Source organism: Grampus griseus (assembly GCF_964374135.1).
Source record: "Grampus griseus genome assembly, chromosome: 3".
In the NCBI taxonomy this organism is placed as follows: domain Eukaryota; kingdom Metazoa; phylum Chordata; class Mammalia; order Artiodactyla; family Delphinidae; genus Grampus; species Grampus griseus.
In genome coordinates this window covers 54,953,773-55,242,130 of record NC_139019.1, presented here as the reverse complement: position 1 = coordinate 55,242,130, position 288,358 = coordinate 54,953,773, and the positions used below count along the sequence as shown (strand labels likewise).

Here is a 288,358-nt window from a genome sequence, read left to right as displayed (position 1 = left end):
GTGCTATTAATTTATAGATGTATTACAAAATAAGTTAATAAAAACCAATGTACAACAAACTCAGTTATTATACCACATTAAATTCCACATACAATCAATTTTCAATAAAATATTTTTTATATTTCTTTTGTACTACTAATATTACTACAGCTTTAATTATATTTTTCTAAAACCTTTAAGGATATACCTCAGCAACTAAAATGTAAAATAAAAATTACTTACCAACACCATACTAAACATTATAAATGACATTACATATTTCTTTCAATAATGATTTCATTACAGCTGGGTTTATGGAGACGCATATTAACATATTATCATTTCAACTTAACTCATTCAAAAAACTTTGAAATAAATTATAAACAATAAGTGTAAAATACTAACTTTAGAGTCTGCATAGCCATGCTTAAGGAGTTATAAAGAGATGGCTCTCCATGGCAAGTCATATCTACAGCTTTCTTCAAAGATATTATGTGTTTCCTTGAGTTGCCTAAAATAGAAATGGAATAATCTACTTTTAATAAAAATAATCTATATACACATTATATAAATTTACCTTTCTCCCAAATTTACATCTATGATGTTAAACAACAGAATCCCTTTGATTTACATTTTTAGCAAGTTGCAATTTTTTTTGAATTTTTGAATTTTATTTTATTTATTTTTTATATAGCAGGTTCTTATCAGCAAGTTGCACTTTCATCAGAAATGTTTTGTTACATAGTCTCACTCGTACTGAAAAAACAGAATACAAATAATCTGTCTATTAGCACACATTTTAATAATATTAACCTAGAGTGCATATCTTTTTACTCTTAATATTTCCTATTTCATCATTTTTAATACTAATATATGTTCACATTTTAACATCTCTGAAATCACGATGTGTCTTACAATCACTGGCAGCCAGGCAGCATTTGTGACACAGCTGTCACTGCCTGCTCATGTGCGAACCTATGAATGCTGTTGATGTGTTGCTGCTTCAACTGTATCATGTGCATTGTTTGTGTTGTTCACGTTGAGTTTAACTGCGATTTAAAGTGTTTTTAGAAAGGCTAATACAGACGGTTATATTTTTATGTAGAAAGGCATGGAACAGAACAGTGAGGTGTAAATTTGTTATTGGTGAAGCAAAAACTCATTGATAGAAGAATGCCTGCAATTCCATTTTTTTCTTCAGGGGTAAAAAACAAGCACTTTATAAGACCCAAGAAAGAGGATTTCCACAAAGAGACAAAACTGTGTTACGTTGTTATTGAAATAACATCTGAAAAGACTGTCTGTCTCATGATAAGCAATACAAATGAAGGGAAGAAAAACTGCCAAATTCTTTAGAATACTTGACAGGCATGTCAAACCACCAAGAAGCTGGTATGAACAATTCACATATCATTTGACATTGTATCAAAGGTTAATTGCTAGAGTGTTTCCTTCTTGATGGCTCATAAAATAAAGGTATCTTACAAATGACAGAATCTGAGATTCAATAAAATATGGTATTCTTCAGACATTTCCTATTTCAACATTGTCTTCATATTAATTAACAACAATGAAACATCGAGTTTATCATATAGCAAACTACCTTCATACCACTGAACATTTAATTTCCAATTTGTCACTATTACAGTGAGTTGGCCAGAGTTCGTTCAGGTTTTTCTGTAACATCATCGGAAAACCCCAAACGAACTTTCTGGCCAACCCAATACATACCACTGCAGACAGTATATTTGTAGAGTGAGGCTTTTTCTTCTTTCATAACATTTCCTAAGTATACTCCAAGGAATATTTTTTTTAATACCTTTTTTTTTCCCTCTTGGCCGTGCCACACGGCTTGCGGGATCTTAGTTCCCCGACCAGGGATTGAACCCGTGCCCTCAGCAATGAAAGTGCGGAGTCCTAACCACAGGACCACCAGGGAAGTCCTCCAAGGAACATTTTTATGGCTCTTTTCCAGAAAATGTTAAACAAATTAACCAGACTATCAGCATTATAAGTACCAGTTTCTCCATGGTTCAGCAAGCCATATATTGCTTTTGAAACTTCATTTTGGTCATTTAAAATATGTAAAATGTTGTTGAGTGGGCTTTTTTTTTTTTTTAACACTAGTTTGGCTAAACTTTCTTTTTTAATAGTTATTTAATTCCTTTTTTTTTCTGGCATGCACTGTTTATCTTCTTTGCCCATACATCTACTTGGAGCTTCTTGGTGTTCTTATTTATTTGAATAAGCTTTAAAATATTAACCATTTGCCATAGTTAATATACAGTGGACCCTTGAACAGTAAGTGTTTGAATTATGTGGGTCTACTTATATGCAGATTTTTTTCACTAAGTATGTGCTACAGTACTACATGATCTGCAGTTGGTTGAATTCACGGAGGTGGAACCACTGAAACAGAGCACCGACTGTAAAGTTATATGCAGATTTTCAACTGTGCAGAGGGTCAGCATTCCTAATTCTCAAGTTGTTCAAGGGTCAGCTATATACTGCAAGTATTTATTCTTGGAATCATAAAATTTTAGAAATGAAAAGTACCTAAGTCTAATTCCTTCATTTCATAACTGAGAAACAAATCTAATAAGTTAAGTGATTTGCCCAAAGACATATGCCTACCCAGTGGCAGGACCAACACTCAAAATCTTCTGGCTCTCTATCCACTTTTCTTTCTACCATAACATACAAAAAAATTTTTATCTCCTACTGTGTTATGAGTATAGAAAAAAGCATACTTACGTTACTGTCAGTGTGGTTTATAGCAGTGATTCTGTTCAGAGGAAGAGAGGGTACTTTCAAGAGGCCTATAAGAATCACCAGAGGATTTTTCATCTCTGTGCACCCATAGAATATTACTATTAACTTGGGGTAGGGGGCATGCAAGAGGGTCGGCCCTACATCCTTTTCTTAGGGGAACCATCCTTCCTTCACTGTATAAGAATCCAGTTTAGACTACGTGGTTCAAATGGAACTTACCCTGCTTCTAACCTACTCCAGACACAGACATGTAATCCAGGCCTACCAACAAAATACTTCATTCCCTTGGCTACTTTGACGGCTCATGGATGCGCAGATCATAATCAGAGTCAATAAGAGTCCTCTTTGGAACCTGTGCTGAGGCTACGGACTAGGAGGGTCATGTAGACTTGGGCTATTAATAGACATCTTTTCACCTCTCAGAAAACCTATCAGAGAATGAAGCCAGACAGAAACAACTATATGTGAAGTCAGCCCACCATTCAACATGAGCCAGTAATTTCCCCTCTGCCCTTAAGCTAGTTTGTGATTTTCTGGATTACTTCCAACTGAGTTTCCTGGATGACCCCAGGCTAACATACACTTCACTACTTACTGCCATAATGAAAAATTACTAATGATGGAAGTGTGTCAATTTTATGTGTATTGGTGAGGATGAAAGGTTGAGAACCACATTTAAGGGACAGTGTATTTTACAGAAAATAAAATAGAATTAGTGATTTAAGTTTGCAATGGCACATATACCAAAGCAAATAAAATCTGCCATTATTATCTCTTAAGAGAATAAAATTCAGTTAGGCATGTCATGCAAGCAGAAAATCTAATCACTAACGACTACAATTCAATTTTTATACTCTTTGTTCTTTAGAGGTTTACCTTTAAAAAATTAATTTTAAGATTAATTCTGAATGGTTAAAATAATTTTATCTTAATGCTTTCAGGATAAGAATAAACACATTTACATTCATTATAATACTATTCACGACTGTGCAGAACTCAATTTAAAAAAAAACAAATGAAAAAACAGAATTGAATTTAAAACAGGTCATTTTAGGGACTTCCCTGGCAGTCCAGTGGTTAAGACTCTGCGCTTCCATTGCAGGGGACATGGGTTTGATCCCTGGTTGGGGAACTAAGATCCCTCATGCCGCGTGGGCAACAAAACAAAAAAACAGGTCATTTTAGAGACCAAGAGTTTAATAGAGGGTTTTTTAAGTGTTTTACCTAAAGAGCCTGCAGAAAGGTTTCATTTTACTTATTAGGCAACCTTACAAACAGTGTTACAAGGTTGGGTAAATAAAGCCAAGTCCTTGAGTGCTATAAAGGTAATTTTATGCATACCTGAGAGTTCAGTCAGTTTTTCAGCTCTTTTACTCTTTGTTACAATTATTCCAATCTCAAAATAAAAACAAAAATGATTATTAATTTAACAAATTATTTCTTCTTGATAAGAATGTACGTAACTAAAATAAATGACTAATTTACAAAAGGAATAAGTAACATGAGAAACTTCTGATATAAACTGAGCTATGTGTTCACTGTACATTAACTTCTAGAGTTATCTTGCTTTTCATTGCTAAGTGTCCCAGAAACTTATACACGATCTGAATCACTTAATCACCAATAGAATATATGTACAATGTTTTAAAAAATAAATTATATTTGGCAATAATATCAGGATGCTAATTCTGAATTATATCACTTATCTACATACCTGACTAATAGGATTTTGATCAAAATATTCCTCTACGAAGTATTCCAACAACTGTTCAAAGAAAACAAAAAGGAAATACTAGATAAGGGCAAAACAACAACCACAGAAAACAGGTTTTGTGCAATCTTTTTTTTTTTAAATTAATTTATTTGTTTTTGGCTGCGTTGGGTCTTCATTGCTGCACGTGGGGTTTCTCTAGTTGCAGCGAGCAGGGGCTACTCTTTGTTGCGGTGCACAGGCTTCTCATTGTGGTGGCTTCTCTTGTTGTGGAGCACAGGCTCTAGGCACGTGGGCTTCAGTAGTTGTGGCACGCAGGCTTCAGTAGTTGTGGCTCGCAGGCTCTAGAGTGCAGGCTTCAGTAGTTGTGGCGCACAAATTTTGTTGCTCCACAGCATGTGGGATCTTCCTGGACCAGGGACTGAACCTGTGTCCCCTGCATTGGCAGGTGGATTCTTAACCACTGCACCACCAGGGAAGTCCCTGTGAAATCTATTTATGAAGCATTGTTTCTAATGATTTTTAAGTTTATAGATTTTCAAAAAATGTTCAGAAGTAAAAATATTAAATAAATAAAAAATAATAACTTTTGAAATATTAAATAAATAAAAATTAAAATATTAAATAAACCTGAATTTGAAACGGTAAGTGATGAGATAGGTTTGAGCTAGGCCTTAAAAGATGGAACCATTTGGACATATAAGACAGAAACAATCTAAACAAGGAAAAGATCCAATAAAGACAAACAGGAGAATAAGCAAAATTGAGCATGGGTTTTAATAAATTAGGAATAATCTGAATGTGTTTATAAGCTGAGAAGATTGATTCAAGTAAGTCAAAGGAGAATGAAGAGTCAATAAAGAAAGGGATAACTGACAAAGCAAGATCCTAACACGGAGTGGAATTAAGGGCATAAATAATTAGCTATTTTGGTATACCATTTCTGTAAATGATCGGGTAGCACTTCTACTTAGCTATAGTTTGTATTAGCTCAAAAAAAAAAAATTGCTTTCTTTAAAACCATTTCTTTTACAGAATTCAGCATCCTTCCTCACATGTAGTATAAATCAGAATAATTTTAGTATACCTTTAAAGTACATGTCAGTCTATTTGGCTTTAAATCCTGGTCTTCCATTGTTCTTGATCCATCTACTACCACATAAAGATGGCGCATCTACCAAAAAAAATCCCCCAAAACAAAACACACAAATAAGAACAATTTTCAAATACATTTTTAATCAAGAACTAAAAATGTCATTTAGTATTCACATATCCTACACATATATTTTTAATATATTCCCTTAAAAAGTTTGTTTTACTGTTGTTTATTCTATTAAGCCAGAATGTTTCTCTAACTCAAACTAGTCCTGTACCAGAAAAGGAAAAAAGAATAACATACCATTCCAAGTCGAACTTGTCCATGGTGCTCAAATACCCTGTTAAAATTATGCAAACATTTTAATGGAATACCATCTACTACCTGAAAAATCATTACAACTTTTCAACTAACCTGCATTTTTTTAGTGAAATAAATTATTAACTTATGGATGCATATAATTATGGGCATTTTGAACAGTCCCTGAAGATCAATTTCCCTGATGAGACTCTAGGTTGCTGGCTCCTTCCCCCTATTTAGAAGGCTACAAGTCAGTTTCCCTGAAACACAGCTCAAATGAAGTACCAAGGAGTGGCCATAAGTGGACAGAAACACCTAAAGGAATATATTTTACCTTTTGTAACACACACAAAGTTTACCTACCTTTTTCTCTTTGCTTTGAAGAGAATGTCTTCTATTGTAGCTTTAAGTGATCCTGATTCATCTTCTTTAAGAATCTCCCTGTAAGCAATAATTACTTGTTTGAAAAGATAAGCTAAAATTTTATCAACCCAAGAGAAATGAAAACATATGTCCACACGAAGATTTGCACCTGAATGTTCACAGCTGCATTATTCATAACAGCCAAAAATTATAAACAATCTAAATGTCCATCAAATGGTGAAAGGATGAATAAAAACATGGCATAAACATATTAACAGAATACTATTCAGCAATAAAAAGGAATGAATTACTGATTCATGCAACAACATGGATGAACTTGAAAACAGTATGTTCAGTTAAAGAAGTCAGACACAACTGACCACATATTATATGATTACATTTACATGAAATGTCCAGAAAGGGCAAATCTAGAGAAACAGAAAGCACACAGTAGTTGCCTAGGACTGGAGGTGGACATGGAATTAATTGTAAATGGACATGAGGGATATTACTGGGGTGGTAAAAATGTTCTAAAACTGATTTATGTTGATGATTGCACAATCCAGTAAATTTTCTAAAAATCATTGAATTATACATAAGAAACAGGTAAATGTTAACATGTGTAAAATATACTTCAAAAAAGTTGTAAAAACAAAAACAAAACCCAAAACAACATCTAAAAGGGAAGGGAAAGTAATAATGCCCTACTTACCATGTTCTTTCATAGCCTCCTTCCCATCGCTTAGTTCTTTCAGGCTCTTCATCCATTTTTTTCTTACTGTATTGTATTATTCAATATTCTGTAAAAAAAAAATCATTAGATTGTGAATTGATTAAAGATGTTTGTCACCAAATGCAAACAATTAAATCTGAAAAGTAAAGAGCGGGAAGTAAACATACAAAGTAAAAAAAAAACTCAGAATGCAAAATCATCTTATTTTTTGCAATTTATTCAATAATTGTAGCTGAATGAAAAATACTTTGAAATCTTCATGGAACTCTGTTCCCATCTCCAAGAAAGAATACGAATAATTATGCACAAATTTGGCACCACCACAAATAAGCATCTCTTTACAATTAAAAAAAACCCAAAAATGTATTAAAGATGTGTCATAGGACAGAACCATAGAATTATGAGAAGTGGGTACAGGTGTAGATGAAACATGAGCCACAACTGCTGCTTATTACAGCTGAGTGCTGAATACATGGCGATTCACTGTACTATCCTTCTACCTTTGGGTTTGTGTGAATTTTCTCATAATCAAGTTTTTAAATGAAATTTATTATTATTCATAAATGATAAATGCTTATGGCTCATAATTTTTTAAAAAAATACAATATTAAACCTACACTATAACCCCAACTATTAAAAGAAAAAGGAAATATTTAGTAATTCAATAAATAGGACAAATGGTTTTGATGGATGTTACGATTAAGGATGATTGGTTTTTTGCTTCTTTATTCTTTTCTGTATTTTCATATTTTCAATATGAACATGTATTTCTTTAATAATCAGGGATACCCCACCTTGATTTTGATCTCAACTACTTTATTTTAAATTTTATTTAATTATTTAATAATTTCATTATTATTTAAATAATTTTGGTAAGCGTTTGGAAAGGAACTTTATACATTAGCTCAGGCTGTCTCAAGAGGGAGGCTATAATGGAAACTCTGTACTTTTCTGTTTTTGCAACTTTTCTGTAAATCTAAAATTATTTCAAAGTTAAAAATTTAAAACATTTGCATTTTGTTTTGTCTGGATTTCACATGTTATTTTAGAAAAAAAGATCATAGGATTTGAAAAAATAATAATCAGGAATAAAATTGGTGTTGGGAGTACTCTATTAACCATAACCAAGTAATAAACACCCCCGTCACATCCACACCTCCACCCTCCCCAATGGAATCTCCCTCCCCATTCTACATTCTCACTTTCAACTTCCTTCTACCATAGATGAAAGATCAAAGGAATCCTAAGTGCCAAGACATTAAGGACAAAACATATCCCATCATTGGCCGGGGCAAAGATTAATTTTTGTGATGAGGACAATAACCAAGACCTCAACCTCATTTATTTCATTTTTCCTATAGAAAAATATACTTAAAAATCTAAATATATATTGATTTTTATAAATGGACTTCTGGAATTAAAACCTATTGACAAGTTTAAGACTGCTTTTATGGCATCACCGCTTTCTCTGGCACCTGCTACAATCAGATATTATTTGCTAAAGTTCTGTGTGTCTCTCACTGAATTAACAAGCCACTCCCTGGTGCTGGAAGAGATTCATTTGTTTCAGGATATCAGGTGATCCACTTTAGTATCCTGAAATAACAAGAAGTGCATTAATTCTGACATCAGTGCTATTTCAACACACCATGTTGGTGCCTTGTAGGTTTAATGATGAGTGTAGTAACACAGCATACAGTGACTAAATTGAACATTTTGATCTTCCATGGAGGTGTTTTTGTATTTATCATGAATGTCAAAAATCAAAAGCTTAAATTCTTAAAGAGGTGGCTACTGCCATCCATCACATCAATATTTAAACTGTATTTTATTTTTTATTTTATTACTTTTAATTCTCTGAAAGTTCAGAAACAAAGTGAGAACTATATGAGCAGAAGCTGCAAGCAGGACCACCTCTGGCTCACTGCATACAAGGACTTCTGAATTCGAACTGTCTGCAATGGGAAATTACAGGGATAGGACAGAGATATTAAGATCCCCATAACTGCAGATGTTCAAAGGGAAGCTGGATGTTTACAATGCATGCAGTTAATAGAGAATGGATTTATGCAACCTGGAGGAAAATGTACTTGGTAACCTCTTAGGTCAGCATCTCCAACTGCCTATGACTGCCCAATATTCCATCTTCTTACAAATATCGCTGGGAATCCAACCCCAGGAAAGCCACTTCCCCCTGGGGAAGCCTGGTGGTATGATTCCTTCACATGAGCTCAGAAAGCTACACGTAAACAAATGAGATCTGCACCACACATCGCAATTTATGAAGCTTTCCCTCACACCTAACCCTGCCAAGCGCTGTGCGACAGGCAAGGGTGATAACTGTCCTGCTTTTCAGGTGTGGAACTCAAGGGTCAGAGGCTGGTAACTCTATTGAGGCCACACAGCTGGAGGCTGGTGACGAGCTAGAACCCAGGACCACAAGTCCCCAAACTCGCGCCCTTAGGGCAGGAGAGCCACTCTCCACACTGCTGCCCCAGATGCTTCTATGCAGCTCCCTAGACGGAATTTGCCCTCCTCCCCCTCCCACACATCCTCATTCCCTGCGAGGCGGTTCTGGGCCATTCAATCCCCGCTTCCAGCCGCGCAGCCCCTCCCGCTGCCACACTTCCCAGACCTCGGATCCACGCCTCGGCTCCATGCAAACCTTTACCGCGGCCTCACCTGTCCTACTGAGGGCCGCTCTGCCGGAAGCTCTGCACAATTTGCTCTGAGGGCGCCGCCGAAGTCCTTCCGCCGCGCACGGTGGCGACGCGCAAACGTTCCGGCTGCTGGGAGCGGTGGTGGCCGGAGCGCGGCGCTCGCAGGCCGGAGCAACCTTGTTGAGTTCGCGGGGAGGGACGTCCTGCTTCCTTCCAGCTCTTCGCAAGGAGGCGGGAAGAGTGGTGGCCGTTCGCTCTTGAAAAGTTGGAGGCCTGGTAGCCGTCCATCCGGCATCTGAGAATTGATTTTATTATTTACAAAAGGTTAGCATGAAGGACTCTGACCACATCAGTAGCCTCAGCTGAGCCAGCTTGCTGTGCAGCGGTTTTCCCGGACTGCTCTGCTGCTCCTGCTAAATGACACAAATATTTATTGAGCACCTATTTGGGGCCTGGTACATTTCTAAGCACTGAGGAAATAAAAATGAAAAACTGACAAGAATCCTTGCCCTCATGACAGTTATGAAGAAAAACATACTGTATCAAATGGTGATTGTGCCATAGAGAAAAATTAAGCATGGAAGGGGGAAAGTGTGTGGTTCAAAATAGGTGGTCAGGGGACTTCCCTGGTGGTCCGGTGATTAAGACTTTCACTGCAGGGTTCACAGGTTCGACCCCCGGTGGGGGAAATAAGATCCCGCATGCCAAGAAGACAGTCGGACCATGACCAGAATGAGGGAGGGAGTTAACCGTGCTGATACTTAGGGAAAGATTTCTCCAGGGAAAGGGAGCTGCAAGTACAAAGGCCCCTGGGGTGGAAGCACATTGGTGTGTTTGAGCGACGGTATTGTGGGCAAGCAGGGGATGAGTGGTGGCAACTGAAATCAGAAGTGCGGGTCTCGAAGCACTGTCAGAACTTTGAAGGGATGATGATGGCTTGGACTAGCATAGTATGGCAGTGCAGCTAGTGAAAAACGGCTGGATTCTCAATCTTGTCAATAGACTGGATGTTTGTTATGAAAAAAAAATCAGTGACTCCAAAGTTTGTTGCTGAGCAGCTGAGAGGCTGGAGTTGCAATTACTGAGAGGGTGGGGGGTTGGTAAGATCAGTTCAATTTTGAACAAGTTGTTTGAGATATCTGCTAATACACACAGAATTACTAGCATTTCCCATACCTGAGAAATGGAGAGGCAAGGCACCGCAGAGCCTCAGAAAAGGATTATGCCCAGGAAAAGGAGAAAGGAACTGCCGGAACCTCTCTGGTTCCCCATCATCGCACGCTTCCCCTCTGTTGCCTATATTGTTTTGTTGGTACTAAAATCTTTCCATGTATTCTTCCCCCTCAAAAACATAAACAGAAGCCATCCTGCACAGTAGTGGAAAGAACAGACCTGAAGTAAAAATCAGGCTCTGCCACACTAGCTGGGTGACCTGAAGCAAGTCACAACCCAAGTCTGATCTATAAGATGGGATTATTTCCACCTACCCTACAGGGCTTGCACATCACATCTTCGCAACTCCATAACCAGGTCCTTTTATTTCTCCCCAGAAGACAAGGTCTCACTGTTTAGTTCTGATGTTGTCTTTGCAAGGTGAGGAGGGGAAATTAGCATTGCTGATTCCCAGTGCCAGTTGGCTTCCATCTTTGCCTCCCCTACATCTTTGACTCCTTTACAGGACTCACACACAAACTCCACCCTTTTTCCTTTTACTTCCTTCCTAGTATCCCCTCTTCCTCCCTCCCTTCCTTCCAGAAACCCACTTTTCTTTCCTTCTGTTCTGATTAGCCATTCTGTTCCAAGACAGGACTCAAACCTATAGAACAAACAGCTACAACCCCAAGCCCCAAGTTTCTCATTTATGTTTACTATCCACCTGTCTGGGAAGACTTTGTGGAAAAACAGGAAAAGGACAGAGGACTCCCCAATGAATTTAAATTAAAGCATATCTGTGGACTGGAGGCCGAATCATTCAAGCTTTTCCCAACTGTAAAGTTTACTCTCCTCTGAGTATATGTCTCAGATCTTGAGTCAAGTAAGAATGGTACTAAGGCAAAACAAAACAAAAATGCATAAATCCATGGTGACCTTTTGCCATTATTATGACCGACACAATATTTTAATTGCTTACAAAGTGGTAGAATAAAGAAATGATATAACCTAGTCAAACGTTTCAATTTGTAAAACTAAGCAACAACTATAAAGAATGGAACAATCTGCTCTCTGCCCATGGGTGGCTGGACACAATCCAGAGAGTTAGGAAATTCACAAACAGCTCAGCCAGTGGAATCAAGCCGAAATTCAAAGTGTACAACTTCTCAGACTGGGAGAGATGAGCTTGCCTATTGCAATACCTTTAGATGGAACCTCAATCATTCGAGCCTCATTAAAACCCTCCAGAATTGCTTATAAGAGTATCTGATAATCTTTAACTTGATATGTAAACTCTATACTATCTGTTCAAGCATTTGTTCATTATCTATGAGTTATCACAATGCCAAACATAAGGGAATTATCTGCCTAAAACTAAAAAGAATTTACACCATAAAGCTGTACCCAGCACACACCAAACATATGGGATTGGGATGATACATGTACTTTTAAAACCCAGTTTGCTTTTAAAAACTTGTTTTCACCATTTGGCTTTGGAAAGTAGGTATAACTGGCCATATTTATTTTATTTATTTATTAATTTATTTGGCTGCATTGCATCTTCGTTGCTGCATGCAGGCTTTCTCTAGTTGCGGCGAGCAGGGGCTACTCTTCTTTGCAGTACATGGGTTTCTCATTGCAGTGGCTTCTCTTGTCACAGAGCACAGGCTCTAGGTGCATGGGCTTCAGTAGTTGTGGCACTTGGACTCAGTAGTTGTGGCTCATGGACTCTAGAGCGCAGGCTCAGTAGTTGTGGCGCACGGGCTTAGTTGCTCCACGGCATGTGGTATCTTCCTGGACCAGGGATCAAATCCGTGTCCCCTGCATTGGCAGGTGGATTCTTAACCACTGCACCACCACGGAAATCCCGAACCACATGCTTTTGCAACAAAATCTTTGGAACAATGGTTAATAGCAGAAAGCAGAATGCAAACACAACCACAACCACAGGAGGTCAGAGATGGAAGAGACCTCTTAAATCTAATCTAAATCTCTATTTTCCAGACTAGAAAACTGCCTGAGTGGTTTTTCAAAGTTATGTCCCGATGGTTAATGCCAACCCCCAAGGGGAATTCCCTGGCAGTCCAGTGGCTAGGACTCCACGCTTCCACTGCAGGGGGCATGGGTTCGATCCCTGGTCAGGAAACTAAGATCCCACAAGCCGCATGGCACAGACAAAAAAAAAAAAAAGCCACCCCCCACCACCAAAAGAACCACCCTGATCCTGGCTCAGAGATCAAATGTATGTAAGTACATTTGAAAAATGATTTTTTTAACTTTCAAAGTTCAATTTTATGGCACAATTTTACAGCACAAACTCATGCTATTTGACTTTCTGCATTTAGCTGAATGGTTTTGTTCAGTCACAACACTGGCAAACTTGCCTTCATAAACTAAGTGTGCTGACTTCAGTTTAAATTTTAAGACATATAAAAATCAATTAAGTTGCTCAAGAGAGTCCTTACCACTTGGTATGAATCCAAAAGACATGAAAAACATAAACTATTTATTACCTTTTGTAGTATGAACAGCACACAGAAAATTAAGAATTTCTTCAACTTGAAGAACTGTATCAGCGTTATAATGGAAACCTTATTTTTATCTTTGGAAAATGATGCAGACTTATATATTAAAAACAATACACTTAAATGAGAGTTCCAAACTGAGGAGATAATCACAATCAACTTGGTTAGCTACATATCCAGTATTATCAGCTAATTTTACTTTACCAGAAAAAAACTGAATTAAAAAAAAAGCTGAGATTTAAGGGCACCATTTGAAATAATTTGGTGTTTTATGATATTGGATTCCATTTCCAGACAAATCAGCCTTCTGTTAGCCAAAGGATTTAGGAAGCTACCAACCAGCACAGCACCCAAAACAGTTTAAAACAGTAACAGATACAACTTCTGAGTATAGTTTTCCATAGCTTAGTATTAACAGCACTAATGACATCAAAAAGGTACATTATGGAAAGAAAACACCAGTTTTAATAATTATAAAATATGTACAAAACTTGAATATTCCCATAAGATACAATTCAAGTCACAATTGAATTATAATTGTAATTGGATACTTTGATATAATGGAAAAGGCTAGTTGGTTTAAAAAAAGCATGTAAACCATAAAAGATAAAAAGCATTTAAAAATACGCAACAAAATTCTAACCAGTAGGCTTAAACTTTGATTTTTAAAAGGTAAACATATATTTACAATCTTCAAATTTCACACATTTGTTACTTTTACATGATCTTTATTACCAGGATAACATGAAATAAAAAGCTCTTAAGCATTTATACACAGAAAAAAATCAATAGGGAGGCTGGTAGGACTCAGTATCCGTAGTAGTTAAAATAGGAAAAGGCCAGGGACTTTATCAATGGAGTCATAAAACAGACTTAACCAAAACTGCAAGCTAGGCAACAAGCAGTTTCACTTCAGAGACTTTATTGCAGGGCCCCAGTTTCCTTATCTGAAAATAAATGATTATAAGTAACAGTTATCTGAAGGGAGAATTCTGGGAGAATTAAACTATCCCCTATAAGACCCAATGAGCATACTTAGGTATTAACACCTGATTGCCTAGGGTGTGAAAGTTCACAGCACAGTGTACTCCAGGACCTTCCTTAAAGCTTTAAAAACCTCAAACAAAAGTTCTTAATACAAGAACCAATGTTTAAAGCATAAAGTCCTTACTTGGAGTGTTTAGCCCAGTCGATTATCAAAAGCTATTTATAAAATGATGATGATATACTGATGATATCATTCAATACTGATGATATTAAAACTACCAAAACTCTGTAATGATCACAAAGATTTGGCCTCCCAGGTTAGAGTCCAAAGTCATTTTGACTCCTGATAACATTGCAGAGATGTCAGTCAGATACTTCTTAACCTAACAATGTGGCATCTGCTGTCTATGTTTTCCGTCGATCATAATCTCCAACCATCTTCTTAATGTGTGACAATTTGCTCTTCAACTGCTTGCAATAATTCCTCTTACTTTTGTAATCTGCAGACTAAAAAAGGAGGAAAGAAAAAAGAATTGCGTAAATTTAACAAACTAAAAACGAGTTATGTTTTAGCTGCTGGGAAGGCAGAGGTGAACAACAACAAAAAGGGAGCATTAGTCATATAGAATTGCAGGGAGTGTTAAATGAAGTAACATGCATAAGGCATCTGGCAGTTATCTCTAACCACATGAGCAGCTAATTTTCTTTTCTCAGTCATATCTTCTAACCTGAGTTTTACAAAGGATACACTCATTTCTAATGATTTGTAAAGTGACCAAGAAAATTTATCGGCCTTTTTTTGTTAAAACATGATTTAAAAAAAAATAAAAATCAGTAAAACAAGAAACTGGTGATATGGGGTTACTTAGAATAAAGAAACGGGGTAAATAGGGAGTGAGACAGGAAATTGTACTATGTACGTTTTTAAACTCTTGAATTTAAATTCATGACGTTCTGGGAATTCCCTGGTGATCCAGTGGTTAGGACTCAGCACTTTCCTTTGTTATAAAGCAGAAACTAACACACCATTGTAAAGCAATTATACCCCAATAAAGATGTTAAAAAAAAAAAAAAAAAGACTCGGCACTTTCACTGCCATGGGCCCGGGTTTGATCCCTGGTCTGGGAACTAAGATCCCACAAGCTGCGCAGCACAGCCAAAAAAAAAAATTAATGGTTCTGGAATTTTAAAAATTAATATAAAGTCTTTTAAAAACCAAACATGTTTTAAGGCAATAAAGACTGATGATGCTGGGAAAATTCCCTGGCAGTCCAGTGGGTGGTTGGGACTCTGTGCTTTTATTGCTGAGGGCCCAGGTTCGATCCCTTGCTGGGGAACTAAGATCCCACAAGCCACGCTGTGTGGCCAAAGGAGAAAAAAAAAGAAGACTGATGATGCCAAGTGTTGGCAAGGATATGAAGCAACAGGAATCTACACTGCTTGTTAGGAATGTAAAGTGGCACAAACCAGGGATGCTGTTGACAGTCCCTACCCAAGGCAGGATCCCCACTTGCTCAATGACCTTGCAATTTCATGACTATGTATATACCTAGCAAATGTGTGCCTGTGTGTATACACACTTAAAAATGAACCACTGCTTCATGCCACCATCTGAATGATTCTCACAAACAATACTGAGCAAAAGAAATCACACACAAATTACATACTGTATGATTCCATTTATATGAAGTTCAAAATACGCAATACTAATACATGATGTTAGAACGTAGGATGGTGGTTACCTCTGGGGTGAGTGTAAAAATTGGATGAGCATACAAGGAGTACTACGACATGTATTTCTTTATCGGGATGCCAGGTACAAAGGTGTGTGGTTGCTCTGTGAAAATTTACCAAGTTGTATACTTATGATCTGTGTATTTTTCTGTATGTATACTTCAAACTGAAAAAACAAATTTTTTTTTTTTTTGCATCAGTGCTGGTTGTAGTTGAAAACAACTGAAATTAAGGTTCCAACTTCTTAGTTTTCATCTTGCAATTATAGGGCCTTTTGTCTATAATCAGTGCATGTGTGACAAGGTATTCAGAGTCATTCTAAAGGTTAAATGAAAAGCACATAATAGATAAGTTCTTCCTAAAAGAATCTTACAATCTGGGATACTTACTCCCTTAACTTGTTTCAGTCTATTGTATTCATCAGCAGCAGCCTATTAATGAGAAACAAAGGAATATGTTTAAGTGGGGCATTTTCTCTTTCAAAAATAACACTCCTGATGTTATATTTTGAAGCTAAAAATGTCATCTTATGACAAAAATATAGGGAATTAAAATAACGAAGTCTTAAAGTTCTCAAAACTATTATGGTCAGTAGAAGGGCCTGAGGAGTCCAGTGACAGGAAATTTATGACATTAAAATACTTCTCACATTCCATTCACCCAGACAGGTAACTATCTGTCCTGCTGCTTCTCATCTCTCCCCACGCCAGTCCACGTGGCACATAGACCCCAGAGAACTTTTTCATAAAGCACGGCTCTGAGCAGGTTACATCCCATTATAAAACTGGTCTGAGCACTCCATTAAATTCTCTACTAATCTAGTCTCCTACCTTTCCAGTCTCAGTGTCCACCATTTGCAATTCTTTAAAAAATTAAGCACATTAATGCTTCCAGATTTCCGTCATGTTCCCCTTATAGCTGTACTCATGTACCTCCCCTACTGTCTGGAGAATGTGTACTGGTTACCTCTCAGTGAAGCCTCTCCTAAACTCTCCAGGCCTTCAGCAGACTTTATTCCTTCTCAGAGAAGTTAGTTACAGTACTTTCTATACATAATGTAAATATGGCATTAGTCCCATTGTCAAAGTTGTTTAGGTATCAGTTTCTCTCTTTGAATATGAGCTCTTTGGGGGTGGAAACATGATTTGTCTTTGTAACCTCAGCACTTCCACATCAAGGACACAGTAAAAATGAATAAGCATTGACTGCATTAAGAAAGGTTTACGATACCATAGAGAAGCCATAAAAGAAAACAATAAATAAATCAAACTATATACGAAGCAAATACTTCGAAACCGGAAAGTAGATCACCCCAATTAAAAATGGCAAAGGGGGGGCTTCCCTGGTGGCGCAGTGGTTGAGAGTCCACCTGCCAATGCAGGGGACACGGGTTCGTGCCCCGGTCCGGGAGGATCCCACATGCCGCAGAGCGGCTGGGCCCGTGAGCTGTGGCCGCTGAGCCTGTGCGTCCGGAGCCTGTGCTCCGCAGCGGGAGAGGCCACAACAGTGAGAGGCCCGCGTACCGCAAAAAAAAAAAAAAAAAAAAATGGCAAAGAGTATTTCATAAAAGGACTATGAAGTTCCAATAAATACGTAATGTGATAAAAAAGTTTAAATACTGGTATCTAAGACACAAGTCAGTAATTTTTCAGACATAAAATGTTAGTGAGATGTGGGTCAGAGGAGCCTCTAGAGCATTACTAGCAGGAATACAGTTGATATAATCTTTCTGGAGGGCACTTTTGCAACAAAAGTTTAAATGTACTAACCTCTGACTCAGCAATTTCACATTCTGGAATCCGTTCTAGCAGATAAGTGGGTAAGTGTGTAAGGATGGAGAGGTCCACCAGTGTATTACTAATGGGGCAGAGTGTATGTGTGGCAGTGGGGAGACATACCTAAATGTCTATTCATAGAGGGCCACTCAAGTAAATTATGGTACAACCACAAAATGGAAAATTGTGGAGTTATTTTTTTAATACATAAAAATATTTTCTCAGTAAGTAGATCTTTATTATTGACATGAAATGATAACCATAAATTATCATTGAATAAAAAAGCAAGATATAAGCAGTGCCAGTAAGTATTTAAAAAGAAAAACCTTCACAATGATGGGGATATCTCAAAGAAACACAGGAGGCAACCAAGAGCTCCCAATGGTCCTAACTAAAACAATTCAAGCAACAAAACTAAGTAGTGTTGGATTATAACCCAAAGTATAAAACAAATATCCATGAGTCTATACTGACATAAATGATCAAATAAATGGGAGGAAGTGACAAATTTCCCATGCAGACAAATTCCAAATAATTTGTGTAGGTATACTGCTGGAGCATAATTCCCCAGTCCTTAAGTGTGACCTATGCATAGTGACTTCCTTCTAAAGAGCACAATATGGAGATGGGGGTTAAAAAGTAATGAGTAGTCTTCGCAAAAAAACCCACAAAAACAAAACAAAACAAACAAAAAAAAGTAATGAGTAACTTTACATGGACAAATACTACTCCAGCCAGGTGATCAAGAAAAAAAAAAAGAGCCATAAACTATTATTGAGTAAAAAAACAGGAAGGATATAAGTAAAACTTATGATTTTTTATCAAAGATTGTGTCTAGGTGCACTTCTGCAGAGGGGACATTTTAACAACTAATATTTTGGTGACAAAATTTAAGGCAATTTATTTTTCTGTATGTAATTCTGTATTATTTGAAATTTTTACCGAAGGAGCGAACTTTGTTTATAAATAGAAAAACTAATGTAGGTATTTTCTTTTAAGCAGGAAGGGATGTATTATGGACGAACCTGAACGAACTTTTTGGCCAAACCAATATGTACACAGACCATTGCTTTGTAATTCTTAACTACGTTAGTACACTTTTCAATTTGGAAAGACTTTAATCTAAGACTTGATTTCAATGACTCTTCAATGAAATTAGTTTGATAACTACTAGCAAAATCTGTATCATATTAGTATAAAGGATAATGTAGCTCCATAGATTAGAATAAAATTCTATGTAATATATAATTAGCAGATTTCAATTTACCATATACTCTTCACTTTCTTCTCTATAGTCATCCAGTTCTTTATCCAGACGAGAGAGTTCTTTATTGATCTCATCAAGTTCTGCTTGTAAGCTCTTGTATTCCTGCAGGCCAGTGTCAAAATTCCTCTTGTAGAGTTGTCTTTGTTGATCTGAAGTGATAGGTGGATATTCCCTAAAAATTCAGTGAGAAAATGATTACTTATGTATCCTTAGCAGACCTAAGATCCAGTGCTTCTTTCTCAAAGATGATAAGCTGGTGGGAGGTGGAGAATGACATTCTCTTGGTTTTGGGTTTTTTTTGTTTTTTTTGTTTTTTGTGGTACGCGGGCCTCTCACTGTTGTGGCCTCTCCCGAGGCTCCAGACGAGCAGGCTCAGCGGCCATGGCTCACAGACCCAGCCGCTCCATGGCATGTGGGATCTTCCCGGACCGGGGCATAAACCCGTGTCCCCTGCATCGGCAGGCGGACTCTCAACCACTGTGCCACCAGGGAAGCCCTTGGTTTTGTTTTTGTTGTTGTTGCTTACGGGTAGAGAAAGGTGGGATGCAAATGAGTTCTTTTAAGAATGATTATGCTTTTTACGTTGCTGCTCATGTTTTTTTTTTTAAAAAAAACTATGCCTACTGATTTTTAGAAATAAGTTGAAAATCATTTATGAAATTTCAGGGTGGTCTTAGGAACTCATTTATTCTGAATACACACCACCACATGAGAATGGACACTTAACGTTAAAAGTGTTAAAACTGGAATTGTGGAACACAAAGGATATTTTCATCACTTCAGTGGCAGAGCAGCTAACTGGCAGCTGGCTGTTTTCTGCTACCACCTACAGTTTTCAGACTGTTTTCAGCATTGTTTTTGTTGAGGCGGGGGGTGGGTGTCTTGTTTTTCCTTAATGGAAATCACTTTGATTGTAAAAGTAGACATTAAAAGGTACATGTATGAAAATGCATGCTCATTGTAAAAATAATCTGGCAATGTGGTAAACTATGAAAAAAACCCTGAAATTCTGTACCACTTGTAATCTCTCAATATGCCAGCTATTCTTTACATATGACAGTGATGTTATTAACCACCCATAATCCACTGAGGAAATACTATGAATTGTTGCACGGGACTAAGGAACTTCACAGCAATATGGAATTTTAAATGTCATATCTAAGACAGTCTAAATATCTTCATTTTACAGACAGGAGAAATTAAATGATTTGCTCAAAAGGGAAACAAGAATTCAGAATTTCTAAAAGTTTTCACTTAAATCTTGCATGATACAAGACAGGCAAATATTTTATAGACAGATGACTGAACTAGGCCAAAACTCTTGAGGGGTAAGGGGGAGATGAAATATGAGAGCCACCAGTGAGTATGGGACTTCTAGCTATACTTGCCCCTTCCATCCCTCCTAATACCTTGAGAAGCAATGTTTTGATTAACCACAAATCACACAGCAAATGTTTCTGATTTGTGTCCCATTCCTCAGAATACTTGGGCAAAAAAAGGCCATAGATCATACAAGAGTACAGCTGGCAATGATGGACTATAACAAAACCACTGACACACAAAGTAACTTAACCACGACACTAAATTGTTAACTCCACTGTTTACAAAACTGTTTGCCAAAGTCCTCTGGATTAAATTTTTAAAAGACTCTCTGGTCTCATCGTGAAAGCTTAACTTAAAAGTAAACGCCAAAGGAAAGCCATAGCACTGGTCCGGAATTTTATAATTAGTAAAACAAAGTTCCTCTATACTTGTATTTCATTTACTTGAAAAACCTTGCTTGGGTGACTATTGGTAAAAGCATACAGCACTGGCGAAGTTTATCAGTCATTTTGCGGAGGTGCGCTGAAAGTGTTGACATGTTTTTAAGCCAAAGTGCTTTTAAGCCAAACACATTCCCTCCAGGTCAATCTTTATTACAGAAGAGTACTAAGGGGGCTTCCCTGGCGGCGCAGTGGTTGAGAGTCCGCCTGCCGATGCAGGGGATACGGGTTCGCGCCCCGGTCCGGGAAGATGCCGCGGAGCGGCTGGGCCCGTGAGCCATGGCCGCTGAGGCTGCGCGTCCGAGGCCTGTGCTCCGCAACGGCAGAGGCCACAACAGTGAGAGGCCCGCGTACCAGGAAAAAAAAAAAAAGAGTACTAAGGGAAAAAAAAATATCAAGAAACTGTCTCCAGCCCTGGTTGGCAAAGAAGGAAGTTGTACCACCCACCCCAGTTGAGGAGGCAACACCACCAAAACCTGGTTGTACAACCATCAGATGCGCAAGGGGTTCCAGCAAGAGGCGCCCCAGTACCTGATCCAGTCCTCCTCCAGCTCATCACAGGACTCGCCGCCCGTCGTGTAGTCTGTTTCATAGTGGTCTTGCTCTGATCTCCTCGACTTTCCTGCCTTGCCCTTCGAGGGAGCCCTTTTTGAAAGCGTCTCCAAGTTACCACTGTTGCTGTAATGAGGCTGCCGGAAGTCCTCCACAGGTGAAGTCACTGGCAGCTCCTGAGCCACTTCAGGCACCCTAACAAAACAGGAATCATCTGTCCGCGAGCATTACCAGACTTTGTCAGAGCACCGAGACCACAGAGGGCAGCAACACGTGGGCTGCATTCACTCAACCAGCCACCTGCCCAGCACTGGGCAGATCCCCAGCTTCCTGCACTCAACACAGCACCAGCCCAGCTCCCCTAATGCACACGAACAGCTTTAAGGCTCTGATGTAAGGGGAGCTCATTAGTAAGCCTTGTACGAAAAATGGATGTAAGATTTCACTTTAGGAAACACGCTGATCCGGAAGAGAATTATTGACCTGACCCGTGCCAGGGACTTCCTCCACAAAAGGCTGTTAGGAAAATAACAATCACGACTCTCTTCTACAGGTTCTTCTAGTTCCATGGAATGCTGAGTGGGGAGAGGAATGCACATACGTATCTACCTGTAGAGGCTGACTCTCAGAGATAACCTCTTGGTAATATTAATTTTAGACTCCTCTGTATCAATTCTCTTTTCAAGATACAATGTTGAAAAATGAAAAATACTGAAAATTTAAACTAAAAACACAAAAACCCTAAAAAGCTTTATATTGTAATGGATGAAAGAGCTTGTTAAGACTTTTTTAAGTTGCACTGTTAATCCTGAAGCCCTGTAGAATGAATGAAATGGAAGAGTTAACATTACACTTATTTTTGTAACGCCAATTATTTAATATTGCATCAGATTTTTAAATTGCATATAATGTTTCTGCCACAAGCAGAAAAACGAAGCCTAACATGGAATAAAAGACCAAGAGCTGTGGCAACTGTAGACTACTTCTGAGTAACAGAAATGCAAAGCTGCACTTTCCCCCCGTAGCAGAGCTGGAGTAGGGCAAGAGGAGAAACCAGGCACCTGAGACTTTCCAACATCAGCCTTGCTATTCAAGTCAACTATTTAAAAGTCTGAAGGATTTCGTTTTTTATCGCTTTCAACTTACAGAACTGTCATCTTGAGCTTTATCCACGAGGTGGACTGTTTTCTAGGTGATCCAAAACTGCTTGGTTCTAACTGTTGCCAAAGTCTTAGATTTCTAATCACACTTATTAATTTCTTATAGACTCCTAAAGCTTTGGGGGGGGTGGTAGCTGGGGGGGTGGTGGTATTTATTTCTTCTTTCTAAATTTATCCAGGTTAACATGGCTTTGAGTGCTCTGCTAATGCTACTTCTAAAGGAAGGAAAATGTGACTTTCTCTGTGAGTCAATGATTAACGAGTTCCTAGACACCCTGCCAGGTACTATGCTTCTTAGCTTCGAGGTGGCAAACAAAACCTTTAGAATGCAGTGGGTTTGTCTGAAGTGCTGGGGGCCAGAGGGGGAGGATGCTAAAGGGCAAAAGAAATTAGAAAAAAACCCCAAAATATTAAGGCGGGCCTCCTCCCGTAATTTTATATTAGGTATTGATATTATAAATCTTCACCATAGAAGTTTTCCATCTCCCCTCTTCCTACACCCTTTCAAACACTAAACAATAACTTGATACAGCATGAAAGCTAAAAACGAAATTCTTGGCAAGAAAAGTATATATAAATTTAACAGTTAGGGGATATGTGAACTCTTAGTCACCTTCAAACCTACTTTTAGAGACAAGTCTGATTAGTTCGAAAATCTGCACAGGCCAGAGGTAACCACCTGTATACTTTCCTCAGTATCTGACTCAGTCCCCTAGGTGCGGAAAGCTGCCCTTGTGTACTTTTTGACTTCCTTCTTTTTTAAACTTGCTTTATTTTCTCTCTCTCTCTCTCTCACTCTCTCTCTCTCTCTCTCTCTCTCTCACACACACACACACCCTCACACCTTCACATGCCTTTGCTGCTCTCTCTCACCCCAACAGTGTAGTTATTGTGCACTTCCTTCCGCCCCTGTTGTATTGCAACCTCCATGGGAACACGAACTCCGTATTCCCAGGGGCACCTGGCCCAGTACATGGCAGGGGTTCAAGGTAATTACTGAACTGAAAAGACATTCACAAGAATTCTCTTCATTGAGGACACCCAGTATCAGGGAGGAGGGAGAAACAAAATGCATGATCACATCAGTGTCATGACTGTTGGAACGACATCCATGATATACATGGTATTTTAAAACTGCCATCATCACTGAGGGGAATATCCAAGCCTTGCCAATCAGAGAACTCATCTTCCTGGACCCAAAAAGGACCAATTAGAATCTTTCCAATAGATTTGATATGTAAGTTTTAGGAAAGTAAATTCCATTCTCTGAATCTGGCGCTAGAAGATCAGGACAGCCTGAGGAATGTGCATGGCTAGCCTGCTACAAAAGAAGCTGTACTGAGAATAAAACCAGCATAGCAACAAGAACCCTGATATCTTCTGAGTCCCTGGATCATGCTGTGCCCGAAGCTATCACCATCTCTGGGCCTTAGGCGAACCAGTGAATTCCTACAACCCGTGTAAAAGCCCTAACAGATTATCCTACCAGCCTAAATACTACTACCAGACAATGGTCTCACTGGGCACTCTAAGGTGTCAGCCTGCCCTGAAAGCTCTGAATCGCATCAGCACTCCACTTCTTTGATTTACAAAGGTTAATTCACCCTGGGTGTGGAAAAGAGAGTAGGGAGTGTACCTACTATCTCCCAAATTCACTTAAGAGAGGGTGGAGAAGAAACTATCTTCAGCTACATTCTGCTGTCTCCTAATCCGGGATTAATTCTAACTGCCTTAAAATTCTAAGGTTAGGACATTATGGTGAGAGCAAAAGGAGCCAGACACCAGAATAATTTCCATATGATTCCATTTTATAAGAGCTCTGATATGGTGACAGGCGTCAAAACAGTGGTGGTGGGGAAAGGGGGGTACCCGTGGAGAAGACAACGTTTTGGGGCGCTTGAAATGCCTCTCTCTCGGTCTGAGGGTAGTTACTTCAGTGACCACATGCGTGAACTCTCAGCAAGCTGTATATCAAGATTAGTGCTCTCTACTGAACATACGTTATGCCTCGGGGGGAAACATCTTAGTACTGAGGCACCTCATTCTTAACCTGGACCTCAGACAACGTTCCGATTCTAATTCCTTCTTCATCCACTACAATAATAAGGAGGAGAGGCACTGGTGAGTTACTAAACACCTTCAAGAAACACCTGAAGAAAGACAGGCTACGACTTAACGTGCATCCCTTCGTCATCCAGAAGGACGTACACTGAATCCTCCGGAGCGCTCAATGCTCTGCCGCAGACAACAATCAACAATGTCTACTACCCGCCAGAGGCTGCAAGCTCCTCCCGTCATTACTACACACTGTTGCATTACTACACACTGTTGCATTCGTTATCCCTTACCTTGGCACCATCCCCATCCTCCCCTTCTGCTGGGTTCTAAAACTAAGTATCATATTTGCATTTTCCAGGCCTTCAAAAAACTTCTAGGGTGTACTCCTGGAGTACAAACTGGTACAACCCTTATGGAGTACAATTTGACGACATCTATCAAAATAAAATATGCAATTTCCTTTAACCTGGCAATTGTGCTTTTAATATGTTTCCTCCAGATACACTGACATATTTGCAAAGTGATAAATGTGCAATGTGCAAGTTCATTCTCTGCAGAGGTTTGTAATAACAAGACATTGGGGAAAAGTGTGCATCAATGTGGGATTAATAAAACAAATTTTAGTATACCCATTTAATGGAATATTATGTAGCTATAAAACAGATCAGTAAACGCTGTATACTGACATGGACAATCACGAAGATATATTGCTAACAATGCATTTAATATGCTATTGTCTTTTAAAAGGAAAAAATAACCAACATCATATTTGGCATCAACATCATAAAAATAACCCCTGGAAGGACGTAAAAGAAATTGGTAACACTAGCTGCCCCTGGGGAGAGAAACTAGACAGCTGGGGACAAAAGGGATTCCCTTTTGCTCCTTTTAAATTTTACATCATGAATGTACTGGCTTATTGAAGAATAAGTAAGATATTTAAACTGTTCCAAATGAATCTGTGAAAATATCTTAGTTCTCATAACAAGGGACAGCATGTGGGAACGCTGTGAAGCCCTGCAGGCCTTACAATTAATTTGGAGGCACAGCTGGTCACAAGATGCATTGTAGGTATTTATTTTGTATGCATGGAAGTCATGCAAATCATAGCTTGACCCTTTTACAAGGATTGCATCTCTGCTGTGTACCTCTGCCTCTCATAGCCTCACATGATTTGGTTTTTGTCAAAAGCCAAAGAGAAGGAGAAGAGAGAAAATGCTCTTCCTCCAAATCATTTACAACTGAAATCAAAAGTAAGCTTGGAAAAAAAAAAAAAAAAAAGTAAGCTTGATACTGAAGACCAAAATAAAACATACAGAGGGTAAGGCAGAATGCCAGTCGACTTCCAAATTCCATTCCAGGGTAATAATAAGATCTATTCTCTTCAAACTGATTCCATACTTAACTCACCTGCTGGTGTCATCTTAGGGGCTCCAGGCACCCAAACTACTATGCACTCAGAGTGGATCTCTACAAACTCGGCCCCCTAAGTGGCAGTGGAGGTTGGAGATAAAACTTTGAACAAAAATTTCCCAGCAGATAAACCTTTAACTTAGAACGATCAAATTAGCTAAAGGGAAGGTTTATTTTTTTGGTCTACGAAGGAACTTGGAGTTCTAGAATTATATACAGGAACATTAATTTATCATCCTCAGGCAAACTACATCCAAGTCCTTAACAATATCCCCAACATCTCTCTCTTGTCATTAAGGTGAATTAGACTTAGGCTTCAGGGTAACCTAAAACCGCAACGGCGATACTATTTCCATAACCTGAATGGTACCAACTCTAGGCCAGAAACTCACTGGGAGGTTTTTCACACCACAGGTAAAACAAAATCTAGAGGTTTTATCAGTTTCACATCCCCTAGCAAAAGAGATCTAATAATTATAGGAAGGAGGAGAGACTGAGAACCACACTTAGCTCTGCTATCAATCGGTAATACCCTTCCACCCTCATCTAAACTTCAAAACCAGAAATAGGAAAGAACCACATTCCGCCTCCACCTATAAGGCAGAGATCAGTCTCCAGCCTTTGTGAAAACTGTTGGGTTTTTTTTTTTTTTTTTTGGCAAATGGCACAAAACAGCAACTGATTTATAAACACATGCAAATACTCACTTTTTCGGACTCATTCTAGCAAAAGAAGGAAGACGCTACTTACGGTGTTGTTTTATAGGAAGACTCTGGATACAGTCGCTTCTCGTTCACTTTACCATTGGAGGAGTAGGCCACGGGGCTGTCCACTCTCTCCCCGTAGTCAGAAAGGGGAGGAGGCATGTCTTGTGTGCCTGCAGAAACGTTTTTAACCTAAGGAAACAGTCCCAAGAGACTCAGTTAGTATTTAGCCTGTAACATAAAAGGGGGAAGAAATGAAAGAAAAATATCATATATAAAATTATCTAATATTTATCGGGCTCATTAAATATTATTAACCTATCTGACTACCTTGTTATTATCCAGTGTTAACAGTCAAATCAGCACAGAAATGGTACTATTGTTAGTTTAACAAATCCAGAATCAATTACAAACAAGAAAAAAATCCAAATTCCCTGATCCTCATCCTGATGTGATTAGGTTTAATAATTATCCACCCCATCTTAGGAAGACTAATCTCATTTTATCCGGCCTAGGTCCGAGTTAGAACGAGAATTTTCATTTCTAACAAGTTCTAAGGTAATGCTTATGCTGCTGTCTGGGCACCACTCTTGGAAAACCACTAACCTAGCACAAAGAACATTGATTCTTCTCAATCCATTCACCCTATACATGGAATGTTAAAACTACATTAAGAAGCTCAAACTGATTTCTGCTATGGTTCTTTAATAACAGATTGGTTTGTTCTCCCTTTACTTTCTCAATGGCTCTATCACCAATAGCCTACAGTCACAGCATCACTGCCTTCCCTCTCTACCTTTCTTATTCCATTCTGATGTGTGAGTGAACGTGTTCTAAGAAGTAATACACATTGGAGATGATGCCTTGTTAACCTGAAAGGTTTCCCAGAGAACCTTTGGGAGAAGGTTTTGTATCTAATAAGCATAGCCAATTAGAGTCTCTACATTACCTGTTAGACGTAGTAGGTCCAACACTCTTTAAATTTCACCTAAAAATCTTCACATTTGCATATTACTCTGCCAGAAAAACAATAACTGCTAAGCCCAGACAAGTCATTGAGTTGGTTTGAAGTCAAGGAATAAAACTAAGGTGTGGGGGGAAAAGAAAAAAAACACTAAAAATTATGCCTGTGAAAAAGAGCAACTTTTCAAACTTAGGGATGATGGGATTGCTTTAGCTTGGTGGTGAGCACAATGGCATCCAATTACCTGGGCTCACTCCAGATCTGCCAACTACCCAACTACAAGTTCTAGAAAACCTCAATATCTACCTGCTTCATAAAGTTGTTTTGGCAATTAAATGAGATGACAAGGTATCACATTTAGCACAGGGCCTTTATGAACACAGTAAAGACTCAGAAGATGCTGGTTTCTGGAATTAAAGCCACTGGATCTAAACAAAGAATTTTTACAAGTATTTGAAGGGGATGGCAGACTTTTAATTGGATTATTTTGCTGTTATAAATCTTCACAATAAGATTCAACATAGCGTATGTCCCTGCCACACACACACACTTTACATTCTGTTGTCCGTCTAGCATAGCATTAAAACGTGACCTGCTCCTTTCCTGTCACTGCACTACCACATGTCAAAAGATATTTACTTACCCACCCCTTGAAGTACACAAAGGTATTTAATCTTGATTGTTTAATATTCCCATGAGCCAGAAAGGAATGGAATCACTTCCTTCTGAAAGTGGAGTTTGGCAGTAACTGGGAAACCAGGGGGTGGGTTGCCAGGGAGTGTGCTCAGATCCCACCACGGGGGGGCCGGGTGGGAACCATTCTTGGCACCTACTGAATTCCTGAGGACTTGACACCATCACTAAGCTTCACAAATACCGGCCAAGCCAGAGGCGTATTCTCATTCTGGAGACTTCAGATTTAAAAGACCTCCCTTTCTTAAAAACCCATTTAACTCTTCTCTTTGCAAATTTAGCAGAGGGTGCGGAGCTCATGGATTTCCTACTGACCCTGGCAAACCGGAAACCAAAACCTTACAAAAGAGGTGTCTGGGTGTCTTTGCAGAGACTTCCTACTGCCCAGAATGGAATGTTCTTCCCCCTTTCTTTGCCAGCTAATCCTTAAGTGGACTTCAAGTCCTGGCTCACTACCAAGTAGGGATGGTGCCACTACCTCCCGGGGGCCTTCCACAAATGTCCCTGCTGGATGAGGTGCCTCCCTGTCCTCCTGTCTCGCCAGCACCTGGGCATACAAACCTCCCAGCAGAGCGCGTGTGCACAGACTGTTTAGGCACAGGGTGACGCTGCTCCCACACCTCTAACTTCAACGGGCGGTGGGCTGCTCTTAAAGCCACCGCTGTCTGCCTGCTACAGCATGCCACATACTGAACTGAGGGATCGTTTAGTAGGTACAACCTTACAGGGAAATACTATAAGCAGATGAGTTAGGGGGTCCCTGGAGAAACAGAACCAGGAATGGCTTTCTTTTTTGTTGTTGTTGTTTTGTTTTTGTTTTTGTTTTGCGGTACGCGGGCCTCTCACTGTTGTGGCCTCTCCTGTTGCGGAGCACAGGCTCCGGACGCGCAGGCTCAGCGGCCATGGCTCACGGGCCCAGCCGCTCCGCTGCATGTGGGATCTTCCCGGACCGGGGCACGAACCGCGTCCCCTGCATCAGCAGGCGGACTCTCAACCACTGCGCCACCAGGGAAGCCCCAGGAATGGCTTTCTTGACATAAGAGAAGCCATTTTGTGATCTAAGCCTGGCCACAGGGCTCACCCTTGAACAGGTCTCAGTAATTTATGATCTTGAGGGAACAAAGGAATGCAGGAACGGGGAAAAGGCACTCAAACGACAGTGCAGTGATAAGGCAGAGTCCTAGTTCCTCCTCAAGGGATACACATCATAATATATCTTTGAGTTCTGCAGGTACTAAGGACCCCCACCCAGGTGGAGGATGGAATGATGATGGTGCCACTCTTGACTTCAATCAACTAAAGCTTGGACTCTGTGGACCTTTGCCCCAATTCTATGCTGAATTCTCCTCCGCTCAAGCCCCTTCACGAATACGCAAGTACCCTTAGCTTAAAACTTCCCTAATTTCACTGTTCAGACAGACACTGCTTTGGAGAAGATCCCCGGTGTTCTCCTCACTTGCTGCAAGTAATAATAAGTTCTTTCTTCTCCCGATCTTTGGCTTGGTTGTGTCTATCAGCTCAACGGCCACCAAGAGGTGAACCCAGTTTTCAGGGTTTTTTTCAGAAAAAAACCCTTTTCAGAAAAGGGGAAGCAAGGGCTCAGGGTGCTAGACAACTTTCCCAAGGACCCACACCTAATAAGTGGTAAGGTGCGGTTTATAATACTTCAAAGCCTCAGCTCCAATACACTGCCCCTCCCTGGGCAGCCTCCTACCTTCCTTCCTCTATGGGTCTTCAAAGTCCAGCCCAGTACCTGGCACAAAGCAGGAGCCCAGAGTCTGCCGCATAAAGGTTACTTCATTTATTACTGTTCTACTTCTACACTGTATATATCCAACCGCCTTATCAGATGAGCTGCTCTGAGCTGATGCTTATCTCTTAGAGTCAGCAGAACTAGACTAGCCCGAACACTGACTTCACCCTCCAGCACAGGTCTTTCATGACTTCAACCTTCTTCATACACGTGCACAAAAAATTCCAAGGCCATGCTCGCTTGGGTAGAACATACACTAAAATTAGAACAATACGGAGAAGATTAATTATTAGCATGGCCCCTGCGCAAGGATGACATGCAAATCTGTGACGTGATACATAGTTTTGAAAAAAAAAAAAAAACACCCAGCCAGACTCAAAGGTGAGTAAGAAGCAGCCTTTGTCCTCGAAAGGAGCTTCAGTGTCTAGAGGCAGAAACAAAATATATTTGTAAAACAAGGAGTAAGTTCATTTTTTTCCTTTTACGCTTCGTGTTTCCCAAAAGAAAATATTGCTTTTTCTCACAGTACCAATGCAAAGTGAGTACAAACCTGCCGCTTTCAAAGGACAGTGGGAGGAAGCTGGGAAGCCCCAGTGAGGAGGGACCAGTATTAGAAATTTATGAGTCCTCAGCCTGTGCTTCCTATGATGAGAAAAGGGATTTGAGACTCACTGTTATTACTGAGAGGATCCCAAGCCAGTCCATAATACCTGATGATGTAGCCAAAGTTCTTTAAAACAACAACAACGAAACAACCCTACCATTTTAATAACTATAGCAAAATTTTAAAGACTTAGAACCTGAGAAATACTCGGCTTCATTCTGAACAGCAAATGGTGAACAGGTTTCCTCAAGTAACTTGAAACTAGCTCTAAGAAATTAGGGGCAGAAGAAAGCAGAGTGAAAAAACACAAATGCAGGAAGATTTGCCGCCTTCTACTAAGCACTGAGGGGAAAGGAAAGTTTGAGAGTCAAGCGAACGCTGGAACTGCTGCTGCGAAGCCAAGAGAAGCCTCGGGGCCTGGGGGGCTGATCCGGGGCTCCCACCCGCAGGCCCTCCGGCGGGGGAGCTGGGGTTCGGGGGCAGCCGTGGGGCGGAAGGGCACTACACGCACAGAAATCCACACGGCAGCGCCCAGCTGGCCGCTCTTCCCTGGGATCTGCCTGAAGAGTTCCTGGCCCCAGTGGCACCCTTGCCGCACAGACAGACTTTATAAAAGGGAAAGACGAGACAGTAGAAGACAGACGGGCTGAGGCCGAGGAGAGAAAAGACCCTGAACCAATCAAAGAAGGACACAGGCAGACTCTAGAGACTAAATTCAAAAAGGACAAGCACTCTCACAGACCATGTTTAAGGAGTAGGATTTTTTTTTTTTTTTTTTTTTTTTTTTTTGCGGTACGAGGGCCTCTCACTGTTGTGGCCTCTCCCGTTGCGGAGCACAGGCTCCGGACGCGCAGGCTCAGCGGTCACGGCTCACGGGCCCAGCCGCTCCGCAGCATGTGGGATCTTCCCAGACTGGGGCACGAACCCGTGTCCCCTGCATCGGCAGGCGGACTCTCAACCACTGCGCCACCAGGGAAGCCCAGGAATGATTAATTTAAGGGGACAGGAAACGTTTTACCAAGATTCACATTCCAATCAAGAAAGAACTAAAGTGTCTCTGAAATGTCAAAATGAAATAAATTCAAGTGAAATAATTTCAAAAGATCTTCACAAGAGGTAGTTATAATGAGGACAAATTTTTATTCAGAATTTAATTACACTCATTAGAAGTGTTCTATGTCACTTGTGAAAAAAATCTTTGTTAACTAACCGTCTTTGGAGAATTAATGAAAACCGTATATCCCTGTGGGGTGCCAAGGGGAAAACAAAGAGGGCGACTCAGGGCAGCTCTCATCTCAACACCTGTCAGCACGGAGCCGTCCGACCCTGGGACCAGGATGGAGCTGCACGATTACGCTTATCAACACTACTGACTCACAAGCAGCCTCTCCGCCCCGACTCCTTGAAGTCAGGGATGGAATAAAAAAAGGTCAAGAATGTTTTAGGTCAATTCACCCCTGTAAAACAAAGTTTGGGAAAAACCTTTCTCTCCACACAAATCAACTGCATACTTCATCTGGAATGAGTACAAGCAAAAAGGAGGGAGGACAGCCACGCCCCATTTTGCTCTTCGTTCCTAGCTCACACAACACGGGGAGTCAGACTAGACCTGCATCATGAGAGGGAAGTTCATGTGTCAGGCAAAACCTGACCCCATTTGGTCCTCACCATTGCCCGGTGAGATAGGGCTATCTCCATACTCAGATGAGGAAACTGAGCCTCTAAGGTCCAATTAATTTGCTCAAGGTCACACAGAAGGTGACAGGGTACAGGGGGGACGTAAACCCCGTCCACCTGACTCCCAAGCTCAGCTGTTTCTGGCAATAACAAACTGATACCTCAGTAATTTAAATATGGCTTGAGGTACCCATCTCATCTGGGCACTGACTATTCCCAGTAAGAAAAGGAACTATTCTCATTGCCTTCACTCCTCACCACATCCGAGTAAGATACGATGTGAATCCATTTTGAAGAGTTTTATTTGCCTACTGGACTATCATTCTAAAAGCAGCTTTTGACACAAAATTACTGATATGTGCTTAGTCATCGGGTTCCTTTTGTTTATGTCAGAGTGTAGGAACACCACCCTCAAAAGGCAAACAGAAGGGGTTTTCCTGCTTGGTAATTAAAGTGGAGAAATATACCAGACATCAGAAGGAGGAGGACCTTCATCTCAAAGTACCATGTCCAGTTTTACAACCGGAGGTCCACCTTCCCGGCCATGTGCCCTTGCACTACAAGTTTTCAAAACACTAAGTGGTCCAACTCGTTTTTCCCGTTTTGATATTTTACACTCACAGATGCTCCCCCAACAAGAGCCTGAAAACTGCCTCTGGAAAGTTCCCTCAGACTTTTCTCCACCCTTGGTGGCTTGAAGGCAAATGCTCCCAAACAGACTAATCCCACAAAGGAAGAGATCATGGACCAGGCTTGGGCAAGTCTGATCAATTTACGTTGATCAGATGGCTCTGGGGATTTAGCAAACACCATGTTCCCTATCCAAACGCAGGCTGCCCACACGGAAGTACTAACATACACCAGGCAAAGCTGAATTCTGGGGCTTCCCTGGTGGTGCAGTGGTTGAGAGTCCGCCTGCCGATGCAGGGGACGCGGGTTCGTGCCCCGGTCCGGGAAGATCCCATATGCTGCGGAGCGGCTGGGCCCGTGAGCCATGGCCGCTGAGCCTGCGCGTCCGGAGCCTGTGCTCCGCAACGGGAGAGGCCACAACAGTGAGAGGCCCTCGTACTGCAAAAAAAAAAAAAAAAAAAAAAAAAGGTGAGACGTGCAGGCTCAGCAGCCATAGCTCATGGGCCCAGCCGCTCCGCGGCATGTGAGATCTTCCCGGACCGGGGCACGAACCCGTGTCCCCTGCATCGGCAGGCGGACTTTCAACCACTGCGCCACCAGGGAAGCCCCAGCCTGCATTTTAACACTCGTGTATCTCATGCCAGCCTCCCCAGCAGGTGTGCCGCAGGCACAGCACACCTTAGTCCTCAGAGCCCATGCCAGCCACCACCTAGGGTTCCAAATCCCCTTCAGTTTACTGTAGTACTCCACACAACCTCAGCATTTTCTAAGCATGCCATGCCTGGAAGAGACCTTATGCATACCTTAACTCAAATCCCACTGGGCTTGCAGTATTATAGCTGCAGCCTGGCTCTATGGAACAGTGGTTCTCAAAGTGTGTTCCCCAGACCAGTAGCATCAACATCACCTGGGAACTCTGGGAACTCAGAAATGCCAGTTCTCAGGTCCCATTCCAGATCCACTGCACGAGAAACACTGCGGGTGGGCCCAGCAAGCTGTTTTAACCAGCTCTCCCTGTGATTCTGACGCTTGCTAAGGTTTGAGAACCACTGATGGAGGACAGTTTTCCTCGATGTCACAGACAACTGCCCTGTTTAGACCATTATACCCATAGTTAGAATTAACTCTATTTAGTGCTGGAAATCTAGGAATCCCTGCATTCAGAAAGCCACAAAGACACTCACCAGCTCTAACACACATCCTACCTCACCTTCCATTACAACTCTCTACACCAGCCCCCCAGGATGCCCTCGACAGATAGGGCCTTCCGTCCTCCACGCTGCTGGGTTCTGAAGGTCAGTCCATGGATAGGACACTTCCATTCTTGTTCCATTTCATGCCACCTGAGACCACAGATAATAGTGAAATCTTTCCCAGGGTGAGAGCCCGGTATACCAATTGTCGGCAGCCCCCAGGAACTGCTCTTACGTTAAAGAACACTTGGACTTACTGGTTGAAAATAAGAAAGCTATTCGCGTTTCTTCAGCTGTCTAACACTGATTACCACCACCGCCCGGTCCCAGTCACCTGCCCCACCTGGACCTGTTCCCTGTTCCTGTGTGCAAGGAGATGATACGCAGAGTCTGCCTACACCCTTCAAAAAAACATTTGTTCTTATCTCGCAGCAAGCTTACAAGTAAGAGGAAAATTAATAGTTTAACAACTGCAACCAACATTAAATGTATTTATATTTTGGGTACTCTTACACAAGCTCCCTTATTTGATGCCATCATTGCAAATACTAACAATTATTCCTCTGGCTAAAATTTATTGGGCATTAATAAATTATGTGCTGGCCCTGAGCTAAGCCCTTTAATTGTTACAGGATCAGCATAAACATGCTGTAGGTGAAACTTTTATTTTCCCCATTGACACATAAGAAACCTATTAAATGAACAGACAAAGTGATTACCTTCATCAGAGTCCAAGGATACCAAAAGCTACCCAAGGCTGACCACAAAGGACAGGGGTCCAGGACCCTGACCCCTCTCTACACCCAGGCCTGATCATCCTTACTAGCTCCTACCTTGACAGGTAAATGTTGGGAACAATGCTATAACAATGCTGCATCACAATGTCAAAGCTTAGAAACTTCTAGAAATAGGCTACCTAAATAATACACTTTGTATGTATGTATGTATGTATGTATTTATTTATGGCTGCATTGGGTCTTCATTGCTGCACGTGGGCTTTCTCCAGTTGCAGCAAGCAGGGGCTACTCTTCGTGGTGGTGTGCAGGCTTCTCACTGCAGAGCACGGGCTCTAGGCATGAGGGCTTCAGTAGTTGTGGCACGCAGGCTCAGGAGTTGTGGCTCTCAGGCTTTAGAGCACTGGCGCAGTAGTTATGACAACATGGGCTTAGTTGCTCTGTGGCATGTGGGCTCGTCCCCTGCACTGGCAGGCGGATTCTTAACCACCGCACCACCAGGGAAGTCCCTACACTCAGCTTTTAGATCTAAACATTTCGTACTTAAAAACAGGATCTTGTTTAACAACCTTTATTTACTACTTGGTAATAATGAAGAAATAGTTTATGGCATGTTCTCTCCAAACTTAGTTTATTCTTGCTTCTGACATTAATTATGTGGCATAACAAGAAAAGGTGCAACTTAAGAGACAGACAGAAAATACTCCCTGAGAACTGGCATGCTGATTTGTGGTAGAGATAAGCACTTTACACATACATTATCTCATTTTAATGATAGTTTTATTAACTATGAACTATTTCCCCAATTCTACTGGCAAAGAAAACTGAGGCTCAGAGATCTCAGAGGAAAAAAAAAAAACCACACCAAAAAATTACAAGTTATAAAGGCAAATGTAACACTTGTCCTGCTGGTTAGTACATCTGGCTTGAGACAAATTACTGAAGCCCTCTGCAAACCTCAGTGTCCCCTTGTATAAGAATATTCACACTGTAAAGATGTATAGAGTGGCTACGCCTACTTAGGAAATGGTGGTTCCTACCTTTCTTTTACTGTGACTTTTTAAAAAACTTTATTGCCAAAATTAAGACGTGAAGCTCAATCCCAAGTCAGCCTGATGTACTATACTGAAAAGAGCACTGAGAAACCAGAGTCCAAACTTCTAGCCCTGACACATCAAATCACCACCAACAAGCCTCCTTCTTACTACTGTGTCTACCTCGCAGGTCTTCAGCTTCCTTTGTGTAAGTTCACGGAGACAGACTGGATGACCTTACCCTAAGGTCCCAGACTGCTCTCAGATTCTGTTTTCTTTCACTTTACCAAAGCCAAACCAAAACTTATTCACAGGAGCACCTGAAACTGAAGTGCATAACCTTCAGTTACTATTTCACCAGAATACTGCAGGCATCAACAAAGACTAATCTTAAGTACACACATTTTACAATCAACTCTTTAATATTTACCGTAGGTGTGTGCTTTTCCAAAGCCAGACCCCAGCTCTAAGTACTCACTCTAGAGAAAACGAAGATGTATGTCTTGATATTTATACTTATGACCTTCTGGAAATGCAGGTGGGGGAAGAGAGATTTGAACACAGAGATTAACATGAAATACTCATCTTCATGGGCATAAGGGTATCAGCCCCTCCCAACTCAGCTGCAGCACTCCTGGCTGAAGAGTCCCCCTACCAGCATTCTCAGTGTGTTGGCAGGACGCAGCTCCTTAAACCACAGTCCCCTGCTGTTCTGTGAGGCCAAGCTCAAAGGGGCAGAAAGGGATCTGAGTGGCGTGACACCCTCCCGGGAAGAGCCAGCAGACTACTGAGGAGCACTGGGGTGAAGTGGGCTCAGAAAGCTACTCAGAAACACGTCCTAAGCTATTCAAATCGCACTCTGCATTTAAACCTGGTCAGATGACACACACATAAAAAATAAAAGGGCAATTACAATTAACCCATGTAGCTCATATTAAGGTAGTAAGTATTATCCACAGAGTAGTTTCTCTAGAAACCATCTCCCCATCCCACACAGTAACTGTGGGAACTGCCACATGCTGGATTATGTGAGAAGGGCCCTGCCCTTGGGCACAGTGGGTTAGTGTGAGGATGGCCGCCTGACCCAAGGCTACTTATGCATCAGGGCCCCTTCCCCAGGCAAGTCTCAGACGAAGCACTAATATGAACAACAAGAGCTCTAAGTAGCTGCTTTCTGCTCCCCTTCTCCATGCGAAAATGAAGCCTACCAGGCAGGAGGGAGTCAAGATGAGAAAGCAGATCCCAATGGACTTGAAGTCCTGACTTTAGCTGTTCATGAAACACAGCCACATCCCTACCTCTGTGGCTAAGTTGTTTTGACTCTTTCTAGGATTTCATAAATCACCCCCCAAAATCTTGCAGATATATTCCTCTTCTTACCTATGCTAACTTAAGTTCTGTTTTTGTCAACTGTAACTAGGACTCGTGCAACACCAAAATTCTTTTCTGCACAGCCAGCTGTCTTCCTTTCAACATCCCTGTAAGGCAGACAGCCATATATTACTGGTCTTCTTCATTTTCTCACATGCATCTCACATTAGTCTTGAGAGGCAGACCAAATAATATAGCCAATTTTATAGATAAGAAAACTGAGGATCAGAAGGGGTAATCTGTTTACCAAAGAATGCTGGAGTCAGGACTCAAACCCAGAGCTTTAGGGTCCAGTGCTGTTGTCCCTCCACCAGGAATTCTCCCCAAACTAGACTTCCTTGACATACATGTGGGCTAAAAATAACTGAACTGATCTACCTAGAGTCACAGCAAAAGCAATGAAGCTAGAATTCAAACCCTGGTATTCCACCTCCCTGATATACTGCTTCTATTAGACAGAAGTAGAAAAGACAGCATTACACAGCAAGAGTAGAAGAAAGGGGAAGACTACCAGTCCCACAGGGCTGTTCATCTGAGACTAAACGAAGGGTCTCCTCTAAAGCAATGCAAAAACCCTGCAGAGCCTAGTTTTCTGGCCAGTACATAGTAACACTACTTAGGGCAACGGAGAGGAAGTCCACTAAGAGTGAGAACAGCTGAGGGTACCTTCTCTGATTACAATGGAACCATTAGTTCCATTCCCAGAACTGAGAAGCACTTCAGTCATGCAATCAAGGCAACAGAAAAGGGAAGGAACACATCATGGTCTCTTCTAATTAAAGTAGGGAAGTCACTCTGGAGACAGGTCACCTCTGGGAGCAGGCAGAAGCAGGTGGATGGGAGAGTAAAAAACACATGGGGTAATGTAACTTAGACCTCGTATTGTAATTCTTGGGTAGGATGATGGGTGTTCATTATGAAAAAAATCAATAAATACAAAAAAGGCTATGAATGGACCAAAGACAACAAGGTCATGAACTAAGAATTGGGAATAATTTATTTCTGTGTACCTGAAACCAATCTGAAAAAAAAAACAAAGAGACAGAGAAAATGTAATCACTAAGGCTTTCCCTAAGAGCACACTGGCATGGAAATGCTAGACTAGGGCTCTACTCCTGGCTTTGTCACATTACGTGAGCCCAGGCATGTAAATTAATAATGATTTCCATTTACATAACAGCTAAGTTACCTTCAACATCAATTTTCTCCATTTTCAAAAAAAGTACCACATACTTACTGTAAGAAAATTACTTTTTACATAATTATTCTGGTCAAAAATTGGAAAAAAACTAATATGAAACAACAGGGATTGGTCAAATAGATCTCTACAATGGAATGTTATTAGAAAAGGTGTGTGGAACCAGAATTTCACACACCACTGATGGCTGTATAAATTGGTACATCTCCTTTGAAGGGCAATTTCTTACTATCTACCAAAGTTACAGACGTATGCATATACATACCCCTTGACTCAGTAATACTCACGAAATTTAGCCTATAGGAGTATATATATAGACAGACATATATACAAGTTATACAAAGTCTTCTTTTTTAAAATCCTATCATTGTTTATAATATTACATAATAAATATATCCAACAATGAAAGACTGATTACATAAACCACGGTACCACATCCATACCACAAAGAGGCTATGAAGTGGTAAGGAAAGACACTGCAAAGTAAAAAGGGGATGTGCAGACAGAATGGTATGATCAGTACACTAACTTCTGCATAAAAAAGCAGGAAGTGTATTTTTCTTTGGTTTTATTTTCACAAAATAAAACACTGAAAGGAATCATAAGAAACTAAGAAGAGTACGTACAAGTGTGGAGAGAGGGTGAGGAAAGATACCCAGAAATGGGCAAATGGAAACACAAGGATGGCAGGGAGACTGCCTGAAAACCTGTTTTTTTTAAAAATTGTAATTCTGGCCATAGGTTTTTTACTTATTTATTTATTTATTTTTTGTTAAATTTTCTTTATTTATTTTTGGCTGAGTTGGGTCTTTGTTGCTGCACGTGGGCTTTCTCTAGTTGCGGTGAGCGGGGGTTACTCTTCGTTGCAGTGCACAGACTTCTCACTGCAGTGGCTCCTCTTGTTGGAGAGCACAGGCTCTAGGTGCACGAGCTTCAGTAGGTGTGGCACATGGGCTCAGTAGTTGTGGCTCACGGGCTCTAGAGCATAGGCTCAGTAATTGTGGTACACGGGCTTAGCTGCTCCACGACATGTGGGATCTTCCCGGGCCAGGGCTTGAACCCATGTCTCCTGCATTGGCAGGCGGATTCTTAACCACTGCGCCATCAGGGAAGCCCTGGCCACAGGCTTTTTAAAACGGGGTAATTAGAAAGCTTTTATCTTGCCAGAAAATACAAAAATTAAAACAGTACCACACCAACCAATGCAACAATATAAATGAATCTTATAGCATTATGTTGAGTGGACATAAAAGCATACAGGACGTAATTCCATTTATGTGAAGTTTAAGAATAGACAAAACTAATTGATGTGATAGGAATAAGAGGAGTTACCAACCCCTAGGGGATACTGACTAAGAGGCATAAGGAAACCTTAGACACTGGAATGTATGATATCTTGATTTAGAGGCTGGTTACAAATGGGCTTATACGTGTAAAATTTCACCAAGCCATACAATTAAATTAGTGCATTTAATGTACTTTACTGTGTGTGTATAGATATACATTACACTTCAGTAAAAATTTTTAACAATATCAAAACTGTTTTTGAGAAATATTTAATGTGATAAAAAGCCTATATCATGTTAAATCAAAAAAGGTAGAATTTTACACTGATAAGGACTACAATCATACTTCTGAATTAGAATAAGAAGTAGGAAGAGGAGGAAAGGATTAAAGAAAATACACGAAAAAGGTAACTCAGAATGGCAGAATTTTCTTTATACTTCACAGTATTTTCAAAATTATTTAATTAAAATAATCATATTCTTTGAATTCAGAAAAAGTACCAATTAACCTGGGGTTTGAGGACATAATAGAAAAAATAAAGATCTACAACTTTAATTAAAAGAGCCTTTAAACATTTAAAATACAACAACGTTGGTACAAACTTAAGTGAGTGACTGACTACAAAGGACCAGGTTAACATACAAACAGTGTGCAAACATGGTCTGTTTATTTTACAAAGTACAAGATATCCAGAAAGGGGAGGGAAAAAAAACCCCTAAAAATCCCTAAGAAGGCAGAGAAACCATTGTGCCGGAGATTCAGAGACAGGAAATTAGAAAATTACACATTTTCTCACAGATAATACAAAAGGACTGAAATCTGCTTAAAACTCTTAAGGCTCAACTGTTGAGGTGCCTTTGCCCTGGGGGTTCTTATCTTAAAGATTTTAAAATTCAAGAAAGGCAGTACAATTTAATTATGAATGTCAGGATGTACCTACCCCAATGTGTAGGGAAGAAGTAAATTTAGTAGGTAATTGCTCCTTTAGTAAGTTTAGTAAGATACCACCCCCCGCACCCCCAAACAATCCACTATTAGCTGTATGGAGAGTATCTTGTCTTAGTTCTCCACAATTAGAATTCAAATTTTAATTCTCATGTAGCACAAGTAATTAATTCTAGATTCTCTTCCATTATTTCAAGTGGAGATAATTTTTACGATATTACTTTCTAATGACCAAAAGGAAGAAAAAACACTAATCCACTCCACTGCCAGGCACTTTATTTTATCTTGCTTTATTTTCTAATTTTTAAGTTTATTATTACTTTTTTTGCCGTGCCACGCAGCTTGCAGGATCTTAGTTCCCCGACCAGGGATTGAACCCAGGCCCCGGCAGCGAAAGTGCCAAGTTCTAACCACTGGACTGCCAGGGAATTCCCCCACTTTATTTATTTATCTTATTGGAGTATAGTTGATTTACAATGTTGTGTTACTTTCTGCTATACAGCAAAGTGATTCAGTTATACATATACATATAGCCACTCTTTTTTAGATTCTTTTCCCATACTCTACTCAATACCCTGTAATGCCAGGCACTTCGGATGCAGCATCAAACATTTCCACTTGCGCAGCTGTGTTATCGGAGTGAAATCCATTCGAGCAAAATACTGCGTAAGAGCAGAGAAACCTGAGGAACAGTCTGCATCTGGTTGTGGAAGTAAGTTGAGGTAAGAATGAAAATGTGGGATTGAGTTCAGCAAAGCAAACCTGGGCAGGTGAAGGCGGGAATGGAAGGCAAAGCACAATACCTGTGACTAAAACTGCCTCCCAATAGCTTATTTCCAATAGCCTTCCTTAGGCATTGAGTTGGGGGAACAAAGGAAAAGGAAATGAGGAATTTTCAAGTAATTAAGTACCGCATAAAACATCAGTGTGCTCAAAATCCTATGTCTGCTATTCAACAGATGATTATTTAGTTTCATACGACAAAACATTTATTACTACAGAGAAACTATGATGTGTGAAACAACCTACAGGCTGGCTATCAAATTTCCAGGGATTCAGTGAGGAAGCATTATAAAAATAATGCCTCTTTAAAAGTTAAGCCTTTCTGGCTTTGTTGTCATCATCACCTCCATAAGTTATTATGGCTATCTTTTGTCAAATTATCCAAAGTACCCAGAACTTATTAAACCTTCATGACAGTAAAATCAGATGAGAAGCCGAAGTTCACTGGGACTCTAATATTACTGGCACTGGTCTCTCTTGAGTCAGTTTCTTAGGCTCTCAAAACCTTAAGTAAACAAATCCAACAGCCAGTGAAAACTGACACACCCAGAAACTCTCAGTGAAACCTTGACTTCACAGTTCACAATAGACTGTCCTATTCCCTCTACAGGTGGCCTTGCCTGGAGCTAAAGGTCAAAAGAAAACAATCCCCAACACCTTCACATTTTACTGGGTTGGGGGAGGGGGATGAGGAAGAAAAAAACAACAAGCAGGCTTCAAGGAGAGGTCGGGAGCACGGGCACACACATACCATACCTTCTGTTTCTCCTGACTGCTTCGTCTTAGTACCTTAACTAGAAAAATTTCATCTACATTCAAATTTCTTCAAACACCAGATGGAGGATGCTAGAGCTAGGAGCCTTCAAGATGATCAGTATCTTCACCCCCAACCTGACCAGCAGGACCCACCCTCAGCCCACTCCGCTCTGCTCCCACGGGCCAAAACCAACCTACCCCGGAACCAGGGTCCAGGATTCTCAACTAACCTTCATGGCAAGAAACCAATCTGCTCAAAGAAACCTATGAAGGCAGATTCTGAGGCTGCTCTCAACAACATCCTAACAGAGTATTTCTAACAAAGTTTGGAACACCCCTAAAAACAGGTTAGCTATCAGGAACATGCATTTGGGAGGTATTTTTGGTAAGAGGGACTTTCTGCACTTCAGCAAGTCGCATCATTTAGGAAGCCACCTACTGGTAGGATTAACAGTATATGAAAAAAAAAAAATTGCCCTAATCTCTCTCTGCCTTCACTTAAGTATTTCAATATGTCAATATCAGTACAGAATTAGTCCCTGTGATTCTCCAGGCTGTTCCACATGTAAAAAGTTTAAAGACCTGCCACCTGCTACCACCCCAAAAACACCGTTGCCAATCTTTTTTTTTTTTTTTTTTTGCGGTATGCGGGCCTCTCACTGCTGTGGCCTCTCCTGTTGCGGAGCACAGGCTCCAGATGCGCAGGCTCAGCGGCCATGGCTCACGGGCCCAGCCGCTCCGCGGCATGTGGGATCTTCCCGGACCGGGGCACGAACCCGTGTCCCCTGCATCGGCAGGCGGACTCTCAACCACTGCACCACCAGGGAAGCCCCCCTTGCCAATCTTGACCAAAGACCGTAAACATCCTGAGCACTGGTATTTACTTCCAAAACAATCAGCAGGATAATAAAAAGGAAGAGGAGAGGAGATGTTTTTGTTTTCCAAAGCCACGTTATTTCCTTCGTGGTTTCTTTAAAAGCCATTTCTTCTCAGTGCCTAGATCCACTTCTTAGAAATAGAAATCTGGCTTTTACTCGTAGTAAAACCATGTCCACTCATCCCACTTTCTTAACATTCGAAGTAAAATGTGAGGCCACAACTTTTGCAATATACAAAGACAATAATTCTACAAATTAAGTTTCACAAAGCAGAATAGGTTAAATTTAGAGACAAATCTGGGGGTCTAATAAAAAACTGGACATTTACTGACTTTCTTAAAACACTTACCCACTCTTCGACATTGGGGGGCTGCTCATCATAAATACGTTCCTTGTCCCACAAAATATTTGACTTGTCATACCGGTCCATCTTTCTTCGAGTTTTCACAGCAAAGAAAATTATTAAAGCAAAAGCCACAACAACCATAAACGCCAGCACAATGGCAATGGCCTAAAAAGAGATTAAAGATATTGACATATTTAGCTTTTAATTGCTTACTTTATCCCAACCCACACTCTACAAATACCTAAGGCTCTACTAAATATCTGTTGTTTAACTGCTATAAAACTGATAAACGGTTACATTTTAGAAATATAAAACCTAGCCCAAGCTAGTTCAGCTAGGGCTAGCAACACACACACACCAACCTTGATTCACATACACACACACACAACTTTGATTCAATCCTTGGAATGAACATGAATCCCTGTTTTAGAATTATAGAAAACTAGTTCCAAAGCCTGAGCACCAAGGGGCCATATTTCCATAAACAGATGAGAATACCCAATAAATTAACTCATCACTGGTATACTTCTAAAGGGCTGGAAAATGTTATTCTCAGAAGTAGTTTTATTATTTTTTTTAACATCTTTATTCGAGTATAATTGCTCTACAATGGTGTGTTAGCTTCTGCTTTATAACAAAGTGAATCAGTTACACATATACATATATCCCCATATCTATTCCCTCTTGCATCTCCCTCCCTCCCACCCTCCCTATCCCACCCCTCTAGGTGGTCACAAAGCACCGAGCTGTCAAAAGTAGTTTTAAATACCCAATCATGCTTATAGCCTTGTTCGTAACACATGTCTGGCACAACTTTTTACACTGAATGTAAATTTCAGTCTTACCATAAATTATGCAGATACACTCTAACCAAGCTATAAATTAGAGAGAATGGGCTAATGATCCTTTTAGTCTGTTAGGTTCCTGTTTTAGGTGTCTTTTGTGTGCTTACTAGAAGAGCCTGTGACAAGGAAACCCTACCCCTGACAGTTCTCCTAGTGTCTGACAGGTATGTTAAGTGGTACACTGGCATGGAGGCACTTGGGAGTTCAGACAGGTACCAGGGCTCTGGCCTGGATGTCTGCTAACGGGTAAGAGGAAGCTCTCTTTGCAGCTGTCTATGTAACAGTGGTATCCTTTTTCAAAGAATACAGGTTTCGGGTAGTCAGAGGACTAAGAGGGATGTCAGTGTGATAAGAAAGGAATACCAGCCCTCAGCCCTATTTACCACAGACACTCTGAATGTCGACAACAAAACTCTGAAACCTACATTTCAGTCTTCAAAATAAAGGTAGTTATTGGAGAAGGTCTAACCCCCAAAAGGTGACTCATTCTGGTAAAAGAATGAAAATTCCTGGGTCAGTGTAAGGAGAAAAAAAAAAGGAAAAAAGAATAGTAGGTTAGAAACATTTTCTTAATTAGGATGACTCCTGGTTACTGAAAGCAAGGTTCTCCACCCCACCTGCACATTTGAATCACCTGACAGCTTTTTGAAATACTGACTTACACAGTGAAAATTTGAAAACATTTTTATAAGAAATTAAAGAAGATCTAAGTAAATGAAAAGACACCCTATGTTCATGCATCAGAAGACTTATTGTAAAGATGACAATTCTTCTCCCAGCTAGGATTTTGAAGGATTGCATTGATCTACAAATTCAACGCAACCCTTCAAAATTCTAGCTGGCTTTTTTGCAGAAATTGACAAGCTGATCCTAACATTCATATGAAAATGCAAGAGACCTAGAATCTGGCCAAAAGAATCTTGAAAAAGAAGAGCAAAGTTGGAGGACCCCCCACTTCCCAATTTCAAAATTGATGACAAAGCTACAGCAATCAAGAAGTGTGGTACTAAATAGAACTACCATATGACCCAGCAATCCCACTACTGGGCATATACCCTGAGAAAACCATAATTCAAAAAGAGTCATGCACCAAAATGTTCATTGCAGCTCTATTTACAATAGCCCGGAGATGGAAACAACCTAAGTGCCCATCATCGGATGAATGGATAAAGAAGATGTGGCACATATATACAATGGAATATTACTCAGCCATAAAAAGAAACGAAATTGAGCTATTTGTAATGAGGTGGATAGACCTAGAGTCTGTCATACACAGTGAAGTAAGTCAGAAAGAAAAAGACAAATACCGTATGCTAACACATATATATGGAATTTAAGAAAAAAAAAAATGTCATGAAGAACCTAGGGGTAAGGCAGGAATAAAGACGCAGACCTCCTAGAGAACGGACTTGAGGTTATGGGGAGGGAGAAGGGTGAGCTGTGACGGGGCGAGAGAGAGTCATGGACATATACACACTAACAAACGTAGTAGGGTAGATAGCTAGTGGGAAGCAGCCACATGGCACGGGGATATTGGCTCGGTGCTTTGTGACAGCCTGGAGGGGTGGGATAGGGAGGGTGGGAGGGAGGGAGACGCAAGAGGGAAGAGATATGGGAACATATGTATATGTATAACTGATTCACTTTGTTATAAAGCAGAAACTAACACACCATTGTAAAGCAATTATACCCCAATAAAGATGTTAAAAAAAAAAAAAAAAAAGAAAATGCAAGAGACCTAGAATCTAGCCAAAAGAATCTTGAAAAAGAAGAGCAAAGTTGGAGGACCCCCCACTTCCCAATTTCAAAATTGATGACAAAGCTACAGCAATCAAGAAGTGTGGTACTAAATAGAACTACCATATGACCCAGCAATCCCACTACTGGGCATATACCCTGAGAAAACCATAATTCAAAAAGAGTCATGCACCAAAATGTTCATTGCAGCTCTATTTACAATAGCCCGGAGATGGAAACAACCTAAGTGCCCATCATCGGATGAATGGATAAAGAAGATGTGGCACATATATACAATGGAATATTACTCAGCCATAAAAAGAAAAGAAATTGAGCTATTTGTAATGAGGTGGATAGACCTAGAGTCTGTCATACAGAGTGAAGTCAGAAAGAGAAAAACAAATACCATATGCTAACATATATATATGGAATTTAAGAAGAAAAAAATGTCATGAAGAACCTAGGGGTAAGACAGGAATAAAGACACAAACCTACTAGAGAACGGACTTGAGGATATGGGGAGGGGGAAAGGTAAGCTGTGACAAAGCAAGAGAGAGGCATGGACATATATACACTACCAAACGTAAGGTAGATAGCTAGTGGGAAGCAGCCGCATAGCACAGGGAGATCAGCTCGGTGCTTTGTGACCACCTAGAGGGGTGGGATAGGGAGGGTGGGAGGGAGGGAGACGCAAGAGGGAAGAGATATGGGAACATATGTATAACTGATTCACTTTGTTATAAAGCAGAAACTAACACACCATTGTAAAGCAATTATACCCCAATAAAGATGTTTAAAAAAAAAAAAGAAGTGTGGTACTGACCTAAGGACAGAAACACAAGTAATGGAAACAAATTGAGAGTCTAGAAATAAATCGTCACATTTATGGTCAATTCATTTTTGACCAGGTCATGAAAATAACTCAATGGAGAAATAGTCCTTTCAACAAATAATACTAAGACAACTGGATATCCACATGCAAGAAATGTTGGACCCCTTCCTTATAACATGCCCCAAATTAACTCAAAATGGATCATGGACCTAACTGTTAAAAGCTAAAATTATAAAACTCTTAGAAGAAAACATATAGGAGTAAATCTTTGTGACCTCGAATTAGGCAAAGTGTTTTTAGATACAACACCCTTTTAGGGTGCAAAAGCAATGAAGCAAAATTAAATGAGACCTCACCAAAATTAAAAAACTTTTGTGCAAAGAACATCATCCAGAAAGTGAAAAGAGAATGACAAAATGGAGAGAAAATACTTGCAAATCATATTATAAGGGACTTGTATCCAAATATATAAAATTTCTTACAACTTAATAAAAATCCAAATAGCCCAACTAAATAATGGGCAAAGATCCTGAATAACCATTTCTCCAAAGAAGATATACTAATAGCCAATAAGCAGAAGAAAATATCATTAGCTATCAAGGAAATGCAAATCAAAACCAAAATGAGGTACCACTTCACACCCATTAGCATGGTTAGACTCAAACAGACAAAAACAATGCTGGGGGATGTGGAGAAACTGGAATCCTCATACATTTCTGGTAAACGTACAATAATGCAACCTCTTTGTAGAACAATGTGACAGTTCCTCAAAAGGTTAAACGCAGAATCTCCCTAAGACCCATCAATTCTACCCCTAGGTATATACTGAACTCAAGAGACATTAAAACATAAGTTTCACAGAAAAATTCGTAACGGCCAAGGTGGAAATAGCCCAAATGTCTGTTAACTGGCCAATAAATAAAATGTGGTCTAGCCCCACAATGGAACGGTATTCAGCAATAAAAAGGAATGAAGTACTGGTACATGTTCTAACACGGATGAACCTTAAAACATTAATGCTAAGTGAAAGAAGCCAATCATACAAAAACACATATTGTATGAGTCTGCTTATATGAGATATCCAGAATAGGCAAAACCACAGAACAGGATTAGTGGTTTCTCGATCTGGGGACGGTTAGTGAAATGAGGAGTGACCGCTAATGAGGACGGGGGTTTTCCTGGGGTAGTGAAAATGTTCTAAGATCAACTGTGGTGATGGTTGCACAACTCTGTGAATATACTAAAAATACTGAATTGTATTTTAAATGGATGAATTGGATGGTATGTTAATCATATCTTAATAATGACACCCAGCCCTTCTCCCAGTTTCTGGTTTAAATAGAAGTGGGGCGTAGCATCAATATTTTTTTAAACATTCCCAAAGTGAATCTATTAAGCATCCCAAGAGGAGAGCCTCTGACCCAAGGCAAGAGGGGAGAAAAAAGAACAAAACTATCCCTACCTCCTGGGGATCCACCACACAGTAGTGATACAAATATTGATCCACATAGACTCCAGCAGCTGCAGGTGTATAAAACTGGTTGCAGAGGGCATATATTTGTGAACTGTAGAGAGACCCAGATGCCTGGGCAGTTGGGTTGACTCCCAATATATAGACAATTGTGGCAATAAACACCATAACGGCCAGGACAGCACTCACTATTATCACAGTCAAATAATATCTTCTTGTTCTAGATACTTCAGCTCTTATAACGCTGGTAACAAATATCACCAATGCAGCCATGAAACAAAAGGCAGCCATGGCCAGCAGGAATCCCTTTGCCGCTCTTGGATCTGTATAGCCTCCTCCATAGCCATAACCGTAGCCATAACCATAGCCATATCCACTTCCGTAGCTACCAAAGCCACTTCCTCCATAAGGGTAGCCAATGCCACCTCCCACTAAGGTTCCATAGCCTCTGTCCCAGGCAAGAGTGGAGGCAACACAGGCAAAAATGGCAATGCACATCACGATAATAAGCATAGACAGAATCCGAATCACTCCTGGAGGAGAGGTCCATTTGTAGAAGTGGAGAATTTCATCTTCCGGGTAGAAAGAATACGCTGGCTGAGAGAGCATTGGTCGAATGTGCATCTCTCCACCATATACGTCATTGCTTGGTGCATAATGATTGGGTTTGCTGAAAAGCACATGAAAATTTTAAGTTAGCCATTTTTAGTGGTGAGCAGAAAGAACAAATAAAGTACCTGGAATAATTTGAACAAACCACTGGCAAATAAAACTATGATTTGTACTGTTTCACTGTAATGGGGCAATCTGTATCCCCCCACACCCCTACCAAATTCAAATATCAAAATCCTGACCCCCAGACTTACCCGGTGGCACAGTGGTTAAGAATCCACCTGCCAATGCAGGGGACACAGGTTCAAGCCCTGGTTCAGGAAGATCCCACATGCTGTGGAGCAACTAAGCCCGTGCGCCACAACTACTGAGCCTGCGCTCCAGAGCCCGCGTGCCCAGAGCCCACACACCACAACGAAGAGTAGCCCCTGCTTGCCGTGACTAGAGAAAGCCCACAAGCAGCAACGAAGACCCAACGCAGCCAAAAATAAATAAATAAATAGATTTATTTTTTTAAAAAATCCTAACCCCCAATGCGATGGTATTAGGAGGTGGGGTCTCTGGGAAATAATTAGGTCATGAGGGTGGAGCCCTCATGAATGGGATCAGTGCCCTTATGAAAGAGGCCCCAGAGAGCTCTCTCACCCCTTCTACAATGTGAGGATACAAGAAGTCTGCAATCTGGAAGATGGCCTCCACTAGAACCGGGCCGTGTTGGCACCGTATCTTGGGCTTCCAGCCTCCAGATTGTGAGAAAAAAGTTTCTGTTGTTTATAAGCTACCCAGTCTATGGTACTCTATTACAGTAGCCCCAACTGACTCAGACACCCATTGAACAGTAAACATATCTGTGCACGATGCGTCAAAATCACCTGGAGGGTTTGTTGGCCCTCATCCCCAGAGTTGCTGAGTCTGCAGGTCTGGGGTAGAACAAGTTTCTAGATGCTGCTGATGCTGCCGCAGTCTGGAAACCATACATTGAGAATGACTACTTCGTTTCTACGGAACAGAGGTTCTCAAATTTTGCGGCACATTAGAATCACCTGGGGATGTATAACATCCCCAGACGGAGCACTCCAGACCAGTTAAATCATAATCCCTGGGGACGGGACCCAGGGAGTTTAGAACAGTGGTATCAGCCCTTTTGCCTTTGTGACTGAAGACCGATTCCTTCAGACTTGACACTTACAGTGGCCTCCACTGGGTCACGTGTAAATCCTGGCAGCCTCGCTCTCTTACCTAAGAATGCACATTCATTCACTTATCATTTGGTGGCTATTTACTGGAGTTGCCAGGCTGACGCCTGCTGGGCTCTGTGCTAGGCACTGGGGATACAACAGTGAACAGGACAGCCTCAGTCCAGGCCCATCACAGAGTACAGTCTGTCAGGGCAGTAAGACATTAAACGAAGCACTACATGAACTACAGCCAGTTACAGCAAGAGCTACAAAGTAGATCAATTACCAATGAGTGCTCATCAGAATGGTGGCTAATCAATCAGATCAGAATCTCCTTTATAAAAATACCTTGCAAACTCCAGTAATTTAATGATAAACACACAGCTTGTAACAGACACACTGATGCGTGGACACACTGAATCTAAAACCTGTGGGCCCTGGCGAGGCAAAATTCAATTCCTAAACCAACTAAAGCCCTTTTGTTTTTGTCATTATTTCTATAGACCGCCTTCCTCACTCCAAAGGAGACGTCTTACTACTGGGTGCCACTAACCATAGGAATTAGAATTACCTGAGTACCGTAAATGAGAATGAAAAGGAAATGGAGAAACTGGAGAGAACAATGAAAATGTCAAGAAAGAAAACTCGGTAAAACATTCTACTTAGATACTTGGGCTGTTTCCATTTGGGGCTGTCATGAACAGCGTAGCTCTGACACAGTCTCCAACATACATCCTGGTACACACAGGCAGTTTTTTTTAGGGTATATATCCAGGAGTAGAATTTCTGGGTCAAATTTTTTTTAAAATTTTCAGCTCTACTAGACAATGTCAAACTGTTTTCCAAAGTGACGGATTCACTTATACTCCCATGAACAGTGCAACGTTCGCAGAAACATTGCTTATGATAACCCCAAGCTGCAGTGCCTACAGTGCCATGGGTAACTGTGATAGAGCCTCACAATGGAATGCTACGGAGCTGTGCTATTATGACAGCCGCTAGCCACACAGATGGACGGAGCACTTGAAATGCGGCCAGTCCCAACTGAGATGTGCTGTGAAGCGTAAAACACAAAGTGCTCATAGTATGAGGGAAGAATGTAACATCAGCAGGAGAGAACCCTAGTATTGACTACGACTTTGAGTGATAATGATGTGTCAATGTAGGTTCCTCAATTGTAACAAATGCACCACTCTGGTGGGGATGTTGATAATGGGGAAGCTATGCATGTGTGGGCAGGGGACCTACAGGAAATCTCTGTACGTGCCTCTCAATTGTGCTGTGAACCTAGAACTGCTCTAAAAAATAAAGACTGCTAAAAAAAGAATATAAACTATCTTGTAAACCAATGTTTATGTCAATCACATGTTGAAATGATAACATTTTGGATATATTGAGCTAAGTGAAATATATTATTAAAAAATATTATTAAATATTATTAAATTATTATATTATATATTATTAAAATTAATTTCTTTTATTTTTAATATGGTTACAAGAAAACATGAAACTACATATATGGCTCGCACTATATTTCTTTAGCACTGCTCTGAAGCAAAAAAAATGAACTACAAATTCATGTAGATAAATCTTACAAGTTGAAAGAAACAAAGCAGAAAAGAATACATACAGCATATTATGTTCATACAAAGTTTAAGAACAAGTAAAACTAAACCATATTGTTCAGGATGTACAAAGTGGGAAAATAATAGAGAAAAGCAAGTGATGTCCACACGTCAGAACAGTGGCAAGTGATGTCCACATGTCAGAACAGTGGTTTCTACAGGAAGGAGAGGACACAGGCAAAGATTGGGGTGCTCTATTTCTTGACTGAGATGATTATTTTGCTTAGTATTTATTCATCATTTTATATGCATGTTCTGTGCCCTTTTCTATATGTATATTTCACCACTGTTTACAAAAATAAGTATGAGGTTAATGGAGCACTACTCAGTTACTATATTCTCCAGCATATCTCATTGCCATAAACAGCTGCGTCCCTACCACATTCAGGTATCGGTCAGGAGGCTATGTAATAGAAGCATATCCTCTTACTACAGTTATCAGAGTTAACGCTACAAACTACTTAAAGGAGGAAACCCCTATCAATGTTTGACAGAAAATTTAAAACTTAAGAATTCATTGTTAAATCTCCAAATGGCTAAAGACACCAAGAACCCTCAACTTTGTTTCTTGTTTTAATATAATTAAGGAATCACTTAAAATTAACCATGTGGAAAACATTATTGTTAAGTGAAAGAAGTCAGTCACAAAAGACCAAACATTGTATGATTCCATTTCTATGAAATATCCAGAATGGACAAATCTAGAAACAAAGTGGACTGGTGGTTGCCTAGTACTGGGGGGAAATGGGGAATGACCACTAATGGATAGAGGTGTTTTTTTGGGAAGGGGATGATGAAAATATTCTAAAACTGATCGTGGTAATGGTTGCACAACTCTGTGAATACACCCAAATCAATGAACTGCCCATTCTAAATGGGTGAATTGTAAGGTATGTGAATTATATCTCAATAAAGGTGTTATTTGAAAAACTGACAATCTATTGCCAACAGTCACCTAAATAAGGTATTAATATGGAAGCTTCATACCACTGGTAAAAAACAAAAAGGGGGCTTCCCTGGTGGCGCAGTGGTTGAGAGTCCACCTGCCGATGCAGGGGACATGGGTTCGTGCCCCACTCTGGGAAGATCCCACATGCCGCAGAGTGGCCGGGCCCGTGAGCCATGGCCGCTGAGCCTTTGCGTCTGGAGCCTGTGCTCCGCAACGGGAGAGGCCACAGCAGTGAGAGGCCCGCGTACCACACACACACACACACACACACACACACACACACACACACACACACACACACACACACACACACACACACACACACACACACACACACACACACACACACACACACACACACACACACACACACACACACACACACACACACACACACACACACACACCAAGTGATAATAGCTCCCACTGCAGAAAAAAACTGTCATCCTGGAAGTTATAGGTAAGAGGGAAACTCACTCTTCACCACATACCCTTTGGTTCAATTTGATTTTACAAATCAACCAAACACATAACAGTTTTATTTTATTCTATTCTATTCTATTCTACTGTTTTATTTTATAGCAAACACATAACAGATGAAAGTTTCAACTACACCTTTTTTTTTTAAACATGTAATAGACTTTAGAAAAAAAGAAAAGGGGAATTCCCTGGTGGTCCAGTGGTTAGGACTCCATGCTCTCACTGCAGAAGGCCTGGGTTCAATCCCTGGTCAGGGAACTCAAATCCTACAAGCTGCGAGTCTCGGTCAAAGAAAAAGACTTACGTATTTACTTACAATTCATCAGGTCTGTAAGGAGGTGGACTTTCAAAAGGTCTGGATGACATGGCTGATGTCAGTGGTCACCTGATCTTCAGGATGAGCAATGCCCCGCAGCTCCCAAGATAAGCCAATCTAAGCAACATAAGTAGGGCAATGACATTACTGCTGAGCTCACAGTCTCCTTGCATCACTAAGAAAACTAATGATATCGATCTCAAGTAACCTCTCACTCCTTGGTTATTTCTCTTGTCCTTTCCACTGTCATTTTTACACATTGGACCATTAATTCTTTGAGCACAAGAAATCATTGAGCGTAGGACTCATTTGGCCTGGTAGTCCTCAGGGCACCTAGCATCATGCTCTGCACATCACTGCCATATGAATATTGTTGAAACTTGAAATTTAAAGTTGTGATAATGAAAATTTCACAAAGGTTTTTACAGCATAGGCAAAAGTGGTATTTTTTAAAATAGTCACTTCAAAGAACACAATTATAGATGTATAAAAGATAAAATTTCTTAAATACATTTCTTCTGTCTCATATTACTTTTCCAAGTTCATATAAAATGAGAATGCATATGGAAGGGCACACATAGCTGTGTCCAGCATATACCAGCCCTTCAATGTTAACTAAAGCATAATCTGGTTTAAAAGTATGCTTTTATCATTAAAAAGGGTTACAAAAAGCATCTGTAAATAGTACGATTATGGACATTTTCCCCTTATCTCCTTTTCCAAGTCTTCAAAATGGAATGTAATTTTCAAAAAAGGAAAAACATCAAACACACACTGTAGTAAAGAGTCCTCTTCACTAAGAGAAAAGCAGAATAATTTTCTTCTAAGATTCCTCAGAACAAAAATCCCTGAACATCTGAGAGGCAATTTCACTCAATCAACAAGTATTTATTAAATGCCTACGCTGTACCATAGGAGCCTGTGGAAGTTAAGTATGAGACCAAGTTCTCCCGAAGGTCACGCACAAAGAAAACAACATCTACGACAGGCATTATTTAAGGGCTGAACTACACGATTAAGTGCAGTTTGGAGATAACAGGGAAGACTTAGCAAGAAAGAGCCAGAAGCTTGGGGGTGGATGGTGGGAAGGATATGAGAAAGATCTATAACCTGAGTATATTAAAGTGTCTAATATTTTTTCCTTTTCAAATAAGGGTTGTGTAATCATACATTACTAGGTTTGCAACAGTAAATCAATTCAAACCCTTTAAACTTTGTTCTTTCAAATCAACAGCAACTACCCTCCACATCCTTAAGAATAGTCAATTACAAATTTCTCAAAGAAAATTTGTGCCAAAGAGGGGGGATAATCCTGACCTCTGGACTGGGATAAATAGGTAAGATAATGTATTAAAGAAGATAAACAAAAAGTATTTACAGCAAGGTGATTACTCTGAAGGTGAGAAATTTCAGTGTTTATGCACTTAGGTATATTGTATCCATTTTCAAATACTGGTGGCAGGATAAATCATTTTAAATACGTAAAACTCAATTTTTAAAAACGAATAGTATAATTTCTCAGAATAAAATATTGTATCTAGGTGAAATCTCAAAGATGGAAATATATTAAATGTTAGTAATGCCAACACAACTAGAATAATTTTCCAAACACAGTGAGGAAAGACAACTTCTCTTCATTCTTTTATTTCTAAAAACTGCTTTATTGAAGTATAACATACAGAAAAGTGCACAAATCTAAGTGTATACAGCCCTGTAACTAGCACCCAAACACACATACAGACGAGCGATTTAGGCCAAAATATTACAGTGCTATGAAAGAGTAAAGTCCAGATTAAGTGTCTTCTTAACTGATGTTCAGAAAAAGAGCATTAAGGAAAACTGAATCTAAACACTATTCAATATGGAACCCTATTTCTGAAGCTGAATGTCAAATACTGACACACTGACCTCAGAGGAATCTTACCTCTTCTATAACTAGGTCTCACTCATTCAAAACTATGCCAAAAATTCCAGGCTCAACGGTAGTTCCTAAAAATCCTAAATTAATCCAGACTCAGGCTGAGGTTTTGTTTTGTCGAAAATCCAGCCAACAAAATCCCTTTCCAAACGTCTATTTCCTGGAGTTTGTCATGTCTCCCCTAAGAGCAGAGATTTTAAATTGTGAAGCAAATAATTTCAGAAAATTAATTAAGAACAAGCCAGGACTTCCCTGGTAGTCCAGAGGGTAAGACTCCGCACTCCCAAAGCAGGGGGCCTGGGTTCAACCCCTGGTCGGGAAACTAGATCCCACACGCATGCCACAATTAAAAAAAAAAAAAAAAAAAAGATCCCATATGCGGCAACTAAGACCTGGAGCAGCCTAAATAAATAAATAAAAATAAATCTTAAAAAAAAAAAAAGAACAAGTCATGCCAAATCAACTTCATTTTCTTTTTTGAGAAGGTTACCAGACTGGTAGATGAGGGGAATACAGAGAGAATCCTGAGAATTCTGGACACGTCCTTGTGTAACAGAGTGTGGGTAGGCAGATTCCTACGGGGCTGAATAATGGAAGTTAATTAGGATGAATGAATGAACCATTTATGTCCACCTGGAGGGAGGTATCAAGTCGTGACCACAGACAAAATGGACAAGTGTATCCAGATTTGCAGCTGACAAGACACTGGAAAGGACAGGTAACCTACTGGCTACAAGTACTTCGACACTGATCAAGGTCTCTGTAAGGCTAAAATGATGGGCTAAAACAAACCTAGTTAAAAACTCACAATCTGAGGGGACAAATTCTTCTCTTCTGTGAGCATCGCTACCCTCCTGTGCCAAAGAGGGGGATAATCCTGACCTCTGGACTGGGATAAATAGGTAAGATAATGTATTAAAGAAGATGAGCAAAAAGCATTTACAGCAAGGTGATTATTCTGAAGGTGAGAAATTTCAGTGTTTAGGCGCTTAGGTATATTGTATCCATTTTCAAATACTGGTGGCAGGATAAATGATTTTAAATATGTAAAATTCAATTTTTAAAAACTAATAGTATAAGTACTAGATAACGGAAATCTGGCTTAATAACTGTTCATTTTTATAAGTGTATTTCCTTGATCAGAATTTCAACAAAAGTTAACAAGCTATCCCAAACTTATCCAGTATTTACAGAGTTAGTGCTTAGATCTAGGAATGATACAGTTATTAAAAAGAAACAAATCTATAAAAAATAATAAAATAAAAAAAAAAAAAGAAACAAACCCCTGCAGAACCGTGAAATCTGAACATCATGTTCCAACTAGATGCCTCTCCAGGAGGTAGACTTAGATTGTTAAAGATCTAGAAAAACCATGTTCTAGGACAAATGACTGGAAAAACAGGAAATGTTTGGCCTGGATAACTCAACATTAGAAGGACCACTATGGGGCTTCTCTGGTGGCGCAGTGGTTGAGAGTCCGCCTGCCGATGCAGGGGACACGGGTTCGTGTCCCGGTCCAGGAGGATCCCACATGCCACGGAGTGGCTAGGCCCGTGAGCCATGGCCGCTGAGCCTGCGTGCCCGGAGCCTGTGCTCCACAACGGGAGAGGCCACAACAGTGACAGGCCTGCGTACCGAAAAAAAAAAAAAAAAAAAAAAAAAGGACCACTATGGCAGTCTTCAAATAGCTATAGAGCTGTCTTTGTAGTCCTAGAAATGGTTCCTTTAAAAAAATAAAAACACTGCAGAGGGTCAGATCTCATCTCAGTGTTAGGAAGTCTCTCCACACACCCTCCTAAAATAACAAATAACAATCTGACCTCATGCCATTTATGCCAAGCTTGTTTGGTATTTGCAGGGGGTGGGGAGAAGTGGACTGAAGGACTTCTAAGGTATCTTTCAAGGCAGCCTGTGACTGGGTTTTAAGGTAAGGCAATAGGAAAGAGAGGACCAAGAACGCTGCCCAATGCCCAGCACGGCAACATTAACAATATCTGGTCAATAAGTATATGCTGAATGAAGGAAAAAATTAGAAGTGAAAGGCCACAGGATCTGGCTGAAGGGGCTCACTGGTCACCTTCACAGAACCTTCGCAGAAACTGTGTCGTAAGAATGATAGGGACATAAGTCAAACAGCTGACTCAGAGTCAGGGCCAAAAGGGAAGCAGTTGACCCTTACTGAATATGTTAAGTTGATGTTAAAGTATAAAAAGTTCTCTCTTTGAAAATATTTACTGGCCAAAAAAATCTTAGAAAACTAAGTTAAGATAAAAAAGGAAAGCCTGGGACTTCGTGGTGGCACAGTGTATGAGACTTCACACTCCCAATGCAGGGGGCCCGGGTTCGATCCCTGGTCAGGGAACTAGATCCCACATGTGTGCAGCAACTAAGAATTTGCATGCCGCAACTAAGGAGTCCGTGTGACGCAGCTGAGAAGCCTGCTGTCTGCAACTAAGACCCGACGCAACCAAATAAAAATAAATAAATATTTTTTAAAAAGGAAAGTCTGAAAATGCTATGCTTCAAAAGTATTCTTTAAAGCAAACTGTCGGGCTTCCCTGGTGAAGCAGTGGCTGAGAATCTACCTGCCAATGCAGGGGACACGGGTTCGAGCCCTGGTCTGGGAAGATCCCACATGCCGCAGAGCAACTGGGCACGTGAGCCACAATTACTGAGCCTGTGCATCTGGAGCCTGTGCTCCGCAATAAGAGAGGCGGTGATAGTGAGAGGCCCGCGCACCGCGATGAAGAGTGGCCCCCCCTTGCCACAACTACAGAAAGCCCTCACACAGAAACAAAGACCCAACACAGCCATAAATAAATAAATAAAGCAAACTGTCAACAAGTAAAAATAAACACTATTATATTTAAGGGCTGTCTGTTCCTTTTTGATCACATGCCTTTCATTAATTTGCTTTTAAGAAGTTGTTTATGTTTATATTAAATGATTCTATTTAGATTTTGAAATTAGGCAGATTTTGAAATGGACTAGCTCTGAGTCAGAAACCACATTTTAAATTAGCTCTCCAGATGATTTTTAACCACGCCATATATTTTGAGAATCATTGCCTAGAATAAAGGCATCAATCCAAGGAGGGCCTTGATCTTGAGGGTTTCCTGTTTAGAACGCCCAGATCTTTACATGGCAGGAACCTCCCGATCAGGTCGCAGCTCAAATGTCACCTCCTCAGAGATGTCCTCCCGGTTACTCATTCCATCCACCAAACCAATTTATTTTCAGAGCAAATTTCCCTTCTAATTCTTTCTTTCTTTCTTTCTTTTAAACTGCTACCATCTCCACCCCAAAAGGAATACCAGCTTCCCAAGCACTTAAATGTCTGTCTTGATCATCACTCTTATTCCTGATCCCTAGATCCAGTCCCTGATACAAAGGGATGCTCAATCAATATTTGATTTATAAAATCAACAGCCCAAATTAGAGTTGGGATTTCAATCCAGCAGTGAATACCTTGAAGCTCTTCACGTAACTAACACCCAGGAAATACAATCCTTCAAGTTAAGTTCAACAAAAGTAGTTAAGTGCTTACAGTGTGAGGGAAAGGGAGGAAAAAGGGTCAGACTCACAACTGTACAGGCATCACCTGGGAACTTATTAGAAAGGCAGAATTCCAGGCTCCACCTTTGACCTATGAATCAGAATCTGTATTTTAATAAGATCCCCAGATGATTCATACCACATTCAAGACTGGAAAGCCTGAAGGTACAGAACAGCTGCAACCCTGGAGGCAGATTTTGTGGAAAGGTGTAACAATGGTCTTTTTACTCCAATAGTTCCATAAATAGTAATGTGGATGAAAAAAGCCCACTAAAATTCTAATCAAGTAAGCCTTGAAATGCAACTAAAGAAAACTTCCCTCTGGGAGGTTCCTGGGAAGGTGAAAGACATACCAGTTACTTTATGTGGTTGAAAGCAATCTTCTATCATTTTGAAAGGGCAATAACTACAGCATTATCTTTAGAAGAAAACAGGAAGAGTTTTACCTTTACATCAAGCAAGATGGGGAACACTTATATGAGGCCATAAGGACTAGTCAAAGGTAGAGAATTCCAGAAAAACTCCCCAAATCTGGTTCTCACGCTGGACTGTGGCTTTAATGATATACCTTTCCTGATTAGCTGAAGTAGTTTTCAAGCCAGCCCATTTGTAACATGTTTCCCCTACCCGGTGTTTACTCGCTTTTAAAATGGAGTTTTAATAAGATCTAGCTTTTAGAAATGCTGGGGTGATTACATGATATAAAGCACAACAGGCTTTTAGCACAGTGCCTTACACATAGGAGGCAATGCTCATCGTTTCCCTGAATTGCCTGGAAGTTGTGGAAATCTCGCTCTCCTCCCCGCCATACTCTAACAAAGAAGGTGCCTAATAATCAAATAAATGCAGAACTACAAAAAAAAAAAAAAAAGGCTGCTGCTTTGTCCGAGGAGTTATCAATTACTGTGGCGCCACCTTTTAAAATGTCTATTTTAAAACACCAGGAAGAGAAAATAAAGATTCAATACGTACAGTGCAAAAGGAAACACTGCTACACTAGGGAATACACAGTTTGAGAAATCCACCTCTGTCTGGAAAGAACCAGTTTTCAATCACAAAAAACACAAGTGCCTTAATGGGAAGGGATTCTCTTTTCCTGGGATCCCAATAATACACCTGTTGTGGGTGAGGGCCACACACTAACCTGGAATGCTGCCTCCTCCCCGCCCTGAGTCATTTCCCAGGTGGGTAGGTTGCCCGGCCAGCCCCAGGGCCGGCCCGAGGATGCCGTGCCTCTCCTCCGGCTCAGCTGCTTCACCTGGGACACGAGGGGCTTGGGCTTGCTCTCCCAGCCGTAAGGTGCAGAGGCCATTTTGGCCCCTCATCCCACCTGCCCCGCACACTTCCTCCAACGCAGGCAACATGTCGGCTGCGCGCGGGGCCTGCCCTTCCCGGGGTCTCAAGACCCGGCGGCCTGGCCGAGAGCAGGTCCCGGCGGCCGTGCGCCCCCGCAGCGCCCAGAAGCACCCCGGACGGTGCGCGCCCGCGCTGGCCGAGCAGGGACTGCCCCGAGGCAGGTCCGCCTGTCTGGCGGCGGCCTTTAGGTCACGGGTGAGAATCCCATGCGTGAGCGGCTTCCCTCGAAGTACAGCTTCATTCGAAATTAAATCCCCGCCCCCCAGCATAAATCGACGCGGGCTCACACAGCTCCCACCAAGGGGGTTGAAAACAGCCGATCGGCCCACCCCAGGTCTCCAGGAATACTGCATTGATTAAACCCGGCCACCCCCTCTCCTCCAGGGACACCCAAAGCGAGTGGGATGGGGGCGGAGAACAGCAGGCTCCCCTCGGAGTCCGAGCCGCCCCGCCCCGGCCAGCGAGCTGCCCCCTTGCTCCAGCTTTCAAGCTCAGGGCCCTCTCCCCGAGGACCTCCCAGAACCGCAGCCCGGAGAGCTGGGCGCAGGATTCTAGTTGTTCACCAACCTCCCGCCAGCCCCCAGGAAAGCGAGAAGTTGCCCACGCCGCCTAGACACTGGTGGCTTTAAGCGTTTCCGCCGAAGGAGCTGACGGGCGGCTCCAAGCGGCCCCTCGCCCCTGGGAGGCAGCCTCCAAGTTCGCCCGGCGCGGCTCTCTCCGCCGCCCCGTGCCTCTCCGGTTCCTGCGAGTCCCAGCCCAGGAGCGAAACCGCCACCGAAACCAGCGCTGGGCGTCCTCCCCCTGCGCCTTCCCTACAAGACCGGGGGGCCTTGGTCCCCCCCGTGCGACCCAGGCGCCGTGCCCAGCTCTCACCTCCTCACTGCAGCCGGGCCCAACCCACCAAGGACGGCGGGAGCCCAGGAGCGCGCTCACCTGGAGGGCGCACCTGACGACGTGCAGACCGCCAGCTCTCAGCCGGGACTCCGCAGGGGACCCAGCCCTCCTCCTCTCCCTCCCCCTCCTCCCCACCCCCACCCACCCCGCCGTCCTGCCCCCGGGCATGCGCACCAACCCCAGGCCCGGGGGGCGGGAGGTTCGTGGCCACGCGCCGGCGAGCCGCGCCGGCGAGCCCCACCTGCTGCACCCGGCTCGGGCTCCTCGGCGATCTGGCTAGTTCTCCCCGGAGTCCCGCCGCCTCCGCCAGAGGACGGAGAAGCGGAGAGGTGGACGCTAGCGAGAAGGCGTGGTGTGGCGGCCTCCTCCGTCAGTGACCCATTCACCTGAAACTCGGATGGGAGAGGGAAGGGAGCGGTGTAGAAGGAGGAGGGAGGAACCGGCCTTTCCCCGCACACCCTTGCTGCTCCCGGCCTTAAAGGAACAGCGCGGCGTTTCTGCCCGGGTGGGCAGGGACGGAGACCAGAGGGGTGGCGTGGGGTAGAGGCTTGGGCTCCCCGAGGGTGGAGGGTGGTCCTGGACCACTCTAGGGAGCGCTCGGAGATCCGCGGGCTTCGGGTAGAACTGCGGAGTGTTTGGCGTGTGAGGTCTGGAGGGGACCGTTCCTCCTGACGAGTGTTCAAGGGTGCTCAAAACTTTGGCAGGAAAAGCACGACCTGACACAAAACTTTCCTGCTCCAAAAATTTGGTTAAAGTTTTGTTGGAAAGAAGCATCTAGATGTGGGAGATTTTCAAAACTCATGCGTAAATTTAGGAACTGTTTCTGAATCTCTGGATCCAGAAAAAGACCATTACTCGGTGGTTCAGTGAAGGTGACGTATTGCAGATACTGGTGTCGGTAAATTTGCCATCAAAATTCAGTGTATACTAAGATATACGTTATTACCATTTCAGGGTCCTCTGCCCTTCCTCCCCAAATTTAACTATGGCATGACTGAGAGTTTGCCCTTGAGGGGATTTAAACTATTTGAATATTCTCTGAGGCTTAAGGAAAAAGAAAAAAAAAGCCCTAGTTCTGTGTGCTATGCTCTACTTCTTGATCTGGAGGCTGTTTCCAAAGGAGTGTTCAATTTAGGGAAACTCATAGTCTACACTTAACGATGTGTACACTTATCTATATGTTGTATTTCAATATTAAAAAAATTGCACGGCTGAATGGGACAGTTTTAGTTCTTGCTATTTAAGTGTCTGCATACTGAAGGCTAGAATTTAGGTTTCTTAAATCCTGCTTCGCTTTGTGTTCCAATCTGGAATGTCAGCATTGCTACATTCAGTCCAATCCCACCCACTTCTCAACCTCTAATTAAGTGGTTAGAGATGTGACTTTGCCATACATTAGATCTCAAGGCACAATTCAACACTTAAGGAAGTAAAACCATTATATAAATATATTTAAAATGATGACAGCCTTAATGAGTAATTAATCTAATTGGTTTTCTTTGTGGAAGTCATTGCTGCAATTACTTTAATATGACTATGTAGGTTTTGAATGATGCAGTTTAAATTGGTATTGTTAACACTGGGGAAGTCAGGTTAATCCTCTTAAGTTCCCTGTCAGATTACTGAAATCTCCAAACATTCCACTTGGTTTATAATTAAACAAGGGAACATTTCCTAATACTCTTACATTTATAAACACATGTCTATTATTTTATAGTGTACTTTTGACTTGTTCTGAAGAGGAGAACTTAAGTTTTTTTCCCCACTTTTCAGAAATTGAAATACATTTCATATACTGTAAAATTTGCCCTTAATTTTAAAGTGTGTATATAATTCAGTGGGTTTTAGTATATTCACAAGGCTGTACAATTATCACCACTAATTCCAGAACATTTGCATCACTGAAAAAGTCTATTAGGAGTCTCTCTTCATTTCCTCTTGCCTCTAAACCCTGGCATCCACTGATCTACTTTCTGTCTCTCTTGATTTGCCCATTCTGGACATTTTATACTAACTGTTAATATAATATGTGACCTTTTGTGTCTGGATTCTTTCACTTAGCATAATGTTTTCAAGTTTCATTCATGTTATAGTTCCTACCGGTAAATCATTCCTTTTTATGACTCAATAATATTCCATTGCATGGATATACCACATTTTATTTAAACCTTCATCAGTTGATGGACATTTGGGTTATTTCCACTTTTTGGTTATTATGAATAATGCTGCTATAAACCTTCATGTACAAGTTTTTGTGTGAAATTATATTTTCAATTCTCTCAGGTAAATTAAGTATTTAAACTAAACTTTTTATCATTTGAAGAGACTGACATTCATATCATGTTATTTTTCTTATTCCCATTTTAAACCTAAACCCAAAGAGATGTTAGGATGGAAGGTTAGTTACTATGTTTTATTTGCTTTCCTAATTCATTCATTCAACAACCATTTTCTAAGTGCCTACCATGAGCACAATATAGTGCACAAAACCCCAAAATCCCTTTCCTGGCAAAGATTACACTCTAGTTACTGCTGCATTCAGGCGTATGGAATAGTAGGATTTTTTGAACTTGAACTATATGAAATTGGTAATAGTTGATCATTTTAAACTACAAAATGGCAATTTAATATGTTTAACTTAAAACTAAACTAAATTTCTATTGGAATGTTGTATACCATTTTTGTTCCATTCAGATTAATTTTCCAAACAATACTCATAACATTAAAAAATCTAAAAACTGTATTCTTTTAACTATTACCTAACAGTGTGCCTATTAGGTAGTAGTTGAAAATGTTCAGAAAGAAAATTCAGCCTTAAAACCTAAACACATCAGTAGCAAAATGAAATTTGTTAGGTGGTGAATGATGCAATGCTGAATGTAATCACGTTACATAATCATAAATTGTAACAAAATTTTAATTAGTCAAATATTCCTTCTTGGCAACTCATTGTAGTATTAACCACTATTATCCACTAATGAACATTATTTGGTGAAAATCCTCATGACTCAGAAACAAAGTAAATATTATTCTCAGAGGACCCATGATTAGAAATTTGTTGACTGTACTTGCAGTAAAATGAATAAGATTAAAAAAACAATTCTTTTATTCCTTTTCATATGTAAAGGAGAAAGTTAAGAGCTCAGATTATCGTGTCAGAAATTTGGGTTCAAAATCTCAGTGTTAAGAGTTTAAAAAAAACCAACAACTCAGTGTTGCCACTTATTAGCTGGAAGGGAAGCTAAGTGCATAAGCTTCATTTTTCTCCGCTGTAAATTTGGGATGATAATAAGTAATTCACTTTATAAGATTGCTGGGAGGCATGTGGACCATTCACCAAGATAAACCAAATGCTGGGTAAGAAAACAAGTCTTGATACTTTTACCTGAGATTTTTTTTTTTTTGCGGTACGCGGGCCTCTCACTGCTGTGGCCTCTCCCGTTGTGGAGCACAGGCTCCGGACGCGCAGGCTCAGTGGCCATGGCCCACGGGCCCAGCCGCTCGGCGGCATGTGGGATCTTCCCGGACCGGGGCACAAACCCCCGTCCCCTGCATCGGCAGGCGGACTCTCAACCACTGCGCCACCAGGGAAGCCCAAGTCTTGATACTTTTAATAAATCACTGCTGTATCCTAGCTACCTGAAACAGTCCCTGTTATGTCACACAGTTATTCTATAAATATTTGTTGAATGAGTGAATGAATATAACCCTGACTCCTGAATCCGACATGCCTGTGGAATTGTGTGCATCTCTCAGGTAACATGCTGCCACTGTGAAAGCAGTACATTCTTAATAGCATGTCAAGGGTTACATCTCTAGTATGCGGTCTTATTTTTTTTTTTAAACAAAATTTATTTATTTGGCCACACCACTCGGCTTGTGGGATCTCAGTTCCCTGATAAGGGATTGAACCTGGGCCATGACTGTGAAAGTGCTGAATCCTAACCACTAGACCACCAGGGAACTCCCTAGTACTCAGTCTTAGAAGAGAAAAGATGGGGGATTAGAATATTTCTACTCTGCCTCACCTGCTTAGTGGATGAATGCAACAACTGGTGTTTGTTCAAGGGCAACTCAGTTCGGAGTCACTGAGGGCTCTAGGTTCCTCACCCATTCATAAGGTGGGAGGCTGTCAGTCCACACAGCACAGTTTCCTTGGACAGATTTATGGAGGAATTTATGGGGTAGTCACCAGGAAGGCAATTTCTGAGAGGATAATGACACTTGGTGACTAAAGCTCTACCTCCTCAATTCCTGTGTATTAAGCAAGATCTTTCTGGAAGAGACAGTTCTTGAACTGGAAATTCAACAAGTGGAATAATAATAATAGTAACCACCATCATTTACTCAGGATATCTGTGTCCGTGTGCCAGGCACTGTACTATGTGCTTTATGAACTTCTGTTTTTCTTTATAACAATTTTATGATGTGTTATTATTTCCCCCATTTTTGAAAAACTAAAAACTCAGAAAGTTTTGATCATTTACTCAAGATTTCTGCTAAGTTGTGGAGTCAGGACTCAAACACATGTCATCTACCTCCAGAACTAATGTTCTTAACAGTTTTACTATACTTTAGCATCACTTTTTGTCTTTGAAAACACCCAAACTTTCCAAAAAAACTACCCATAAAAAGAGTTCATAGTGCAGCTGTAGAAAAAAATAATCCTAAAAAAAATTATTGAGTACAACTCAGTGTTATGGATATGAATGAACCAATTAGAGCTACTCCCCCAAACAGGGTGAATCTTTCAAACATAAAACTGAACAAAATAAAGGAGTCCCCCCTGCCAATACAGTATGATTCCATTTATATAAAGTTCAAAAACAGGCAAAACTAAACTGCATCATTTGGGGATTCATACGTAAGTGGCAAAGCAACAAAGGAAAGCAAAGGAATTGTTATAAAAGTCAAGAGAGTGGTTATCTGTAGGAGAAAAGAGAGGGTAAAGATGGGAATACAGAAGTGGGGATGCTCTTGAGGTGCTGGCAATAATCTGTTTCTTCACCTGTGTGCAGGTTACACGGCTGTGAGCCTTACAACAAGTTATTAAACTGTACACATATGCTTTATACACTTTCTGGTAGGAATTTTATATTTTATACTAAAAATTTTATTTAAATGAATAGAGTTTAGGGACATTCTTAAAAGGTGGTTGGATACTCATATCTAGGTGTTTTGTTTTGTGAGTAATATTCCTCAATTACTAACAGAAGATCACTTTATAGGATCAGAGTAAGTAGAGATCATCATCTGAAGAGGGAGAGGGAGGGTCTTGATCTGGATCTGGACAGAATATTTCCGTAATTATATGGATGATGCAGAGAAAGAGATTTGGGGCTGATTTTTTGTGCTTTAAACTGCATCAGTCATCTACTGCAGTGGAAAATTGGCCTTACGAGGCCTTTTGAGGAACTGGCCTTCCTGAATATTCAGCTCAAAAAAGGAAAGAGGAAAAAGTAAACATTAACCAAATACTTCAAATGCTGTGTTCTCATACCGAATTTTAACTTCTTGGGGCTCTTTGCCTCCTGGGTCCCCAAAGTTTGAAAAGTACTGATAATAAGCTTGTAACTTATAACAAGGAATCCCAACCCTAGAAAAATCACTTGAACTGGGTCAGTATGAAACGGATATACTCTAAGCAGACAACGAACTTCCCATGACATTCTAGACACTCTACTGGTTCTAAGACACATTCTCTTATCCATTACAGGGGTTTCCACATGGAAGCTTTTCTGATTTTCTTTGGAATTTCTTATTTTATGTTTTTAATTAATTATTTAATTTAACTTAATTTATTTATTTGGCTGAGCCGAGCGGCTTGCGGGGTCTTAGTTCCCAGACCAGGGATTGAACCCAGGCCACAGCAGTGAAGGCACCAAGTCCTAACCACTGGACCGCCAGGGAATTCCCTTTACTTGGAATTTCTTTAGGAGAAAATTTAGGAGCCTGTAAAGGGGAGCTCACTACAGCTCCTGAAATGTTGATGCTACACACAGAGAGTGTGGTCTAAATGGCACATTTGTCAACTGCATACCTAAAGAAATAGTTATTCAGTCAAAAAATATTTTCTCAATATCTTCTATGTACTGGATCCTGTTCAGCCCTGGAGATACAGTGGACTCAAGACAGACAGGATCCCTTGTGGAGGTTTACACTCTAGTTGGGAGAAGCCATGCAATAGTGATGATTAAACTGGAAATGAACAAGATAATGGCAGACAGTGATGAGTGACTTGAGGAAACAGGCTAAGGGGACAGAGAGGGCTGGGAGAGGCAGCGGGGAGGAGCTGCCTTGGGCAGAGTGGTCACAGGCTGCTGCTCTGAAGAGGTGACATTTGAGCTGAGACTTTAATGATGAGAAGGAGCCAGATCTGGGCCAAGAACACCCTAGGTTAAAATCTAGGGCCACTTTGGAGATTCAAAGCACAGGAGGCCAGAAGAAGGGGAGAGAGTGGGAGGTGAAGTCTGAAGAAGGCAGAGGTCAGATCCTGGATGCCGTGCCACTTGAGTGTTTGTTTTCTTCTAACTGCAACCAGAAGGCTATGGAGGGTTTTAGGCATTTTATAGTGATGAATTTATGTTTTGAATTTCGTGCGATTTTGTGTCAACCTCAGCATTTTCCTGTTTTTTTTAAAATAATTTTTGGTAACTCTTGAGTATTTATCTTTAAAGTTTGTAGCTTCTAAGTAGAAAGGATTAAACCTGAGAAAGGGAGCCAGGGTGATCTGAAACCCAATTGATACTATCTTTGAGAAATGTAAACCACTCCTATTCATCTTCCTACATGAATCTTAATTAGAAAGGTTGGCCTCTGTGCCTAAGAGGTACCAGATGCAGAGGGACTAGAAAAGGAAAGGGTAAGAGAAGCTCTACCATAATCATGTAATTATTTATTTTTCTTGCTTTTTCTATATTTTTTTTAAAAATTTCTCTTTGAACAAGCCTGTATTATTTTTTAAAATTAGGAAAAAGATATTTAATTTTCCCCTAATTTACTATGTTGGAAAATTTAAACCTGTAGAATAGTTGAGAAAATAGCACAATGAATTATGTTCTTCACTTAAATTCACAGATTGTTAACATTGTCCACATCTGCTTGCTTGCCCTCTCTCTCTCTCTCTCTCACACACACACCCCATACATACACGAAATGTATACACAGTGTATTTTTTTCGCTCAAACATTTATACCGAGGGGCTTCCCTGGTGGCCCTCGAACCCCTGTCCCTTGTATTGGCAGGCAGACTCTCAACCACTGCGCCACCAGGGAAGCCCCCCAACAACCTTTTATCCAGTGAAAGCTTTTAGTGCCCATTGCTGATTCTTGCCTGACTCAAGTATTGCATCAGTTGGTGCACAATGTTTTTTTTTAATACTATCAAATATTAGTATCGACACTAACTAGGGAATTCCCTGGCGGTCCAGTGGTTAGAACTCCACGCTTCGACTGTTGGGGCATGGGATCGATCCTTGGTTGGGAACTAAGATCCCGCATGCCGGGCAGTGTGGCTAAAAAACAAACAAACAAACACACACTATCTAGTACTCTGAAGGGAAAAAAACCCCAAGAATTTAAAAGTGTGATTAAAAGAAGGTGGAAAATATTTTAATTCATTAAAATATTGACCTTACATGAAAAAAAAATTTTTAGTGATGCAATTTCTTTCTGATTTGCCTTTAAGGAGTCAACCAACCTCCTCACCTGCATAATATATGTATTGTTTATTTACTAAGGAGGGTAGGTGATGGGGGAAGAAATCAAAGTATACTGTTGTATAGCACTCTTCCCTCACGTAGTCTAGGAGATGAAGTGTACACTCATACAAACAAAAAATAATAAAAGGACAGCTAAGTGCAGGGTGAGTGGTAGAGATAACAACACTTTCTCAGTGGAACTGCTCACCTGGCTGCCCATATGCTCCTCCCACCCCTGTCTCTGTGACTTGCCCTTTGCTCACACTAATTTTTCTACCTGGAATGTTCCCTGTCCACCCTGGTGTCTGCAGGTTCATGTACTAAAATATTGCCAAGTGCTTCAAGACTGAGCTACCACCTCTTCTATTAAACAATAACAAAACCTTTAACTTCTCTTCTTCTCTAAGAAATGGCTTCTCGGGCTTCCCTGGTGGCGCAGTGGTTGAGAGTCCGCCTGCCGATGCAGGGGACACGGGTTCGTGCCCCGGTCCGGGAAGATCCCACATGCCGCGGAGCGGCTGGGCCCGTGAGCCATGGCCGCTGAGCCTGTGCGTCCGGAGCCTGTGCTCCGCAACGGGAGAGGCCACAACAGTGAGACGCCCGCACACAGCAAAAAAAAAAAAAAAAAGAAAAAAGAAATGGCTTCTCCACGTATTCCAAAAACAATTTACCTCAATCTTTTGACTGTCCAGTGTTAAATCACTGTCTAACTTGGGTTATGTAAGTATGTGGGCCCTTCTCTTAGACTGTAGGCTCTCTGAGGGTGAGCTCTCCTTGCCTGGGCGCCCTGGAGACCCCTCCTTCTTGTACTTTGCACTTCAGTTACTTTGAGTAAATGAACAATAGTCAATGCCTCAATAAACTATCCCTAAGTATATGGGGGTTGAATTATGCCAGTAATAATCTTGATGAGAAACTCTACTCTTGCCCTCTGTGCTTATATTTTTCAAACATGTCCCTTACAGTAGTAGGTTAACAAGGAAGTTTCCTTTACTCCTTCCTCTAGACAGAGGGGAAAAAATAACAGGAAACCAACCCACCGCAAACAATGAAGATGAATATCAAATATTTGTTCCTTTCCATACAAGAGGAGTTATGCATGATATTAGGTCATCATAGTTGCACTTGAAAGAATCAAAGTTGCTTTGAGCTTTAAGAATTTCCAGTAGAGCGATTTGGCTGTTTTTATCTAAAGGAAGTAGTTAAAATACAGCCTTTTAACAGAAATAAGTAGATATTATTTCAAATATCCATAATCATCATCTGAAAGCTGCATTCATTATCAAACTTGTGATCCAGGAACCTGGTCTGATGCAGCAGGCAGATAACTTGCTTCCCTTCTGTGTTCCCATACACTTTGTACATTGTTAAAAAAAAAAAAGAAATAGAACGTACAATTTGTTGAGTAACTTCTCTGTGTCACTAAAATATCACATGTTAAAGATTATGAACATTTTATAGAGAAGAAAACTGGGTTTCATAGATGATTAAAAAAAAGCTGTCTTCAAATACACAGCTAGAAGAGCATAAAGCTGGGATTTTAAAACACATGTATTTCTGACCCCAAATCCATGCCATCATCATAGGACTGTGCTTATTCAGATACCTGCCCCCTACATCAAACTGTGAGGTCCTATGTCCACATTCCCCACCCCAATCCTTGGTACATGAATTCGGAACACAACTGAATCTGAAAGATTAGCACTTTCTTCCTATCATACCGAATCTCAATTTTATTCTTATATTCACCATCCCCATGCAGTGAGGGGCTGAGAGGCTGACCCTATCCTAGCTCCAGGGGAGGGGCATATTGGCTAAAGATAATTCTAGTCTAAAGAACTCATACAACTCAACAGCAAAAAAACAAAATAATCCAATTTTAAAAATGGGCAAATGACTTGAATAGACATTTCTCTAAAGAAGATATATGAAAGGTCAACAGGTACATGAGAAGGTGCTCGACATTACTAGTCATTAGGAAAATGCAAATTAAAACCGCAGTGAGGTATGACCTCATGCCTGTTAGAATGGCCATCAACAAAAGACAGGAGGTAACAAACAGCCCCACTGTTCGTGGGCTTGTAAACTGGTAAAACCACTACAGACGACAGTATGGAGGATCCTCAGAAAATTAAAAATAGAACTACCATATGATCTAGCAATTCCACTTCTGGGAATATATCCAAAAGAAACAAAACACTAACTTAAATAGATACCTGCACCTCCATGCTTATAGCAGCATTATTTACAATAGCCAAGACATAGAAACAACGTAAGTGTCCATCGATGGATGAATGGATAAAGAAAATGTGGTGTACATACAATAGAATATATGGATGGACCTTGAGGGCATTATGCTAAGTGAAATAAGTCAGACAGAGAAAGAAAAATACTGTAGGATCTCACTTATTTGTAGAATCTAAAGAAAAGAAACAAAAACAGAACACCTCATAGAAAAAGAGATCAGACTTGTGGTTACCAGCGGTGGAGAGGAAGAGGAGGGGGGCACTGGAGGAAGACAGACAAAAGGTACAAACTTCCAGGTATAAGATAAATAAGTACTAGGGATGAAATGAACAACATGTGACTATAGCAAGCACTGCTATATGATATATGGGAAAGGTATTAAGAGAGTCAATTCTAAGAGCTCTCATCACAAGGAGAACAATTTTTTCCTTTCTTCTCCCTTTTCTTTTTATTTTCTCTGTATGAGAAGGTGGATGTCAGCTGAACCCATTGTGGTAACAATTTAACAATACACATAACTCAAACCATTATGCCCCATGCCTCAGACTTATTCAGTGATGTCAATTATTTCTCAATAAAACTGGAAAAAAATATTTTAAAAAATGAAAAGTGAAAACCATTAAAAAAAACCAAGAAAGACACCTAGACCCCTTGCCAGGGATTGGCTCGGGAACTCACACCTAACCCTAATCAGTGCTGTGCGTAGCTGGACACGTTGCTCTAGCACTGTTGGCAGCCATCTTACAACCACAAGGGGAACGAGCCCAGGGATCAAGTCCAAGCCCAGAGGAGGCAGAGCCAAGAGAACTAAGGAAAACCAGAGACTGGCGCCCACTCTGGACTCACAGTTATGTGAGATAATACATTGCCATATTGTGCAAGCTACTTTAAACTTGGGTTTTTTTGCTTCATTGGGCTAAAATAATCCTGATATAGAAAGTATAGTCATTTAGTAAATATCCATTGAATAATAGTGCTTTAGGGCCAGGAAAAAGGCTAGTCTCTTTATAAATAACCCTTCCAAGGTGGGAATGATCATCTCCCCCATTTTATAGAGAAGGAAATTAAGCCCAGCTTGTTAAGTGATTTGCTTAAAGTCACAGAGCTGGTCAATACTGAATTTGGGACTCAAACTAGGATCTTTTGACACCGTGGCTCCATTGCCTTCTACACCAGTGAAGGGATGAAGGTCCTCACTTTCGCTTAAGGAAGAACTCATTCACAAGAAGTTATAAAACCATTACTTGGCAAGATTCATTTCTTCTGCCTATTTTATTAAAGAGACATTGCCACAAACCTTCAGTGACATAAACGAAAACATCCATGTCCAAAATGTCCCAGCCAATCTTGAGGATTCAGCGGAGATGGGCTAGGTTATGCTGACATAACAAAAACCTCAAAAAATTGTGGTGTGTTTAGAACAACAAAGGTTTGTTTTTGCTCGTGCTGCACGTCTAAAGAGAGTTGGCTAGGGGTTTGGTTTCACAGTTTTCGTACTCTAGGACCCAGGTGTTAGAGAAACCACCATTTCTCATATTACCAGACATAGTAAAGGAAAAGAAAGTTCTGGAGGGTCTCACACGGGCAATTGAATGCTCTGACTCGTAAGTGATCAGGTCACTTCCGTTAACAACATATTGCCAGAACTAGACACATGGCTTCACACCCAGCCAGTTTTCCATGTGCCTAGAAGGAGAAGAAAACTGGGTATCTTTTCTGCGACCACAGTTGATTATACAGATAGGAGAGAATGGCTGTTATTAATGTTTGTTCTTAAAATAAGACATGATAATGTAAAATCAATAGCTTATAAATTTCATGGAGCCCTTCAGGACACTTTACTGAGGTATTTTTACAAATATGACCTTATTTCTTCTTCACCACAACCCTGTGGAGTAGGTATAGTAGACAGATGTTAATATCACCCTATTTTGTAGGAAACTAAGGCTCATGGAGGTTACGCAGTTTGCCCAAAGTTACAAGTCGCAGAGCTGAGATTCAAACACAGTTTGCCTCTACATCCTACATTACCTGCAGTACACTACACTACCTTTAGTGTAGTGACTTTTCAAGACTGAGTGTTAGCACGTTAAAGTACTGTCAAACACACGGGCAAATATTAGCCTTAGAAACAACATAAAATTAGCCTGGCAGATTCCATAACTCAATGAATTAATAGTCCAAATAGTGATGACAGCCATCTGTTACATACACCTATAATTAGTCTGAAAGAGGCAACCTACCAGTCACCTACCATCATCATGGCCTTCTAGGGACAAAACTCTATCAAGCCTTCTGAGAAGTAGCAAAAATATGACCAAAATGTCTCTCTCTTCTTTCCTTCCACTTTGACATCAGTCCTGGCAGCAAGGAAGAAGAAAAGAGGAAGACTTCCTAAGGGAACTGGACTGGAAACCGGGAGACGCAGTTATAAACTCAGCTCTATCAGAAATCAGCTGTGTAACTTTAAGCAAGTTACTTAATCTGCTGTTACTGTTGACAACAAAATAATGTCTGTGGAAATGCTTTGAAAGTGTAAAGCGCCATCAATAGTTATTCATTCGATATTTAAAGCTAAGCTTCTTCTGTGAGCTTGGTCTTAAGGAGAGTACCGAATAATTAAGGCACGGTCTATGCTGTGGGCATCTGTTGCTTTTGCATGTCTAGATTCTATTAAGAGCACACAGCTTTTCCTTTGAGGACTTGTCCCTTCCCTGACTTCATGAGGTCTCATGGGGTTGTCAGTCACAATGCCCCACCCCCCCAAAAAAGTGGGGATGAGATCCAGGCTGGCTGGTTAGATGTGGTGACTGGTTCAGTGATGGACACACGACCCAAATCAAGGCCTATCAGAGGCTTCTCAGACATGTGATAGAGGGTTGCTGAAGGAGCACCTCTTCGTGTTCCCTAGAGACAACCATGCTGCATGCTGGAGCTGAGCCATCTTCCTCAGTTACCCAGAGGAAGTGCAAGTATGAGAATATGAGACTAATATGCTGTGAGAAGCAGAGGAGACGGGAGAGATGGGCTGAGAAGAAACCCTGAGGCCAAGTCAACTCCTGGACTTTTCAGTTCTCCAAATCACTAGATTCCCTTTTATGCATAAGCTGGTTTGAGTTCAGTTTCTGTCACTTGCAACCAAAGAAGTTCTGACTGATACAGTCTCAGTCCTCAGATAACTCATATCTTATAAACCATATTATTACTTACTTAATAAAGAATAGAGACCATTTAAAAAAACATACCAGCTATTTCTATAACATACCAGCTGAGTTTAAGTACTTTGTGATGCCCTCAGCACCCTGGAATCTCACAGTTGGAAGGCCAGTTTCTAGTGAACTGTCCTAACTCTCCTCCCAACAGTGGAATTGGTGGTAGCAAGCCTTGTGTTTTACCCAAATGTGATATTGCCACTTGTACTTATATATATATATATGTATATATATATACATATATATGTATATATATACACACACACAAATTAATTAAATATTATATAAAGTAATGAAATACGACAGACGCCCAAAAGAAAGATATTCCTATGAAAAACAAGTTAATTGTTAAAAGACTCAATAAAGATGTTGTTAAAACATTTGTTGTCAAGTTAGACATGGTAGAGACAACTGTAAAAGACTGGAAGGAAAAAATACAAAAACTCAGAAGGTTTCTATACTCAGATTGCTCCCCAAGTACCTTTAATTTCTCACTCAACTTTAAGGAAACTGAAACTAAAAATCATAGATAGTTTATGAAAATGATGAGAAAGTTGAAAATGAGAAAAGGAGGAAAAAGTCCATAGGCAAAGGAAAAGTCTTGATCCTACATCAAACTAATAGCAAATGAATGCACATCGTATAGTTCAAATTAAATGGAACTGTTTAAGGTATCTATGTGTCACTCTTTGATCCTCAGTTTTAATCTACTTTTTGCAGTTGACATTCAAATTTCTGGTCCTGACTATGTCACGTAAGGAAGCAACAATCTGTTGACTTCAAAACTGCCCTACCTGAACAATAGGAGGTACAAACTTACTTATGGGTTGGAATATTCATTTCAATCATTAAAAATCCATGTAAGCTTCTGAAATTTTTAAATTTATTTTCAGACAAAACTTCAAGATGATTCATGTATTAGGTGACAGAGTCCACTTAATATGAAATGTTTAATTACCTTTATGTTTAATACCATTTGGCCTGTAAGTCATATAATTTTGATGTTGTACACATCTTTGTATTTCCATGGTTGAGCAGAATGCCTGACACCTAAGAGGTGAATGCATTATAATATTGAAAGTAACTTAGCTAGGGTATACAAGGGGCTTTCTAGAAACAAGTAAGAACATATGCAAAAGCCCGCCTCCCTGAAGTGGACAGCTTCTCACACCATCCCACTCTTACACCACTGGGATGATGTGCAAAGCAGACCATGGAGTGTGCTGTATATGTTGGAATTTTCGATTTTATGGTGTAGGCAAGGAGAGGGAGCTTTTGAAAGAAGTTACACAAATGAAACTGTGTTAACACAAAGACTGCTTGGGACTGTGGGGAGAATGAATGGGAGGAGACCGAGGTTTGAGATTGATGATTGCTAATGTGTGGTCTTTCCAAAATCTGACACTTTCCTGACCTCCCAAACCCTCCAGGGTTCTGAGTTCTGAGTAACCTAAAGTTGAACTTGCCATACCCTCGTCTACCTGCGTCTGTGCATTCTTTGGGACTCACCTCCAATTCAGTCAATCTCACCTTCTCAGAGCCTCTTAACACATCCTATTTTGGAAAACCCAGCTCAGGGCTCAACTCCAACCTTACTTCTTTATCCAAACACTTTCTGGCCACTTCAGCCTACTGCAGTCTCTCCAGAACTCCCTCTCTCCAGAATTCCTAACACTGTTGGGGGCTGTCAATTCTAAAATAAACTATGTAAAAGGGCTTAAGAATAAAGGTCATATAAATGTAAAAGTAGAGTATCACTTGAATTGCTATTTAAACATAAACATATCCCCTCATCCTCAGCTCTGTGGAAAATTCCTAAAGGGCCAAAATGCTTTTCAGGCTTCTCTGAATTCTAAAGAGCACAGTACTTACTAACACAGAGCACTTCATAATTCTCAACTGCACATAGCCTTCACATTCTTTCCAGCTTAGCTCAAGAGAGCTCTGCTGTGAAATCTAGGCCACTTTTATCTTTCTCCAAGGGTCTCCGGAGTCAACCCTCTTCTTTGGTCCTCCACTCTCTCACCTCACCCCATATCACACACCCTTCTCAGGGTTAGCTTTTTTTCTCCAAGTGCACCTCCTAAGGGGCCGTCCACTAACCCAAAACTTGAAAGTCCTTTCCCTGGTTCCTACACACAAAAAATGCAGGAGTTCTTTTTTTTCTTTTTAAGGGGTAAATTTTTTCTTTTGGCCACACCCTGGGGCATGTGGGATCTTACCTGACCAGGGAACACACCCACGCCCCCTGCAGTGGAAACATGGAGTCTTAACCACTGGACCACCAGGGAAGTCCCTAAAGGGTAAATTTTTATATAACTCTAAAGACTACTAATAACCTACAGAAGTTATTAAAGGTAACGCATCTTTGCTATTCATAAACCAGCATATTGACCCTTAACTCAAGCTTACACAGGAACTGATTCAGCATTGTACTGGGAAGTTGAGTTGTCAACAACTTTGCAAAGATCCCACAATGCAAACACCCAGATAGCTGAAATTCCTCTGTTTTCCAGCTAGAAGGCTTTGTTAAGTGTGTACTGTCAATGTTGACTCAGGTTCGTCTTTAGGTATTAGGTTGGCTTAGTCTTTCCTTTAAATGTCAATTATTGTTAGTTTAGCTTTATTATTGTCAATTTAGTGTTTTACCTTGTTCACTGTATGGTTTTTGTGATTCTCGTTTGCATCAGTAAGATTTTTGGACCATAATTTTCAAGGAACTAGACTTTAAGATGGGAATGGGTTGATATTCTAATAGAAGTCTTTTATACTCCTATTGCTAAATCAGATATTTTTATAATTCCCTAGAAATATCCTTGCACTGGTACTTCATTGGTTATGTGTTTCTCATGAATTTCTGCTATTTATATAGCTTATAACATGGAATCCAGGTTAAGTGTAATGAAACAATGGGTTATTTTTAAATGTATAAGGCATTGTTTCATAAGATACTGTGGGCAAGCTCATATTCTTATGTTATCAAGTAAATACCAAGTGAGTTTATATTATGTATCCAGCAGTAAATCTATATCAATGTGTTTACGAGGAAAAACATATTAATGATATTCGTATTCTATATTGTGCTATCACATTGTGATATGATATCGACAACATATTTCTTGTTTTGTTTAAAATATATTACTATTTTAGACAAAAGTGCCAAGACCATTCAATGAGGAAAGAACAGTCTCTTCAAACAGTGGCGCTGGGAAAACTAGATATCCATAATATGCAAGAAAATGAAGGCAGACCCTTACCTTACACCACATAATAAAACTGACTCAAACAGATCAAAGACACAAAATAAGAGCTAAAACAATAAACCAGTTAGAAGAAACACAGAGAAAAGTTTTTACCATGTTGGATTTGGCAATAATTTCTTAGATATGACACCAAAGACATAGGCAACAAAAGAAAAAATAGATAAGGTTGGACTTCATCAAAATTGAAAACCTGGGCTTCCCTGGTGGTGCAGTGGTTGAAAATCCACCTGCCAATGCAGGGGACACGGGTTTGAGCCCTGGTCTGGGAAGATCCCACATGCTGCGAAGCAGGTAAGCCCATGTGCCACAACTACTGAGCCTGCGCTCTAGAGCCCGTGAACCACAACTACTGAGCCCACTGAAGACCACACGCCTAGAGCCTGTGCTCCACAATAAGAGAAGCCACCGCAATGAGAAGCCTGTGCACCACAACAAAGAGTAGCCCCAGCTCGCCGCAACTAGAGAAAGCCTGCGTGCAGCAACAAAGACTCAACACAGCCAAAGGTAAAATTAATTAATTAACTTTAAAAAATTGAAAACCAGGGCTTCCCTGGTGGCGCAGTGGTTGAGAGTCCGCCTGCCGATGCAGGGGACACGGGTTCGTGCCCTGGTACGGGAAGATCCCACATGCCACGGAGCAGCTGGGCCCGTGAGCCATGGCCACTGAGCCTGCGCATCCGGAGCCTGTGCTCCGCAACGGGAGAGGCCACAACAGTGAGAGGCCCACATATTGCAAAAAAAAAAAATTGAAAACCAGTGTGCATCAAAGGACACTATCAAAAGAGTGAAAAGGCAACCCAAGGAATGGGAGAAAATATTTGGAAATCATACATCTAATAAAAGATTGATACCTAGAATACATAAAGAATTCCTAAAACTCAACAACAAAAATACCAAACAACTGAATTAAAAACGGGCAAAGGACTTGAGTGGACATTTCCCCAAAGAAGATACATAAATGGTCAATAAGCACATAAAAAGATGCTCAATATCACTAATCATTAGGGAAATGCAAATCAAATCTACTGTGAGATACCTCCTCACACCCATTTAGTTTGACTACAATAAAAAAAAAGAAAATAAAGATTGGCAAAGATGTGGAGAAACTGAACTGTTGTGCACTGTTGGTGGGAGTATAAAATGATGCAGCCACGGTGGAAAACTTAAACATAGAATTACCATCTGACCCAGCTAGGGGAAGAAAAACTTTTCTTCTACCCTCCTAGGTTCTGTTATTTGGGCCTGTGAATTACACTGACAAAAGACAGATTAATAGGAGAAAAACATACAGATTTTTTTTTTTTTGTTTTTTGGTACGCGGGCCTCTCACTGTTGGTGGCCTCTCCCGTTGCGGAGCACAGGCTCCAGACGCGCAGGCCCAGCGGCCATGGCTCAGGGGCCCAGCCGCTCCGCGGCATGTGGGATCTTCCAGACCGGGGCACGAACCCGTGTCTCCTGCATCGGCAGGCAGACTCTCAACCACTGCGCCACCAGGGAAGCCCCATACAGATTTTTTTGATGTTAATATTTTTATGTGGCATTTGGAGCTTCATGGAAAAGAAGTGAAAAACCCAAAGAAGTGATTAGACTTGAGGGCTTATATACAATTTTAACAAAGGGCAAAAAAATGTGGAGAAATGACTAGGAAAAAAAGGAAAAGGGGTGGGGGACTTCCCTGGTGGTGCAGTGGTTAAGAATCCCCCTGCCAATGCAGGCGACACAGGTTTGACTGCTGGTCCAGGAATATCCCACATGCCAGGGGGCAACTAAGCCTGTGTGCCACGACTACTGAGTCTGCGCTCTAGAGAGTACAAGCCACAACTACTGAAGCCCGTATGCTTGAAGCCCATGCTCCACAACAAGAGAAGCCACCGCAATGAGAAGCCCGCGCACCTCAATGAAGAGTAGCCCCCGCTTGCTGCAAATAGAGAAAGCCCGCATGCAGCAACGAAGACAAAATGCAGCCAAAAATAAATAAATAAATTTATCACAAAAACAAAACAAAACAAAGGAAAGGGGGGTTGGGTTTTTAAGGGTAGTAAATTTTGGGAAAGTGGCTAGGAAATATACGGGGGGAAATAACAGAAGATAAGGATTACTTCAGTAAGGTTTGTTTGTGCAGACTCATCTTGGCATCAACTCCCCAGCTCCAGTAATAAAAATCTTCTCTCCTTCCTGGTACCAGGAGGACATCTTTCTCCTAGAAGTGAGAGTATTCCAAAGGATGTGTTCATTTAAAATTTTCACAGATATTGCCAAATTGCCCTCTATAGAGGATGCACCAATTTACACACCTACTGGTCATATATGTACATGACCGTTTCCTAAACTCTGGTCAACAGTGGGTTATCAAATCTTTGGCACTTTGATAGATGACCAAAAAATGGTATTTTGGTATAATTTTAATTTGCAATGAATGAGATGAGCAACTTTTCATATGTTTAAGAGCCATTTGTATTCCTTTCAGTGAACTGTCTTAATCCTGTGCCATTTTCTATTGGATTATTCATCTTTATCGATTTACAGGGACTTTTCGTATATTAATGAAATTGGCCCTTTGCACTGTAAAATATTTTTTTTTTGCCAGTTCGTCGTCTTTTTGTTTGTTTTGGGGTGGGGGTGGTGGGGGACATGGGGCATTGCTAAGAAGACATATGATGGAATACTGTACACTAAAATAAATTTCAGATGGATCACAGGATTATTCACCAATAATGAAATGATAAGCATCTATAAGAAACTATGGGAGATATTTTCAGTCTCAGAGTGGGGAAGGCCTTTCTAAGGATGACTTAAACCCTCACAAAAACTGATAAATTTGACCATATGAAAATTTAAAAAGGCTTCATGCAACTTATGAAATACTAACCCCCAGTACCTCAGAATGTGACCTTATTTGGCAATAGGGTCCTTGAAGATATAATTAGTTAAGTTAAAATGAAGTCTTACTGCAAAACTATAATCAGAAACATACATGCACCCTTGTGTTCTCAGCAGCACTATTTACAATAGCCAAGATATGGAAACAACATAAATGTCCATTGACAGAGGAATGGATAAAGAAGATGTGGCACATATATACAATGGAATATTACTCAGTCATAAAAAGAATGAAACAATGCCATTTAAAGCAACAGGGATGGACCTAGAGATTACCATACTAATGAAGTAAGTCAGATAGAGAAAGACAAATATCATATAATATCACTCATATGTGGAATCGAAAATATGACACAAATGAACATCTCTGTGAAGCAGAAACAACTCACAGACATAGAGAACATCCGTGGTTGCCAAGGGGGAGGGGGGTGGGGGAGGGATGGAGTAGGAGGTTGGGATTAGCAGATGCAAACTATTACATAGAGACTGGATAAACAACAAGGTCCTACTGTATAGCACAGGGAACTATATTCAATATCCTGTGATAAACCATAATGAAAAAGAATATATATATGTATAAGTGACTTTGCTGTACAGGAGAAATTAACACAACATTGTAGATCAACTATACTTCAATAAAATTAAAAATATATACATTTTTTAAATGAGGTCATACTGGAGAAGGATGGGCCCTTAATCCAACTTGACTGGTGTCCTTATAAGAAGAGGAAACACAGAGACAGACTCAGGGCAAACGCCATGTAACAACGGAGGCAGAGATTGCAGCTGTAAGCTAAGGGCTGCCAAGGGTCACCGCAAGCCACCAGAAGCTAGGAGCGAGGAAGGAAAGGATTCTCCCCTGAGGTTTCAGAAGGAACATGGCCCTGCTGACAGCTTAATTTCAGACTTCTAGCCTCCAGAACCGTGAGACATACATTTCTGTTGTTTTAAGCCACCCAGTTTTGTGGTACTTTGTTACAGGAGCCCTAGGAAACAAAATATACCCAGCTTCCTCTCTTTGCTGTTCTAAAAACTAGTCTGACCCTCCTAAAGATTTTACTTTTTTACCACTCTGGGAAAATGGACAGAGGTATAAAATATAAAGTATATCTGTAGAGGTTACAGAGACTTAAAAAGTTGCCTTCCCAGGCTTCCCTGGTGGTGCAATGGTTAAGAATCCACCTGCCAACACAGGTGACACGGGTTCGAGCCCTGGTCCGGGAAGATCCCACATGTCACGAGGCAACTCAGCTCATGCGCCACAACGACTGAGCCTGCGCTCTAGAGCCCGCAAGCCACAACTACTGAGCCCATGAACCACCACTACTGAGCCCGCAAGCCACAACTACTGAGACCACGAGCCACAACTACTGAAGCCTGCGTGCCTAGAGCCCGCGCACCGCAACAAAGAGTAGCTCCCACTCACCGCAACTAGAAAAAGCCCGCGCGCAGCAACGAAGACCCAATGCAGCCAAAAAGAAAAAAAAAAGTTGCCTTCCCTGACCATCCAGAGCTAAGTAGCCATCCAGCTACTCTGACATAATTCCTGTTTTCTTATTTACTATTTGTCTCCTTCACTAGAATATAAACTGCATGACATCAGGGACCTATTCTTTTCTGTTCACCACTATATCCTGAGGACATGCCTGATACATGGTGAATGATCAATACTTTTTGGATGATGAAAGAATAAGATTCTTAGAGAATTCTAGCCGATTACCAAGTGTGACCTAGGGCATGTTAAGTAATGGTCCCAGCCCTCAGTGTTTTCATCTGTAAAATGGGGAGAAGTGTATGTGCCAAGAGTTAGGAGGGAAAAGTGACCAGTGCTATGGGGATCTGGTCTGGTTTTTTGGTTTGGTTTGGCTTAGCTGGGGAGCAATCAACCAGACTGTGAGCTCTACTGGGCTCTCCACTAGAGTTGTTTTACTCTTGTATCCCCAGTAGCTAGCAGAGCCTGACACACAGTAGATGGTCAATAAATTTGTTGAATAAATGAATGAAAGAAAAGGGTTTTGAGAGATATTTCTCATGTAAAACTTGGTAATGAATTGGATATTGGGGAGAGTAAGAACGTGCACAGGTTTCAGAGAGGAAAATGAATATTTCACACATGTGGGTGGGGCTCCTTTGACCTGGCCTGCATACTTTAAAAGCTTTTCACTGGGAGGACAATTCTACAGTCTAGAGCAGGGACTTCCCTGGTGGTCCAGTGGGTAAGACTCCTTGCTCCCAATGCAGGGGACCCAGGTTTGATCCCTGGTCAGGGAACTAGATCCCACATGCATGCCGCAACAAAGATCCCGTGTGCTGCAACAAAGATCCCGTGTGCCGCAACAAAGATCCCGTGTGCCGCAACTAAGACCTGGAGCAGCCAAAACAAATAAATAAATATTAAAAACAAAAAAGTCTAGAGCAAGCTTCTAGAAGAAGAGCTTTAATTTAAGGGAGCAATTAGCTTCTCTGAGACCAATGCACTCTCCTCTTTCAGTATTCCTTTGGGATTAAGACGGAGTCATTTCCTGGTAAGGGGCATCTCAAGAGTGGGCAGGGAAGAGAGAAGGTGAAGTCAGTTACTGTAAGGCAGTCGAAAATAAAACAAAGACTTCATGAGGGAAGATAGAGGACGGTGGCGCGGTTGGTAGGTCATGTCCTTAGAAATTGAGAGTCACAAATCAGAGCCACAGATTCTTCACCTTCCTGCTCTCAGATTAAAAATGTTAATGAACTTAATCTAGGACTTCCAATGGATGTGGTCCCACTGCCAAAGCTACCAAGAGGAGTGACGCCACATCCTCTCCCCACCCTTGGGGACTGGTCTTGGGCGTCCACAGCTTTTAAACTTGTGAAGAAAAGGAAGTAACACCCCTCCGGGTCTTTTGAACTGGTGGGCCATACACTCCGATTTGCACCACACCCCCCGTCCCTCAAAGAAAAGGCAGACTTTCAAAGCTGGCAAAATAACAAAGTTTGGTTTTTTTAATGGAAACAAAAACAAACATTTACAACCCATTTTCCACTTCTCAGCCTCCACCAGGCAAGGATTTAATATGAAAATATTTACCCTCTGTCCTCTCCCACTTTTTAACAAGAAAAAAACCCACACCACTTTTTTCTCAATTAAATTGTGTTTAAATTAAATGTATACTTTATACATACACACAAATGTATGATTTTTAAATACATGATATGATTTAGGTCCTTCTTTAAACAGATTAATAAAACCCAGAAATTTTATTTATTCATTCATATTATTTAAAGAGCTTTTTAACTGGTTTTGAGAATTTTAAAATAGTTTTCCTTCCTCTTGTTTGGAATATATGTTGAATAATTATAATGAAATAACAAGATAAAAATAGTTTTCCGTAAATTAGATATAACCAATTTTGTGTTGCTAATTTGAAAAGGTCAATTTTTGTTGGCATGGTGCTTCAATTATTTATAATATTCATGTAATTATCTCAAAATTTAAGTCCTTTTATCCTTTTCTCTTCAGTCTCAAGGCTTAAACTCAACGACAAACAAGGCAAAGGTTATAGCATGAAAGTAAATACTTAAATTGCCTCTTAAAATAACTCTTGTTGGCTGCCTCTTAAAATAACTTTAATTGCCATAAAATAGTGTTTCTGAAACCACTTATGGGGGTGAAAAGCATAATTAGGTGGTTTGTTGTGACCTTAAAATCTTGGTCCCAAACACTTACTTCTGAATAACTACTCTCATATTCTCTCATTCAACATTTCTATCTAAATGCCCATTCTCTCAATGTCTCTGAAACTGCTCCCCCTTAACGCACTCCTCATTCCATTCCTATGTCTCATACTATGTTCACCAAGTGTATACTCCATTTTCTTCAGAATCTTTTTTTTTTGCGGTACGCGGGCCTCTCACTGTTGTGGCCTCTCCCGTTGCGGAGCACAGGCTCTGGATGCGCAGGCTCAGCGGCCATGGCTCACGGGCCCAGCCGCTCCGCGGCATGTGGACCAGGGCACGAACCTGTGTCCCCTGCATCGGCAGGCGGACTCTCAACCACTGCGCCACCAGGGAAGCCCTCTTCAGAATCTTTTGACATAGAAGATCCCGAATGATTCACGGGAGCACTCCTTCCCCCACTACAAGCCAAAAACACCTCAGAAATGTGTCCCCTCCATCTCCCATCAGTTTATGGACACCCAGGCTGGAGTAGAAGGCTACAGCAGGCTTGGGTACCAAGGGACACAGCAAACACAGAACTGAAAGGAGTCTTGGCTTTTGTTGCGTGACATTCACTTTTTGGTGACCTATTGTCCTTAAGTAATCTGGCAAGCCCAGCCAACAGTCCAGAAGTAACGTTTGACCAATTTCTGTGTTGTTAGGTACCTTCCACCACCATTAAGCCCCATCAGATTATATTATTTTGTATATTTTTGCTTCTAAAGATAAGCTAGGCTTCCCTGGTGGCACAGTGGTTAAGAATCCGCCTGCCAATGCAGGGGACACGCGTTTGATCCCTGGTCCAGGAAGATCTCACATGCCGCAGAGCAACTAAGTCCATGAGCCACAACTACTGAGCCTGTGCTCTAGAGCCCACGAGCCACAACTACTGAAGCCCAGGCACCTAGAGCCCGTGCTCCGCAACAAGAGAAGCCACCGCAATGAGAAGCCTGTGCACCACAATGAAAAGTAGCCCCTGCTCACTGCAACTAAAGAAAGCCTGTGCACAGCAATGAAGACCCAACATAGCCAAAAAATAAATTAATTAAAAATTTAAATTAAATTAAATTAAAAATAATAAAAAATAAAGATAATCTAGTTGAGAATATTTTCTGGAGTCTATGTTTATAAGTCTTCTGATGAACTGATGGATTTAGTCCAATTCAAAACTAAATCAAATCCAGAGTATATAAAGAACTCTTACAACTTAAGAACAACAAAAAACACCCAAATAAAACATGGTCAAAGGACTTGAACGGATATTTCTCTACAGAAGATACACACATCAAAAGATGATCAACATCACTAATCATTAGGAAAACAAATGAAAACCATAATGAAATATCACTTCACACCCATTCAGATGGCCATTCTAAAAAAAGAGAGAGAAAATAACAAGAGTTGGTGAGAAAGTGGAGAAATTGGAACCCTCGTGCATTGCTGGTAGGAATGTAAAATGGTGCAGTTGCTGTTGAAACTCGTATACTGGTTCCTCAAGAAGTACAGAATTACCACATGATCCAGCAATTTCCATCCTAGATATATATCCCAAACAACTGAAAGTGGGGATTCAAATAAACATCAATATTCATAGCAGCATTATCCACAATAGCCAGAAGATGGAAACAACCCATGTCCATCAACAGATGAACAGATAAGAACAATGTAATATATACACACAGTAGACCATTATTTAGCTAGAAAAAAGGAATGACGTTCTGACACATGTTACAACATGGGTAAATCTTGAAACATTATGTTAAGTGAAATAAACCAGACACAAGAGGACAAATATTGTATGATTCCACTTATATTAGGTATCTAGAATAGGCAAATTCATATATTGGACACAGAGAGTAGAATAGAGGCTACCAGGGACTGTGGGGAGGCAGGAGTGAAGAGTTATAGTTTAACGGGCGCAGAGTTTCTGTTCTGGATGATGAAAAAATTCTGTAAATGGATAGTTGTGGCAGTTGCACAACATCATGACTGTACTTAATGCCACTGAATTGCACACTTAAGAATTGTGCATTTTAAAATAAGAATCTAGGAGTAAAATCTCTGAGGGGGAAATGAAACAGGAGGGAAGGGGGCAGGGCACAACCTTTAAAAGAATGACATAGCCATAGGACATGACAAAAACTGGTTAGAACCAACTAGGTCCGAGATGGTGGAAGATTCGACTTCCAGTAGACCTTGAGCCTCATTATACGCTCATTGTAATACATCAGCATCTAAATGACACACCCACAGGTGCCATGACAGTTCTGAGGCTGACCATAAAAGGTCAAAAAGTGGGCAGTGGCCCAATTCCTGGAAATCTTCCCCCCCCTTCCCCAAAATAGTTGGAATAATCCTCCCCCTCATTAGCCTATGAAATTACCCAGCCCATAAAAACTAACCACCCTATATTTCGGGGCCTCTTGCCTTCTGAGGTGGCCTATACTCTGTGGAGTGTTTCTCCCAAGGCCATTCCCGCCTGTTGGGGTGGACCGCATTCTATCTGTGGAATGTGTTTCTCTCTAAATAAATCCACTTCTTATCTTAAAAAAAAAAAAAAAAAAAAAAAGGTTAAAATGGTAAATTTTATGTATATTTTACCACAATAAAAAAAGAACCATGGGGGCTTCCCTGGTGGGAAGTGGAAAAAATATATATATATAAGCAAAGTATAACTGTATATAGATCATACTATATCTATAACTATGTTTCCTTTTTTTTCACCCCAAATTACTTCAGGAGCATTTACCATTGACTTTTCTTCAAAAAACTTGATTTTTACTCACTGTATAATATTCTGCCATATAGATACACCATTTTCTATTGTCAGATGCTTTGGGTTGTTTCCAGTTGTGGAAATAAAGGAGGACCACCCAAATGAGAACGAGCAGGCTATTTATTCAGAGCTTGCTACAGCTAGGAAGTCAGCCACCATCGCATGCATTTGGCAGAGACTCAAACGCAGGCAGGCAGAGGAGTTTACAGGCTTTATTGAAAGAAGTTGAGGGACTTCCCTTGTGGTCCAGTGGCTAAGAATCCACCTTCCAATACAGGGGATATGGGTTCGATCCCTGGTTGGGGAACTAAGATCCACATGCCGTGGGGCAACTAAGCCCACGCGCTACGGAGCCCACAGCCCACAACTAGAGTGCCCGTGTGCCGCAACTACTGAGCACGCATGCCCTGGAGCCCCCACACCACAACTAGAGAGAAACCCGAACACCACAATGAAAGATCCCGCCTGGTGCAGCAAAAGATCCCGCCTGCTGCAACTAAGACCCGATGCAGAGAAAAATAAAGAAAGAGAGAGAAGAGAAGAGAGAAAGAGAGAAAGAAAGGGGACTTCCCTGGTAGCACAGTGGTTAAGAATCTGCCTGCCAATGGAGGGGACGTGCGTTCAATCCCTGGTCCGGGAAGATCCCACATGCCATGGAGCAACTAAGCCCATGTGCCACAACTACTGAGCTTGTGCTCTAGAGTCCACGTGCCTAGAGCCCATGCTCTACAACAAGAGAAGCCACTGCAATGAGAAGCCCACGCACGGCAACGAATAGCCCCCGCTCGCTGCAACTAGAGAAAGCCTGCGCAAAGCAATGAAGACCCGATGCAGCCAAAAAGTAAATTAATTAAAAAAAAAAAGTTTAAGAGAAAGAAAGAAAGAAAAAGAAAGTTGAAAGAAAAGAAAGGCTTCAGGCATGCCCTGATTGGACGTTGTTGCCAAGGGAAGCTAGAGGTGGGCTAGTGAGAAACAGGCATCATGTACTCAGTTAGGAGAGCGTATTTGGCTTTTTCCGGTTGATCCCAAATTGGAAGGGGGGAAGGGGGGCAAAAATTAGGGAAGTTGGCAATTATTGATCCAGTCCTTGCTGTTTGGTGCTGATTGATACAGAGGTTGTGGTTTATGTTCCTGGACTCCTTGCTGCCAGGTTGTGGGCCAGAGTTCTCTTTTTATATGTGGTTTGATCATTGCCTGTATCAGTCTCTCACAATCTATGTGTGTTCGTATGTGTAGTTATACTCAACACCGAGATGAACGTATGTGTCCATAAATCTGCATGTATCTATGAATTTATCTTCAGGCTGAACTCCTAGAAGTGAGATTGCCAAGTCAGAAGGTACAGCTGTTTTAAAGGATTGCATTACATTTGACATTTTGGCAATGGACATTTGGATGGTTTAACAATTTCAACTCTCAGCAGCTGTTAATGAGGATGTTTGTTTCTCTCTCACCTTCAGGCTAAAATAGCTCATTTGCTATTTAACTAAAAATATTAGCCAACCAAACCAATTAAAATGAATTTGTTGAGTATCAGCAATGCATTCGTTACACTTTGATAAGAGGGTGGAAGATAGAGATGATATAAAAAACTTGACTTCTGTCCTCCTGCAGCTTACAGTCTAGTCAGGGAATGGAAAATGAATACATGAACTGGATCTTGGGCTGCCAAATTATTGTATAAAATAAGAGAGTTGGGGACTTCCCTGGTGGTCCAGTGGTTAAGACTCCATGTTCCCAATGCAGGGGGCCCAGCTTTGATCCCTGGTCAGGGAACTAGATCCTGAATGCCTCAACTAAGCCCCTGTGCAGCCAGATAAATAAATACATATTAAATAAAGAAATGAGTTGGGGCTTCCCTGGTGGCGCACTGGTTGAGAGTCCACCTGCCGATGCAGGGGACACGGGTTCGTGCCCCGGTCTGGGAAGACCCCACATGCCGCGGAGCGGCTGGGCCCGTGAGCCATGGCCACTGAGCCTGCGTGTCCGGAGCCTGTAGTCCGCAACGGGAAAGTCCGCAACAGTGAGAGGCCCGCGTACCGCAAAAAAAAAAAAAAGAAAGAAAAGAAATGAGTTGGATGACACCTCCTTGAACTCCCTGATTCCAACAGTCTATATGTAAATGGAACCAGGACAGTAATGAATTGTGGCCTCTGCAGCTCTGACCACAAATGGTGCAGTAGAACAAAGGAGGATGAGAAAGGTGAGGCATTCAATAAGCTGGGTATTCAATGAGAGGTATCTAGGCCATATGAGCTTCAATACAAATCCTGTTAAGATTAATGCCTCGTAGGTAGAACCGAGCATTGCTTGCGTGGGCAACTTGAGTGTCTGCCTCTGGGCCCCAGTGACCTCAGTTGTAAAATAGTATAACGAGAGCATGCATATCATGGAGTTGACGATGGTTGGGATTTGGTGAGGTAACACGGATGCTGGATGTCTTCCTCCAGACCCACTTTCCACCCTTCTCCATGCTGACCCCAGGGGCTGACTGGGGTAGACATCATCAGACTCCTTGTCTCTGCCTTCTGGTTGGGTTATTGGGAGGTACCAGCAGGACATGGAAGGAGGAGGAGAAAAAGGTTGGAGTTTTTGTTCCCTGGGTCTCTTCCCTGGGTATCTCTCATAATACATAATAAACACAAATACATAACAAATACAAATCCTGGACCCCACTCCAAACAGGTCAGAAAATCCCAGGGAGGGAACTAGGAACCTAAACTAATAACAGCATCCCAGGTGATTCTGATAATCGGACCAACCACTTCAAGGGCCTAAGCAGAGGCACAAAAATGATGGAGTCATGGTCCCTACTCTCTGAGAGATGAAGTAACTTGCCCAAGGTTACACAGCTAATAAGTGGCATTGCCAGGATTTGGACCCAGGCAGTCTGGTCCCAGAGCCAGTACTCTTAACCACTCTACAGCTTCTAACATAGTTCATGGGCATATGGTACACCAATGACTTCTATGAAAGCAAAAACCATGGTTAAGTCTCATGAGAAGCACTATAAGCAAAGCATCTGCTCTGTATACGGGAGAAGCTCAATTCCTGTTCAACTAACATCACAAAACGGAGATGGGAAGAGCAGGTAGGTGGCTATTCCAGCCTCAATGTGAGCTGCTGAGGATCTGAATGTCACAAAGATAAAGAAGACTTTCTATAGTCCTATTGTTCGGTACCAATTTCTCATCACGAGAATAGGGGAAAATCAAGGAGCAGCCTGTAGGGAAACAGTGAAACTCTGAAAGTGACTCATGAAGTGACTCACTGACACATGGCATGCTGACATCAGACACCTACGATAACATTCTTGCAGTATGTCACCTCTCTCTAGTCTCTGATTTCAAACGCTTAATCCTGAGGGTTTCTAAGAAAATCCTGGATATCACCGCTAATTATATGAAGAGCAACAGACCGTTTCCACCACCCTGTTGCGTCTGGGCAGCTGAATCACATGGCAGGCACCTCCAAATACTTGGATGGTAGTTGAGCATAACTTTGTCCCACGGTTTAACCTGAGTTTGCCCTTTGGCAACAACAATCCCCAGAGTACCCTTGAATATTAACAACGTTGGCAGCCTTCCTGATCACAAACAAGATTTAAATAGGGAAGGGCTGCTGTGTTTCACACGTTACTAACAAACAGTATTTTCCTCACCTGTCATATATCCGTCAGCCCCCTGCCCTATGAACAAAAAGAATCAAGAGCCCCGAATTCAACAGTGTGAGAATAAAAGCATTTAAACAGGTATAAATAATCTTCAGGGTCATTCATGTGTAGATCATCTGTTTTTGAACAGTTCATGGAGGAAAAGAGGAAGAAAATGGTTATAATCTGCCCTCTCTGATATGGGGGTCGGTTCCCAGTCACAAACACGTACAACTTTGGGTTTCAAATATAACTCACTGGATCAGCAGTTGTAAGACTGTTGCGCTGCTGCAGCTATAACTTCGCAGATGTTCTCCAAAGACCACCTGAACACTAGGCAGTCATCAATTTATGAAAGGATTGTGTTCCCAAATTCACACTGATTGTTTTAAATTGGGAATATACTTTTCTTCAAACATACATATGATTGTTAAAAATTGAGGCATTGAACTCTTACCTATCTATATACCCAGGTAACTAACCAGATCAAGGTATAGCACCCCAAAGGCTCCCACATGCCCCATCCCAGCCAATAACCACCTCTCAGAGGTAACCTCTCTTCTGAATTCTATCACCAGAGATTAGTTTATAATACAGTAGCTTTTTTATTGATATAGAACAGACATATGTTAAGTGTATACAATGAACCCAACAGCACAGTGAAATAAATATTTATATAGCCATGTAACTACCATCCAGAGCAATGTATGGAACATTTTCATACCCTAGAAGGCTCCCTCATACCCCTTCCCAGTTAATAACTGGCTTTCCGAAGTTAATCCCTATTCTTAGATCACCACTGTTTAATCTTGCCTGATTTGGGGCTTTGTACAGAATTGTGCAGTATGTGCTCTGGTCTGGCTTTTGTTCAACATTGTGTTGTGTTTTGCATGTAACAGCAATTCACTCTTCTTTAAAATTGCTCTGTAGTATTCTATGACTATACCACAATTTCTCATTTCTACCACTCTACTGTTGACAGACATCTGAGTTATTGCTAGCTTGGGGCTATTATGAGTAAAGCTGCTATGAACATTCTTGTACACACCTTTTGGTAAACACCTGTACTCATTTCAATAAGAGGTACAAGTGTAGAAGAGCATATAGTAGGAGGATTTGACCTAATCTGAAAAGGCCAGGAAATTACTGCACTGCAATGCCTTCTGGGTGATAATGTTTTTCTGAATCTCAAACCTGGAGGCCAGGGACACATTCCTACATCTAGGACCTTAGTGGGGACCCTTCCTGTCTTTCTTCTCAGCTCTGGAAGCATTAAGGTTACAAGTGTTCTGGCACTGGCTGTCATGTGCATATCTGGTCTGTTCGTAAGTAAGATAAATCCCTGACTACACTCACAATTAGGACAACTACTAATCTGTAGGTGATATTTGTTTCCTCTTTGGCTGTCAGCATCCAAATCCCTTCATACTCTGGGGAATTCCCCAAGTGATGAATCTCAGTAGGAAGCCGGGTCTGCCTGCTGAAGCTCAAAAGGCCCTTCCCATCCCAGTCTCCTTCGCAATTAGAGCATGGCAAGGGACCTAGCTTCCACCAATCCATCCCTCAGTCTGAATCATCTGAATCTGAGTCACGCTTCCCAGGATGGCAGGGCTGGTAGTGCATTTGGCACACAGAGGGCAGCAGGAGCAGGAGAGCTGTTTTCACCAGATTGGATTTTAGGTGTGATTTTGGGCATTTTTCCTGCTGCATAGCCTCCAACTCAGTTTTCCAGGTCTCCCAGCAATTCTGTAAGCTAGACAGTAGATAGTAATAAATCCCTCTTCTTAAATCAACCAGCTTTGGGTTTTGTGGCTTATGACTGAGAACACTGACTGCTAAATCCTCCTACTAAAATTCCCCCATAAATAATGATTACAAATATTGATTGTTTTAATTGGTAGCACAAAATGGTGTTTTGTGTAAAAAGAGCAACCTTGTACACTGCTTACAATTCAAATGGTCTTGATAAACGCCTATTATGGGTCTAATATCTTGCAATAACTTTAGTTTCTCCAAAGCAGTTAAGTGGTAGGGTTATTCATTAAACAAATTACGAGGCAAACAGAATTGTCATGAAATACATACCTGGGGCTTCCCTGGTGGCACAGTGGTTGAGAGTCCGCCTGCCGATGCAGGGGACACAGGTTCGCGCCCTGGTCCGGGAAGATCCCACATGCCGCGGAGCGGTCGGGCCCGTGAGCCATGGCCGCTGGGCCTGCGCGTCCGGAGCCTGTGCTCCGCAACGGGAGAGGCCACAACAGTGAGAGGCCCGCGTACCGAAGGAAAAAAAAAAAAAACATACCTGGAAGTGGGGTGCGTGATGAAGTTCTTATATCTGGGGGCCTTTTTTCTACTTTATAAAGAAGAAAGGAAGGGGCCAAATCTGTACTCCATTAATTGGAAAATTCCTCCCGTTCCCCAGTGGCCTGCTCTTTGCTCCTTTCACACTGGCACATGCTGTGGCTTCCAAGTCAATCAGCTGAAATGGAAATATTCTTTGTACGCATCAAGGCCATTCTGGCTGTACCAGAATATACAGACCTCCGAAGAAGCCCTGATTATATAGTAAATATGCTATTTTTATTATATTTTATTTTATAAATATGCTGTTTTATATTATATTTTATTATATTTATTATTATCAAGTTATTAATAATGAACTAAAGAAAATTTCTTATTGATAACATTATCAGAACAAAAATATAAATAAATGTAAGGATTTTTCAGAGATTTATGGTTTATGAAATTTCAGGTAATTTTTGTTTGTTTTGCTGTGCCACACGCCTGTGGGATCTTAGTTCCCCCACCAGGGACTGAAGCACTGGAAGCTCGGAGTCTTAACCACTGGAGGGCCAGGGAAGTTCCCACCTTAGGTACTTTTACCTCATCTAATCCCATTGCTCAAAGGAGTTAAGTGACTTAGGCACCTGAGGCCACACAGCTTGAATCTAGACCTAACTCCCATTCCTTGCTTTTTCCGCCATACAACATGAACATCAGTAACTAAAACAATGATAATATAACTGCATTAAAATGAAATAAATAGAAAACATGAAAACTATAAATTCAGAAAAATTAGTCTAGTTTTATTAATTAAAACACAAAACACAACGTACTATATAATACTCATTTTGTAAATACCAAAACTTTCTGTATATAATATGCTTATACAAATACATACCTGTGTAAGATGAGAATGGAAGGATATGATCTCAAATGTTAACAGCGACTATCTCCAAGGGCAGAATTATGGGCAATTTTATTTGTGTGAGCTAGGAAGAGTTCATTTTCTAAATTTTTCTGCAATAAATGCATTACCTACACACTTTCAAAAACAGCCCTTTATTATTATCAAAGTCATTTTGATATTTTACCTTTAAAACAGCCAATTCATTATCTAACTTAGTGAAAAGTACAGTTTGAATTGAATATCTAGCCACCACTAATCGAGCAAGCATCTTCCTGATACTTTACAAACATTATTCCATTTAATTTTGATAAGTTTCATCAGGTAGTAATATTATCCCGTCACAGATAAGGAGGCTGATACTTAGGTTCAAGATCACACAGGAAATAAAGGAGTCTTTGTTGTGGTGAGCTTGAAGTCCACCTTGCCCTTCTGCTGGGCTCCTCCTACCTTCCTTCTAAGCCTGGCTTGTCTAATGTAGGAGAGCCGCTCTACCACATGCTGGTGCAGCCTCCCAGATACTCTTCTTTGAAAACACTTATGGTATTAAAGTAGACCATTTAAAACTGATTACATGTATTATAAAAAGACTGGAAGGGACTTCCCTGGTGGCGCAGTGGTTAAGAATCTGCCTGCCAATGCAGGGGACACAGGTTCGAGCCCTGTTCCAGGACGATCCTACATGCAGCTGAGCAACTAAGCCCGTGAGCCACAACTACTGAGCCCGTGCGCCTAGAGCCCGTGCTCCGCAACAAGAGAAGCCACCGCAATGAGAAGCCCGCACACCGCAACGAAGAGTAGCTCCTGCTCGCCGCAACTAGAGAAAGCCCGTGTGCTGCAATGAAGACCCAACGCAGTCAAAAATAAACAAATACATAAAATAAAATAAAATAAAAATAAAAAAATAAAAAGACTGGAAGTATATGCTCCGAACAGTATATATCACCAGGGTGGCAGGACTTCCATTTTCTATGCTTTTGTATCTATTCAGTATTTTTCTTCAAAAAATTTTTGTTTTTTTAAAAAAATTGAGTCAGAAAAAATTATAGATTTTTCCTATATTGTCTATCTTTTGAACATTGGTGCATCTCAGTATCAGGGTCTCTACACAAACCATTTATAGAAAAGCACATAAGAAAAATGCATACTTCATCACCAATCCTGTATCTTCTCATTCAGATCCTCCTGTTAGACAGTAACCTCAGGGTCTCTACCTGTTTTACTGACTACCATATCTTCAGTGCTAGAACATCTGGCCAATGAAAGCATTTGGCACATAACTGACAAATGAATGAGTGAAGGATATATACTTTTCTCTTTTCAAGTTTTAGATATGCTGATATCTTCTCATATTAAGTTTCAAAATAGAATACATGTTAAAAGTCAGGTGAGAAAAAAAATGTACAGGGAACTATCTTTTGCTGAATCTCACAACTTGCTAAAGGTGGCTGTTATGGGTTGAACTGTGTCCTCTCCAAAGAAGATGGGTTGAAGTCCTAACCTCTGGGACCTCAGAATGTGACATTATTTGGACATAGGGTCTTTGCAGGTGTAATTAGTTAAGGTGAGGTCATACTAGAGAGGGTGGGTCCCTGATCCAATATGACTGGTGTCCTTATAAGAACATAGCCTTGTTAAGACAGAGGCACAGGGAGAAGGCCACATGAAGACAGAGGATTGGGGCGATATGTATACAAGCTAAGGAATGTCGAAGACTGCCAGCCCGAACCACCAGAAGCTGGGAAGGATTCCCCTACAGGCTTCAAGGGAGGTTGGCCCTGCTGACACCTTGATTTCAGACTTCAAGCCTGCAGAACTGTGAGACAATACATTTCTGTTGTTTTAAGCTTGTGGTACTTGGTTAAGGCAGGCAGCCCGAGGAAACCAACAGTGGCCTTAACTTTGAATTCTTGCAAATAATGGGGGAGGAGGAAATAGTCACCTGAGCATCATGATCTACAAGTTTTCAATGACTTTCCGGTTTATTTTCTGATAATGGAGAATATGCCCAGTCAACTCAGGAACGCCAGAAAAGTAAACAATAAAGGATACACACAAAACAACAGGTGACTGAAATTTTAATATGCCTAGGTATTCACATAAAAACTGTAAAAATCAGCATTACAACATTGGTCTTCAAAGATTAACATTTACAACTGTAGTAAAATAAAGTTTCACAAAGTCAAATTTCCTTAACACTTCATTTCAATATTAATCTCTTTACAGTTCATCAAGTTGGTATTATTTCATCTTTCTTTCTTTCTTTCTTTTTTTTTTTTTTGCGGTATGCGGGCCTCTCACTGTTGTGGCCTCTCCCGTTGTGGAGCACAGGCTCCGGACGCACAGGCTCAGCGGCCATGGCTCACGGGCCCAGCCGCACCGCGGCATGTGGGATCTTCCCGGACCGGGGCAAGAACCCGTGTCCCCTGCATCGGCAGGTGGACTCTCAACCACTGCGCCACCAGGGAAGCCCCTCATCTTTCTTTTTTTATTAAAGCATGGGTGCTCTTCTTATGCAAAATGTTAACATGGGGTCCCAATATGTAAAACAGAATGTGCAGCTGTTCTAGTTTGGGGGGCGGTCCAGAGGGAGCCTAGCCTCACACTTTCCACAGTATCACCTCTTAAGACTCTCAGCACCCTAAGCATAGTCTGAGAACCATGGATTGAAAATAGTAACAATATACACTAAATAAGATATCATTGACAAAGAAGAAGTAGGAAGTTTATTCAGTATCCAATACTTGGTCCGCCTTCGCTTTTCCACATTCTTTTCTTTGGTTTCATCACTTCGAAAATTCCTCCAGTATTAATTGTTTGAATGGCAACTATATGAAGCAGAAATTGTATTTCTACACCTGGGAAATTATCTACAAGATAGACGCTGCTGAATAGGGAACCAATAACAATGATTTTTTAAAACATTTTTAAAGCAGTCTCTTGTTCACATTAATAAAAATAAAACATTTCTCATGAATAAAGCCTCAAAGCCAAGATAATTCTTGGGGCAATGAAGCATTCCAATAAATCAAAGGGAGATTCTAAGCAGATGCAACATCATGGGGCCTTAGGATGGACATCTAAACAGGACAGAAATGGCAACAATATTCACACAATCCTTGTATTCGAGGTTTACAGGAAGGGCTGGGCTGTGGGGACGTTGAGAGATGTGCACGGTGATGCTATTAAAGATAAGGCTGCACTGGACCCCAGTAGGCACAGGGCCACAGGGAAGCATCTGCTTAAGGCGACGTGTGTAAGATTTATTTACAGCACACAAAAAAGAAAGTCATAAGGCCATGGCCTTGGGTTAGCTGGCTGGACTTGCTCTTTAAGGTCCTTTCCTTGAGACTTATTCTATGTAGTTTATTCATTCCACAAACACGTCTATATAGTTCACAAACACTAATGCAGTGCTTACAAATGTGCCAGGCTCTAAGTGCTTTACGAATATTGACTCATTTAATCCTCGTAACAACCCTAGGAGGTAGGTCCTATGATGAGCCCCATTTTACAGATGAGGAAATAGGCACAGGCAGATTAAACAACTCGCCCAAGATCATAAGGCTTCAAATGGTGAATTCAAACCCCTTTCAAGGGCAGAAATGACATCTTTGGCTAGGAAGAGAAATTTGTCCTAAAAGAATCCCAGGAACTGGCCTAAGTAAGAAAGGAAAAAGCAGCACCAGAATTGACACTCCACTTGATCATCAACCACAAGGACACAATGCTTAAATCAATTTTAACAAGATAAATATAAATTGTACACAGATGAATCCAGAATTTCTTCCACTCTTAGTAAAGGCCCTTAGTAAATTTGAATTTGTTTTGAAATGTCTGAAATGCAATCACATACTGTTTTAACTTGACATACCAGCTAAACCAACTACAAGCTGATTCAGGAGGCATCTGCTTCTCTATCACAGAGACGAGCATAAAAAAAGACAGTAAATAAATATGAAGCTTGATATAAAAAAGTGGTTTCAAATAAGTTTTAAGAATAACCCTGTACATCCCAATTCATTACTTTATCATATTCTTGAATCCTTTGCTTTATGTGAGAAAGTTTATTCTTCAGATAATCACAGCGTTCTTTTTTTTCCAGAAATGTAGGATCCTAGAAAAGAAACATAGCTATTATCTCAGCCTCTGGCTTCCTGAGCAAAAAACACAGAAACACACATTATCACCCAGAAAATGACCTTTCATAGCAGATTTTCCTGCGGCAGATTTCAAAATCTGCCTAACAAGAATAACAGGTAAGCTCTCTACATTTTTTTCAGTGGATTTTATTTTTTAGAAGCTTTTGGTTCACGCGAAATTGAGTCGAAGTAGAGAGCTGAGGCGCTCTTGAGTATTAAAATACATTAAAAAGTAATTAATGGATTAATAAAAGCTCCCTCCATCCCCTACTAATTTGTGCAATTAAGTTGAGGATGGAATTAGAAACCTGTAAAAGAACTTAATCTTTGTGAATGAAATGTGGGTGAAGAGCTCTATATGGGTGCTCATTTCCCTGGGTTCCTAAATCAGGACACAGCAGAATGTATTCAGGACAGAGACGAGAAGAAAAGGCACCCAGGGGCTTCCCTGGTGGCTCAGTGTTTAAGAATCTGCCTGTCAGTGCAGAGGACATGGGTTCGGCCCTGGTCCGGGAAGATCCCACATGCCGCAGAGCAACTAAGCCTGTGCGCCACAACTACTTAGCCCACACGCTGTAACTACTGAAACCTGTGTGCTCTAGGGCCCACGTGTCATAACTACTGAGCCCGTGTGCTGCAACTACTGAAGCCTGCACTCTGCAATAAGAAAAGCCACCACAATGAGAAGCCCGTGCACTGCAACGAAGAGTAGACCCCACTCGCTGCAACTAGAGGAAGCCTGCGCGCAGAGCAACGAACACCCAACGCAGCCAAAAGGTAAATTAAAAAAAAAAAAGGCACCCAGCAGCCACCCATGGTCCCTAACAAGTAGCATCTTAAGAAATACAAAAAAAGAACTACTTTAGCTGCAAGAATCTAAAGTCACCACTGTACCTGGATAAGAATACACTTTAAAGAAGAAAATGGTTTTACTCACATTCCTTTTTTTCTTAAACTCTTCATGGACTCTTGAAATTCTCTCATGTTCCTAAAAATAATATACTGTATATGTGAACGAAAATACTTGCAGTTACTCACATCATATCTCAAGAATGTCTCAAGAGTACAGTGGGCATAAGAACAGAAAACAATTTTTACCTAAGACTATAATGAAAATATTCATACACGAACAAATTCAACTCACTGGATAAATATTTGAGGGCTTACTCTTTGCCAGGCCCTGAGATCCAGGGATGAACAGTAGGGCGAGGCCCCTGCTCGTGTAAAACCTGGACCGAGTTCCAGTGCCACTGCTTGCCGGCGGTGTGACTTGGGCAAGCTCTTTACCGTAAGGCTTGGTTTCCTTATCAGTAAAATGGGAATAATAACCATAATTGTCTCATAGTGTTGTGAGAAGGTTCATTTATTTGAAATGATCCTTCTAAAGTGCTTGGCACATAATAACCACATTAGCTATAATTAGGTAGCATTTTCATCCCCTTTGGCAAGTTGACACTATTCAACTTTTGAAAATAGCTAATATGAGGCTCCTTCCAACTTTATTCTAAGTTTAATAATAGATATGAAATTTGTTAAAGGGTTGAATAGTCTATCCAAAGGAAATAGGTTACTAGAGCAATGCCCTCATTTATCCAGGTAAACCTATGCTTTGGAGATTGCGAAGCACTGTACACCTAATAAATACAAAATAAAATGTAATAATTATGTTCTAAAAGCTTCCCCTGAGAACATTGTCCATCACAAATCCACATCCTTTTCCCAATATATTTTAACTCTTCAATGTTTTTCACATACTAAGATCATGAGTATTGTTTGTGTTTTGACTGCTTGCCATCAGTGAGATGAACCTGGTTATTCAGTTGTCATCTACATTAACAGGTCCTGGCCTGGGACTGAACTAGCTGCCTGGGGGCAGGGGTGCTGTGCTGGAGACGCAAGCAGAGATGAGAGCTGTAAAAATCTATCCTAGAGTCAGTCAGAGACTGAATTAGGAGGGTGAGGACCGGAGAGATTATTTTGAGCAAAACTCCTATTGGATGGGCTTAGAAAAGTCATGTGATGGTTTAATTTTTCACGGGTGCATGAGCAGGTGTGTGTGAGAACCCATGCCCCCAGCAGGCCCGCTGGGCACAGAGACACTTCCCTGGGGATGCGCTAGGGGACGAGTGAGCCTTGCCGGCAGACTCTTGCCCACCGCAAAGCTCAGCCTGTGAAGAAGTTCATTTTTGTGATACACTTGATATCTCCACTTTAGATAAGGCCTGGAGGAGACACCGAGACTCACTACATTTGGCTGTCATTTGGCTACTTACTTGCCAAGCCATGCTGAAAACCAAAGGAAATGACTATTGTGAGATTGTGTGGGAGGACTGTGGGAGGACTCAGTTTCTCAGCACCTGCTGTAAGCAGGACCCTCCCACCCCCAATCGCACACCACAGCCTGAGCCCTTGCCCACGCATACACAGCCTACACACCCGACGCCTCTGGGCCTGGGCTCAAAGGCCACACGTCACGCTCAGGTTTCTCAGCGTTATGTCTGTTAACCAGCTTGCTCTTCCCAACCTGCGGTGATCCCGACGCTTGGTGCCTGCTCCTTCTTTCCTGCACTCCTTTGAGGGCATCTAAACTTGGTCACCCTTCTTGGACGTGTGCACCTTGCCTGTTCTCCAAATGGAACTAACTGACCCTGAACCTGCAGTATGTGCTGGATTTCTCCTGCTTCCTGGTACTGGCATCTCTTAGCCAACACCCTTCCATCACTCCAAGACTGGGAAAATGTCACTACTCTAGACATTTGGCTTAGAGGACTTGGAATTACAACTCATTTAAATGTACACTTAAAGGTCTGGTCAAAACAAAGATGCCCAACTAATGCAGGTCTCAGGAGAAGAATCTATCTATCTATCTATATAAAAAATGTGTGTATATATTATATATACATACATTTGACATTTACTAAAAAATGCTGTATGTTTTTAAAATTTCAATTACACAAACAGATTAGATGAATACATTCTCTTTAAAAAGGATAGGATATTACACACAAATGTTCATAGCAGCATTATTTATAATAGCCAAAAAGTGGAAACAAACAAAAAAAAAGTGGAAACAACCCACTGTCCATCATCTGATAAATGGATTAAAAAATGTGGTATATTCATACAATGGAATATTATTATTTCACCACAAAAATTAATGAAATATTGATTCTTGACACATAGATGAACCTTGAAAACATGATGCTAAGCAAAAGAAGCCAGACATGAGGCCACATATTATATCACTGCATTTACCCATACAGAGAGAAAGTACATTAGTAGTTGTCAGTGGTTGGAGAGAGGGGAAATGGGGAAAAAGTGCTAATGGGTATGGGTTATTTCTTGAGGGGTGATGAAAATGTTCTGGAATTACAGTGGTAACGGTTATACCCCTTTGTGAAAATACTAAAACCCACTGAATTGTACACTTAAAAGCAGTGAATTTTATGGTATGCGAATTATTTCTCAATGAAAAAATATATGTCAGGTAAAAAATGCCATTGATTATGAGGGCATCCTGATTTCCCAGATATTAAAATGTGAAGAAAAAAAAAGACAGAACATTAGAGAAAACACTTCAGTCCCCTATGACTGCCATCTCCACCCTCGTTTTCCTCTCTGCCATAATCACGGTTATTGGTCTGAAGCATGAGCCCTGTAGCTCATGTATGCAGCCTCAGATCCACTCTCCGTCCCTACCCACTGTGCTCTCTGGGCTTGGGGTGCTAACTGCTTGGCTGTGACTTACCCTGGAGAATGCATGGCCACTGGCAGCTCCTCTACACCCACGTCCACCATTTGTGAATAAACCTTCCTCAAATTACCTCAAATTACCTTAGAGTGTGCTATCTGTCTCCTTTGGGAGCCTGATTGACCCGGTATGTATGTTAGGCAAATTTATACTTTACTTAAGTAAGAAAATAAAATACTGTTTAATAATTGAAGGCAAAAGACATTAAATTATATATTTTGAACTGTCACCCTGCCAGTGAGCTTCCTAGACAGCAGATGCAGATGGTTATGCCTTCTCTCCACTTCAGACGAAGTCAGAGTTCATCCTTCCGCCATCAGAACTCCTCGCCAGCAGCTGCAGGCACTCACCTGCTGGTTTTCTGAACGATGCGGCAATCTGCTCATCACTGCATCCAGCTCATCAAACTTCTTCAAGACGGCTTGAACTTCTGCAGAGAGCTCTTTGTACTCTGAAAACTGGTCCTGGAACACAGCTTTATAGCGTTCTCGTTCATCATCCGTCTGAATCATAGGGTATTTCCTGAGGAAAAAAAATAAACCAAAGTTGAGGTGTGGCCAAGATGGCAGAGGAGGAAGACCCTGAGCCCACCTCCTCCCACGGGCATGCCCAAGTTACAACTATCTACAGAGCAACTACTGATGAGAAAGACTGGACGACTAGCAGAAGATATCTTCTACAATTAAAGATATAAAGTAGGCACCACCAGATGGATAGGAGGGTAGAGACATGGTATAGTCAAGACCCATACCCTTGGGTGGGTGACCCACAAATGGGAGGATAATTGCAAGTGCAGAGGGTCTCCCCAATGAGGTGTCTAAGCCCCACACTGGGCTCCCCAGCATTGGGAAGACAAGCCCCGAGAATGTTTGGTTTTGAAGGTCATCAGGGCTGACTTTCGGGACTCTGAGGGCTGTGGGAAATAGAGACTCCATCCTTACAGGGCGCACACAAAATCTCACACGCTCCAGGACCCAAAGCAGAAGCAGTGATCTGAAAGGAGCCTGGGTCAGACCCACCTGCTGATCCTGGAGAGCCTCCTGCAGAGGCAGGAGGCCACTGGAGCTCACCCTGGAGACACAGACACTGACAGTAGCTATGTTGGGGAGCTCATTCTACCACGAGGACACTGGTGCTGGCAGGCGCCATTTGGTAATCCTCCCTCTAGCTTGCTGGCAAAGGGACTGGGCCCTGCCCACCAGCCTGTCAGCACCAGTACTGGGATGCCTCAGGCCAAGCAGCTAGCCAGGTGGGGACACAGTGCCACCCACCAAGAGGCCAGCTGTCTTAAGATCCCCTGATCCCCCTGGTGGATGGGGCCAGGATCCCATCCACCAGAGGACCAACACCAGCTCTGGGATGCCTGGGCCCTGCAGCCAGAGACCCCAGGACCCAGCTCTGCCCACCAGTGGGCCAGCACTAGCTCCAGGACCCCAGGACCTGGCCCCATCGACCAGCGGGCTGGTACTAGCCCCAGGATCCCCTGGGTCCCAGCCCTGTCTACCAGCAGGCTGAAGTCACGGGACCCCCAGACGCCAGCACACCCACCAGAAGGCCAACGTCAGCACTGAGACACTCTGGGCCCCTAAGCCAGCTGCCCTGGGATCTGACACCAGCTTTGAGACACCTGGACCCCACACAGCTAGCCATGTCAGGAACCGGTCTCACTCAAGCAGGCTGACACTAGATATGGGATCCCCAGGCCTGCAACCACCAACCCTGGAAACCAGCTCTGCCCATCCATGGACCAGCACTAGCCCTGGGACCCCTCAGGACTCCATAGACAGCAACCTTACGACCCAACTCCACCCACCAGTGGCTGGTAGCCTCCACACAAGGCAGGGCCTGGCAACCAACAGGACTGGGGGCTGGCCATGCCCATCAGACCACCCACAGTAGTCAGCCTGCCACAACAGAAGGACCCACGCAGCCCTAGGGGACACCCTTAGAGCATATAGCCCTGGTGACCAGAAGGGAGTGCGCTGCTGGGACACACAGGACGTCTTCTACAAAAGGCCACTTCTCCAAGGTCGAGAAACAAAACCAACCTACCAAACACACAGAAATAAAACAGCAAATTAGGCAAAATTAGGCTACAGGCAATTATGTTCCAAGTGAAGCAACACGATAAAACTCCAGAAAAACCAAGTAAAGTGGAAATAGGCAAACTACCCAATAATACTTGTAAAGACGTTCAAAGAACTTGGGAGAAGAATGGATGAACAGAGTGAGAAGTTAAAAGTTTTAAACAAAGAGTGAAAAAATAAAAAGACATATTAAGCAGAGCTGAAGAATACAGTAACTAAAATGAAAAATATACTAAAAGGAATCAACAGTAGATTTGATGATACAGAGCAGTGGGTCAGCTAACTGGAAGACAGAGCAGTGGAAATGACTCAAGCGGAACAGAAAAAAGAAAAGAAAAAAAAAATGAGAACAGTTTAAGAGAACTCTGGGACAACATCATGCATACTAACATTCACATTATAGGGGTCCCAGAAGGCGAACAGAGAGAGAAAGGGGCAGAGAACATATTTGGAGACATAATAGCTGAAAACTTCCTTAACCTGGGCAGGAAGGGAAAAGCAACAATTTACTACAAGGGAACTGGCATAAGGCTATCCCATGACTTTTCCGTAGAAACTCTGCATGCCAGAAAGAAGTGACGTAATATATTGAAAGTGATGATAAGGAAACACCTACAACCAAGAATACTCTACCTCAGGGGTCCCCACCCTTTTTGCCTCTAGGCACCAGTTTCATGGAAGACAGTTTTTCCATGGACGGGGTGGGGGTGTGGGATGGGTCAGGTGGTAATGAGAGTGATGGGGAGCGATGCGGAGCCGCAGATGAAGCTTCGTCACTTGCCTACCCCTCACCTCCTGCTGTGCGGCCCGGTTCCTAACAGGGACTGGTACCGGTCCGCGGCCCTGGGGTTGGGGACCCCTGCTCTACCTGACAAGGCTTTTGTTCAGACTTGTTGGAGAGATCAAAAGTCTTACAGACAAGAAAAAGATAAAAGAGTCAGTACCACCAAACCAGCTTTACAAGAAATGTTAAAGGAACTTCTCTAAGTAGAAAAGAAAAGGCCACAGCTAGAAATCTGAAAATTACAAAAGGAAAAATCTTATTGGCAAAGGCAAATATACAGTAAAGGTAGTAAATCAGCCCTGTTATAAAGCTAGTAGGAAGGTTAAAAGACACAAGTCATAAAGTCATCTATATCCCCAATAAGTAGTTAAGGGAGACACAAAACAAAAAGATGTAAAATTTGATGTCAAAAACAGTAAACGCTGGGGATGGAGAGCAAAAATATAGGGTTGTTAAAATGTGTTCAAACTTAAGAGATCAGCAACTTAAAATAATCACAGATAGATACATATATATATACAGTTTGCTATGTATAAACCTCATGGTAACCCAAACCAAAAATCTGTAATAGATGGGACTTCTCTGGTGGTCCAGTGGCTAAGACTCCACACTCCCAATGCAGGAGGCCCAGGTTCAATCTCTGGTCATGGAACTAGATCCCACATGCATACCGCAACTAAGAGTTCATGTGGCAACTAAAGATCCCGCATGCCACAATGAAGATACCACATGCCGCAACTAAGACCCGGTGTGGCCAAATAAATAAATATTAAAAAAAAAATCTATAATAGATACACACACAAAAAAGAGCGAGAAATCCAAACATAACACTAATGATAGTCATCAAATCATAAGGGAAGAGAGCAAAAGAAGAAGAAAGGAACAAAAAAGAACCATAAAAACAACTCCCAAACAATTAACAAAATGGCAATATGTACACACCTATGAATAATTATTTTAAATGTAAATGGACTAAATGCTCCAATCAAAAGACACAGAATGTTTGAAAGGAGTATTACTGAGCCATAAAAGAGAATGAATGTTATGTGGCAGGCTGGATGGGAGGGGAGTTTGGGGGAGAACGGATACATGCATATGTATGGCTGCGTCCCTTTGCTGTGCACCTGAAACTATCACAACATTGTTAATCGGCTATACTCCAATACAAAATAAAAAGTAAAAAAAAAAAAAAGGAATGAAATCTTGCCATTTGCAACAACATGGATGGACCTAGAGGGTATCATGCTTGCTGAAATAAGTCAAACAGAGAAAGACAAATACTGTATGATTTCACTTACATGTGGAATCTAGAAAACAAAATAACTGAACAAACATAACCAAACAGAAACAGACTCATAGGTACAGAGAACAAACAGGTGGTTGCCAGAGGGGTGGGGGGTGGGGGAAGTGAAGCAATAGGTGAGGGAGATTAAGAGGTAAAAACTTTCAGATGCAAAATAAATGAGTCACAGGTACAACGTGTACAGTATGGGGAATACAGTCAATAACTATGTAATATCTTTGTACGGTGACAGATAATAACCAGAGTTATCCTGGGGATGATTTTGAAATGTATAGAAATATACATTTCACTATGTTGTGCACCAGGAACCAACAGTGCTGTAGGTCAATTATACTTCAAAAACAAACAGGCAAACTCATAGAAAAAGAGATTAGATGTGTGGTTACCAGAGGCGGGGGGAGGAAGTAGGGGGAGAGGGAATTGGATGAAGGTAGTCAAAACCTATAAACTTCCAGTTATAAGATAAATAAGTATTAGCGATGTAATGTACAACATGATAAATATAATTTAACACTGCTGTATGTTACATATGAAAGTTAAGAGAGTAAATCCTAAGAGTTCTCATCACAAGGAAAAAAATTTTTTTCTATTTCTTTAATTTTTTATCTATATGAGATGATGGATGGTCACTAAACCTACTGTGATAATCATTTCTGGATGCATGTAAGTCAAATCATTATGCTGTACATTTCAAACTTATACACTGCTATAGGTCAATTATATCTCAATAAAACTGGAAGAAAAAAATAAACCGAAGTGATAACTTTTTCACTAAAACAAGAGGAATAGGAAATCAGCTTATTAGCTTATTCCTCAACGACCATACTGTACCTTCAATTCAATATACTACCTCCCAGGAAACAAACAACTGTTCAAATATAATTGACTTTAAGCAGAGTATTAACTTGTAGACAAACAGAAAAGAGAAAACCCAAATGGAACCTCTCTATTTTTACCTTGAAGAAGGACTTAGGTAGATACTCACGCCACATAGTCTGGCATCACGATTGGTTTCGGGATGTGGCCAGCGGGGATATGTCCACTCAGTAGCTCAGGTTTCATTTTTGTTGCTCTCAGTTCTTTAAAATTAACTTCTTGGTCTCTCTGTCTGTCACAACCGGTGGCCATGTCACACTACAGTTAGAGAGAAAAAGAGGATTTATTTATAAATGAAGGCAGAAGAACAAACAAAAATCCCAACTTTATTCTTAGAAGAAACCTGGGGGGTGGGAGCAGGAGGAAGAAGAGTAGAGAGAGCAATGAACAATTTCCCTTCAGAATTACGTGTTTTATAGTCACAGAGTTGTTCAGAACACTTCTGTAACAGTTAAAGGAAACAGTGAGCTACGAGAGTATATAATAGATTAAACACCCTCTAATCCCAGTTGTGGGATCATCAAAGGTGGATGATGAAATGGTAAATGTGTCTTAAGTACATTTAAGATGTATACCCCAACTAACTGTAAAAGAACAGAAAATGTAGTTCAAAATAAGAAATTCAGCGATAAAAATGGAACAAGTCGGGCTTCCCTGGTGGCGCAATGGTTGAGAGTCCGCCTGCCGATGCAGGGGACACGGGTTCATGCCCCGGTCCGGGAAGATCCCACATGCGGCTGGGCCTGTGAGCCATGGCTGCTGAGCCTGTGCGTCCGGAGCCTGTGCTCCGCAGCGGGAGAGGCCACAACAGTGAGAGGCCCGCATACCGCAAAAAAAAAAAAAAAAAAAAAAGGAACAAGTCAACTTAAATGGAAAGAGAAAAAAATGACACCAGCAACTTGAGATGAATCAATTACAAGTAGCCACTAAGTAGGTCAGAATGGGGGACGAGTCACATTGTTTCATCATCTGAAAAAGACAGCAAGCAAAACCAAGGGAAGGGCGGTGGATGGCTTTACTTTCCCAGGTGTTCTTAACCTGCGGTTCCTTGAAGAGGTCTACGGGAATGCTGGAGACAGTGGTTTAAGTCACCTGGCTTCTACACTGGAGAGCTCCTAGAAGTCTCTGTAGGAAAAGGATCCATTCAAAGAGGGGGAAAGAACATGAGACAGAAATGCCCAAGGAGGAAGCATGGGGACAGACCTTAAGAGCTAAAATAGGGCTTCCCTGGTGGTGCAGTGGTTAATAAGCATCCACCTGTCAATGCAGGGGACACAGGTTTGAGCCCTGGTCTGGGAAGACCCCACATGTGCGGAGCAGCTGGGCCCGTGTGCCACAACAACTGAGCCTGCGCTCTAGAGCCCACGAGCCACAACTACTGATACTGCGTGCCGCAACTACTGAAGCCCACGCTCTAGAGCCCACGTGCCACAACTACTGAGCCCACGTGCCACAACTACTGAGCCCGCATGCCACAACTACTGAAGCCCGCGTGTCTAGAGCCTGTGCTCCGCAGCAAGAGAAGCCACCGCAATGAGAAGCCTGCGCACCACAAAGAAGAACAGCCCCCGCTCGCTGCAACTAGAGAAAGCCGGCGCGCAGCAATGAAGACCCAATGCAGCCAAATAAATGAATATTTTTTTTTTTAAAAAAAGAGCTAAAATAGCCAACAGGAGGGACGCGGAAGTGGAAGACCCAGGGGAGCCCACTCCAGAACGGGCAGGGCGAGGTGGATGTGCAGCTTTGGGGTTGGGAAAATAGTGCTTGGGGGCCCCACTAGGCAGCACCCAGAACACCAACCAAATTGGTGAGGCTGGTGGATGCCAGGAGAGGGGTTTCCGTGTTACACATAAAGGAGCAAGGTTCAGGGAGGTTCAGTAAATTCTCCAAGGTCTCAAGGCTCTGAGTGGAAAAGCCACAATGAAAACCCAGCACTTTTCCGGGAATTCCCTGGCAGTCCAGCGGTTACAGCTCCTCGCTCTTACGGCCGAGGGCCTGGGTCCTATAAGCTGCATGGCACGGCCAAAAAAAACCACCTAAAAACCAAAACCCAACCAACCAACCAAACAAGCCAGCACTTTTTTGGCTCGTTGATTCTTTAAATGAGCAACACGAGGAAACAGTTTACTTAAATGTATACCGCTCAATCCTAAAGCTAGAAATGAGTTTGTGATGGGGAGGGGGCGGGCAAAGCCATCCTGCTAGAGCATGTTGATCCCATGACACAGAAGAAAGCCCCCTCCACTCACCCCTTGGGGCTTCAGTCCATGCTCGCTGAATTAAACTCACTGAGCTAATAACTGAGCTGCTCGGGAGGGACCTGACTCCATTGAAAACAAAATATAAAACAAGATTTTAAAAAACCTTGCTCTTTACCTTGTCAGGCAGCTTTTAAAATCCTTTGTTTCCTGATTTCTCTACCTCTGAGGCTGCCTTTGAGTTCTGGTTTAACATTAGCTCATTCCAGAAACTACCAGCTGTTAACTCACCAAATAGCGCAGCCCACAGATCAGTGGATTAGTCGGATTAGACGTGGAGGCTGCTGACCTGCCATGGGGTAGGGCTACCAAGAGGGGAAGGTTGCACCCGAGGCGCTGGGTGAAAGGGGAACCAGGTCCCCTCGGCCAGAAAGGACGCCCAGCCATCGGCCCCAAACAGCAAGAACATGAGTGGGGAGCAGAAAACCCAGAGGAAAGGAGATCAAACAAGAGTATTTTAGGAAACATATTCTGAGGTCAGTATCTATCCCACTTTGTTCCTCGCTGGTCGGGATGCCATTTCTTCATCCTCATGAATTCTTTTATGTTTAATCTTGAAAATCCATCATGGTATTAAAATTAGGGGAAACTTTTTTGGCTTAAATTAGTGGATTTCCGTTTCATGGCATCCCTTTTTAGCTTCTAAGTATTTAACCATCCATTTCTCCCGCGGCTGCCTGAGGAGTGGCCAGGAAGCACACTGACTCCCTAGTCAGCAGCCCCAGGTGTCAGGCTCGGTTTTCCTGGTCAAAATCATGAATTCTACCCAGGTAGTCACGTTGTGGAGGAGAGTCCATATGAGTTTTCTCCCCCCTCAGGTAAAGTTTTTTGAAGCATAAACTATTCATTTTCCTTACTTGCCCATCTCTAATTCCAAGATTCACCTTTTAATATAAAAGGAGAGTTCTAAGAAGTCAGAATATTTCCACACAGACTATTTCACCTGCTTTACTTTTTTTTTTTTTTTTCTGTTATTATGCTCTTAAAATTTTCTTTCACTCTTTTTGGGTGAACCTCACTGACCACCAGTGCAGAAAACCCTACTGGGGAAAAAATATCTAGAACTAGATATGACTCAAAAAATTAAAATCTCTTCGGTCCTTCATGGGAAGGAGGTAGTTGGGCTCCAGCCCTGGGACACACCACTTTCAAACAGTACTCCTGATTACAAACAAACGGCCCCAGATTTCATGACCTTTCTTTGCACCTAGCAAAAACCAGCCTTGTCAGCACATATAAGAAAAGCTTTACTATGAAGCAAGAGAAAGTAATTAAGCCATGGGGTAAGTACTGCTATGGATATAATTACTAAGTTTTCAAATTAAAAATGGGCTGAATGGGACTTCCCTGGTGGTGCAGTGGTTAAGAATCCCCGTCAATGCAGGGCACACGGGTTCAAGCTCTGGTCCAGGAAGATCCCACATGCCGCACAGCAACTAAGCCCGTGCGCCACAACTACTGAGCCTGCGCCCTAGAGCCTGTGTGCCACAACTATTGAGCTCATGTGCTACAACTACTGAAGCCCATGCACCTAGAGCCCGTGCTCTGCAACAAGAGAAGCCACTGCAATGAGAAGCCCATGCACTGCAAGGAAGAGTAGCCCCTGCTCGCTGCAACTAGAGAAAGCCCATGCGCAGCAACGAAGACCCTACGCAGCCAAAAATAAAATTAATTTTTACAAAATGGGCTGAATGAATACGCTGTCAAGTTAGAAACAGGGAGAGCCAGACATGTGTTTCAGGGTGCTTTTGTCCAATTTCTGATTCTCCTTCCCTTTGAGCGTATAGATGTAATGATGCATAGACCCCAATCCCAAACCCACACTATTACTTTTGATACCTAGATTAGATTTTGACTTTTCTAGTTTAGAAAAGCAATCTACTCAACATGTAGGGACTTATTAGAATTTGTTTCTTTCTCTGTTTGATCTTACTTTATATATATTATTTATTTTTTAAATGACCTTATTTGCTTTTTAAAAATTGTGTTCGTGAAAATACAAAACAAGAAGGGACAGCCTAGCTGATAGTTCCAGACAAGGGACAGGAAACTAAGTTCAGGGAGGGTAAGTAATTTCCCCTGAATCACAGAGTTAGTAGTACTCAAATTCAAATTTGCCTGATTCCAAAGTTTATCTTCTCTTCACCACACTACACTGCCCCTCCTGTGGTCATCTGCAAATTCTTCCCTACCAAGAACTGGGAAGGAAGCAGGGGAAAATCATACCCAATGAGAAGCTGGAGATTCAACCTTTCCTATAAGGTTCCCATTGGTAAGTCCAACAGAGGTTCCTCAATTAAGTCATGAGATTGCCTCTGTCTCTGAATACATTTAAATACGTTGATCCACAGTGACCCATCTCCCAGGAAAAGAGGCCTTTGAAAGGATGCTCTTTGCATTCTGCTCCCATATCTTGAACGAGCAGACGTTAACTGGACTGACACGATTCTCAAAGAGTCTTAGGAATGGGGATTCTAACTCCGCTAAGGTTATTCCCGATTATTCCAGGACCTCTCAGGATCTGAGATGCTGCAACACACCCTGGACATACTAGGCACCAGCCTTCCAGGGCAGCTGAAAAGACCTACCTAGAACTCTCCAGCAGATCTTCCTAATCCCGTACCACCTGCAGAAGCCGCAGCAGACTACCCCATCATTTGGGGCAACTTCCTCCAGCTCAGCCAAGCCCTTCAGGTTGACTCTACCCTGCACTTAATCCCCTTGGTAAGTCCCAGCACCTCAGGGACTGCTCAGAAGGCCCATAAGATCCATCCTGACCAAGAATGACCACCATTGCTGTGTCACTGCCACGCTGCAGCTTAGTGAGACAGTCCCACCCAGCCTGGTGCTGTGCAGTCAACATCCGCAAAAGGCATACCACCTTTAACCCCCACCAAGCAAAGAGATTCTTCTCTTGTGCCCCTGGAGATGTTCCGAAACATACTTCCTGATGTGAACATTCTGACTTCAGATTTTGATATCATCTGTTAACAAGAGTGTCAACTTTTAGAAAGTGAGTCTCCTTATATATTTTTTCTTATATGTTTTTAGGCCTCTTTTCCATTCTGAGCAATACTTCTAATCCAGATCCATTTTCTAAACCAAAGTCTGATTAAGTTTGATCTTTTCCCTGCAGTGAATTTTATTTTAGAACTCTTACTGGGCTGTGATGTAGCAAAGGTTATCGTTCCAGGTCAGGCTAAAATTTGTAAGTTTCCTAGTCAGTCCCTCTGAGGGAGTAGGATTTACCAGTGGGTTATAGCAATATGGCAATCTTGAATGAGAGTATTGGCAATGATCTGCCAAAGCCATTCTTTTTTTTTTTTTTTTTTTTTTACACGGGCCTCTCACTATTGTGGCCTCTCCCGTTGTGGAGCACAGGCTCCGGATGCGCAGGCTCAGCGGCCATGGCTCACAGGCCCAGCTGCTCCGCGGCATGTGGGATCTTCCCGGACCGGGGCACAAACCCGTGTCCCCTGCATCGGCAAGCGGACTCCCAACCACTGCGCCACCAGGGAAGCCCTGCCAAAGCCATTCTTAACGATGACTCCGAGTTTAGAAGACTGCCCTCTCCATTTGGTCAAACTCACTTACGTCTCTGTACTAACACTGGAAGTCAGCCACAGGTTAGGGAATTTGCACTTTGATTTCAAACAAAGGGCAGTGTTATTAGTTATTTAAATATCAGCCTTATATTGCTTATCTCAATATTTGAAATGAGCATTTACTAACTTAACTTTTTTAAAACTTAAAAAAATTTGAATAGGTAATGTATAGACATAACGTATAATTCAAAAGGTCCAAAAGGATACATAATGGAAAGTAAGTCTCCCTCTTTACCTGTCCCCTCACAGTTAGCCAGTTACCCTCCTAAAGGCAACTACTATTTATCAGTTTCAAGTATATCTGATTTGTTTGTTTGTTTATTTATTTATTTATGGCTGCCTTGGGTCTTCGTTGCTGCACACAGGCTTTCTGTAGTTGCGGCGAGTGGGGCTACTCTTCGTTGTGGTGCGCAGGCTTCTCATTGTGCTGGCTTCTCTTGTTGCGGAGCACGGGCTCTAGGTGCGCGGGCTTCAGTAGTTGTGGCACGTGGGCTCTGGAACACGGGCTCAGTAGTTGTGGTGCTCGGGCTTAGTTGCTCTGTAGCATGTGGGATCTTCCCGGACCAGGGCTCGAACCCATGTCCCCTGCATTGGCAGGCAGATTCTTAACCACTGTGCCACCAGGGAAGTCCCCTGATATGTATATTTTAGACAGCTTAAAACTGATGATCTATTTAGCTTACTGATTGTTAGTGTCACTGAGTCTAATTGAATTGTGTATCTTGAAGCAAAAAATGTTGAATAAATAAATGAACATTTAAAACAAATTAAACACAAGGGAATCAGGAAGTTAAAACAAAGTACAATAAAAATATAAACAAGGGCTTCCTTGGCAGTCCAGTGGTTAAGACTCCGTGGTTCCACTGCAGGGGCTCGGATTTGACCCCTGGTCAGGGAAGCTCCATATGACACAAGGTGCAGCCAAAAAACCCCACAAACAACCAAAATGCCCCCCCACACACACACAAAGCAGCATTGCTCTAATGCTATGAACAGTGTGTAAATTGTAGAGGTTTGTAACATTAGGTCCACACTGCACTGTGAGAGAGTAACTCTTCAGTATTCTGTAGACCAGCTAATCCCAGCCTCACTCATCCCACGCCTGGTCAGTCAGAACTGATCAGATATCTCTTGATTTCTAACGATTTATGGATATCCAAGAAAACCACAGTAGAGCTCAACTGTAATTCAGATGACTTTACATACGTGTCAGAAATCATTTAAGGACTTCCCCGGTGGCGCAGTGGTTAAGAATCTGCTTGCCAATGCAGGAGACACGGGTTTGAGCCCTGGTCCAGGAAAATCCCACATGCCATGGAACAACTAAGCCTGTGTGTCACAACTACTGGGTCTGCGCTCTAGAGCCTGTGAGCCACAATTACTGAGCCCGTGTGCCACAACTACTGAAGCCTGTGTGCCTAGAGCCCATGCTCCGCAACAAGAGAAGCCACTGCAATGAGCAGCCCGTGCACCGGTAAACCCCTGCTCGCCGCAAGTGGAGAAAGCCCAAGCACAGCAATGAGGACCCAACACAGCCAAAAAAGAAAAAAAAAAAGGGCTTCCCTGGTGGTGCAGTGGTTGGGAGTCCGCCTGCCGCTGCAGGCGACACGGGTTCGTGCCCCGGTCCGGGAAGATCCCACATGCCGTGGAGCGGCTGGGCCCGTGAGCCATGGCCGCTGAGCCTGCGCGTCCAGAGCCTGTGCTCCGCAACGGGAGAGGCCACAACAGTGAGAGGCCCGCGTACCGCAAAATAAAAAAATAAAAAATAAAAACCACTGTTAAATTCAGCATTTAATAATGCTGAATTTGAGACATTATCATTCATAAATTGATCTCCTGAGATGTCATAGAAACACAAATCTCTAAGCAAGTTAGTTTAATTTTGTACTTCCTGCTGGCTTCCTCTCTCTCATACTCTACTAATCTTTCATCTGTGTTTTTCTTTTTCACCAGATTTGTAAGCCCCTGGAAAATGGAGATAATGCCATTGTTGTATCCATATCACTGGCCCACAGCCTGTGACATGTTTGTTCAATGAATGAATGAATGATGACAGCAATGTATTAATTATGATCGCTTGGATAGGCTGCCGTTCATCCACTTAATAAATTCCATATTTCAGCATGAACAAAACATTTTCAAGTAATATTTGTATGTTACAACATAGAGAATAAAGTTAAAAAGAACCTCATCAAACGTATTTTCAAAACGAATGCACTTAACCAAAAAGAACTTATACAAATCAGCAACCCAATAAAAAAACCTGGACAGGATATGAACAGACAGTTAATAGGAAGAAAATGCAAACATATATATATGAAAAATGCTCAACCTCACTCCTGATAAGAGACATGCAAATTATAACTACATTAGTACCGTTTTTCACCTATCAGGTTGATAGATGCTAACAAATTTCCTGACACTGTGTTGGTCAGGGTGTGAGGAAGCCTGTAGTGCTGCTGGGGGTGGGAATTGGTAGAATTTCTATTGGGCAATCTAGCAGTCAAAACAAAAATGTACACCGCTTTTCATCCAGAAATTCACTTCTCAGAATTTACATTTCAGGTGTACTTGTACTGGGTTGGTGAAACACTTCGTTTGTGTTTTTCTGTATCATCTTACGGAAAAACCCAAACAAACTTTTTGGCCAACCCAATACATATACAGAAGGAAGTATTTATTCATATGTATAAGGTTATTCACTGTGGCACTGTTTTTAATAGTGAGAGATTGGAAACAGGTTAACATACGATAAATTATGGTACATCCATAAAATGCAACACTTACGTAGTTGTAAACCAAAATGCAGAAATTTTCTATGTACTACCTTAGAAATATATTAAGTGAAAAAAATAAGGGACATAACAGCATGTATGGTATGCTACCATTTGTGTAAAAGAGGAAGGAAAGCAAATATATATATGTGTGTGTATATATATATGTACATATCTCTCACACAGGATACTGGTAACACTGGTTGCCTCCACAGGAGAACTGGGAAGCCATGGTACAGGATGAAAGAAGACTCTGTGTGAGAGACCTTTTTGAATTTTGATCCAAGGGAATATACTCCGTTTTCAGAGAAACAAACAAACCCAAAGGCTGGATTCTTAACTTCTTGCTTAGAAATAATGCCCAATATCTTAAAAAAGAACTTTTCAATGAGGTAAAATTATGATTATTAAAATACATTAAATTATTACATATATGTAAATAATTATAACCACAGCATCTTAGTTAATCTTCTCAAGCAATCTTGTGAGGTAGAAATTATTATTATTCCAATTTTACGGATGAAGGAACCAAGGCCTGGGAAGGTTAAGTACCTTGTCTACTGTCACGCAGTTAAGTAAATTGTGGAATAGGGATTTCTTTCCCGACACAACAAAATTTGGCATCTGAAAGCAAGGTGAGAAGAATAGGAAATAATGGGGAAGAACTTTAAAGAGACTGAAGAAAATTTGGGAGAATCACCTTTATTAAAAAATAAATAAATAGGGCTTCCCTGGTGGCGCAGTGGTTGAGAGTCCGCCTGCCGATGCAGGGGACGCAGTTTCGTGCCCCGGTCCGGGAAGATCCCACATGCCGCGGAGCGTCTGGGCCCCGTGAGCCGTGGCCGCTGAGCTTGCGCGTCCGGAGCCTGTGCTCCGCAACAGGAGAGGCCGCAACAGTGAGGCCCACGTACCACAAAAAATTTAAAAAATAAATCAATTAGGGACTTCCCTGGTGGCGCAGTGGTTAAGAATCTGCCTGCCAATTCAGGGGACACGGGTTTGAACCCTGGTCTGGGAAGATCCCACATGCTGCGGAGCAACTAAGCCCATGCACCACAACTACTGAGCCTGTGCTCTAGACCCACGTGCCACAACTACTGAAGCCCGCGTGCCTAGAGTCTGTGCTTTGCAACAAGAGAAGCCACCGCAATGAGAAGCCCCTGCACCACAATGAAGAGTAGACCTGGCTCGCCGCAACTAGAGAAAGCCCGTGTGCAGCAACGAAGACCCAACGCAGCCAAAAATAAATAAATAAATAATAAAATTTTTTTAAAAATTAAATTTAAATATGTAAGGAGAACCAACTAGGTTCACTGTAGAAGCTTCATTTAACACAATTAAAAGATGCTTCAAATAGCCTTGTCTGATTTGGTCCTCTTAGTATTAGAAAAAAGCTGAGGAACTTCCCTGGCGGTGCAGTGATTAAGAATCCACCTACCAATGCAGGGGACATGGGTTCGATACCTGGGCTGGGAGGATCCCACATGCTGCGGAGCAACTAAGCCTGTGCGCCACAACTACTGAGCCTGCGCTCTAGAGCCCACGAGCCAGAACTACTGAGCCCGCGCACCACAACTATTGAAGCCAGAGTGCCTAGAGCTCGTGCTGCACAACAAGAGAAGCCACCGCAATGAGAAGCCTGCATACCGCCATGAAGAGTAGCCCCCACTCGCCGCAACTAGAGAAAGCCCACGCAAGCAACGAAGACCCAACACAGCCAAAATGTAAATAAATAAAATTTTAAAAAGAAAAGAAAGCTGAAAGTCGTATTATGAACTTAATGCAACAGATACACTTTTACAGACAGATGGTCTACTCTATAGATAAACGGGTAAGAGAGAAAATTATTTAACAAATCTAGAGATAAAATATAACGTGAGCTTTACTCTTACCATTTTCCTTTTCGATGGCAATGACTGCTCATTTATCTGGAACAAAAAGAGTTAAAATGACTTTTCAGAGGTGTGTGAAGCTACTTTGCAAATATTTTTGTCCATTTGCATCTACAGCCCAATCTCAACTTTACAGATGTTGATTCTCTACCGTACACATGATCCTCCTACTCTTTTGGCCACGTTTTCATGGGCCAGTGGAGAACCAGAGGAGGAGGGATAACTGTGATTCCCTGTCAATCAGGAGCAGAAAGCAGAGTTGGAAATATGGAGATAGTGGTGACTCTTATGTGAGTTGTTCTGAATTACCTAGATTTTATTTATTCTTGGTTCCTATTACCTTGCACAATTAAAGAGTTTGGGATGGTTAAATTATAAAATTAATAGAAAAAAGCTATATGCCATTGTGTATTTTAACATTTAGGAAGTTACAGCAACACACAAACAGGAATCATAGGTGACTCAAGTTTAATTAACCATTATGTGAAGTCTTATAAAAACAAATTTTTGTTGAGAAAAGGAAAAGAAATAAAAGTACTGTTTATAACAGTCATATTCATGTAGAATTTGAAATGATATTAAGAACTCCATTGTTATTAAACTTACATAAAATTATAAGGAAGTGTGTGCTTCACTATCTGGATTTCACACTGATTAGAATTTAAAGTTCCTTACTTTGTATACACAGATGTAAATTAAAAAAATAGGTGGTGCAATGGTTAAGAATCCGCCTGCCAATGCAGGGGACACAGCTTTGAGCCCTGGTCCGGGAAGATCCCACATGCCGTGGAGCAACTAAGCCCATGCACCACAACTACTGAGCCTGCGCTCTAGAGCCCACGAGCCACAACTACTGAGCCCACACGCCACAACAAGAGAAGCCACCGCAATGAGAAGCCCACGCACGTACCGCAACGAAGGGTAGCCCCCGCTCAACTCAACTAGAGAAAGCCTGCACGCAGCAACGAAGACCCAATGCAGCCAAAAATAAATTAATTAAATAAATAAATTTTAAAAAAATGCTTACAGTGCTGAGACAAATTTTTAGAAACAACTTGAATCTATGTCAAATTCTAGGAAGATAAATATATTTTATGACACTAGAGTATGGGGTTCTGTACAGAACACATAAGGTACCTATTATAAAGTTAGTCAAGTTTTTTGCTGTTATGAATATGATTAAAAAAATACATAGGTCAGTGAGTAAATACGTAGGTTATTGAGTATATAAGGAAGGATTTTATTTTTAGCTATAGTTTTGCCCAATATACACCATCCGCCATTGTACCTAGGAAGTCTTTGGAAAAGTGGGGAAAAAAATGCACGGTATAGTTGACTTAAAATTAAGAAAATATTTAAGGTAATACTGACATTTTCAGAGGCACAGGAAATTCTACTACACACTCCTCCTCCTTAGAAGAAAGCAAAACATCAACTTATTTCAGGGAATAATGATGTTAGCAGAACATACTCTAACATTTTTGCTACCATTCCAAAAAAAATATTTTTAATAGGGCTTTTATATAATCTTATGCAGGTATTATCATCATTTCTTCTTTGTAGAAATTCAGTAGTTGTTTTCCCCTTAAGTATCAGACAGACAATACTGCAACCGACAAACTATATATTGTATTACACATCTGGGGTCTACCTGCAACATTCTACAAATGACACACCAGAGTGGGTTATCCTGGTCAGAGCATGTCAGATGCTGAGTGGGGCCTTTTGAACTTCAGACCCTTAAAAACAACAACAGCTTTGTTTTGAGAACTATACATATTTAAGGAGTAACAGAAAGAAAGAACAAAGATCACGAAATCCCTTACCTCCTGTTGCTCCAAGAATTCCCTACGTCTTCTAGCCGCCTCGTGCCTCCATAACTTTAGGCAAACCAAAGCTCCAATGAGATAAACAATCATGGTGACAAAGAGGAAGATCATTGCTGCTATCTGTCCTCCTTCCACCCGGCACAACGCTGCATTCACTGGCGTGTTAAATAATGGATAGTAGCAGAGTCCACCTCGGTTGGTATCATTCACATAGACTATGGCTGCGGCCATGTACAAGATAAACAAGGAGATGTTAATTCCAAATTCAGTTAGGGGCCACCAATTTGAGTCCAAAAGAATGGTCCGATAATACATGGACATGCCAAGCACCAGAATAATGATGGTGGTGACCCAAGCCAATCCAGCAACCACAAGCACAAAAGCGGTTTTGGGGCCACTATAGTAATAGCCCCCATACATGCTGCCCAGGCCACCAACGCCTCCCATGCCATAGGGCTGTGAATATCCGAACAGGTTATACCACTCGCTGTCCTTGTGAATGTACGCCGTGACACAAGCGAAGACACCGGCCCCCAGAAGCAGCTCCACCACGCCCAGAATCCGCAGCAGGCCTGCCCAGGACTTCATGTAGGAATACCTCAGGTGATACTCCTCCACCTTCTCGCTGTAGGTTCGGGCTGTGTGTGTGCGTCGGCTTAGGGATCCGTAGGGATCATGGGGAAACATTGCCTCGGCCTCTTTCCGGGAACGAAAGCTGCCTTCTGACCCGCCCTGAGGATCTTCGCAGGAGTTGGGGGGTGAACAGTGGTTTGGTCTTGCAGGAGAGGCTGGAGGTGAACACTCCACTCCATCGGAGATGTATCTGATGTCTGACACCCGCTTATCCCACCCTGGGTCCTTTTTCTTCCCTCTGAAGAAGTTCTTCCAGGACTCAGGGACAAAGCGCCTTACAGGCTTGAGATCTGGTGCTACGGCCGGTTCCTCTGTGTCACCTGAGTAGAATTCTGGGCCGAATGGTGGCTGTAATGGGAGAGGGGGTGGTGGCAACGGATCAGCGCTCACAGCCAGCTCACTGTCGTGAAGAGTCTGGAAGGTTCTTACGGTGCCATCTTGATAGTCTGAGTCCCTTGGGACCTCATCGTAGTGCCTGTCCCGATTCCTGGATCTTCCGTCATTTGACAACATTTGTGATGTTCACACCTGGGGCCGAGATTAAAGTTATCACTTATGCTTAGTTATTTATCCTTTCAGTGATGCTGGTTTTATTCACTTAGTAGCAAATGATCACATTCAGGAAACCAACATGATCATATCTAATTATTATGATATATAAAAATGACAACATAAATTATGTACACTTTAAACATGGGTAACAATTATGTTAGCCAGGGATCTACTAATCATTCTATGAGATTTTAAGGGCAATCAAACTTTTAAACCTTCGCTCTTGATTAAAACATAAGTTGAATTTACCTATGAGCCCTATAACAACAAAATGCAAAAAACCAAAAATGAGACTAAATTTTAACAATACAGGACGCTAACACACTCCAAGGAAGAGTCCTGTCCTCAAATATCTAAATCAACATATTTAAGGGTCGACATACCAAAATGTGATGGGTCAGCAAATACTCTTCACTTTCATTAACTCAAGTCTGCTTTGGAATGGCCCAGGAGAAGCAGTCTGATAAACACAGGGAGTGGAGAGTCTCTTTCTTTTCTAACTCGGGAAGTCACGTTACGGGAGTTGCTTCTTCCACTCTAATAGTATAACACTTGATACTAGATATAAAAAAATTGAAATCTCAGAAAAAAAAAATCACCAAAGGCTAAGTAAGATTCCCTGAAAGTACAGCACAGAGCCACAGCAATGGCCATGGACATCACTCTTTCCAGACCAATTATTTAAAGGTGACTTGCTGTTGCCATGGAAAGACTCAAAAAGTATCTTACAGGGTATTCAATCCACCTGAAAAATAAAGCATAGAAAAAGCACTTTTTATCAAACCTGTTGATTTCCTTCATGAAATCAATAACCTGGACATGTATGTAAAAAGGAAACTATTTGCTAATATAACTACTATGTTTAAGGCACAATGATTTTCTCCCTCAAACTGCTCATGAGTATTTACTGAAGACTCGCTGGACACATGGCATTGTACTTGGCACTATAAAGGTCTCAAAATTAAAGCTGGTAATCCCACCTTTACGGTGTTGAACAATTTAGAAATTCCTAAGGCTTTGTTTTGTTTTACTTTGTAAAATGGAGATCTATCACTCAACAAGTATTTACCGAGTGCCTGCCATGCACCAGGCTTGCTGAAGATGTATCAGTGAACAAAGCCAATGGAAATCCTTGCCTTCATGGAGCTTAAATTCCAGTGGGGGAGCGGGGGTGACAAATGATAGATAAAGCAAGTGAAATATATCAGATGCCAAGGAACAAAGTTAAGAAAGAGGATAAGTACAGTATGGACAGGGTGTTATAATTTTAAACAGAGTGACGAGGGAAGTCTTCAGAGAGAACATGACATCTGAATATAGAAATGAAGGAAATGAGGGAGGAAGCCAGGCAGGTATAAGGGGTAAGTGTTCCACACAGATGGAACAGCTTGTGTAAAAGCCTTAAAGTGGGAGTGCCTGGCATGTTCGAGAACTGTTAAGGAATGGAGGCAGCAGCAGGGTGAGTGAGAGGGTGAGTAGTAGAATTGAGGCCATCTGAAACATTAGGGCTTAAAAATCATTAGAGGGACTTACCTGGTGGTGCAGTGGTTAAGAATCCACCTGCCAATGCAGGGGACACGGGTTTGAGCCCTGGTCCGGGAAGATACCACATGCGCGGAGCAACTAAGCCCCTGCGCCACAACTACTGAGCCTGCGCTCTAGAGCCCATGAGCCACAACTCCTGAGCCTACGTGCCACAACTACTGAAGCCCACACACCTAGAGCCCGTGGTCCGCAACAAGGGAAGACACCACAATAAGAAGCCTGCGCACTGCAATGAAGAGTAGCTTCTGCTCGCCACAACTAGAGAAAGCCCGCGTGCAGCAATGAAGACCCAATGCAGCCAAAGATAAACAAATAAATAAAATAAATTTTAAAAATAAATAAAAATCATTAGAAAGATTTAGGCTTCTACTGGGAGTGAGAAGCCACTGGAAAATTTTCAATAAAGGTCTGACATGATATGACGTATTTTAACCAGATCACTCTGGGTGCTCTGTTAAGAGTACCTTCCAGGAGAAAAGGGTGAAAAGAGGGAGACTGGCTAGGAGGCCACTGAAATACAGTTGACGCTTGACCAACACAGGGGTTAGGGGCACCAACTCTCTTCGCAGTCAAAAACCCAAGTGTAACTTTATAGTTGGTAATATGTAGCTGTGGTCCCGAATCCACGGATTCAACCAATTGCAGACCACACAGCACCACAGTACATATTTATTGAAAAAAAACCCCCCAAAACGCATATAAGCGGACCCCTGCAGTTCAAACCTGTGTTGTCCAACTGTAATCCAATGGACCATGGTGGTAGCAACGAAGATAGCAAGAAGAGGTTACACTCTATGTTCAGGGAATTAAACATTTTTATTTTAGAAATTTCCAAACACAGTAAAAAGTGGAAAGAACAGTATTATGGGCCCTTATGTGCCCATCAACCACTTTCAATTATCAATTTATGACCAATCTTGTTTCGTCTATACCCTCTACCGTATTCCTTTTGTCAATAGATTACTTTAAAGCAAATCCCAGACACCAGATCATTTCATCTGCAACATTTCTCCAACCCTCCAGCTTAGTCCTGGGAGAAGCAGCCTGAAGAGAGTCTGAGATACCTGTTAGAAGTCCAGGTAAAGATATCAAGTAGGCAGTCTACCCACAGAAGTGTATATACTACCACAGACTAAATACAATCACCTGGGGGTGGAGATGGAGAAGAGGTCTAAATTCTAGGGTCTTCTAATGGGCCACTCCAATTTTAGAGAATTAACTGTGAGTCTCAGCATGGTGCCCAATGCAAAGCAGGAGAAAAAAATTTAGTACAGAAAAAAATTTCTATAATGATAGCAATTAAAAGTTACTTTTTTGTCTTTCATCGCTTTATCTGTTGTCTAAAAACATTTAAATTCTAGGAATGCATAGTACTACTATAATTCTTGAAATATGTTTTCCTAAAAATAGTAGAGGCAAAAGCACAACAAATAACTTTAGCAAGTTTTACATATCCTTCAATATCTTTGCTATACAGGCATTTAAAGGACACCGGTTGCTTAATTCAACTCACTGGCAAAAGTATGCTTCACTATAATGGATTTAATTCATGCTCACCTGTGAAATGTGGCTTATTTGAATTAGATCACCTTATCAGTGTTTATATAAAAAGCCAAAATTACAAATTTGAAGAATTGTGGAATAGCAAATTATGTGATTTTGGAAGGGAATAATGGTCAGTTGTATTTTACCACAGTTCAATGTCTGGATACCCCTAGCATCTCTCAGGGTGTCACTGAGAGTCCACTTAGAATCAGCACGCTGAGGCAGAGCTGGTCTTTGTTTTGTTCCAGCCCCCGGGGCCGACTCCATTCTGTTGACACACAAATCTCCGAAAGTCAAAGCTGTGGGAGGAGAAATGGTTCTCCCCAGCGAAGTGTTACAGGAATCCAGTTGGTCACCTTTACACCAACAGAATCACCACTAAGCTGGCTTTAAAGTTTTGCTGGCCCCGAGAAAGGGGACGATTTCAGACGTTTCTGGGTTTCCAGGGGGATGGGAAATCCCCTGCGCTCTGAACTGAACCCTCGAGCGAGTGCCCGGGAATACAGAGCATCCTCGTCCGGGGTCCCTCCCCAGGCCGCGGCTCGGCGCTACGTCCCCGACCCACCAACTTCACTCAGTACTCAGCTCTGCCCACCCAGGTGCGCGTCTCCACGTCAGAGGGAAAATACACTCTTCGTCTCCCGAAATTGTCCCCAAAGTGGCCGGAACTAAATCGGGCCGGACGTGCCCAGCTCGGGATAACCCCGCGCCCGGAAGGACCGGGGCTTCGCGGCCGGGGGTGGGCGCGTCTCGCGCGGCACCTGTGTCCGCCGAATGAAACCTGGCCGGCCGAGGGGCCCTCCAGCCTCCCAGGCGCCCCGCTCTCCCCGGGGCCCCGCACCCCTTACCGCGTCGGCCTCCGGCCTCGGGCGCAGGTAGTGGCCGGCAGCGCAGCGAGCGCGCCGTTCCTAGGGGCCGAGGGACGCCGAGGGCTACCCCAGACGCCGCGCGCCTGCCCGGGGTCCGCCGGTCCCTCACTGGGGTCCGCCGGCCCCTCCCCGCCCACGCCCCGGTCACGTGGGCCCCACCCCTGGCGCCCAGCTCACCTGCGCAGCCGCCGGGAAGTGCGCGCCCGCCGCCCGCGGCTCTGAAACTGGGATTGGGCGCCGGGGGCGGGGCCGGGCCGAACTGAACTTCGCCCCGCCTGGCTTTGTCAGGCCCGGACTGTCGCCTGGGGCTCGGGCGGGTCGGTGCCCTCACCCCCACCGCACCTCAAGGCAACAGCTAGGAGAGCTCTGGAAAGGTTGTTAAAGGTGAGAGCAAACCCTCCGGAAAGTTTTCTTCGCAAGGTTGCAATCCCCCTCCTTTCTATTTTTGAAAAAGTTTGGCACTGGATGAAGGAGACTTGCGTACTATGACCAGTGACACATGGCAGACCGTGCGTGTTAAGAATCATTGAAGGACAGGAGAAACAAAACAGAACAAATTCAACATTTTAATTTTGATATAAATTATGTAAATAGTTTCCAGAAAGTATCTAAAATATTCCACTGTACAACATATAAAAATGGTATCGGAAGAAGCTAGAGACCAGAGAGAAATTGTGAATAAGGCACAAAGTTTATTTACACTCTTAATTGCATCCTAAACTGTTTTATAATTCTTATTTACAACCCACAGAGTTTCTGTATTCTGAATTATTCCTTCACATTTTCTGATATTTGGCATAATGTTCAAACACATTTCATACACACTGACCTCTCCCAACACCACTCACAAGGCTAAATAAATACTAGAGAAAAAGATTAAGAGATTATTTGAAGGTTTGATCTTCTATTTACTTCAACATGACAGAAATCAGTTCTCTGTGCTGAAATACTACAAGAGTGAAGAATTAACAAACTAATTCACCTGAAAAGTCTATTATCTCTGTTCAAGTACCACTGAATAAAACGAATATGAATCTGTCAAGTAACAATCTCATGGGCAGGCTGCTTTCTATGTCTCATCACTCTCATAGTCTTCTATTATCATGTCTTCCTCTTCCATGTCTCTCTGGGCTGAAAAGGGCTGAGGCTGGCTGGCAGGCAGTTCACTCCCACTATCCTGACTCAAAGGAAGAGACCAGGTTTCAGGTTCAGCTGTCTGAGTGCATTCACCCAGCGCTTCTTCTGCAGGTTGCCCTCCACCAAGCTGGGCTTCATCTCCACTGTCCAGGTCTGTCATTCCATGCTCCCTGTCAGTCAGGGCTTCCATTTTCAATCTGCCAGATGCATAACACAGGCATTAATAATAATCAAAGGAGGGGATTCCTTTAAATTACACCATGAGTGTGGTGATTATGAAGCCCTCTCCTGTAGTCTCTCATTTACCTTCCTTGTGCTGTTTAGCCAGGTGGACCGGTTTATTTAACAATATAAACAAAACTAAAAAGTAAATGACAAACTGAATAAATCATTACAACTTATAACACAACCAAGTTAATTAATATCTTTAGTAAAGATTTCTTACAAAAAGAAAGAATTAAATGGAATAGGAAAACAGACATAAAACATGTACAGATAGCTTACAGAAGAATGGTTACTAAATAAATTGCTCAACCTAATTTGTAATTTTAAAATGGAAATTAATATTGTCATCTTTCAAACTGGTAAAGACCTTTTAAAATAATAAAACCCAGTGGTGGTACGAGGAGAAAAGAACATGCTGAAACACTGTTAAGTGGGCATAAGATTGGCAAAATATTCTTGGAAGCAATCTGGCAATATAGAACAAAGGTGTATATCCATTGATCCAGCAATTTTATTTCTAGGAATTCATCCTACATAAATAGTATTTGATATGCATGATGATTTAGCTTCAAGGAAGGCTGTGACAACAAAAGCTGGAAACAAGCTAAATGTACAAAACCAAGGTGTAGGAGGACTTCCCTTGTGGTCCAGTGGTTAAGAATCAGCCTTCCAATACAGGGGATGCGGGTTTGAACCCTGGTCGGGGAACTAAGATCCCACATGCCACGGGGCAACTAAGCCTGTGCGCCACAACTAGAGAGAAGCCTATGTGCCACAACTAGAGAGAAGCCCTCGCGCTGTAACGAAAGATCCTATGTGCCACAACTAAGACCCAACGCAGCCAAAAATAATAAATAAAACAAAACAAGGTGTAGGTTCAATTATAGGAAATTATGCAGCTATTAAATAGCAATATTAAATGTTAAGTTTAAGTATTAATATTCAATATTATCAATATAAATCAAAGATAATGTTAAAATGGTCACTAATGTTAAAATGGTCACTATAAATGAAAGACAACAGTACTAGTCATTGTAATAAGTAGCACTGACAAATCCTGCCTCCCAATTCAGATCAAGTAGCTGAACCAGTAATAAAACACTGACTCCCATTCTTTTAATTACATCTTAGGAGGAAAAAGACAATAGAAGACAATGGTCTTCCCTTGATTTTGATGTCATAATCTTGTGGGGAAAGGAGCCAGTGAAAACAGCTGGTCCTTCTTTGATTCAGAGGGAAGTGAGGAGAAAAGGGAAGTTTATAAAAGGTTTGAGCCCTGATCACATCCCAGTGGGATGACACTGTAAGATCCATCCATCACTGTATTTCTGTAAAAGGAAAGATGGGCTCCCAATAGCTAAGTCATTATAAGGAAGAAACCATTAACACTACAAAGGCCTTTACTGAATCTATGAAGGCAGAGGGAAAAAAAGCCCAGATAAGCTAGTTTTCCATTTGGGACCAGGAATAGGAGAACTAGTAGAAGGGGTAATAGATGCCATTTCTATCATTTACTTTTATCCTTGCAACCAGGAAGCAAGCACTTTTTAACCTTTTTTAGAATACCTGAGTGCATAATTTAACCTTACAAATAAGCCAAGTAGAAATGAACTACAAGCACTGTGTTAATCACTGATATTAGGCCAGAAGCCATTTTGCAATGGAATGAACAGTATAGATGTAGATTTATCTCTCTCTCTATTTTTTTACTTGTCTGAATTTTCTGTGATAAAGAAATAAAAAAGACAGTGCTCTTTTGAGGTAGTTCCTGATTATTGCAGTCTCCAAATATAGGCTAAGAACACCTCTTGGCATGAAAGCTGAAAAGGGGTTTTCAGCTATGCAAAATTTGTTGAACTCAAGGATTTTAAAGATTTCTCTGCCTCTGTGATTCAATGATTCTATCTAGCCTAATAGTCCATTCTGAGATGGTGAAAATAGCTGTTACATGTAATATATATAATAGATGGGTCTACAATGCAATCATATGGTCTCTGATCACTAGTACAACATGTATTTCTTGGCCTTTACAGATAACATTTATTGACTGTATAATGAATAAATACATAAGGTATTTGGTGGTTATTTCAGTAACAGCTCTTTGAAAATTAAAATGATCAGCTTACCTTCCAAAGTGTCGCTTCAGAGGAAGTCTTCCAATATCCTGGATAAAAGAAATCTGAGCTAAAAGAGATTTTTAAAAAGCTTTAAATAGACATTTCTCCAAAGAAGAATGGCCAAAAAGCACATGAAAAGATGCTTAAAGTCACAAATTGTTAGGAAAATGCAAACCAAAACCATGAGATACTATTTCACACCCCTTAGGATGGGTATTATCAAAACACCCCATAAAACAACAAGGTTTGACAAGGACGTGGAGAAAGCTGTAGAAATACAAAATGGTGTAGCTGCTGTGGAAAATGGTAAGGTAGTTCCTCAAAAAACTGAAAACAGAATTACTATATAATCAATTCCACTTCTGGGTATACACCCAAAAGAATTGAAAGCAAGATCTCGAAGAAACATCTGTATATCCATACTTATAACAACATTATTCATAACAGTCAAAACGTGGAAGCATATATATATATGTATAGCTGATTCACTTTGTTATACAGCAGAAACTAACACACCATTGTAAAGCAATTATACTCCAATAATGGTGTTAAAAAAAAAAAGTGGAAGAAACTTGTGTCCAAAAACAGATGAATGGATAAACAAAATGTGGTAAATATATACAATGTAATATTATCCAGCCTTAAAAAGGAAGGAAGTTCTGACACATGCTATAACATGGATAAACCCTGATGACATGCTAAATGAAATAAGCCAGTCACAAAAAGACAAATATTGTATGGTTGCACTTAAGTGGGTACCTACGGTGGTCAAATTCATAGATAGAAAGTAGGTAGTGTTGGACTTCCCTGGTGGCACAGTGGTTAAGAATCCATCTGCCAATGCAGAGGACACAGGTTCGAGCCCTGGTCTGGGAAGATCCCACATGCCACGGAGCAACTAAGCCTGTGTGCCACAACTACTGAGCCTGTGCTCTAGAGCCCGTGAGCCACAACTACTGAGCCCATGTGCCACAACTACTGAAGTCCATGTGCCTAGAGCCTGTGCTCCACAACAAGAGAAGCCACCACAATGAGAAGCCCACGCATCACAACAAAGAGTAGCCCCTGCTCGCCGCAACTAGAGAAATCCCGTGTGCAGCAACGAAGACCAAACACAGTCAAAAATAAATAAATGAAATAAATACATTTTAAAAATAAAATAAAATAAAAAGAAGTAAAGGGAGCTATAATGACAATGACTCATCAAATAGGGAATATCAGTAAAGAGAAGGAAATTGCAAAAAAGAACCAAATGGAAATTCTGGACTTGAAAAGTACAATAACCAAAATGAAAAGTCCACTGCAGGGGCTCAATAGTAGATTTGAACTGGGAGAAGAAATAATCAGTAACTTGGAACATAGACTGATAGAGATTATGCAATCAAAGAGAAAACAGAATGAAACGTGAGATACCTGTAAGTATTCTAACAAACACTAATGGAGGACTAGAAAAGAGGACAGAGAGAAATGAGCAGAAGAAACATAAAATGTCTGAAATGACATAGTAAAGTGAAAGAAATGGGATAAAAATTGATGAATAAAAAGAAAAGCCAAGGGCTTTCCTGGTGGCACAGTGGTTGAGAGTCCGCCTGCCAATGCAGGGGACACAGGTTCGAGCCCTGGTCAGGGAAGATCCCACATGCCTCGGAGCAACCAAGCCCATGTGCCACAACTACTGAGCCTGCGCTCTAGAGCCCGTGAGCCACAACTACTGAGCCCGCATGCCACAACTACTGAAGCCCGCGCGCCTAGAGCCCGTGTTCCACAACAAGAGAAGCCACCGCAATGAGAAGCCCGCACACCACAAGGAAGAGTAGCCACTGCTCACCACAACTAGAGAAAGCCTGTGTGCACCAAAGACCCAACACAGCCAAAAATAAACTAAAAAAAAAAAAAAGTCAGACCACAAGACAAAAAAAAAAAGCCAGAACATCCTATTTTTGACTAAATTTTATAAACCTTCAAAAGTCTGCAAATCAAACACTACCTTACCTTTTTAAAAATCCACTACACAATATGACTAGGATTTTTAAAAAACAGCTTTTTGATATGGAAAACTTAAGGGTTGTGATCCTGGAATCTGAACTTTCTAGTGGATATAATGATTCTCTAGGTGATTCCAACGTGAGTAATCCAAACCAATACTTCTCAAACTCCTCAAACATCTCCTGCATAAGAATCACCTGGAGGGCTTCCCTGGTGGCACAGTGGTTGAGAGTCCGCCTGCCAATGCGGGGGACACGGGTTCGTGCCCCAGTCTGGGAAGATCCCACATGCCGCAGAGCGGCTAGGTCCGTGAGCCACGGCTGCTGAGCCTGCGCATCTGGAGCCTGTGCTCCACAACGGGAGAGGCCACAACAGTGAGCAGCCCACGTACCGCCAAAAAAAGAAAAAGAATCACCTGGAGAATCTTGCTAATTGATCTTGCAGATCAATTCAGTAAGTCTTGGTTGAGGCCTGAGATTCTGCATTTTTCTCAAGCTTCCAGGTGATGCTGATGATTCTGGTCCAAGGAGACTCTTACTAATCAAACCGATTCATTGTCGCACAGCTAGGAGTGGGACAAAGAATGTGAATGGCTGTGCCAATGTAAGTTGGTGGCAGTAGTGCTGGGACTGAAGGAGCAGCCTGCATTGTCAGGAGATAGGCTATAGACATAGGAATTAAGTAAACAAGTAAATATATTTAGCAAAGTGGGAGATGGGTCCATATCCACTAAAAGGAACCAGGACTCATTGAGATTTCTAAGTCCATGTAGGGAGAGTATGAAATAATCCGGGAACACTTTGTATCGGAAAGAAAGTACACTAAGAGTAAAGGCACAGAGTTACCTTAAAGCAGCTTGCACTGGCCAAATCTGGACAATTTAAGTCCAAAATAAATAATGATAGAAACAACAGCTGAAAAAGCTCCAGAGTCTATACAAATATAAACAAACAAACAAACAAATGGGGAAGAAGGCGAAGCAATACCTTACAGCAGAATTTATTAACACAAATACAGAAGGAATAATGCCATTAGAAAATCACTTGCCAACCATGACGGATTCAGGAAATAATTATCAAAAGATGCTATAACTAGTGGGTGAAATTTTAATGAGAAATAGGATATTTACATAGTCTCAAAGTGTCTCCCCACAAAACACTTAATAACTTTACATTGAAGAACCTGAGAGATGTTATCTTACCAAATAATAAAAGTTAACTTCACCAGCATGGTTTAAATAGACATCATATTCCCCTGATGTGATGCACTGAGAAGAACACAGCATCACTTCTGTGGTGTTCCTGCACAAAATATATATCCTAAATCCACTCATGAGGAATCCTCAGATAAACCCAAATTGAGGGGCAGTCCATGTTATAACAATCTGCTTCAGAAATGTAATGGACGAAGAAAGACCACAGTACTATTCTAAATCAAAGAAGACTAAAGAGATAGCAAGTAAGTAACTAAATGTATCATGTGATCTTGCATTGGATTTCTAGACAAGAGAGAACAAGTTTTTGTTGTTATTTTACAAAGGGCATTATTAGGACAATTGGCAAAATTTGAATGGAGTCTATAAATTACAAATGGAGTCTAATAATTAAACTATAAATTAGCAGTAATATATCAATGTTAATTTCCTGATTTTGATGTATATACTGCGGTTATGTAGGAGAATGTCCTTGTTTTCAGGAAGTACATGCTGAAGTGTTTAAGAATAATGGGCATAATGTCTGCACTTTACTCACACATGGTTCAGAAAAAAATACATATATTTGTGTACATGTGTGTATAAAGAAAAAGAATAAAAGGCAAATATGGTAAAAAATGAAACACTGAGGAATCTTGGTGAAGGATATACAAGAACTTCTTTGTACCATTCTTCTAATTTCTAAGTTTGAAATTACTTCAAAATAAAGTTTAAAAACGAGTATAACTTGGGATTTCCCTGGTGGTCCAGTGGTTAGGACTCCATACTTTCACTGCTGAGGGCCCGGGTTCAATCCCTGGTCGGGGAACTAAGATCCCACAAGCCATGCAGCACAGCCAAAACGATAAATAAATAAAAACTAGTATAATCTAAAAATAATAGTCAAGGATAGGGAACTCTCTGGATTCTGACTCACAGATTAATCATTCCCATTGCTCAAAAGTCATCTCACTTCTGCCTGTAAATACAGAATATTTTAAATCTTTAGGTATCAATATTCTTAAAAGATGAGACTCTCATTGTATGAAGGCAGACATTTACTCTATAATCCTCTCTTCTGATAATTCATAAGGCAAACCCTATCTTTAAAATTTGAGTTTTGGACTTTCCTGGTGGCGCAGTGGTTAAGAATCCACCTGCCAGTGCAGGGGACATGGGTTTGAGCCCTGGTCTGGGAAGATCCCACATGCCGCACAGCAACTAAGCCCATGAGCCACAACTACTGAGCCAGCATGCCACAACTACTGAAGCCCGCGCACCTAGAGCATGTGCTCCGCAACAAGAGAAGCCACCACAATGAGAAGCCTGCCCACAGCAACGAAGAGTAGCCTCCACTCACCGCAACTAGAGAAAGCCCGCGTGCAGCAACGAAGACCCAACACAGCCAAAAATAATTAAAAAAAAAAAAATTGAAAGTTCAAAAAACACTTGAGAAGTTTGATGAGTTATGTAGTAGATTAGTAATACTTTCAATATTACACAAATTCTCTGTTCTACCTTGAAGATCAGCACCACAGACATGTGACCTAGGACTGTTAATGAAATGTGGCCCTTATGACACACATTAAAAAAGAGAAACAACTGATGGAAAAATTGGTAAAGTTCAAAAAAAGGCAAACCTCAGTAGACATAAACTGGGCAAGTGTGTATTGCCAAAGACATACTAATTTTTTTTAGCATTATTTATAATTTCAAAACTTGGAAAGACAATGTAAATATACTATTAATAGATACTGCTTGTAATATTGAAATCAACCAAAATACCTATCAATAAGGTTGAATAAAATTATAAATTTTGAAAAAATATGAGTTAGATTTGAATATACTTTTGCATTGCTGCTGTTATAGACTAAATGCTTCTGTCACCCCAAATTCATATTTTGAAATCCTAACCCCTGAAGTGATGTTATTAGGAGATGGAGCCTTGGGAGGTGCTTAGGTCATGAGGGTAGAGCCCTCATGAATGGGATTAGTGCCTTTATATAAGAGAACCCAGAGAGAGCTCTCTTTTACTCTGCTCTTTACCATGTGAGAATACAATGAGAAGATGGCCATCTGCAAACTAGGAAGCAGGCCATCACCAGACACTGGATCTGTTGGCACCTTGATTTTGGACCTCCCAGCCTCTAGAGCTCCTTTGCCCTAATTATAAAATATGGAGCACTATGCATGATAAGTGACAAAAAAAATTAAAGTTTACATCTAACATTTGTATACGCACAGGAAAAAGTCTAGAAGAATTTACACCAATCTGTCAAAAGGAATTACGCGTGGTTATAGGGGACTTTCAATTTTTACTTTAGGTACTTCTTTATTATTTAATTTCTTTCTTTTTTAATCAAAAAGCATGTATTAATTCTGATTCAAAAAATAAAAGGGAAAGAAACTTACTGTCACTGGTACATAGGAATAAGTTGATCCACAAAAACATAATGTTATAAAACACTACTTCTTGGGGATAAGGAAAACCCATATTATTACCTTGATTTCTCATTGGAATGGTTAGCAAAGCAAGGTATGGCAACAGCTGAGTTTGGAGGCATAAAGCTGGTAAGCAGAAGTCAGAAAAAAGTGCTTTTGCTGCCAGGCAATTTTCCCGATACTGCAGAGAAGGAAAAACATGGTGAAGTGAAAAATAAAAATTTAAATATGGATATTTGTCCCTAGACTAAGTTTATTATATCACAAAGTATGTGGGTTTATATGCTACAAATATACTCTAAGAGTTTACCTGATCAGTCCCTTTTTTTTTTTGGCCACGCTGGGCAGCTTGATTAGTCCTTTATAACTGTCCTAGCATTATCTAACAAAGCATTTTATCTACACAACTATTTCTCACTTGATATAACAGCAATAAGAACAAGACTTAAGGTAGAAGAAAAACAAACTTAAAAATCAAAGGACTTCTGTTTATGAGCATACACGTATCACAAATTATGTGAGGATATTGTTTCTCAATGAAAGAAGGTATTTTCTTCAGTTAAGAGAAGGCACTATGTTACAGTGATGATAAGAGAAGTATGATCTCTGCCTTTCAGGTGCTCACAGTCTTAGATCATTTATATGTAACAAATGCGAAATTAATATACATGCTATAAAGCGCAAAGCAAGTCAATAAGGGACATAAATTGCTTAAAAGTAATGAAATTCTCCAAGAAATCCACTGAAAATTTTCTTAGGTAATGAATGATAGGTTCATATGTAGCCATATGAATTTAAAACTGGAAGACATCTTAGAGATGACCTAGTCCAGGGGTCACAAATTCAGATGCTATAGGAGTCAGGCAGTTAATAGAAATCAGTGCAGTGGAACAGCTTGGGGAGGTGGTACTGACCACTCCCATCACCAAGGGGCAGATTATACTTGGCTTGAGTAGACTACTGCCATGTAATATATGGACCAGTGTTGCCTTACTTCCAATTTTTTTTTTCAGGAGATTGCAGAAACTCTGAAGCCAGAAATCCTTATCTGAGTTTTAACTATTATACTAGTTTTCAAAGATTGGCAATTCATTTAAAAAAATCTGTGTGTGGGTTGTATTCAACTTGTGAGCCACCTGTTTTTGACCTCTAAATAACTCAATCCTCCATATTTATAGCTGTGGAAAATAATGGCATATTAAGTGAAATAACTTGTGCAGATGGTTAGAGGTAAAGCCAGGATTTATTTTCAACTGAAACGAAAATATAATTACAACTATAGGCATACCTCAGGGATATTGTGGGTTCAAGTTCCAGACCACTGCAATAAAGTGAGTATCACAATAAAGCAAGTCACACAAATTTTGTGGTTTCCCAGTGCATATAAAAGTTATGCTTGGGACTTCCCTGGTGGTCCAGTGGTTAAGACTGCGCTCCCACTGCAGGGGGGCACAGGTTCAATCCCTGGTCAGGGAACTAAGATCCTGCATGCCATTTGGCGTGGCCAAAAAAAAAAAAGTTATGCTCACACTAGACTATAGTCTCCTAAGTGTGCAATAGCATTATGTCTAAAAAACAATGTACATACTTTAATTAAAAAATACTTCATTGCTAAAAAATGCTAACCATCACCTGAGCCGTCATCCAGTCATACTCTTTTGCTGGTAGAGGGTTTGAAATATTGCTAGAATTATCAAAATGTGACACAGAGACACGAGGTGAGCAAATGCTGTTGGAAAAACGGTGCTGATAGACTTGCTTGATGCAGGATTAACACAAACCTTCAATTTGTAAAAAACGCATTATCTGTGAAACGCTTTAATAAAGTAAAGTACTATAAAACGAGGTAGGCCTGTATACTTTGATTCCAATAAAATAGGTATATGCTTTCAATTTTTGAGCGCTTTTTCCTTAAAAAAATGACTAAGCATTTAAGACGACTGTCCTTTTTATGTTTTATCATAGCTCTAAGAAAACTGTGGGCCTTAGCAACTATTTCTCATTAAGAATGAAAGACCATTTTTCTTTTTCAATTAAAAGAAAAAACCAACTTTACTGAGATATAATTCACATACCATAAATAGTTCACTCTTTGAAAATGTACAATTCTTTTTTTTACCTTTTTATTTATTAGAAACCATTGGGGTTTATGCAAGGGTCGAAAACTTGATCCTCCTCCTTGGCAATGAGCAAATCCTCGGGCTTTGTTGGAATGTATCACACCTCTCGTAGCTATAGATGTACTATATTCCCTGAGTAAAGAGCGCGTCTAGAAAAGGAGACAAGATGTGAAATAAAGAAAATAAGAGATTTATAAAACAGTACTTATTGGTACTACTGACCCCAAAAAAAGGCTAATCATATTTAGTTACTGTATGTTCATGTTTTTCAACCTCACCACGCCCTAAAAATAATAGTGCTACAAAATTTTGAAGAAAATTCAACTGCGACATAATAATCAAACGCTATGAGTGAATATTAACCGGATGTTGGATGGAGGTGGTGGAAATAACTTTAAATACATTTTTGAGATAACTGGGGAAACAGGAATAAGGACAGTATATTATGGAATTTATGTTTATTTTCTTAGGTATGATAATGCTATTGTGGTTGTAATAGAGCAATGTCCTTATGCATGCTTAAGTGTTAAATGTTGTGATGCTACAATTACTTTCCAATTATTTAGCCAAAACAAGTGTGTCAATACAGATTAAGCAAATGTGGAAAAATGTGAAAAACTGGTGAACAAAAGCTAAAGGTATTCAGGTATTCATTGTGTATTCTTTCTATTTGTCAACAGGTTGGAAAATTTCAAAATAAAAAAGAAGCAATATAAAAAAATTAAGCAAATGCAACTGCTGAATAATGAAACTCTAAATATATAACAGAAACTGTATCATAACTGTTTAAATGATGGAAATATGGCTAGTGTGACCAGGGAACTGAATTTTTTTTTTTAATTTTTGTTTTGGCTGTGCTGCGTTTTAGCTGTGGCATGTGGGATCTTTAGTTGCAGCATGCAGGCTTCTTAGTTGCGGCATGCATGTGGGCTTCTTAGTTGCGGCATGCCTGTGGGATCTAGTTCCCCGACCAGGGATCAAACCTGGGGCCCCCTGTATTGGGAGCACAGAGTCTTACCCACTGGACCACCAGGGAAATCCCTGAATTTTTAATTTAATTTAAATAGCTCCAAGTGTCTAGTAACTACTATACCAGTCAGAGCAGAGTTAAACTGTTAAGAAAAAATACAAACTTTATAGTGAATAATTTCAAATGTGCAAATAAATAAATTTAAAAACCATCAGAAAGTATAGCAAGAAACACAGGGGACTTCCCTGGAGGTTCAGTAATTAAGATTCCATGCTTCCACTGGAAGGAGCATGGGTTTGATCCCTGGTCAGGGAACTAAGAGCACATGCCACGCAGCGTGGCCAAAAAAAAGAAGAAGGAAAGATAGAGGCACAGTTCCTTTCCTTCTGTCTACTTTTCAATGGTTGTCAAGTTTTCCGACTATGTATTAGTTTTATAATCAGAAAATAACTTTAGAAAAAATTAGTGTATGTTATCATAGAAAAATCAGATTCACTGCTGAAGTTTCACTGGGTTGGATGAATTAATTTTGTCATAGTTATTAAGAAGTTACTTAAAATAATGTCAAATTGGGCTTCCCTGGTGGTGCAGTGGTTGAGAGTCCACCTGCCGATGCAGGGGACACGGGTTCGTGCCCCAGTCCTGGAAGATCCCACATGCCGTGGAGCGGCTGGGCCCGTGAGCCATGGCCGCTGAGCCTGCGCGTCCGGAGCCTGTGCTCCGCAATGGGAGAGGCCACAACAGTGAGAGGCCCGCGTACCGCAAAAAAAAAAAAAAAAAAGTCGTATCAGTATGAATAAAAGTAAACTTTCTTTCTCAATTCTGAGGAAATAGTCATAAACAAAAACATTTAAGTCAAATGGTCTTACATTCCAGTCACCACTGAGGATATCTGCAAAACTCAGAAATTCACTGGCTCTCACAAGATCATCCACTTCTGTGAAGAAATCTATGTAGTTCTGATGAAGATATAAATTAAATAATTCTCCTGGCATGTGTGACATTTCTACTACTTCCTATAAAAAGAAGTATATATAATTTTGGTAAAAATTCAGTGGTCATATTTATATGGACACATATTTAATATTAATAGTATACAGCCTGTAAATAGTACTAAGTGTTACCTCAGGTTGAACAAGCAATGTATCCCGCTCATACTCTGATAAATGAGAAGGCAATCGAGGTGAGCCTAATTCTGTTACAGATGCTCCTATTAAAAAAAATATCTGGAGTTATTAAAAATAACACCACCTTTATATAATTATATAGCACCTCTCATTTGAAGATTTTTCAACAGTTGGTTTTAATGTTTAATCCCACTCATAATCCAAAAATACTCTAAATATATTTTTCTGCTATGTCTTTCTTAGGCCCTGCCAAAGAGTATCTGACCTAGTCCTAGCTCTTTCTTGTAACTGAACCAAATATATGACATTTAAAAAAATGTATTTTATTTCAATTATAAGATAATAACAGATGTTTTTTAAATGTATAAGGTTTTCTTACGTTTACAATATAGTATTTTCCCCAAAGCTCTGAAGAGAAAAAGAGAAACATCTTTGCCACCAATAGCTTGGACCTCTTGATTTTCAAATATCCTATCAGGTTTTTGTCTTCCTTTTGATTTTGACAGCACAGCATCTGATTTTAATGAAGACGTTCGTTTTTTCCTTGGCCATAAATTGTTCTTTCCTAAATAATATACACCCAAGAAACAATATTTAAAATAAAATTAAAATATAAAAATTAAAACTGAGAACATTTCAGATATAGTTACACTAGGTATTTTAATTTAAATGTTTTTCTAATAAATAATTATGAAGTATACAGAGTCAGAGTCCCCTTTCAGTTACTAAACTATTAAAACGAACTAAAATGTCATCTAAAAGTACGTCATGACACAGATTTCAAATTTTCACATACACAATGACATACTCTAACATAGTCACATCACCTTGGTTTCTCATGGTGTTAATGGCAAGGTACTATTCTTGCTGCATGGTATGTACTAACTAATTTAGTCCTCATAACAACCCTATCAGAGGAGAACTATTATTATACAGAGTAAAGAAATGAGACGTAAAGAGGTTAAATAACTGGCTAAAGGTCAGCAGCTAGTAAGTGATTTGAATCCAGACAGTCGGGTTCTGCAATCCATGCTTAATAATGATGCTATATTCCTTCTTTACTGATTTGGACAGTCTCCAATTTATGAATATGCCCGTGTTCAAATTTCACTTGGAAATCTACTTTTTAAAACTCAGGGACTCCCTGGTGGTGCAGTGGTTAAGAATCTGCCTGCCAATGTAGGGGTTCCATCCCTGGTCTGGGAAGACCTCATATGCTGTGGAGGAACTGAGCCCGTGTGCCACAACTACTGAAGCCCGGGTGCCTAGAGCCCATGCTCCGCAACAAGAGAAGCCACCACAATGAGAAGCCTACGCACCGCAACGAAGAGTAGCCCCTGCTCGCAGCAACTAGAGAAAGCCCGTGCACAGCAACAAAGACCCAACGCAACCAGAAATAAATAAATAAATAAATAAATTTATAACAAAACAAAAACAACTCAGAATGCATGACTTCAGAAAACCAGCCTGGAGTATTAGAAAAACACAGGATCTAGGTTTGAATCCTACTATTGTCTATCTCATTAGGCTGGTCTGAGAATTAAATGAAAAAAAATATAATTGCTAATACAGTTCCTGACCCACTATTATTTTCTTCCCTCTGAAATTTCTAAGCTCAGAGCAATAACGTTATAAATGGTAGTTAAGATCCCAAACTGACCCATCCCTAATTCTAGTAGTGAACCTAAGCACAATTTACATTTATGTTTCTACAGCAAGAAGCAGAATTCTGGTTTCAGTTGTGTTAAGATGTCTATTTCTGTAGAGTTATTTTGAAAAACAAAGATGTAACTAAATGAACAGGTTACACTTGTGGGTAGAAACTAGGATTTCACGTGGATTTTGAGAGCTCCAAAGAGATTTTAATTTTTTAAGGTCAATTCCTCAATGTTAAGCATCATGTAGGTCACTTGTTAAATGTTTTCTGATGAAAACTGTATGCAGTAAACTATGATCATTAAGAGCAAAAATTAACTCATTGCTATTAGTGGGGCTCTTTACTATAACATGGCTAGGGACCCCTTTTATATATTAACAAGTGGAAATGCATTTGTTAAACATATCATATATGAACTATTATTAAATTCATTAACAGCTGGCCATTTGAGCACTGAATGTGTGTCAAGCACTGGAATAAACACTCTACAAGGATTACCTCACTCTTCACACATCTCAATCAGACAGGTTCTCATATAAAAGGTGAAAAAATAAAGGCATGGAAAGATTAAGTAACTTGCAAGATTCAGTCACTGAAAAGTGGCAGAGCCAGGATTTTCTCTCAGGAAGTCTCATTCCAAATTAACTTTGAAAGGTAAAGTGGCAAACCACGTAAATAAATCAGCTTTTGTCTCAGATATATAAATATATATGGTGACACATTCATAGTGGTGTGTGTATGCATGTGTACATACATAATTTTATTACACTGTCTCAATAAAAAAATCCTAAGTGGAGATAGGTATATACCAATTTTAAGTTAAAATGTTTAGTTTAATTTCATTTCATGAACAATTAAGAAAAAGTTAGTCACCTATATAATACCATAAGAGTGTATATTTTCCAGTTACCTGTTGAAGAAGAAAACTGGAGGCTGTTTATTGCACTTCTGATATCACCAGAACATCCTTGACAGAGCAACTCTAGAGAAGTTTTATCAGGGACAACAATCTTTCCTCCATCCTAAAATGAAAAAATTAAAATTAAAAAAGCTATTTTCTAAGCAAAAAACAAACAAAACCACCTATTTTCTAAACTTAATGGAAGTATAATAGAATCTTTCCAATTTGAATGCTAAAAAGCCTACATGTTAAACGACAGTCTGCTTATGAAGGTACAAGTGTCAATGACATCACAGTTTAAGGTAAAATTTCAAGGTTATAAAATATCATTTTACTTTTTTACTTGGACTAGGTTATATTTTGAAGTTCTCTCTCTTTTACTATATACATACATATATACAAATATAGATAAACACACACACTCACACACATATGCATAAATACGATATATCACCTATCACACCCTTGGTAGATCAAGTATAAGACAAGAAAAACTCATCCTCTCTTCCCCCTCAGAAACTCCTAATAGTTTACTGACAACATAACTTAAGCTGAATTCATGTGATTGTTCATAGATGATCCCATTTCAGCTCTTGACAGAAAAACAGTACTGTGCTATGACCTTCAATATATTTTTAACTTTATTAACTAAAGCTGTTTCAAAAGTTCTTTATGAAAGTTATCCTTTTGCTCTACAGATCCCAACTTTCTAACATGTGTTAACATTTTAGGAGGAGCCTTTCCAGACCACTTTTTGTGCACACGTATCTGTAAGTAAATATAGTATCTGTAAGTATATTCAGAGTTAGTTTTTTAAATATAAGTGGGATCATATCATATGTATTATTCTATGAATTAATACCATTCTTTGTTATCTTTCTATGTTAGTACCTTTAAGTCTATATAATTTTTTAAAAAATGTTATGGGTAGACAGTAATTTAACTAGTATTTCCCCCAATGAAGGGACATTTACATTGTTTCCACTTTTTTACTATTCCAGACCTATATATATACTATATATACAGCTGACCCTTGAATAATGTGGGGTTAGGGACACCAGCCCTCCCCTCACAGTCAAAAATCCAAGTGTAACTTATAGTTTTCCCTCTGTAGCCGTGGTTCTGCATCCTCGGATTCAACCAATCATGGATCAGGTAGTACTGCAGTATTCACTACTGAAAGAAATGCACATATATGTGGCCCATGCAGCTCAAACCCATGTTGCTCAAGGGTCAACTGTATACCTTTGCCAACATGCATGAACATTTCTGTAGAAGCAGAGGGCCCTTCAAAGTGTCTGTAACATTTACCAGTTTTATTTTTCCTAGCAATGGTAGGTGAGAGTGTTCATTTTTCCATATCTTTGGCAACCCTGTATATAAATCTTAAATTTTTTGTGCTCTGATATGTGAAAAATGTTACCTGGTTTAAATATGAATTTCTCTGATTACTATGTAGGGCTGAACACCTCTCATGTTTACTATCCATTTGTATTTCTTTGTGTACTGGCTTCTGTTCTTAGCCTTTTTTTTCTTGTAGGCATATTTTTATGTATTCAGATATCAGTGGGGCTTCCCTGGTGGCGCATTAGTTAAGAATCCGTCTGCCAGTGCAGGGACACAGGTGCGAGCCCTGGTCTGGGAAGATCCCACATGCCGCGGAACAGCTAAGCCCGTGCGCTGCAGCTACTGAGCCTGAGCTCTAGAGCCTGCAAGCCACAACTACTGAAGCCTGTGCTCTAGAGCCTGTGCTCCGCAACAAGAGAAGCCACTGCAATAAGTCCACGCACCGCAATGAAGAGTAGCTCCCACTTGCCGCAAGTAGAGAAAGTCCGCACACGGCAATGAAGACCCAACACAGCCAAAAGTAAAATGAATAAAAAATAAAAATATATATTCAGGTATTAGTGCTTTTCTGTTAAAAAACTGCAAATATTTTCTTTCATTCTCATGCTCGTCTTTTATCTTTACCATGCCTTCTGTCATTTACTAAGTTTTCCATTTTTTTTGAAGTAAATCCATGGCTTTTAGGTTTTGTTTCTTGCTTAGAAGACTTTCCCCCAACCCAAAGTATTTTTTCCTAATACTCTTCTAATTTTTGTATTTAAATCTTTAATCAAGGTTTAAATTATTTTTGTGCATAGTATGAACTAAAGAGGCAACCTTATGTTTTCCTATATGAATATCCAATTGTTCCAACACCAGTTGTTAACCATAATAATCTACTCTCCTTCCCCAGTGATGTAAAATGCCATTTCCATTATATAAAAAATTCCCATTTACACATACTGATCTATTTCTGTGCTGTCTTCTCATTTTATTCTTCCATTTGTCTATTACTGTGCTAATACCACACTGCTGTACTTCCTAGAGTTTCATCATATTATGTTCCAATACCTAGACAGCAAGTCTCTCTTCATCACTCTTTTACAAAATTTTCTTGCTCATGCCTTCTCTTCCAGATTAACTTTATTTTTATTGGGAATACGTTTACCTTAAAAATTGTTTTGAGAGGAGTACTTGTTTTTGAAAAATTCTAGATATGGATTACTTGCCAGTAAGGAAATATAATTTGAAATTATAATCCTTGGCAGCTGAAGAAAATACTATGGATGTTAATTACTGTGAACATGGCAAATATGGCTAAGATGTATGATCAGCAGTTCCTTCCACACTTTACATACCTAATGATATCAGAAAAGACTAAAGATCTTTCTTCCTATGAATACAGAGAAACATTTAGACTTAAAGAAAAACACTTAAGATATTCAACACTCTTTCTTATTATAACTCATTCACTTAAGACGTCAACACTCTTCCCTAATATAATTAACTAAGCTACAGAATACCAGAGATTAAACTCTCCTTTAAATCTTCTTATACTATCATTATCATCCTTGGAGACTCCAGACAGTATCATAATATTTGATTTTCTTTTTGATTTATATTTACATGTAAATATTGTGCTTGCTGCTGCTCCTTTTATGTAACATATCAATGATGATATCAAAAGTATACTAGTTCTAAAATTCTTGCTGGTCAACTATTTAAGGTAAAGCACATTAACCACATGACAAAGAAGTTATGGTATCTCCTTTTACTAACTTGCTAGAGTAAATGCCATTTGCAATTTAATGACTTAGTCTAAAAAGAAGTTGTAAGTAATGTGATACAGTAGTATGATGCTGACTATTTTTATTTCTTCAATGTTTAATAAATATTTAAATATAGTTTATAATTATCATGCTTATAGTAGAAAACAGAGATTTTTTTTCAAAAGGACAATAAAAAAATCACAAGTCATCCTACCATCCAGAATAACACCCAGCATTTTTATGTATTTCTTTTAGTATGTATAGGTTTATGTATATATGTGCATTGTGTTGTCATTGACAACTGTATGTTTTGTTCTAGCACAGTGAATTGGAGTCAGAACAAAACTTAAACTCATCTGATACTTAATAGTCATGGAATATTATTCGAGTTATTTCCCTCCAAAGTTCAGCTTCCTTACCTATAAAATGGGGATAATTCTATATGGTTGTGGTGAGGGTTTAATAAGATCAGGTATGTAAAATTACTTTGCATAGGGCTTGACAGATATATCAAGGGCTGGAAACATCATTTCTATTGTTAGAATTATCATATAACTTCACATCTTGTTATTTTTAACTTGACATTAAATTGTATTTCCCCATGTCACTGAATATTTTCAAAACGCTAATTAATGACATAATAGTTCACCACAGTAACTGCTCCCTCTATTCCTGGACTCAGGGTGTTTCTAATATTTCACTATTAATACTTGTACTTATTCAGCTAGGTGCTCTACATGCATACATTATTCTGTTTAATCCTCAAAAATAACCTCTCCCTTGGAGACTTCCCTCAGTTCCTGTGATCCAGCATTCCAAATATATTATGATGTAAGATCCAGTTGATTTATAGCAGTAGGGCCCCCTAGAACCATGCTACTTGGAGTAGAAGTTTCATCAATTTATTTTAACATCATCTTGATTTGAAAGATAGAAAAAAATGATGCGTTAAAAGTAACAGCTATGGGACTTCCCTGTGGCGCAGTGGTTAAGAATCTGTCTGCCAATGCAGGGGACACGGGTGCAAGCCCTGGTCTGGGAAGATCCCACATGCCGCGGAAAAACTAAGCCCATGCACCACAACTACTGAGCCCGTGCTCTAGAGCCCGCAAGCCACAACTACTGAGCCCGCGTGCCACAACTATTGAAGCCCGCGTGCCTAGAGCCCGTGCTCTGCAACAGGAGAGGCCACCGCAACGAGAGGTCCATGCACCGCAACGAGAGGTCCATGCACCGCAACGAAGAGTAGCCCCTGCTGGCCGCAATGAGAAAGCCTCCATGCAGCAACGAAGACCCAAAGCAGCCAAATAAATAAATAAATAAATAAATAAAATTTATGGGGGAAAAAGTAACAGCTATTTCAGGGACTTTGCTGATGGCGTAGTGGATAAGACCCTGTGCTCCCAATGCAGGGGGCCTGGGTTCAATCCTTGGTCAGGGAACTAGATTCCACATGCATGCCACAACTAAGAGTTCACATGCCACAACTAAGGAGCCTGCCTGCCGTAACTAAGACCCTGCGCAACCAAATTAAAAAAAAGAAGAAAAAAAAAACTAACAGCTATTTCAGAACAATGTTAGTATACTTAACACTATTGAACTGGATGGTTAAAAATGGTTAAGATATTTCTAATACATAATACAGCTAATAATACTGTATTACATATTTGAAAGTTGCTAAGAGAAAAAAATCTTAAATGTTCTCACCACAAAAAAGAAATGGTAATTACATGACATGATGGAGGTGTTAGATAACCTATGGTGGTAATCATTTTTCATTACATAAGTTTATCAAATCAATGCGTCATAAACCTACTTAAGTTTAAACTTACTTAAACTTACATGATGTTATATGTCAGTTATATCTCAATAAAGCTGGAATAAAATGGTTAAGATGTTAAATTTTATGATTTTTTTTATCAAAATAAAAAATATATTAAATCTTTAAAAAGTGACAAGACAAAAGTAGAGTTGGACTGTTGCTGACTAATGGATGTAGATGCCAGAAAACAGCTTCTTGATAACAGATACAATTTAAAACACTAAGCCAAGCAAAGGGAAATTTACCTCAATGTGAAAAAGAAAACTAAGTTTAAAAGTAGAAAAAGGTTAAGGATTTTTAAAATTAGTATTTCCTACATTTTCTAAAATGACGTGCTTTATGAGTGTAATTAAAATTTTTTAATTTTAAAAACTGAAATAGTTTGTGTCTCTAACTCCTCAAGTTTATATAATACTACTTAAGTTTGGCTTTCTATAATTACAATGTAAGATTCAAATTAATCAGTTCTTAAAAGACTTACCTTATTAGCTTCTTTTGTCACTATTCGATTAAGAAACTTCATCATAATTGTTGGTGCCACAGGGTTGAAACTGTGAAAGTTTTACAAAGAAAGATAGTGGTTATGTGATTAATTTAAAAATACAGTATGTATATGAAATTTTAAGCAGAAATTTCATTCTTACCTAATATTTGATATAGCACACTCTTCCTGAATTTCTTTGGGAAACAGTAACCTTTGATTATTACCTCCACTGAGACTGTCAGAGATTATAAATATTAGAGGACATCGACCAATCTGCACGTACTTCCTAAAATAACAAAAGACAGCAAGCAAGGTTGAAATTTAAACCACCTGCCATTTAATCTGGAGTTTTAAAAAAGTTCACTGAAACTCACCTCAGAACTTCATGTAATGTATGAGAATCTCGATAAAACTGGTTAGGTAAATCCTACCAAAAACAAAGGAGAAACATTAGCTCAGTTTTATTCCCATGTAAATTTATTTTCAGATTTATATTTACCAAAACAGGAGAAATGTTATCTATTCAATGTACTGTAACCAGAACTGTTGTAGAAAGGGAGACATCAAATAGCTGATGTCCTAAATAGTAATACACATCAATGGGATTTTGATAGCAAATTCCTTAGGATCACTACAGATTATAATATTTTTACTAAGACGTCACTTTCTAAATATTTTTTGCCTTTCTATACGTAGGCCATTAAATTTTTAAAGTTCATTAACCTATAGCTACTCTATCCAAGTTTACTGCAAGAAACTTTAGGTTTCTTCTATTGCACAAAGCCTTTATGTTATATTTTACCAGTACTAATACTATGGAGAGAGTAAATGTCATTATCACATAAAATATATCTTATAATTGTTTACTCAATAGTTATAGAAGAATTTCAAAAGCTGTCCTTACTTCAACTAGAATTATCTTCTTATCAGTTCTCAGATCATCTCCAAGCATTTGTAGTTTGTTATATTTTGTCGCTCTTAGTAGAAACTCTTTAAAAACTGCTATCTGAGACTGATAAGGAAATACATGGAAGCTTGATTCTGAAAGGAAACATATTTAACACTTTTATTTTCAACCAATTATATACACATCAATATTATACATATGTACGTAATATAGATATACATTAATGAATACATTTACATATACATGAATGAGCACACAATATTGTAGACTTTTTCAATTAGGCAAAACAGTTCAAATTTAAAATATTCATTTCAAAAGACAAGTCACTATGAACAACAGTAACTTTTCTGTACCAATGAATGTAATATGGAGTTAACTGATTTCAGAACACAGCTGTTAGTATAAAAGTCATACAATTGGTAAAAATATTTATGACTCTGCCTACACACTGAAGATTCTCCCAATTAGTGCATGACTATAAATGAGCTGTTTTCAATAATAGTAAGTTTTGGGCTTCCCTGGTGGCAGTGGTTAAGAATCCGCCTGCCAATGCAGGGGACACGGGTTCGAGCCCTGGTCCGGGAAGAGATCCCACATGCCGCAGAGCAACTAAGCCCGTGAGCCGCACCTACTGAAGTCTGAGCGCCTGGAGCCTGTGCTCTGCAAGAGAAGCCACTGCAACGAGAAGCCCATGCACCACAACGAAGAGTAGCCCCCACTCTCCACAACTAGAGAAAGCCCATGCGCAGCAACAAAGACCCAATGCAGCCAAAAATAAAAAATAAATAAAATAAATAAATCTATTTAAAAAATAATCAGTTTTAATGACAAAAAGAGAATGACTGATTAGTGAATTTGGGAATAAGGGAAGAAATATTTTATACAGAAGACTGTAAATAAAGACTTCCTAACAGGATAGAGAGCCCATAGATAAACCCATGCACATATGGTCACCTTATCTTTGATAAAGGAGGCAGGAATGTACAGTGGAGAAAGGACAGCCTCTTCAATAAGTGGTGCTGGGAAAACTGGACAGCTACACGTAAAAGTATGAGATTAGATCACTCCCTAACACCATACACAAAAATAAGCTCAAAATGGATTAAAGACCTAAATGTAAGGCCAGAAACTATCAAACTCTTAGAGGAAAACATAGGCAGAACACTCTATGACATAAATCACAGCAAGATCCTTTCTGACCCACCTCCTAGAGAAATGGAAATAAAAACAAAAATAAACAAATGGGACCTAATGAAACTTCAAAGCTTTTGCACAGCAAAGGAAACCATAAACAAGACCAAAAGACAACCCTTAGAATGGGAGAAAATATTTGCAAATGAAGCAACTGACAAAGGATTAATCTCCAAAATTTACAAGCAGCTCATGCAGCTCAATAACAAAAAAACAAACCCAATCCAAAAATGGGCAGAAGACCTAAATAGACATTTCTCCAAAGAAGATATACAGACTGCCAACAAACACATGAAAGACTGCTCAACTTCATTAATCATTAGAGAAATGCAAATCAAAACTACAATGAGATATCATCTCACTCACACCAGTCAGAATGGCCATCATCAAAAAATCTAGAAACAATAAATGCTGGAGAGGGTGTGGAGAAAAGGGAACACTCTTGCACTGCTGGTGGGAATGTGAATTGGTACAGCCACTATGGAGAACAGTATGGAGGTTCCTTAAAAAACTACAAATAGAACTACCATATGACCCAGCAATCCCACTACTGGGCATATACCCTGAGAAAACCATAATTCAAAAAGAGTCATGTACCAAAATGTTCATTGCAGCTCTATTTACAATAGCCCAGAGATGGAAACAACCTAAGTGTCCATCATCGGATGAATGGATAAAGAAGATGTGGCACATACATACAATGGAATATTACTCAGCCATAAAAAGAAACGAAATTGAGCTATTTGTAATGAGGTGGATAGACCTAGAGTCTGTCATACAGAGTGAAGTAAGTCAGAAAGAGAAAGACAAATACCATATGCTAACACATATATATGGAATTTAAGGAAAAAAAAACGTCACGAAGAACCTAGGGGTAAGACAGGAATAAAGACACAGACCTACTAGAGAACAATTTGAGGATATGGGGAGGGGGAAGGGTAAAAAAAAAACAAAAACAAAAACAAGACTTCCTAGGGACTTCCCTGGTGGTCCAGTGGTTAAGAATCTGCCTTCCAATGCAGCAGACATGGGTTCAATCCCTGGTCGGGGAACTAAGATCCCACATGCCGTGGGACAACTAAGCCTGCACGCTGCAACTACTGAGCCCACGTGCCACAACTAGAGAAACCTGTGCACTGCAATAAAGACCCAACGCAGCCAAAAAAAAAAAAACCCCAACTTCCAAGATTGTCAAAAGTAATGTTACTGTTAGAAAGCAGTAAAATTTCCAAGAGTATGTGATACTATGAGCATAAGGGTATTGTAAGGCCAGCAGGTCCGGGGAAGGGCCCAGGGAGCCAGACGGAACCCCCGCCAAAGTGGCTGATGCAACCAACACCTGACATTGCCACACCACTCGGCCCGGTCTTCCCGCTCCCCGAGGAGCGGAACCAACGGCTCTGAGGCTGATGCAACCAACACCTGACATTGTCACAGCACCCGAGAGATTACCAAAAAAGAGCTGCTTCACACAGCAAGCACCTCCCCTGCGTCCACTCCTATAAATTTTGTTCGCGCCCACACCCGGGTGCGACTACTCTGGCCCCTTTCTCTCGGACTAGTGAACCTCGCCCGGGAGCATTCCCAAATAAAGCTTGTTTAAGCTCTCCTCCGTTTTTGGTGCCGTTCCTTACAGGTATGCATACTAAAGATAAGTACGCACAGAGAATATTAAAGAAGAGCCTGAAGAAAGAATTTTGAGGAATACTGCACATTAGAATATAATCATCCTTCTACAGAACCCCTTGCACTTCAAAATGGCCTAGAAGATTTGGATACCCCTAGCTTAGTTACCTAAAGCAGCAGTAAGACAGATATGAAAGTTAAAAATGATCGTGCTGGAGTTTATGAGCATATATGTGAAGTTATATCATACTATGTCTTTAAATTGATACTATCATTATTTTTGGATGTTTGTCTTAACGCCCCTTTTCGAATTCCAAAGACCATCTTTGCCTTATACTTTGATTTGATTCTAAGAGGTCTGATCTAAACTCTTGTTTGGAGGCAAGTTACTTTAATATATTTTAAGGCTTGATTTACACTTAAACAAAGAGTTCATTTATACAGCCAGAGCCTGGGAAAAAAGTACATAAATAATGCAAACTGATTAGCTTGTTATCTAACAAAACAGTTAAAACATTTAATCCTTAAAAACATCCCACTCTCCTTTGCTGGAGGGACCCTTCCTTCTCCTAAAATTACTTCTCTCTGAACCTAGGAAGTATGTGAGAAAATGCACACATATAGTTTCATCTGATTGCTACTCTGACTTTGTGAAGCAGTTGGTAGTGGGCAAATGCCAGTCTAGCGTAGAGGTGGCAATATATACCTTCCTCTCAAAAACATATACCCTGGGACTTCCCTGGTGGCACAGTGGTTAACAATCCACCTGCCAATGCAGGGGACATGGGTTTGAGCCCTGGTCCAGGAAGATCCCACATGCCACGGAGCACCTAAGCCCGTGTGCCACAACTACTGAAGCCCGCGTGCCACAACTACTGAAGCCCGCATGCCTAGAGCGCGTGCTCTGCAACAAGATAAGCCACCGCAGTGAGAAGCCCATGCATGGCAACGAAGAGTAGCCCCTGCTTGCTGCAACTAGAGAAAGCCCGCGCACAGCAACGAAGACCCAATGCAGCCAAAAATAAATAAATAAATTTTAAAAACAAACAAACAAACAAAAGAACCCATATACCCAATAGGATCTTAGAAATCTTAAAGATATAGATGGGGGGCTTGTTACAAACCTCCTGTAAACCAGACTTTCCCCAGTATTTCCACTACCTTCAGAGTAAACCTTACCAGGGTTAAATATCTCCTTGAAATCATCTTTTTGGAATTGTGGTAAAACTGGATTAATCCACTCTTGTACTTGAATACCATGCTCCTTTGATAGTATTTTTATAGTTGTTGTTTTTCCACATCCAGGGGGTCCTGTTATTAATAAAATAGATCCACCCTAAAACCAAATATAAACATGAATAAAAAATCAAAATCATTGGAATGCTAGATTATGTATGAATATTCTTTTTAAATATTTATTACCTCTACAGATATTTACTGAATGTCAGGTATAAGCAGACTAAATTTCACGATGCTAGCTGGAATAAACCAGCTTTAGATAAGAGAATCTTATTTCCTGAACTTCTAAGCATAGTTTCTGATAATTCCTCAATTCTTGCATTATGTTCCTCCCAAGGACTACTCAGTAGCCAAATTAAAACAATTTCAGCTAGATTAAAGAGGTAATGTCTAAAACAAGTATTTTTAGGGGTTACCTGAACTCATAAAATTCAATCTTAATACAGACCTCTCTTTGGATTATATACTTCAATATTATATAAGTATAATATTCTTATGGAAAAACCTCAGTTTAGATATCAGATTCTTTAAGAAATGTATATTAAGGGCTTCCCTGGTGGCATAGTGGTTGAGAGTCCGCCTGCCGATGCAGGGGACACGGGTTCATGCCCCGATCCAGGAAGATCCCACATGCCGCGGAGCGGCTAGGCCCATGAGCCATGGCCGCTGGGCCTGCGCGTCCAGAGCCTGTGCTCCGCAACGGGAGAGGCCACAACAGTGAGAGGACCGCGTACCGCAAAAATTAAAAAAAAAAGAAAGAAATGTATATTAAGAAACATATTACCAGGAACAGGACTCTAAAGACAGACTAGAGGATGCAGCTCCCAGTAACATTCCCTCATTCAGTAAATCTGATAAAAAAAGTTAAAACTGAAAAATTATCAGGGGAAGATGCCCTACGTATAATGGTGGGCTGCAATCCTTGCTCATTTGTTTACTTTTATTAACTACAGTAAATAAGGGCCTGTATACTTGGACCTAGAGAAGAGCCAGTTACACTTTAATTTTATTATTTATTTATTTATTTTTTGGTCATGCTGTGCAGCAAAGGTGAAGGCAACTGTTCTAGATTTTAAAAGCCCTAAGAGATAGAACAATCATATGTAATGGGTGGTCCTTGATTAGATACTGGTTGTAACAAACCAGATATAAAAGACAACTGGAAAAATGTGAATATGAACAGAGCATTAGATAACATTAGAGAATTAAATGCCAAACATTTATAATTTACATTAAAATACTCATGGGTGAAAATGATGAGTATTTTTACAGGTACATGAATATTCACTTACTATTCTATTTTTTCTTTATGTTTCAAGAATCTCAAAATTAAAAAAATTTAAAAAGAGAGAGAGAGAATATTCTAGCTTGGGAGCCAAGGGTAATTATGGAATTAGGAAGTGAAAGAAAAAACATAAGCGTAGGATGAATGACTATTTTAGGTTATATTTAATACAAAAACTAATATGTAATTTGCCTGCTTGCTTTAGTGTGAGATAATCTGATATGCTAAATATATTAGCCCCCTAATGGTTTACTATGCTTTATATATAAGAGGGAAAAAGAGGTACAAGTCAAGGGGAAAATGCAAAGTCTCTTGAGTCTTTTAATGACGAAGAAGTAGTAAGGTCAGACAGCTTTCTACTGCAGGTGATCTGGACTTATGAGAAAGTCAACATGAAAGTTTTTAACTTCTTATAACCAACCAGAGAAACATTTGAGGCCAAATATTTTTAAACACATTTCTTATTTAGTTACCTGTTTGCGCTGCCTTTCTAAGACTTCAGCTTTTAACCAGGTTTCAACTTCTTCAATTTTCTTTTTATGCACAGCAAGTTCATGCTAAAATTTTCAAGTTTAAAATAAAACATTTTAACTCAAAATTTTTTGATACATCAGCACAGGTTACTCTACATATTTTTAATGAAAAAAACTAGAAACAAGTAACATGATATAGTAATAAAAAGGTCCTTTTGATTATACTTAATTCAATTCTTTATACTGATATGGAAAAATTCTATTCTTAAACTGACCCCAATATATGAAAATTTGAGGCACATATGCAATTATAAAATATTTTAAAATCCTGTTATACATTTTGGGAAGGGAATAAATAGGGAGGGGTATTACATTTAGCAAAAAATTAAATGGATCAAGTCTATGTTGGGGGTTAAATTAAATCGAAGACAAATAACCAATGGTATACCTTCTGAATAACTGTTGGGAAAATTTGAGACTTGGAATATAAAAAACCTAGAAATTATTATTTTTTTTCTAATTTATTTAGGCAGAAAGATTTTTATGAATATCTGAAAATGCACATCCCTCTCCTTCCTGAAAGTAAATCACGTAGACTTGTTTGTATGCCATTTATTACCTGCGTTTCTGGTTTGTATTTATCCACCCATGGTTCATTTTCTGACAGATATTCTTTTGAATTTTCTAGACCATAAATCTGCTTTGAGGAAGATAGGTTTCCTCTTTTTCTAGCTGGAAATTTGCTACTTTCTACTGTGGAAGGCACCTTTTTTCTTCTAAGGCTTGAGTTATTCACACCTAATGATGTGGCAGTAATAGTAGAGATGCTTGTAGTCTCTGAAAAATCATCAAATGATGAGTCTACCCAGTTTGTTATCTGAAAAAAAGAAACCATGTAAACACTATTACATTTTTTTTGCATCTATTCCCTATATAACTAAATGACTCTATTAAAAAAATTCTTATACTTGTAACATTTAAAATAAAAATCTCACAAATTAGCTCTTTAAATAAAATTGACTCTGTATTAGTCATTTTTCTACTTTACAATAAGCATAGATGTATACTTATCTACTTGATCATGGTAATGATGGATGTCATATAAATGAATATAGAATACAAACTTAATTCTTTTTATTAATTATAATCTTCCCAGAATAAAGATTAGACTGATACTTTAAAAACTCATTTGTAGCTCTGAAACACAAATATTAAAATTACCTACCAAAAAAAGAAGTAAAACAGAATAAAGAAAAACAGGCATTATTTTAACCATGTAGAGCAGTAAGAAAAGTAACACTTCTGCCTTGACCAGGTTAATACATTCACAAACTAAGAACCATTTTATACATTCAAATAATCCCTACTGGCTTTAAGATATGTGAAGATAGGTCTAAGAATACTGACACTATGAATAGTTTGTAATTATGACTTGATTATATTTTTCTTCAGTTCATGAAGCAACTAATATGTTTATGAAAGGGAGGCAGGCTTTCCAGGGAGGGTTAGTTGTCAGATTTGTTTAGGAAAACGAGTACTAGTTTAATAGAGCAGGAAAATCAGTGAGTTCTATTTCATGGTCTTCTAGTCTATAGAAACTATTAACCCCTCTACGTTTCCCTCCAACACTTCCTTTTCTTTAAACTCCTTTGTAAGAATACACACAGAAAAATGTCAAATTAAGCAATTTTAACCTAAAAATATTTGAGCATTAAAAAGCGTTCTTTTTTTAATAATTAGAATTTTAAAAGTGGACTTTTTCTTAACATTCCAACAGTATAAATCTAAAAAAATCTAGCTTAGTACCTGACTTTGTAATTCCCTGCCTGGCTAACAAGATTATATTTTCCTTGAAGAATACTCAGCCATAGTTGTGAACCATTTATTTGACAATGCTCCTTTCTGGGAGACAAACAAAACAAAAAACAGAGGTTGGAGCTGAAAGTAGGCTCAGGAGAAGCAATACTTTCAAGTATTTTATGAATGTGAAATCAAACTTCATTCCTCTTATAAACAGAATCTAGAATTATGATCAGCAGTGGGTAAAGAAATGAAGACTTTTTGGAAAAAAAATTTTAGTCATAGTTACCCAATTTATTTCCTCCTCTTTAAAAAGTCTATTATTAGTACTACAATTTTGGCCCCTTTCCTCTATTTTTAAGAGTACATAAAAATATTAGTAGTAGTAAAACTCTTGATAGCAATTCTGATCTAGCGATTCCAATCTCCATGTTACTTATACATTTTACAGTTTTCTTATGTAAACATGGATTTCCATTTACTTTTTAAAAAAAGAGGAAGAGGAAGAGAAACAGCAAAGTTAAATAATTCACTTAGAGTAAGAGAAAAATCAGATCCACCACTAGGAAAACAGCTAACTTTCAGTATACTGTCTGATACCCATCCTACCCACCCGCTAGCCTTGTTGAAAACTGGCACATTGAACCACCTAATTTCTAAGAAGCAGGGCTTGTTGTTAAGCTATAACACCAACTACAGCTCATGTATTTCCTCTTCTTCTATTGCTCTTTCATTCAAGAGTTTTCAGCCTTTTCTTTGTGACCAGGATTGTAAATAAACATTTTTTCAAAATTAAGGTTGTGTTTTCAGTGCACAGTTGTTTCACAATTTATTTTTGAACTTTTTAGATCACTAATTACAACAAATACTGGGCACCATTACTCTCATAGCAGTAATAAGTCATTGGGAACACATATAAAAATTTATAACTCCTTTTGGGCAGTTATCACATGGCCATTTTAGTGTATCATACCTTTGTGGAAGATGCCTTTGGTCTAAGAAAAGTTTTTGACATTATAAACTTTAATAGTTCCCATCCGTAGTATACAACCTGTAGTACATTAAAGTATAATTCACCTACGGGAAAAAAAGAAAAAAAATCTCAAATTAAGATAAACTGTAAAACAGAAATAATTAATATATATTGATAAAAATCAACGACATGATAAAGTTAAGGCTCAAGAACTAGTGAAAGAGAACACAGCAAACATACATGCAGCAAGAAATCAAAATACTAAAATAAATTTTACTTTTAATGACTATAACTGTCAAATTATCTGTGGTGATGTAACGTTTTTCCTACAAACTCAATAATGTATTAGAGAAAACAGAAAAACTACACATTTGTGAACCTATCTTTTGTCATTAAGAAAAATTAAACAATTTTATTTGTGTAGTTTTCATACTGAAAATTAAAATTCCCCACATTTCAAATTATAAAATTTCAAAAAATTTTCCAAAATTTCAAAAATAATAACAAAAAAAGCACCATACAATGAATTCAGACTTATCACTTACTTTGGACAAAGACTTTATATCTTACAGTAAACGTCTTCTATAACTGTTGTTATCTGAATACGTTATTATGAAATTTTTTGGCAACACTGCCTTCTGACTTTCATAGTTCTTCAATGTTTATACAAACTAGTGAACTCACCAATTTTAAGTTAGCCAGAAGGAAAGTTTTTTAAGGTCTACAAACCTGTAAGCTGAGCTTTATAGTTTGGAGTCACACATAATTTATGTGTAAATACTTCCACACCCTAGAAAACAAATCATACACACACACACACACACACAAATTGTTCACGACTAGAGAAGTTTTTGCTTTGCGGTTTCAAAGAGATACATAGGTGGAAAACACAGAGTTGGCAGCTCGAAATAAAAGACGCAGACTGTTGTTATAGTCAGGACTCTAGTCGCTCTTTGAAAGCAAGACTGACAGTTACCTCCTTGAAAAAGCAGGCAATTGTCCTTGATGGTACCAGGTTTCTGAAATGAGACGTCAGAGACAGAAGAGAACCTGAAGAGTATTTCTAGCAAACCCACCACCATCCTACACACTGCACTGGGGATACTAAGCTCACATATTCGTCCAACGTAATACTGCTAGTCAAGGTAACGCCGAGATGAGCTCGCGTGCCCCGGCTCCAGGCCAGAGCTCTGCACCCCGACCCGTCTCATCCCCAGATGGGATGGGCAGGTCGGGAGGAGGAGCCATCAGAGTCTGGGAAGGCGAGAAGGCAAAGATGGACTCGCGTCTCTACGACATATATACACCGCAGCCCCAGCCGCGGCAGCCTTACCTTCCGGTAGCTGCATCCCCTCGTGGGCCGAGAGGAGCGGTGGAGCCCAGGCTCAGCTCCAGGTGCAAGGGAAGCCACCCAGCCCTAACCGGGCTCAGCGCGGAACCCTCTTGGAGGTCCCGCCTCCCGGGGACCTTCCAGGTCGGTCGGCGCTTCCGCGACACAGCCCGAAAGGCGTGGCCTCCTAAGGAGCTACTGTCTTAGGCATCCAGCGCATTGCCTGACCGGAAGCGCCGACCCGACGTGTGCTCGTACTTCGGCCACTGCGATGGAAGCGTGTCATAGAAAGCCAGGTAACCAATGGTGGGTGACGAGGCGGCGGAGGTGGGTCGCGAGCGACACTCCAGGCCTCGAGTACCCCGGCGCCACTGGCGCTTGCCGTTACCCTCCCCTTCCGGCCCCTCCCTGTAGCGTGTAGGGCGCTTGTGCGGAGGCGTCGGGAGCCAGTGCGGCGAGGACCATGTTGCTTCCGAACATCCTGCTCACCGGTCAGGGGGCGCACTAGGGGTTGTGGTGGGCGGTGGGGCTGGCGCGGGGCGCGGAGTGCCCTGGGGCCTGGAAAGCCGGAAGTGGAGTCGCTTAGCGTTCTATTGCGAGGCTCGGCGAGGGTCGCGTGGAGTTGTAGTTGTCAGGGCCTGTACCCCCCGCCCTCGCGACGGTTTTGCACGAGGCTGGGGGAAGGGGACGACGGACGTTAATTCTTTTGCTCAGAGGTTGGCTACTCGGTGAGGCGGAGAGAGGTAGATAATATACAGTTCCCTCTTTTGGCAAGCTGCCTAATCTTTCGTAATCAGGTTTTTGTCTGTAAAATGGCTGTTGCTTCTTTACTTGGCGGGGTGTCTGCGTGGTTAGCGAGATAAGGTAAGGCAGTATTTGGCCCTTAGTAGATCCGTTAATGGTGGATGTTTTAGTCCTTAGGCCTCTAGGGCCGTCTCTTATTTTCCCTTTGTATCTGAGAGATTTCGATGAAGGGGTTCGGATGTTTGCGGTGTGGGGTGATAAATTTGCTGTATACGCTTGCGGAGTTAGCATCAGGGGCTTTTTCTTTGTGTTTTAAGAAGTAAAGGCATCTACTGAGCATCTCTGGTCGTTTCTCGTAGAGATGCTGTAAAATTCCCGGGCTGATCGTGGGTTTTTTTCTGGGTCTTTGGATCCATACTCAGGTCGCTTGTTACCTGTGAGGGGTAGTAAAATGCCGCATAACGACTTTAAAAAATATTTCTGGTCGTTTAACTCTGAAAATGTTTACTAAATTGTAGTATTTAATAGCACCATAGGGCATTCCTGGAAAAATCTAATGGGTGTAGATGCTGTTGCAGCACAATAAAATTTGAGGCGCTGTTTGTGGATCAAAGCCAAGTTTTATCCTTTAACAAAACGTAAGCATATTGGCAGCGCAGAAGTCCTGTCTGTGTCTGAGAGTAGCAGATTAACCTCAACAGGTTACGATTTAGCCTTTAAGCATCCTTAAGGGGAAGATTTTACAATATCTGATTTGTTTGGGTCAGACAGTGTCTTGGTTTTTTTAATATTAAGCCATATCGTCAAAAGTCTAAATGTGAGCGTTTTATTGAAAACATGGTGAGTTGAGGATTCAGACTTGGTGTATTATAGTGGACTGGAGGTAAAAATGTTATTGCCCTTATAGGTAGACTTGACTTATTCCTTCCTTTTTTTTTTTTTTTTTTTTTTGCGTTACTCACTGTTGTGGCCTCTCCCGTTACGGAGCGCAGGCTCAGCGGCCATGGCTCACGGGCCCAGCCGACTCTCAACCACTGCGCCACCAGGGAAGCCCAATTCCTTTTATCTTTAATTATAATGATCAGGTTTTGTAATTTCAGTGGCGTTAGTTCACGTTGAAAATTAAGTGTTTGATTATTTATCTTGAAACAATAAATATAAAAAAGGGAAGGTGAAGAACAATGTATAGTATGGCCATTTATGTAGAAGGAAATATATGGTGTGTGTATGTATGTATGCATGCAATGTGTGTATATGTACACGTGTAGTATGCTACCATATATTTGTATATATATGGATGTATACACAAACATATGTATATGACTTCTTTGGAGAGATACATAAGAAAGTGGTTTACACTGGTTGTCTCTAGGGAAGAGTATAGTGGATATTCTTTCATACTGCTTAACTTTTTTCCATGAACAATTTAATTTTTTTAAATTAAAGCAAATAAATGATGGCAGTTTATTTGAGGTAGCTAGTTTTATTCTGGGAATTTCCATGGTGGTGGCAGACAGTCTGTAATTGTCATCAGATTCTCCCAAGCCCAATCCTGGTGAAATCAGATACACTGGGTGAAATTCTGATATTCAGCAGGCTTTGGGTAGTTTTGATTAGATTATGGTGTGTGTAATTTTATATAGGATTGCTAATTAGGAAACTTTTCAGTTGTTAAGAAGGCAGATTAGAGGCTAAAGTCTAATAAGTATTCATGAACAGTATTTTTCTGTGGCTTGTCTTGCAGGTACACCAGGGGTTGGAAAAACCACGCTAGGCAAAGAACTTGCATCAAGATCAGGACTGAAATACGTTAATGTGGGTGATTTAGCACGAGAAGGTAAGGGGCACTTTGGTGTTAGATTTGTTTAAAAAAGTGAAAAGAATAATGGAGTATTAGTACTGTACTTGTGAGAAGGTACAAAAAGCAGAGAAAAATTGCCATGAAGGAATTAATGCTCTGTTGGGGACCCATAGAAATAGAACATATTGTCTCATGCTGTGTCCTAGTTATTTTGACCACTACATCCCCTCTGCAGTTGGCTAGCAGTTCTTGTGGACAGTAATAAGTGGGATAGCTTCCAGGAAGATTAGACTTAGGACAGTTTGAATATGAGGAAGAGGGAGAGTATTTTTGAGTTGGGAAAACACGTAAAGGTCAGGGTGGTGCTAAGCATATATATCTATGGAGACAGTGAGTATATGAGCTCACTGGAAGGACATGATTTTGAACTCAGGCAGTAGGACATGGCTGTCCTATGGTCTTTTCCTAGATTAGTTTATAGGTGCATGCCTGTAAGCAACTGCACGTTTTTGTTTGTTTGCTTTTTGCGGTACGCGGGCCTCTCACTGTTGTGGCCTCTCCCATTGCGGAGCACAGTGTGTGCAGGCTCAGCGGCCATGGCTCACGGGCCCAGCCGCTCTGCGGCATGTGGGATCTTCCCGGACCGAGACACAAACTTGTGTCCCCTGCATCAGCAGGCGGACTCTCAACCACTGCGCCACCAGGGAAGCCCCAACTGCACATATTTTAAAATGTTGTATGTTTTTGGTTATTTTACCCTGTTTTTCCCCAATCTTTTATCACTCCCTTATTTGTGTCTTCATCTTTTTATATTCTCTAATGGGTAGAAAATAAATTTAAGTGAAGGGAACTTTAAATGTGCCTCATTAAAATTAAAAAGATTTAGCGTATTTTTTAGTTTATATTTTTAAAAATTTAACATGTATTTTAAAATTTTAAAGTTCCTGACAGTTGCTACTAAAGTAACTATTTCAGGTTTGATCTAATGTACATATTTTTTTCAAATGATCTAAAGTCTGATCACCGGATATCATGGAGTCTGGCAAGATGGCTTCTCCCAAGAGCATGCCGAAAGATGCACAGATGATGGCACAAATCCTGAAGGATATGGGGATTACAGAATATGAACCAAGAGTTATAAATCAGATGTTGGAGTTTGCCTTCCGATATGTGACCACAATTCTAGATGATGCAAAAATTTATTCAAGTCATGCTAAGAAGGCTACTGTTGATGCAGATGATGTGCGATTGGCCATCCAGTGTCGTGCTGACCAGTCTTTTACCTCTCCTCCCCCAAGAGATTTCTTATTAGATATTGCAAGGCAAAGGAATCAAACCCCTTTGCCATTAATCAAGCCATATTCAGGTCCTAGATTGCCACCTGATAGATATTGCTTGACTGCTCCAAATTATAGACTTAAATCCTTACAAAAAAAGGCATCTACTTCTGCGGGAAGAATAACAGTTCCACGGTTAAGTGTTGGTTCAGTTACTAGCAGACCAAGCACTCCCACGCTTGGCACACCAACCCCACAAACCATGTCTGTTTCAACTAAAGTAGGGACTCCAGTGTCCCTCACAGGGCAAAGGTTCACAGTACAGATGCCCACTTCACAATCCCCAGCTGTAAAAGCATCAATTCCTGCAACATCAGCAGTTCAGAATGTTCTAATTAATCCATCACTAATTGGGTCCAAAAATATTCTTATTACCACTAACATGGTGTCATCACAGAATACTGCCAGTGAAGCATCAAATGCATTGAAAAGAAAACGTGAAGATGATGATGATGATGATGACGATGATGATGATGACTATGATAATTTGTAATTTAGCCTTGATGCATGTAACATGTATACTTGGTTTTGAATCCATTGTACTGAGATTAAACATGCATGCTAGATGTTTCCATGTTGTGTTTTAGGAAAATAGTATTGAATGAGTAAATATGGTTACCATACTTTTCAATTGAGATATTGTGTTGGATTTTCTTTAATAGGATTAGTAATGGTTTTTCATCAGCCTTTAAGTGTAAAAAATAAAGTTGTAATTCATCCATTTGATTGTTGGTACTTTGGCGATAATGTTTTTACATTTTTAGATGCAATTTTCTGCCTCATTATCACCAACAGAAATAACAGTTGCAAAAGCTTGAAGTTGTTGCAGTCTGTTCCTTACCAATAGTCACTTCTAGTGTCTTCACGTGTTTAGGTTATAGTATGATCTCTGGTGTGTAAGTCACTCTTACGGGCCATTCTTTCAGATTGCTGAAGTATACCATGTCTGTTTTTTAGAGAGACCACTTGGTCAGGATTTTTATTTATAGCGAATCCTCATCCATTTAGATTTATCTTTCTCAATTGCCAGACTTCTTCCTAGGTCCCATTTTTCTATCCCTTTGGATATATTTAAGGACCCTTGGTGTGGCTCCGAGTATCTTACCACTTAAAAATTTTTGAAGTTTTAGGGCTTCCCTGGTGGCACAGTGGTTGAGAGTCTGCCTGCTAATGCAGGGGACACAGGTTTGAGCCCCGGTCTGGGAAGATCCCACATGCCGCGGAACAACTGGGTCTGTGAGCCACAACTACTGAGCCTGCGCGTCTGGAGCCTGTGCTCCGCAACAAGAGAGGCCGCCCCCACTTGCCACAACTAGAGAAAGCCCTCGCACAGAAACGAAGACCCAACACAGCAAAAATTAATTAATTAATTAATAAACTCCTACCCCAACATCTTTAAAAAAAATTTTTTTTTGAAGTTTTTCCCCGTTATTCCTTTTTGCAGGTCAATTTTTGTGCATCTTTGCTTGTCATATTCTTGATACTATAAGCTAGTATCATGCTTATATTTTTAATCCAGGTTTGGCATTCAAATTATAGTTAATAAAACTTAGGTCTTTATTTACTACTGTGCATAGCTTGACATTTTCCATTTTATACCTATATGAAATCTGGTTTTGTTCCTTTGCCTGTTGAACTTTACTGTTTTTGACAAGTGATTTCAGAGTCACATATGTCAGTCAATTTCAGTCATGTCTTCCAGTTCTCATCTCACCCACTCAATATTTCTAAACTTAATGAAATTACTATATAATCTGTCATGAATAGCACTGAGAGCAACAGTAACACCAGACCAGGGATATTCCACTGTGAGACACTCCTTTTCCTTTTCACTGAGTCTCCTTGTACTCAAAAGATGTGTGTACACTTGATGGTGCATGGTCCTGACCATCCTCTTTTTATTTTATTGAGACTATTTCATGAGAATCTGCCTTAAATGAAAAGCGGAGCTTTTTTTCCCTCCCATTATGCCAGATAAAGGATTTCTGATCTGATTTGACATGTGTTAGATGAGGTGCTTTATAGTGATTTCAAAATGTACCAGATTTTTTCCCTCCGATGCCATCTGAGTATATCTGAAAATCTTACTAGGAAATAGTCTGAGACATTCAGCCTCCTCATTTTTTCCAAATGGTAATATGTTGTAAGGGAAACCATGCAATCTTCTGTAAAGCAGTGTGGTTCTCAACAGGGGGTGATTTTTGCCCTCCAGGGGACATTTGGCACCTTCTGAGATATTTTGGTAGTCATAACTGGAGTGGGGGGGCTGCTACTGACCTCTAATGGGTAGAGTCTAGGGATTCTGCTGAACATCCTACAACTCACAGGACAGCCCTCCACCCCCATAACAGAATTATCAAGCTCAAAAGGTCAGTAGTGTTTCAGGTTTAGAAACCCTGCTATAAGTAAGGAGACAAAAAACAAAACTGGTTTTAAACAAATGTGTCTAAATGGAGTTTATTGCCATCCTAGTAGTCATGTTGAATGGCTGTATTATTTGTAAGAGACCTTCTTTATGACATTTAGAACTAAAGCAGGAAAAATTAGGTGGGGAATTAAGCTTAATAAAACTATGGAGAGTCCTGAATGTGGAGTGACTAAGAATGCTTTTCTTACCCCTGTTCTTCCAGTCTCGCATTCCTCACTTGATGTCCTTTCCCATATGCAATCATTTAATTAAACTTCTACCAGCATCCTTAATTTTCCTGCCACCAGTTTTATCAGTCTTCAGCCTCTATGCCTAACCCCAGGATGCTCATATGTCTAGACATTGGATGCATTTCAAATATCTGGCCCTCAACACTTAAAATCTTGATGTGTTTCTAAGGCAGGGGTTGGCAAGCTGCAGCTGTTTTTGTAGGAGCCACTAGCTAGATTAGGCTGCAAATCCTGAAGTATTTATTGTCTGGCCCTTTACAGAAGAAGTTTGCCATTCCCGCTCTAACCTATGTGTATCGCATTTTTTTCCCTCACCTGAATCAACTACCACTGGAAGCCTTTGAAACTAACTTCTCCGTTGTCCTCTCTCCAACACTGCTCTCCCAATCTTTTTATCTGATTCTCTCCTTCCCACCATATATACCTCTTTCCCCTGTGAACTCATTGCAGCCATCTTGTAATCCTGCCCCTCCCTCTGGTAATTTCATTGACTCAGGACTAGTTAGTCCTTTTTACTTATAACTCTTAAATTTATTATTAAACCTTAGCCCAACATCTAGACATCTACAAGATTTAACCATCTGGATAGTTCCCACATATTTCCAAATTAATGTTTAAAAAGCACATGTTCTGAAGTCATCCCTGACTGCTTGCCCATTCCTGATTCCTGTCACCCACACATTAAAAATGCATTTACACACTACACAGATGCACTTGTCTCCTATGATAGTTTAAAAAATCCCTTTGATACCCCTATCCCATTCCTAAGACCATTAACGCTGTGTCCCTTTGGTACCGCTATACCATTCTCAAGACCATTCGTGCTGAATCTCTTCTTCTGTATCTCTTCCCTCCCTCTTCTGTACACCATCATTATGTCCTTTAAAAAGGGGGCGGGCGGGGAGAGGGGATGAAATTACTTGAACTTTTTAATGATAAAGGCCACTCACCTTAATGAAGTAATGAACTGGCCACAGTTTACCTTCAGCCCTTCCCTGCAGCCACTATGCCCTATGTCCCCTTAAGTCTACCCACAGTGCACTATTGTTCTTCAAACGCATGGGGAGTCTTCCATCTCCATGTCCTTATACATGCTACTCCCTTTACCTGTACATGCCCTTCCTCATCTGTCTTATAAACGGTTCCTTAAAAGGCCCCACTCGAATGCCGCATCTTTTGGTGCTAACTTCTCTTGGCAGAATTCATTGCTCTCTTTGCATAAAAGGCCAGGTATCAAAGCTCCCAATCCTTCTAAACCAATTAACTTCTTATACTAATTGCATTAGTATAGATGCAAAATAGATGACTAGCATCCCTATATGGTTAGCTTTAAAGAACGGCTTTCACGTTGAGTGTATAAATGATAGGATGGCAGTTAAAGGAAAGGTCATGTTTTTATAGCTTGACTAATGACAGCTTGGAAGGTCTTTTTAAGGTAAGAAGGTCATTTTAAGCCTTTTAACCGGCTCCACAATCAATTTTTTTCTGCAAGTAATTTATCTAAGTAAATCATGAAACTTTGTTTAGGAAACTGATTTAAGTTTCGATAATTTGATGAAATCAAGCTTTTTTTTCCTCTTTGCCGTATGAAGATCCACTGTATAGACAATTATAAATGTGACTACCAGTTGAAGTTTCTAAAGTAGCACAAATTTTTCCTCTTTTTGGAAATTTGAAACAAAGTTTAGAATTCATCTCTCTCCATTCCTTGGAGTACAGGTTATAATTACCACCTAAAATTCTGCAGTAGCTTTTATATGGTATCCATGCTTCTTCTGGACTTGCTTCCTTCCAACTCCACACAGAAATCAAAATGATTTTTAAAAATTTGAAATTAATCATGTCATTTCATGCTTAAAATGCTTTAATGATTTTCCTTTGCTTTGGGATAAAGTCTAAACAACTCAGTGCAGCCTTCAAGGTCTTTTTTTTTAATTTAATTAATTTTTTTTTTGGCTGTGTTGGGTCTTCATTGCTGCGTGCCAGCTTTCTTTACCTGCGGTGAGCGGGGGCTACTCTTCATTGTGGTGCGTGGGCTTCTCACTGCTGAGCCTTGTCTTTGTTGTGGAGCACGAGCTGTAGGCTCGCGGGCTTCAGTAGTTCTGGCACTCCGGCTCAGTAGTTGTGGCTCGCGGGCTGAAGAGCGCAGGCTCAGTAATTGTGGCGTACGGGCTTAGTTGCTCCACGGCATGTGGATCTTCCCAGACCAGGGCTCAAACCCGTGTTCCCTGCATTGGCAGGTGGACTCTTATCCACTGCGCCACCAGGGAAGTCCCTCAAGGCCCTTTTTAATCTGGCCTTAATCCCCCTGACCCCTTATCACTTATTTTCTAACTATTCTGAAAGACTTTTCCTCCCTTGAAAGGCTTGCCCTCCTTAGTCTCTCTGCCTTTGAATATCTTGTTTTCTCTGTTAAGAATCGTCTTACCTACCTTTTTTTTCCTGAGCTAACTGCTTCAAGTTTCCACTTAGAAGTTACCTGCTTCAGGAAGCCTTCTCTAATATCCCAAGTTTATGTTCCTAACCTAAAAGGTCCCCATGTTATTGCTCCCAGAGCACCATGATCCACAGCATTAAATATTACAATTTCCAGGTTACTTGTCTGTCATCTCCCATTTTATTGTCAACTCTTCGAGGGAAGGACTGAGTTGGTGTTCTTGTTCAATTTGTTCACTATTATATCTTCCTTATCTCTGTAATTACTGGTACATGGTGTTTGATAAATGTTTTTTGAAATGAATGTTGGAAAGCTTGAATTACACTATTTTATTAATATGTATTCACATGACTTAAGAAATCCTGCATTTCAGCATTGCAGTATATAAAGACTTTAATTCTAAAAGTTAATGCTGCTATAGTTGTCTGTTTTAGGCAGCATATATTTTTAAAGATTTAACTAGTCTGGATTTAAAATATGAAGGAACATTTATCTACTCCAGATTCCCACATAGTACAAAATCAGCTGTAGGTATTCTTAGATTTTGTGGCATTGTAAAAAAAAAAAAACAAAACGTGTGTGTATATATATATATATATATATACACACACATATATAGTATTGTAAAAATAACAGAAATTTAACAACCTGATATTTTACTTACTTAAGTTTAATTACATAATATTTTAGCAAGTTAGTAAACAAGATTTAACTAATTCGCTATTGTTGAACATTTTACAGCATCTTTTTAAATTTTTTTCTGGTTTGAAATTCAATGGTCAAAAGAAATCTCTGAACGGGTATAACGTTTTACTTTTAAAAATTATTCGTTTCCAGAGTCAGTTTACTAAATGCATGTATAACTAATATAACAGGTATAAAAAGCCTCATTTAAATTTTCATCTCTTTAGTAGCTGGGAAAGTACAGTATTTTTTCATGTATTGTTTACTAATTATCTTTTCCATCCTGTGTGAATTTTTTTCTTATTCTTTCTTAAGCTACTTATTGTTACTTTGAATTTAAGGTATTTATATAATCTACATTTCAGTCCTTTGTCCTAGTATTTCTCCCTGCCATTTTTCATTTTTTTTAAATTATATTATTTTTCATCGAACAGAGATTTAACATTTTATATGTTTCAATCAATTATTTTTTTTTTCACAAACTCAAATGTATCATACCTTTGTAGGTTTAATTTTCCATTAGTTATCTTTGGAATTAAGAAATTAGCTCTTGGGGCTTCCTTGGTGGCACAGTGGTTGGGGGTCCGCCTGCCGATGCAGGGGACGCAGGTTCGTGCCCCGGCCCGGAAGGATCCCGCATGCCGTGGAGTGGCTGGGCCCGTGAGCCATGGCCGCTGGGCCTGCGCGTCCGGAGCCTGTGCTCCTCAATGGGAGAGGCCACAACAGTGAGAGGCCTGCGTACCGCAAAAAAAAAAGAAAAAGAAAAAGAAATTTAAAAAAAGAAATTAGCTCTTTAATTCAGCTAGGGTTTGTGGTGTAAAGTAAGGGTTTAGATTAGTTTCTATATTGTTAACCAGTTTTCCCCATACCAAGACAGTTTAACTTTTTAGCTGGTAAGAGTTTCTGGTAACTGAACTGTAACCCAAGAAGTCAGAGGCCACACTAGGATGCTAGAGAAATGGTTCATGTGCCCAGAATCAGCCCACAGACCCTCCAGGAAGACAGTTAAAACTGCCTTTGTGCCTTCCACAAACCCTCAGGACCACCCCTTCGTCACTTCAGAACTCACGCTCCTTTGAAGCTCATTTCAACCTGTGCCAAACTATTAAGGGGAAAGAGGTGGGAAGACTATAGCATGCACTTCGAGATGGCTAGAAGAATGATCTAAGCCTGCCTTAGAGTATATACCTCCTAGGGATTCAGGATGAGGGTGGGATTGGTATGTCTCACCTCCTTAAGACACACTTCCTTTGAAAGGAAGCTTTAATTTGTTGAAAAATTCTTATGTTAGATTTAAATCTGCCTTCTTTATGCCTGCCCCATCATTCTTGTTTTACCTTCTGAAATAAGATATTCAACCCTTGGCTTTTGGGGATGCTGGAATTCTAGAAGTGAAGGAGCATCTGGGTACTGACTCTCCTTCCCCAAACCCCATGAAGATGTGACCTTAGTGACAAAGGGTTCATTTCTGGAATCAAGAACCTGCTGTTCCTTTTAATAAGTTTCATATCCTTCGCCTAATAAATTTGGAACTTAATCTCCTGTTAATGTGTGTACGAGTGTTTGTATCCATGTGTCCCCCCTTCGCACCAATCTGTAGCTCACTGAAACTAGTTCTCTTCTACTAATAGCCCCACAAATTCTGAAGTTGGCTATTATTCATTCTTTTTCAGGTATTTTGTTATCCAAGTTTCCTTCTAGACAAAATTCTAATTTATCAATACTGCTCTTTATATATGCTGTCCATATGACATCTATTGTATTAGTGCCCTCCCTTGTCTCTAAGAGTAATTAAAAATTACTGAAAGTTACTTAGAAAATACTACTTTAATATGCCAATGTAAATCTCTTTTAGGGCAGTTATATGATGGCTATGATGAAGAGTATGATTGTCCCATTTTAGATGAAGACAGAGTAAGTACAATCTTTTTTATACAGTATACATTTAAAATTTATAGGAAAGTTGACCTCAGTTTTTTTAAAGAGTATTCGTCTTTTTTTTTTCCTCCCCTTTCTTACAGGTAGTTGATGAGTTAGAAAACCAAATGAGTGAAGGTGGAGTTATTGTTGATTACCATGGTTGTGATTTCTTCCCTGAACGCTGGTTTCATATAGTATTTGTGCTGAAAACAGATAACAGTGTTTTGTACAACAGACTTGAAACTAGGTAAGGAAGGAAGAACGCTGAATCCTTAAAGTATTATGTAAACTTTTACTCAGATTCCTGAAGTTGGCCAACATGAACATCATAAAAGGTTCTATTTGAAAACGTGACTACTTTATTTTGGTCTTATTATAAGCCAAGTCTGTACGGTACCAACATTCTGAACCTAACGGAAAAAGGTGCATTCGTAAAACGCAAGCAGTAGTTTCTGAGTAAATGAATACCTCAGCTGACAGTCTGATTCAGTAAAATGTACTATATATCAACCCTACTTAGTCATGCTTTTTCCTTAATGTAAAACTTTTATAGGAAAACAGCCAAACCAATAACATACTCTTTGCTATGGAATGAACATTACCCACTCAAATCATCCTCACAACAGAAATGGGAAAGCTTATGAAAAGCTAAAGATAAATGAACATTTTACAACCTTTAACAAGATAAATTAACATTTCACAATATATTTGAGTTCATGCCTTCAGGAGAGCATCAGACTTAATCCAGAATAACCAGAAAAGCAAAATTTTATGGAAGACATTTTCCCACTGTCTTTTGATTCAAACTGTGGAAAAGAGGAGATTTTAGAGGAATTTAGAGAGCAGTCTCCAGAAGGAAAACTCCAGAAGTTTGCCTAACTTCAGGTTCAGAATTTGTGGTTCTCACTGACTATAGTCAGCTCTGACTAAGCACCATTGGATGGGATACTCGCAGATTCTTGCACAAAAAAGTATAGTGGCAAATACATAGGGAAAGTTAGGTTGGGGCTATACCTAAAACTTTCATCATCTTTCTTTAGTCGGGGAAAAGCCATTAAAAATATTTGAACAGAGCAGTAATAGAGACAATACGGTACATATGTGTTTTCTAAAAGACCATTTAACATTTTTATTAAAAATTACTATTTTATGTAAATAACTAAAGACTAAAGTATGAAAAAACTATGAGAAAGTAGTCTTGTTTTAACCATTGAAAAAACAAAGTTAATCACCTTAAAAAAAGCTTTATTGAGATAAATTCACATACCATGTGAATTGTACACCCATTTGAAGTGTACAATTAAGTGGTTTTGAGTATATTCACAGTTATATATCCATTACTATAACCAATTTTTAAAAATGTTCATCACCCCTCCCCCACCAAAAAACCCATACCCATTGGCAGTCACTCTCCATTTTCCCTCAGTCCCCAGTCCTAAGCAACCAGTAATTTACCTTCTATCTCTGTGGATTTGCCTGTTCTGGACTTTTTATATAAATGAAATCATACAAAATGTGATCTTTTGTGTCTGGCTTCTTTTACTTAGCATAACGTTTTCAAGGTTCATCTGTGTTATGGCATGTACCAGTACTTCATTTCTTTTTATTGCCAAATAATATTCCATTATGTGGATATACCATATTTTATTTATCCAGTTATCAGATTATAGACATTTGGATTGTTTGCAATTTTTGGCAATTACGAATAATGCTGCCATGAACATTCATACACGTGTTTTTGTGTGAACATTACATGTTCATTCATTTATCTTGGGTATTGAATTTCTTTAGGAATAGGATTGCTAGGTCATATGTTAACTATGTAACCTTTTGGGGAACTGTCAGACCATTTTCCAGAGTGGCTGCACCACTTTACATTCCCAAGAGTAGTGTATGAAGCCGCCAGTATTTTCACATCCTTGTTATCTTTTTGATTGTAGCCATCCTAGTGGATGTGAAGTAGTATTGCATTGTGGTTTTCATTTGCATTTCCTTGATGGCTAATGATGTTGAGCATCTTTTTATGTGCTTATTGGCCATTTGTATATCTTTTTTGGAGAAATATCTATTTGGATCTTTTGCCCAATTTTTAATTTGGTTATTTGTCCTTTCTTTATTAAGTTACAAGAGTTCTTTACGTATTTTAGATGTAAGTCCCTTATCAGATACAAGATTTGCAGAAATTTTCTCCCATTCTGTGGGTTTTTTCATAAAGTTAATCATCTTTTAAGTACTTCAATTTAATTTTGATTGTTACAAAGTTTAACTAATTTGAGTTTGAATTTTCCTTATCTTTTTTCACTAGCTAATGAGTTGGCTAATTTACATCCGCATAAAGATTATATAATTTTTTCAATGTCTTTGGAATTGGTAAAGTACAGATACATCTGTGTGATCAAGTACCCAATCAGTATATGCTATTCCTTATCATATGCATTTTATTTTATTATATGCCATCTACTTGTTTTATGTGTCTATATCTTAAGTCCTTAACTCTTTTGAAATTTAGGACCATAGCTATAGACTATTTATCTCATAGCTTGGCATCTGGCTTGAGGTAGGTAGATGTTTGCTAATTGAGTGGCTGACAGATTGTAGGGAAAAAAGTCTCAGACAAAGGTAAACTTTGGTCCTTAGTTTAACCCTCTCTCTTGTCAAAGAAGTCTCTCATATTCACAGAAGCCAATCTGTTTTCTCTAGGTAAAGAGCCTACAAGAAGTATTTTTGCGTGATTTTTCATGTGTTCAAAAGTGTCCAGTTTCTAGTCTGTTGCTAAAACTCCAGTTAATGCCATTCAGTTTGTTTATCTTCTCTTTGCCTTCTAGGGGTTATAATCAGAAGAAACTAAAAGACAATATTCAGTGTGAAATTTTTCAAGTTCTTTATGAAGAAGCCTTGGGATCCTACAAGGAAGAAATAGTGCATCAGTTGCCGAGCAATAAACCAGAAGATCTAGAGGATAATATCAATCAGATATTGAAATGGATAGAGCAGTGGGTCAAAGATCATAGCTCTTGACTTAACAAGAATGCCACTTTACAATCACTCTTGATACCTCTCTGCTGACATCATATAAATTGTTCAATGATCAGTATCAGTACAACTTTCTTATTGAAATTGTGCTGTTGGACTCATAGGTGGATAGTATAAAGGTTTGTGTTTAGTTTTTTTTCTCCATGAGAAAGCTAAACAATCTCAAGTATAATGAATAGTATTATTAAGGATTGAGAGTTAAAACTGTAATTGTTTAATGCTTCAGTTGCTAAAGAATAAATCTGATCAAATGGTTGGATATCTTTTATTACAGAAGAAACTGATGATCTCTTAAAATAAAACTTAGACTAAAGATAAAGCATCAGTCTTCCATTTTTATTTCTTTAAATTAAAAAAATGGAAGTGGTAATACTTGCACTTTGTATAAAATTCAAAAGGTACGAAAGCGTATACAGATGGCGCCCAATTTACAGTGGTTCAACTTAGGATTTTTCTACTTTACTATGGTGCAAAAGTGATACGTGTTCACTAGAAACCGTACTTTGAATTTTGACCTTTTCCTGGGCTAGCAAAGTGCAGCACAATACCTGTGACGCTGCGCAGCAGCAGGGAGCTGCAGCTCCCAGTCAGCCAGGTGGTCGTGAGAGTAAACAACTGATACACACAACCATTCTGTTTTTCACTTTCAGTACAGTAGTCAAATTACAAGAGGTAGTTAATCCTTTATTATAAAATAGGCTTTATGTTAAGATGATTTTGCCCAGTTGTAAGTTAATGAAAGTATTCTGAGCATGTTTAAGGTAGGCTAGGCTGGGGACCTCCCTGGTGGTCCAGTCGTTAGGACTCCACGCTTCTACTGCAGGAGGTGCGGGTTCCATCCCTGGTCTCGGAACTAAGATCCCACATGCTGCGCGGTGCAGCCAAAAAAAAAATTTTAAAAGTATGCTGGGCTAAGCTGTGATGTTTGGCAGGTCAGGTGTATTGAACGCATTTTTGACCTAGGATATTTTCAACTTATAATGCGTTTATCGGGAAGTAACCCCGTTGTAAGTCAAGGAAGATGTGTACCGGAAAGGTAGGTTTCCCTTCCAGGCCACCCTGTTCTTCAGTCACCACTAGATTCCCTCCCTTTAGGAAATATTGTTACTCATTTCCTGTGTATCTTTTCAGAGATTTTATGCCTGCAAAGCATGTGTGTGTGTGTACTTTTTTTTTAAGCATATGGTAGCATACCATGCAAACTTCTGTAATTTCTTTTTCATTTAATATATTTTGGATATTATACCATCTTAGAACATACAGACCTTCCAATTCTTCATTCACTTTATTAAGGTAGAACTCACATATCATAAAATTCAGCATTTTAAAGTGTACAATCCATTTTTAAAATCGTATTCACAAGACTGTGCAACTATCCCATGCTGTAACACTTTCATCACCCCACCCAAAAGACATCCCATACCTATTAGCAGTCACTTCCCATTCTTCCCTTCTAGCCCCTTGCTACCACTAATCTACTAATCTTTGTTGCTATAGATTTGCATATTCTGGACATTTTATATAAATGGAATCATACGATATGTCATCTTTTGTGTCTGGCTTCTTTCAATTAGCATAGTGTTTTCAAGATCATCCATGTTGAAGCTTTACGAATACCTCGTTCCTTTATATGGCTGAATAATATTCCACTGTATGGCTATTCCACATATTGTTTATCCATTCCATCAGTGGCAGAGTTGGGTTGCCTCCACTTTGGCTATTATGAATTATGAACATTTGTGTTCAAGTTTTTGTGTGGACGTATGTTTTCAACTCTTGGATATAGCTAAGAAGCAAACTGCTGGGTCATATTGCAACTGAGTTTAACATTTTGAGGAAATGCCAAACTTTTCCAGAGTGGTTCCACTACTTTATATTCTTACCATCCATGTATTAGGGATCTAATTTCTCCATATCCTTGACAACACTTGCTACTGTTCATCTAATAGCCATCCTGTAGATGTACAGTCATATTTCATTTTGGTTTTGATTTACATTTCTCTAATGATTAATGATGTTGAGCATCTTTGCATTGTTTGAGTCCCTTATTGATGGACATTTAGGTTGTTTCCAGCTTTTTACTATTGCAAATGGTGCAAGAATAATAAGAAAGAATAGCATAGGGAACTATATATTCAATATCTTGTGATGAACCATAATGGAAAAGAATACAAAAAACAATCTATATATATGTATAACTGAATCACTTTGCTGTACAGCAAAAATTAACATTGTAAATCAATTATACTTCAATAAAAAAATACAAAAAAGAATAGCACATATATTACTATGTGGCAGGCACTGTTTTAAGCACATTTCAAAAAGTGAACTCTTAATTCACATGACTACTGTCTGAGGTGTAGGTATTATTATTGTCATTACATGATGGAACCAAGGCACAGAAGGATTAAGTGACTTAAGATCACAGCAAAGTTATCAGTTTGGATTCCATCTTAGGCTCTTACCCACTGAGCTGTGCTGCCTAATGCATATGCAACTTTGCACATGAGCAGGTTTATCAAGTAAATTCCTGGAAGATAAATTGTATGCAAGTATAACATTTAAAAGGTTCATTTTAATAAACAGATTACCTATAATGTAGATTCCATGCAAATCACTGTGGTGCAGAAGTCCTCCTAACATAAATTCTTGACCTCCAGATGATCTTTTTTTTTTTTTTTTTTTACCGGTACGCGGGCCTCTCACTGTTGTGGCCTCTCCCATTGCGGAGCACAGGCTCCGAACGCGCAGGCTCAGCGGCCATGGCTCACGGGCCCAGCCGCTCCGCGGCACGTGGGATCTTCCCGGACCAGGGCACGAGCCCGTGTCCCCTGCATCGGCAGGCGGACTCTCAACCACTGCGCCACCAGGGAAGCCCCAGATGATCTTAATCTAGTACACAAAGAAGATAAACACTCAAATGGACACTTTAAACAAATAGTAGATTGTGATACGTGCCCTTCTGGAGGTTCTAGCATAATGAGAGAATAAAAGAAAAAAATTAAGGATACATGACGTAGGATGCAGGTCCTTGAAGGATGGGTATGGAGAAGAAAGCTTACCCAGACTAGTAGGATACTATCACAAAGGTTTTACCAGTACTACGTGGGATCAAATCAAATATAGAATGAGGACAACTACTACTTCAGAGGACTACTATAAGGACGAAACAAACAGTGCTTTACACATACTAAGCACGATATATGTGTTTGTTGTTATTTTTAGTAGTATTAGGCTGCTTTTTTTTTTTTATTTTTTTGGCCACGTGGCTTGTGGGATCTTAGTTTCCTGACAATGGATCAAACCCACGCACCCTGCAGTGGAAGCATGGAGTCCTAACCAATGGACCGCCAGGGAATTCCCACTAATGGCTGTTTTGAAAAGACAATATTCTTTTCACTACAAGGATTCACTAAATTCTCTTGCTTGTCAACTGATTGCTAATAATTATCCATCCTAACACTAACATGGGCTCATAATAATAAAGATTTTCCTTCAACAGAAAGGAAATAATGGAATCTAATACATTATGAGAACCTTAAAAATATTAATATACTTATTAATTTCAGCCCTAGGTTTTCATGTGAAACTAGTGACAATGCTTTAACATCTTATAGTTGCTTGAAAAAGGTCTTAAAAATAATCCTATTTACTGTTTGTCTCTGGTTTTATCCAAACCTACTTGTTAACTTTTTGTTTAAATAGGCTGATTTAAACCAAACTGAAGGAGATAAAAGTGTGGCAAATTTTGAATCATTTTATATTTCTTTAAATGAGACTTCTTAACGTGATTTATTCAGTTTCTCAAGAGTGTCTTAAGATAATAAGCTTTGATATGTGGATAACTAGTCATTTTTTCCCCTTATGCCCTTCTTGTTATATTTTTATTTTTGCGGGCTTTGAAATAAGGTATTGGCCTTACTTGAGCTGTATTTCTTCTGCATTCTAAGCATGTCCTACCACCAATCCCTACCAACATTTAAATTCGTGTTTATCTTTAACACAAAAGTGATAGGGGTCAAAACTGCAGAGAAATATTTATTCTTTCCTATCAACGGGGGAGAGGGCAAAGTAAAAACAAAAACAAAAAACACTGTTCTTAATAACTTTGGTTGCTGCATATGTGAAAAACAAGATCATGAAAATTATACCTGTGCTTTTACTTAAAATTTATTCCTTAATCCTTTTGATGACATAAATCCCTTTGGCAGTCCGATGTAAGCTATGAACCCACTTCCTCCAAGGAAATACAGATATACGTACTAACATAAAATGTTGCTTATATTTTTCAAAGATTCACAGGCCCCTGAAATCCATCTAGAAGTTTATTTTTTAAGGGGTTTATTTTTATGGAAGGGGAGATTAGAAAAATATAATTTGTTAAGCAAGACTAGCAAATAAAAAGCAAATTGGTCGTCCTGGAAGTCCTGTCCAGTGCATTAAGCAAGAAAATAAAAGAGCTGAAAGGAATAAATAAGCTATTCTCAATTAACATGATTATTTATGCAGAAATTCCAAAGAAACCACACAAAAGCTACATGAATAACTGACCTTAGCAAGGTCACAGGATACAAGACCAATACACAAAAATCAACTGCATTTCCATATAGTAGTGACAAACAACTGGAAATTAAAACAACAATACCATTTACAATAGAACCAAAAAGCATTACATACTTAGGTATAAATCTAACAAAATATGTGCAAGATCTGCATGCAGAAAATCAAATGAGAGAAATCAAAGATCCAAATGGACGGATATACCATGTTCATGAATTTCAAGACTCATAAATATTATTAACATGTCAGTTTTCTCCAAATTGATCTATAAATTCAATCCCAAGCAAAATCACAGCATACTTTTTTTTTAAACATCTTTATTGGAGTATAATTGCTCTACAATGGTGCGTTAGTTTCTGCTTTATAACAAAGTGAATCAGCTATACATATACATATATACCCATATCTCCTCCCTCTTGAGTCTCCCTCCCACTCTCCCTATCCCACCCCTCTTGGTCACAAAGCACCAAGCTGATCTCCCTGTGCTATGCGGCTGCTTCCCACTAGCTATTTTCCATTTGGTAGTATTTATAAGTCCATGCCACTCTCTCACTTCGTCCCAGCTTACCCTTCCCCGTCCCGGTGTCCTCAAGTCCATTCTCTACATCTGCGTCTTTATTCCTATCCTGCCCCTAGGTTCTTCAAAACCATTTTTTTTTTTTAGATTCCATATATATATATGTTAGCATACGGTATTTGTTTTTCTCTTTCTGACTTACTTCACTCTGTATGACAGACTCTAGGTCCATCCACCTCGCTACAAATAACTCAATTTCATTTCTTTTTATGGCTGAGTAATATTCCATCGCATATATGTGCCACATCTTCTTTATCCATTCATCTATCGATGGACACTTAGGTTCCAGCATACTCTTTTTTGTTGTTTTGTTTTTTGTTTTTTTTGCGGTACGCGGGCCTCTCACTGCTGTGGCCTCTCCCGTTGCGGAGCACAGGCTCCAGACGCGCAGGCTCAGCGGCCATGGCTCACGGGCCCAGCCGCTCCGCGGCACGTGGGATCTTCCTGGACTGGGGCACGAACCCGTGTCCCCTGCATTGGCAGGCGGATTCTCAACCACTGCGCCACCAGGGAAGCCCTCCGGCATACTCTTTTAAAGTAAAAATTGATAAACTGATTCTAAAATTTATATGGAAATATATAGGAACCAGAATAACCAATGATGAAAAAGAACAAAGTTAAAAGACTTACAGTAACTGATTTAAAGATTTGCTATAAAGAGTAAAGTAAGTCAGTGTGGTATTGGTGGAAGGATGAACACATATCAGTGGAACAGAGTCCAGAAATAAACCCACGCATATAGGGGCAATTTTTGATGGAGGTGCAAAGACAAATCAATGGGGGAAATAATAATCTTTCAACAAATGATGTACCTCCATACACAAAAAAATAAACCACAAACTTAACTGCACACCACATTACTTCAAAATGTTTCATAATAAATTTTATATGCATGCAATCAAAGTTCTGCATTCTGGAGAAGTTCTGACAAAGAAAACAGAGTTATTTAAGTTTTTTTTAGGGGAGAGACTTGAAAAATTTTTAAAGACTGCTATTTTAAATAGTTAAGTCACAGTTTTAAGTGAAGAAAAATTATTGGGGGTTTGTAAAGCTACTGAACATGCTCATCACACTAAACAAGACAGCAGGCAAACTGGCTTTAAAGTTATAAACATATTGATCTTTTATGGTAATCTAAATCCCTGAGCTTCTGGTATGCTCATAATCAGGAGAAATTAAAGCCTCAGTTCTAAGGCTCGTTTTCTTCATATCTAGGTATCTTTACTTTGGGGAAATGGATGGTTATGGATTTGCAGAAGAGGAAGATTAAGAAGCTTGTTACTGCGAGAAAAGGGTTTACTAGTGATGAAATAAAATGTATACTTTAAGGCAGAACAAGAAAAATTAAACATAAAATTCTCTGTGTGTCCCTTTGGGCCTCCTCCCTCCCTAATGTGCACGTGCATCTGCATTAAACATTAACCAGAGCTCCTCAAAGATAGAAGCGCATGCTCCACCGTAGAGATCAATTTTTTCCCTTTCTTCTGATGCTAGCCATGTAACTTCCTAAAAGAAGCGCAGCTCTGTAGGGGGTCATGGTGCCTTGTTGCTCGCTTTCCACGTGCTTACCTGGGCTATGTATCTTTAGTGAACCTTATGTAAAATATCAGTATGTCATTTCCACGTAAGATCCTCCGTCTTGAAAACGGATATAACTGTGTCTTAGACTTCTAACAGGTGGAACAGTTCTCAGGGCTTTCTGAGGGTCTGTCTTCTGGGTTATAATCCTCAGTTTGGCCCTAATAAAATTCCCTTTTTTTCTTCTTAATGTCATTGTTAACTGAATTTTCTATGGCATTAGTTTATTTCTAATCCAGAGTAATCATTAAATTTGGTCAAGTTTTTGACCACTACAAAATTCCTTCAGTTATTTCAAGAATGTTGGGTATTAGGGAATAATACCAAAATCATTGCACCAGGTGAAGCTAATGACCCAGCACGTTTTGGGAGGGGTTAAAGGGAGGTAGGGCCCTTCGCCGTATATTCACACGAATGGGTGGCCCGTATAGCAGCTTTCCAGGCCCACCAGGCCCTGCCCTCTGGCTCCTTCCCACTGCCTGGCCTTTGCCCCAGCAGCTCCTCTGGCCGACAAGGCCCCCTCATTCCTTAGCTCTGAAAGCCTGCTTTTCAAGAGCCGCCGCTCCAGCTCAGCTCCATCTTTCTCTTACTCGATTCCTAGACGCTTAATATTTGAACCAGCTAATTTTACCTTCACTGACGCACGCATTGCCTCGCCCTGTTTTTCTAGGTCTCGAGCTATTATTTAAAACTCGGTTGCGCACAGCTGGTCACGTTACCGGGGTCTAAGTCGGACAGAGCTACCTGCGTCGTCCCCTAACCGTGTGAACTCCGGCTCTGGCGCAGAGCCAGGGGGCGGTGTCGGGCCCCCAGCCGCCACGCCCGCTTTTCCGGTGGGGGCCGCGCAGCGCGGTCACGTGGCTGGAGGGACGGCGGCCAGCGCAGCGTGGAGTCTCGGCCTCAGGTGAGCGCGCTCAGGGGGCGGAGGGACGGGGGCGGCGCGAGGCGGCCGGGGTCCAGCTCACTTAGACCTGCTCTCGGTTCCTCACCCGCCAAGGACAGTGGAGAGGGTCCGGGGCCAGACCCCCGGGCGGGGCTGCGCAAATTCGAGAAGCTCCGCAGGTTATGTACAAGCTGGTAAACTGGCTCCTTCTAACGCTCTTGCTAGTTGAATGTCCTCATCTTACATTGTAGAAATAAGGAATAGATTTTGAAAGACTCTTTCTACCTCTCTCATCTCCTCCTTTATTATTATTTTTTCTATATTTTTCTGCTAATTATGAGCCTTAAAACTACAGCGCAGTAAATGCAATGTGGTATCCTGGATTGGATCCTAGAACAGAAAAAGGACATCAGTAGAGAAACTGGGGAAATCCTGATAAAGTATTTGGTAAGTGCGTGTATCAATGTTAATTTCTTATTTTTGATAAATGTACTCTAATATTGCATTAGAGGAATTTGGGTAGAGAGCATACAGGAGCTCACTGTACTATCTTTGCAACTTACTGTAAATCTAAAATTATTTTAACATTAAAATTTAAACAAAATCCTACAGCGGTATGCTGCAGATCACTGTTTACAGAAAGGGCTGAAGTCAGTTCCTTTTTTGCCAAGCCTGACAGGAATTACGTGTCTGTTTGATCAACTTGTTTGCTAAGGAAGTAGTTGTCTGGCTAGTGGGTGTGGATGCTTCTAGTTCAAGTTTTCCGGGCAGGAATCTGTTTTCTTTTTCAATTCCATCCATTAAGTGTCTCTGGAACACCTGTTATGCGCAAGTAAATGAGAGACACTCATTCCCTACAGTAGTAGGGCCGTGTGTGATAAAAAAGCAAGTCAGGTAGGAAATACGGACTGTTAGAAGGATACAACGCAGAGCTAGGAGGGCTCAGAGGTAGAAGAAAGCACATCTGGCCCAGGGGAGTCAGGAGGGCTACTGGAGGGAGTGGCTGTCATGAACTGAGGAGGGCCTGAGAGGAGAAAGCATTCTGGGTGGAGAATGGCTCCAGCAGAGGCTTTAACGAGACCAGGCTGAGGGGGCCTGGGAGCAGGTACAATCCCTCTTCCACGGAAGCACGGAGCATGCCCAGGGAATACTGGCAGATGGCACAGGAAGTGAAAACTGGTTACGTTGTGGAAAACAAGGTGACACCTACTTTAATCATATATACCATGGGAGCTATGCAATGTTTTTGGGCAGGAGAGGGGCATCATTGGATCTGTGCTCGCAGATGACTGAGTTGGCAGCAATGGCTTGGAGTAGATCAGTTAGGGAAGTATTGGTTTAGCCCAGGAGAAGTAAAAGAAGTTCATCCGGGGCTGTGAAGTTGACATGCAAAGAAGGACATGGTTTGGGGAGATTTTGTGGACCTAGAGGACTTGGCAACTGAAGGCACTGAAAAGAAGAAAAAGGAAAAAATCCCAAAGTTTTGGCCCTGGATGTTTTGGAGCGTGATTGATGGGTTTGCAGAAACAGAGGGCTCAGCAGGAGACCTGGGGTGGCAGTGGGGAGGGTAATGCATTTGTTTTTGAACAAGCTGTGTTTGAAATGCTGGCAGGATATCGAGCTGGGGATGTGTATTTTAAGAGTTTTCAGGAGTGGAAGCCAAACATATACAGAAGGGACAGGAAGAGGCAAAGGAGTCTGAGTGGGCAGGTAGGAGCCAGTCAGGGATCCCTGTGGGGTTGAGGAATGAAGGTGGGCCGGGGGACTTGGACATGGTGAGTCAGTAGCATCACAGCTTCTGCAGAAGCGCAGGAGCCTGAGGAATGAGGCTAGATCTTAGATTTAGCAATTAGGAAGATACACGTCACTTTCAGAGTTGTTTTAATGGAAGAGTAGAAGATTGTGTGCTCACGGTCTGTAGTCTGTTCATTCAGTCACCATTCCCAAGTGGGCCAGGAGCCAGGGATATGGATTCTAGTTCTGGCCCTGCCACTGCCTGTGTAATTTTGGGCAAGTCATATATGCTTGGGCTGGCATAAGAAGACACCCATAATAAGACCAAAAGGACCTTTTTATTTCTAGCAACACCTAATAGTCCATAGAGCCAGGGTTCCATGGGGCACACTTTGGAAAATGCTGCTATAGAGCCAGAATTTTAGAGGTCTAAAGAACAGAAGAATCTTATCCAGTCCCCTGACTTGACAAATGAAGAAACTAATACTCAAATTCATATTAATGAACATTGACTTCAAATATATTGATAGTGTCCAAAATACCCCTATAAAGTAGTTATGCTTAAAGCCATTTTGGAAATCCTAAAATAGGCTCTGAGAGATTAAATGACTTGCCCAGGATCACAGAGCAGCACGTGGTGGTGTGAGATTTGAACCCAGGCCTTCTGGGTCAGGGCCCTTCTCTGTCACACATCCTGCTGCCTCCTTGGTTGTCAGCCTTGAATGCATTTAAAAGCTGGTTGAATGGGGCTTCCGTGGTGGCACAGTGGTTGAGAGTCTGCCTGCCGATGCAGGGGGCACGGGTTCGCGCCCCGGTCCAGGAAGATCCCATATGCTGCGGAGCGGCTGGGCCTGTGAGCCATGGCCGCTGAGCCTGCGGGTCCGGAGCCTGTGCTCCGCAACAGGAGAGGCCACAACAGTGAGGGACCCGTGTACCGCAAAAAAAACAAAAAAAAAACAAAACTGGTTGAATGGAATGTTAGTAACTTCAACTTTTTTCCCCTTTCTTAGAAGAAATGTGTTCCAAAAGTCACGTCTTAACCACTGGACCACCAGGGAAGTCCCGACTGCATTACATATTAATATTACTATATAATTAGTATATAACAGTGGGAGAGTACACAGCCAACAATTCCCAAAGTTACATTTTAAAAAACACTAGAGCATTAGACCATGTGAAAGCTCATTTTGTTCACCTCTGAACAGTAGGAAGGTGTACCTGTGACGCCTGAATGTATGTGGCACATTGAAAAATATTCTTAGCTGATCCTGTGATTGCTTACTCTTTCCTCTTATTGCTTTTTTCCTTTGCGTTGACCAATTCTGTTTTCTTCACTGTTGGCTACCAGACCCTGACCACGCCCTTCTTAACAGAGGCAGGAGGCTGCACTAGAGGTAAAATACAGCCTCTTAGGGATTAGTCTTTGATTCAGTAAGTAATATCCTATCTACCTTGACAAATAAAAATAGACAAACATTTTAAAAAATTTATTTATTTATTTATTTATTTATTTTGGCTGCGCTGGGTCTTAGTTGCAACATGTGGGATCTTCTTGTGGCATGAGGGCTTCTTAGTTGCAGCATGCAGACTTCTTAGTTGCAGCATGCGAACTCTTAGTTGCAGCATATGTGCGGGATCTAGTTCCCCGACCAGGGATCGAACCCAGGCCCCCTGTATTGAGAGCACAGAGTCCTACCCACTGGACCACCAGGGAAGTCCCTAGACAAACTTATTTAGGAAATAAACTTGTAGAGGAACCAAGATGATTTCATAAAAATTTTGGGAAAAAATGAGTCCAATATACTTTGTTGAGTGTTGCCAAACTAGCTATTTTAGACTTTTACTCTCAGTTTTACTTGATATCATAAATAATAGAAACTTGGTTTACTCTGATGTTAATCTCATTGAAGTTCTCTGAAAGATAGAAAGCAGTGGCTAAGAGTCTAACAGTATCTCTGACGTGAGGGGTCTAGATTCAGAATCTCACTCTCTCTCTTTTTAGCTATGTTATTTAACCTCTCTATACTTCAGTGTAATTGTCTAGACTTAAACAACAATAGTATTGTCTTGTAAAGTGTTTGTGAAGATTAAATAGAATAATCTAAGTAGAGCACTTAGAATAGTGCCTCGCACACAGAAAGCAAGCAACAAGTGCTAGCTGTTATTAGATCATGGCTTAAAGGTTGTTGCCAATTTTTTAAATTAATTAATTAATCTATTTATTTTTGGCCATGTTGGGTCTTCCTTGTTGCACTTGGGCTTTCTCTAGTTGTGGTGAGCGGGGCTGCTCTTCGTTGCAGTGCACGGGCTTCTCATTGCGGTGGCTTCTCTTGTTGTGGAGCATGGGCTCTAGGCATGTGGGCTCAGTAGTTGTGGCTCGCGGGCTCTAGAACACAGGCTCAGTAGTTGTGGCATACGGGCTTAGTTGCTCCGCAGCATGTGGGATCTTCCCGGACTAGGACTTGAACCTGTGTCCCCTGCATTGGCAAGCGGATTCCCAACCACTGCGCTGCAAGGGAAGCCCAAGTTGTTGCCAATTTAAGGCATCCAGTTTAATCATTTTCTTTTCTAGGAGGACACAGCTGATTAACACACTTCTCGTCTTTTCCCCTAATCCAGTTAAAAGGTCTCATTTTTTTTCTGTTTTTAAAAATACATTTTAATATATTATTGAGGTATAATTTACATATAATAAAATGTACCATTGTAAGTATATGGTTTAATGAGTTTTGACAGACCATCATTCCAGTCAACATACAAGACTTTTTCATCACCCCAGAAAAGTTCCCTCATGCCCTTTGAAGCCAACCTTCCCACCCCAGGTAACCATTGATCTGTTGTTTTGCCTGGATTTCATACAATACATGGTTCTTCTGTTAGCATAATGTAAGATTCATCCACATTATTGCATATATCAGAAATGTATTATTTATTACTGAATATATTCTGTGTGTGGACTACCACAATTTGTCCATTTTCTTGTTGATGGACATTTGGATTGTTTTCAGTTTTTTGGCTAATTTGAATAATACTCCGAACATTCATGCACACATCTTTGTATGAACACATGTTTTCATTTCTCATGGGTAAAGCTTAAGAATGCAGTTGTTGGGTCACTTGTTTGAAAGAAACTGTCAAACTTTTTCACAGTGGTTGTACCATCTTATACTCCTGCCATCAGTGTATTTGGGTGTCCACATCCTTGGCAACACCTGGAATTGACAGTGGTACGTGGTGGAATCTCATTGTAGTTTTTTGTAATTGTAATCTATAATTCCTTGATGAATGATATCGAGCCTCTTTCCATCTATGTATCTTCTTCTTCCTTTTTTTTTGGCTGCGCTTTATGGCTGGATCTCAGTTCCCCGACCAGGGATTGAACCCGGGCACCGGCAGTGAAAGTCTGGAATCCTAACCACTAGGCCACTGGGGAACTCTCCAAGTATCTTCTTTTATAATGTATCTCTCTAAAATTTTTAAGGGCCTTTGTTTGTTTTGTTTTGTTTTTTGTTTTAATTTTTTTTTTTTTTGGTATATATATATATATTTTTTACTGGTACGCAGGCCTCTCACTGCTGTGGCCTCTCCTGTTGCGGAGCACAGGCTCCGGACGCGCAGGCTCAGTGGCCATGGCTCACGGGCCCAGCCGCTCTGCGGCATGTGGGATCCTCCCGGACCGGGGCACGAACCGGTGTCCCCTGCATCGGCAGGGGGACTCTCAACCACTGCGCCACCAAGGAAGCCCCTGTTTTTTAATTTTTTAAGGGCCTTTGTTTTTAAACATTGAAAGTGTATGGTACCTTGACCCTAAAAATAACAGAAACCCCTTCAAACATGATAGATTTATTTGGCATCTTTGTGTGGTTTTAAAAGTGGGAGACTAAGAGAGAGACTTAAGCAAAAATACAAGACTGAGATTTAATTATTTTTGAATGTCCTGGTAAGCAATTACTTAAACAGCAGGATATTTAGAAAGGATTTCAGATGTGTTTATTTTCCTTTTTTTTTAAAAAAAAAAAAATGAGTCTTGAGAAAAGGATGAAATATTTCTAAATACCTTCAGCAAAGCAGCTGTTTTGAAATGGCTGGTGGTGAAAGTCCCTCTTCACTGCCCTTGTACTGGAGGGACAAGGCTGAGCATTTCCGGTGCTCTCCAGCCAACAGGTGGACACTGTCACCAGGTAGGTGCCCACAGTGGGCTCCACACGGGGTGGGGGGGTTGCTCAGTGATGGGCATTTCTCTGTAGGGCTTTTTTTTTTTTTTTTTTTTTTGCGGTACGTGGGCCTCTCACTGTTGTGGCCTCTCCCGTTGCGGAGCACAGCCTCCAGACGCGCAGGCTCAGCGGCCATGGCTCACGGGTCCAGCCGCTCCGCGGCATGTGGGATCTTCCCGGACTGGGGCACGAACCTGTGTCCCCTGCATCGGCAGGGGGACTCTCAACCACTGCGCCACCAGGGAAGCCCTCTGTAGGGCATTTTTATCCGGAGTTAGCCCCAGGTTATCCGGTGTGGAGCCTTACAGAGGTGGCTGTTTTGTTTTTCACCCCAGGCAAGTATTTCAGTTTATTGGTTTTATTTATTTAATTAATTGATTTATCTACCTAGCTATCTTTTTATTTTGGCTGCACTTCGAGGCATGCAGGATCTTAGTTCCCCTACCAGGAATCAAACCTGCGCCCTTTGCAGTGGAAGCACAGAGTCTTAACCACTGGACCGCCAGGGAAGTCCCTCAGTTTGTTTGTTTATTCCTTTCTCCCTTTCTCCACTTATTTAAAAGTACTGTTGCGCACTGATCACGTCTTAGATAACTGTGTAGGCACTGGGCATGCATTGTGATCCAAACAGACCAAAATCTCTACCCTGTGGAGCTTGCATTCCACTTCGGGCCCTCGGGAGCGGGTTTGGGCTCTGGTAGAGGAAATGTCCAGGTCGCACTACCTTTTGAGAAGCGTAACAGGCAGGCCAGAGCCACCTTCTGCTTCCCTAGGCTCCCAAGTGTACTGCTTTCCCCCTTTGAATGGTGTGCTTTGAAAAATGAGTAAAATATAGAGGGGTATGTTAGAAGGTCATAAATGCCAAGAAGAAAAGTCAAGCAGAGAAGTGGGATAGTGAAGAGGAGTTGGCAGTTTTAGGTGGGGTGTCAGGAAAGGCCACGCTGAGAAGGTGACGCTGCAGGAAAGACCCAAGGAGGTGAGGAACCAGCTGTGCATCTGGCTGGGGGAAGAATGTTCCAGGCAGAGGGAACTCGAAGCTCTGGGGCAGGAATGCCTGGCTTGGTCAGTAATACCAGGGAGGCTGGGGAGGCCAGGGTGAGGGTACGGGGCAGAGGTGAGCTTGGGGCCCCTCGCCATTGGAAGGGCTTTGACTTTTACTCTGTGCTGAGAAACACTGGAGGGTTTTGAACACAGGTGTGGCATGGTTAGAGAAAGAGAGGGACGATGGGGGGGACCTTCTTCCCTCCATCTGTCACTGTCCCGACAAAACCTCTCCTAATCGTATCTGCACAGAAATAGAAAATGAACCAAGTAGAGCCGTAGGAGAGAGCGTAAGGGCCCTGAGCACCTGAAGTAGATAAAGCGTTGTGAGGAACAGAGGCAAGATGGTCTTAGTCATTGGAAGCTGGGTTTTCAGGGACTCTTCTGAATTTTATACAGCTCTTCGGCTTGTGAAAACTGATCCCTTTCCTTTGTAAGCTTGTTTGTCAGGGGCGTTCTTTTTCCTTGGCAAAGCCTGATCTGCTTTATCCTGATCAGTAGATTATTGGATTCAGTAAAAGTCTTTCCTGTTTCCTTGGAAATAAGGAGTCAGATCTTTTCTTACCCGAAAAGTCCTGAAATGTCAACCTGCTTCAGTTGGATTGCAAGGGGCATCTGTGTGCTTGTGCATTGCTGGCTGTGCCTGCAAAATACAGGAAGGAACTTTTCTTCCCTGGCAAACCCAACCTGGATTATACTGACGGCTTTTTAACTACTGCTTTCTCTTAACTGCAGATAACGTGTTTATCCCTACGGTAAAGAAGGCACGTGGCTGATGAGCAGGGGGGCGAGGCCGCCGAGTGAGGCAGAGGGGCAGGCCTGGGAAGCAGAGGACGATGACATGGCAGAAGGCGATTTAGGGTATGGCCTCAGAAGAAGACCCGGCGGCATTTACGAAGTGCAGGTTTCACATTTATTTACATCTAGAAAAAGATCAGATGGAAAGGCCTTCAGTCCTCCCCCGTTTTCAAGAAATGGGGAAGAAAGAAACAGTGCCGTTTTTCAGTATTCCAAGCATAAGAGCTTGCATGACACATACCCGGAAGGACCCCAAATTCCCTATCACGGCCGACAAAGTAGCACTGGTAAGAATGCCCAGCATCCTCTTTCTCCTTCTCTTTTCTGCCCTGTGGATTTTACCAATGCTCTCCGCCTCCCAACACATGAAGATGGGTCACCATCGTGGATTTTAGAAATTTATCTTCATTCACCTCTAGAGGTTGATTGGTGATGGTAAAAGTGATTGATGTTTCTGTCTCCACGTATTATACAAATTGTGAAGTACAGTAATTATTCTGCATCAATACATATATGTTAATTATATCAATAAGTAATTACTTACCTTGCTTTTCTTGTGAAGTAGTGGTATACTTCATTTGTTCTTTTTTTGTCTTATTCAACAAACATTTATTGGGTACCTGTTAGGTGCCCAGCACAGTACCAGACTCTGGGAATAACATCACTAAATAAAATAGTCAAAGGCCCTAATGTCATGGAGTTCACATTCTGGTAGAGCAGACAGAAAATAAACCTGCAAATCAACAGCTATGTAACATCAGGCAGTGGTACGTGAAAAGACAGTGAGTGAGTGGAGGGGCCAGGGCGCTGCTGTTTGAGGCACAGGTCAAGAGAGGTGACATTGGGCGCAGTGGTTGAGAGCTCCCCTGCCAATGCAGGGGATGCGGGTTCGTGCTCCGGTCCGGGAAGATTCCCACATGCCGCGGAGCGGCTGGGCCCGTGAGCCATAGCCGCTGAGCCTGCGCGCCTGGAGCCTGTGCTCCGCAATGGGAGAGGCCACAACAGTGAGAGGCCCGCATACCACAAAAAGAGAGGTCACATTGGAGCACTGCAAGCCTGATGCTCATCTGGGGAAGGAGTGTTACAGGCAGAACACACAGGCTTCAGGTTGTTTTAGGGATGTCATAAAATTCTCAAAACAAAATTAATTTATCATAAGTAAAAATAAATTGTGCTGTACACTAAGGAGAGAATAAAATTCAGAATCATATTGTGATAGAATGTTACAACTGCGAAGTGACCCGGAACTGGTGGATGAGTCCCAGCCTGCACTGAGGTACAGCTCTGGTGTGGCTGAATCTTTTGTAATCCACATTGTAAAACTTCCCCACCAAAGTGGAACAAACACAATTAGAACAACATGAAAATAATTTAAGAAACATTTCAGATTTACGAAAACATGGTGCAGCTGGGGATCGATCTCTGTCCTTCAAAATCCTTCTTGAAATTAGGATGGGATTATTTATATATTCTTCTTCCAAGTCCTTATCATGCATAGAGGATGGGTACTGTTTTGCAAGCAAGATGTTGAAAATTGAACATTATGCTAAGATGCCTTTACAAAAATGTGAGGAAACTACTGGGATATAAACAAGAAGTAATAGTAATGGTATGAGCTCCTATATTTTTTGAGTTATCAACTTTTGTCTTTTTATCAAAGTTGACTTGATCCTAGGTGAGAATATTGTGTTAGTTTCCTCTTGCAAATAGGCAGTTTCCGAATTACCAGAAATTTAATGGTTTAAAACAACATAAATTTTATTCTCTTACAGTTCTGTAGGTCAAAAATCCAAAACAGGGTTCACTGGACTAAAATCACGGTGTTGGCATGGCTGCCTCCCTTCTGGAGGCTCTAGGGGAGAACCCGCCCCCTTGTCTTTTCCACCTTCTAGAGGCTGCCTTCCCTGGCCGTGGTACCCTTCCTCCGTCTTCACAGCCACTTCTCCCGCTGCCTCATGCTGATACTGACTCCCCTGCCTCCTTCTTTCATTTATAAGGACCTGGGTAATCCAGAATAATCTTCTATCTCCAAGTATTTAATCACACCTGCAAAATCCTTTTTGCTAGGTATTCACAGGTTCTGGGATTAAGATGTGGACATCTTTGGGGGCCATTATTCTGCCTACCACAGGTGTTAATAGAATAGAACTTGTCATTGTCAACCCAGTGTTACTTTTTAAAAAATTTAATTTATTTTTTTATTTTTGGCCACACCATGCTGCATGCAGGATCTTAGTTCCCCAACCAGGGATTGAACCCATGCCCCCTGCACTGGACCGCCAGGGAAGTTCCGCAATGTCACTTTTGTCCCTCATTGGAACCCTGAATTATCAGAGTAAAAACATGACTTAGGTTTTCCCTTGGTTACTGTCATGTTGATGAAAGTTCAGAATAGCAAAGAAAAGAATTGTTTTGAGAAATTTTTAATGTCCTTCAAAATATTCTTTCTAAATTTTTTTGCTTCTTTTTACTTCCTGTTCTCTTGCTATAATTTATCACTTCAATGTTTTTCTATTGCCAGTGAAACTGCAATGTAAATGAAGTTCCTGGGAAGCCCAGATTAATGTCTCAGTTGATCGATCCCATTAAGGAGAGAATAATTGAAGTTACTGGAGACTTCTAGTGATTCTCCTTGGAAAGAAATTAAATTCAGGTTATTTCTTAGATATTCATATCACGATATTGATCAGGCTTAAGCCAAACACCAAGATTTATTTACTTTACTCACCAACATTCATTAATACTGTGTTTGGATATAGTAAGTCACCAATTCATTAACAACAGTGTTATTTTAGAGTCCTTTTTTTTAAGAGTCTTTCGATTCAAAAGTATGTGTCTTTTCATTTGTGGAATGTTCTAAGCTGTCTGTTTTTATCGTCATTTGGTTTATTACAGTTATTTTCTCGTTTCAATTTAGGGAAAGGCTGTATTTGATATTTTGTAAACAAATGTCCCGTATTTAACTAGCTAAAGAAAATATTTAATTTTTTTTTCCCTCTAGTAGATTCTGATTCAGAGTTGTCAAATGTGGAATTAAGGCAACGTCTTCAGGAAACTTTAGAGGTAGGTCCTCTGGCTAACATACAAATTCTCATGTGAATAAAGTCCACTGATAGATATTTTGTGTAAGTATTACTAACATGGTATGGAAGTCAACTGTTGGCTTTCCAGAGATTCTCGGGCCACACTGTCAAGCTCATAGCTTCCAACTGGCCTCCGCATCTCAGTGGCTTCGTCGCCTCATCTCTCCGAAAGGCTGTTCATATAAACATGCCCTCCTGTTCTCCTTTCCAACTTATTTCGCTAATCTCCTCCTAGAGAAAATAATCACTCCCTTCCATCTGTCTTCCCAGTATGTGTGACTTGAAATAACCTGACTTAATTGAACTTCTTTGAAGTCAGAGGACTAGAAAGTACCCCAGGGGGTCTGAGGAGACCATCCATCTTGCTGGGAGTTGGAGTTTCTGTGAGGGTGCTTGTCCTTTCAGGAACAGAAAGCCCGTCTTAGTGTGCATTTGGTTTTTTTGTTTGTTTTTTTGGGTTTTGTTTTGGCCGTAGCATGTGGGATGTTAGTTTCCCGACCAGAGGTCGAACCTCAGGCCCCCTGCAGTGGACACATGGGGTCTTAACTGCTGGACCGCCAGGGAACTCCCTTACTGTGCCTTTGTATCTCTTCTGGTGACCGCTACTCTACTGGTTTCCTAGGGCTGCCCTGACAAACTGGTGTCTTAAAAGAGCAGATCATGGCTTCCCTGGTGGCGCAGTGGTTGAGAGTCTGCCTGCCGATGCAGGGGACACGGGTTCGTGCCCCGGTCCGGGAAGATCCCACATGCCGCGGAGCGGCTGGGCCTGTGAGCCATGGCCACTGAGCCTGCGCAACCGGAGCCTCTGCTCTGCAACGGGAGAGGCCACAACAGTGAGAGGCCCGCGTACTGCAAAAAAAAAAAAAAGAGCAGATCGATTCTCTCTCAGCTATGGCGGCTAGAGGTCTGAAATCAAGATGTGGGCCACGTTCCCTCTGAAGGGTCTAGAGGAGAATCCTTTACCACCTCCTAGCTTCTGGCAGTTGCCGCCAACAACCTTTGGCTTGCGTCACACCAGTCATTGGATTGAGGCCTACTGTAATCTAGTATGACATTAATTACATCTGCAAAGACCCTATTTCCAAATAAGGTCGAATTTATGGTACCAGGGGTTAGGACTTGAGCATATCTTTTGGGATGGGGGGCACGGTTCTACCTATAATAGCTACTGTAGCCTGTGTAGCTGATCATGTTCTTATTTTATGTGGTCTAAAACTTTTCCTCCAAATTATTAACTGTGTGTGTGGCCTAGATGGGTAAAAGCAAAAGATTTGGGCTTTTAGTCATAACTGGCACCTGACAGCAAGCATCTCAGTTTCAGCATGTCTGGTCCACTTATAAAGCCTGGAGGAATTTCCAAACTTATTTTGTAAGGTCAGAGCACTTTGAGTCAAAGTGAATGTTGAACTTAAATGTAGACTGTCTAAATTGATCATTTGGGGTTGCATATCTCACAGATAGGAAGACTAATTGTATTTTTCTCCTCAGGAGGTAGAAATTTTGAAAACTGAACTTGAGGCATCTCAAAGACATCTTGAAGGTAAAGAGGAAGCATTGAGAATTCTTCAAAGCAATGTAAGAAGTTACTTTTACACTTTCATCAGGTACACATTCCAATGATAGGTAGTATGGTTTTATCTTTTATTTTTTAATTTAATTTTATTTTTATATTTTTGGCCATGCTGCACAGCTTGCCGGATCTCAGTTCCCCCACCAGGGATTGAACCCGGGCCATGGCAGTAAAAGTGCCGAATCCTGAACACTAGACCACCAGGGAACTCCCTGGTTATAGCTTTTAAAATAAAAGCATCAGTGTTTAATATAGTTCTTTTTTTTGAGCTATAGATTTTTAAAACAGGTTTATTAAGATATAACTTAACGTCATGAATTTCACTTGTTTTAAGCAATTTATTTTTACTAAACTTAGAATTGTGTAACTATCATCACAACTTAATTTAGAACATTTCCATCACCCCAAAAAAGGAACCTCTTACCCATTAGCAGTTATTCCCATTCCCATCCCCAGCCACCACTAATCTACTTTCTGCTTTATAGCTTTGCCTTTTCTATTTCATAAATAGAACCATACAGTATATGTCTAGATTCTTTTGCCTCTTGATTCTTATAGTTAGCGTATTTTGAAGGTTCATGCATGTTGTAGCATGTGTCAGTGCTTTCTTCCTTTTTTATTGCCAGATAATATTCCATTATATAGATATGCCACATTTTGTTTATCCATTTACCAGTTGATAGGTATTTTGGGCTATTATGAATAATGCTGCTATGAATGTTCATGTACATGTCCTTGTGTGCGAAATCCATTCATTCATTCTCACGTTCATTGGGAAAGAACCAAACCAAGATCTTCTGACTTTTGAACTATCAAACTCTATACAAAAGGTCTCTGTGGGAATCTCATCTCAAGGTACTTTTCTACTGTCTTAAAATAAAAATGTGAACTTCACCTTGCATATAAGGGTGATTGGAAATTTAATTTATACTGTTACAATCTTTATTTTTCTTAGGCAATATTTGGCAAAGCCACAAGTCATACCCAGGCAGTGCTTCAAAAAACTGTGGAACAAAAGAGATCCTTGGAGAAGGTATTTGACCACATATAGCGTATAGTGTAGACTTGTTCAATTCAATAAGCTTTCAAATAGAATTCCCTTAAAAATCACCGTACCAGTGGATATGTCATTTGTGCATACCCTCTGCTAGGTGTACTTCAACTTCATACAGTCGCTTCCCTTTTGGAGCTTATAATCCAAAACAGATTGTCACATGGGCTAAGCCTGCCAAATCGACACTTCCTGTTTTTCTTCTTTTCCTATTTTTCTTCTCCTGCTTGCCCTGCAGAGCCTGCCTCTTTCTGATCATCTCATCTTCACTAAAAAGGTAGTTAAGAATCACCCTAGATGGTCATCTTCCTATTCCTGTTTTACTCTCCCTTGGTGCGAGTGTCCTGGGCTCAGACTTCCAGGAGTATATGTTGGGGTCTGCATGGGTTGGGGACAATGAGAAATCTAGGTTCAGGGCAACAAATTTGAAATGTTCCCTATAATAAGTAAGCTTCAGCAAAGCTTTTTGAGTGCTAAAGAGGCATGTCATATGTGTTTATAAACATCATAGACTCTTTTTGAGCAGTAATTAGTTTTTTGTCTTTAACCTATTTCTGTGAAGTGACTAAATGATTTATTTCAGATATTCAAAAGTCATGAAATGATTTATTTGTAGTAATTTCCTTGAAAGTGCTATTTTTTTCTATAGGAAATAAATGCCTTGCAGTGGGAAATAGAATTTGATCGCAATAGATTTAAAAATATAGAGGAATCTTGGATCCAAAGATATGACAGGTTTGTATATTATTATTCCATAATTTTTCTTTGGAAATTTTTAAACTGTGTATAATTCAAATGTAGCTTAGGCTTTCTTCTTTTTTGAGCACACTAAGTATAAAATTCAGGGAATTCCCTGGTTGTCCAGTGGTTAGGACTTGGTGCTTTCATTGCCATGGCCTGGGTTTAATCCCTGGTCGGGGAACTAAGATACTGCAAGCCACGTGGCACAGCCAAAAAAAAATAAAATAAAATAAGATTCATATTGCTTACCCACTTACCAGTTCCATATTTTACTGTTACTGTTAATTTTCTTTCTTTAAAAACTAGTATAAACTGTATATTAAAATACAGTTTAAGAGCCATGTTTCCCAAGTTATTTTAGCCTTGCACTGTTTTTTCAGTCTTTTGAGCAACTCTTGTATTAGTGTGAATTTATTTAATAGCTTTGACCTTATGAATATGCTATAATTTAATCACTGAGAAATTGATTTGGTATCTGGGGTTATAGATGGCTTTAGTACCTAATTTTAAAATTTATTACTTCTTAACTCTTAATTTGAGATAATTGAAGACTTACAGAACAGTTGTAAGAATAGAACAACTCCTATATATCTTTCACCGAGATTCTCCAAATTTTAACTCTTTATCACATTTACTTTATCATTCTTTTTTCCTTTCTTTCGCTCTCTTTGTAGTTAAATACATAAATATAGAGATAATATTTTCTGAACCATTGTGCATATATAGGGTCCCGTTACTCTAAATACTTCAGTTTGTATTTTTTTTTTAAAGGGACGTTCTCGTTTATAACATAATATAGTTATAAAAATCAAGACCTTAACCCAATACTATTATTTAATGTGCCAGCTATATTACCAATTATCTTAATAATGTTATATTATTCTTTATATTACCAACTATCTTAATAATGTTCTTAGAGCAAAAGAGAAAAAACAATTTCCCCTGTTCAGGACCAGTCCAGAACCACATGTTGCATTTGGTTGTCATGTCTAAATTTTAGTCTCCTTTAATCTGAAACAGTTCTTCAGTGTTTATCTTTTATAACCTTTACATTATTTTGAGGCGGACAGGCCCATTATTTTATAGAATATCCTACAATGAGGGTATCTGATGCTTCTGGCTTGAATTGGGTTGTGCATTTTGGGCAGTATTACCACTGAAGCAATGTATTCTTAGTCCATCACATCAGGAGGCATGTGGTGCTGATTTGTCCTATTCCTAGGATGTGAATCTTGATCACTTGGTTAAGGTATGGTGTCTGCCCTCATTCTCCACTATTAAGTCACTGTTTTTCCCCTTGTAATTAATAAGCATCTTGTGGAGAGATACTTGAAAGTTATGTAACTATACTGTGACTCAGCAGACTTTTCACCCACTCGTTTTTGTATCCACTGATATTCTACCTGAAGCAGTTATTACTACAATGTTGCCAAATGGTAATTTTCTAATTCCCTTCTTCCTTCTACATTTGTATGTTGGCATTTTACTGCAAAAAAGAGTTTTTCCTTCTCGTTTGTTTATACCAATACGGATTCAAGGATTCTTGCATTATTCAGTGGGTTAAAAGCTATTACTACCATAATTTCTTTTGATGCTTAAAATTTTCCAACTTCGGTCAGTGGGAGCCCCATCAGGCACAGGTGTTCCTGTGACTTTTTGACGTTTATTTTTCTTTGAGCACTTTCTTGCTTCCTGGTACAAGATATTCTAGGCCAGTATGCCTACAATATTAGGTATCTCTTCAAGGAGCAGCAGTTCCTTTTAATGGGGAATGGTGTTTAGAAATCAAGATCTGAGTGTGCTAGGTGTGCTCATTACTACTGAGGATTCACTGCGTGAAGTTCCTCTCAGAGGACAGAGCTGGAAAATACACAGATGCAGACACACATATATATACATCTATCTATCTGTCTTTCTGTGTCATCGATTTATCATCTATCTACCTGTCTCTTTATCATTTATGTATGTATGTATCTGTCACATATCAATGAGATCATACTCATATCTCCAATTGCAGACCACCACCACAGGGTTCATCTTAGCCTTGCCCCTCTCTGCATTTGTAAGTCCCACAAGGAGACACCTGGCTCCAGTTACCCTGTATGTTTACTTATTTGTTCCATCATAGACTGTACAGAAAGTAACTTTAGAATTGCTAATACATACCATTGTAAAATCAAACCCATTAACTAGAGTTCCATATTTGTTTACAGTTTTGTTTTTAGCCTGAATTAAATTTAGCCTGAATTGTAATTAAAAACGGTCACCAGATCATCTGGTCTAATTTATAACTTTAAATAAAATACCTATCAAGACGTGATATTCCTAGGGAATATTACATGCTGTGCTTGGGACAGGCCTCGTATCATTAAAACGGTGGTCACGAAGTTAAAGTTTCTCAATTAAAAGTGAAATATGGTTCACATCATAAAAAAAAAATTCTGTATCCATGTATGTGACGCATGTTGACTGTATTGTGGTGAACATTTTGTGATATGTACAGGTGTTGAGTCATTGTGTTGTACACCTGAACTAATGTAATATGTCAGTTATATCTAAAAAACAAAAAATGTAAATCTAAGACATTCCCTTTCCATGAATTACCTACAAATTAATAAAACCTGAAATCAGTTTCTCAAGCAATGTCTATAGCCCTTGAGGAATAAAGCACCTTTTTTTTTCCCTTTATAAATTTATTTATTTACTTATTTTTGGCTGTGTTGGGTCTTCATTGCTGCGTGCAGGCCTTCTCTAGTTGCTGAGAGTGGGGACTATTCGTTGTGGTGCATGGGCTTCTCACTGCAGTGGCTTTTCTTGTTGCGGAGCATGGGCTCTAGGTGTGCGGGCTTCAGTAGTTGTGGCACGTGGACTCAGTAGCTGTGGCTTGTGGGCTTAGTTGCTCTGCGGCATGTGAGATCTTCCCGGACCAGGGCTCGAACCGATGTCCCCTGCATTGGCAGGCGGATTCTTAACCACTGCACCACCAGGGAAGTCCCGATGGTGGGCAATTTAGGAACTCTTGTAAGTAATTCCAATTTTCATTCAATAGATAAAGCTCCCTATGTATCTTTTTCTTAAATTGAGGTATGATTGACATATAACAGTGTATTAGTTTCAGATGTACAATATAATGATTTGATATTTGTATATGTTGCAAAATGATCATCACAATAAATCTAGTTAATATTCATTGACGTACATCATTACAGTTTTTTTCTTATGTTCAGAACTTTTAAGGTCTACTCTCTTAGGAGCTTTCAAATACTGTACAATAATTGTTAGCTACAGGCTTCATGCTGTACCTTGCATCCCCAGGACTTATTTATTTTACAACTGGAAGTTTGTACCTCCCTATGTATCTTTTTATGCAAATTTTGGAAGGTGACCTAAGCATGTAGTTGGTGTTCAAATGGTAATTAACTTGATTGAAACTTTAGTAAAGAGAATGAATGTTCAAAATAGATGACTTAGAGGTATTTCTGGTTCTCATACTTTCTCAGCTAAGTATACAGAAGGGTTAAGAGTAAGTTCAAAGTCTAACCACACTCCTTTAAATTTTTATTTTATTACATATATAAATTCTAGACTGTTTTGATGTAAGAAAAATTATATTAGAGTTTTCGTGTTCTAATTATGGGATTAAATATTCTCATTCACCTACAAAGTATTAATGTTTTAGTTACTTGGAGGGTACTTTTTTCCAGGCTAAATTGTGAAAATGCAGTCCTCAAAGAAACTTTGAAACTGAAAACAGAAGAAATTAAAATGCTCAAGTCTGAAAATACAAGTAAGTAGAGTGGTATTTTGATAATTCTTTAAAAATACTATGTTAAAAGATCAGTTTTATATAGAATGTCCTATGTTAAGAACAAAATATCAATAGACAAAGTGCTAATATTTTGAAGTAACATTTTCAGGATAAAAGAGAAGAAATGCATCAGTTAGGTTTTTTTTTTTAACATCTTTATTGGAGTATACTTGCTTTACAATGTTGTGTTCGTTTCTGCTGTATAACAAAGTGAATCAGCTATACGTATACATATATCCCCATATCCTCTCCCTCTTGCATCTCCCTCCCACCCTCCTTACCCCACCTCTCTAGGTGGTTGCAAAGCACCGAGCTGATCTCCCTGTGCCATGCAGCTGCTTCCCACTAGCTATCTGTTTTACATTTGGTAGTGTATATATGTCAGTGTTACTCTCTACTTCGTCCCAGCTTACCATTCCTACTCCCCGTGTCCTCTAGTCCCTTCTTTACGTCTGTGTCCTGTCCTGCCCCTAGGTTCATCAGAACTATTTTTTTTTTTTAGATTCCATATATATGTGTTAGCATACGGTATATGTTTTTCTCTTTCTGACTTACTTCACTCTGTATGACAGACCCTAGGTCCATCCACCTCACTACAAATAACTCAGTTTCATTTCTTTTTATGGCTGAGTAATATTCCATTGTATATATGTGCCATATCTTTATCCATTCATCTGTCGATGGACACTTAGGTTGCTTCCATGTCCTGGCTGTTGTAAATAGTGCTGCAATGAACATTGTGGTACATGACTCTTTTTGAATTATGATTTTCTCAGGGTATATGCCCAGTAGGTGGGATTGCTGGGTCATCTGGTAGTTCTACTTTTAGTTTTTTAAGGAACCTCCATACTGTTCTCCATAGTGGCTGTATCAATTTACATTCTCACCAACAGTGCAAAAGGGTTCCCTTTTCTCTACACCCTCTTCAGCATTTATTGTTTGTAGATTTTTTGATGATTCTGACTGGTGTGAGATGATATCTCATTGTAGTTTTGATTTGCATTTCTCTAATGATTAGTGATGTTGAGCATCCTTTCATGTGTTTGTTGGCAATCTGTATATCTTCTTTGGAGAAATGTCTATCTAGGTCTTCTGCCCATTTTTGGATTCTTTTTTTTTTTAAATTAATTAATTACATTAATTTGGCTGCGTTGCGTCTTCGTTGCAGTGTGCGGGCTTCTCACTTGCAGTGGCTTCTCCTGTTGCGGAGCACGGGCTCTAGGCGCCTGGGCTTCAGTAGTTGTGGCGTGTGGGCTCAGTAGTTGTGGCTCATGGGCTCTAGAGCACAGGCTCAGTAGTTGTGGTGCACGGGCTTAGTTGCTCCATGGCATGTGGGATCTTCCCGGCCCAGGGATCAAACCTGTGTCCTCTGCATTGGCAGGCAGATTCTTAACCACTGTGTTACCAGGGAAGTCCAGGTTGTTTGTTTTTTTGATATTGAGCTGCATGAGCTGCTTGTATATTTTTTGGAGATTAATCCTTTGTCAGTTGCTTTGTTTTTAAATATTTTCTCCCATTCTGAGGGTTGCCTTTTTGTCTTGTTTGTGGTTTCCTTTGCTGTGCAAAAGCTTTTAAGTTTCATTAGGTCCCATTTGTTTATTTTGTTTTTGTTTTTGTTTTTGTGGTACGCGGGCCTCTCACTGTGTGGCCTCTCCCGTTGCAGAGCACAGGCTCCGGACGCGCAGGCTCAGCGGCCATGGCTCACGGGCCCAGCGGCTCTGCGGCATGTGGGATCTTCCCGGACCGGGGCGCGAACCCGTGTCCCCTGCATCAGCAGGCGGACTCTCAACCACTGCGCCACCAGGGAAGCCCCCATTTGTTTATTTTTATTTCCATTTTTCTAGGAGGTGGGTCAAAAAGGATCTTGCTATGATTTATGTCAGAGCGTTCTGCCTGTTTTCCTCTAAGAGTTTTATAGTGTCTGGCCTTACATTTAGGTCTTTAATCCATTTTGAGTTTATTTTTGTGTATGGTTTTAGGAAGTGTTCTAATTTCACCCTTTTACATGTACCTGTCCAGTTTTCCCAGCACCACTTATTGAAGAGGCTGTCTTTTCTCCATTGTATACTCTTGCCTCCTTATCAAAGATAAGGTGACCATAGGTGCATGGGTTTATCTCTGGGCTTTCTCTCTTGTTCCATTGATCTATATTTCTGTTTTTGTGCTAATACCATACTGTCTTGATTACTGTAGCTTTGTAGTGTAGTCTGAAGTCAGGGAGCCTAATTCCCCCAGCTCTGTTTTTGTTTCTCAAGATTGCTTTGGCTATTTGGGGTCTTTTGTGTTTCCATACAAATTCTGCAATTTTTTGTTCTAGTTCTGTGAAAAATGCTATTGTTAGTTTGTTAGGGATTGCATTGAATCTGTAGAGTGCTTTGGGTAGTATAGTCATTTTCACAATGTTGATTCTTCCAATCCAAGAACATGGTATATCTCTGCATCTGTTTGTATCATCTTTAATTTCTTTCATCAGTGTCTTATAGTTTTCTGCATACAGGTCTTTTGTCTCCTTAGGTAGGTTTTTTCCTGGGTATTTTATTCTTTTTGTTGCAGTGGTAAATGGGAGCTATTCCTTAATTTCTCTTTCAGATTTTTCATCATTAGTGTATAGGAATGCAAGAGGTTTCTGTGCATTAATTTTGTATCCTGCTACTCTACCAATTCATTGATTAGCTCTAGTAGTTTTCTGGTAGCACCTTTAGGATTCTCTATGTATAGTATCATGTCATCTGCAAACAGTGACAGCTTTACTTCTTCTTTTCTGATTTGGATTCCTTTTATTTCTTTTTCTTCTCTGATTGCTGTGGCTAAAACTTCCAAAACTATGTTGAATGATAGTGGTGAGAGTGGTCAACCTTGTCTTGTTCCTGATCTTAGAGGAAATGGTTTCAGTTTTTCACCATTGAGAACGATGTTGGCTGTGGGTTTGATCAGTTAGGTTTTCGAATTAAAAAAAAATTTGAGGTGAAATTCACCTAACTTAAACCATTTAAAAGTGAACAATTCATAACGCTTATAAACATCTAGTTCTAAAACGTTTCCATGACTACAAAATAAAACCTTATACCCATTAAGCAATTTCTCCTGATTCTCCCTTTATCCTTTAGTTTTTATACTCAGTGTAAACAAAATGGTAGAGTACCTGATGTTTGAGGAACCTGAGTAGGTGTATGTTTATTGGGAATCTAGTAAGAAAAGTATAAAATTGTATAGTTATTCAACATAATTTTTTCTCATAAAAGTGTCTTCTGTGACTTTGTCACTAATACAAATATTTTTCAAAATATTATTTGACTCATTAAATTATATAGATGTATGTGTATATACACACACACACACAGCATATCTTTTATATAATGAGTCACTATATGACAAAAGTTAATGAAAGAGTATTAATGTGGTACGAACTTTTTAGAAATCTTTTTTTTGGCCACACCATGTGGCATGTGGGATCTTAGTTCCCTGACCAGGGATCAAACCTGGGCCCCTGGCAGTGAGAGCCCGGAGCCCTAACCACTGGACCGCCAGGAAATTCCCAGCAGAAACTCTTTTAAAGTGGTGGCTTGAAAGGCATAAAATGAGTGCTCAGTCAGGTCATGGGCCCGAGAGTGGCACTTTACATAGTGTAGTAAGTGAACTGTGGCAGTCCCCTGGATGAGAACTGCACACACAGATATGCTTCTCCACACCAGTGATTTGAGCAGATAGTGATTTCCCCCATGTTAGGTTGGTACCAGGACAGAAGTTGCTCATAACCACTACTCCTGTCCCTTCCTCCCTATCCTTCCACCCTATAAGAAGAGAGGGAAAGTTACTGTTATTCTGCTTTCCAGTAAGTAACAGGACCCCTCTTGTTCTAAATATTTGCGTTGAGAGCCTCTTGTGAAAACTAACTAAAAGAAAAGTCTGATAGAGTTTGGAGAGCTGGTAGAGTTGACTTTAATACAATATATGCGATTTCATCATCTGATCGTCTCACAGTGTGGATAATTAGCCCTTGTATGTTCTCCTTTTGAAAATCCTACAAAGTTTCTTTGAGCAAATGAAGACCAGACTTCGGTTGCAAAATTATTTCCACATTAAAAATAACATTTTATCTAGTTTTAACTCACTTGATACCCACTATTCTATCAAATTTTCTGGTTGGAGACAGATTTTGTGGGTAGTTGTATATCCCTTGCTTAGAAGAAGTATGCGGTGTTGGTTTAACTGGATTAGGTGAGGCTGGGGTTAGACCTCCTAACACTTTCTTACATGGCCCTTCCTAGTTTTGAATCAACAGTATTTGGAGGCCCTCGCCATGCTTGATATCAAACAGCAGAAGATGGCTCAGGAAAACACATGCCAGGACACAAGTGGCTTTACAGAGGTTTCAGGTCTTGAGGTAGGTAAGCAGGTATGAAAGTTTAGTAGGAGGGAAATTTTCCACTTCCATTTTCTTTCTGCTGTCGCCATCAGCTCCACTTCTAGGATAGAAGCATACTTAGCAATTTGAGACCGAGGGTGAGAGAGGCCCAGGTCCACTCTTCAGCCGTGCTGGTACCATACCTTTCAGGCACAGCATTCTTGGACATTAGGGGATGTGCTAGCCACTTCCTGTCCCTTTTATTTCCTTTTTCTTTTTAGCAGAAAGTATGTTAGTAGTATCTTCCCTGGGTAGAGGCTTACAGCATCAGAGTACTTTGCCACACATTTTTTAATCTGATCTTCGTAATGGTCTTTTGAGGGCTGCAAAGCAGGTATTATCCCCATTTTACAGAGGAGGAAACTCAGGCTCAGATAGTTTTGGTTACTTTCCCAAAGTGATGCAGTCACTCTGGGGTTGAACCAGGTCCAGGACAAAGATCTGCTGATGCATTGCTAATTGCTTGCTGAGGTGTGAAATGTCTTACAAATGTCCTGGGGACTCATGAGAAATAAGCGTACCAGTGGAGTGAGAAGGGGTAGCCATTCACTTATTATAGAATTTCAAATAAAGCAACTAGTACTAATAATAGCAAATATATAGTCCTTAGTAAGTGCCAGACACTGTTCTAAGTGATTCACATAGATTAACACATTTAATTCTCACAACTACCAAATAAGGTGAGTACAGTTAAATCCCTGTTTTACAAATGAGGTAATTTTGGCACAGAAGGTTTAAGTGATTTGCCCAAAGTCAGAAAGCTACTAAGTGGTGGAGCTGGGATTTACACCCAGGTAGAGTTTAGAGTCTGTGCTTTTGATCACCATGCTCTACTGCCTGGGTGGAAAACTAGTGTAATAGCAAAAAAAAAAGAAAAAGAAAAGAAACTGAGCAGAGAGAAAGTTCAGAAAAAGCGTGCTTTATTATAATCTTGAGTAAGCGCTAAGTAACTTTATGGCAGGCAAGAACATGGGCCCTGAGCCAGTTGATGAAGGAGCACTGAGGTAAGGACATAGAATTAGGAGGCAGAGGTCCCTGCAGAAACCTTGCATTTTTATATTGGCCCTACCCAGGTCTTAAGTTGCTTTTGGCAACTTTCGCAGGGACAATTATCAGGAGCGGGAAGTTGAAAAGGGAAGATACCAATCTGCCACATAGCCGCCATTTGTACACTTGAGTCAACTGAAAGCTCACTGTGTACTTCACAGTTACCATTAATGCAAGAAGGAATTTTCTGAAATAGCCTTTACACTAAGAGAGACCGTGGAATCTTCCTCTCTAAACAGTCTCTAAAATAAGATTCTGTTTTAAGCCAGTCCATGGGAAATTTATAGCAGCAGGAAGCTTAGACAATAATTTTGTAGTATGTTCCACATGAAACTTTAAAAGATATGGCACAATATGTTACATAGACCGCCTCCATTAAATTGGAAGCTGTTGGAATATTTTGGGAAAGCAACTTGTGGTTAGTTGCCAAAATGGGTTTTTAAAAAAAAGTACAACAGGGCTTCCCTGGTGGCGCAGTGGTTGAGAGTCCGCCTGCCGATGCAGGGTACGCGGGTTCGTGCCCCGGTCCGGGAAAATCCCACATTGCTGCGGAGCGGCTGGGCCCGTGAGCCATGGCTGCTGAGCCTGCGCGTCCGGAGCCTGTGCTCCACAACGGGAGAGGCCACAACAGTGAGAGGCCCGCGTACCGCAAAAAAAAAAAAAAAGTACAACAGTTCTTACTTTTCTTCTGGCTACAGTGGTCAACCAGGAGTGACCCACATGGATTAGTTTCTTCATTGTGATCCAAAGACAGGTTTTGAAGGATCAGGGCCATATGCAATTCCAGAACAGTGGATGAGCCAAGAAATATATTAAGAATTTATTACATGATCATAGACCATTTTTTTAGGAGTGGCAGGATGATTGTTTTCCTTAGAATTCACTCATCATTTCTGAGCATGCATCTCTCCTGGCAGGACCTGACAGTAATGAATGCTGGGTAGCAAGGCCAAACCCAGTCACAGGAAATCCATATTGTGGATGTTTAGATTTACTTCGTTAGGTCAAGTTCCTGCCAAGAACTCAGAAGTACAGGAAACTGGTACCAAGTGAAAGGTTTTGGAGCGTGAGCAGAAGGAATGCAGAATTCCTGTGTATTTTTGTTCCAAGTAATAACAGTCTCTCCTCATTTGTGAATTTCCCCTTGGGTCCTGAAATCATGGTCTCAGCTTCCTATTTTTGTTTTCCTTTGCAGTTTCTTTGAATTAGGTGCTTGAATAAAATGTGCATGGGTTTGTGTGTGCGCCCCGTGTTTGTGTACGGCTGAGCAACGTGACACTTAGTAACGGATAATTCTTTTGGATTTAAAGCTTGCAGTCCTGGGAGCCTGCCTTTGTCACGGTCCCAGAGGGAGCCCCTGTACCTGTGCCAGACTGGCAGCATCTACTCGGAAAATGCTCCTTCAGGTCAAACAGGAGGTATTGTGTTATCAAAACAGTAAAAGCTTTGGTTTTGCTTCTCCATTAACACAAAGTAGAATAAATGGAAGTATATGTAATAATTAGCTTAATTTGGTAGTCTTTGGCTGTGGAACTTATTCTTAGTTTTAAATGATAACATTAACATATAAACTGAATTTTATTTACATTACTTGGCACTATATTGCAGCCATGAAAAGTTGTTTGCCTGTGTTTCCTAAGTTCATATTTCTTTTGTCTATACATGGCCCTAAAATTACTAGATATTAGAGGAAAAGGCACACATGCTTAAAATCACCAGGATGTGCAACACCGATTAGCCGAGAGATAAACATGAAGCTTATTAGAAAAGCTGCAAGGTACAGTTGAAGGAACCTTTGTGCCAGCCAGACCTAGGTTTGAATCTCAGCTCCATCATTTTCCAGCTTTGTGGCTTTGGACGCATGTTAAATGGAGGCTAATAACTAGTTTGGAGGGTTGTTGTCAAAAATAAACACGGTAGACATATAATGTTTAGCACTGGGCCATGCCCGGCATTTAATCAAATGATAGCTGCCATTATAATTAGGCTTTCACAACAAATACAGTATGGACCGTAATTTTTAAAACGTTTTTATTGAAGGTTTGGAATTTAGTCTTCAGAGTATATATGAAAGCAAACAGCTAAACATTAGCAATTCATCAGGAAAAGCATAAGATTACACAGATCAGAGTCAGCTGTGGGAGGTATCTGAAAGATGGTATTCATAATTGTTTTCAGTGGTATTTTCTGGCATGGCCCAAGGCAGAACTGAAATGCAGCCGTTGGCATCCTCCCTTCTTCCTCGTTGGGCAGGACATACACGAGGCCCGTCTAGGATAATGAGGTCTAAGAGTAGGATTACCAGGGAACTGATAGGCACAAGAGAAACTCCTGGTAATCTAGTTCAGAGTGGGCAGCTACTGCAGAAGAGAATGGCATGTAGTAATTAGATTAAGCGGATGCAATAGATCAAGGGCAGGCAGAAAACTCCTACTAGGCAGGGAGACTGCATTTGCTAATCTGACTCAGCATTCAGGAAAGAATTGTTCTGGTTTTGCCTCTAACACCTCTCAAACTTTCTTTCAAAACCAGTTGGAACTTCTGCAGAAGAGTAAAGAAGAAGCCTACATAATGGCAGATGCATTCAGAATTGCATTTGAGCAACAATTAATGAGGAAAAATGACCAGGCACTAAGATTGACACAAATGGATAAAATGTGTAAGAAAGCAACAAAAGGGACAAATTGGAAGCACCTTAAAGATGATGGTAAATAAGAATTATAATGGTAATAATCAGGTATAAGGTAATTTCAGTTGTTTTTGGTTATAATCATAGTTGATTAAGCAGTTAATATGGTGAATATAATTGAAATTTCACATATAGTTACGATTTATCTAAAAATATAACAACCATGGGAAAAAAGGAGTCACTGGATGTCACTTACGCAGATGAAACCATAAAGTAACAGGAGAATCTCTTTTTTGGTAGAGATTTTAGTGGAAAAAATTTATAATAAGAGCACTAGAACCCAACATTAAATCTATCTATCTAATTAAACTTTATTGAAATGTGTGACTTTGGAAGGAGACATTGAGCAGTAGAGAAATAATCTTAAATTGGACAAATTAATAAAATATTCTTATGAAAAGTGAAACAGAAGTTAAGGTTTAGGTTTAGGTTCACAAGCCTATCAAAAGTTCATGGCCATTTTGGAGTCATTATGGTATTAAACAAAATATACAAAAATGGCACGAGAGCATAAACCGCCATTGAAGTATGTAGACTGTCCAATATAAACAAAGTAGCTGTTATTTTTCGGAAATTTTAGTCTCTCTAAATGGTCAATCTCAATTTTCATTTGTAAGTATTATTCAGCAGGCTTCATATTGCTTCAATTTAAAATTCCAATTTGAAACCATTTATCAGTCAAGAAAGATTAAAGTGAAGTTTATTAAGAAGTGTGAACTTTTAGTATTCAAATTCTGACATGACCCTGTTTCTAAATCTTTTTTGACAAAATCCGTAATCCTAGTTCCAGTATCTCTCATTTTCAGATGAATTTAGGACCAATAAGAATCTTATAGTATTAAAAATGAAACTTTTAATAGTAGATACCTAATTTTGTTTGAAATATCTCTTTTCAAACAGTGCATATTAGCATTAGTATAGGGGTCAAGTGTTGTGAATTTTAGCTTCATTAACTAAACTTTACCCACCTCTGCTGAAGTGTTAAGAAACAGCTTATAGGGATAATAAAAATAGAAGTAGTAAACAAGAACTGTGAAAGGAGGTGAAAGCAGATTATAAAAGCTATGTATTTAGTCAAGTGGAAGTCAGGGCAAAAGGGGAGAAATAATGTTCCTCCACTCTTGTTCGTTCTTAATCAGGCATTCCACATTGTACTGAAATTAACTTCTAAAGGTGTTTTCTGATATGAGACTGACAGAGGCCAGTGTGCAAATATAATGGCTAAGTCCTCAACAGTCACTTACAATAAAAAAATAAGTAGTATTTATATGGCTGTTTTCTATAATAATCCCTTGATAAAAGGTAAAGGTATAACCTTAATGTCAAGGTAAGTGATTTGCCAGGGAAATAAGCTAACACAGTCCAATGTACTTAGCCTTTGAGGAATTGGTGGAGAACATTAAGAATATCTAGTTCTACCGTGAACAACAAATGTGTGGGTGATCTTCCTCAAGTACCTCTTCTTTCAGTGAGGCCCTTGATAGGAGCTGGGTCGCAAAATTTTCAAAGGCATACTCTCAGAGGGCAGCCTAGGTGTTTTTTGTGTTGTTAACTGAAGTCAAATCCCTTTGAAAATCTGATTTTGTTTTGATGGAAGGTAGAGAGAAGAGTAGGGAGAAGCGGTAGATTCATATTCAGTTCAGCACTTGTACTCATTTTATAGTCCAGAATTCCTGCCTTTCTTAGCTTTTTACAGAATTCAGGAACTTCTCCATAGAAAATACGATTTGAGAGGTACAGCTCTCAATCTTTGCTTTCCGTTAAGGTACTGAGAGAGACTGGAAGCAGAATTTAAAATAATTAGTTTATCTCTGAAAAGCCTTTACAAGTCCATAAAAGGTTTAGTAGCTCTGTTTCTTAGTGACAAGACTTTGATTCATTTTAATATACTTCAGTAATCTGGTACAAGATGACTGTTACAGGTCATTTTCTTATTTGTGGTTAACACTGTGTTAACTTTTCTTCTTGATAAGGCTGCTTAGACAAGTTCTGAGAGATAGCTTATAAGCATGTTTCCTTTTTTTTAGATTGAAAATAGAGACAGATTCATCCACTCTCAGAACTGGTGAGCTGGTCAACTTGTCTGGCTTTTCCCCCTTGCCACAGCTGCTATTGAAAAAGGTCAGGTGTGAGGCCCAGTCACTGTGGTTTATCAGGATTGGGTGGAAAGGGAATTGTCCCTTTAGACTATATCTGATCATTAGACCATTTGCACAGCATTCTAAAAACATTCTTGAAACTTTCTTTGTATAAATCTATAAATTTTGTATTTTCTGCTACAAATTGCATCCTTTCTATGGATGAAGAAGAATATCAGTGTACATATTCCAGGATGTGGACTTTTAAGCATTATGTCAGTAGCTGGGCTAGGTACTTTCACAATTTTTTTTTTTAATTGTGATAAAATATGCATAAAACTTACCGTTCTTTTTTAAGTAGGTACATTTTTTTTAACATCTTTATTGGAGTATAATTGCTATACAATGGTGTTAGTTTCTGCTTTATAACAAAGTGAATCAGTTATACATATGTCCCCATATCTCCTCCCTCTTGCATCTCCCTCCCTCCCACCCTCCCTATCCCACCCCTCCAGGTGGTCACAAAGCACCAAGCTGATCTCCCTGTGCTATGCGGCTGCTTCCCACTAGCTATCTATTTTACGTTTGGTAGTGTATGTATGTCCATGCTTCTCTTTCACTTTGTCCCATCTTACCCTTCCCCCTCCCCATATCCTCAAGTCCCTTCCCTACATCTGCGTCTTTATTCCTGTCCTGCTCCTAGGTTCTTTAGAACCATTTTTTTAAAACTTACCATTTTAACCATTTTTAAGTGACAAGAAGTCCATTCTCATTGTTGTATAATCATCACCACCATCCATCTCCAGGACTTTTTTATCTTCCCAAACAAACTCTGTATCCCCATTCAGTACTAACTGCCCACTCCCTTCCCCCAGCCTGTGCTCTATTATTCAATGGCACAGCAACCCAACAATAGAGCATAGGTACTATTATTCTCATTCTGGAAGTGAGGATATGTAGCTCAGAGAACTTGTCCAACATGATACCATTAGAAAGTGGTTAAATGGGGATTCAAGTCCAGGTCTTTCTGGCTCTAAAGCAGAGTTTGCATGGTTCAGAGGCCACCTGTCTGCAGACATGTTTTGTTGGGAGTGAATAGTGTTCTCAAATATTGTGGGCGGGTGGCTAACCTTTACACTGGGAGATTTCACATGCAAATGTGGATTGCTGGCTCCTTTGGAAGACTGAGATTATCAGGTAGCACAGGCTGCATTCTCCCATGGGCAGCTGCTGAGCAATGAGAGTGGGAGGGCGCTGCTCTGGGTTCTCACACTGTGGCCTCTCACCTGCGTTTGCAACCCTGGCTCTAAAGTCTGCTTTTCCCACTGCACTGTGCTGCCTGACTCACTCGTGCTGGAGGTCACCTGAAGAGGACAAGGTCCTGGCTGATTTAGTAATGAATTAGCCTTGGTTCACACTTACCTCTTTGTCTGGAAGTACTTCAGTGAGTGTCTTTTTGTGTCTCAGCTGGATTTTCATGTTCCATTTTAGGGTTACCATCACAAAGGAGTAAGAAGACCTTAGGGCAGAAACTGTTGGGTATGCTCCCTTTGGAAAACAGTTCTAAGAGTACTGGTGACCAGCATGATCCTCAGGAAGTCTTTAAGATGCTAACAGATTTGGTTAGTATCTTTGCTTTTTGTTAGAGGCTGTGGATGAGCTTATCTTTTTCCTTCCTATTAATTCAACTCTTTATCGCTCTATACTTGACTTTTATGCTCTGTTCCCATTTCAGGTACCATTTTCCAGAATTATGATCTTCATCTCCTTAAACACCCCACACATGCTTCCCACTTCTCCCATCCATGTTCTTCCTGTGCAGCTTTAAAGCTCCACCTCTGAAAAGAGGAGGCTCTCTGTAATTAAGTCCAGGCATCTCCATCATCTGTAGTTACATATACAGTTCATGACAAGACTTATATATTCAGGAATTTTTAAAGTGTTCAACGAACTTCCTCATGCATTATATCCTTTAATCATTACCACAACCCTGAAATCGGTCCTTTTATCCTCAATTTCATAGATGACTATACAAAGAAAACTCATGTTATATGAACATACTTATCTGTAGAAGAGTATTAAAGTTTATTTGCGTATAAAAATATAAAAACAATTTTTATATAAATAACCTCAACATTCTTTCAGAGGTAAGTACTTGTTGGTATTATATATACATATATACACATATACACACATACCATGTAAATATATACTTCTTTCTCCTTTCTCTTCAGATGACTTAAAAATTTTTTCGATAGAAAGAACGCTGTTTTCTATTTTTCCTTTTAAAAAAAAATCCTCAATACCATGTAGCATAATGCTTAGGAATCAGTGGCTACCTAATTGATTTATTCATACTGACTGGCTTAGACTGGAGGTTGAACATTTTCATGAAATACTTCTGACTATAGCTCTGTACTCTGTGATATACTAACTGGTATGTTTTTAATTTCTGTGCATGCAGTTAAATGATAAAGAAGAAGCTTTGGCTCATCAAAGAAAAGTTAGTTACATGCTTGCTCGGGCTTTGGAAGACAGAGGCACCACCTCAAAAGAGAATAAAGAAAAAAATCCTATGAAAGATAATTCTCCATTAAAAAACCCCTGGCAGAAAACTTCAGAATTCCCTGTTTTACGTGATCCTGTACATTCAAGTGTTCAAATTTTTAATTCTGTGGGCTGCATTTGTTCAATTCAGCACTTTCAAACAGATGAATACTACACAAGAACTCTTAAAAGATCCTGTTCTTTGCCATCAAATATCATGTACTGAAGACAAACCAGTTGAAATTAGAACTGAGAGCTGTTTATATCGAGACTGTGAAAACGGACCATGTAAATGTTGCTACATCTTCAGAAGTTGTGTTTTCTGGGTATTCTAAATTTGGGGAAGCAGCTTAAATAAATGTTCTCTACAAGACATTTATTAGTATTCTGTGTTGACATATTTATAAATTATATTACTATATTTTTGAAATTTTCAGTATTTGCCAACATCTTAAAAACAAAGAAATAGTGATTTTGAGAAGAAAATTAACTATTTAGATTGATTTATAGGGATCTTTGGCTCAAGCAACAAGAGTGACTGTTACTTTTTGGAATACATTTATCTGGTTTTGTGTTTTTCTGGATTTTTCATTTGCCATATAAAGTTTAAAAATAATTTCCTTCACTTCAATAAAAAAGTTATTATGGTGGGACTTTGGCAGCAGTATATTCAGTCATTGCTAGTTACCTATTTCATAGCTTCCTTTTTGTCAGAGTGGTGACATTCTGTAGCCAGATCTATGCAGAATTCTGGCATTTAGGCCACTCTGAATTAACTTCTTGGTTTTGATGCTGAATTTTAGGCCATTTAAAATTATTTTCTCTTTCTAGAAATATTACATAGTAATAATCTTTAATATCTTTTCGGAACATTACTATATTAATAGCATCACAATGATATCAAAGGAAGTGCATTACCTTGTCAGCAGTTATAAAACTTATCTAATCTCTAGTGAAAAGAAAAGATATTACTACTTAATTAGATAGCTAACAGTAGGATAATAAGGTAACAATATAAACCATTTATAGTTGTGTTATAGGAACAGCACTGGTTGGCATTAATAATAATAAAAGCTGAAAAATTGGCAAATACATTTTGAAAAAAGGAATAATGAGGATCTACTGTTGCCAGATATTAAAATGTATTATCCTATCAACTATATTCCAATATAAAAAATTAAATTTAAAAAAATGTATTGTCCTGATGGTAATACAAAGCTACGTTATTTAAAACAGTGTAACAGCAGGTCAATGAGAATCGGATAAAGACCGTACACAGACCTAGTATATATAATAATTTAACATAAAAGGTAGGGAAAGGAAGGATCTGGGATTATTTAATAATACCAAAGTGAGAAGTGTAAAAAAAAAATCACATTACAAAAACTAGAAAGAAGTATGTGTGTATATAAAACAAACTCAAATAAATTGATAAAATTTATATTCCAATTGATAAATGGACAAAGAATCTGAATCAGTCTCCTCAAGTAAAGGAAACAAAAGCAAAAATAAACAAATGGGACCTAATTAAACTTAAAAGCTTTTGCATAGCAAAGGAAACCAACAAAATGAAAAGACAACCTACTGAACAGGAGAAAATATTTGCAAATGATATGATAAAGGATTAATGTCCAACATACATAAACAGCTCATACAACTCAACATCAAAAGAACAAACAACCCAATTAAAAAATGGGCAGAAGTCTTGAAAAGATATTTTTCCAAAGAGGAAATGCAGATGGCCAACAGGCACATGTAAAGATGCTCAACATTGCTAATCATCAGGGAAATGCCAATCAAAACCACAATGAGACATCACCTCACACCTGTCAGAATGGTTGCATCAAAAACACAAATAAATGTTAGCAAGGATGTGGAGAAAAGGGAAACCTTATACACTGTTGGTGGGAATGTAAACTGGTGCAGCCAATGTGGAAAACAGTATGAAGGTTTCTCAGAAAACTAAAAATAGAACTACCACATGATCCAACAATTCCACTCCTGGGTATATATCCAAAAAAACCCCAAATCATTGATTCATAAAGATACATGCACCTCAATGTTCACAGCAGCGTTATTCACATAATTGCCAAGGTATGGAAGCAACCTAAGTGTCCATAAACAGATGATGGATAAAGAAGATGTTGTATCTATACATACAGTGGAATACTACTCAGTCATAAAAAAGAACGAAATTTTGCCATTTGCAGCAACATGGATGGACTTGGAGGGCATTATGCTAAGTGAAATAAATCACAGAGACAAATACTGCATGATATCACTTATATGTAGAACCTAGAAAAATACAATAAACTAGTGAATTTAACAACAAAGCAGCAGACTCACAAATACAGAGAACAAACTAGTGGTTGCAGGGGGAGGGTTCATATAGGGGTGGGGAATGGGGGTACAAACTACAGGGTGTGAGACAGGCTCAAAGATGTATCCTACAACATGGGGAATACAGCTGATATGCTGTAATAGCTGAATGGAAAATACCTTTAAAAATTGTATTAAAAAAAAAACTGAACCAACAGTTCACAGAGGAGGGATTAGCAACACAGTAGAAATCAAAGAAAAGTAAATTAGAATGAGGTATCAAATTAGCAAAGACCCCAAACAGTATGAATGCTAGAGATGATGAAGTGAAATAGATTCTTACATAAAGGTTAACGAATGCATTCATTTGGGATACCGCATTCAATTTTTTTGTGTATATACTCAGAAGTGAAGCTGCTGGATCATATGGTAATTCCATTTTAAATTTTTTGAGGAAACACCACAGTTTCCCACAGCTGCTGGCACTGTTTTTATACATTCCCACCAATAGTTTACAAGGGTCCCAATTTCTCCACATGCTCACTGACACTTGTTATTTTCTGGGTTTTTTTGGCAGTAATCATCCTAATAGGTACAAGGTGATAATCTCACTGTGGTTTTGACTTGCATTTCCCTAATGATTAGTGATGTTGGGCATCTTTTCATGGGTTTTTTTGGCCATTACTATATCATCTTTGGTGAAGTGTCTATTTCAAGTCCTTTGCCCATTTTTTATTTGGATTTTGTTGTTGAACTATAACAACAACATTTATTCTTCACAGATTCTGGATATGAACCCCTTATCAGTACATGATTTGCAAATATTTTCTCTCATTCCATAGGTTGCCTTTCCATTCTATTGATTACGTTCCTTTGATGCACACAAGCTTTTAATTTTGGTATAGTCCAAATGGTCTATTTTTTACTTTTGCTGCCTGTGTTTTGGGGTCATATCCAGGAAGTCCCTGCCAAATCTGATGTCATGAAGCTTTCCCTCTATGATATTTTCTAAGAATTTTTATAGCTTTAGGCCTGGTGTTCAGGTCTTTGATATATTTTGAGTTAGTTTCTGTATACAGTGTAAGGTAAGGGGCTTCTTCATTTTTAAGAACTACCGAACAGCTACTGGGGATGTAAACTGATACAACTACTTTGGAGAAATGTGGCAATATCAACACTAATTGAAAATACACACTATGACCTCACGATTACAATTCTAAGTATGTACATTAGAGAAACGCTTGCATGTGCATAGAAACAATCCTCTTTAAATAACCTAAATGTCCATGTGACAGAATTCTCAAGATGGCCCTCTCATGATTCCTGTCCTGATTATTCAAGCACTAATCTAGTAACTGCTATGAAGGGATTTTTAAGATGTATAATTAAGCCCTTAGTGAGCTGACATCATTTATCAGGTGAGTCCTTTAAAAAAAAAAGAAAGGCAGAATTTTCTCTCTTGGCAGCGATGAGGAAGCCAGACAGATTTGACACTGTTGCCGGTTTGCAGATGGAGAGTGACATGCAACAAAGCAAGTGGACTGCCTTAAGAAGCTAAGAGAGGCCCCTGGCTGACAACCAGCAAGGATAAGGAGGCATGAGCATTAAAATGGCATGAACTGTATGAACTCGGAAGCAGATTCTTCCCTAGAGCTTCAGAGAAGAGCCCAGAGTCCAACTGACACCTTGATATTGGCCTATGCAAAAAAAACACAGTTGAGCCATGAGAGGTAACTGACCTACACAACTGGGAACTAAGTTTTAAACTTTTGAGTAAGAATAAAAATGCTGTATGAGATGTACTGTCTACCACTCAAATTGTGAGACCCAAAACAGTACTGTATACTACTACATGCATTCTTATAAAATAGCAGTATAAAATCATGGAAGGACACACTCATTTCCTGAGAGTCATTCTCTTTTGGGGAGGGTAAAAAGGAAAAAATAAATGGAATGATGTATTAAAGGGTTAAAGGGAGCTCAATTTTATCTGTAATGTTATTTTTTTTTTCCTATTTAGTATATTAACATATGTTAAGTCAGGGTAGCAGGTATTTGGTATATTACTACTATCTTTCTATTTTAAAATAATACCCCCTTTACTACAAATCTGTAATGCTATATGGGCCAGATCATTAAAATAACTGACAGTTATTTTTATTAAGAATTCCTTAATGCATTTTCAACTCTACATTTCAGAGAATTAAACTTATCTTACTGTTGCACTCTAATCAGAAAAATCAGAATTAAGTTTGTTTTAAAATACATTTAATAAAATAACCCAGTTTTACATATTTTACATGAATAGAATATTTACAGATTTCTTTTAAAGCATTTAATTAATGTTTACTATTTTGCCTTTTTCACTATATCCTTCAGTAGTACAATATTGTCCAGTGTTCTCTGTAACTAAAAAATTAGCTTCTTGGGTAATCCTCCTGGGGGGAAAAATGAGGTTGTTTACATTTAATCTTATAGCAATTTTAACCAGTCATTGCATTCCAACTACCTCTATTTTTACTCGCTTTGATTTTCCAATAGCACTAGTTAAACATTAAGCATACAGTGTACCAGAAGGAATTTATGAAAAGAGCAGGATGCACATGGACAGTACTTGTAACTCTGAGGTATACTCAAAAGTGCCCATGTCCTTTTAAAAAGCATGATGTAAGTATTCTCAATGGAAGTAAACACAGCTAAAACACCACACTCAACTTTATCCAATTTAAATTTATACAAGTAAACAGGTCACAGTCTACATTTCTTAGCTGCCCTTCAGTCACTAGCTCTATATTAGCTATCTGGAGTTTTCTGAATTCATTTCATTTCTTGTGAAAATGAGCGTTTTACCTTGTTCCAAGGCCTCTGTTCTCTTCCGTTTTGTTGCCGCGGCTGGATTGGACTGCTCCTTTAAAGCGTCCACTGGACAGTTTGGTCTTGGCAGCTGACATCCAGGTGTTGGCCCTGGCCGATTACTGAAATACTTAGTTTTCAATGCCTTTCAGAAGAAAAGATACCACAGAAAGTAAGGTTTTAAGTGAATATATGAACTGTGTTTAAGAAAAGCTAACCGCCAAAATTGTAAGGAGCATTAAAAATACTATGTGAATACACCCCCTCCCCAAGCAAACTTAATTTCAAGTATTTCGACATGCAGATTACTATAAACATCTAGCAGCCTAAGACTGATTGATAATTCCATTACTATAAGAAAAAGACACTACCTTCAAATTTTTCCACAATAGCCTATACTAAGTACAAAATATCCGTAGTAAGATATTGTAAAGTTCATCTCACTACACATTATAGGCTCTGTAGTTCAAAACACAGAGAGAGACTTGTTTAAAAAGAACTTCCAAGTTTATTTGTCACATCTATATGTATTCAAATTCCAAATCACATAAATTCTTAAAAATAAAGCTTTTAAAAAGATGTGATAGGTTGGAAACAATGGATTAAAATCCAACAATCCACTACAGATTAATAGAAATTTTACTTGGAAGGACTTACCCAAGGTTACTTCTATTTACTACCAGTCCAATGTTCTATAATATGATATTTTTACTTAGTTCCAAAATTCCAATAAAAACAGTTTTATTCTAGATGACAAAAGTTCATACTTTATGTGCATCATAGTACTGTTCAATAGCCACAAAAATTTAAGGTATTTCCTTTTGGATAATTCTTTTATGAACAAAAAGAAGTCATATAAATTTGTCAAGCATACCTCCCCCTACTTGCCAACGTAATATTATATGCAGTAATAATTTAGAGATTTCTTACTTCAGAAGAGTTGCATTTATAAAATATTACTTGCAAATCATAGCAGTTCCATAAGTAAATTAAACTAATTTTGAGCTACATAGAGATCTAAGAAGAGTAACTCATTCCAACTTTTAGATATCTACAAGCCAAAACCCATTAAAAAAATTCATTCTATCAAAATACAACCCAAGTAAGTCATCACAACTAGTATTTTTCTATATATTTTGAGTTTTACTATTAATGAAAACAACTTTCTAGATAATCTGGCCTGGTCTCAAGTTTCTTATGATGGAGATAATATGCATATATGCATGAGTGAAAAGGTAAAAATGAGTTACTTGTTTGAAATTAGAAGAGTAATTCCAATGGTAAAATATCTAGTATATATATATTAATGTGGCATGTACTGCTACAAAGAAAAGGCTTGTACAAGTAAATGCATTAAACAATGATTTGGTAGTCTGTAATAAACTTAAGTGAAAAAAAATCCACTTTGTATCCCTCATATATTGTACCTTAATATGTTTTGTGAGATATGAAGATTTGTGACATTTCAATTGGTCTCGTCCTTTATGAAGGCAAATCATTGTACCGTGTTGCGTTTTTGCACTGCCTGTCCCTGCCCCAGTTTTCTGTGCTTGTTTTTAAAACAAAGAAAAAAACCTTTTCAAATCTATAGGTCTTATATTTTTGTATTGGATAACATTTCTCTCTTCTTTTATAAGAGCAGGTATTCTTGGTCTTCCACATTTTTCTTGAGTTTCATTCTTATTTCCTTTAAAAAACTCAGTTTCAGTGTTTTTCTGTTTAGAATACCTTTCAATCTCTTGTAAGTATACAGTTGTATCAGACTATACCATTTTCTCCCTATTATCACTTTCTGACTGTGACAATGACCAGAATGCATATTTGAACTGCATTTTATGGGGAAAAAACAAAACACTTTTGGCACTGATTTTAGCACAAAATTTTACTTAATATATAAGAGTTTAATTGAAATATACCAATGCCTTAACAAATACAAAAAGCTTTTTTTTCCTCTCTAGTGAACTATTTGAAAGCAAATTAATTATGAAATAGAAAGTATTTATATGTGTTTAAGCAAGAATAAACTCTCCTGTACTTGTGTGCATCATATACTTTAATACCAGTCTGAATAGTGCTTGTAGCTTAGGGAAAAAATAAAATTTGTTACTCCTTAAAACAAAATAGAAACACATCTTTTCGGTATTTAAAGAATGTTAGAAAATCTTAAGAAATTCTAAAGATATGCTAAAATACCTGTGTGGCTGTAATTCGAGTACACGGATTAAATAAGAATAAGCCTTGTATAAGATCTAGCAAGTCATCTCCTGCTGCAATGAAGATATGCTGTAACGGGATTCCAGGGAAACTCTTAAATGTCACGAAATCTGGAAGACTACACATGTCCTGTAAAAATATTTTTATAATTCAAACGTAAGTAAAGGATTGAAAGGCATGTAGATCTCAAATGAATAAACAGAACTGTCATACGGATGATATGATGATCTATGTAGAAAACCTCAAGAAATCTATTTAAAAACTCCTACAACTAGTGAGCAGACAAGGTTACAGGAAGGTAAACATAAAAAAATCAACAGTAGTTCTCCATACTAGCAAAGAACATGTAGATACTGAAATGAAAAACAATGCCATTTAGAATCACTCAAAAAGAATGATGGAATGCTCTGGTGAAAATCTAACAAAACATGTGTAGGACTCATATACTGAAAGCTATACAACACTGATGAAATAAATCAAAGCTCTAAATAAATGGTGAGACCTATCATGTTCGTGTATTGGAAGATTCAACACCATAAGGATGTCTATTCTCCTCAAATTGGTATACGGGTTTAATGCAATTCTTACCAAAATTCTGGCAAAATTATTATAGATATAGACAGGTTATTCTAAAATTTATATGGAAAGGAAAAAGAACTAAAAGAGCTAAAAACAACTTTGAAAAAGAATAGAAGTGGGAGGAATCAGTCTACCTGATATCAAGACTTAATATATAGCTACTTAATTAAGACTGTGGTATTGACAGAGGGAAAGGTATCATAAACAACACTGTCCCCTCCAAAGACATTTTTAATCTCATACCTCATATAAAAAATAACTCAAAAAGGATCACAGACTTAAATGTTAAATGTAAAACTATGAAACTTACAAGAAAAAGAAAATCATCAGGAATATCTTTTTGTTAGGACAAGAGTTCTTTGACTTGACATCAAAAGCATTATTCATAAAAAGAAAAATGATAAAAACAGACTTGATCAAAATTAAAAACTTTTACTCTGGAAAGACTGTGAAGAGGATGTAAAGACAAACTACAGTGTAAGAGAAAATTTTCAAACCACATATACAATCAAAGGACGAGTATCTCAAATATATAAAGTGCTCAATACTCAGCCAAAGTACAAACAATCCAATTAAAAAACAAGGAAAAGACAAGAAGAGACATTTCATTAAAGCTATACAAATGACAAATAAGTACATGAAAAGATATTCAACACTATTCATTAGTCATTAGGCAAGAGAAAATCCCTCAGAATGCTTAAAGTAAAAAAGTGACAACACCAAATGCTAGAGAGGATGCAGAGGAAATGGATTACTCATATATTGCTGGTGAGAATAAAAAATGGTACAGCCCCTTTGGAAAGCAGTTTGCAGTTTCTTAAGCTAAATATGCAACCCATGACTCAACAACTGCACTCCTGGTCATCTGTCCCATAGAAATAAATGCTTATGCTTACACAAAAGCCTGTATGTGAATTTTTTTGGCCGTGCAGCTTGTGGGATGTTAGTTCCCCGACCAGGGATGGTACCTGGGCCCTTGGCAGTGAGAGTGCAGAGTTCTAACCACTGGACCGCCAGGGAATTCCCTTGTACATGCATGTTTATAATAGTTTTATTTGTAATAGCCCCAAACTGGAAACAATGCAGATGTGCTTCAACAAGTGAACAGTTAAGACAAACTGTGGTACATTCATACCACTCATCAATAAAAAGGAACGAATTATTGATACACACAACAATCTGGATAAATCGCCAGAGAATTATGTTGAATGTGAAAAAAGAATCAAGTGGAGCGGCTGGGCCCGTGAGCCATGGCCGCTGAGCCTGCGCGTCCGAAGTCTGTACTCCACTATCCACTACGGAAGAGGCCCCAGCAGTGAGAGGCCCGCGTACCGCAAAAAAAAAAAAAAAAAAAAAAAATCCCTAAAGCTTACATATTATATGACTCCATTTATAACATTCTTGAAATGACAAAGTTATAAAAATGGAGAACATATTAGTGATTGCCAGAGGTTAAGGAAGGAGTAGGAGTGGAATGAAAGTGGGTATGACTGTAAAAGGGCTCTTTGTGGTGATGTCCTATATATTAACTGTATCAATGTCAGCATGCTGGTTGTGATTTTTATCCTAACTCTGCAAGATGTTACCACTGTGGGAAGCTGGGTAAAGGGTGCAAGGGATATCTCTGTATTTCCTTCTGCATGTAAATCAAAATAAGAATTTTAAAAAATCCACGGAAAACATGAGTAAGCAACTACTATTTAGAAAATCATGTCAAATAGTACAGAATAAATATTATGAACATGGCTCTGGAGTCACTAAGACCCAGACTGCAGCCCTAGCTCTGACACTGGGTAGCTTCAGGCAAGTTACTTAACCTCACTAAACCTCAGTTGTCTCATCTGTAAAATGGGAATAACAGTACCTACCTTAATAGGATTGTTGGGAGAATTAAATATAATTTATGAAACCCTACCATTAATGGCATACAGTAAGTGTTCAATAAACGAAAGCTATAAGAGCGTATTTCACAATTAGAACATACAGCCAACTTTCAATTAGAAAGTTGAGGAAGTAACAGCACAAAAGAAACTCAATTTCAGTTTCAGATAATTTCATTATCGTTTTAACCAGAAGATAAAGAGACTGATCAAAATTTCTCTTTTCTAGTAATTATTTTTTCCCCAGAATATGAGGCTATAATAGAAAGGAAAATAAAAAGGTCTTCAATTATAATTTTTTTTTTTTTTTTTTTGCGGTACACAGGCCTCTCACTGTTGTGGCCTCTCCCGTTGCAGAGCACAGGCTCCGGACGCGCAGGCTCAGCGGCCATGGCTCACGGGCCCAGCCACTCTGCGGCATGTGGCATCTTCCCAGACCGGGGCACGAACCCGTGTCCCCTGCATCGGCAGGCGGACTCTCACCACTGCGCCACCAGGGAAGCCCCTTCAATTATAATTTAAGAATGAACAAATGGGACTTCCCTGGTGGTGCAGTGGTTAAGAATCCGCCTGCCAATGCAGGGGACATGGGTTCAATCCCTGGTCCAGGAAGCTCTCACATACCACAGAGCAACTAAGCCTGCGAGCCACAACTACTGAGCCCGCATGCCTAGAGCCCGTGCTCCACAAGAGAAGCCACCGCAATGAGAAGCCCGCGCACCGCAACGAAGAGTAGCCCCCGCTCGCCACAACTAGAGAAAGCCCGCGCACAGCAATGAAGACCCAACGCAGCCATACATACGTACATACATAAATAAGAAAGAAAGAAAAAAGAATGAACAAGTGAGAATTTCACTGAACTGTAATATATAAAATTTAGCAATTTATATTGTTTTAAATTTTATCACAGATTTAATATTTCTTTTTTATAGACATGTAATGGTTTAAAAATAAATAACAGGGAGTTCCCTGGTGGCCTAGTGGTTAGGATTCTGGGCTTTCACTGCTGTGGCCCAGGTTCAATCCCTGGTTGGGGAATTGAGATCCTGCAAGCCATGCAGCGTGGCCAACAACAACAAAAAAATTATAATACTAAAAAATCTTGATTGTGTTAGTGAAAATTCAATAAATACACCCAAATCCATCAAGATATTGATAAACTAACATGGAACATCCATAAAATTAAATATTATATGGCTTAAAAAGAAACAGGTCAATAATATTAAGTGAAGAGCAAGTTAGTTGCAAAAAAAATTTGTATGGTGTGATCCCTATTTTGCTAAAGAACAAAAGAAAAAGCAACTCTATATGTCTATATGTGCATTTGTGTTTGTGTGTGCATCCTCATAGCAAGGCTTTACAACAAAATAAGAGTGATTAACCCTGGAATGGGAATTACTGGGATGGGGGAGGGCTATAAGTATATAGAAGGCTGGATGGTATAACATAATTTTAACTTTTACTTTGTATAACTTTTGCAATGAATATATATTATTAATAAATTAAGACAATTAGTACATTTCTTTAAGTAATATTCACGTTATACACGATACAGAATTCTAACTAAATTTCAAAGAACATGTATGAAGGCTTACAGGCCACTGTTCTTCAGTTGGTGTGCCCAAAGTTTCAAATATTCTTGTTAGTTGATCAAGGTCTGAATCTCCTGGCAAAAAAGGAACCTGAAAGAAAGTGAGAGGCAGCCACTTCAAGATAGTTTTTGATAGCTGTTACATAAATAATACTACAAATTTAATTTAATAAGAAACACTAAACTATAACAAAAATTTAGTCTGAGGCATACTGGATACGGCATTAGATCCTGCCATTGCTATCCAAGTAAAGAGTACCATACTGTCCATTTTATTCACGCCTCTCATCTTTAATAAACACTTACCATGTAAGAGGCACTGTGCTAAGCCCTAGACATTTAAACAAGGGAACAAGACAGTCCCTGCTCTCCCCTGGGGTGGACATGGTGAACAACGATGATGCCAGTAAAGCAGTATTTACAAGATGATGTGTTCAGTGAGAGCACAGGATAGGATCCTAGCCCATATGGGAACAGCACCTAACCCACTCTGGACAGGTGAGGGAAGGCTTCCTACAGGAAGTGGCCATGAAAGTTGACAGATGAAGATGAGAGTTGCCGAAAGAAAAGTCTAAGATGGAAGAAGAAAACTATCCTAGCAAAAGGGCAGGTGCAAAGGCTGGGAGGCAAGAGAACACATCTCTATTCCAATATTATTTAAACAATCTCTTGGCAAATTCTTTCTTTGAAGAGGTATACTGGCCAACTTTAAGAGGATAAATAATTATAAGTTACATATATACAGTGGAATATTACTCAGCCATAAAAAGAAACGAAATTGAGCTGTTTGTAATGAGGTGGATAGACCTAGAGTCTGTCATACAGAGTGAAGTCAGAAAGAGAAAGACAAATACCGTATGCTAACACATATATATGGAATTTAAGAAAAAAAAATGTCATGAAGAACCTAGGGGTAAGACAGGAATAAAGACACAGACCTACTAGAGAATGGACTTGAGGATATGGGGAGGAGGAAGGGTAAGCTGTGACAAAGCGAGAGAGAGGCATAGACATATATACACTACCAAATGTAAGGTAGATAGCTAGTGGGAAGCAGCCGCATAGCACAGGGTGATCAGCTCGGTGCTTTCAGTGCCTAGAGGGGTGGGATAGGGAGGGTGGGAGGGAGGGAGACGCAAGAGGGAAGAGATATGGGAACATATGTATATGTATAACTGATTCACTTTGTCATAAAGCAGAAACTAACACAGCATTGTAAAGCAATTATACTCTAATAAAGACGTAAAAAAAATAATAATTATAAGTTAAACGTCAGTAAGCTGATAAGAAATGATCAAAATCTTTGCTACACAAAGACATTATTTTCCAATTCATTTCTCAGACATGTAAGTATACAGGAAAAAAAAAAAGGAGTTTTCTTTACTCTGTGAGTTAAGAGGCCTTTGGCACTGTTAAAGGCAATGAAAAAGTTTATAGAATCACTGGGAAGACATGAAATTAAGTACCAAGTCTCCAACATTTTTATTACTGTGGACCTCTACCAGCAACAAAACATAACAAAAACACCTCTGCCAGTTATCAATATACTCCAAATTCACCCTTTTTGACTCTCCATAAAAATGGATCTGGGCCCTTTAAATATTTTTCCTTTGCCAAGTGAAGCTTTGTCAGTAGAGAATGCAGGAGAGACATCACAGGAAGAAAAGTTTTGCTTCCTGGTTCCAGTTGGCTTGCCTGGCAGGCTCCTGCACCACTCTCAGCTTCTAGAATTGGTACCAGGTTCCTGCAGTGTGACCAGTTTCTCCAGTGTTCAGCTCCAACAGTGCATGGAGGCCAGCAGCTTCCCTCTAGAATGCCCTGCAGATGGTTCTGTAGCAGTGCCTCTAGAGAAGTGCTTTCCTCAGCACCTGAAATACCCTGAACAGCTTTCCTCAGCATCTAAGAGGACAGATTTCCAGCAAGTTCAGCACAGCTCTACAGCAGCTTCTCGGCCAACCAGTGAGCCACACTGTGCCCTCTTCAAGAGGTCTAGATCTCAGCCCTGGGTGTCCTCTCATTGGGCGCTCTGTCCTTAGTCCTAGCGTTACTCCTAGGTATAAGGGTGACTGCTCTTTACATCTGCTATTCCTATATTTTTTAGAGTTCTCCTTACTTTTTGTTAGTCAATCCCTCATTACTACAACCTCTTGTCATAGTTAATAATTCTTTATATTAAACTTCCCTTTTCAAATTAATGTGTGGTTTCTATATTCTGATTGGACCCAGACTTAACATAACCCCTATTTAAAATATGTGTTTATAATAGCGTGCTATCATGTATATTAAATGTGAATAAAATAGAAACTAGAAGGGATATTAAATAACATTTCATAAATCTTTTTTTTTAATATTTATTTATTTTTGGCTGTCGGGTCTTAGTTGTGGCCCATGGGCTCTGTAGTTGCGGCATGTGGGCTTAGTTGCCCCGCAGCATGTGGGATCTTAGTTCCTCTGACCAGGGATTGAACCCACGTCCCCTGCATTGGAAAGCAGATTCTTAACCACTGGACCACCAGGGAAGTCCCCATAAATCTTTTTAGACATGCTCACATTTTCTTCTTATACCTTCTTCTTATACCTTCTTATACCTCTGCTACTTTGCAAACCACCAACGTAAATTGTATTACAAGATCTGAAGACAGGGACACTCATCATCATAGCCTTAGTTTTGTGAGCAAGCTTGCAATTTAACCAGATTTTAAGGATGGCTGTTTTTGTCTGATGTAAGAAATTTAAATTAAAATGAGCTGCCTAATGCGTGGACTTTGGATCCCTCACAATGTGTTCTGTTGTCTTCAATGTGGCTTTTGAGAAGTCTGATGCCATCTTTTCCCTAATCCTTTATTTTGGTTTCTGTGTAAGCTTTTCACGTTTTTTCTCTCTGTGGAAATAAAGGCTTTTTCCTAAGAACCCCCGGTATTCTGAAATTTCACCATGTGTCTGGGCATGGGGCTTCTTTCATTCATTGTGCAGAATCTTTATGGCACTTCCAACCTATTCACATCCATCAATGCTGGGCTATTTTCTTATGAATTTCCTACCCTCGATTTTCTTTCTTCTCCTTTGCTATATTCTAAGATCACTCCTGGATCAATCTCCTAATTTTCTTATCTTTTCCCTACTATAGTCCATCTCTTTTATCTTTTGGTTCTATTTAATGAAAGAGTTCTTTAGCTTACTTTTCTACTATTTTTGTTTGCTTTTAGTTATCCTTTTTGAAAAATTTCAAGTATACTTTATTCTTTGATTGTTCCTTCAGTAAAAGAGCATCATGTTCTTGTTTTATGTATGCAGTATATTCTCTCAGTTCTCTGAAGATTTGGTGCAGGTGGGGAGGCGAGGATGAATTTTCTTCTGCTACCTGATAGTTTCTATTTTTTCCAAGTTTCTTTTTTAGTTTGTTTCAGTCTGTCATTCATGTTGGACGCTTTCATCAAATACCTGATGATCCTTGCCAATTATCTGGTTATCCTTACATGTTGGAAGCAGTCATTAAATACCTGAAAATCCTTGATAACTATCTGGTGATCACTGGCTAACCATTCATATTTAAAGGTAAGGTACTAAAAAAGCTGATTCAAAGCATTCTATCTATGAAAAGAGCTTGTTAACTCATGGCCTTTATCTAGAAAGACTGGACAGGTAGCTTAATGCCAGTTACCTACGGGTCTATTCTCTGGGACCGTTCAGTTCTTCCAGTGAAGGATCCTCTAATCTTTTACCTGAGTTAAAATGAGCTGGCTGCCAAGGTTCTGGGAGCTGAACAGGGAAATAAGTTGGAGGTTTTACTGTTTAGTTTGCAGACTTTCATGTAATCTGTGTGTTTTCACCCTGGCATCTCACCCCCATCCTTCACTGGGTCTAAGGATGCCCATGTCTAGAGATTCCTGCTTCAGTTTCTTTGGAGAATAAACCTTTCCCTGGTGGAGGAATAAGTCAGGGGGAAGTATAGCTGGGGGAAGGAAAGTAACCTGGTCGTGTCGGGGACCTTGTTATTAAGTGCTCAATATACAGGTTTTTCAACCAACCCTTCTGTTTTTAGTCCTGCACCTCATCATTGCCATCAATGATCACTCTCATTGCTAAGCAACTCCAGGATTCTGTGTGCCAAACAAAATTTGCGTTCAGTTGGTATCCATTTCTGAAGACTTTTAGCCTTCTTCATTTCTGGCTTCATATCCTCTGGCATAGTGTTACAGGTATCTCCTAATTTCAAACATTTATGTTTGTTTCTTTTTAGAGATAATTTCTGAGGGGGGGGAGATTTTTGCCTTGCCATCTTAAAAATCCTCAAGATATAATTATCACTTTATTTTAAAATGTCTTCATTGTATTAAGCATCAATGCAACGCTGACTAAAAAAATCCACTGTCTGGGACTTCCCTGGTGGCCCAGTGGTAAAGAATCTGCCTTACAATGCAGGGGACGCTGGTTCGATGCCTGGTCAGGGAACTAAGATCCCACATGCTGCAGGGAAACTAAGCCCACGTGCTGCAACTACTGAGCTTGCATGCCTCAAGTAGAGAGCCCGCATGCAGCAAACTACAGAGTCCATGTACTCTGGAACCCATGTGCCACAACGACAGAGCCCACGCCTGAAGCCTGTGTGCTACAACTAGAGAAGAGAAAACCCTCATGCCACAACTAGAGAGAAGCCTGCACGCCACAATGAGAGATCCCACACGCCTCAATGAAGATCCTGCATGCTGCAACTAAGACCCAACACAGCCAAAAATAAATAAAATAAATAAATAATAAATCTTTTTTTTTAATGATTTGGCCTCCCAAGTCCTAGTCAGTATTTTTATATTTATTTGTTTGTTTGTTTATTTATTTTTGACTGCATTGGGTCTTTGCTGCTGCGCACAGGCTTTCTCTAGTTGCGGTGAGCAGGGGCTACTCTTCCTTGCGGTGCGCGGGCCGCTCATTGCAGCAGCTTCTCCTGTTGTGGAGCATGGGCTCTAGGCGCGAGGGCTCAGTAGTTATGGTTCGCAGGCTCTAGAGTGCAGGCTCGGTAGTTGTGGTGCACTGGCTTAGCTGCTCTGCAGTACGTAGGATCTTCCCGGACCAGGGCTCGAACCCGTGTCCCCTGCATTGGCAGGCGGATTCTCAACCACTGCGCCACCAAGGAAGCCCTTTATTGTTCTTTTATCCTGTTCTATAACAGCTTCTTAGAGGACACCAGAATTTAACCAATACAATTGTGACTAAGCATATGAATGAAAACTTTTCAGTTTTAGGAAAAAGAGTCTAATTAATCCTAAAAGGAAGAGAAGTACTGAGTTCAACAGTACAGGAACCCAAGAGGGACTTCCCTCTGGTTCTTTTCAGTATGACTCCACTCATTACTTCTCTTTTAAAATTGTGCTGAGATTCATCTTTTTAAGAACAATGACATTGTAGAAATTTATTTTTTCTTTCTCAGGTCTTTACAGAGAGGCAGGGATCACAAACCAAATATCAGAAAACCATCAAGTTTTTTTATGCAATAGGCATGAACAATAACGTTCTTGAACATCTGATATCTTATAGCCTCTAACACCCATGTGCATCCAGAAGCCTATGCAAAAACTGATGGAAGCTCTGTTCTGAGCTGATACAGCCAAACTGAAGTATTGGAATGTCAGAGGGCTGAAGATCAACCACAAGCCAAGCCATTAGCTCTGGATCCTCACCATCTGGATGAAGTAAGAGTATGGCAGGCAGCTGCTGGTTGATCAAATTTTTGTATCACCACATCATCTCTAGGGAATGCTCTAATGCAGGCCAGTAGGATGCCCAGTGACCTTCCTATAAAGCATAAAATGTCTCCCCCAAACTACTTATTTACAAACTAAAATGGTTATCTTTGAAACTATCTAGACCAGATAGTGGCATTTGCTCAGTAGGTAATATCCAAGTTTAGATTTTTTATTAATCACTATGTCTCATAACATGATTAAGAAAAAAGAACATAAACAGATCATAAATTAAAAAGTAGATTTGTGTTATTTAGTGACATAATACTCCACTAGTATAAATACTTCTCAATTCCTTTTCAGAGGTCAGAATGCAGACCAATTTGCTTCTAAAATGTTTTAAACTATATAGACTACTTTGGTTGGATATAGGCTTACTTATTATTGTTCCTGTTTTCTAGTTATTAAACCTTCTATAAAATTTATATAGGAAAAAAACACTTTAAAGAAGTTAAACGCTTATATTAGCAAATCTTCTGAATTATCCTGGCTTTCAACTATTATCTATTTGGACTTTTGGACTGCAGAATCTCACCACAGATTTAGAACTGTGTGGACAGCATTTCCAAGGATATTTTCAAATGAGTACAGAGACAGTTTAAAATAGGAAACATTTTTCTTTAATTGTGCTGGAAAAATATATGGCAAAATGGTACAGTTCTTCACCAAATAGGGCTGCCTGTCAACTCCTTCATAACCTTAATAATAATTCCAACAACGATGCCAATGGTTAGCAAGACTCCAACTATGACTTCAACCAGGTCCACAATTTCTAACCCATTTATTCTCAACTGCTATCTCTCTCTCCTTACTTTCTAAATGGAATGATCAGTCATAACACTAGGGGCTATGGAATTCTGTTTCTGTCTTGGTCATGAATGAACTGGGCTTTTGAGAGTTAACAGATTCTCAAATGTACCCTTCCAGTAAACTCTGTTTTTGTGAGTAGCATAGTTGTCACACCAGGTGATTCAGAGGACCCATTACTACAGGGATTACTTATGTCATCTTCAAGCCTAAATGTGAGGGTTTCTTCTACAAGCATTCAGAAGGGTGAGCATCTCAAAATGATGCATAGAACTCACACTAAACTAAAAAAGACATTTAAGAAGGTATCTTCTCTCCGGCGTACAGAAGCTATTTTCTGTGTTCAAGGAAATAAATAGCTGTATTTTTGTGTTTTGGGTTCACATTTCTTTAAATACACATGGCTTGAGGAGAGGGGGAGTAGAGGCTGGAATCTGGAATGTAAGAAGGAAAAACACTCAGCCTCAGTGAGATTTCCCAATATTCCTCTGCCTTCATCATTGAGAAGGGCTAAACTAAACTTCATAGCTAAAGAAAACTTACCAAGTTGGCATCTTTCTCTACAGTGAGGGAAGGGAGAGGATGTTTCATTGTAAGATGGTCTCAGTTTGAGAAATGCTATAGGACCACCATGTCTGCTCTGCTTGAACAGAACTAAAATGCTCCTCTCATACAATATTTAAAGTTATGCAGAGTTGCATCTGCAGTGGCTGGTATTACGTATCTCTTAAAGTGTACTTTTAAACAGCCCAAACAAAAAAGTACCAGAAGTACGTAAGTTTATCCTAACACTTTTAGTTACTGTAGAGACAGTACCGTATTACAACCCAATGAGTTTTATTATAGTTACATTTCAGAACACAGAATGATCTGTAATAAAACCTTTATTGTCCTAAGTGGGAGATCTCACCTCGCATTAGCATTAATAAAAAGGTTGTACTTGGCAGAGGTTTTTTTTTTTATTAACCTGTTTGTTGGCTTTTTGTTTCAAGGATTGTACTCCTCTCTGGGAATTACCTCTGGGAAGATAATTATTACACAAATTATAAAAACAAATTCCTATAACAATACTGAAGTGTGTACATCAGTTCCAGACTTACCCTTAGGAGCAACTCTGCTAATATACAGCCAACAGCCCACATGTCCACACCTACACCATACATTCTAGCTCCAAATAGTAGCTCAGGGGCCCGATACCACCTGAAGAACAAAAAGAAATACTGTCATTTTAGGATGGAATTAAAGTATTTCTTAGAGAAAATTCCTCAGCAAAACATCATCTACTGATGAAATGCACTTTTATGGATATATTAACTCAAGAAAAATTGGCTATAAAATCAACAAGTTCCATATTACTGCCAGGAAATTACATACACCCTTAGTCCATTCACTCTCCCACTTTGAGATGAGTAACACTTTCTTTCTCCAGGAACCCTCAACACCATCCTTCCTCTCAGCTGATGACCTTATTTCCTACTTCACTGAAATAATGCAAGTAATGAAAAAAAATTTCTACAGACTCACCTTCAGTCATTTGTATTCTCACAATCCGCCTTCCCATCCATAACTACAGATGAACTAGCCATGATTGTTTTTAAAGTCAATCCCTCAACTTGGGCACTGACACCCCACTCTCCTGCCTATTTTCAAGGATATTGCTCCTGCAATTCTCTCCTCTTTCTCCTACATCAACTTTTTGTTCTTACTAGATTTTTAACATCAATGTCAAACATACCATTATTTTTTCTAGCCTTAAAAAATAAACTAAAATATAAAGAAACAAAAAACAAAAACTTCTTTGGACCCCACTTCCCCTAACAGTTACCCCTCATTCTCTGGTTGTCTGTTCTTACTGTCTCCATTTCCTCTTCTCTCATCCTCTTAAACCCGTTTCAGTCAGGCTTTCATCCCACCACTCCACCAAAATTGCTCTTGTCGAGGTTATCTAAATTGTTAATTCTCAGTCCTCACGTTAATTTGACCTATTAGTAGCATTTGATTTGCAAGAAGAGAAAGTATGAGAAACGAGTAGATGAAAACCAGTGGCACACAATACTCATGTATGTGGGTCCCTGTTTTCCTGAGTCCCCAGTGTTCCTGAACGATGGGCTTAATCTTTCCAGAAATTACATGAACAACTACTTATATATCCCTTACTTTTTACTCAGGGCTCAGGTGACTGACACTCAGTGAGATCTGGAGAAAGGTGACAAAGTAATTTAAAAGGATAGAGAATCTGATGACTTCTCAGATCCTTACAAGAGTCAGAGAAATTAACAAATGTCATCCTGACAAGATAAAATCTACCATCCCTATCTATTTAATGTGATTTTTAGTTTTTATACATAAGAAGTATAAACAGAAAATGGAAGCAACTAATAATATGCAAAACCCAAATATAAATGCACTGCTTTGTTTAGAGAATTTTCATCCACACTGAATGATATAAAATGTGGAACCAAGACTGACCAATAAAATAAACACAGGCCCCCCAAATCACATGCTTATGTACAAGAATAGGCACTTGAGTTCCAACCTACCTAACTAAACTGTATAAGAAGTATAAATTAGTCCCCAAAATAACTTGGTAAATCTCTGAGGACTGAGTTAAATTCAACTCCGTTTGAAAGAAGGGCTGTATATTTTTTTTTCACTGTGGTAAGGTATACACAATATAAAAAAGGGCTATATTTTTAATAAAGTACCAATAGTAATCCCTGAACTCTGCCAAAAGTTCAGAGAAGACAAATGATGCTCATCTGTGTAATCACAATCATTTGTGTATATCCTACACAATATAAGGTTTCAGTTAGTTAAGGAATCCTTACCTGGTTACAACCTGATGTGTATAAGCTCTATTGGGGCTCCCAAATGATTTGGCCAGGCCAAAATCTGCCAGTTTTAGAACTCCATTTTCATCTAGCAACAAGTTGTTTGGTTTTAGGTCCTATATAATAGAGGTTTTAAACAAACAAGTAAGCAGGGTGGAGAAGAATATCACAATGATACATTTAGTTGGCTTAAATTTAAACTTAGCAGAAATGGGGTAACACCCCAAATCTAAACAACCACCAATATTATTTTTATTGACATAAAATCCTACAAAGCAAAATAAGATTGGCCATATTACTTAGTGAGACACTGGGTCAAGGTACTTAATTTCACGAACCTATTTCACAGGTTTGCTGTGAGGATTAAATTTAATATTTCCTGTAAAAGCCCTAGTGTAGTGACTGGCTCATAGTAAGCACTCAATAAATAGCTGCTGCTATTTAATTTAGTAACAATATATATGGGGAATTCCCTGGCGGTTCAGAGGTTAGGGACTCTGCACTCTCACTGCTGAGGGCCCGAGTTCAATCCCTGGTCGGGGAACTAAGATCCCACAAGCCACGAGGCCAAAAACAGAACAAAAACAAACAAACAAAAAAACCCCCACTATGTATGAACTTCAGTAAATAAAAATATTAGGCACTTACAAGGATGAGGAATACAGTCTTCACAATCTATGCTAAAAATATATTAGCAATAACCTAAAAGGGATTCCAAGTGTTAAGTATGAGAATTACTAACTATAACTTACTTATTTTTAGCTATTTCATCTAAATAGCGTGCCTAAGAACATCTACCTATCTAAATTATCAGCCTTGTTCTAGTAGCTGAATGCTCCTAACAATGACTCAGTCATTTCAGAAATTTTATTTCCTTATTTCCTAGAATTTTAGAGCTACTAGAAATATTTTTCCAAAGGTATTTTTGCATTGCATAATTTAATCCAGACTCCCACTGTTTTTGGTTTTGTTTATTTTTTTCCCATTACAACAGTATAGCACAAAGAACACTGGACTTCAAGCCAAAATGTCTAGGTTCTAATACTATTGTCAGTTTTCAGCTGCTGACCTTGAAAAAAAATACGTAACTTTGGTCAGCAACTTAGCTCTTCAACTATGAAAAACATGAAGGACTAGGTCTCTTCCATTTCTAAGTTTCATATAGTAATTCAGAGTCCTCACAGCACCACGTAGTGGAACTGAAGGGAGCACACAGAGGAAGAAGGTTGGATAAAATGGCCCAGCTCTATTTTGTAACAATTTACATACTCAGACCTTTTGTGTAATAAATTGGCTACAACATGAAGTCTGACTACAACATGAAGAATCAATAATACTTGGTTAAAAACCTTACCCTATGTAGAATCCAATGTTGATGTAAATATTCTAATCCTTGAAGAGTCATCAACATGTAGGCTTTGATGTGTGATGGTGTCAGCACAAGACTGTTATCTTTTATTATAACCTGTAAAGCAGGCATACAATATACAGGTAAGCTTTATTATTCCAAATGGACTCTACTATATAAAATCATTTACAGACATAAAATGGATTTATTCATAGAGGAGAATCTCAAGAGAGCTTGCCTAACTCTCCTTAGGAAGTACTGTCAGAACCTCCAATTATATGGTTAGGGAAAGTATCTTTGGTTTGGAAAGAAAGCAGTGCTTTATGTCCTACTGCTTTGTTTTTAGGCATCCATGTAGCAAACATCTGTTGTTTTCACTTGTCCCCAGATACATAGCCCCTTCTGACAACAGCATTCAACATTCCATCTGTTCCCAGCTTAGTCCACGTGGTTAAAACAGGACTGTGCGCTACCTGTAGACTTCAGAGGTAGACACACGACCCAGGAATGGTCAGTCACCACACTGCAGCCTGCTTTCCAGACTAGCTCAGGGATGGATAAGTGAGCCAAGCCAAGGCAAATATTGGTGCTAGAATCAAAGGGAACAAAGCACTTTCTTTCCTCAGGGATTATTAAACTCTAAGGACAGAAGCCTGCAAGTGCCTGAGCCACTATATTAAGAAATTCTACCCATGAACAAGGCAACAGAGAGAAAACACTGAGTTAAAGTGAAAGACTGTGTTACATTAGCATTATTTGTGAACTATGCCTCAAGTCAGTCAGTTTTTTCCTAGACTTTTCGTTATATGAGATAAAAATTCACATTTTCTTTTTTTTAAAATAGGTAAAATATACCCTTTTAATCTCACAGTTCTATGAATTTCAACAAACACATCCAGTTGTGTAACCACTACCATAATCAAGACATAGTTTCATAATCCCCTAAACTCTCCCCAGGCCATTCTCTACTCAATCCTCTCCTCGATTCCCTACCCAGGCAACCACTGATCATTTTTGTTCCTTTAATTTTGCCTTTTCCAAAAAACCATACATGGAATCATATAATATCAATAGCTTTTTTCTTTTTTCGTGGTACGCGGGCCTCTCACTGTTGGGGCCTCTCCCATTGCGGAGCACAGGCTCTGGACACACAGGTTCAGCGGCCATGGCTCACAGGCCCAGCCGCTCCGCGGCATGTGGGATCTTCCCGGACCGGGGCACAAACCTGTGTCCCCTGCATCGGCAGGCGGACTCTCAACCACTGAGCCACCAGGGAAGCCCAATATCAATAGCTTTTTGAGCCTGGCTTCTTTCGTTTAGTATAATGTATTTGAGATTCACCTATACTGTTGCATATGTTAGTAGTTTGTTTCTTTTTATTCTCAAATAGTATTCCACTTTATGATTACACATTCACTTAATGAAAGCTATTTGGGTTGTTTCCAGTTTGGGTAGTGACAAATAAAGCTAAACATCTGTGTAGTCATATGTTTTTGTTTCTCTTGGATAAATAAATACGTAGAGGTAGTATTTACTAGATTGTACCTTAAGTGTATATTTAATTGTATAAGAAACTGCCTAACTGTTTTCCAAAGTGGCTGCATCACTTTGCATTCTCATCAGCAGTGTATGAGAATTCCACTTGTTCCACATCCTTGGAATGTCCATTACTGAGATTCAATTAATATTAATGAGAAGTATAAAATCTTATTTTTCTCAAAAAGAAACCTGGCTTTCAAAAGGATATTCTGTGATAATATCACAAAGAAGTTCCAAATCCTCCGAAGCCAAACACTCATTTTTCGAAAAAGGAATGTTAATAAGGTATTGGGAACTTGGTAGACACAATGCTATTGAAATCCAACTCTTGTATTTAACCCTGGGAATATGGCTAAATGATTCAGAAGATCTTTGACTTGAGAACACATCTAGATTTCAACAAAATTAAGCATTCTTTTGACTGCCAGTATCTTCAAAGGTAGAAAATAAACATTTAGATTCTCTTTGGATAAATAGAGAAAAAAAATTCCTCCAGGAATTTTAATCTTACCTCTAGGTCAGTTTCCATAAAATCAAAGACAAGGCTAATATTAGATTTATGTCCAAAAGCATCAAGGAGCTGCAAAGCAAAATTTAAAAAAAATCAACATGTGATTCTCTATTAAACACTTGACAGTATTAAAGTAATTTTTAAAAAGTTAAACAAATATTTGGATTGTTGATAATTCTCTGTAAAGTTTAAATAATTTTATTAAATTTAATATTTATCCTTTTTTTGGGCTAGGAATTAGTACTTTGAAGCACAGGATACTAAACCTTACTATTAAAAACAAACTCACTAAATACTTAACCTCTCCCTCCAAATTTTGGAGTTATAATAAAGATATGAATTAATGAAAACCTCATTTAAGTCTCCAATTTAGAAAAATTCCCAAACTTGGTACTTAAGAACATCCTACAAATAGCATCAGCAGCTGTCATTCATTGAATGAGCGTGTTCTCTATGCCAGGCACTATCCCAGGTACTTTACGTGTATTCAGTCTCATAACAACGCTATGAGGTAGGGACTATGGCACAGAGTTCAAGGGAACTTGCTAAAGGTCTTACACATGCTAGAGCTCTCTAGGCTTCAAAATGATCTCTGACAAAATCAGCCTGTATGCCAATATTTAATTTATTTCATCAGTTGTATAGTTTTTAAGACACTGCCTACAAGAACAATTAGGATAGAAAATAAATTTCAGCCTTTTTGCAAGGCTCGTCTAGAACAACTTATCTTGCTGAGCCTTCAATCAACATCTACCACATTCAGGAAAGGCAGGGTCCCAAATCCCAGAAACAACTTAGATCATACTCACACCAATTATATTTGGATGACTTAGCTCCTGTAATAATTTTATCTCTCTTAAAGCTGTTCTATTTATACCTACATAAAAAGGCAAAGAAAAAAGTGAAAAATAATTCTGAAATCTCAAACCTTCTTGTAAACGTATTTTTTGGGAAAGGTCAGTCTGATGAAATAGCGATGACTATTCCTCAGGAAAAAAAATAACAATTTTTATGACATATCTGTTTCCATTTTATATTGCTTTATTTTTAAAATAGCTTAGCACAGACTATGATAAATGGTGAAAAAAGTATTCACTTTATCTGTGAGATATCAGATCTGAAGACTGCTGGAACAACATGTACACAAGTGTGTAGCATATAGGTGAGAAGTTAATGGCTCCCTTCTCTTGCCTTATGAATATCAGTGGCAGATTCTTTAAGCTAACAGCAAACTAGTGATTAGATACCATCTTGCCCAATGTGAAGGATGGAACTCAACATTTAAAATAAAATCTGGTACTAGTTATTACAGAGATGATGGATCCTTTATATAGGAACTATTTCTTGATGACTAAATAGGACCTAGCACTCTAGCAAATAAGGCTTTGGAAGAAGGGGTAAAAAAAATCTTTCCCCTCCATACATTTATTCTATAGTAAGCTTTGTATACTTCCATGAATCCGGAATTTTCAAAGTAATCAGAAGCTCAGAAGAAGAAGAAACAATGGCTTGTAACAACACCTAAAGCAGTAATGAAGACAGCAAGACAAGTCACTAATAACCTTTCTGTCTTCCATCTACTTAGGTGACTTGAATATTCTTCTGAACACCGAAATGGTGAAAATCACAAATATCCTATCTCTATCCTGAGTCTATCTTTACTCTTCTGGGACCCTGCAATAACTCTATCCAGAACCACTGTTAACTTAAATTAATACTTTGTTCTCTTCCTCACTGAGAATAAGAACCTTTCCTGTTCTGTCAGATTACACGAAATAAGTTACTCACCATCTTTAGCTTCTGATCTATGTCCAAGTTTGATCTGGCAGAGGAAAAAACAAACACATTAGAAATATGTTAAATTATTTAGACCAATACATATATATAAACACTTCAAGGACTTCACTGGTGGCACAGTGCTTAAGAATCCACCTGCCAATGCAGGGTACACGGGTTTGAGCCCTGTTTCAGGAAGATCCCACAGGCCGTGCGTGGAGCAACTAAGCCCGTGTGCCACAACTATTGAGCCTGCGCTCTAGAGCCTGCGAGCCACAACTACTGAGCCCGAGTGCCACAACTACTGAAGCTTGCATACCTAGAGCCCGTGCTCCGCGACAAGAGAAGCCACTGCAATGAGAAGCCCACGTACCACAACAAAGAGTAGCCCCCGCTTGCCACAACTAGAGAAAGCCCCCCGCGCAGCAACAAAGACCCAAAGCAGCCAAAAATAAATAAATTAATTAAAATTTTAAAAATTTCTTAAAAAAAAACATAGCAAAAATATGTAGCAACTCATATGTAGCTAGTATTAGTAGGCAAGAAGGGAGTGGGAATCATGAATCAGAAAGGCAAAATTAACAATATAAGAAAGGATCAAGTACCTATCATTCCTTTCCCCTTAAGTTTTGAATTACACATCTTTGTTAGATTAAATGAGGAACAAATAATTAAACGCATAGAGGCTAATAAACAAAAGGAGCACTTCAAGTTAGACTACTTCGGAGGAAATGCGTAACACATAAAATAAGATGCTTAATGTGTCCAACAATATGCTCCCAGGGACCACATTTTCCAAAAAGAAAAATTACAAATTGCGACGGATATAGAAAATGGTTAAACTGTTGTTACTGTGAATAAGCACATCAAACTGCATTAACAGGTTCAGTCTTATACAAAACCAAGTACCAGGTTAAAGAACAAGAGCTAACTACTTTATACAATGACAATGTAACCAAGAATACAAAAAAAAAAAAAATCCTACTCCAGAAAATCAACTATTCTACTTTAAAAAATATCCCCCACCTATATACTACAAATAGAACTTTTAATTTAAAGGTAGGCTATTTATTATAGCACCAAAAAATATAAGGCACTTAGGAATAAAGCCAACAAGAGATGTATGAAGCTTTCCATGAACACTATAAAGCACTCTTAAAATATGCTTAAGAAATGAGATCAAAATAAACATAGATAGCATGTTCATGGATAGGAAGACTCAATATCATAAATACGTCAAATATGTCAATTCTCTTTAATGGAACTAAATGTAAATTACAAGAGCATTTTTCAAGGACATTGACAAATGGATTCTAAACTTTATATGGAAAAGTAAAGAGCTAAGAACAGATAATTTAAAACATTATTACATTTTCTAAACATAATAACAAATAGACTAGTTTCATGAAGCCATCTACTTCATCACCCAGATTCAATAATTACCAATATTTTGCCATACTTACTTCATTCATTCATCCTCCCCTTTTTGCTGGCTACAATATACACTTTTTCAAGTCCCAGACTTCATGTTATTTCATCCCTATATACTTTAAGTAGGCACCTCTAAAATGTGGACATTTTCTTACATAACTATAATGCCATTCTCATACCTAACAAAATTAATAATAATGCCAGAGTAGCATATAATAACTAGTTCATATTCAAATTCTCCTGATCTGTTTCAAATTTCTCAACTGACCCATAGAGTAAGCCAAGATAATTTTGAAGAAAAATAGCTATGTGGGACTTACCAGACTTCAAGACTTTATAAGGCAATAGTAATTATAGGCTTATTGTATTGGAGCAGGGATGGGGGGAAATAAAGTCAACCAGTAAAAAAGAATAGTGTGCCCAGAAACAGATCCAAGTAGAAACTGGAACTTGGCATTACAACTCACCAGGAAAAGGACATACTATCAATAGTGTTGAGAGAGCTGGGGAAAAATACTGGATCCCCATACTACACAACAAAGAAAATTTAATTCCAAATGGAATGAAGACCTAAATGTGAAAAGCAATACTTTAAAATTTTTAGACAAAAATATAGTAGAATTCTTTATAACCTGGAGGTAGGGAAGCACACAAAAAAGGGAACCAATAAAGGAAAAACATGGACAAATTTAACCAGATTAAAATTTTAAATATCTGTGCCTCAAAACATACCATAAATCAACTAAAAGTCCAGCCAAAGACTGGGAGATGATGATGGAAAAAATTTTTACATACTGAAGTATGGAGAAGTCATTCTGGCTTATACATGATTTAACAAACTTTTTGCTAACTAGAACAGCCTGTTTTGTGGTCTATCAAACACACATTGTACATCTGCTTTTAACCATTGAAAAAAAAAGGGTGCATTGTCCCCGAAGTAAAGAATGCCCATTTTGAAGATAGGGATAAATGCCTCCCTTCCAGGGACTTCAGTAGTAGTACTGCTTTGATGATAAGGCTCCCTTCCCGGGAGCCATGGCCATACTGACTCACTGTGTACTCGGTGACCTGTCTTCGGCTGATCTTTTTTTTTTCTTTTTTTGAAACTTTGAAGGAATGTACCCCTGTCATGCTTGATGTTTTCTGTTCTGACAAGATATAAATTATGCTGAAAACCATACTTCTTCAGAACAGTTCCTCAGAGCTATCTGACAGACTGTCTTCTGGACTATAATCCTCAGTTTGGCTTGAATAAATACTCTTCTATTCTTATTACAGATCAGTAATTTATTGTTTACAGCAACGAGGGTATCTCCAGTGCAAATTTCTGATAAAGGATCGGTATCCAGAATATATAAGAAATTCCCCACCAAATCAACAGGAAAGAAAAAAATGTAAGCAACCTAACAGAAAAAGTCTAAAAAGCCAATAGATCTAGGAAAAGATGATCAACCTCACTGGTAATCAGAGAAGTATTAATTGAAAAAACAACCATATACCATTTTCGATCCACCTAATTGACAACTGTTGTAAAGTCTGACAATACAAAGATGGTGAGAACGTGGTGGGAGGTTAAACTGATCCCACCATTTTGGAGAGCAATTTGACAACATATGGTGACATTGCTGCGTAGTCTCTATGCAGCAACAATTCATAATTGGTTTCAACTAAAGATACATTCTCTAGAGAAACTCACATATGTATAAGAATGTCTGTAGAAGGACTGTATAAAAGTAAAACATTTTCAAAAAACCAGCTTAAATGTTTATCAACAAGAGTTTGAATAGACCAATTTTAGTGTAGCCACATAATAGAATCTAATCACTGATGAGCATGAATAAACCAGATCTACATGTATCCATCTGGAAGATTTCAGAAATAATACTGATTCAGAAAAACAAGTTGCAGAAGAATATTGCGTGCGCGCATGCCTGTGTGTGTGTGTGTGTGTGTGTGTGTGTGTGTGTGTGTGTGTGTGTGTGTGTGTGTGTGGAGAGAAAGAGTTTAGAAGTATGCAACACTATATATTGTTGAGATACATAAAACAAATACTGAAAAATGAGAAAGGCTCCAAAAGGCTACCATAGGGGACTGGTTAAATAAATTGGGAAACATAAATTCAATACAATTGTTTAAAAAGGATAAGGTAGATTAATGATGTCTTAAAAGTCCGAAATACAATAGGCAAAAGAATACAGAATACATAGCTTATTATCCCTTTTTTTGTAAAATTAAACATGTCAGTAAATGAGTGGGAGTAGAAATTGAGTGGTGGGAGAGGAAGGTGCACAAGCACCACATCTCCAATGTTTACAGTAGGAAGTATAGAAAATGTCTAAAACTAGGGAAAGCCACTCAAGAAATAATGATAAGCATACTATCTAAAGAAATGGATGTAAATAGCAGAGAAAACAGTTTTAGAGTTGAAAGTGATTGCTCCAAGGAGTGAAAACCAGGGGTAGAGGAGACAGGCATGCTTGGCCTAGTAACTGACTTTTTTTAAAAAAATATTTTGAGAATAACTGGTTTAGTAGAAGGAGAAATATTTCTGCTTTTTTTTTTTGAGGTACAGTTTATGTATACTATTACATAAGTTTCATATGTATATCATAACGATTCACAATTTTTAAAGGTTATATATTCATTTATATAAAGGTTATATTCCATAAAACCACAAAGATGTACTATTTGAAATAAAAATTAAATGTAAAAGAATATTCCATTATGAGTCACTTTCAAGGGGTAGAAGTCTATCACTGAGAAATAGGATGAATTCTAAATCCTAGTTTATTATAAAAGTAAGCAAACAAGAAAACCCACTAGGATTTTCAGAAAACCACAGAATTCAATGAGATTACACCAATTTGAAGAGACTACATCAGTCAAGTCAATACATTTTTAATAAGTGTCTGCAAATGTACCAAACCCAGTCCTAAATATAATTCAAGTGGTAGTAAACAGAAAATAAACTCATAGGTAAAAGACTTTAGATTTTGATAAACGCTATGAAATAATAATAGAGAAATATGCAAAGAACACCAGGTAAGAAGGGAGGCACACCTGTTTTAGCTAGAATGACCAGCAAAGGCGTGTATATACAGGAGATATTTGACTGAGATCTAAATGATAAGGAATCAGTCATGATTCCTGATTACATGATTACTCAAGTTTTAGAGTAAAAATATACTAACCAGAAGGCAGAGCAGCAAATGCAATGATACCGGGACTGGGATGAATTTAATGTATTCAAGGGACAGAAAGGTCAGTATGGCTAGAATAAAGTGAACCAGGGGTAGAATCAGAAAAATAACTTCAGAAAGAATTAACAAAGTTAAGGGTTTCACAAGGGAGTAGCTATGGCATTGGTTTATAGAACATAAACTGGAAAAGGAGATGAGACACGTCAGAAAAAGTAAAAAAGATAACAATGGCAGGAATGATTGTGGAAAGGAAGAGTGGGAAGCAGGTGTTAAGAGTATGAGAGGGATATGCTTCAAAGGAATTAGGGATTTTCAAGGAGAAAGATTCAAAGCAGCAACAGGAATAATAAGGAAGGTGGTCACCTAAGCCACCAACAGGCCTGAGGTGTGAAGAAACCAGCTTCTCTTGAGAAGGTTATTGGTTTCCGTAGTATGGGAAAAGGCAATCAACCTGGGAGCAGGACACCTGGATCTAAAACCTGGCTCTAGCAATTACTATCTGTGACATCTTGATGAGTCACCTAATCTCTCTTAGCTTCAGCCACCTCAAGTGTAAAATAGAAATACTTTACCTACTTCATGGGCTCTTATGAGGATTAAATGAAAAACCGAGGGTGAAAGTGCTTGGTATATAGAGAGTTAACTAAATATGACCGAAGTTTCTTGAATGAATGCGAGTAAAAAAGCTACTGAAACCATTAAAAAAAAACCCCGCACCACAGCAATGTCATTAATGCTGGCGAAAGCCTTTCATGGTAAACCTGTACTCAGGAAATACAGATATACAAAGTGGATTCAGGTGAGGCAGAAATAGGGCCCTGGAAAGATCAGGTGTTCTGAGGACCCAAGAGACGAGCAGTATTTGTCCCCTTTTCCAAGGTCTGCGTTTATAGAACAAACATAACACACAGCTTCCTCTTCATTTCAATTTCAATGAATGCAACAAAACACAAGTTCAACCCGAGTTCCACGTTGGAACACAAGACACTAAGAAATTCTATTTTCTTTGAAAATGACCTAAGTAACTCCTCACTAGCAGAAAACGGTCAAGAGAAGTAAAACGGCCAGACACCGGCTCCCATATACACACATCTTCAAGGAGACTCAAGGAAAAACAAATTGCAACTCACTTTCTTAATGGCGACAATTTGGTTGGTGTTCTTGTCTCTGGCCTTGTAAACCGTGGCAAACTAGAGAGAAGAAGAGGAATAAAGTTAAGTTGGTGAGAGTTTTTTTGGTTTGTGTTTGCCTTTTTACTTTATTAGATTCGGGGAAGCAAGGAACCCAGGGTTCTTGGAAAAAACTCGCGGCGGCTTGAAACGTGGTGGGGCCGCCCACGTCTCGTTCCAGTCTATTCTTCGGAGAAGGCCGCTCAAGGTCTCATGTCCAGGGTGGACAGAGGGGCCGCAGGAGGGGTCTGGGCAGCCTCCCGCAAGCAGAACGAGCAGCGTGGCCCGTCCGCTGGCTTTCACGAGAAAACCCGCGACGGTGTGAGGCGGCCCGGCGTTCCCCGCTCAGGGCCCTCCGAGCCCCACCCGAGAATCTCACCTGTCCCTCGCCGAGGAAGTCCAGTTTTTCATAACGCTTTGCTCGCGACTTCACGTCCACAGCCATCTGTCACGCGGAGCTCGACTCCAACTGAAACGGGGGAGCTCCCAAGACAGCGAGAATTTAAAGCACCGTAAAGCCTCCCACAGCCACTTCCGCCCACTGAGCGCCGATGCTTCATTAGCTCCGCCCCCACTTCCGGGGTGGGCGGGGATGCTGTTAAGTAGGTCCGGCCAGAGCCCGCCCTAAGGGAGCGGCAAGAGGCAGGGCTGGTCTTCTGCGCCGCACCCCGTCCTACCACGTGACCGCAGATTGTACCGGAAGCGGGGTGCTCTCGGTGGTGGCTGTGTCACCCTGTTACCGTTTTAACTTAGATACTTTCTTCACTACCGAAGACGGATCAGCGCTCTGATACGATGCTCTGTGTTCAGGATTTAATAGGTGTGTATGAGTGCGGAAGGCTCGGCCTTGTCTCTGATCTCGCTCTCTAGTTTTTGCTCAAGGGTGTCCTGTCACCATGGTTACTGTGGACGCCTAAGCCGACAATTTCAGGTTACTAAAGCGAGTGCCCAGTTCTTAAGGGCTGATCAAGAGGAATTCTTAGTCCTTTATGAAGAAGCACGTCTAGGCAAAGAAGTTCCAAGTCAACTGAACAATTTTGTGCTGTGGAACAGACTTCTGGCCATCAGTTTTCTACCCTGTAAGGTGGAACTTGTAGACTACATCATAGGTGGTTGCGAGGATTAAATGAAACTTGCACAAAGTTTAGACGTAGCGCTCAATGGTTAACTGTGATCAGTACCCAACTTTGATTCTCATAAGTTTTCATACAAATCAATTAATTCATTTATTCAACGAATATATATTGAATGCTTACAATATGCCAGGCTCTGTTGCAGACTCTGAGAAATCAGCAGGGGAAAAACAAATATCAGTGCCTTCCAATGGGAGGAGATAATTAAAATACGCTATGATACATAGTGATAAGTGCTACAGAGATAATAAAGCTGGGAAAGGGGATAGATAGTAGGGTTTGTGATTTTAAATAGGGTGTTACCAGAAAGACATTACTGAAAAGCCACTGCAGAGTTTTGAGCAGACAAGTGATATCGGACTTAATGTTTTAAAACTCGCCCTTTGACTGTTGTGAGAGATTACACTGTAAACTTAGAGGGGCAAGGAAAACCAAGAAGGCCAGTTAAAGAATTATTGCAGGAATCCAGATGGTTGTATTGAGGGTACCAGTTTGGCTTCTAGCCAATACGACTTGCTGACAGACTGGACATGGGTTGTGGGGGAAGAAAAGGATAATTCTAAGGTTTTGAGCTGGAGCATTTGATGCTTCTAAGAGTGGAGAATCCTGATTTTCAGAGTTAGGTTGAAGAAGGCAGCAGAATACAAAAACTCATAACTTACTCAAGGTAATACAGTGTAAAGGCTGAGTCCTTACTCTGGATCTAGGCTACCTGCATATGAATACTGGCCCCACAACTATTCATTTACTAGGTTTATGATTTGGGCAAATTATTTAACCTTTCTGTTGCTAGTTTCTTCTGTTAATAGGACCTACTCACTGGGTTGCTGTAAGGCTTAAATGACTGCACACGTCAGAAACCCTTAGGATACAGTCTGACAGTGTGCAGTTTATGTTAGCCATCACATAACTATTACTGGTCACGTTCCAGCTCTTTGTCACTACTTGGGTCTTTATTGAGCACTGATATATTCATTAAGCAAAATTCTCCTATGTTGCAGAAAACATACCATCTCTACCACTTATACCTCTTAATTGTGGCAAGTCATACCTAGTGATATATGGTGTCACGTGACTTAGGTAATCGTTCCTTCTAAAAGACATTACTGTCAACAGTAATCTAACCTCACTTGTAGTAGAAATAAGCTAAATAGTGAGCTAAATTTGAGGCTTGAGGTTCCCAAGTGTGCCATGGCATATGAATTGATAATCACATTATACCATGCTGCTGACAAGTAAATTCCTATATTGGGACATTTTAAATAGGGTAACAAAGGCAATGTTTAAGTGATATTCTGGGTTCATTAGGGCACTGTATAAATATAAAATACCATTCAGCATCTGTATAGCATTTTACAGTTAAGAAAGCGCTTTCACACACCAGTAGTAGCCAGCTTCCAAGATGGCCCTAATGATTCTTGCCTTCTGGTATTAATGCACTTGTGTAGTTTACTCACACAATGAAACAGGCTGTTCTGTGTGACTAATAGAGTATTGCAGAAATGAATGTGTATAACTTGAGTCTAGATCATAAAGAGGTATTGCTGCTTCTGCCTGTACACTTGGATCATTTGCTCTGGAGGAATTCAGCCATCATGTCATGAATTCATTCAGGCAGCCCTGTGGAGAAGCCTAGGTGGAGGGGAACTGAGGCCTCCTGCCAACAGCCAGCATCAACCTGCCAGCTATGTGAGTGAGCTATCTTGGAGATGGATGGTCCAGCCCCAGTGAAACCTTCAGATAACTGCAGCCCCAGGTGGCATTGATTGCAACCTCATGAAAAACACTGAGCAGACCTGCCCTGCCAAGCTGCCCCAGAATTCCTGACCCAGAGAAACCATGAGCTATTAAGTGAGTGTCGTTTTCAGCCACTCAATTTGGGGGTGATTTGTTACAACGTAGTAGACAATACACTAATTTGATCCTGCCTATCACATTGTATAGTACTGGAGAAAAAACTGCAAGTTGGACAAACTGAGCGATTTGCTAACGGTTACAGATACTTAACTGTTTAACTCCTAAATGAAAACACAAGCTATTTACTCTAAGTCAAGCCCAAATTCTTTCTATGACACCATCCTCCTTGGGAGCTCATCCTATGACAGCAATTCCCACGAACATCCTTTTGCCATACCTCTAGTCATAAATTCTGTAAAAGTGATATATTTTTTCATTGGAACTTTCATGGCAGCAGCTGTAGTAAAGGTGGTCCTCAGACGGTACCAGTATTGGGGTTTCTAACTGCTGGCCCACGACATTACTCAAGCCACTCTTCATTTCCTGCACCTACCCTGAGAGCAAAAAAATTGCCTTGGGCTTCCTTTTACTGAAATGAGAAAGCTAAGGAGAAAAAAGAGAATAGTGCTAGTTTTTAAGAAATTTTTCCAAGTATATTTTTGAAATAATAAAAAAGAAATCATGAGTCATGTATTTCTCATGAGTTACCAGAATAGCTCATTGCTAGCACCAAACTCCTGTTTCACATTCAAGTTGGGCAACATTTATACTAAGCCACAATACAGAATTTACACGAAAAGCAGATCAACTCTGAAATAGTAAAAAAGAAAAAAAAGTATAAAGATTAATCCATACGCAACTGGGCAAATACAAAAACGTACTCAACAATTCTACTGTGTCTATTACTCATGAGTTACCCTTACTATTAGGGATGACTTCTTTAACGCATATTCTAGAAATCATTAAAGGTATAGAAGAGAATTTATTTCACTTTGTGAGGCTTTACTTTCACAATCATACATACCCTTGGCACAGGAAGAGCCTATTAAAATTCTGTAAATTGCCTTAATAAGGTGAATAGGTTGATTTTATGAGGCTTTTGGACAATGAAGTTTGAGAAGGTTTATGCTTGTCAGGATTTGTACACATGATCACAATCAAAACAGTAAAATAAACCAAAGAACAAGACTTTCTTAACACCCCTAAAAACATAGTAACTTAAAATTTCTGGTCAAATGTTATTCCTATGCTATATTCATTTTGATCTCTTATTCTCCATTTGATACTGACATTTTTTTCTGAACACAGGTTACATAATCTTTTGTGTTAACTCCCTAGTCTTAATACCACAAAGGCATCTGTTTTACCATGGCTGTATTTTTATTATTTAGAGTACGATATGCTTATTGAGCCAGTTATTCTCCAGTAACTTTGTGAATGCAAAAACACTGAGAGAATTAAGAACAAATAATGGAGTCATTATTTCACTGATCCTTATCCAATTCCAGGAAAATTACTTCCAGAAAGCTGCAATTCTGCCGGATATATTCTTTCCATGTTTAAACAGAAACTGAAAGAGAAGTGAAATTATGGTAAACCTATGATTGTTCACTAGACATTGTGTACTTTTAATAGTTCAACACTGTAATGCTTGATAATTTGATTATCTGAGTAAATTAATAGGCTAACATTTAAAAATGTATACTTTAATAAGTATAAAGTATATAAACAATCAGGTAAGCTTGTGGAGAAGCTGACCAAGATACATAAATTAGGAGATACAAGTGTCCTAAATTTTCTATACTTTTTTTTTTTACAGAAATTTTATTAAAGTTGTTTAATGTACAATTTCTCATTTGTCATTCTGGAAGTCCTTCACTGTAAAGACTCTTCTTTGTCTGATTAAACAAACAGCAGCCACACTGTCAGTGATTATTCTGGACCTCCACGCTGAAAAGGAAGTAATAAAGCAATAAGATTAGGTGTTTCATTTACAAAGAAATGTTTTCATGGCCACTATACAAATTTGAAACATTTTAATCAAATGATCTTTAGGTTTTAAAAACAATTTCAGATTTTTCATAGCTTTGGGGCACTCCTATCAATGTTATAAAGAATTTCAGATCTGAAGAGGACTCAAGGTTGACGTAGATCAATGGTCCTCAAATTTCTTGGTCCTTTACACTCTAAAAAATCAATGAGGGGGCTTCCCTGGAGGCGCAGTGGTTAAGAATCTGCCTGCCGATGCAGGGGACACAGGTTCGAGCCCTGGTCCGGGAAGATCACACATGCCGCAAAGCAACTAAGCCCATGCACCACGACTGCCCAGCCTGTGCTCTAGAGCCTGCAAGCCACAACTACAGAGTCCATGTGCCACAACTACTGAAGCCTGCACGACTAGAGCCCGTGCTCTGCAACAAGAGAAGCCACCGCAATGAGAAGCCCATGCACCGCAACAAAGAGTAGCCCCCACTTGCCGCAACTAGAGAAAGCCCACGCACAGCAACGAAGACCCAACGCAGAGAAAAGTAAATTAATTTAAAAAAAATTAATGAGGACCCTAAAGAGCTTTTTTCCATGGGGTATATATATTTTGCTATTTACCATACTATACTTCTACACATATATTCCTTCATGCACATTTACTGAGGGCTCGAACATCGTTTATTTCTCATAGTCCAGGCCTACATGACCATCCCTGTCTTAGCTATGGACACACCTTGACAAGACAATGGGAAGAACATGGAAATCAGCAATATGAAACTCCAAAGCCAATAACGTTGAGGTGTTTTCCACAGTATTGGGATAAAGAGCAACAACGTACTTGGATAAATTCAATTTCTTCTTGAGATACAAGTTTCCTTCTGTACTTCTGAGGTAAAGTTTTTATTAACTCTGCAGTGTCTGGTGGACCCGGATGCATCAGCCAGTCTGGCGATTTACTTCCCTTAGAATGCTGTGAAATTGAAGAAGAGTGAGACGGTAGTCCTGCTGATCTCAGAACTTCTGACACTGAAATTAAAAAAAAAAAAAAATAGAGGAATTGTGCAGTGTCTTAAAATACTATTTTGAATTATCTATCATTAAATAATCAAGTTATTCTTTTTTTTTTGCGGTACGCGGGCCTCTCACTGTTGTGGTCTCTCCTGTTGCGGAGCACAGGCTCCGGATGCACAGGCTCGGCGGCCATGGCTCACGGGCCCAGCCACTCCGCGGCATGTGGGATCTTCCCAGACCGGGGCAGGAACCCGCGTCCCCCCAATCCGCAGGCAGACCCCCAACCACTGCGCCACCAGGGAAGCCCTCAAGTTATTCTTAAAATGATAAGTATTACAATCCAAGAGATAAGTATTATAGAGTAACTTCGTTGGGTAGCTATATATAGTTTCATAAAGTTCTTTTTAAAGCAAATGAGGTAGTTTTAAGTGAATGAATTACTAAATTGAAGAGTAAGTTCATAAAATAATGAAATTTCTAGGTAGTGGAGTTCAACCCGTATGGATAACTTACATTACTTAAATTTTGTCATATGGTAGAGATTACAGGTAATACCATACAATGGAGAATAAGAAAGTTGAGATTTGTTTTCTCCATACTTGTTTGTCACCTATATCTTAATTTTTCAAGAGTTACAATAAGTTAAAAATATCCATACAAAATTTGTTAAAATTCTCCCTGAATTAAAGGTCAAGTATCTTATAATTAAAGACAGCTGACAGAGCAGTAAGAGAAAAACAGAACTTGTTCAGAATCTTCAGTTACTGTAATAGGCAATGATTGTTAAGTTCTAAGGCAATCCAAGAAATATTTACTGCCTCAATGAACAGATAAATCAGTGAATGAAAGAAAAGGTTAGCTGGGAGAGAAATATAGGAATGGTGGTTATTCATCATAATCTCTGCAAATATAAGCATGGGACATTCTTCTGAAGGACAGAAGGTAGAACAAAAATTCCCATATATAAACACAGTATCATTAAAAATTCAGAAATACCTACTGTCAAGTTACTACTTTTTTACAAGGAGGTAATAGAAAGTTAGTTAATGCAACCTAACATACCATTGTGATCTAAGCTACCATTGTCTACTGGATTCTAAAATGAGAAATATTGTGTATAATAGAATATTCATGTATAAATCTGCATGTACATATCTTTTTAGTATAAATAAACTACAGCTTACCATTGGGTTTAGGATTGTCTCTTCTGTCAGGGAACCTTATTAATGGAGTATGTGGCTTGACTACCTAAAGGAAAAATAAAATGCATGAAAAAGAAATGAAGCACTAAAATAACCTCATTTACTACATAAGAAATAATCTAATGAACCTCACAAGCAGATGCTTTTGTTAAAATAAAATAACTTAGTACCTGACAGCAACTTTAAATTTTACTATTTTAAATTTTACTCTTTCCCAACAAGGACAGCTAGTCTATAAACTATTATCTGATATTCATAAGAACTTTGTACTTTATACATCACAAGATATTTTACTGTACTGCCTACTGACCTCAAAACAACCCTATAAGGTGACAAGGATTTTATGTTGCATGACTTCTAAATCACCCTGCTGATTGGTAAGAATTGCAAGTTTCCTGACTTGTATTGAGTGTTGTTTCTCTACTATGTTAATACCTAGTGGTTTAGATAGAATAGGATAAAAAGCATATTGAAAATTAGGTAATCAAAAGAATACTTTTTCTGACTACAAAAGTAACCCATGTTCTGTGTAAAAAATTTGGAAAAAACACAGAAAAGCACAAAGAAGAAAACACCATCTATAAGCCAAAACCCACATAAAATAGATTTAAACATTTGATAGCCCTTGACTTCAGCCTTTTTCCTATACCCATAGAAATACATGTATTTAGAACACCATTTTTAATAAGATATTTGAAGAGTATTAATGTTTTATCCCTAAAATTCCAGTTAATGCTACAGAGGAGCTTAAGCAGAACTTTCAGTATGAAATCTTCTGAATATATATAAAATGCTGAGACTCTAATAAACAGAGTACTATTTTTTACTAACGTAATCTATAAGTTGCTGTGTAACTAGTGAGACAGGTGTGTGTTTATCTGCAATATATTTGTATATATGTACTACACATTACACATTTTATATGAGTACAGAAGCAAATAGGCTTGTAGGGATGGGTCTGAAAACTAACCACCATAATTCTGCTCCTGTGAGAAAATGCTGGAAGATAGTTGTCTCCCTAAGCATTAAAGCATGTTCACATCTTTCATGTTAAAAAACAAACCTTCTCACTCCACGTAGTACCTGTTTCTTTTCATAGCCAGGCTTCTTGAAAGAGTGTTCTTTCCTTCCTATAGTCCTAAGCTTTTCAGGATAAACTTCAAACTCGCATTTGGCACACACAGGCCCATCATGATCAGGTCTCTCCCTACCTCTCTAGCCTCATTCCCCACCACTGTACCTTTCACTCCAGGTATTCTGAAGTACTTTTCATTTCCCTAACTCCTCATACCATTTCCATCCCCATTCAATCTACAGCTTGTGTGCTCTGCCACGAATCTCTCCCAGGTCCCACCCCGCTTCCATGCCTCCACTTTCATCTGACTGCTTATCTTTGAAAACAGCTCAACTGTCACTCCTCTCTAAGAAGATTCCCGATTCCTAAATCTGATTTAAAAACTCCTCCTGTGTTTCCACAGCAACCTGAACATCCTAAGAATATTGTGTAGAGGACAGTAAATGAGCCAATGATTACAGGAGAGCAAAGCTCCTGGAAAGGCAGAGATGGAAAATTAAGTACTTCTGCAGAAGTAGCCAGTACATAGTAAATGCTCAGCAAACATCTGACAAATGAGTGAATAGACCATTTGTAGGTAAGGGCTAACTGTATAGGTATGTAAGTATGTATACACACACTTAAACAAATGTACATACACCAGAGAGAAAGAATCCATTTCAACATTGCTTTTGTACACTTAAAAATATGGTTGGGCTTCCCTGGTGGCGCAGTGGTTGGGAGTCTGCCTGCCGATGCAGGGGACGCGGGTTCGTGCCCTAGTCCGGGAGGATCCCACATGCCACGGAGCGGCTGGGCCTGTGGGCCATGGCCGCTGGGCCTGCGCGTCCGGAGCCTGTGCTCCGCAGCGGGAGAGGCCACAACAGTGAGAGGCCCTCGTGCCGGAAAAAAAAAAAAAAAAAAAAGGTAATATGCCCATATAGATTAAATTCCCACAGCTTGGTATCCCCCCTTTTTAAGAGAAAATTTTAAAAATACATAAAAGTAGACAGAGTAGTATAATAAACCCTGATAAACACATCACACAATTTCAACAGTAATCAATCTTATTTCATCAACCCTTCCCCCATTAAACAAATCCCAGTCATCTCATCTCATCTGTTAATACCATCTATATGTATCATGTAACAGAAAAGGATTTGGTTAAACCATAGTCCCAATACTTTTCCCACACTTAACAAAAATAATTCTTTAATATCATCTATTATTTAGCTATGCTCAAATTTTCCTGTCTCAAAATTGTCTTTTTTAAACTCTAAATGTAAATACAAAGAGAAACAAATAAGTCTGTCAATTAGTTGACCAGCTTATAACTAAGGAAAAAAAAGGAGCTAATCCAAATAACTTTCATAGTGCTTGGACTATATACCTTCAGTCTAAAGACAAAAAGAAATACAAAGAAATCTTGAACTTTTTACTTAGTAGGTTGGTTGTATAGATATAGCTATACATTTTGTATATATTGTAGGACTAAGCAAATGAGTATATACATATATTGATGTTTGTGGAAGGCAGAGATTTCCCTGTGAGAGAAAGAACATATAAATATGGGATGAGGGAAGGCAAGGAAGAATACTGTAGTGTTAAGACTGGAATCTGAGGGAATCAGTAGGAAGTCAGGATAAATGCCATGAGTTTATTCAACCAGCCCCCTGTTAATTTGGGTTGTTAATTTGAGTCGTTTCCAATCTTCTTCCAGTTCTCATATACCACTGGGCACACCCCCACTCACCCCAGCCCCTAGCCTTCCTCACTGTGGACATCTCCCACCAGAGTATTCTATTTGTTACAAATGATGAAACTATATTAACACGTCATTATCACCCAAAGTTTTACATTAGAGTTCATTCTTGGTGTTGTACGTTCTATGGGTTTTGACAAATGTACAATGACATATTCACTATTATAGCATCTTCTGTGTTCTGCCTACTCATCCCTTCATTCCCCAATCTCTGGCAACCACTGATCTGTTTACTGTCTCCACAGTTTTGCCTTTTCCAGAATGTCATGCAGATGGAATCATACAGCATGTAGCCTTTTCAGATTGGCTTCTTTCATTTAGTAACATGCATGTATGTTTCTTCCATGATTTTTCCTGGCTTGGTAGCTTGTTTCTTTTTGAAATAACATTATAAATTATATTTGTATAATATACAAATATATAATTATATAATAATATAATATTACAATAATATAATTTGGGTTGAGTAATATTACATTGTCTGGATGTACCACAGTTTATTTATCCATTCACCTACTGAAAGACATCTTGGTTGTTTCCAAGTTTTGGCAATTATAAATGAAGCTGCTATAAACATCCATGTGTAGGTTTTTGTTCGGACGTAAGTTTTCAATTCATTTGGGTAAAAGTGCGATTGTTCAACCATATGGTAAAAGTATGTTCAGTTGTGTAAGAAACTGCCAAACTGCCTCCCGAAGTGGCTGTGGCACTTTGCATTCTCAACAGCAGTGAATGAGAGTTCCCATTGCTCCACCTCCTTGTCAGCATTTGGTGGTGTCAGTATTCTGGGTTTCAGCCATTCTAATAGGTATATAGAGGTGTCTTACTGTTGTTTTAATTTGCAATTAATTCCCTAATGACTATGATGTTGAACATCTTTTCATATCATTGTCATCTGTATATCTTCTTTGATGAGGTGTTTGTTCAGCTCTTTTGCCCATTTTTTAGTCAGGCTGTTTTCATTGTTGACTTTCTTTTTTTTTCTTTCTTTTTTTTTTTTTTTCCGGTACACGGGCCTCTCACTATTGAGGCCTCTCCCATTGCGGAGCACAGGCTCTGGACGCACAGGCTCAGCGGCCGTGGCTCACGGGCCCAGCCGCTCCGTGGCATGTGGGATCTTCCCGGACCGGGGCACGAACCCGTGTCCCCTGCATCGGCAGGCGGACTCTCAACCACTGCGCCACCAGGGAAGCCCCATTTTTTTAAATATAAATTTATTTATTATTTTTGGCTGCATTGGGCCTTCGTTGCTGTGCGCGGGCTTCCTCTAGTTGCAGGTGAGCGTGGACTCCTCATTGCGGTGGCTTCTCTTGTTGCGGAGCACGTGCTCTAGGGCGTATGAGCTTCAGTAGTTGTGGATCGTGGGCTCTAGGGCACAGGCTCAGTAGCTGTGGTGCATGGGCTTAGCTCCTCCATGGCATGTGGGATCTTCCCAGACCAGGGCTCGAACCTGTGTCCCCTGCATTGGCAGGCAGATTCTTAACCACTGTGCCACCAAGGAACTTTTAAGAGTTCTTTATATATCTTGAATAACATCCTTTATTAGATATTCTTTTTGCAAATATTTTCTCCCAATCTGTGGCTTGTCTTCTCATTCTCTTCACAGTGTCTTCTGCAGACCAGAAATTTTTAATTTTAATGACATCCAGTTTATCAATTATTTCTTTCATGGATTGTGCATTTGGTGTTGTATTTAAAAAGTCACTGCCAAATCCAAGGTCATCTAAGTTTTCTTCTCTGTTATCTTTTAGAAGTTTTATAGTTTTCCACTTTACATATAGGCCTATGATCCATTCTGAGTTAATTTTTGTGAAGGGTATAACGTCTGTGTCTAGATTCATGTTTTGCAAGTGGATGTCTAGTTGTTCCAGCAACATTTATTGAAAAGACTATCTTTTCTCTATTGTATTGCCTTTGCTTCTTTGTCAAAGATCAGTTGACTATCCTGTTATTTCTACCTTTCTAAGTCTCTTAGTTTTAGCTGTGCCTCATATATAGCATAGCATTGAATATTCATTTGTTGGCCAATATGAGAATACTTTTAAAAGGGCAGTTACACCATTTGAATTTATAGATATAACTCACAAGTTTGGTGTATTTTCTGTCATATCATTATATGATTATTTAAATATAAAGTCCTTTGTCATATGATTTTTTTCTTTGCTTTCATTTGTGGGGTTTGTTGTTTTGTCTTTTGGTATTTGGAAAGATTTGTACTTTTGTATGTTTATGTTATGTTGCTACCTTTAGATAATACTCTTAGTTGCCCGTTTCTGAGATACTATCTATTGGTTCACTATTATGAGAAAGAATGGTAGTTGATGGTAATCTCTTCTCTGCCTTCCCTCCCCATCTTTTACTACCATTTAATAACCAGAGGCAATTAGCAAGTTTATTCTACCTTCTGTATACTCTTCCCCTTATTCCCTCCATTTTAAAGTTTTATTAGATCCATACTGTCAAAAAAAATAATATTATCAACAAGTCTTTCTCCCTTATCTGCATTATTTAGTCTTAGTTCTATAATTAAATACATTCAGTGCCTACATCCAGTTCCTATATTAAAACAGCCACAAGTACAAATAAGTATTTCTTAGTTGTCTGAAGCTCATTCTCTGTGAGAGCTGTAAGAAGAGCTTCAGGGAACAATATTCCCTGAGTTATTAAAGGTTAAGAAGAGTTTGTGGCCTTTACACTTGAAGGTCAATGTAGCTAGATAAAGCTTTGGTTCACATTTTCTTTAACTACCTTAAATATGTTATCCACATGTTTTCCTTAATGAAGTATTATTGTTGAAAACTCTGATAACTTCCATTCTCTTTTAAGTGCTTGGTCTTGTCGCTTGGATCACCAAATAATTTTTTCTTTAAAATTTAATGATTTTACTAGAATATACTCATTAATCAAACATACTGGATCAAATCTACAAGGTATAACTTTAAGTTTTCTTTTGTATCAGGAAAGTTTTATTAAATTATAGGTTTTGAGACTTGGTCAACTCTATCTACTGTCACTTTTTCATAGACTACTTATTACACAAAAGTTGCATCGTCTCGTCTTTATCGTCTCTATGATTTTCTCTGAAACCCTTTCACCTTTTTTCATTATCAGTGATTTCTTTTGGAAACTATTATTCTATTAAGGAATCCACTTCTATGATTCATGAAGCCCAGGCAGAGTTAACAGTGACGAGTTCTGGAGGTAACACTCCACTCTGGACTTTCTGGTTATAACCACCATCTCCTCTCTCTACCTCAACTGAAAACCGAGCCTCATGAGGCCTCAATCCCTGCCCTCCTGTTCGTGGAAGATGCCAAAGCCAACTATATAAGAGGCTTTTTTAGAGGAGAAGACAACTCTTGTTTTCCCAGAAGACAAACCCTCTACTTTGCTTTATAAGGCAGATAGCAACCCCAAACCGCAGACAGGTTGGGACCTGCCTAGGCCTCAATCATTATCTGTGACTTTTTAAAAAAATCATTTTTCTCCTTTCCTCCACTATTTCCTTTAGCAAAACTTCCAAGTTGCCTATTGACCTTTATATTCTTTCCAGTTTAGCATCTATTCCTGAAAGGTTCTTTTCTTTTACTCTTAATTCTTTACTGAGTTCAGAACTGTACCATCCCTAAAATCTTAATCTAAAATCTAAACTCAACTACAACCTTTTAACTTACAACTCTCTTCTCTGTTATTTCCCACCATCAGTTCCAGCAAGCCCTTCATTTCCTTTATCGTTCCCTTTTCTCCCAGTCAATTGGTTCCATCCTGACTTTACTTCCTTTCTCATCTAGCCTAGAACCTACAGTCCATTCAAAAACCTCTTAGCACTCTCAACTGCCTTGCTGGAGGTTTATTTTCACCTCACCTGTAAAGCTCAAACCCTGAATTAATCCAACCACTTATCTTCTTCCCCTGTGTCTCATGCAGCCAAACGATTTCCTGAATGATGAACTATCTCCTTTCTACTATTGCATCATCCCAAACTTATATACATCCCAAACAAATATATACTGCTTGGCATTTATTTTATTATTATTATTTTTAAATAAATTTATTTATGTATTTATTTTTGGCTGCGTTGGGTCTTCGTTGTCGCACGCGGGCTTTCTCTAGTTGTGTTGAGTGGAGCTACTCTTCGTTGTGGTGCGTGGGCTCCTCATTGCGGTGGCTTCTCTTGTTGCGGAGCACGGGCTCTAGGCGCACGGGCTTCAGTAGTTGTGGCACACGGGCTCAGTAGTTGTGGCTCAGGGGCTGTAGAGAGCAGGCTCAGTAGTTGTGGCGCGCAGGCTTAGTTGCTCTGCAGCATGTGGGATCTCCCTGGACCAGGGCTTGAACCTGTGTCCCCTGCACTGGCAGGCGGATTCTTAGCCACTGCACCGCCAGGGAAGCCCCTGCTTGGCATTTAGCAGGCATTTAATGAACACTTATAAATTACTCTTCTGAAATTACTTTTGAATACCCTGTGGTCCAGCCAAATCCCTCTACTTAATGGTGACACTATGCTTTGTGAATTCCTATCAGTTTGTGCCAGCCTGTTGAAATACTACTCTTTCTTAAAGACACCAATCAACAGCCAAGTTCTAAGCTCTGTGGAGGCACCATGTATTGTCTGGTTGGCACTGCAGTCTCAGCACTGAGTATAGGCCTGGCACAGAAGTACTCAATACATTTTGCTAATGTTAACATGTAATTATTACATAATGTCAGCACATACTGCTTTGTATTATGAACCTGAATACAAGTCTTTGCAGCTTTGTTAAAAGGAGACAGACCATTTCTTACTGTATATCTCACAGCATCTTTTTTATTGTTGTTGCATATATCAATAGTAAGTTCTTTATTATTGCTGTGTACTGTTCCATTTTAACAAATCTACCACACCTTATCTTGCTAATGGACATTTGGATAATTTCTGGTTTAGGGGTTATTATTAATAAAGCAACTATGAACATTTTTATATAGTTTTTTAAATAGGTATATGCACTCATTTCTCTGGGATATAAACCTATGAGAAAAACTGCTTGGACATAGGGTAGGTATGTTTAACTAGTATTAGAGGCCCACAAAAGTTTTTCAAAGTGACTGTACCATTTTATATTCCCACTAGCATTGTATGAGTTTCAGGTGCTTCATGTTCTCATCACCACTTGGTATTGTCAGTCTTTTAAATAATTTTGGTGGGTGTGGTAGTACTTCCTGGTTTTAATTTGCATTTTCCTGGCAAATAATGATGTTGAGTATCTTTTCACTGGCTTAGTGCTCATTTGAATATCTTGCTTTGTGCAATATCAAGTTTTTCTTACCCATTTTAAAAACTGGGCTATATATTATGGATATATATAATTATCTATTATGGATACCAGTCCTTTGTCGGATGTTCTCCTGTCCTCACAGCACCTTTAACGCTCAATAACTACCCGCTGAATGAATAAGTGAGGATCATTCGTTGCAATGGGAGCAAAGACTGGGATCTAGGATTCTCTTTCAGAGCGAAATAACTTTAAGAAAAGGTCTTTTAAGAGATGTGCAAAGGGAAATGCACTTCTCGTGTCAAAGTTAAAAGGTAATTGTACAATAATATACTTTAAGAGTTGAAAAAAACTCCTGTAAAGCAACCACAAAAGTGGAGATTGTCGCCCATTATATACCAATTTTACCTCTCCTATTTAAGCTAGAGGTCACAGCTGGAGAAGCAAAAACAAAAGCTGTCAGGAGTTAGTAACTGATGTGTGGATTAAGAATAAAGTTCCTCTAGCGCCAATCTAAATTCAGGGGAAAAAAGCTTAGGAAACCAACACTAAGACATATATTACAGATAAACTTAAATATGTATTTTTTCCATTCTCCCCCATCCAGCCTGTAACCAGACGCTGGTTGGTGGGGGAGAACCCGCCTCCGGCGAAGATGCAGCCCGCGGGGCCAGTTCTCTGGCCATTCCCAAGACCTTGAAGGGACACCAGGTCAGAAGCAGGGTTCGCTTCCTTTCACTCACCGCTACCGCCTTCCTTCCGATTGGCTGATCCGCGACAACACAGACAATACTGGTCGCTGATTGGCCAGGATATTGCCAGGACAGCCAAACTGCAGACTCCTAACAGGCTAACGAGGTCCCGGTGGAGGGCAGTCCAGGGACTTCGGAACAGCTATGTGCCTACCTGCTGAGATGCACTCCCGCGGCCTGGCTCGAACCCTCAGCTGCGGTCCCCGGCTCACTGCCCGACCCAACGAGCTCAAGGTCCAATTCTCACATACACCCCGGGAAGCCGCTGCTGGCCCTATGCAGGGCCGTGGTCACCGCGCAGTCTCCACCACCGCCTTTCCTCCCCAGCGCCGGTGCTACAGTCAGCACCATCCCTACTGCCTACGGCGCGGAAAGGCAACCGAGTCTCCTTACCTGAACGACCCTGCTGGCAGACGCCATCTTGCTGCCCATCATGACCCCCGAGAGGGGCAGCTTCCGGGGCCCTGGCGAGCAGCGGCTATAACAGGAGTCCTGGGCGGCTGGGGGCGGGCTCTACCTGTGACGTCACGGAGGAGGAGCGGGCGCTCGGGAGAGACCCTCCTCCACTGCGGAGCTAGCCCCACCCACTTGTGCCTGACACCGCCCCTCCTCTCTTCCTGCCTGGGAACTGACCCAGGTGTTTCCCATTGCTTCGTTTTGCAGACGAAGGTTTGTGGTATTGTATTTATTTTGTTCACCGGCCTATGAGTGATCTGGGACCATTTCTTCTCCAGATAGGCAGTTTCCAGTTTCAGTGTAGTCCAAAATTTAATCTGAAATCAAATAAGTAATATAAATTCTTGTGGCTTCCTAAAACGAACAATCTCGTTAAAGTTTAGGAGTAAGAAGCAAGCTCAGAAAGAGTGGTCAGTTCCGGGTCTACACAAGGCCACCTCATACTCCGTTGCTTATTTTTTTTTTTTTTTATTGAAGTGTAGTTGTTTTACAATGTTGTATTAATTCCCGTTGCTTATTAACATTTCTCGATTTGGTATTCTGATTCCTTTCTCTACCATTAGTCCTGATATTAAACTACTGCCTACTTGGAGTTTGAGAAAACTCAGAAGTTCAAGTTTTTCTTTTTGAAACATGAGCCATCCATGCCATTCCACCACGCTATATTAAATTCTATGGTAAATATTAATGTTTACAATGTTAAAAAATTTTAATACACAACATGTTGCAGCCATTTAACTTTGTAGGTAATGCAGCCTTACACTATTGTAAATATTTAGAGTGACAAATTTGTTTTGATGATCCAGGTCAATGGTTTCTAAATCTAGAGGGTTATTGAGCCTAAATATGGGCCCTTCTGATTCAGTATGTGTGTGGAGGACACCAGGAATCTTTTTTTTTTAAAGCTTTCAAAGCTTGTTTTAGCAGCACATATTCTAAAATCAGATTGATAAAGTGGTTAAATGGGCAAAGCACATGAACCGGTAAATTACAGGAAAGAAACACAAATTGCCCTTAAAAACGTTAAAAGACATTCAACCTCCCTTATTCTAAGAAAAATTTAAACTACACTGAAATGCTATTTTCAATGCGTCAAATTGGCCAACAGACAGAATTTGGAGAATATGATTTGGGGAGGCTGTAGGGAAAGAGGCACTAATGTATATCGTTGGTAGTGATGAAATGAAACTTGTATTTTAAGACAGGACAAGAAAAATTAAACATAAAATTCTCTGTGTGTCCCTTTGGGCCTCCTCCCTCCCTAATGTGCACGTGCATCTGCATTACACATTAACCAGAGCTCATCAAACATGGGAGCACTTGCTCAACTGCAAAGATCTTTTTGTTTTTTTCTTTCTTCTGACGCTAGCAATGTAACTTCTTAAAACAATAGCCTTCTTTCCCAGATCTGTAGGGGGTCACGGTGACTTGCTGCTCACATGGTTTATGTATGCTTGGTGAACTTTATGTAAAATATCGGTTTGTCATTTTGATGTACAATCCTTTGTCTCAAAAATATATGACTGTGCCTTAGACTTCTAACAGGCGGAAAGGTTCTCAGAGCTTTCTGAGAATCGGCTACCTGGATTATAATCCTGTTTGGCTTGCATAAAATTCCTCCCCCTCTACTCTTATCTTGATAGTTAATTGAATATCAACTGAATAGTTAATTGAATTTTCATCGACAGTGGGAGTAAAAGATGGTACTCGAAAAAACTACATACTGAATGACTCCAAATATATGACACTCTGGAAAAGGCAAAACTATGGAGACACTTAAAATATCAGTGGTTGCCAGGGGTTGGGGAGAGGGAGGGACAAATAGGCAGAGCACAGGGGATTTTTAGGATGGTGAAACTATTCTGTACGATACTATAATGGTGGGTACATTATACATTTTTCAAAACTCATAAAATATACAACCCTTGGGTGATAATGACATGTTAATGTTAGGGTTCAGTTGTAACAAATGTACCGCCCTAGTCGGGGATGGTGACAGCGGGGTGAAGTTGTGCCTGTGTGCGAGAAGTATGTATACGGGAACTCTGGATTTTCTGCAGCATTTTGCTGTGAACCTAAAACTGCTTTAAAAAATAAAGTGGGTCTTCCCTGGTGGCGCAGTGGTTGAGAGTCCGCCTGCCGATGCAAGGCACACGGGTTTGTGCCCCGGTCCGGGAAGATCCCACATGCTGCGGAGCGGCTGGGCCCGTGAGCCATGGCTGCTGAGCCTGCGCGTCCGGAGCCTGTGCTCCGCAACGGGAGAGGGACAACAGTGAGAGGCCCGCGTACCGCACACAAAATAAAAATAATAATAAAAAAAGTGTATTAGAAAAATTTTTTTAAAGTCACCATTGCCGAAACCAGATAAACTAATGTGTTTTTAAAGTTCAAAAATGGTGACTATACTTGATGACATTGTATTGTACAACTGAAATTTACTAAGAGAGTAGAACTTAAATGTTCTCACCAAAAAAAAGAAAAGAAAGAAAAGGTAAATATGTGAGGTGATGGATGTGTTAACTGGATTGTGGGAATCCTTTCACAATGTATACATATATCAAATCAACACACTGAAAACTTTAAATATTTAACAATTTTGTCAATGACCTCAATAAAGCTCGTGGGGAAAAGCTCAAAAGCAACAGCAGCTTAGATGCCTAGTACACAGACTTTTCATTTACATTCAGAGAAACAGCAAGTTTCTATGTGAAAATCTACAATATTAGATTCTCATTCTGGTCATTTAAGAGAGAATTTATTGGCTACTTTTCTAAATAAAATAAATATTTGCCATTTTCCTTTATGATTATACTTAAGAGATGAAGAAAATGGGCAAAGAATTCCCATGATTTTTTTTTTTTTGCGGTACGTGGGCCTACTCACTGTTGTGGCTTCTCCCGTTGCGGAGCACTGGCTCTGGACGCGCAGTCTCAGCGGCCATGGCTCACGGGCCCAGCCGCTCCGCGGCATGTGGGATCTTCCTGGACCGGGACACGAACTCGTGTCCCCTGCATCAGCAGGCAGACTCTCAACCACTGCGCCACCAGGGAAGCCCACAGGTGGATTCTTAACCACTGCGCCACCAGGGAAGCCTGAGATTTTTTTTTTAATTTTATTTTTTTATACAGCAGGTTCTTATTAGTTATCTATTTTATACATATTAGTGTATATATGTCTAGAGATTTTATTAAAAGATAAACTTTCCAAGTCCTGTAATACCAAGAAGTTTCCTGGGAATACCTGATGATAAATTCAGAAAATGTCAAATGCAATACAAATTACTGGTCATATTGGTATGAATTTTGTTTGGGAAGACTGCCAGGAAAATGCTCTGACTTTTCTCTACTTGTGGATTTATTTGTATGTGTTGGCATTCATACTCCACAGAATTCTCATCCAGGCCCCTTCTTGATTAGTTCTTTCTAGGATGAAGATGATAAAAGTAGCTGAAGCTGAGGCAGCAAACCAAATCCTATCTTATCTTCCTGCTGCTCAGTTTCAATCACCCTCCTGTCATCACATCATTTGATTACTCATCCCATGCAAGTCTCGTGATTTTCGTCTTGTAAAACAAAGGATGTTGTCCACCCTCCAGTTCTACAAGGATCAAGTCATTAGCCACTGCAATACCTGACCTACAGTATACCCTGAAAGGAATTCAGAACAGAGGAGGCACTCTGTGCTTTAGGAGAACAGGCAAAACAGGCCCTTAGTTAGATATATTTCAGGAAATTTTGTGATTCTGGTTTCTTGCATCCTCCCATACTTAGAAAAGCACTAAAATCCTTAACTGGTGTATCTGTTCCTCTTGACTAGCAGTAACCTTCTACTGAGACGTATACTGGATTGCACATACTTATTAGCCAAAGTCACATATATAATTGGCCTGTCCCCCTACCTCTTCGGAGCAGTTCCTCAGAGCTCTCTGAGAGGCTGTCTCCTAGTCCTCAGTAGGACACAATAAAACTCAACTCACAGCTCTTACATTGTGCATTTTTCTTTCAGTCAACAGTCTATATCCTGAATGCTATTACTTGACTATTTTCATGGACCTGTGGAGCACACCATCTGATTCTACCTTATATTGTGTCTTAACGTCCCTATCTTATCTGGCCTTTGACTTTCTTGTTCCATGTACCTCGTTCCTGACATTTGCTGTACATCTGTTAGGTAGAACTCATTGTGTGTGACAACTTCCTGATGTGATGCAATACAAAGTACCCAGAACAACTTGTGAATTTTCTTGATAAAAAAAAATTGAAACTACTTTAATAAAGCACTTAGATCTGACTTCTGATTTACAGGAATAAAGAGGTGAAACAAGCTACCTACACTACTAGGAAGCAATCAGACTAATCAGAATAGAGAACTTTCTACAGGGCAACTGGTTCCTTCAAGTCAATGACTGTAAGAAGAAGAGGTTGGGGGTGCATATAATCTGTTGCAGCTACTCAATTCAGTTCAACTAGAGATCTTATGATGGGGTTACGTCCCAATAAACCTATCCTAAGTTGAAAAGATCCTAAGTCAAAATGAATTTAATACACCTAACCCTTTTTTAATGTATTTTTTTAAGTCTTTATTGAATTTGTTACAATATTGCTTCTGTTTTATGTTTTGGCTTTTTGGCAGCGAGGCATGTGGAATCTTAGTTCCCTGACCAGGGATTGAACCAGCACTCCCTTCATTGGAAGGTGAAGCCTTAACCACCAGACCGCCAGGGAAGTCCCAATACACCTAACCTTAAATGTGCTCAGAACACTTACATTAACCTACAGTTGGGCAAAATCATCTAACACAGCCTATTTTATAATAAAATGTTGAAAATGTCATGTAACTTATTGACTACTGTACTGAAAGTGAAAAACAGAATGGTTTAAGTATACTGGTTGTTTGCCTCTGTGACTGTGTGGCTGACAGATGTGGCTCGCTGCTGCGGCCCAGCATCATGAGAGTAGTGTTAGCCCAGGAAAAGATCAAAGTTCAAAATTCAAAGTATGGTCTCTACTAAATGCACATAGCTTTTGCACCATCAGAGTTGAAATATCCTAAGCTGAACCATCATAAGCAGGAGACCAGCGTATGCTATTGTAGAGGGAAAGCAGCCATAGATAATATGTAAACCTATGGGTGTGGCTTTGTTCCAATAAAACTTTATTTATAAAACCAGTCAGCTGGTAAATCATAGTTTGATATGACGAAACAACCAACCAAACAACCATCACCACCACCACCATTTTTAAGAAAAATGTATTAGCAAAAGCACCACTAGCCTGGATTTTAAAAGACTGTGACTGTTTGAGATGTAAAAAGATATTTGGGTCCCCAACTAAGAAAGGTGTTCAGATGGGCATAATCTCTAATGCCCTCTTCAGATATGGCCAAAGTTAGTAATGGATAGGGAGAACCTCCCAAAGGGTAGAATGAACCACAGATAAAGAACTGCTTCCAGAGAGCCAAATCCAAAGGTGTTCCCTGTCCCCTAGGAAAGGGCACCTCCTATCACTTGCCAAGCAACATTTCAGAATTGCTACAGTCCTCCTCCACTATTGTTTGCTGGCTGTATGAAGCAGTATAGCTTGTCTTTTCAGTTCATAGGTCTCCAGATCAGGAAGAGCTACATCTGAAAAAATGTGAAGACTCTTTGAACTGGTATGACTAGATGACATTGTTAGCTTACCTTCTTTGGGGAGAGGTGCATCTTTTACATGCAAAAGGGAAGTTAATATTTAAGACCAAGGTAGCAGGCTGTGGTACACTATATTCTTTTCAGCAAATATCCATTTGGTTTCCCCAGCACTTCCCTGCTGTGAGAGTATACTTTCGTGCCCCAGTGATGTTGAGCTTGAGTGGAACCTGGGTGGAAATAATGTATACCTGTTCCAAACAGAAACGAAATGTGCTTGTATAATTTGACTTGGCCTTATAAGCCATGAGCATGTGTTTCAGATAGTGGCTGCACGCTCAGCCTGGGTCCTAGAATGATCAGCCAAACCATGGATCCAACAGAGAATATGTTTCTTATAAGCCACTGAGATTTGAGGTTTTTCAGCATGATTTCCAAGAAAGCTAACTAATACAATTTCTCCCTCAGAGCTGGGCTGTAAGAAGAAGCACACAACAGGACAACAAAATCTTAGGAAAATGCAGAAAGTTTTTCTGAGGATGGTGGTAACCCTTTGAGTTGGGATTCACTAATAAAGCGTGCATTTATGATTTATTTAATGCTGTATCTTTGGATCAGGAAGGTATTTTCCAGAATGTTTTTCTATGAGAAAAATATAACTTCTTTTATAATTCATGTGGACCATTTCCAAGAATACACTGTGGCAAAAAGAGTAACTACACATAAGATTTAAAAAACTAGGGCTTCCCTGGTGGCGCAGTGGTTTAGAGTCCACCTGCCGATGCAGGGGACACAGGTTCGTGCCCCGGTCCTGGAAGATCCCACATGCCGCGGAGCGGCTAGGCCCGTGAGCCATGGCCGCTGAGCCTGCGCGTCTGGAGCCTGTGCTCCTCAACAGGACAGGCCACAACGGTGAGAGGCCCGCGTACCACAAAAAAAAAGAAAAAAAAGGTAAAATTTAAAAAACTACACATAAATTATGATTTATCAAAACAAATGAAGCAAAACTATAAATATTCCAAAGAAAAGTTTCTAGAATTCAAATCTCTTTATTTTTGTTACTGATCTAAAGAACAGATTTCAAATGCTATTACCACTGCAGTGCATCTTTTCCAGTTTAAATTCCTTCTTTTCCTTTTTAAACGTCATTATGTCTTTTTCAACTAGAGCAATTTTTTAAAAATATTTATTTATTTATTTGGTTGTGCCAGGTCTTAGTTGAGGCAGGTGGGCTCCTTAGTTGCAGCGCACCGGCTCCTTAGTTCTGGCTTGCCGGCTCCTTAGTTGCAGCATGCAAACTGTTAGTTGAGGCATGCATGTGGGATCTAGTTCCCTGAGCAGGGATCCCTTGAAGTCCATCTTAAAAGAATGTTGAAAACACTACATTGTCTATAAAAATTATCAACAGCTCCAAATTAATAAAGAGCTCAAATTAGTTTTCCAAAACTGGAATTGGATTCTATAAAAGGTGGCAAGTTCTATTTTTTAGTAAGATAGAATAATATTTATTCTTTTTATTTTTTAACTTATAAAAGTAATGCACAATAAACATAAAAATACAAAAGAAAAAAGTCACAAATTTTCTATAATAACCACAACTGTTAACATTGTGAATATGTTTTTCTTTTTCTTTCTTTTTCATGATTGAGGTGCTTTATTTGGGTGTCTGTTTAAAAATGCATAAGGGGGAGTGAGAGAACTGGGGAAATGGTGGTCAAAGGGTACAAACTTGCAGTTAGAAGATGAATAAATTTTGGAGATCTAATGTACAGCACTGTGATTCTAGTTAACAATACTATATTACATACTTCAAAGTTACTAAGAGGGTAATCTTAAATATTCTCACCATGATAAAGAAATGATAATTATGTAACATGATGGAGGTGTTAGCTAATGCCATGGTGGTCAAATCAACATGTACATCTTAAACTTACACAATGTTATATATCAATTATATCGCAAATTTTTTTTAAAAAGGCAAAAGAAAATCTCTAGTGAGACAGAACTAAAATGAGATTTATTTGAATAAAATACAATTGACAGTTGAAAAAAATAAAGATGTGGATATGCTTTTCTAAATTTCCAATATTTTGGTTGACAAACAAATACAGAGAAGTATTCCAAATGAGAGTTGGGACTTACAGGAATGTTGTAAAAAAAAAAGTCCACGTTCAGTGGAAAGCTGGACTAGATATCTTCTGGGACACTTCCAAGGCTAACATTTTCAGATTCTTTTAGATTACGCCAGTCACTTTATCATATTTAAAGCAGTAAATTCCATGTACCACTGTTAAGCTAAAAAAAAATTGCAGTATTAGAACAGTTCCAAAAACACTGAAAAGCATTTCACTTGAAATTTGCAATTTAAATGACATTAAAGACAGAAACAAAAATACGTCAAAACAGAATTCTTATTGGATCATGGTGAGATTCTTCTCAAGCTGCAGAACAGTTTCCTTAAGGGCAGAATCCTCTGCCCAGTTGGCTTTACTCCCCAAAATGAGGTTCTGTAATTAAGAAAAAAAATTTTTAAATTAATGTTCTAAGTACTCTTAAAAATTTATCAAGATTTTTAAAAAATCCTCAGAACTTCCCTGGTGGCGCAGTGGTTAAGAATCCACCTGCCAATGCAGGGGACACAGGTTTGAGCCCTGGTCCGGGAAGATCCCACATGCCATGGAGCAACTAAGCCTGTGCACCTTAACTACTGAGCCTGCGCTCTAGAGCCCGCGAGCCACAACTACTGAGCCTGCAAGCCACAGCCACTGAGCCCGTGTGCTGCAACTACTGAGCCTGCGCGCCTAGAGCCCATGCTCCGCAACAAGAGAAACCCCTGCAATGAGAAGCCTGCGCACCACAATGAAGAGCAGCCCCCGCGCACCACAACTAGAGAAAAGCCCGCGCACAGCAACGAAGACCCAATGTAGCCAAAAATAATAAATTAAATAAAGTAAAGAGGGACTTCCCTGGTGGTCCAGTGGCTAAGACTCCATGCTCCCAATACCGGGGGCCCGGGATTGATCCCTGGTCAGGGAACTAGATCCCACATGCCGCAACTGAGAGTTCGCATGCCACAACTAAAGATCCTGCACGCAGCAATGAAGATCCCAGTACAGCCAAATAAATAAATATTAAAAAAAAAAAAAAAAAGTAAAGAAAAACCTCCAGGCTAAATGAACACATAAAATTTAAAAACTGACATAATGGGGACTTCCCTGGTGGTGCAGTGGTTAAGAATCTGTCTGCCAATGCAGGGGACAAGGGTTCGATCCCTGGTCCGGGAAGATCCCATATGCCGTGGAGGAACTAAGCCCCTGCACACCAACTACTGAGCCTGTGTGCCACAACTACTGAAGCCCCTGCGCCTAGAGCCCGTGCTCTGCAACAAGAGAAGACATTGCAATGAGAAGCCCAAGCACCACAACAAAGAGCAGCCCCTGCTCGCCAGAACTAGAGAAAGCCTGTGTGCAGCAAAGAAGACCCAACACAGCCAAAAAATAAATAAATAAACTTAAAAAATAAAAAAAACCCTGACATGACAATAACTACCAATATTCATTGAGAATTTGCTTCGAGCAGACACTATGCTAAACAGATTAACATGAATTATCACCTTTAGTTCTAATAACCACTCTTCCTACACAAGGAAACTAATGCTTAGAAAAGTTATATAATTTCCTCAAGGTCAGCAACTTTTTAAAAAAACTTATTTATTTTAATTTATTTATTTGTGTGCAGGCTTTTTCTAGTTGCAGTGAGCGGGGGCCACTCTTTGTTGCGGTGCGTGGGCTTCTCATTGCGGTGGCTTCTCTTTTTGCAGAGCATGGGCTCTAGGCACGTGGGCTTCAGTAGTTGTGGCATGCAGGCTCAGTAGTTGTAGCACAAGGGCTTATTTGCTCCATGGCATGTGGGATCTTCCCAGACTGGGGATCGAACCGTGTCCCCTGCATTGGCAGGCGAATTCTTAACCACTGTGCAACTAGGGAAGTCCCTCAGCAACTATTAAGTAGCTGGTAGGATCTTAACTCTAGATTCCCATCACCTGCATCCATGTTTTCCCCACTTCCCAACTTGAAGTCTAATGTTCTCCGTCGTTATACCATTCTGCCTCCACAGAGCTGCTGACATCATTTCCATTTATAAATGCCTAAGGTCTAACTATAATAAAAAAACCAAAGCCTTAAATGCTAAACAGACATAAATTCAAGATATATGTAAACAGCTTGATATTCAGTACTGAATTATTTAGTAAGACCAAAAACTAAATAAAAAAAAAAAGAAAAGAAAATTAAATGAAAATAAGCCTGAAAGTAATAGAACCATTCACTTTTGAAAAGTTCTTTACCCCGCTTCCTATTTTATAAAAATATTACCTGGAACACATGTTGAATAACTGTAGTAATCTGTATCTCCATCTCCAGGTTTTGTTGTATGGTCTTTATCTTCCCCGAATTTTCCATACTACCCAAATCATCTTTCTGTTTGTTCTTTTCAGTCTGTATTTCGAAAAGCTTCCTTTCTGAAGCTTGTTTTAACTCTATTGGGTTAAAAATAAAACCATATACTATATATGATAACTCCTATAAACAAGAATCTTGAAAACTTATGAAGCAGAACAGTTACTGATTATTTCAGTCAAGAGAAAATTTTTAATAAGCAGCATTTTAGGCTGCAGTTCCATTTTGATCTGAAAATGATTTCTCTGGTGCAAAACACCAATATTTTAATTTCATACTTAGTAATGTCCTCTGTGAGATGTTCAAGGTATGTATGTATGACAATGATACTGTCTACAAATGTTTGCTGTGGCATCATGTCAAAGAGGACTTACTCTGGGTTGCCAAAAAAATAGCAGGAGATATATATAAGGAAATACTTTCCCCCCCTTTATTTACAAAAATTACAATATCAACAAGATGAATTTTCAAGGAAAGATAAGATTCCCTTCTCCAGGGATAAATACCATCAACCATTTTTTTTTGTTGTTCCTGAAATGTTCTGAGAACTTAATTAGAAATCTTCCTGGTAAACCCATCTTAAGTTGAAAATATCCTAAGTCGAAAAGGCATTTAGTACACCTAATCTACCAAACATCACAGCTTAACTTAGCCTACCTTAAACATGCTCAGAACACTTACATTAGCCTGCAAATGGGCAAAATCATCTAACACAAAGCCTGTTTTATAACAATGTGTTAAATATCTCATGTAATTTATTGAATACTGCACTGAAGGTGAAAAACATAATAGTTGTAAGTGTATTGGTTGTTTACCCTTATGATCACGTGGCTGATAGGAGCTGGGGCTCGATGTTGCTGCCCAGCATCACAATGGAGTATGTTACTAGCCCAGGAAAAGAGCAAAATTCAAAATCTGAATTCAGTTTCTACTAAATGCATATCACCATAAAGTCAAAAAATTATTAAGTCGAAACATCATAAGTTGGGGACAGATAGTATTTGAAAACATAAATGGGTGTATCTCAGGAGCTCGGTTCCTTGACAGGAATGCAATGGAAAAAAAGCCAAAGGGTGATTAGAACAGATGACCAGGACTACTTCTAATCCTGAGATTACTTACAAAAAGGCAAATCTACATAATATTTTAAAATAATAAATCATGCCTATACTGTTAAATGAAAAAAGCAGTTTACAACACAGAATAAAATTATGCCAATTTTATTTTATAAATAAGAAGCATTGAAGATCGATTATCTCTTGATAAAATTAAAAATTTAACTTCCTATGTATGTTTTTCTGTTTCTAAATTCTTTATAGAGAATATGTGTTACTTCTGAAATACATTTCAATAAAACATTTCAGTGCAAAAAGCCATCTCATGTTCATTAAGTTAAAAAGCTGTAGAACCATATGCATCAAGTGATCATTTAAAAATTATGTTTAGGGGGCTTACTTGGTGGCACAGTGGTTAAGAATCCGCCTGCCAATGCAGGGGACACGGGTTCGAGTCCTGTTCTGGGAAGATCCCACATGCCGCAGAGCAGCTAAGCCCGTGCGCCACAACTATTGAGGCTGCGCTCTAGAGCCCAAGAGCCACAACTACTGAGCCCACATGCTGCAACCACTGAAGCCTGTGCGCCTAGAGCCCGTGCTTCACAACAAGAGAAGCCACCGCAATGAGAAGCCGGCGCCCCGCAACTAGAGAAAGCCCACGCGCAGCAACAAAGACTCAACGCAGCCAAAAATAAAATAAAATAAATAAATTTGAAAAAAATTATGTTTATTTAAATACATTTATATGGGTGTGGAAAAAGGCCTGGAATGATGTACTCCTAACTGTGGTCACACAGGATGGAGGTATGGCTTTCACATTATACTTTTTTGTATTATTTGATATTCCTTCCCCCACTGAGAATATCTTAATTTTTGTGACTTAAAGTTCTAAAACAACAAATCAATCAAAATCCATTTTATATACTACTTTTTAAATTGCTATGTCCAAAATTTTAAGGAAATTAAAAAATTTTTCAGTGATTGAGAGATCTGGCCTTATCAATCTTCATATTAAGTGAAAATGTGTTCTCCAAAAAAAAAAAAAAAAAGTGTTCTACATACGCAATCTCTTCTTTCTAACATCAAGCAATTTGTCTTCCAAGTCCCGGGTTTCCTGTTATTAGAAATAAAAAGATTAAGGCACATAACCTAAGAACACACCTATAATATTTAAATCACTGAATTTATCTATTCATATTTTCTAGAGCTCCAGTTTTCAATTCCTCTGTTTCCACACAACAAAAGGGAAAGGAAAAGTAGCTTAAATGATAAGTAGATAATTAGTCAGAAATAATGGAATTATGGAAAAGAGAGAAAATTTAAGGACAGTGAATTCCAACCACATCAGTCTCTTTGGGCAATCCTATTTAGTCACATACAGTTACCAGCAAGAATGTTACTGAAAGCATGAGAATGCATGAGCAGCTTTAAATTCAGAGTTACCTGCTGTGATTTCATTACTGATTTATTTAGACTTAGTATTTGTTTCATGTTATCCATGAGCACACTGAAAAGGAATAAAAAATATGATTAACAGTTAAAAAAACTCAATTAAGAAATCCGTTAGTACATATTTACTTTCATTATATTCACTGTACACGTCAATAGAAAGTCATTGTTTAACAAAATAAGTCTGGAAAAATTTGACGTAAACTAAATTTCTGTTTAGAATTAGAGATGCATTTCCCTAGAAAAATTTTTGCTCACAGACAACAAAGAATATCAAATAACATTTCTTTTGTTTTTTCTCTTGGCTGCACTGCACGGCATGCGGGATTTTAGTTCCCCGACCAGGGATCAAACCGGTGCCCCCTGCAGTGGAAGCTCAGAGTCTTAACCACTGGACCGCCAGGGAATTCCCCAGGAACATTTCTAAAAATCTCATATTTAGGGGGAAAAAACCCTAACAGCTTGCTAATACATAGCTTTTTTTTGGAAACAGACTTTAGTTTTTAGACAAGTTTTAGGTTCAAAGCAGAACCGAGTGGAAGGGAAGCCCATGTACACGCTGCCCCCACGCTCGCACAGCCTCCCCTGCAGCAGAGCGATCCATTTGTTACAAATGATGAACCTACACTGACGCATCATTTTCACCCAGAGGCCATGGTTTACATTAGGGTTAGGGTTCACTCTTGGTGTTGTACATGCTATGAGGTGACAAATGTATAATGACATGTATCTACCATTATCATATCATACAGAATAGTTTCAGTGAATAAAGTGCTTTTATCCCCATTTCTCCAACAAGTATTTCTTTTTTTTTTTTAATTAGTTAATTTATTTATTTTTGGTTGTGCTGGGTCTTTGTTGCTGCGCACGGGCTTTTTCTCTAGTTGCGGGGAGCAAGGGCTCTAGGTGTGCGGGCTCAGTAGTTGTGGTGTATGGGCTTAGTTGCTCTATGGCATGTGGAGCCTGGACCAGGGCTCGAACCCGTGTCCCCTGCATTGGCAGGCGGATTCTCAACCACTGCGCCACCAGGGAAGCCCCTCCAACAAGTACTTCTGAGTGACTACTACATGACAAGACTGTGCCAGGCACCAGGAATATAAAACAGAGTAAAACATAGTACATGTTTTCAAAGAGGAAAGAATCTTATGGGGGAAAAAATAAATCCACAACCATCATATGGTTTCATTACAACCAGTAATGGATATGAACCCTTCTAAGAGTTGTGCAAAGGGTGGAACAAGGGAAATCCTTGAGTCTTAAAAGATGTAAAGTATAGTTGAACCTTGAACAATGCAGGTGGGGTGAGTGGTTAGGGACACCAACCATCCCACACAGTCAAGAGCACTGCTATCTCTGCCTCAAAAACAAAGGAATTAAATGACTCACCCAAGGGAAGAAAGCTGAAACAGTTTGGATCAAACCCTAGTTCTTCTGATTCCACATACTGTGACCTCTAACTAAACACAAATCTTCCCCCATACTTAGTTAACTTAAAGATCTGTAAAATGAAAATACAGGTGCCATATTTATTGAAAAAAACCCCAAACAACCTGCATATAAGTGGACTTGGGCAGTTGAAACCCAGGTTGTTCAATGCTCAAGTGTAATTATGAAGATTACCTAGATCAAGCAGTTTAGTACGGCTGGAGTAAAAGGGTGGAAATAAGACTGGATGAGAATAGTGGTTCTCATATTTCAGAGTGCCACATCCCCTTGGGAGGCTCGTTAAATGTGGATTGCCAGCTCCCCATCTTCAGAGATTCTGAGTCAGCAGGTTTGGGATGGGACCAGCAATGTGACCATTGTGAAAATACTAATTATCCTGATAATCAGCCAGGCATGAGAAACACTGTAGAAGTTTACCTGGGAGGCTGAAAAAGGGGGCTATTTGCACAGACCTGAGAGCTGAACTCATTTTCTGCTAGTTACAGCTATACGTGGTTGTAAACTTTAAGACAGGCTAAAGGCGCTGCCTCAGCCTACCTGGCCTTTGTGCTGTCTTTGGTGTCAATGCGATGAATCTATCCTGCACTCCTTTACAAGAATGTTTTAAGCTCTCCTTTCGTGGGGGAGCAATATTTAGAGAGTTCAAATTCAGATTTTAGGATTTATGTAGTCCTGGAGTTAAATGGAATATGGGAGGAATGGGTATCAGTCAGGGCTAAGACGTCCAGATAGAGAAAGTGCCAGATCCATCTCGGTACTTTTCCTGTGCCAACGGTGGGGGGGTGGTGGTGGTGGTATTTTATCACAAGATTAGAGCTTTGGGAGATAAAATCACAGGTAAGGCCCCGGTGGCCAGGCACTTAGGATCAGATTAGAGATGACCTTGATTGCCCGGCCAATTATTGAACGTACACAAGATCATTTCTGCCAATACAAAAATGAGGAGTATATTTCCTATCTCATTGAGTTGTTGTTGGCTTAAATGAGATAGCATTGCTCCTGCTTTACAGTAAATCCCAAATGAAAGTTAACTTTCAAAACCTTCCTTCCGGGGCTTCCCTGATGGCACAGTGGTTGAGAATCCGCCTGCCAATGCAAGGAACACGGTTTCGAGCCCTGGTCCAGGAAGATCCCACATGTCGTGGAGCAACTAAGCCCGTGCGCCACAACTACTGAGCTTGCGCTCTAGAGACTGCGTGTCACAACTACTGAAGCCCATGCGCCTAGAGCACGTGCTCCGCAACGAGAAGCCACTGCAATGAGAAGCCCGCATACCGCAACAAAGAGTAGCCCCCGCTCACCACAACTACAGAAAGCCCGTGCACAGCAACAAAGACCCAACGCAGCCAAAAATAAATAAATTTATTAAAAACAAAAACAATCTTCCTTCAAAATTCTCAGATTGGGGACTTCCCTGGTGGTCCAGTGGTTAAGACTCCACATTCCCAATGCAGGGGGCCTGGGTTTGATCCCTGGTCAGGGAACTAAATCCCGCATGCCGCAACTAAGACCTGGTGCGGCCAAATAAATAAATATTAAAAAAAAAAAAAATCCCATATTGCATAGGTAAAACCTCCATTGCTTCTTAGGGTCCCGATCCATATGAAACAAAATGTCAACAGGACTATAAAAGTTGTAGTGATGAGAAGGGCCCACAGAAATTCTGTCATGTTTCTTTTTTTTTTTTTTTTGTCATGTTTTCTATTCCCCAGATAAAGGTGGTCGGCAGTGACAGGTAATTAAAAAAAAAAAAAATTCACAGAACTAGTCATTATGTGGATCTCCCTTATTCCCATCCTTGCCAAATCCAGAAAAAATAAAATAAAACAAACAAACAAAAAAACATACCTAGTCTTGGTGTTAATTTTCTCCATGTGTTTTTTAAGTGCACTTGAAAGCTGCATCCTATAGAGGAAAAAAGCTTCCATTATAAAACATGGTTAACATTTAGGGTACACTGAAAAAGAAAATTTAAAAATACGACAAAGTAAAGATTGATTTCTCTTTAAATATAACATAAAACAAAAGTAGGTTTTTAAACAGTTTCATATGGGAAATACTTTGATAAGTAAGTTATAGAAATATGAAGGAACACCAATATGGATGCGGCTGTTGCATGCAGTTGTGCATATGGCCAGAGAGGGGGGCTGAGCAGACCTGACACCCAGCCTGAACTTGCTCTCCAAGCCGCCCACCTTGGTGCGGGGCTGCGAGGAAGCATTAAGGCACTACAAAATGTAATGTACAACACAATAAACATGTTTAACACTGCTGTAAGTTATATGTGCAAGCTGTTAAGAGAATAAATCCTAAGAGTTCTCACAAGAAAATAATTTTTTTTGCTATTTCTTTAATTTTGTATCTATATGAGATGATGTTCATTAAACCGAATGTGATAATCATTTCAGGAGGCATGTAAGTCAAAACATTATGCTGCACACCTTAAACTTATACAGTGCTGTATATCAATTATGTCTCAATAAAACTGGAAGAAAAAAAAAGGTACTACAGGGATCAACAGGGGCCCAAAATGTGTAGAGTTAGGGAATACAAAACCATACTTGACTGTGAACTTTAAAATGTGTCTATGTAAAAGCAAGCACTGTAATTTATTTTTAAATTCAAATAGCTAATAAATAATAATAAAAAGGCAATCAGGGGCTTCCCTGGTGACGCAGTGGTTAAGAATCCACCTGCCAATGCAGGGGACACGGGTTCGAGCCCTGGTCCGGGAAGACCCCACATGCCATGGAGCAACTAAGCCCACGCACCACAACTACTGACCCTGCACTCTAGAGTCCGAGAGCCACAACCACTGAGACTGTGTGCCACAACTACTGAAGCCCACACACCTAGAGCCTGTGCTCCACAACAAGAGAAGCCACTGCAATGAGAAACCCATGCACTGCAAAGAAAAGTAGCCCCTGCTTGCCGCAGCTAGAGAAAGCCTGTGCACAGCAATGAAGACCCAAAGCAGCCAAAAATAAATTAAAAAAAAAAAAAGGCAATCAGCTCAGCAATATTAGTCATTTCATTAAAAGGGGATATCTTAATAGCTCTGAAGCCACCTTAGTTAAAAAGTATGATCTATATAATGAGCCAGCATATGAAATGAGGGAAAAAAGTTCACTGCTAGAAGCAATTAAAAGGGATTTAACTACTTTTCAATTAAATGTAAATAAATTCATCTGGGACGGCCAGAAATACAAGGAAAAAACTGTTAAGAGTCATTCACTTAATTGAGATTATTAATTCAGATCATAAGTCTATAATAGAGACCACTGTTTGTCTTACTAACAACTGTATGCCAGCTCCAGCACAAAGCTTACGACACAGGAAGCACTCAAATATTTGTTGAATGAATTTTAAAATATATATGCAAAGCCTAAAATTAAAAATATATTTAAACTCACTGACAATTCTTTTACTCAATTAAGAGTTACTGGAATAGGGGACTTCCCTGGTGGTCCAGTGGTTAAGAATCCACCTTCCAATGCAGAGGACACAGGTTCGATCCCTGGTTGGGGAACTAAGATCCCATATGCCGCGGGACAACTAAGCCCTTGAGCCACAACTACTGAGCACACGAGCCACAACTAGAGAGCCTGCATGCCATAACTGTTGAGCCTGAACGCCAAAACTAGACAGAAGCCCAGGCACCGCATGAAGATCACGCGTCCCCCAACTAAGACCCGATGCAGCCAAAAAGTAAAATAAATAAACAAATATTAAAAAAAAAAGTTACTGGAGTAAATGAATCCATATAATCATTTCAAACACAGAATGAGATTTAACCTCACACTTTAATTGTCTTGACTGACATTTCCTTATTACCCTATCTTATATAACTTCTTCAAATGAAGACATTAATGAATGACGTAACTTTTCTCTCAGGGCTCAAGATTTGTGGGACCATTATCTAAACATCATTTTGATTGATTACTTCAGACTAGTTAAAATATCCCCTGCACCTTGAGTCATACCCATTTTGCATACTTAAAAGGTAATAATTGGGCTTCCCTGGTGGCGCAGTGGTTGAGAGTCCGCCTGCTGATGCAGGGCACGCGGGTTCGTGCCCCGGTCCAGGAAGATCCCACATGCTGTGGAGCGGCTGGGCCCATAAGCCATGGCCGCTGAGCCTGCACGTATGGAGCCTGTGCTCCACAACAGGAGAGGCCACAATAGTGAGATGCCCGCATACCGCAAAAAAAAAAAAAAAAAAGGTAATAATTACCTGTCTAATGCAAGCTTTTTCATTTCAAAAGCAATTTTTGCCTCTTCAATTTCTTTTTCCAGTTCTTCAATTTTACTGCCAAAGAAGCATGAACAAAAGAATTTCAGCAATATCAGAAAAAGTAACTACTTGAAGAAAGGTATAAAGTAAATCTTTGAAGAAAGTAAAATGCCTGTTCTCTAAATAAAAGTATTCTACAGGCTCCCAACATCTACGCATTTACAGATTTGGTAAACTGATTCCTGCTATGATACTTCGCTAAGTATCTTGTTAAGGTGTGGAGGATGCCAAAAGTGTTAATATGATCACTCATGTGCATGTAAGTCTACATCCCACATCAACAACTTCTCAATACGTGCATGACAAATTACTTGGAAAAAAAAAGGAAAGGAAAAAGAAAGACAATATTATAAGGTGGATAATATTATTAAATCTGTAAAAACCACAACTAAAATTTTAAAATATAACCTACGCTTCAATTTGCTTTTCCTGCATGATTTGTTCTGGAGTTTTTTCTTCATCTACAAATAAATAAATTTTTGACGTTAGTAGTATTTTATTAAAGCATTCTCCAAAAGAAATATAATGTAAGCCACAAATGCAAACCAAATATGTAATTTTTAATTTCATTTCCACACTACAAAAGAAACAAATGAAATTAATTTTAATATAGCTTATTAAACCCAACAGATCCAAAATATTATCATTTCAACACGTAATCAATTTCTAATTACTACTGAAATATTTCACATTCTTTCCTTCTGTGCATATTTTACATTTACAGTCCTTCTCAATGAGGACTAACCACATTTCAAGTGTTCAACAGTCACATGCAGCTAATGTCTACCACGTCGGACAGCAGTTATGGAATCATAGAAAAAGAGTAAAAAATGAACAAGATCACAGGGCTTCCCTGGTGGCACAGTGGTTGAGAGTCCGCCTGCCGATGCAGGGGACACGGGTTCGTGCCCCGGTCCAGGAAGATCCCACATGCCACGGAGCGGCTAGGCCCGTGAGCCATGGCCGCTGAGCCTGCGCATCTGGAGCCTGTGCTCCGCAACGGGAGAGGCCACAATGGGAGACGCCCGCATACCGCAAAAACAAAAAACAAAAAACAAGATCAATGTAAAAAAAAAAACTGTATGTCTATATATTAGCAACAAACAATAGGAAATTAAACTTTAAAAATACATGTAAAATTGCACACAAACACACAAAATACTTAAGGATAAATTTAACAAAATACATGTATGACCTCTACACTGAACACTACCAAATACGATAAGTTTAGTTAATTTAATTTAATTAATTAATTTATTTGTTTTTGACTGTGTTGGGTCTTCATTGCTGCGTGTGGGCTTTCTCTAGCTGTGGCAAGCAGGGGCTATTCTTCGTTGTGGTGTGCGGGCTTCTCACTGCGGTGGCTTCTCTTGCTGTGGATCATGGGCTTTAGGCACACAGGCTTTAGTAGTTGTGGCTCGTGGGCTCTAGAGCACAGGCTCAGTAGTTGTGTTGCATGGGCTTAGTTGCTCCGTGGCCTGTGGGATCTTCCCAGATCAGGGCTTGAACCCGTGTCCCCTGCACTGGCAGGCGCATTCTTAACCACTGCACCACCAGGGAAGACCCCATTACAAAATACTGAAATGGAAAGATAAACTATCTATATGTATTGGGAGAATCATTATTGCTAATATAACAATTTCACCCATACTGATCTATAGATCCCACGCAAATCCCAGTCAAATCTGTAGAAATTGACAAACTGATTTTAAATGCATATAGAAAAACAAAGGACCAAGAATAATCAAAGCAATTTTGACAAAGAATGTTGAAGGACTTACAAGAGCTGATAATCAAGACTTACTATAAAGCTACAGTCATCCAAACAGCATGGTACCACTGTAAGGATAGACAAATACCTCAAAGGAACAGAAGAAAAAGTCCAGAAATAGACCTACACATATACAATGGATAAAGAAAAGTCTTTTCAACAGTGCTAGAAAAACTGGATTTCTATATGGAAAACAAATGAACCTTTATCCTTACTTAGCGCACACCATACACAAAAGTTACTCCAAAAGTAGCAGGATACAAAATTAATGCACAGAAATCTCTTGCATTCCTACACACTAATGATGAAAAATCTGAAAGAGAAATTAAGCAAACACTCCCATTTACCATTGCAACAAAAAGAGTAAAATACTTAGGAATAAACCTACCTAAGGAGACAAAAGACCTGTAAGCAGAAAACTATAAGACACTGATGAAAGAAATTAAAGATGATACAAACAGATGGAGAGATATACCATGTTCTTGGATAGGAAGAATCAACATTGTGAAAATGACTCTACTACCCAAAGCAATCTATAAATTCAATGCAATCTCTATCAAACTACCAATGGTATTTTTCACAGAACTAGAACAAAAAAATTCACAATTTGTATGGAAATATAAAAGACCCCGAATAGCCAAAGCAATCTTGAGAAAGAAAAATGGAGCTGGAGGAATCAGGCTCCCTGACTTCAGACTAAATGACAAAGCTACAGTAATCAAGACAGTATGGTACTGGCACAAAAACAGAAATATAGATCAATGGAACAGGATAGAAAGCCCAGAGATAAATCCACACACATACGGTCACCTTATTTTTGATAAAGGAGGCAAGAATATACAATGGAGAAAAGACAGCCTCTTCAATAAGTGGTGCTGGGAAAACTGGACAGCTACATGTAAAAGTGAAATTAGACCACTCCCTAACACCATATACAAAAATAAACTCAAAATGGATTAAAGACCTAAATGTAAGGCCAGACACTATAAAACTCTTAGAGGAAAACATAGGCAGAACACTGTGACATAAGTCACAGCCAGATCCTTTTTGACCCACCTCCTAGAGAAATGGAAATAAAACCAAAAATAAACAAACGGGACCTAATGAAACTTAAAACCTTTTTCACAGCAAAGGAAATCATAAACAAGACGAAAAGACAACCCTCAGAATGGGAGAAAATATTTGCAAACAAAGCAACTGACAAAGGATTAATTTCCAAAATATACAAGCAGCTCATGCAATTCAATATCAAAAAACCAAACAACCCAATCCAAAAATGGGCAGAAGACCTAAAGAGACATTTCTCCAAAGAAGATATACAGATTGCCAACAAGCACATGAATGGATTCTCAACATCCTTTCATTAGAGAAATGCACTAATCATTAGAGAAATGCAAATCAAAACTATAATGAGGTATCACCTCAAACCATTAAGAATGGCCATCATCAGAAAATCTACAAACAATAAGTGCTGGAGAGGGTGTGGAGAAAAGGAAATCCTCTTGCACTGTTGGTGGGAATGTAAACTGATACAGCCACTATGGAGAACAGTATGGAGGTTCCTCAAAAAACTAAAAACAGAGCTACCATAGGACCCAGCAATCACACTACTGGGCATATACCCTGAGAAAACCATAATTCAAAAAAGAGTCATGTACTAAAATGTTCACTGTAGCTCTATTTACAATAACCAGGATGTGGAAGCAACCTAAGTGTCCATCGACAGACGAATGGATAAAGAAGATGTGGCACATATACACAATGGAATATTACTCAGCCATAAAAATAAATGAAATTGAGTTATTTGTAGTGGGGTGGATGGACCTAGAGTCTGTCATACAGAGTGAAGTAAGTCAGAAAGAGAAAAACAAATACTGTATGCTAACAGATATATATGGAATCTAAAAAAAAAAAAAAAAAGGTTTTGAAGAACCGAGGGGCAGGACAGGAATAAAGACACAGACATAGAGAATGGACTTGAGGACACGGGGAGGGGGAAGGGCAAGCTGGGACGAAGTGAGAGAGTGGCACGGTCATATACACACTACCAAATGTAAAACAGATAGCTAGTGGGAAGCAGCCACAGAGCACAGGGAGATCAGCTCGGTGCTTTGTGTCCACCTAGAAGGGTGGGATAGGGAGGGTGGGAGGGAGACACAAGAGGGAGGAGATATGGGTATATATGTATATATATAGCTGATTCACTTTGTTATACAGCAGAAACTAACACACCACTGTAAAGCAATTATACTCCAATTAAGATGTTAAAAAAAAAAAAAGAATCTCAGTCCTGTACGTTAAACTTAACACCTTAAGACTTCTAGAACAAAACACAGGAGAAAACTTTGCAACCTTGGGGTAGTCACAGTTTCTTAGATAGAACTCAAAAACCACAAAGTACAAAAGAAAAGAGTGAAAAATAGTGCTTCATCAAAATTAATGCCTTCTGCTCCTCAAAAGACAATGTTAAGGAAGTAAAAAAGCAAGCAACAAACTAGGAGAAAATTTCTGCCATATATGTATACATATGTATATACACACACACATATATTTATTTATTTACCTAAAAAAGGACTGTATTCTTGTTTTTAAAGGAGTCAATATTTTATTCTTTAGTGTTAATAGAATACATCATGTATTCAGTTATAATTAAAGAACTCAAACTCAATGAGACTAACAATCCAATTAAAAAATGGGTAAGTACCTCCTAGAGTAATGGAAATAAAAACAAAAATAAACAAATGGGACCTAATGAAACTTAAAAGCTTTTGCACAGCAAAGGAAACCATAAACAAGACGAAAAGACAACCCTCAGAATGGGAGAAAATATTTGCAAATGAAGCAACTGACAAAGGATTAATCTCCAAAATTTACAAGCAGCTCATGCAGCTCAATAACAAAAAAACAAACAACCCAATCCAAAAATGGGCAGAAGACCTAAATAGACATTTCTCCAAAGAAGATATACAGACTGCCAACAAACACATGAAAGAATGCTCAACATCATTAATCATTAGAGAAATGCAAATCAAAACTACAATGAGATATCATCTCACACCAGTCAGAATGGCCATCATCAAAAAATCTAGAAACAATAAATGCTGGAGAGGGTGTGGAGAAAAGGGAACACTCTTGCACTGCTGGTGGGAATGTAAATTGGTTCAGCCACTATGGAGAACAGTATGGAGGTTCCTTAAAAAACTACAAATAGAACTACCATATGACCCAGCAATCCCACTATTGGGCATATACCCTGAGAAAACCAAAATTCAAAGAGTCATGTACCAAAATGTTCATTGCAGCTCTATTCACAATAGCCCGGAGATGGAAACAACCTAAGTGCCCATCATCGGATGAATGGATAAAGAAGATGTGGCACATATATACAATGGAATATTACTCAGCCATAAAAAGAAACGAAATTGAGCTATTTGTAATGAGGTGGATAGACCTAGAGTCTGTCATACAGAGTGAAATAAGTCAGAAAGAAAAAGACAAATATCGTATGCTAACACATATATATGGAATTTAAGAAGAGAAAAAAACGTCATGAAGAATCTAGGGGTAAGACAGGAATAAAGACACAGACTTACTGGAGAACGGACTTCAGGATATGGGGAGGGGGAAGGGTGAGCTGTGACAGAGCGAGAGAGAGTCACGGACATATACACACTAACAAACGTAAGGTAGATAGCTAGTGGGAAGCAGCCGCATGGCACAGGGACATCGGCCCGGTGCTTTGTGACCACCTGAAGGGGTGGGATAGGGAGGGTGGGAGGGAGGGAGACACAAGAGGGAAGAGATATGGGAACATATGTATATGTATAACTGATTCACTTTGTTGTAAAGCAGAAACTAACACACCATTGTAAAGCAATTATACCCCAATAAAGATGTTAAAAAAAAAATGGGTAAGGATTTGAATGGATATTTCATAAAAGTAGATTTATACATCTACTTCATAAAAGTAGATGTATAAATTGCCAATAAGACATGAAAAGATAATCAACAACATTAGTTATTAGGGAAATGTAAATTAAAACCACATGAGATACTACTATATACTTAGTAGAATGGCTAAAATTTAAGAAGACTGACAGGGGACTTCCCTGGTGGTGCAGTGGTTAAGAATCCACCTGCCAATGCAGGGGACACGGGTTCAATCCCTGGTCTGGGAAGATCCCACATGCCACGGGGCAAGTAAGCCCGTGCGCCACAACTACTGAGCCCGCGTGCGACATCTACTGAAGCCCACACCCTAGAGCCTGTGCACTGCAACTACTGAGCCCGTGCTCCACAATAAGAGAAGCCACTGCAATGAGAAGCCCACACAGTGCAGTGAAGAGTAGCCCCTGCTCGCTGCAACTAGAGTAACCTGTGCACAGCAATGAAGACCCAACGCAGCCAAAAAATAAATAAATTAACTAAAAAAAAAATGGTGAGGGCTTCCCTGGTGGCGCAGTGGTTGAGAGTCCGCCTGCCGATGCAGGGGACACGGGTTCGTGCCCCGGTCCGGGAAGATCCCACATGCCGTGGAGTGGCTGGGCCTGTGAGCCATGGCTGCTGAGCCTGCGCATCCGGAGCCTGTGCTCCGCAACGGGAAAGGCCACAACAGTGAGAGGCCCATGTACGGCAAAAAAAAAAAAATCGTGAATTTTGTTACACGAATTAAGTCACAAAAGGAAGATGTCAGAAACAAAAAAATACATACCATATAAATCCATTTACATCAAATTCTAGAACAGTGCTCTCCAAACCACTGTTCTGTTCTGTGATGAATGAAATGCTTAATATCTGCACTGCCCAATATGGTAGCCACCAGCCACATTGTGGCTTCAGCATTTGATATGTGATTAGTGCAACAAAGAATTTTAAATTTTATTTGATTTTAATTAACTTAACTTTAAAAGGCCACCTGTAGCTAGTGGCTACTGTATTGGACAGCACTGCTCTAGAAGACAAATCTATAGCAATAGAAATCAAATTGATGGTTGCTGGGTTCAGGGTGGGGACTGAGTGTGAAGTGGCACGGGCAGGTGTGACAGAAATTTTCTACGTCTTGATTGTGGTGGTAGTTACAGAGATGTATACATTTGTTAGAACTCATCAAATTGTACCCTTAAAATAGATGCACTTATTGTAAAAAAAATTTCTTCATGCAATAAAGTCTCAGTAATATATATATATATATATGTATATATATATGTATGTATGTATATATATAGAGAGTGTGTGTGTGTGGTATGCAGGTCTCTCACTGCTGTGGCCTCTCCCGTTGTGGAGCACAGGCTCCGGACGCGCAGGCTCAGCGGCCATGGCTCATGGGCCCAGCCGCTCTGCGGCATGTGGGATCTACCCAGACCAGGGCACGAACCCATGTCCCCTGCATTGGCAGGCGGACTCTCAACCACTGCACCATCAGGCAAGCCCTCAGTAATATATTTTTTAATGGTAAAACACTAATCAATTTTAGACAAATATCTTCTCTCAAAGACTACAACCTAACTACTTATGGTTTGCTTCAAATCTGTCCTCTCCTTTAGTTGTAGGAATTCTAGAGTGTGGACTATTAAATCTACTCAAGTTTTCAGATGTCACAAGCCCTTAAAAATAAAATTATCTATACAGGGAAAACAAGAACTGCAGGAGGAAGCAGACTCTTTTATCACTTGGATTTTAGCTTTAAGGTCATCTTCTCGAAGAAGCCATCTCTGATTCCTCTGTCTAAAGTAGACACTCCCTCTTATCACACCAATATTTCCTTCATCACATTTACCTCACCTCATAATTATCTCACGTTTCTTTGCTTACCTGTTTTGCTACATAGAATTTAAGCTCCATGAGGGTAAAGTCTGCCTTGTTCAACACCATATCTCCATCCCTAGCATCAATTCATTCAACTATGAGTGCAGGAATACTCATAGAGATAATTCTTCAGTGGTCCAAATTTTGAATAGCTTTTCCCTTATACCTCGACATCTAAGATCAAATATACATTTTTTTTTCTTTTCTTTTCTTTTTTTTTGCGGTACGCGGGCCTCTCACTGTTGTGGCCTCTCCCGCTGCGGAGCACAGGCTCCAGGCACGCAGGCTCAGTGGCCATGGCTCACGGGCCCAGCCGCTCCGCGGTATGTGGGATCTTCCCGTACCGGGGCACGAACCCGTGTCCCCTGCATCGGCAGGCGGACTCTCAACCACTGTGCCACCAGGGAAGCCCTAAATATACTTTTTTATTATGTGGGCTCTCATGCCAGAAAAAGCATTAGGTATGTCGTACTTCTCATCTCTAAGGTAAACATAATTGGTTTAATACAAGGAACATGGGCTTTGGAAACAAGAACACCATTAATTCCTCCAGGGGAAGGGCAGGGACCTACTAACCATCTTTGAGTTAAGCATTTTTTAAATTGAAGTATAGTTGATTTACAATGTTGTATCAGTTTCAGGTATACAGCAAAGTGATTGAGTTTTACATATATATATATATATATACATATATACACACATTTATATATATTTTATGTATGTAATAGATATTCTTTTTCAGGAGGTAAGCATTATCGATGTAACAAAAGGGATATGGCTTTGGAGGCAAGAAGGCCTGGTTCATATCCTAGTTCCTATAGTTACTAGTTACAGTAAGCAGAAAAGAGGCTGGGGGGCCCATTTTTTTAGGGTTGGGTTTGGTTTGGTTTGGTTTTTTGCAAAATATGACTTTAGAAACCCTGGAATGGAGATGGAAAACACACCAGAAATGCCTTCAGATCTATGGCCTTAAAGAGAGCTTGAGCAGAGCTCAAAAATTACCTAAGTTCAAACACGGATTCAGGGAAGTGATTAAGACATCTATGAGGTCCCTCGGCCTTTCCACAATTTTTTTTTTTTAAAGGTTTATTTATTTATTTATTTTGGAGGTGCCAGGCCTTAGTTGCGGCACACGAGATCTTCGTTGTGGCACGTGGGTTCTTTTAGTTGCGGCATGCATGTGGGATCTAGTTCCCTGACCAGGGATTGAACCTGGGCCCCCTGAGCTGGGAGCGTAGAGTCTCATCCACTGGACCACCAGGGAAGTTCCTCCACAATTCCTGATTCCACCTAGTGTACTATTTGATTTTACTCTTTAAGCTTATTTCATAGGGAAAGAAAGAGTAACCAAAATCTATCTTTGTGACCCAAGGGCTTACAATAAATCAGGTGGCTATTAGGTGGTTATTACTTCAGGATGACTAAACCATCATTTTACTACTCTCTTGGTCCCTGAGATTTCTGGATTAATAATTTTAAAAGATAAATTTAAAATTTTTCTGTGTTTAGAATTGAAAATTTTTACTTACGTCTTTATGCCTCTTTTGCTCTCATGCCAATAATCCAGTGTTTCTCAAAGTATAGGTCTCAGATCACTTGCTTTACAATCATCTAATCTGCTAATTTAATGTTCAGGTTGTTGATGGTAGCAAGTTTTGTGATACCCTAAGCCCACAGGGATTTCCCAATTCTCTGATCAACAGAACTTAATTGTCCTGTATTGTTATTTACTTGTTTTATATAAATTTCTTGAATTCCTAACTAGTTCCTTAGGGCCAGGGCAAGCCTGCTTTTTGCATTCTTACAGGGTATAGTACTGCATTATGCTGGCCCTCCCATTCCCTAAATAAATATATTTTTGTAAAATTGGTGTTTTCCCTGGAGTACTGTTCATCAACAAACTCACAAAACCTTATTTGAAAATGAAAATACTTACTTGCATCAACCATTGATTTATATTCCAAGAGTTGTTGTTTGGTCTGTGCTCTTACCCTGAAAACAGATAAAGAGAAGAAAATTATATACTTATTGAGGTTTTACTCATTACTATATTATAAATCAACTCATCTTTTTGGCAAGTTGATGCAACAAAATGAGTATAAACAAATAGCATTAAGGTCTTCCATTTTGGCCTATTTTATTTAAAACAGGTATAAAGAATTTAAGGCCTCAGAAAAATACTCAAAATGAAATACAGTAGGAAAACAGCATCTGTGAGGAAAAGTTTAAAATTTGATTTTTAAATTTATTCTTAATGGGCCACACTGAAATGAGGCTTAAAGAGAAGGGCTACACAAAGAAATAGATCTTTGTGAGAATAGTGTTTGGTAGCCTGGACCTCTTTTGGGCATTTCTTCCTAAGAGGAAAACACAACAAATAAGGGAATAGGGGAAGGTAATACAGGGAAGCTATTCTTTCCAGGAGTTGATGAAGCCCATATATGCATTCAAGAAGGCCATGGGATACTCTAGCTGTGGACAGTGGCTACTATGGCCATCCAGAATTGACAATGGACTGCAGTAGCATTTTCCTATATGGCTCCAAGAACTCTGGATAGGGAATGACCAGATCCAAAGACTCACAGATAATATGAATGGGAATAGTTAAAGGCAAGAGCTCCGAGCCGGTGTCTTCTAAACTTCTTCCTCTGATGTATATATTATAAAAGACTGTCGATAACTAAGTTCCCATCTCCCATCACTGTTGCCTATCCCTGTCCACAGGTCCCACAACTCACTGTCAGAGGGTCGGGTATATGGCCCAAAGACTGGGGTGAGACCTTGAGAGAATACAAAGAAGTTCATGAATCATGTGAGAATGGGTGAAAGCATGCCTCCATCTTTGAGAAGCCTTTGAAGGAGAGGATGGTGAGTCTTGGGAAATACAACTCTGTTTGACAGAGACTCTTCATAGTAAGCCGACCAGATCAAATCAGCTTGAACCTGCAGAGCAGCTCCTGGGCAAAGACATCTACATAATCATGAGAAAAAAAGTTGGTCCTGAGGTTGTGTTCCAATAAAACTTTACTTCAAGGGACTGAAATTTAATTTCACATAATTTTCACCTGTTATTAAATATTCTTGTGACTTCCCCCACACACACACCATTTAAACACATGAAAACTATCCTTAGCTTGAGGGGCTCACACAACAACAGAGTAGGATGGATAAGGCCAGGGCCACAGTTGCCCACTGGTGTAAAAGACTGATGTCCTTTCTCATCAAATCTTGCCCTAGCAACGTAGAGACGTTGCTTCCTGGTAGAAAATATAACAAATGAAGCTTCTGCATTGAAAAGGGCCATACCTACAACAGAAAAGGGCGGAGCCACCTCCCTCCGAAGTTATCAGGGCTTCGATGCAGCCCACATAAGGGCTTGAAACTCGGGGTCCCAGGGCATGAGTGGGTAAGAAAGGAGGCGTTAATTACAGCTCAGTAGGCTCTAAGGGCCCTTTGCTAAACGCTGACTCCAGAATATCTCGTTTAGTGCCCACAGCAACTCTGCTAGGAAGCTGTTATTTTTCTCTCCTTTGCCAAGATGAAGAAAGGGGCTTAAAGAGCTTAAGTGAATGATGCAGTCACGCAGCCATTAAGCGACCGACGCTGAATTCGAACCCTGGACATTTCTAAGCAAAGCGGGGAGCTCCTGGCCACGACGCCCACTTGGTTCCCGCCCAGCCGGCCAGAGGGAACAACCTGAGCAGCAGGGCCATGCGGTCCTCGGGACGCGCCGCCTGGGCGCCGGCGACCTGCGGCGACTCGCCTTCCTCTCTGGAGTCCGCGGCCTCGGCAGCGGCTTCCTCCTTGGACTGCGTCTCCATCCGCGGCGCCAAGAGCTACCACTCACGACCGGAACACTCTGCCCTAGAAGGGACCGCTTTTCCCGCCACTAAATTGACACCGGAAGGGACCTCAGGGTCATCGCGCCGCCCCGCCCCTTCCGCCGCAGGGCACGCCCTTTCCACCCCGGTCTCTGCTGGTTGCTGTCCCTTCTTTTACCATGCCTGGGCCAGGTGCTAGTTAAAACCGTTACAAACCACTAGTGAAAGTTGGAAGCATTCTGATTTAGCGTCAGCTCTGTCGAGTGCTGGGCTAAGGGCTATATGCAGCAGCCGTTCGGGGGCACTCCCTGGCTCCTGGCACCGCGGCCTAGAGGGGAGAACCCCGACATCACAGGTCTTTCAGCCTTGGAGCTGGGATAGCCGTTACTGACCCACCTTAGCACTCCCCTTCCATCCGCGGCCTTGGAAGATGGCTGTGCCCGGCAGGCTGGCAGAGATAAACATTGGAGGGTTAGGTAGACTTTTGCTCTGAGCTCATTAAGTCCAGGCCCCTCATTTGGCGGAGAAGAGTGGCCCAAGTTCAGAGATACCCACTTCCTCCCCACGAGGCAATGCAGACTTCCAGTTTGAAATTCAGCTGTCAGTAAGATTCGCACTCGTAACAGAGTTGGGTGCCCCCAAGTGTCAGTTTGATGATCCGGCAGATTACAGTTGAGCTTTCTTGGCTGAGCAGCGACCGGGCAACGCAGGACATAAATGCCTGACTGGTTTGTAGTTTTTCACTATGGTCAGCTGTGTAAGAGGGACAGTCTTTGCTGCACAAGCACAAGCAGCTCGGGCCTCTGAACAACAGAGCCGAGCATTCCCTTCTATAGCGAGTTGCCCCTGGGTTATACTTGTTCACACAATTCTCCCCTTTCTTCCTATTATCAAAGTAATTCAGCTCCTGGTAAAAGATTCAAAGGCACGGTCGGATGTAAAATGTCCGGTTCACCACTCCTACTGCCAAATTCCTGGAAGAACATTTTGCTTCCTTTTTTCTTTACAAAAAAAGTG

General features: G+C 39.8%; 10 protein-coding genes across 29 annotated transcripts in view; 3 read left to right on the top strand and 7 right to left on the bottom strand.

Moving 5' to 3' along the window:
* LOC309819580 (general transcription factor IIH subunit 2) overlaps positions 1-9,718 on the bottom strand; it is a 21,362-nt gene extending 11,644 nt beyond the window's left edge. For 3 of the 4 annotated variants that reach the window (XR_014296448.1, XM_082649875.1, XM_082649873.1), the window contains exons 1-8: positions 9,590-9,637; positions 6,934-7,021; positions 6,222-6,299; positions 5,862-5,898; positions 5,550-5,636; positions 4,466-4,516; positions 4,093-4,147; positions 385-490 (exon numbers count right to left, since the gene is read on the bottom strand). Coding sequence is in view for 3 of the 4 variants with exons in the window: in XM_082649875.1 (XP_082506001.1) it covers positions 385-490; positions 4,093-4,147; positions 4,466-4,516; positions 5,550-5,636; positions 5,862-5,898; positions 6,222-6,299; positions 6,934-6,989 (470 nt within the window). In the remaining variant the exon portion in view is untranslated. Of the gene's footprint in view, positions 1-384; positions 491-4,092; positions 4,148-4,465; positions 4,517-5,549; positions 5,637-5,861; positions 5,899-6,221; positions 6,300-6,933; positions 7,022-9,589 lie in introns of all 4 variants that reach the window. The other variant, XM_082649874.1, reaches the window with a different exon arrangement.
* Positions 9,719-13,339: 3,621 nt separating this feature from the next.
* Positions 13,340-61,685, bottom strand: OCLN (occludin). Of its 3 annotated transcripts, none has more exons than XM_082652626.1 (9): positions 61,560-61,685; positions 53,596-53,712; positions 48,427-49,105; positions 43,554-43,715; positions 26,751-26,896; positions 21,349-21,564; positions 19,055-19,226; positions 16,402-16,443; positions 13,340-14,785 (listed from the first exon to the last, which is right to left on the bottom strand). In XM_082652626.1, the coding sequence occupies exons 2-9, from the start codon at positions 53,643-53,645 to the stop codon at positions 14,684-14,686; spliced, it is 1,569 nt and encodes a 522-aa protein (XP_082508752.1). In that variant the 5' UTR covers positions 53,646-53,712; positions 61,560-61,685; the 3' UTR covers positions 13,340-14,683. The 3 variants fall into 3 exon arrangements, with proteins under 3 accessions (XP_082508752.1, XP_082508750.1, XP_082508751.1); XM_082652624.1 differs by lacking the exon at positions 61,560-61,685 and adding an exon at positions 61,298-61,433; XM_082652625.1 differs by lacking the exon at positions 61,560-61,685 and adding an exon at positions 61,358-61,413.
* A 34,303-nt stretch (positions 61,686-95,988) lies between these two features.
* Positions 95,989-124,434, bottom strand: MARVELD2 (MARVEL domain containing 2). 3 transcript variants are annotated; one of them, XM_082652622.1, is made up of 7 exons: positions 124,352-124,434; positions 119,226-120,389; positions 117,400-117,435; positions 106,980-107,128; positions 102,171-102,342; positions 99,007-99,057; positions 95,989-98,044 (listed from the first exon to the last, which is right to left on the bottom strand). In XM_082652622.1, exons 2-7 carry the CDS (start codon positions 120,372-120,374, stop codon positions 97,922-97,924), a joined length of 1,680 nt encoding a protein of 559 aa, XP_082508748.1. In that variant the 5' UTR covers positions 120,375-120,389; positions 124,352-124,434; the 3' UTR covers positions 95,989-97,921. The 3 variants fall into 3 exon arrangements, with proteins under 3 accessions (XP_082508748.1, XP_082508747.1, XP_082508749.1); XM_082652621.1 differs by lacking the exon at positions 124,352-124,434 and adding an exon at positions 120,797-120,920; XM_082652623.1 differs by lacking the exons at positions 117,400-117,435; positions 124,352-124,434 and adding an exon at positions 120,797-120,920.
* Positions 124,435-124,975: 541 nt separating this feature from the next.
* On the bottom strand, positions 124,976-156,614 carry RAD17 (RAD17 checkpoint clamp loader component). 4 transcript variants are annotated; one of them, XM_082652251.1, is made up of 18 exons: positions 156,475-156,614; positions 156,118-156,160; positions 155,142-155,245; positions 152,988-153,245; positions 152,369-152,452; positions 150,551-150,707; positions 146,552-146,688; positions 146,022-146,074; positions 145,808-145,933; positions 145,645-145,714; positions 140,256-140,367; positions 138,068-138,253; positions 137,686-137,771; positions 137,431-137,577; positions 135,591-135,740; positions 133,532-133,652; positions 127,861-127,918; positions 124,976-125,706 (listed from the first exon to the last, which is right to left on the bottom strand). In XM_082652251.1, the coding sequence occupies exons 3-18, from the start codon at positions 155,181-155,183 to the stop codon at positions 125,442-125,444; spliced, it is 2,052 nt and encodes a 683-aa protein (XP_082508377.1). In that variant the 5' UTR covers positions 155,184-155,245; positions 156,118-156,160; positions 156,475-156,614; the 3' UTR covers positions 124,976-125,441. The 4 variants fall into 4 exon arrangements, with proteins under 4 accessions (XP_082508377.1, XP_082508376.1, XP_082508378.1 ...); XM_082652250.1 differs by lacking the exon at positions 156,118-156,160 and having other exon boundaries at positions 156,475-156,608; XM_082652252.1 differs by lacking the exon at positions 156,118-156,160 and having other exon boundaries at positions 153,135-153,245; positions 156,475-156,608.
* A 61-nt stretch (positions 156,615-156,675) lies between these two features.
* On the top strand, positions 156,676-171,335 carry AK6 (adenylate kinase 6). Of its 2 annotated transcripts, none has more exons than XM_082652257.1 (5): positions 156,676-156,767; positions 158,960-159,052; positions 167,988-168,046; positions 168,154-168,299; positions 170,878-171,335. In XM_082652257.1, the coding sequence occupies exons 1-5, from the start codon at positions 156,743-156,745 to the stop codon at positions 171,068-171,070; spliced, it is 516 nt and encodes a 171-aa protein (XP_082508383.1). In that variant the 5' UTR covers positions 156,676-156,742; the 3' UTR covers positions 171,071-171,335. The 2 variants fall into 2 exon arrangements, with proteins under 2 accessions (XP_082508383.1, XP_082508382.1); XM_082652256.1 differs by lacking the exon at positions 156,676-156,767 and adding an exon at positions 156,813-156,962 and having other exon boundaries at positions 170,878-171,332.
* TAF9 (TATA-box binding protein associated factor 9) lies at positions 156,917-161,074 on the top strand. Of its 2 annotated transcripts, none has more exons than XM_082652254.1 (3): positions 156,917-156,962; positions 158,960-159,052; positions 160,032-161,074. In XM_082652254.1, exon 3 carries the CDS (start codon positions 160,049-160,051, stop codon positions 160,844-160,846), a length of 798 nt encoding a protein of 265 aa, XP_082508380.1. In that variant the 5' UTR covers positions 156,917-156,962; positions 158,960-159,052; positions 160,032-160,048; the 3' UTR covers positions 160,847-161,074. The 2 variants fall into 2 exon arrangements, with proteins under 2 accessions (XP_082508380.1, XP_082508381.1); XM_082652255.1 differs by lacking the exon at positions 156,917-156,962 and adding an exon at positions 156,995-157,214.
* Positions 171,336-178,612: 7,277 nt separating the features above from the next.
* On the top strand, positions 178,613-210,691 carry CCDC125 (coiled-coil domain containing 125). Of its 5 annotated transcripts, none has more exons than XM_082651531.1 (12): positions 178,613-178,704; positions 186,408-186,757; positions 189,475-189,533; positions 191,042-191,128; positions 192,079-192,156; positions 192,824-192,909; positions 196,620-196,702; positions 200,992-201,107; positions 203,486-203,593; positions 204,708-204,882; positions 208,434-208,564; positions 209,407-210,691. In XM_082651531.1, exons 2-12 carry the CDS (start codon positions 186,448-186,450, stop codon positions 209,713-209,715), a joined length of 1,542 nt encoding a protein of 513 aa, XP_082507657.1. In that variant the 5' UTR covers positions 178,613-178,704; positions 186,408-186,447; the 3' UTR covers positions 209,716-210,691. The 5 variants fall into 5 exon arrangements, with proteins under 5 accessions (XP_082507657.1, XP_082507655.1, XP_082507658.1 ...); XM_082651529.1 differs by having other exon boundaries at positions 189,472-189,533; XM_082651530.1 differs by lacking the exon at positions 178,613-178,704 and adding an exon at positions 179,023-179,130 and having other exon boundaries at positions 189,472-189,533.
* A 3,290-nt stretch (positions 210,692-213,981) lies between these two features.
* CDK7 (cyclin dependent kinase 7) lies at positions 213,982-241,799 on the bottom strand. Of its 2 annotated transcripts, XM_082652518.1 has the most exons (12): positions 241,655-241,799; positions 241,237-241,296; positions 235,488-235,521; positions 234,509-234,576; positions 233,700-233,768; positions 231,656-231,766; positions 230,299-230,417; positions 228,571-228,670; positions 220,930-221,016; positions 216,855-217,004; positions 214,659-214,806; positions 213,982-214,246 (listed from the first exon to the last, which is right to left on the bottom strand). In XM_082652518.1, the coding sequence occupies exons 1-12, from the start codon at positions 241,718-241,720 to the stop codon at positions 214,218-214,220; spliced, it is 1,041 nt and encodes a 346-aa protein (XP_082508644.1). In that variant the 5' UTR covers positions 241,721-241,799; the 3' UTR covers positions 213,982-214,217. The 2 variants fall into 2 exon arrangements, with proteins under 2 accessions (XP_082508644.1, XP_082508645.1); XM_082652519.1 differs by lacking the exon at positions 234,509-234,576.
* A 3,311-nt stretch (positions 241,800-245,110) lies between these two features.
* Positions 245,111-257,669, bottom strand: KGD4 (alpha-ketoglutarate dehydrogenase subunit 4). 2 transcript variants are annotated; one of them, XR_014296452.1, is made up of 5 exons: positions 257,555-257,669; positions 248,327-248,390; positions 246,970-247,157; positions 245,992-246,095; positions 245,111-245,715 (listed from the first exon to the last, which is right to left on the bottom strand). XR_014296452.1 is itself a non-coding variant. In XM_082649947.1 (4 exons), exons 1-4 carry the CDS (start codon positions 257,594-257,596, stop codon positions 246,078-246,080), a joined length of 312 nt encoding a protein of 103 aa, XP_082506073.1. In that variant the 5' UTR covers positions 257,597-257,669; the 3' UTR covers positions 245,936-246,077. The 2 variants fall into 2 exon arrangements, 1 of the variants encoding a protein (XP_082506073.1); XM_082649947.1 differs by lacking the exon at positions 245,111-245,715 and having other exon boundaries at positions 245,936-246,095.
* A 7,246-nt stretch (positions 257,670-264,915) lies between these two features.
* Positions 264,916-287,410, bottom strand: CENPH (centromere protein H). Of its 2 annotated transcripts, XM_082652084.1 has the most exons (9): positions 287,217-287,410; positions 285,457-285,512; positions 276,357-276,405; positions 275,885-275,959; positions 273,499-273,555; positions 270,199-270,262; positions 269,818-269,869; positions 267,617-267,780; positions 264,916-265,750 (listed from the first exon to the last, which is right to left on the bottom strand). In XM_082652084.1, the coding sequence occupies exons 1-9, from the start codon at positions 287,339-287,341 to the stop codon at positions 265,655-265,657; spliced, it is 738 nt and encodes a 245-aa protein (XP_082508210.1). In that variant the 5' UTR covers positions 287,342-287,410; the 3' UTR covers positions 264,916-265,654. The 2 variants fall into 2 exon arrangements, with proteins under 2 accessions (XP_082508210.1, XP_082508211.1); XM_082652085.1 differs by lacking the exon at positions 273,499-273,555.
* Positions 287,411-288,358: the final 948 nt, after the last annotated feature.

Bases quoted from the DNA above. Each gene is read 5' to 3' on its own strand.
- OCLN (XM_082652626.1), bottom strand. From the start codon at position 53,645: ATGTCATCCAGACCTTTTGAAAGTCCACCTCCTTACAGACCTGATGAA. The intron at 19,227-21,348 runs GTACTGGGGCGC...CTGAATTTTTAG, and splicing joins CTGGAGGAGGACTGGATCAG to GGAATATCCACCTATCACTT. The intron at 14,786-16,401 runs GTAAGTATCCCA...CTCCTTTTTTAG, and splicing joins GACTGAAACAAGTTAAGGGA to TCTGCAGATTACAAAAGTAA.
- MARVELD2 (XM_082652622.1), bottom strand. From the start codon at position 120,374: ATGTTGTCAAATGACGGAAGATCCAGGAATCGGGACAGGCACTACGAT. The intron at 107,129-117,399 runs GTAAGAGTAAAG...CTCTAACTGTAG, and splicing joins TGCCATCGAAAAGGAAAATG to TGTGACATGGCCACCGGTTG. The intron at 99,058-102,170 runs GTGAGTGCCTGC...TATTATTTTTAG, and splicing joins ATCGTTCAGAAAACCAGCAG to GAACATGAGAGAATTTCAAG.
- RAD17 (XM_082652250.1), bottom strand. The intron at 146,689-150,550 runs GTAAGGTTTACT...GTTTCCTTTCAG, and splicing joins CAAGGAGATATTTAACCCTG to AATCAAGCTTCCATGTATTT. The intron at 125,707-127,860 runs GTAAGCTGATCA...TGCATCTGGCAG, and splicing joins CTGAAGCGACACTTTGGAAG to ATTGAAAATGGAAGCCCTGA.
- AK6 (XM_082652256.1), top strand. From the start codon at position 156,935: ATGTTGCTTCCGAACATCCTGCTCACCG. The intron at 159,053-167,987 runs GTAAGGGGCACT...AATCTCTTTTAG, and splicing joins GGGTGATTTAGCACGAGAAG to GGCAGTTATATGATGGCTAT. The intron at 168,300-170,877 runs GTAAGGAAGGAA...TTTGCCTTCTAG, and splicing joins TACAACAGACTTGAAACTAG to GGGTTATAATCAGAAGAAAC.
- TAF9 (XM_082652254.1), top strand. From the start codon at position 160,049: ATGGAGTCTGGCAAGATGGCTTCTCCCAAGAGCATGCCGAAAGATGCA.
- CCDC125 (XM_082651529.1), top strand. From the start codon at position 186,448: ATGAGCAGGGGGGCGAGGCCGCCGAGTGAGGCAGAGGGGCAGGCCTGG. The intron at 201,108-203,485 runs GTAGGTAAGCAG...TTGGATTTAAAG, and splicing joins CAGAGGTTTCAGGTCTTGAG to CTTGCAGTCCTGGGAGCCTG. The intron at 204,883-208,433 runs GTAAATAAGAAT...GTTCCATTTTAG, and splicing joins GAAGCACCTTAAAGATGATG to GGTTACCATCACAAAGGAGT.
- CDK7 (XM_082652518.1), bottom strand. From the start codon at position 241,720: ATGGCTGTGGACGTGAAGTCGCGAGCAAAGCGTTATGAAAAACTGGAC. The intron at 235,522-241,236 runs GTGAGTTGCAAT...TTCCTCTGCCAG, and splicing joins AAATTGTCGCCATTAAGAAA to ATCAAACTTGGACATAGATC. The intron at 230,418-231,655 runs GTAAGGTTTTTA...TCTATTATATAG, and splicing joins AACATTGGATTCTACATAGG to GACCTAAAACCAAACAACTT.
- KGD4 (XM_082649947.1), bottom strand. From the start codon at position 257,596: ATGATGGGCAGCAAGATGGCGTCTGCCAGCAGGGTCGTTCAG. The intron at 248,391-257,554 runs GTAAGGAGACTC...TTTTTCCTTTAG, and splicing joins CTGCCAGCAGGGTCGTTCAG to GTAGTCAAGCCACATACTCC. The intron at 247,158-248,326 runs GTAAGCTGTAGT...TTTTAATTTCAG, and splicing joins AGACAATCCTAAACCCAATG to TGTCAGAAGTTCTGAGATCA.
- CENPH (XM_082652084.1), bottom strand. From the start codon at position 287,341: ATGGAGACGCAGTCCAAGGAGGAAGCCGCTGCCGAGGCCGCGGACTCC. The intron at 275,960-276,356 runs GTAGGTTATATT...CTTCTTTGGCAG, and splicing joins CAGGAAAAGCAAATTGAAGC to TAAAATTGAAGAACTGGAAA. The intron at 270,263-273,498 runs GTATGTTTTTTT...ATTCCTTTTCAG, and splicing joins AAAATTAACACCAAGACTAG to TGTGCTCATGGATAACATGA.